We start from the raw sequence: 288,358 nt of genomic DNA, 5'->3' as shown, positions 1-288,358 counted from the left end.
TGCCTGACACTGTCCACTAAAGTGAAGTTTACCATCCACCCATACACCCAAGTCTTTTTCTGTGTCTGTTTTACCCAGTGTTCTACAATTAAGTACATAATCATAAATGTTATTTCCTCTACCCAAGTGCATGACCTTACATTTATCTACATTAAACTTCAATTGCCACTTCTCAGCCCAATCCTCCAATTTACATAAATCTCCCTGTAATATAAAATTATCCTCCTCTGTATTGATTACCCTGCCGAGTTTAGTATCATCTGCAAATATTGAAATTCTACTCCGCATGCCACCAACAAGGTCATTTATAAATATGTTGAAAAGAAGCGGGCCCAATACTGACCCCTGTGGTACCCCACTATGAACTGAGACCCAGTCCGAGTACATACCATTAATAACCACCCTTTGTTTCTTATCACTGAGCCAGTTTTTAACCCAGTTACACATATTTTCCCCTATCCCCATTATTCTCATTTTATGTACCAACCTTTTGTTTGGCACGGTATCAAAAGCTTTTGAAAAGTCCATATACACAACATCCACTGCATTTCCCTGGTCCAGACTTGAACTTACCTCTTCATAGAAGCCGATCAAATTAGTTTGACAGGATCAATCCCTCATAAACCCATGTTGATACTCTGTCATAAGGTTATTTTTCTTGAGATACTCCAGTATAGCATCTCTCAAGAAACCCTCAAGGATTTTACCAACCGTAGAGGTTAAACTTACCGGCCTATAATTTCCCGGCTCAGTTTTTGTCCCCTTTTTGAATATTGGCACCACATTTGCTATGCGCCAGTCCTGCGATACCGACCCTGTTATTAAGGAATCTGAGAAGATTAAAAATAATGGTCTATCACAGAACTCAATTCCTGTAGTACTCTGGGGTGTATGCCATCCGGGCCCGGAGATTTGTCAACCTTAGTGATTTCGAGGCGGCGGCGTACTTCCTGCTGGGTTGAGCAGGTAATATTCAAGGGTGACTTTATGGTACCACTGGTCATGTCATCTGCCATGGCATTTTCTGGTATAAAAACCGTAGAAAAAAAGTCATTCAGCAGGTTGGCTTTACCCTCATTCCCTTCCACCATTTCACCAAGACTATTTTTAAGGGGGCCAACACTATCGCTTTTCAGTTTTTTACTGTTTATGTAGTTAAAGAATATTTTAGGATTATTTTTACTTTCTCTCGCAATGAGTCTCTCTGTCTCAAACTTAGCTAACTTAATTTGCTTTTTACATATTTTATTTAATTTTCTATAATTATATAATGCCTCATCACTACCTACCCTCTTTAATTCTTTTAAGGCTTTCTGTTTTTCTTTTATTGCTTCCCTTACAGCTCTATTTAGCCATAGGGGTTTCCTCCTATTTTTAGCATGTTTGTTCCCATAGGGTATATTTTCTGCACAAGCCCTATTCAGGATGCTCATAAAAGTCTCCCATTTGCTTTGTGTACTTTTATTACTTAGTACATCATCCCAGTTTATTGCACTAAGATCATCTCTCAACCGTTTAAAATTTGCTTTCCTGAAGTTTAGTGTCCTTGTAGCCCCTCTACTAGACATCTTACTAAAGAATACATGAAAACTTATTATTTTGTGATCACTATTCCCCAAGTAACCCCCAACTTGTATATTTGATATGCGGTCTGGCCTATTAGTTAGTACAAGGTCTAGTAGTGCTCCCCCTCTTGTGGGGTCCTGTACCATTTGTGAAAGGTAATTATCTTTCATTGTTATCAAAAATCTATTTCCTTTGCTGGAACTGCAAGTTTCTGTTCCCCAATTTATATCAGGATAGTTAAAGTCCCCCATAATAATTACCTCTCCGAGACTCGCTGCTTTATCAATTTGCTTTATGAGGAGATTCTCTACCTCTTCCATAATATTCGGCGTCTTATAACACACCCCTATCAGTATTTTATTATTCATTCTCCCCCCCCTTATCTCCACCAATAGGGACTCTACATTCTCAGTACCCTCACATATGTTGTCACGCAGGATGGGTTTTAAGGATGATTTTACATATAGACACACACCTCCCCCTCGCTTATTTGTACGGTCATTCCTGAATAGGCTATAACCCTGTAAATTAACAGCCAAGTCATAGCTCTCATCCAGCCATGTCTCTGATATCCCCACTATATCATAATTTTCTTCCAACAATATTAATTCTAATTCCTCCACCTTATTTGTGAGGCTTCGGGCATTAGTGTACATGCACGTTACGTATGACTCTGTACCTGTATTCCTGCTTACTGTATTAACCGTCCTAACCCTGCCCCCCGTACCACCCCCAATTTCATTACTTGTGCCCTGGTCACTATCTGGACTACATTCCCCTTCTATAAAGTGAATACCCTCGCCCCCCATTCCTAGTTTAAACACTCCTCCAACCTTCTAGCCATTTTCTGCCCCAGCAGAGCTGCACCTTCCCCATTAAGATGCAGCCCATCCCTAGCATTGAATCTGTAGCCAACTGAAAAGTCGGCCCAATTCTCCAGGAACCCAAAACCCTCTTTCCTACACCAATTCCTGAGCCACCTGTTAACCTCCCTGATCTCTCTTTGCCTCTCTGGTGTGGCTCGTGGCACAGGTAGTATTTCCGAAAATACCACCTTTGAGGTCCATGCTTTAAGCTTACAACCTAATTCCCTGAAATCATCTTTAAGGACCTTCCACCTACCTCTAACTTTGTCATTTGTGCCAATGTGTACAATGACCGCTGGGTCCTCCCCAGCCCCTCCCAGTAATCTGTCAACCTGATCAGCGATGTGCCGAACTCGAGCGCCAGGAAGACAACACACTGTTCGGTGATCCCTGTCTTTGTGACAGATTGCCCTATCTGTCCCCCTAATAATTGAGTCCCCCACTACCAGTACCTGTCTTGCCTGCCCTGCACTCCTATTCCCCCCCTTACTGGAGCAGACACTCCTCTGGCGTTCAGAGGTTATGCCTTGCTGCAGCAATGCTACCCCTGTAATGACATCCCCCTCATCTGCCAAGTTTTCAAACCTATTGGGGTGTGTCAGTTCAGGACTAGCCTTCCTAGCACTTTTCCCTTTACCCCCCTTTCTAACTGTCACCCAGCTACCTACCTCACCGTCCTGCCGCTCCCTACTACGATCCTCCCCCACATCTGACCCAGCAAGCTGCTGCTCAGTGAGCAGCACACTCCTTTCCATATTACTAATGCATCTCAGAGTTGCCAGCTGCTCATTTAGATCCAGTATCTGGGCTTCCAAATGTGCAACTTGCTCACATCTCGAACAACAGTATGCACCCTCGAACGGCTTTTCAAGGACTGCATACATGAGACAAGATGTACACTGGATCGCATTAGCAATAGTGGAGCACATTTTCTAATGGGGATAGCACTAAACAAATATTGTTGTGTCATGATAAGGTAGCAGAGTTCTGTTAATGACAGGTGCCAAAAATTTGCCCGAAAATTACAATCGGGAGTTGGGGATTGGGAGGGATTTGCTGAAAGCACGAATTGGGATTTTATGGGTTCTAGAAGAGGGATCTAGGAACTGCTGATGCTGCTGTTCACAGATCAGTTACAGAGACAGCACATAACACAGCACAGAGGAGCACAGAATATTGCAAGAGACACAGCAGGATCAGACCGAACATCAGTAATGTCACTAAGACAACTTACATGGGGTTTACAACCACTCTGAATGGCACATCTGAGTAATAGATGGCAAGCAGAGTGGCAATCCTTATTTTAAACCAACCCTTTTGTCGTCATTTGGTCAGTAACCACTGATCAGCTAATCAGCTCAAAAGGGTTAACAAATGGGTTGACGTCATGATCACCCCACCCATGTTGACTGCCGTAATTGGTGCTCACTGAGACTGCAGCAATCACAGCAAGTCACATTGATTTTTACTTTTTTGTAAAATGCTGTGATTGGTTGGTCAGAATTGACCAGCCAATTACAGAACTCACCAACGTGGATGGGCAATACAGCCCCCTTGAGGAATCATACAGGGATGATCTGCTGTCAGAGATAGCAGCTATCTAAACTCAGTCACGGATCCAGCACAGTGACCAGAACTTGCAAGTACGGTGGATGTCGTGAAGGGGTAAGTAATCCTTTACCTCTGGGAAGAAGATTTTGTATTACATTACCCTACATTGTAGATTTCAATGATGCTATCATTGAACAGCAGAATAGTTAATCAATTTTATATGGAGGCTTCAACTAAATTTACATAATTACACCTAGAAAATATAATAAACTTTGTAATATGTATTTTTAGAATAGGCATTTCTCCACTTTTCAGCCACTTCTAAACTCCCCAGCAGTCATGAAATGACTCAGAAATACAACTTTAGTCCATATTACTCAAGGTAAAATGCATTGCTAACTTACTAAGGGCCAGATTACAGGTGTCTATTAAAATGTATAGAGATTAGAGGGAGAGGAGGACATAAGGAGCTAAATGAAGGAGAAAGGCAGAGAAAAACAGTGCAGCTAATGTCAATTAATTGTTTTATCTTGCCCCAGTCCTTAATTCATAGGTACACTGCTCATCACAATAGTATACAGTCCTCCATATTGTTTTTGTTTCTGAACATGTTCTACACAGAGACAGGAGGGCAGGAATCCCTCAAAATTGTGTACAGGGATTGGAGACATAGATGCTAATCGTCACTCAACTAGCTCAAAAATAATAAAATTAGAGACAAGGCCTGCAAAAAAAAAAACATGGAGAAGCAGGGTAGAAAACATATATAATGGTAAAAAAGGGATTATTTCTCATGTACACACATGACTTTTTTTGAAAAGTGAGCAAAAAATAAGTATTCTTTAAATAAATTTGGGTTTTTAATTTTTGAAATGGCATATTTAATCAATGTAGATATGTGAAATTATCATTTATAGCATATATTCTGGCTAACATGTAATCTATTACAAGAAAAAATTGCATTGACTATATTTTTCCGCAGACCTCTGTCTTCCTATAACATTTTCCATAGAAAAATAAAAACACATTTTCTAACTTCAATGCTATCAGTCTTACCAGTTTCATATTGTTTAGTTCCACGTGACTCAGGTTTGGCTTCACTTAAAAAAATTATAATGACACAACATAATGGGAAAAGAAAATATGACAGTGAAATAACTGCCGACTGTCATTACTGAAATTGAAAATATACTCATTTCTCCGGAATGGACTCAATGGTGGGCCTATAAAGCAATTCAGCTATAAAGCTGACACATATCATTACTCATAACAACAACTACAAACATTGTGAAATATCAGAGATGACTTACACATAAGTTATTAAAACGATACTTTGCTCAGCCAAGCTTATAACAATAGAACTGCGGGACTCAATGTCGGAAATGCTTGGATCTTGCTAATAGTCATACACTTCTAATGATTTTTACATTTCTGAAAGTGAAGTTTAGGCTAAGAAACTTTTCGCATGTTAACCCATGGAAAGAGGATTTATGTTCTAGTAGGAAATTAACTTAAAAACATTATGTCAATAAGTATATTTAAAGATAAATTTTAGCAATACAAAAAGTGTTTACATTGTTGTTTAAATTACTACAAAATAATACACAAAGAAAATTTTACTTGACACCTCAATGAACAAAATTTATATAAGCAAACTGTATGTATGGATATCTGAATCAGATGAGAATACATAGATGGGATATAGTGAGAGCTACATAGGCATGCATATCTATATCTTCAAAAGAATTCCTTTTTTTCTATGGGGTACTTTACATGCTGCGACATCGCTAGCAATTGCTAGCGATGTCGAGTGCGATGGCGCCTGCCCCCAACGTACGGCCGATATGTGGTGATCGCTGCCGTAGCGAACATTATCGCTACGGCAGCGTCACAGGCACATACCTGTTCAGTGACGTCGCTGTGACTGCTGAACAATCCCTCCCTCAAGGGGGAGGTGCGTTCGGCGTCACCGCAACATTACCGCGACATCACCACGACGTCCCTAAGCGGCCGGCCAATAGAAGCGGAGGGGCGGAGATGAGCGGGACGTCACATCCCGCCCACCTCCTTCTTTCCGCATTGCCGGTGGACGGAGGTAAGGAGATGTTCATCGCTCCAGCAGTGTCACACACAGCGATGTGTGATGCCACAGGAACGAGGAACAACATTGCTACTTACCCGTTTTGTTATTAAATGACCTCTCCAAAACAAACGATTTTTGTCTTTTTTGCAATCGTTTTAGATCGCTCCAGCCTGTCACAGGCTGTGACGTCGCTAACGGCGCTGGATGTGCGTCACAAACACCGAGCGATGAGCGATGTCGATGTCGCAGCGTGTAAAGAACCCCTATCACTGATTGAAAAACTCAAATTGCTCAGGATCGGATTCCCATTTGCTACTGTTCAGGAGTGGGCCCTGAGCCATTTAAGCCCCTATATGAGTTGTGCAAAGTACACTTGATGCACTATATCATCATAACACATTTTTTAATATATGCATACACACATGTACAAACTTGTTGGTACCGCTCGTTTAGTGAAAGAAAAACTTACAATGGTCACAGAAATTACTTGAATCTGACAAAAGTAATATTAACCCCTTCAGCCCCCAGCATGTTTTCACCTTAAAGACCAGACCATTTTTTGCAATTCTGACCAGTCTCACTTTGACAAGTTATAACTCTGGAACGCTTCTCAATGGATCCTGGCGATTCTAACATTGTTTTTTCGTGACATATTGTACTTCATGTCAGTGGTAAATTTAGGACGATATGTTTTGCGTTTATTTGTGAAAATATTGGAAATTTAGCGAAAATTTCGCAATTTTTTCAAAATTTGAAATTTTATGACCATAAATCTGAGAGATATGTCACACAAAATAGTTACTAAATAACATTTCCCACATGTCTACTTTTTAGAACAGGGCAATTTTGAAACATTTTTTTTTTTTCGTTATGAAGTGAGAAGGGTTCAAATTTCATCAGCAATTTTTCATTTTTCCAACAAAATTTACAAAAAAAAATTTTTAGGTACCACATCACATTTGGAGTGACTTTGAGAGGGGCCTAGGTGAAAGAAAATACCAAAAAGTGACCCCATTCTAAAATCTGCACTCCTCACACTGATCAAAACTACATCTAAGAAGTTTATTAACCCTTTAGGAGCTTCACAGCAACCAAAGCAATGTGGAAGGAAAAAATTTTACTTTAGCCATAAAATGTAGCATTTGTACAAGGGTATCAGGAAAAAATGCACAATAAAATTGATTGTGCAATTTCTACTGAGTACACCGATATCTCATATGTGGTGGGAATCAATTGTTTGGGTGCACGGCAAGGCTCGGAAGGGAAGGAGCATCATTTGAATTTTTGAAAGCAAAATTGTCTGGAATAATTAGCGAATGCCATGTTGCGTTTGGAGACCCCCTGAGGTGCTTAAAAAAATAGGGCTCCTCCACAAGTGACCCCAGTTTGGAAACTAGACCCCTCATGGAATTTATCTAAATGTTTAGTGAGCACTTTGAACCTCTGGGGGCTTCACAAAAGTTAATAACTGAGCCGTGAAAATAAAAAAAAAAAAAAAAAAATACCACGAAATTGTTACTTCAACCAGGTAGCTTTTCTTCACAAGGGTATCAGGAAAAACTGCAACATTAAATGTATTGTGCATTTTCTCTTGAGTACACAGATACCGCATATGTGGTGAAAATCAAATGTTTGATCAAATGTTATTTGACATTTCAAACGCTAAATTGTCTGGAATCGTTAGCGGATGCCATGTTGTGTTTGGAGACCCCCTGAGGTGCCTAAACAATGGAGCTCCCCCACAAGTGACCCCATTTTGGAAACTAGACTCCTCATGAAATTTATCTAGATGTTTACTGAACACTTTGAACCCCTGGAGGCTTCACAAAAGTTTAGAATGTTCAGCCGTGAAAATATATATTTTTTTTTACCACGAAATTGTTGTTTGAACCAGGTATTTTTTTTTCCACATTGGTATCAGGAAAAAATGCACCATAAAATGTATTGTGCAATTTCTCTTGAGTACACAGATACCTCATATGTGGTCGAAAGTAATTGTTTGGGCACATGGCAGGGCTCAGAAGAGAAGGAGCGCCATTTCACAGCAAAATTGGTTGGAATTATTAGCAGACAAGATGTTGCATTTGGAGACCCCCTGAGGTGCCTAAACAATGGAACTCCCCAACAAGTGACCACATTTTGGAAACTAGACCCCCCCATGGCATAAATCTATCTTTTTTGCCACAAAAATGTTATTTTAGGCTCATTTTTTTAATTTTTACAAGGGTAACAGGGTAAAATGGCCCACAAAATTTGTTGGGCACTTTGTCCTGAGTATGCTGATATCTCATATGTGGCAGAAAACCACTGTTTGGGCGCACGGCAGAGCTCCAAAGGGAAGGATAATCATTTGACTTTTTAAATGGAAAATTAGCTGGAATCGTTAGCCACCCCATGTTGTGTTTGGAGATCCCCCTGATGGGCTGAAACAGTGGAGCTCCCCCACGTGACCCCATTTTGGAAACTAGACCCCTCCCCCATACAAAAAAAATTAGTTTGGCGAAATAAAAAATACGGACTAGAGTAAAAAAAAATAAAAAATGAGCGCCTGCAACTGACACTAAGGCAAGTGCCGCACAAGAGAGCGATGCACGAATCTTGCATCGAATCATCCGACACAGCCGCACACTCCTGTCTGGAAGAGAGCGACCGTGCCGGATGATGCGATGTGAGACTCGTGCATCGCTCTCACGTGTGTCACTGGGCTGACCCTTATAATATTCAGTAAAAATACTGTAGTTGACGATTACTACAGTATAATTTTACTGGCCTTAAACTAAGTTTATTTGTATTTCTTTCTTTGTTTACAGAAAAAGAATCAGGATGCGCGCACGGATGTGCTGCAAAAGGGGGGGACTGGGTGAGATGGAAAAAAGTATGGATGGAGGATGGGAGAGGTGGATAGAGTAACGGCGGAGGATGGGAGAGGGTACAGTGGATGGAGGAGCGGTAGAGCATGGGAGAGTGCGTGGCAGATGGAGAAGCGGCGGAGGATGGGAGAGTGTGCGGGGGATGGAGGAGCGGCGAAGGATGGAAGAGTGCGCAACGGATGCGGGGGTGAGGGTGGAAGGGGAGTGGGAGGTGAGATTGGGTTAGCTACCTTACAGGATGCATCTACTGTAGGCAGCAGGATCACAGCAGATGGAGGAAGCAGCAGATGGAGGAGGCAGCAGATGGAGGAGGCAGCAGATCCGAGAGGGGGAAAGGTGGGAGAGGGGGCAGCAGATGAAGAGGATGAGAGAACGCAGGCAGCAGATCAGGGAGGGGCGCAGCGGCTGATGTAGTGCTGTGGCAGATGCAGGAGGGCAGTGGCAGAGGCAGGGGGCAGTTGGAGATGCAGCGGGGCAGTGGCTGATGCAGGGGGGGCAGTGGCAGATGCAAGGGGGCAGTGGCAGATGCAGGGGGCAGTGGCAGATGCAGGGGGCAGTGGCAGATGCAAGGGGGTAGTGGCTGATGGGGGATGGCGCGTGAGCAGATACAGGGGGAGCGGCGGCAGATACAGGGGGGTGACAGCAGATGCAAGGGGGGCGACGGCAGATGCAGGGGAGGTGGTGGCAGATGCAGGGGGGGGCGACGGCAGATGCAGGGGGGGCCGGTAGAAGGAGCAGAGCAGCGGCGATGCAGGGGCAGAGCAGAGCAGGGGCGGAGCAGAGCAGCGGTGAAGCAGAGCAGTGGCGAAGCAGATGGAGGGTGGCGGATTATCTGGGTCAGTGGCTGCGGCGGTAGATGATAAGGAACAGCGGTGGATCGGGGGTAGTGACTTACCGATAGTCACCCGCAAGGATCGTTCTCCTCAGCTTCCACAGACGGACAAGCTGAGGAGAGCGATCACCTACAGATCAAGCGGCCCAAGATCCACGGTGATGGGAGAGATCGGTCACGATGGATGGTGCGATCTGACACTCATGTTCCTTGAGCTTTAAGTTGAACTTTAATCTTGTGAGAATAAAAAAAAAAAAAACACTGCCAACATGACGAACAAACACTTCCAGCAGCGCGCACGAAGCAGGTAATCAATCAGATACAAGCACAGCTCGATATTCACCACGAGGATTTTTACGTCTTTTTCAAAGCCCGAACCCCGAGCCTCAAGCATGTTTGCTCATCTCTAGACACTAGGTCTAGTCAACGTGTTTCTGACAGATAACTGCCCTTAATAATGACATCTAGTTTGTATATTTTGTTTGTAATGAAAGGCATTACACATTGACAAGGACTAAAATGAGTCAGGTCTGTACAGAAGCTCTTTGAAGATACATCCTATGTTTTCATTGATCTAGGTGTTTCAATTTTACTCCACGCTGCAATATTTCCTCTATAATATAAAAGCTGTATGAATTTCCATATTTCAATTCCCTGTTAATTTTACTAATTTTCCTTCTAAGTGTTCTTCAAATTAATATTTTGGTGGGTGTACTGAGACGTTAGACCACATTTCACAAGGCTTGAGCCATTTAACAAAACATTAACCTCAAACTAATGGCAATGCATTAATTACAAAAGAAAATAATGTGACACGGAAAAAGACAATGTCAAGCTTACGGCAGAACATTAGGAATAATGGACAATACTTAAATGTTAGAAACAAATCATATGCAAATGATTCATATACATAAATCTTTCCTAAGGTTAATGTCAAGCAGTCTCTCATTAATCTTCATATTAACTCTACTGAGACTATAAGCAGAAGTGTAGACCACAAAGATAAAATAAATTTGATTGCATTTGAAGAGCTGCTATTTAACAAAGCTGGGGGCTTTTATAATCAAAATATTTCACTTTTCCTAAAACTTTACAATGGTGCCATGAGGTCACAAACATGTATTTAACATTTTAATCCTAAACTGTATTTTTAATGGACATAAACTAATAGATTTAAATATTTCCTCACAAACAACATTTGCTAAAACTTGTGATCAGTGTAGGTGAAAAGATATTAAAGCCTTTTGAAGCATTTTTAACCCCATAGCGACGGCCTAACGTCTCAAGACGTCGGAAAAACAGGGTACTTATTCTGTTCCGACGCTTTGAGACGTCAGGCCGGAAAAAGCTTGTAGCGCCCCCCAGTGACAGAAAATCTCGGGAGTTTCAGCTACCGGAGGTAGCTGAGACCCCCAAGATTATGAATCGGGGTGTTTTTTTGGACCCCGATAATGTGATCGCCAGTATACACCGTATACCGCCGATCACTTAAAAAAAAAAAAGGCAAATAATACTGATTTCTTTCTCACCTGACATGATCAAACATGTCAGATGAGAAAGAAATATAAGCCCCTAGTGGCCCCAAAGCCCCCCGGTACCAGAGAAATCAACCCCCATCACCCCCACCCCCTCTGGAACATCAAAAATGGCGCCAACGCGCGCCGAAAACTGCCACCGCCGGCTCTGCATTCATTTCCCTATGATCTGAAATGATGAAACATTTCAGATCGGAGGGAAATGACCTCCCCCTGCGCCCTCCTCCGGTAAACCAGAGCTGTCTGGTCCCCTGCAGCCCCCTCCGGTTCTCCAGAGCCCTCTTCCGGAGCATTCAGGATGGCGCCGAAAACTGTAGCCGCCGCCGTTGCATTCATTTCCCTCTGATCTGAAATGATGAAACATTTCAGATCAGAGGGAAATGTCCTCCCCCTGATCCCTCCACCAGTACACCGGAGCTGTCTCTGGTCTACCGGAGCCCCCTCCGGTTCTCCAGAGCCCTCCCTGCGGTCCACCGGGGTCCTATCCGCTATTCCCGGTATCTCCCACCCGATCTGGGATCCCCCGTTCCCCCACCGCCCCCGCACAGTCCCTCAATAAAGAATCATTGAAACCCCCGGTCCCCCGTGGCCCCCCTTCCTCCCTTCTCCGGGAAAATGGCGGGTGCATGCGCAGTGTGCTTGGCATAATCTGCCTCCTGCACCCGGCAACAAAAAAAAAAAAATCTGATTGGCTGTTGTGATTTGAAAACTGTGATAGATCCTATCACAGTAGTCAAATTCCCAATATTTGATAAATATGGTAGCATTTAGGTCTGTCTTTCTCCTCTCTCCCTTGTAGTTGATCTGGGAGAGAGAGAGACTACATGCTGCCATATAGAGATAAAAAGTTATAAATTCACAAAAATCATCATAATCAATTCACAATTTTCTGATCACCTCCCCGTGATCATCCGCCCCTTCGTCATTTCGTCATCCCTTGCTGTGCCGTTCCCCTAATCAATATTTTTTTTTTATAATCATTATAAATCTTTTTTAGGGTTAGGGTTATAAAAAAAAATAAAAAAAAAAACACTAGTGTTAGATTAGGTTCAGGTTTATTTTTTGTTAGGCAGGGATACATAAAAAAACCCCCAAAAAAAACATGGCCCGCAGAATGTTTACAGCAGAGCACGCGTACTCACTGCTTGCCTCCGGCAGTTCTGGGTCGGAGACCGAATCAGCCTCAGAAAGAGAGGCGTTTTTGGATAGCGGTGACGATTCGGCTTCCTCCACGGGGTCCCACAACGCCGATGCTGAAGCGTCAGGAGCAGGACCTAGTTCTGCAGTCCCCCATCCTCCCTGGTATCCCGACCCGTCCTTTACCCCACAAATTCCCCCTTTCATAGGAGACCCTGGCATCAAAATAAATGTCTCCAATTTTGCCCCACTGGATTTTTTCCAAATTTTTGATACCCAGCATGTGCTTGAGCTCATCACCCACCACACCAACTTGTACGCCCGTCAATATATTGCCCAAAAGCTGACATCTGTCCATTCCCGGTCCTGGATCCCCACAAGCGTCCCGGAAATTAAAAAAAAATGTATGCATTACCCTCAACATGGCAATAGTGAAAAAAAAAACAGTTTACGCTCCTATTGGGCAACTAAATCTGTCCATGTCACCCCTGTATTTGCAGCCGTAATGCCCAGAACCCGATACGAGACCCTATTGAGATTCCTCCATTTTAGTGATAATTCCCAAGTCCCCCCAAGAACTGACCCCAATTATGACTGCCTTAATAAATTGAAACTCCTAACATCCCTCCTGAAAGAGTCCTTCCTAACTTCCTACAGCCCAGAGGAGAATGTTTCGGTTGACAAGTCCCTAATGAGTTACAAGGGCCGTCTCTCATTCCGTCAGTTTATTCCCTCCAAAAGAGCCAAGTATGGCATAAAATTATATAAAGTGTGCGAAAGCACCAGCGGGTACACGTGTAACTTTATCATTTATGAGGGTAGGGACCGCCAAATAAGCCCACCCAACTGTCCCCAGAAAATTAGCATCCCAGGAAAAATTGTCTGGGAGCTAATGACGCCATTTCTTGGTAAAGGTTACCACGTGTACACCGACAACTAGAGTTGAGCGCGGTTTGTGGTTCATGGTTCTCCAGTTCGCAGTTCGAGTGATTTTGGGGGCTGTTCTAGATCGAACTAGAACTTGAGCTTTTTGCTAAAGCTCGATAGTTCTAGTTATATTCGAGAACGGTTCTAGCAGCAAAAAGCCAAGCTAATTACTAGCTGGCTTTCCGCTGTAATAGTGTGAGTAACTCTGTGACACTATTATGTCACACTTTTATGAACATTATGTCACATTTGTCATATGTCACTATTATGTCACACTATTATGAACATGAATAGTGTTAATTAGTAACACTATTATGAAATTTCAGCGTATAGTGTGCGGGAACAGCGCATTCAGATCACTGCTGCTGGGATAATGGCAATTATTTTTTTTCCTTGTCTAACTTCCCTAAGCGCATGTGTGTAGTGGGGTGGGCCAGCATGTCAGCCAATCCCAGACACACACAGCTAAGTGGAATTTTACCCAGAGAAGCAACGGCATGTGTGATAAGATGTCCATGTCACATGTCCCTGCATTATAAAAACGGGTATCTGCCCGTCAGGACGCCATTATCTGCCTTCTGCGTCCTTGGTGTCAGTCACCGCAGGTGCAGCTCCTGTCTCCGATACTGCTGTGTACGCTCTACACACAGCGCTATACAGAATAGGGATAGAAGTTGCTTTTAGCCCTTGTAAGGGCTAATAACAGCAGGCTCAGAGCCATAGATGACAGTCAGGTCCATGGAAACAGATTTTAACAGCTACAGATAAGAGTGTCTGTGTAGCTAAGGTCAGGGACTTCCTCGCTGCATTTCACCATTAGGAGGGATATAAAGTGAGGCTTCTTTTCCTCTACACAGACCCACAACCCTGCCACTGTACCCTCCAGCCCTTTGCACACTCAAACTCATTGTTACTAAGCCATTATACTAGCAAACACTGAGGAAACTTAGTGGCATCCTAAAAGTGGTTGTTGGACTTCCATTAATGTCCCACTGGTGCAAAGCTATTTGCGGCACCTCTGCATTGCACACTGAAACTCATTGTTGCTAAGCCATTCTAATAGCAAACTATGCTGCCAGTTTAAGGGCCGTAGTTGCATTGTCAGGGATAGTTATTGTTGTTTATTCTGCTGTTAATAAAGCTAGACCACCACTGCAATCTACACCACCTCTCAATTTTTACTACCACATTTTAAGTGTACAATCTTGTCGCAATCAAAATGAGTGGCAAAATGACAGATGCTGGTGGAAAGGGGAAGAGGCGTGTTGGAAAAGGAAAAAAATGGTTTGTCTGTGGGAAAGGTGGCAAAGCTCCATTAACATCTGCTGAAGATAGACCATCTTCCAGCAAAAGTAAGATATCTACTACTTACCGTGGACAATCCAATGTGCTCCCTTTTTTACAGACACGAACAACTGGAACAAAGGTAGATGATGGCCAAAATAAGAAAATGCTTGAATGGATCTCAAGTGGTCCAACAAGTGCCCTCTCCGCCACCTCAACTACCACATCCAAAAAACACCAGTCCTCTGAGTTGTCATCCCAATCACACTTGCTTTCTCCCAGCTCTGTAGTCTCCATCTGCCCTGCACAGTATGGTGGAATGGAACTGAAATGGCTGAGTCTGCAGAGCTGTTCAGTCACACTATAGCCAGGGAATCAGAAGTCTGCTCCCAAGCTACAGTGAGTACAGACCAGGAAATGGTCTGCAGTGATGCCCAGAACCTTTGTGACTCTTATTCAGGCCATGAGGACTAAGTTTCTGAGCATAATGTTGACCCTTATTCACAAACTGTAACACCTGTTGTTATAGACAATGAGGAACATACTGATGACGATGAGAAGCAGATAACAGATTGGGATGACAATTTAAATATTGGCTCACGTCAGGAAGAGGCTCGGTCTGAGGGTGAGGGGAGTGCAAACACAACGCTTGATGAGGAAGTTCTAGATCCCACCTACTGTCATCCCACAGTCAGGCGCTCGAGGAGGTCAACAGAGGTGGTGAAGGAGGATGCTACTGACGACGAAGTTACCTTGCGCTCTCCTGGACAGAGGAGTAGTACTGGTAGTACGTCTACAACTGCATTTTTAGCAACCACTCTGCCTCTGAGCACTAGTCGGGGGGGCTCAGCAGGTCGCATGCTGTTAGGGCCAGGTGGACGGGCAGACCCAGGAGGTGGATCCACTGAGCCGAACTCCTTGATGATGGTAAGGGGTCCGGTAGCTGGAGCACTACAGGTAGCAGGGCAGTCCGTGCACACGAGTATAATGGAGAAGTCCCTGGGACCACGGAGTCACTGATGGTAGTCCGGGTGACGGAGCTCAGGTTCAGAAGCCGAGATGATGTCAGGCGGAGTCCGGAACCGTTGGAGCGAGATGACGGGTCACCGCAGGGATCAGAGATGGTACGGACTGTCAGGATGGCAGATAGACAGCGTTCGGGGTTCGGGATTCGGCAGGACCGGATGGCAAGGCAGGATCGGCTCTAGAAGAGAGAGAGGTGAGTATCTCACAGGAACACAAGGAGACCTGACTCCTAGCTTGGGAAACACGAAGAACAGGCCCCGCCCACTTGGACACTAAACCCCTTTATACCCTGTACCTGTGTGCTTCATTTCCTGTCAGTGGACGCTGGCCCTTTAAGAAAGGGTCAATGACCGCGCGCGCGCCCTAATGCGCATGCGCGCGGCCCGGGTGCCAGAAGCCAGAGCAGGAAGCTGTGAGGAGGAAGCAGCAGAGCCGGCCTGAGGCTGGGAAGCCGACGGGCGCCGGGAGCGTGGACCAGGGGGCCTGGGAAGCGCAGGCAATGGAGGCAGGAGAGCGGGGAGCGTGGCAGGTGAGCCGGGGAGCAGAGCAGGGGACCCGGGGAGCGTGACAGTACCCCCCCCACGCCCCTCTCCCCGCAACCGGGACAGGAAGGCACGGATCAGAGGTGTGCCCACATTCTCCCGGGGCTCCCAGGACCTATCCTCAGGACCATACCCTGCCCAGTCCACCAGGAAGAACTGTCGACCCCGTACGGTCTTCATGGCCACGATATCCCTTACCGCATAGATGTCGTCTTCGGCAATAGGAGGAGGAGCCGAACTGGCAGCAGCGGAGAAGGGACCAAGGACAACCGGCTTGAGCAGGGAGACGTGGAAGGAGTTGGGTATCCTCATCGTGACCGGGAGCTGTAGCTTGCAGGAGACCTCATTGATCTTGCTGAGGACTTTAAACGGCCCGATGTAGCGAGGTCCCAGCTTGTAGGAAGGTAGCTTCAATCGGACGTACTTGGAAGCAAGCCAGACGAGATCTCCTGGAGAGAAACACGGAGGGTCCAGACGTCTCTTGTCTGCGTGTCTCTTCATCCGCAGGGAGGCACGTGCAAGGGACGCCTTAACCGAGTCCCAAATGGTTGTGAAGTCACGGGCTACAGCATCAGCAGCAGGGACATCCGAGGAAGAGGATACAGGCAATGGGACGGTAGGCTGAAGTCCGTAAACGACATGGAAGGGAGAGCTGGAGGAGGACTCACTGACGTGGTGATTATGGGAGAATTCAGCCTAAGGAAGAAGCGTGGACCAGTCGTCATGATGGGCGTTGACGTAGTGACGTAAGAAGGAGGTCAAGATCTGATTGACCCGTTCCACTTGGCCGTTCGACTGAGGATGGTAGGCTGAAGAAAAGTCCAGAGTCACTCCCAGATGTTTGCAGAGAGCCCTCCAGAAGCGGGAGGTGAACTGAGTTCCTCTGTCGGACACAATGTGTGATGGAAAGCCATGCAAGCGGAAGATGTGATGTATATAGGCGTCCGCGAGTTTCTGGGCAGAGGGCAGTCCAGCCATTGGGACGAAATGAGCCATTTTAGAGAACCGATCCACCACGACCCATATGACTGTGTGTCCGGAGGACAATGGCAAGTCCGTAATAAAGTCCATCGCAATGTGTTGCCACGGAACTGAGGGTATAGGCAGAGGCAGAAGACGGCCATATGGCAGGTGTTTGGGCGTCTTGTTCTTAGCACAAGAGGAGCAGGCAGAGACAAAAGAGGCGACGTCCGTGCGAAGGGATGGCCACCAGTAATGACGTACAATCGCACTCCAAGTTCTCTTCTGACCAGCATGACCGGCTGTTTTCGAGGCATGGCCCCAGTGTAACACTTTTTGCCTTTCAGTCTCAGAGACATAGGTCTTCCCGGGCGGTATCTGGGCCAGGGTGACAGGAGCCACCGGAATGATTTTACTAGGACAGATGATGGGTTGGGATGTCTCCTCCTCCTGCTCATGGGCATGAAAGACCTGGACAAGGCATCAGCGCGTACATTCTTGTCCGCGGGTCGGAAATGGAGCTGGAAATCGAATCTGGCAAAGAACAAGGACCACCTGGCTTGCCGTGGGTTCAGTCGCTGAGCAGACCGCAGGTATTCCAGGTTCTTGTGGTCCGTGTAAATAATAACGGGGTACACTGCTCCTTCCAGAAGGTAGCGCCATTCCTCCAGAGCCAGTTTGACTGCCAATAGCTCTCGGTCACCGATGGTGTAGTTGCGTTCAGGCGCTGAGAAGCTCTTGGAGAAGAAACCGCAAGTCACCATCTTCCCGGAGGAGGACTTCTGCATGAGCACTGCTCCGGCTCCCGAGGAGGAGGCATCCACCTCCAAGGTGAACTGGCGGTTTAACTCCGGACGGTGGAGTACAGGAGAGGAGGCAAATGCCCGCTTCAGAGAGCCAAACGCGGCGTCGGCCGCAGGTGACCAGTCCTTTGGATTAGCCCCCTTCTTGGTCAAGGCGGAGAGAGGAGCAGTCAGAGCAGAGAAGTGAGGGATGAACTGGCGGTAATAGTTGGCGAATCCCAGAAAGCGTTGGATTGCCTTCAGTCCAGAAGGAGGAGGCCAGTTGAGAATGGAGGAGACCTTCTTTGGATCCATCTGCAGTCCGGTATCGGAGATGAGGTAACCCAGGAAGGGGAGAGAAGACTGCTCAAAGACACACTTCTCGTACTTGGCGTACAGACGATTCTCTCTTAGTCTTTGTAGAACCAGCTGCACGTTCTCTCTGTGGGTCTGGAGGTCCGGAGAGAAGACAAGGATATCATCCAGATACACCACCACACAGACGTAGAGAAGGTCCCGGAAAACGTCGTTCACCAATTCTTGAAAGACTGCTGGTGCGTTACACAGGCCGAAGGGCATCACGCAGTATTCATAGTGCCCATCGCGAGTATTGAACGCGGTCTTCCATTCGTCCCCAGAGCGGATGCGGACCAGATTGTAGGCACCCCGATGATCCAACTTGGTGAACACACGAGCTCCTCTAAGCCGATCAAACAATTCGGGGATGAGCGGCAGGGGGTACTTGTTTTTCACGGTGATTTGGTTCAATCCCCGGTAGTCTATGCATGGGCGTAAGTCGCCTTCTTTCTTCTTAACGAAGAAGAAGCCTGCTCCAGCAGGAGAGGAGGATCTCCGAATGAATCCCCTTGCCAGGCTCTCTGTGATGTAAGTAGACATGGCCCTTGTTTTGGCTGGAGACAGTGGATATATCCGTCCTGGAGGTGGTGTAGTTCCCGGGAGCAGGTCGATGGCACAATCGTAAAGGACGATGTCGCGGAAGTACCTCTGACTCCTTTTTATCAAAGACGTCCGCGAAGGACCAATAGGCCGAGGGCAGTCCCGGTAGGGACTCTGGAACCGGAGGTCGCCGGATGGGTTGTATGGTCTTCAGACAGTTCTCATGGCAAGAAGAGCCCCATCGGGTGATTTCACCAGTGCCCCAGCTGACTGATGGTTCGTGTGTCCGTAACCAGGGAAGTCCCAGCAGGATTTGATGGGACATGTGTGGGAGGACGTAGAGAGCGATGTTCTCGGTGTGCAGGGCACCGATACGCAGTTCGACCGGCTTGGTGATCCAGGAGATGGTGTCAGAGAGGGGTCTCCCATCCACAGAGGCTATCACGAGGGGTTTGTCAAGTGGAGTAACAGGCACCTGGTACTTGTCCACCGTGGCCTGCTGGATGAAATTGCCTGCTGCCCCAGAATCGAGGTACGCCTCAGCCGTGAACCGCGTCTCTCCCGTTGTCACTTGCACAGTCCATGTAACCGGGTCTGAGAGAGTCCCAGCACCTAGGGTGGCCTCTCCTACCAACCCTAGGCTTTGGAGTTTCCCGGCCTCTCTGGACAGGAGCGTAGCAGGTGTGTGCCCCCTCCGCAGTAGAAGCAGAGGCCCTTGGCGAGCCGCTCTGCTCGACGTTGTTCAGACTGCCGCACACGGTCGATCTGCATGGGCTCGTGGACGGAGACACCAGATGCCGTTGACTGGAGTACGGCGGGCTTCTGCGGAGGAGAGGAATGCCGTACCGGACGTCTCTCACGGGACACCTCTTTGGATCGCTCCTGAAAGCGAATGTCCACTCGAGTCGCTAGGGTAATCAGGGCATCCAGGGTGGACGGTACGTCACGACCAGCCAGCTCATCTTTAATTCGACCCGAGAGTCCTTCCCAGAAGGCGGCGGTTAGGGCCTCGTTGTTCCACCCGAGTTCCGAAGCCAAGGTGCGAAAACGGATGGCGTATTGACCCACCGTCAGAGTCCCCTGACGTAACCGGAGAAGAGATGAGGCAGACGCGAAGGCGCGTCCGGGCTCGTCAAAGGTGCCACGAAAAGCCTGCAGGAACTCCTGGATGTTCGTGGTCACAGGATCCTCCCTCTCCCACAAGGGGTTCATCCACGCCAGTGCCTCACCCTCTAGATGGGACATGATGAAGGCGACCTTGGCTTGGTCGGAGGCAAACAAATGCGGCAGCTGTGTGAAATGGAGGGAGCATTGGTTTATGAATCCCCTGCAGGTCTTGGGATCTCCGGCGTACCGGGGTGGTGAGGCCAAACGAAGTCTGGAAGCATCGGAAGAGGCTGCCACGGGAGCTGGAGCCGTGGATTGACTAGTGGAAGCCCGAGATGCTGAAGATGTAACTGACGCTTGTAGCGTGTTCAGGCGGGCGTCCACAGAAGACATGAATTGCAGCATGCGGGTCTGAGTCTCACGCTGGTGTGTGAGTTCCTCCTGTAAGGCTGCTAATGCTGCAGCGGGATCCATGGCCTGTTCTTACTGTTAGGGCCAGGTGGAAGGGCAGACCCAGGAGGTGGATCCACTGGGCCGAACTCCTTGATGATGGTAAGGGGTCCGGTAGCTGGAGCACTACAGGTAGCAGGGCAGTCCATGCACACGAGTATAATGGAGAAGTCCCTGGGACCACGGAGTCACTGATGGTAGTCCGGGTGACGGAGCTCAGGTTCAGAAGCCGAGATGATGTCAGGCGGAGTCCGGAACCGTTGGAGCGAGATGACGGGTCACCGCAGGGATCAGAGATGGTACGGACTGTCAGGATGGCAGATAGACAGCGTTCGGGGTTCGGGATTCGGCAGGACCGGATGGCAAGGCAGGATCGGCTCTAGAAGAGAGAGAGGTGAGTATCTCACAGGAACACAAGGAGACCTGACTCCTAGCTTGGGAAACACGAAGAACAGGCCCCGCCCACTTGGACACTAAACCCCTTTATACCCTGTACCTGTGTGCTTCATTTCCTGTCAGTGGACGCTGGCCCTTTAAGAAAGGGTCAATGACCGCGCGCGCCCTAATGTGCATGCGCGCGGCCCGGGTGCCAGAAGCCAGAGCAGGAAGCTGTGAGGAGGAAGCAGCAGAGCCGGCCTGGGGCTGGGAAGCCGACGGGCGCCGGGAGCGGGGACCAGGGGGCCTGGGAAGCGCAGGCAATGGAGGCAGGAGAGCGGGGAGCGTGGCAGGTGAGCCGGGGAGCAGAGCAGGGGACCCGGGGAGCGTGACACATGCCCTCTAAGCCTTGCCTAGCCTGGTCCTTTTTTGACATAGAAAAAGATTGCCCAAATCATGTGATATGTAAAATTTATCGTGATTCTGTAGAGGGCAAAACCTCAGCAGTTTGACAACTTCTTCCATGAATCATCACATGAATAAATATCATATGTCTCAGTGGGAAGCTCACCGTGCTGCAATGCGGTCTAGCGGAGCGAACCATCCACCGCCTTCCCCTTCAAGTGCATCTGCGCGCTCCTCATCTTCTAGGACTGTGGGGACAGCTGTCACATCTGGTTTTCCATGCACAACTTCCACCACTGTAACCGCAACAGGCAGTTTGCTTGGTAGGTCGTCATTTGGTTTTTTAAGGGGAAACAAGTGCGTGTGAACAGCTCTCTCAGACATCGATAGCATCAACGTTGGATGAAGGCAACATCATGTCTACGCCTGCATTTTCCTCACAAACCTGCATTTTTTCAGGGACACCCTACTCACCACCGTCTACACACAGCAGTCAGAAATCTGTCCCTCAGATGTGGACAAATAAAAGGCCATTTCCTGCAACCCATGACAATGCTAAGTGGTTGACTTTATCCCTCTGTAAGCTCTTGGCTACCGAAATGCTGCCTTTCCACCTGGTGGACACACAGGATTATAGAGACCTTATGTCTGTCGCTGTGCCCCAGTACCAGATGCCCAGTCGCCACTACTTCTCTAAGAAAGGTGTGCCTGCACTACACCAGCATGTCGCACACACCATCACCACTTCCTTGAGAAACTATGTGTGTGAACGGGTGCATTTCACCACCGATACTTGGACCAGTAAGCATGGACAGGGACGTTACATGTCACTGACTGGGCACTGGGTAACTATGGTGATAGATGGTGAAGATGGTCTGCTGCACAAGTCTTGCCGTCCCCACGACTTGTGTGTCAATTCTCTGTCTGTCCAAGTTCCGCCACTGCTTCTGCCTCCTCCACTTCGTCTGGGTCCTCCACCTCTGCCCCAAGCCTGCCTGCTCAGGCCACCAGCATTCTAACTGCGCAGAAGGAATCACACACCCCTCATTACTATGCTGGCAGCAGAGCACAATGGCATCAGGCGGTCTATAGCTTGAAATGTTTTGGAAATAAGAGTCACACAGCGGCTGAGTTGTGGGCAGGTCTGGAGACTGAGTTCGGTAAATGGTTGTCACCACTAGAGATGAGCGAACTGGTCCCGGTTCGGCTCGAGGCCGGTTCGCCGAACGGGGGTCCCGTTCGAGTTCGGTTCGTCGAACGTTCGACGAACCGAACTCGAACGTATAGGCTAGAATGGGAGGCAATCACAAACACATAAAAATGCATGATAAATGTACACAAACAGTTAATAAACATTGCCATAACACTTACCGGTCCTCGCGATCCCTTCTGCACTCTGTCTCCTGCCGCTATTCCATCCGATGATCGCTGAATCCTCCCGGTGACCTGCAATGCCAGCAGAGATGCACGACCTATCGTGACGTCAAAATAGCCATGTGACCAGTCATGTGGCTATTATCTCATTGGCTACAGACTGGTCACATGACTATGACACGTCATGTAGGACCTGCGAGTGCATATCTCCGGTACACGGTGCACATATGTGTATCGCCGTGTACCGGCGACATGCTCTAGCACACGGTCGACTCCCCATTCCGTTAGGGACCGGCTGACACAGCCGGTCATTAACGGAGATCACCGTTGCCATAGCAACGCAGTTAGCGGTGACGTCACCGCTAACCGCGGCTCCGAGAGCACCGTTGCTATGGTAACGCGTCTGTCAGCGTTACCGCTAGCAGCCAGCAGTGATCACTCACGGAGTGAAGGCTGCACGCTGCTACACGATTGTAGTGAGCATTGTAGTGAGGATGGAGGTTCCCCAGCCCCAAGTGATGAGCTGGTGAATCTCATCCTTCCTCACTACAATCGTCACTACTACTACACTAGTGATGATTGTAGTGAGGATGGAGGTTACCCAGCCCCAAGTGATGAGCTGGTGAATCTCATCCTCACTACAATCGTCACTACTACTACACTAGAAAGAAAGAAGACAGAAGAGCAGGATCGTGGAGGGCTGACAGGGGGTAATAAAGATGGAGTCTCTAATGTGTCTGTGTATTTATTTCTATTAAAGTATTTTTTCTCTGTGTGGTGTCTTTTTCTTAAGCCTTTATTGGAGATTCTTAATGGCCGGGTCAAACGTGCCTGACATTAAGAATCTCTGGCTTAATACTGGCTGGTAAAACAAAGCCAGTATTAACTCATGATTACCCAACAAGCCACCCGGCTCCAGGGCTGTTGGAAGAGTTGGATACAGCGCCAGATGATGGCGCTTCTATGAGAGCGCCATTTTATGGGACGGCTGCGGACTGAAATCCGCAGCAGAGGCGCCCACAAACCTCGGGCTAACCTGTGCTGCGGATTCCAATCCCCAGCTGCCTAGTTGTACCCGGCTGGACACAAAAATGGGGCGAAGCCCACGTCATTTGTTTTTTAATTATTTCATGAAATAAGTGAAATAATTAAAAAAAACGGGCTTCCCTATATTTTTGGTTCCCAGCCGGGTACAAATAGGCAACTGGGGGTTGGAGGCAGCCCGTGGCTGCCAGCTGTACCTGGCTAGCATACAAAAATATGGCGAAGCCCACGTCATTTTTTTGATGGGCAAAAAACTTCTGCATACAGTCCTGGATGGAGTATGCTGAGCCTTGTAGTTCTGCAGCTGCTGTCTGCTCTTCTCCATACAGACAGACAGCAGCTGCAGAACTACAAGGCTCAGCATACTCCATCCAGGACTGTATGCAGAAGTTTTTTGCCCCCTGAAAAAATTATGTGGGCTTCGCCATATTTTTGTATGCTAGCCAGGTACAGCAGGCAGGTACGGCTGCCCCCAACCCCCAGTTGCCTATTTGTACCCGGCTGGGAACCAAAAATAAAGGGAAGCCCTTTTTTTATTATTTCATGAATTTCATGAAATAATTAGAAAACAAATGACGTAGGCTTTGCCCCATTTTTGTGTCCAGCCAGGTACAACTAGGCAGCTGGGGATTGGAATCCGCACCACAGGTTGGCCTGAGCTTTCTGGGCCCCACTGCTGCGAATTGCAGTCTGCAGCCACCTCAGAAAATGGCATTTTCATAGAAGCGCCATCTTCTGGCGCTGTATCCAACTCTTCCAGCACCTGCCTGCTATACCTGGCTAGCATACAAAAATATGGCGAAGCTCACGTCCTTTTTTTGTAGTTTTTTGGCAAAAAAAATAAAAAATGCTTCCCTGGATTTTCCATTGACAGTGAAGGTAACACCAAGCAGTGGGGGTTAGCAGCCAGTAGCTGCTTGGATTACCCTTAGCTAGCAATACAAAAAATGCTGCGGGAGCCCATATATATTTTTTTTAATTATTTATTTAAATAACTAAAAATAAAATGGGCTTCCCTGTATTTTGATTGCTGGACATCACAGTGCTGTAAAAATAAATCTTTAAAAATATGACGTAGCGCTCCGCGGTATTTTTGATTCTCAGCGCAGATAAAGCAGACAGCTATGGGTTGCCACCCCCATCTGCCTGCCGTTACCTTGGTTGGCAATCAAAATACAGGGAAGCCCATTAATTTTTTCTATTTAAAAAATAGTTAAAAAAAAAAAATGACGTTGGGTCCCCCCATTTTTGATAGCCAGCTAGGGTAAAGCAGACGGCTGTAGCCTGAAAACCACAGCTGGCAGCTTTACCGTGGTTGGGGATCCAATGTGGAGGTCCCCTCAGGCTCTTTTTTATAATTATTTTATAAATATTAATAATTACACAATAAAAGTAGGGTCCCCCCCAAATTGGATCACCAGCCAAGGTAAAGCGGACAGCTGTGGTCTGGTATTCTCAGGGTGGGAAGGTCCATAGTTATTGGGCCTTCACAGCCTAAAAATAGCAGGCCGCAGGCACCCCAGACGTGGCGCATCCACTAGATGCGCCAATCCTGGCGCTTCACCCCAGCTCATCCCGTGCCCTGGTGCAGTGGCAAACGGGGTAATAAATCGGGTTGATACTAGCTGTAAAGTCACCTGAGATCAAGCCCAGCAGTTTGTGATGTCATGGCGTCTATTAGATACCCAACATCATAAACTGTCAGTACTAACAAAAACAAAAAATCGACAAAAGAAATTTATTTGAAAAAACAGTCCCCAAAACATTTCCTCTTTCACCAATTTATTGTAAGAAAAAAAATAAAGGGGTCCCACGACGACTCTGGACCGTCTAGAATATGGGGGGGAGACACTCAGGGAACGTATCCCCCATTTTCTAGGAGTGCGGACCCTTCATGTGAGGAGTGTGGGTGCAATGAATCTGCACTCACTCTCCCCGGGTCCACAGCAGCAGAGTCCATGTCGTAATGGTTGCTACCAAAGCTGCAATGCCCTGCTCATGAGGTAAGGGCATGCCTAATCAGGAGAACTACTGTAGAGGAAACTCTGCTCACTGGTATATAGGTGCTCAGAGGTAATAATAGATAAAATTAGTGAGTAACCTCGGCACTCTAAATCTCCCAGACTAAGTCAGTAAGTCACAATGGATAGTAATGCAAAATCACTCTTTATTGGTCCATATTAAGAAAAAAAATTTTTTCATAAGCATATATGTTTTTGTCCAAAACAAGTTACAAATGACGTTTCGGCCTGAGCCTTCGTCAGATTGGATTTATCTGCATGTAATCATGAAAAATGACAATAATCAGTATCACATAAGAGTGAGAGAACAATAACATAAACTCGAACAATGTAGAGGTACAATTGGGATGCAGCAAAAAAATTGCAACACAGCAAGAAATGAAACACATGATACAAATGTCATAATACAGTACAAGGACAATATAGTAATGACAAATATGGGGTCAGAGTAGACTTAGACAGCTCTGGTACGAAAGAGATGTCAATCATAAAGTAACATGTGCAGTAGGTGTAGAGCTACAGTATGCATGGCAGAGCTAATGGGTAGACCGACCATAGAAAAAGAACGGAGAAAAAGTGGAGAAAAAGTGGAGCATAAGAGGAGAAAAAGTGGAGAAAAAGTGGAGAAAAAGGTGAGAAAAAAGTGGAGAAAAAGTGGAGAAAAAGTGGAGAAAAAGTGGAGCATAAGAGGAGAAAAAGTGGAGAAAAAGTGGAGAAAAAGTGGAGCATAAGAGGAGAAAAAGTGGAGAAAAAGTGGAGAAAAAGTGGAGAAAAAGTGGAACATAAGAGGAGAAAAAGTGGAGAAAAAGTGGAGAAAAAGTGGAGAAAAAAGTGGAGAAAAAGTGGAGAAAAAGTGGAGAAAAAGTGGAGCATAAGAGGAGAAAAAGTGGAGAAAAAGTGGAGAAAAAGTGGAGCATAAGAGGAGAAAAAGTGGAGAAAAAGTGGAGAAAAAGTGGAGAAAAAGTGGAGCATAAGAGGAGAAAAAGTGGAGAAAAAGTGGAGAAAAAGTGGAGCATAAGAGGAGAAAAAGTGGAGAAAAAGTGGAGAAAAAGTGGAGCATAAGAGGAGAAAAAGTGGAGAAAAAGTGGAGAAAAAGTGGAGCATAAGAGGAGAAAAAGTGGAGAAAAAGTGGAGAAAAAGTGGAGAAAAAAGTGGAGAAAAAGTGGAGAAAAAGTGGAGAAAAAGTGGAGCATAAGAGGAGAAAAAGTGGAGAAAAAGTGGAGAAAAAGTGGAGCATAAGAGGAGAAAAAGTGGAGAAAAAGTGGAGAAAAAGTGGAGAAAAAGTGGAGCATAAGAGGAGAAAAAGTGGAGAAAAAAGTGGAGAAAAAGTGGAGAAAAAGTGGAGCATAAGAGGAGAAAAAGTGGAGAAAAAGTGGAGCATAAGAGGAGAAAAAGTGGAGAAAAAAGTGGAGAAAAAGTGGAGCATAAGAGGAGAAAAAGTGGAGAAAAAGTGGAGAAAAAGTGGAGCATAAGAGGAGAAAAAGTGGAGAAAAAGTGGAGCATAAGAGGAGAAAAAGTGGAGAAAAAGTGGAGAAAAAGTGGAGAAAAAGTGGAGCATAAGAGGAGAAAAAGTGGAGAAAAAGTGGAGAAAAAGTGGAGCATAAGAGGAGAAAAAGTGGAGATTAAGAGGAGAAAAAGTGGAGAAAAAGTGGAGCATAAGAGGAGAAAAAGTGGAGATTAAGAGGAGAAAAAGTGGAGAAAAAGTGGAGCATAAGAGGAGAAAAAGTGGAGAAAAAGTGGAGAAAAAGTGGAGAAAAAGTGGAGCATAAGAGAAGAAAAAGTGGAGAAAAAAGTGGAGAAAAAGTGGAGAAAAAGTGGAGAAATAGTGGAGAAAAAGTGGAGATTAAGAGGAGAAAAAGTGGAGAAAAAGTGGAGCATAAGAGGAGAAAAAGTGGAGAAAAAGTGGAGAAAAAGTGGAGCATAAGAGGAGAAAAAGTGGAGAAAAAAGTGGAGAAAAAGTGGAGAAAAAAGTGGAGAAAAAGTGGAGAAAAAGTGGAAAAAAAGTGGAGAAAAAGTGGAGAAAAAGTGGAGATTAAGAGGAAAAAAAGTGGAGAAAAAGTGGAGCATAAGAGGAGAAAAAGTGGAGAAAAAGTGGAGCATAAGAGGAGAAAAGTGGAGAAAAAAGTGGAGAAAAAGTGGAGAAAAAGTGGAGCATAAGAGGAGAAAAAGTGGAGAAAAAGTGGAGCATAAGAGGAGAAAAAGTGGAGAAAAAAGTGGAGAAAAAGTGGAGAAAAAGTGGAGCATAAGAGGAGAAAAAGTGGAGTAAAAGTGGAGAAAAAGTGGAGCATAAGAGGAGAAAAAGTGGAGAAAAAAGTGGAGAAAAAGTGGAGAAAAAAGTGGAGAAAAAAGTGGAGAAAAAGTGGAGAAAAAGTGGAAAAAAAGTGGAGAAAAAGTGGAGAAAAAGTGGAGATTAAGAGGAGAAAAAGTGGAGAAAAAGTGGAGCATAAGAGGAGAAAAAGTGGAGAAAAAGTGAAGAAAAAGTGGAGCATAAGAGGAGAAAAAGTGGAGAAAAAAGTGGAGAAAAAGTGGAGAAAAAGTGGAGCATAAGAGGAGAAAAAGTGGAGAAAAAGTGGAGAAAAAGTGGAGCATAAGAGGAGAAAAAGTGAAGAAAAATGTGGAGAAAAAGTGGAGAAAAAGTGGAGCATAAGAGGAGAAAAAGTGGAGAAAAAGTGGAGAAAAAGTGGAGCATAAGTGGAGAAAAAGTGGAGAAAAAGTGGAGATTAAGAGGAGAAAAAGTGGAGAAAAAGTGGAGCATAAGAGGAGAAAAAGTGGAGAAAAAGTGGAGAAAAAGTGGAGCATAAGAGGAGAAAAAGTGGAGAAAAAAGTGGAGAAAAAAGTGGAGAAAAAGTGGAGAAAAAGTGGAGAAAAAGTGGAAAAAAAGTGGAGAAAAAGTGGAGAAAAAGTGGAGATTAAGAGGAGAAAAAGTGGAGAAAAAGTGGAGCATAAGAGGAGAAAAAGTGGAGAAAAAGTGAAGAAAAAGTGGAGCATAAGAGGAGAAAAAGTGGAGAAAAAAGTGGAGAAAAAGTGGAGAAAAAGTGGAGCATAAGAGGAGAAAAAGTGGAGAAAAAGTGGAGAAAAAGTGGAGCATAAGTGGAGAAAAAGTGGAGAAAAAGTGGAGATTAAGAGGAGAAAAAGTGGAGAAAAAGTGGAGCATAAGAGGAGAAAAAGTGGAGAAAAAGTGGAGAAAAAGTGGAGCATAAGAGGAGAAAAAGTGGAGAAAAAAGTGGAGAAAAAGTGGAGCATAAGAGGAGAAAAAGTTTAGAAAAAGTGGAGAAAAAGTGGAGAAAAAGTGCAGCATAAGAGGAGAAAAAGTGGAGAAAAAGTGGAGCATAAGTGGAGAAAAAGTGGAGAAAAAGTGGAGAAAAAGTGGAGAAAAAGTGGAGCATAAGAGGAGAAAAAGTGGAGAAAAAGTGGAGAAAAAGTGGAGCATAAGAGGAGAAAAAGTGGAGATTAAGAGGAGAAAAAGTGGAGAAAAAGTGGAGCATAAGAGGAGAAAAAGTGGAGAAAAAGTGGAGAAAAAGTGGAGCATAAGAGGAGAAAAAGTGGAGAAAAAAGTGGAGAAAAAGTGGAGAAAAAGTGGAGAAAAAGTGGAGATTAAGAGGAGAAAAAGTGGAGAAAAAGTGGAGCATAAGAGGAGAAAAAGTGGAGAAAAAAGTGGAGAAAAAAGTGGAGAAAAAAGTGGAGAAAAAGTGGAGAAAAAAATGGAGAAAAAGTGGAGCACCCTTTGGTACCTTTCATGTGGCACTAAGGGGTGCTTAGCTTTGTATTTAGCCAAAAAAATGAAAAAAAAATGACGTAGGGTTCCCCCTAGTTTTGTAGCCAGCTAGGGTAAAGCAGACGGCTGCAGCCTGCAGACCACAGCTGGCAACCTCACCTTGGCTGGTAATCCAAAACTGAGGGCACCCCACGCTGTTATTTTAAATTAAATAAATAATTAAAAAAAAAAAAACACGTAGGGGTCCCCCAAAATTGGATCACCAGCCAAGGTAAAGCAGACAACTGGGGCCTGATATTCTCAGACTAGGGAGGTCCATGGTTATTGGAATCTCCCCAGCCTAAAAATAGCAGGCCGCAGCCGCCCCAGAAGTGGCGCATCCATTAGATGCGCCAATCCTGGTGCTTCGCCCCAGCTCATCCCGCGCCCTGGTGCGGTGGCAAACGGGGTAATATATGGGGTTAATACCAGATGTGTAATGTCACCTGGCATCAAGCCCTGGGGTTGGTGAGGTCAGGCGTCTATCAGATACCCGACATCACCAACCCAGTCAGTAATAAAAAAAAATAGACGACAAACATATTTTTATTTGAAAAAACACTCCCCAAAACATTCCCTCTTTAACCAATTTATTAGATTGAAAAACAAATCCAGGTCTGGTGTAATCCAAGGGGTTGCCATGACGATCCACACTGTCCCAGTCAATGAAGAGCAGGATGTTCCCCATTGGCTGGGAGAGCAATGCAGTGACCTGAGCTAACATCAATGGGTCAGCCCAGGTCACTGCAGGGGGGTGACAAGTACTGCTGTCAGCGAGGTACATTACCTGCGCTGATCTCCAGCACTGCCGACAGCCCCTGTCACTGAGGTCAATGACCGGCGCCTTCACATCAAGTATCGCGAGAGGTCCGTGACGTCACCGCCAGTGTCAGTCTCGGGTCAGAAGCGATAGGTGATGTGACAAGCGGCGGCCATGGAGGAAAGTGACAGCGCTGAGGTCGGGATGGCGGGACTTCATCACCGCAGGTAAGCCGAGCAGGGGGGGGGGGGGGGTGTGTGAGAGTGTGTGTGTGTGTGCGTGTGTATATGTATGTATACATGCCGCGGGCAGGAGGGGGCGGAGTGAGCTGAGCGGGAAGTGTGGGCTTCCTGCACGTAACTAAGATAAACATCGGGTTACTAACCAAAGCGCTTTGCTTGGATACCCGATGTTTATCTTGGTTACCAGCTTGTGGCAGGCTGCCAGCGATGGCTCCTGCACACTGTAGCTGGGAGGGGGGGGGGGGGTGCGTGAGTGAGAGTGTGTGTGTGTGTGTATATGTATGTGTACATGCCGCGGGCAGGAGGGGGCGGAGTGAGCTGAGCGGGAAGTGTGGGCTTCCTGCACGTAACTAAGATAAACATCGGGTTACTAACCAAAGCGCTTTGCTTGGATACCCGATGTTTATCTTGGTTACCAGCTTGTGGCAGGCTGCCAGCGATGGCTCCTGCACACTGCAGCTGTAAAAAGCCCTGCTTTTTGCTGCTAGAACCGTTCTCGAACGTATCTAGAACTATCGAGCTTTTGCAAAAAGCTCGAGTTCTAGTTCGATCTCGAACAGCCCCAAAAATCACTCGAGCTTAGAACTGGAGAACCTCGAACCGCGAACCGCGCTCAACTCTAGTCACCACTCATCCTGCAGCCTGGTAAGGCCGTGTGCGACAATGCTGCAAGCCTGGGTGCGGCCCTTCGCCTGGGAAAGGTGAAACACGTGCCTTGTATGGCTCACGTGTTGAACCTTGATGTCCAGCAATTTTTAATACACTATCCTGGCCTAGATGGCCTTCTGAACAGGGCACGAAAACTGTCTGCTTACTTCCGCCGTTCAACCACCGCTGTTGAGCGACTTGCATCGCTCCAGAAGTCTTTCGGCCTGCCGGTTCATCGCCTGAAATGCGATGTGCCGACACGCTGGAATTCGACTCTCCACATGTTAAAGCGACTGTGGCAGCACCGTTGAGCCCTGGTGCAATACGTCATCATGACGTATAGCCTGGGCCAACGACATGCAAAGGTGGGGCAGATCACCCTGATGGAGTGGTCTCAGATCAAGGACCTATGCACCCTTCTGCACAGTTTCGACATGGCGACGAATATGTTTAGCCCTGACAATGCCTTTATCAGCATGACAATTCCAGTCAATTACATGCTGGAGCACACGCTAAACACTATTCGGAGTCAGGGGGTGGGACAACAGGAAGGGGAGAAACTACAGGAGGATTCATATGCGCAAGAGACAACAACATCACCAAGGTCCAGACGGTCATCATCACCAACACGGCAGGCATGGGACCATGGGGGACAGGGATCAACAAGGGCGCATTGTAGCAGGCGAAATGTTGAGGAAGGTGCAGGAGAACATGAAGAAATGGAGGACGAACTGTCCATGGACATGGAAGACTCAGCGGATGAGGGAGACCTTGGTCAAATTTCAGTTGAAAGAGGTTGGGGGGAGATGTCAGAGGAAGAAAGAATGGTTAGCACCTCTATGCCACAAACACAGCGTGGACTTGGTCCGCATGGCTGCGCAAGACACATGAGCGCCTTCTTGCTGCACTACCTCCAACATGACCCTCGTATTGTCAAAATTAGAATTGAGGATGACTACTGGCTTGCCACACTATTAGATCGCCGGTACAAGTCCAAATTTTGTGACATAATTCCAGCCATAGAAAGGGACGCACGTATGCAGGAGTATCAGCAAAATCTGTTACTCGATCTAAGCTCGGCTTTTCCACCAAACAACCATGCAGTTGCAGGTAGTGAATCTTCCAGTTGTAACTTGACAAACATGGGACGGTCTCGTCATCTTCAACAGTCTACCCGTACCAGCAGCACCGTATCTGGTGCTGGTAACAGCAATTTTATTGAATCTTTTCATAATTTTTTTTAGACCATCCTTTGCAAGGCCACCAGAGACAACAAGTCTGACACATAGTCAATGGCTGTAGAGGATCATACAGGAGTATCTCCAAATGAACATCGATGCCATGACTTTGCAAATGGAGCCTTGCTCATTTTGGGCTTCAAATCTTGAAAAATGGCCAGAGCTCTCCACTTACGCCTTGGAGATTTTGTCGTGTCCAGCTGCCAGCGTTGTCTCTGAACGTGTCTTCAGTGCTGCTGGGTGTGTGCTGACAGATAAGCGCACGCGTCTGTCCAGTGACAATGTGGACAGACTAACGTTCATCAAAATGAGCAAGTCATGGATCCACAAGGAATTTACTACCCCTGTGTCATCCTGGGGAGAGTAAATGCTTGTGGATTTGGAATGTGCTTGATGCAAATCTACCTGTGAAGTGTACAACTGGGGCACAAGGGGTGGGTGTGTGTGGGGCCCAATTTTTGGAAAAAAGGGAGACTCTGCTTGGAGTAACCCTTGCTTACAGTGTTTTTAAAAATGATCCAAGATAAACAGAGCTGGGATCAGGAAAGACTTTGCTACCTACCCCGGGGTCATCCTGGGAACGGTTAAGTATGGCGTATTTTTGAATGTGCTTGATGCAAATCTAGCTGTGAAGTATACAACTGGGGCACAAGTGCTGCCACTGAAGGGGTGGGTGTGTGGCCCAATTTTTTGAAAAAAGGGAAACTCCACTTGGAGTAACCTTGCGGTGTTTTACATGATTTTAGAAGTGCATGCCATGCCTATATCTGTGTCTCATCCTCTTTTCCTTGTAACGCTGTTTTGTTTTCGCATGAGAATTTGTTCTTGTCACTTTCCCGTATGTTTGTGTTGTGTTGTGAGTTGTTTGTCACCTTTTGGACACCTTTGAGGGTATTTTCTAGGTTTTTTTATGTGTTTGTGATTGCCTCCCATTGTTTCCTATGCGGTTCGAGTGGTTCGCTGAACTGAACTCGAACGAGACCTCCGTTCGGCGAACCGAACTCGAGCCGATCAACGGCCGGTTCGCTCATCTCTACCGACAACTACTACACCAGTATCCCCCTATACCAATCCCTCCATGCTGCAAATACAGGGGACGGTGGGACAATAAGGAAAAACCATGTTGGTTTGCCAGCACAGTTAGTGTCCAGACCTCTAGAGAAGGGGGCGTCATTCGCACTGGCAAGTGACAAACTGCTTGCCGTAAAGTGGCATGAACGCAAGGACGTCTACATGTTCACCACCCTGCATGAGGACACAACTGTGTCGGTCAGAGAGAGGGGAGCCACCAGGGACAAACAAAAACCCTTCTGTGTGACACAATACAACAAGTTTATGGGTGGCGTGGACCTTTCTGACCAGGTGCTTCAACCGTACCTGGTAAAGCGGAAAACGAGGGCCTGGTACAAAAAGGTAGCAATCTACCTGATACAGATTGCTACCTACAACAGTTTTGTACTGTATAAAAAAAATCACAAGGGGCCCTCACATTTCTGCAATACCAGTAAAAAATTATTGAGTCCCTCATGTTTAACTCAGCGGCACCAGAGGCAGCCTTCGAGTCAGAGAATGTCCGGAGACTAACAGAACGGCATTTTATGCGTCTCATGCCTCCTACTCCCACCCAAAACCGTCCTCAAAAAAGGTCCTGGGTTTGCAGCAAACAGGGCAGTAGGAGCGAATTTAGTCCCATGTCATGTGCCCTTCCCAGCCAGGACTTTGCGTTACCCCCTGCTTCGAAATCTACCACACATTCCCAAATTGTGTGGTAGGGTTTTTCTTTCACATTTATATTTTCTATGTAGTGAGCCCCTGTGTTACTTGTCAAATAAAATTTACTATTTTCATCAGTAAAACACATTTTACCCCATTTCACAAATAATTCCAGGACTTGATCACTCACATATCGAAGTGTTATGCAGACAAATTCTCGTCATATGCCCACGTCTGCCTACTCCAGAATGTGGACCTCGCAAATGTTCTTGAAACATCTGATCATCTGACAAATAATTCCAAGATTTGATCACTCAAAGTTTTAGCACCAATCATCTTAGTCTGACTGCTATTACAACTATGTCTTGGTGATCCGGGCATGATCATTTTATTGGAGGATCTGAAGCTGTTCTGTAATTTTACACCTTGGGCTTTACTGCATGGTTCTTGCCGAACCTCCTGCACTGGACAATACTTTTATAGCCCTGTAGGGGACTGGTTGTTTTGTGCATATAGTGGTTCCGACCAGGTAGGAGCCTGTTATGGTGTACCACGTTGGCTGGCACAATTGTCCCTCATATAGGGAATGATGGTGCTAAAGAGACGTTGTACGACCAGTCTCTAAAAAATTAACGTGTCCTTCTAGCCCTCCTGGTGTTCCTTCATCTCTGGAACAAGCACAAGTCTGCCATATAGTTGGTGGTATTTTCCTCCACATTTTGACCTTCACTCCAAGATAAAATGTACAAAAAAATCCATTTATGTGGGTTTTCAGTTGTTCTGAAAACACATACAGTTAGGTCCAGAAATATTTGGACAGTGACACAATTTTCGCGAGTTGGGCTCTGCATGCCACCACATTGGATTTGAAATGAAACCTCTACAACAGAATTCAAGTGCAGATTGTAACGTTTAATTTGAAGTTTTGAACAAAAATATCTGATAGAAATTGTAGGAATTGTACACATTTCTTTACAAACACTCCACATTTTAGGAGGTCAAAAGTAATTGGACAAATACACCAAACCCAAACAAAATATTTTTATTTTCTATATTTTGTTGCGAATCCTTTGGAGGCAATCACTGCCTTAAGTCTGGAACCCATGGACATCACCAAACGCTGGGTTTCCTCCTTCTTAATGCTTTGCCAGGCCTTTACAGCCGCAGCCTTCAGGTCTTGCTTGTTTGTGGGTCTTTCCGTCTTAAGTCTGGATTTGAGCAAGTGAAATGCATGCTCAATTGGGTTAAGATCTGGTGATTGACTTGGCCATTGCAGAATGTTCAACTTTTTTGCACTCATGAACTCCTGGGTAGCTTTGGCTGTATGCTTGGGGGTCATTGTACATCTGTACTATGAAGCGCCGTCCGATCAACTTTGCGGCATTTGGCTGAATCTGGGCTGAAAGTATATCCCGGTACACTTCAGAATTCATCCGGCTACTCTTGTCTGCTGTTATGTCATCAATAAACACAAGTGACCCAGTGCCATTGAAAGCCATGCATGCCCATGCCATCACGTTGCCTCCACCATGTTTTACAGAGGATGTGGTGTGCCTTGGATCATGTGCCGTTCCCTTTCTTCTCCAAACTTTTTTCTTCCCATCATTCTGGTACAGGTTGATCTTTGTCTCATCTGTCCATAGAATACTTTTCCAGAACTGAGCTGGCTTCATGAGGTGTGTCAGCAAATTTAACTCTGGCCTGTCTATTTTTGGAATTGATGAATGGTTTGCATCTAGATGTGAACCCTTTGTATTTACTTTCATGGAGTCTTCTCTTTACTGTTGACTTAGAGACAGATACACCTACTTCACTGAGAGTGTTCTGGACTTCAGTTGATATTGTGAATGGGATCTTCTTCACCAAAGAAAGTATGCGCCGATCATCCACCACTGTTGTCATCCGTGGACGCCCAGGCCTTTTTGAGTTCCCAAGCTCACCAGTCAATTCCTTTTTTCTCAGAATGTACCCGGCTGTTGATTTTGCTACTCCAAGCATGTCTGCTATCTCTCTGATGGATTTTTTCTTTTTTTTCAGCCTCAGGATGTTCTGCTTCACCTCAATTGAGAGTTCCTTAGACCGCCTGTTGTCTGGTCACAGCAACAGCTTACAAATGCAAAACCACACACCTGTAATCAACCCCAGACCTTTTAACTTCTTCATTGATTACAGGTTAACGAGGGAGATGCCTTCAGAGTTAATTGCAGCCCTTAGAGTCCCTTGTCCAATTTCTTTTGGTCCCTTGAAAAAGAGGAGGCTATGCATTACAGAGCTATGATTCCTAAACCCTTTCTCCGATTTGGATGTGAAAACTCTCATATTGCAGCTGGGAGTGTGCACTTTCAGCCCATATTATATATATAATTGTATTTCTGAACATGTTTTTGTAAACAGCTAAAATAACAAAACTTGTGTCACTGTCTAAATATTTCTGACCCTGACTGTACATGCTGGAGCACACTCTAAATATTATTCGGAATTAGATGATGGGACAAGAGGAAGGGGAGGAAGTACACGAGGAGTCATATGTGGAAGGGATAGCAAGATCTACAAGGTCCAGACGGCCAGCAGCACCAAAGCGGCAGGCATGGGACGATGGGGGAGAGGGATTAACAAGGGCGCATGGTAGCTGCCAAACTGTTGAGGAAGGTGCAGGAACCCAGGAAGAAATGGAGGACGAACTGTCGATGGGCATGACTGTAGGCTCTGCAAATCAAATAATCCAAAATTTGAAAAGTGCACCTTCCCTTCCAAGTCCTGCCGTTTACCCAAACAGAAGTTTTTGACTACATGTTGGGTATCTCTGGACTCGTAAGAAACTGGGTAACAAAATGAGGGGTCCACTTTTTGGTGTTACATCTTGAAAAAGTGGAAAATTTTGTGCTAAAAGCATCACTTTTGTGAAAAAGAAGAAAATTTTCATTATGACAACCTATTGTTATAAAATTCTGTGAAGTACCTGTAGGTTCAAAATGCACACTATACCCCTAGATAAAATCCTTGAGGGGCATAGTTTCCATAATGGGGTCAGTTGTGCGGGAGGTCTACTGTTTAGGCACCTCAGGGGGTCTCCAAACACAACATGGCGCTCGCTAATGATTCCTGCCAATTTTGCAGTCAAATGGTGCTCCTTTCATTCCGAACCCTGCCGTGCACCCAGACAGTTGATTTCCACCACATATGATGTATCGGCGAACTCAGGAGAAATTGCACAATACATTTTATGGTGATTTTGTTTCCTGTTACCCTTGTGAAAAAAAAGCTACATGGTTGAAGTAACAATTTTGTGTTAAAATTTAATTTTTTTATTTTCATGGCTCAACGTTATAAAATTCTGTGAAGCACCTGGGGGTTCAGGGTACTCATTAAACATCTAAATAAATTCCTTGAGGGGTCTAGTTTCCAAAATTGGGTCATTTGTGGGGGGTTTCTGCTGTTTAGGTACCTTAGGGGCCCTACAAATGCAACATGGTGCCCGCAATCTTTTTCAGCCAAATTTGCTTTCCAAAATTCAAATATTGCTCCTTGTCTTCCGAGCCCTCCCATTTGTCCAAACAGAGGTTTCTTACCACACATGTGGGGTACCACTGCGCTCATAAGAAAGTGGGTACCAAATATTGGGGTCCAATTTTTGGAATTACCTTTTGAAAAAGTGAGAAAATTAATGCTAAAGCAACATTTTTGAGAAAAAAATGAAAACTTTCAATATGACAACGTAACGTTATCAAAATCTGTGAAGTACCCGTGGGTCCAAAATGCTCACTATACCCCTAGATAGAAGCCTTGAGGGGTCTAGTTTCAAAATGGCATCATTTGTGAGGGGTTTCTGCTGTTTAGGTACCTTAGCAGACATGTAAATGCAACATGGTGCCCGCAATCCATTTCAGCCAAATTTGCTTTCCATTATTCAAATATTGCACCTTCTGTTCCGAGCCCTCCCATTTGTCCAAACAGAGGTTTCTTACCACATGTGGGGTACCACCGCGCTCAAAAGAAAGTGGGTAACAAGTTTTGGGGTCCATTTTGTTGTGTTATTTCTTCTAAAATTGATTACATTTGGGGTAAAGCAACATTTTTAGGTAAAATTTTATTTTTTGCTTTTTTCATTCCACATTGCTTTAGTTCCTGTGAAGCACCTAAAAGGTTAATAAACTTTTTGAATGTGGTTTTGAGTACTTTGAAGAGTGCAGTTTTTAGAATGGTGTCACTTTTGGGTATTTTCTGTCACCTAGGCCTCTCAAAATCACTTCAAATGTGAAGTGGTCCCTAAAAAAATGGTTTTGTAAATTTTGATATAAAAATGAGAAATTGCTGATGAACTTTGAACCCTTCTAACTTCCTAACAAAAAATATTTTTTTTTACAAAATTGTGCTGATGTAAAGTAGACAAGTGGGAAATGTTATTTATGAACTATTTTGTGTCACAGAACTCTCTGGTTTAACGGTAAAAAAATTCAAAAGTTGAAAATTTCAAAATTTTCAAAAATTTTGCCAAAATTCATTTTTTTTCACAAATAAACAAAAAATGTTGTCCAAAATTTGGTACTAAAATGAAGTCCAATATGTCACAAAAAAACAATCTCAAAATCACTGGGATTCGTTGAAGCGTTCTAGAGCTATAACCTGATAAAGTGACACTGGTCAGAATTGCAAAATTTGGTCTGGTCATTAAGGTGAAAATTAGCTCCGTCACTAAGGGGTTAAAGGAACTAAAATCACAGGCATGAAGTATACCCTGGCTGTATGATTGCAGCCAGGTATATGTTTCTATGAATTGTTCGGGTGTTTCAAATAAATATACTTTAAAATTCTAGTCGGGAACCAGATTCAAGGACAAGACTAGCCTGCTCCTTAGCCGGCTCTTCAGAGCGCTGCTGCAGGTGAATGACAAGTCTGTCCCTATGTACACACGAAGCTAAAGAAATGGATTATCCAACACATTGTAGAAACAGCTATTTTCCATTTTTTTGCAAATTTTTTTTCTTCTATGCCTTCTCAGATTCAGAACTTTTTTCTTTTGATATAACTGTATGAGACCTTATTTCTGATTTTGTTTGCAGGGCCACTCACAGTTTTCAAAAAGATCATTAAGTTTAACATGTAATACAATGGAAAATGGGAAAGGAACCCTCTAAAGGAAGTTGTTGTCCAAAACAAAAACATTTCAATAACTGAAAAAATGTAAAGTATTAATGTTTTAATGTTTTGTTTAAATATTATTATTTGTTTTTAATTGCACAAAATATAACAAAAATTAAAAAGTTTGATATTTTTCTCTCTTAAACACTAGGGGGAGCAGCTGCTGAAATCCTTCTGTAGAACTTCTGTAGAACTAGCTCACATTGCATCTGCAGTAAAAGTGGGTGGACTCTACTCTCCTGTGTGTGATGTGGTGACAACAAAGTGATCCTAATATGTCTAAAGTATCACCAAGGACAGCTGCATAGTGCTCCCCACATAGCGCTCTTCACGTCCCGTACCAGCAATGCTCTGCCGTACACACGCCCGCCGCAATGCTCTTCCGCATGCACCTTCGGAATGCTCAGCTGCACGCCCACATGCAATGCTCAGCTGCATGCACTCCCGCCTGCAATGCTCTGCCGCATGCTCGACTACAGTGCTCTGCCGCAAACCCGCATGCTATGCTCTGACGTAAGCACACCCATAATGCACTGCTGCATGCACACCCACTCACAATGCTCTGCCGCATGTATGCCCACAATCCTCTGCCGCACGCACACCTACAATGCTCTGCTGTATGCATGTCTGCTTGCAATGCTCTGCTGCATGCCTGCCCACAATGTTCTGCCACATGCCCGCATGAAATGCTCTGCCACACGTACGCAGTGAGTTTAATTTTGTATTAAAAACACTTCATTTCATATTCACTATTTTTAAACACAAAAATAAAACAGAGACAACTTACCTTTAAGTTGGAATGAAAAAAATCCGTTTTGCTGTTATTTTTTGGCTTTTGTTTTTCCGATTTTCCCTTTGCTGCAAAAATGAAATGGTGTTGGTAACTTTGTTTTATGGACCAGTACGAACATGGTTAAACCAAATTTTTATGATGTTTTATTGATTTTGTAGTTAAAATAGTGAAAAACTTGCAAAAAAAAAGGAGTTTCAGTTGCAATGGCCTGTTATCTTCATAATCACATCCACTCTGCCAAAAAAATGAGGATTGTGAACAGGGGACTAAAGTCTATTTACTCCGAATTCCCTTATAGTGGAAAATATTTCAATGGATTTTCTATAAAGGCATCTAATTATAGACGACCTGTTACTTGCCATAACTGCTGTATGTCATTTTTTTCTCATGGCCTAAATGTCATTGGGCTTCAGAATCTGGTGTGTTAATTTTTGGTTCTGTGGCTTTTTATTCTTGAGTTTTGACCCTCTCATTCAGGTATGTAAATCTAGTCTTGTTAACTAATGGGGTATGATCCTCAACTCTTGTCTGTGGGTGTCTTTTTGAGGATTATGCCCCCTTGGCTAACAAAACTAAAGTTACATACAAGGAAGCTGGTAATATATCTCATTACTGTAAGGGTGCAAAAGCCAAAAACAACACCAGAGTAAGGTGAACAGCAGCATTCAGACCAGGTTGACAATTGTATTTTATTGGTAAGTCGCAGGATCTCGTTAAAGGGTATCTGTTAGTAAGATAAACCCTATTATGCCATCCATAAGAAGATGCAGATCATAAGAAGTTGACTAAAATGATACCTTTAAATCTGTGATCCAATATCTTATTCCATGAAATTCCATGTATTTCTTGTACAGTATATTAATGATTTATTCCAGGCTATGGGTGGGACACTAATCTGCATGAGAATCTGCCTCCAGAGATTATATTTAATGCAAGAAAGATTCCCAGTTTGAGCTATGCAACCAACACAGATCATAAGAACTAAACTTTGTCTTTTTACAAACACATTTGCTGCAGCTCTCACAGCTCTGCTGTATTGCAACAGTTTTGCAACCAAGACTGCCTGTGAGATTGAAGCTGAACATCAGAGAAACCTGCAGATGTGTCAGTTATAATCACACACAGCTCTGCAGTGACATCAGGAGAGCAGAGAGTGACCATCATATGTCACACTGGTAACTCCCCTTTTATTTAAAATAATCTCTGGAGGCAGATTCTCAGGGAGATCAGTGATTAGCCCGAAACCTTGAACAACTCATTTTCATATTAGAAAAGTATGCATTTCACTGGAATAAGATATTGGATAGCAGATTTAAGGCCATGTGCGACTGTTGCGTCCAGTACCTTGCAGAAATGAACGCATCCTCTGGAAGAATTTGTCATTGTCAAATTTGGTTTTAGCCACAAAAACGCAGAAAATACGCATGCGTTGTTCGTGCGTTTTTGCCGCATTTTTATCGGGTTTTACATGCTTTTTCAGTGCTTAAAATGGGATGCGTTTTCAATACAAAGACACTTTATTTATAAGTTTGACCATTCAAACAGTAGGAAAAAAAAAAGGAATAAGAAAAAAAAAACTGCTATAAAACACTAAAAAATGTTTATTTTAATAAAAAGATTTTTGAGACATCATATTTATTAATAAAATATAATTATTTTATTGTTGGACTCTTTTTTTAAAGTAGGGCTGGATGTGAGGGCAAAAGGAATCGTCATGACCTTACTATCATGTCAAAAACGCATGTTTTGATTTTGACAAAAAAGCATGAAAAAAGCTAGGAATTTGATGTAGGATACGTTTTAATAAATCTCATTGACTACAATGTTAGCAAATCGCAGCCAAAATGGCAAAAACAATTGATATGTTGCTTCTTTAACCCCTTCAGCCCCCGGGCACTTTCCATTTTTGCGTTTTTGTTTTTTGCTCCTTTTCTTCCAAGAGCTGTAACTTTTTTATTATTCCGTCAATCTTGCCATATGAGGGCTTGTTTTTTGCGGGACGAGTTGTACTTTTAAATGAAATCATAAGTTTTACCATATAGTGTACTGGAAAACGGCAAAAAAATTCCAAGTGCGGAAAAATTGCAAAAAAAGTGGGATCGTACAATAGTTTTTGGGATATTTTATTCACGGTGTTCACTATATGGTAAAACTGATGTCTGGGTGTGATGCCTCAGGTCGTGCGAGTTTGTAGACACCAAACATGTATAGGTTTACTTGTATCTAAGGGGTTAAAAAAAATTCACAAGTTTGTCCAATAAAAGTGGCGCACGTTTTGCGCCATTTTCCGAAACACGTAGAGTTCTTATTTTTTGGGATCAATGGCTCAGTGATGGCTTATTTTTTGCGTCTCGAGCTGACGTTTATAATGGTACCATTTTTGCGCAGATGCTACGTTTTGATCGCCTGTTATTGCATTTTGCGCAAAACTTGCGGCGACCAAAAAACGTAATTTTGGCGTTTGGAATTTTTTTGCCACTACGCCGTTTACCAATCAGAATAATTGATTTTATATTTTGATAGATCGGGCATTTCTGAACGCGGCGATACCAAATATGTGTATATTTATTTATTTTTTAACCCTTTAATTTTCAATGGGGGGAAAGGGGGGTGATTTGAACTTTTAGGTTTTTTGTTTTTTTTTTTATTTTTTAAAACTTTTTTTTTTACTTTTTTTTTTTATTTTACTAGTCCCCCTAGGGGGCTATAGCAATCAGCAATCCGATCGCTGATCGCTATCTGCTGATCACAGCAATACCGCTGTAATCAGCAGATTCACTCACTTTGGTTTTCCCTCTGCTCTCGGCCGAGGGAAAATGAAAGTGAAAGATCATAGCAGCAGGCGTCATCACATGACCCTGTGCTACGATGGCAACCACCGATAGTCACGTGATAACACACGTGACTTCCGGTGGGGGCGGCGGTGAGTAACAAACATGGCCGCGCGCATTTAAATCTTGCTGCCAGACTTTGGCAGCAAGATTTAAGGGGTTAATGGCCGCGGGTGGAAGCGATTCCACCCGCGGCTAGCAGGCACACATGTCAGCTGTTGAAAACAGCTGATATGTGTGCCGATCCACGCCGCCTGCCCGCGGCAGGGGGCGGGGCTTAACGGGACACGATCTATGACGGATAGATCCGTCCAAGGTCGTGAAGGGGTTAAACGCAGAGATTTTGACAAAGTTTTTACACCAAAAACGCAGCGTTTTTTTATGCGCACAAGAAAGTCCTATTTCCCATAGACTTTGCCTGGAAATCAAAACGCATGCATTTTTGCAGTAAAACGCTGCAGTTCAAAACACTGCTGAAACACATGAAAAAATGCAACGTGCGCACATGGCCTAAAAGTTAGCATTTTTTTTAGATTCCTACAACCTACATGCTCATATAAACTCAAAGAAAAAAAAAATGGCGATGTATTGCGCTGTCCACTAATATAAAAATAAACCAAAATGTTTTGTTAAAAAATAAATACAAATGTAAACTGCAGTATAATATACAAGCAGAGACATTAACATGATGTATTACAATGAAAGAAAAAAAGAGAGAAGAGGGCGCTCCTGTGTGTAAGAGTAAACTTTATGTGGTGAATAATGAAACAATTCCACTCACCTATGAGTGTTGTACTACAGGTACAACACTGTCTGTTAGCACTGACAGAGAGATCCAGGTTACCCCTTGGCTGGCCGACACAGATCCTGCTGAGGATGATCACACAGCAGCCTTAGATTTCACTGCTGGTGGTGCTCCTAGCTCCTGCAATCCTCCTGTTTGGGTCAGCGTCTCACTCCTGGATCAGATAAGAGGAATTCCATTCCCACAGAGCCAGGCTAATCTGATATTTAAGTCAATGTAATTGGATCTCCTAAGGCTGGAGCTGCAGCACCCCGTGGACTCCCAAAGGAGAGATAAGGTATTCAAAGAAGAAGAAAAAAAGTCATGGTATAAAGGGCGCTGCTCACAAGGGAGATAGGAGATAATAGTGAAGATTTATTTGAGCTACAACGCGTTTCAGGGATACAATAAAACAATAATAATTTCCCCCTTCCTCAGGTAGCAACCTGATGCTACCTGAGGAAGGGGGAAATTATTATTGTTTTATTGTATCCCTGAAACGCGTTGTAGCTCAAATAAATCTTCACTATTATCTCCTATCTCCTTTGTGAGCAGCGCCCTTTATACCATGACTTTTTTTCTTCTTCTTTGAATGATGTATTACAAAAAGGTGTTAATTGTATAATATACTGAATATTATTACACAATTAAAATTTTTTTGTAATAGATTGTGAGATATTTATTATGTATATATATACTAGAATAAATGTAAGGTCATGCACTTGGGTAGAGGAAATAACATTTATGATTATGTACTTAATTGTAGAACACTGGGTAAAACAGACACAGAAAAAGACTTGGGTGTATGGGTGGATGGTAAACTTCACTTTAGTGGACAGTGTCAGGCAACTGCTGCCAGGGCTAATAAAATAATGGGATGTATTAAAAGAGGTATAAGTGTTCATGAAAAAAATATAGTTCTACATCTGTACAAGTCACTAGTGCGACCGCACTTAGAATACTGTGTACAATTCTGGTCACCGATATATAAGAAGGACATAGCTGAACTGGAGAGGGTGCAGAGAAGAGCGACCAAGATTATTAGAGGAATGGGTGGGCTGCAATACCAAGACAGGTTATTAAACTTGGGGTTATTTAGTTTGGAAAAACGAAGGCTTAGGGGGATCTAATCACAATGTATAAACATATGAGGGGACAGTACAGAGACCTTTCCAAAGATCTTTTTACACCTAGGCCTGCGACTGGAACACGGGGGCATCCGCTACGTCTTGAGGAAAGAAGGTTTAATCATAATCACAGATGAGGATTCTTTACTGTACGAGCAGTGAGACTGTGGAACTCTCTGCCGCATGATGTTGTAATGAGTGATTCACTACTAACATTTAACCAGAGCCTGGACGCCTTTCTTGAAAAATTTAATATTACCAGTTATGTATATTAGATTTTATGACAGGGTATTGATCCAGGGAACTAGTCTGATTGCCGGATGTGGAGTCAGGAAGGAAATTTTTTCCCCATTGGAACTTGTTTGCCACATTGGGGTTTTTTTGCCTTCCTCTGGATCAACATGTTAGGCTACAGGTTGAACTAGATGGACTTAGAGTCTCCCTTCAACCTTAAAAACTATGATACTATGATACTAGAAGGTGGCCCGATTCTACGCATCGGGTATTCTAGAATGTACGTATTGTGTAGTTAATGTATGATTTTTGTTATATATATATATAGATGTTGTTGTGTGTAGTTACCAAGTGTTTGTGTAGGGCGCTGCACATGTTCTGGGTGTTGTCTGGGTGTGGCGAGGGGTGAGAGCGGTGTTTGTGTGTTGCGTTATGTGTGTTGCGATGTTTGTGGAGCGCTGTGTGTCTGTAGCGTTGTGTGTGTGTGTTGCGCGGTTTGTGTGGGTGTGGGGTGTGTGTGTGTTTTGGTGGGAGGTATGTTTTGTGCAATGTGTGTGTTGTGTGGTATGTGCGTATATTTGTGTGTGCCGCGGTGTTTGTGTGTTGGGTGTTGTGTGTGCGGCGTTGTCTGTGTGTGTGGGTGTCTCTGTAGGGCGGTGTTTGTGGTTCCCAGTGTGTGTGTGGTGTGTTGTGCAGTGCGTGTGTGGCGGTGTGTGTGTGTGTGTGTTTTGGGGGGGGAAGTGTGCACCCCCCATCGTGCTCCATCCCTCATGCTGCGCACCCCCCCATCGTGCTCCATCCCCCATGCTGCGCACTCCCCATCATGCTCCATCCCCCATGCTGTGCACCCCCCATCATGCTCCATCCCCCATGCTGTACACCCCCCATCGTGATCCATCCCCCATGCTGTGCACTCCCCATCGTGCTCCATCCCCCATGCTGCACATTCCCGATCGTGCTCCATCCCCCATGCTGTGCACTCCCCATCGTGCTCCATCCCCCATGCTGCACATTCCCGATCGTGCTCCATCCCCCATGCTGGGCACTCCCAAACGTGCTCCATCCCCCGTGCTGCGCACCCCCCATCGTGCTCCATCCCCCATGCTGCGCGTTCCCCATCGTGCTCCATCCCCCATGCTGCGCACTCCCAAACATGCTCCATCCCCCATGCTGTGCACTCCCAAACGTGCTCCATCCCCCATGCTGCGCACTCCCAAACGTGCTCCATCCCCCATGCTGCGCATTCCCAAACGTGCTCCATCCCCCATGCTGCGCACTCCCCATCGTGCTCCACAGTCACACATCAGACAGTATACACGCACACACCCGATCTCATACACGCACATACACATTGACGATATTGCACATACGCGCTCACACTCACAACATCCGGAGATACCACATGCTTCTGGCCATGTGATCTTCTGACAGGTCCTGGAAGGTCACTGCATGCACAGTATTGCCGCCGAGAAGCAAGCGATATCACTGGAAGTTGTGAGTGTGTGGATGCGATCTGATGTGTGTGTGAGGTGTGTGTGAGAGTGAGTGTGATCTGAGTGTGATCTGATGTGTGTGTGTGTGTGTCTGTTATGTGTCTGTTATGTGTGTGTGTGTGTGTGTGTGTGTGTGTGTGTGTTCCGCCGCTGCAGGACCTTGATGCGCTCACCTGGGAGCTGGTGTACGCTGGTAACTATGCTACACAATATTTCTCGATGTGTACCATGGTTACCAGCGTACCCCGCCCCCCCGCTCGCACGGGAGCCCACACCAGCGTACGCCGGCAACCCCAGCAATGCGAGGGTATGTGTCGGCTGGGTTGCCGGCGTACGCTGGTGTGGGCTCCGTGTCGGTTCGGGGAATGCGTGTGGGGGGCGGGGCCAGAGCAGGCGTGCAATGCGTGAGGGGGCGGGGAGTGGCCGAGTTGCCAATGCGTGCAGGGGGCCGGGGCGAGAGGCCAATCCGTGTGGGGGGTGGAGCCGAAGCGAGGCAAGCGGCCAATCCGTGCGGGGGGGGCGGAGCCGAGGCGAGCGGCCAATGAGACGCTTGGCGCAGTAAGGACAGAATTTTGGAGCAAGACAGACAGACAGACAGACAGAATAAGGTAATTATATATATATAGATACACATATGCATATACATATACACTGTGTGCAGACTTATTAGGCAAATGAGTATTTTGATCACATGGTGATTTTTATACATGTTGTCCTGCTCCAAGCTGTATAGGCTTGAGAGCCAACTACCAATTAAGTAAATCAGGTGATGTGCATCTCTGTAATGAGGAGGGATGTAGTGTGCATATAAGGGGTGCATACTTATTAGGCAACAGAAAAGAGATTTGATGGGCTTTGAAAAGTTCAAAATTGTGAGATGTCTTGCAGAGGGATGCAGTAGTCTTGAAATTGCCAAACTTTTGAAACGTGATCACCAAACAATCAAGCGTTTCATGGCAAATAGCCAACAGGGTCGCAAGAAGGCGCAAAATAACTGTCCATGAATTGAGAAAAATCAAGCATGAAGCTGCCAAGATGCCATTTCCCACCAGTTTGGCCATATTTCAGAGCTGCAACATTACTGGAGTATCAAAAAGCACAAGGCGTACTGTTATGAGGGGGACCTGGGGAAGCGTGCCAAGATGGGAAATGGACAGCTTCCGCCGGTCAAGGTCCACTGTGCGGTGTAAGGGACCGCTGCTATGGTCAGGAAAGAGTGAGCGGGTTGCTACTAGTGATCATCTGGAATGTCACAGACGATCTATGTACACCGGTCCGCCCTAACCCGTGAGGCATCTCCTGCAGACCGCACAGTCTCCTAGACCTTCGGCGCTGCTGAACAGAAGGGCTTGTGGCAGACAAGGAATGGGAGACTACCTCATTCCTTGCAACCAGAGAGCCACGAGGTGTAACATTACCCCCCCCAGTCTAGGGCCCCCCTCCCGCCTGCACTCGAAAGCCGCCACCAAACCCGGGGCATGGACATGACCCGCCAATTCCCAGGACCTATGCTTCGGTCCACGACTGACCCACTCCACGAGGAAGTACCTCTTGCCCTGTACGACTTTTGTTTTTACCAGCCTCGCTATTTCAGGGTCGTCGGACGAGGAGTCGGCTGTCGGCCACCAATCATGCCTGGCCTCTAGGACTCTGGTCCTTTTGGCCTAGAAGAGGCCCCCGACCTTGGAGGTATGGTCCCAGGACAGCACATCGTTCCATAGCCCAGGGGGAACGAGGGTCTGGCCAGGTGGCACCTGGTCTAAGGTAGTGGGTGGCCCGGTGGTCCCGAGGTGCTCCCTACATGACCCTGCCCAGGACGAGATCTCCCCTGTTGCCCAGTTGAGTATCGGAGCATGCTGTTTCAATCAGGGAAGTCCCAGTAGGATCTCATCCATCCCTTCTGGAAGCACCAGAAAGGACACCTGCTCATGGTGGCCTGGTGGTACATCCATCCTGAGAGGGATGGTGATCTGGGTAATGGGATCAACAAGTAGGGACCCGTTGACTACCCGGATACTGATTGGTTTAGGCAACAGGACCAGGGGGACAGAGTACCTAGTTGCCAGGGATGCCGAAATGAAGCGCCAGAGTCCAAGCAAGACTGTGCAGAGAAGACAGTGGTGCCGAACTGCAACTGGGCGCTGATGGTTAACCTAGGAGAGGCAGCGTCTAGGATCCCCCCTCTGATGGAAACTAGACGCTGTCTTTTTTCCGATGGTTTTGAACATCGGGTAGCTATATGTCCCCTCTGCCCACAGGCAAAGCAAACGACCGAAGGCCGAGAACCTGTGGTAGAGGAGACCACTTTGGACACTTCCATTGACTCCACGGGGTCGTCAACAGGGCTGGCTGGGAGACCTGTCTGGTGGTGGGGGGTGGGAGTCAGAGGCTCTGTAGCCCAGGTAGACGTGGGTGACGAAGAGACCTCGAGCCTCCGCTCTGCGTGGCGGATGTCTATGCAAGAGGCAAGCCGAATCAAGGACTCTAAGGTGGTCGGCACGTCACGCGTTGCCAGCGCGTCTTTGACGAACCCTGCCAGACCCTCCCAGAACACAGGGACCAGGACTTCATCTGGCCAGTCCAGCTCTGTCGCGAGTGTCCTGAATTGCACCGCAAAGTCCCCGACTGAAGTGGACCTTTGCCGAAGGCGTAGGAGCCGCAGCGCGGAGTCGTGGGTGACTTGAGGCCCGAGGAACACCTTTCTCATGGCCTCAAGATAAGCTGGAAGGTGATTCACCACATGATCTCCACGCTCCCACAACGGCGTGGACTATTTTAGCGCTTTCCCTGTGAGCAGGGACTGGACGAAGGCTACCTTTTCCTTCTCAGTAGCGTAATGAGTCGCGGACAACTCCAAGTAGGTGGGTAACCTGGTTTATGAAACCACGGCACTCGGAGTTGTCCCCGCTGAAGCGCTCTTGGAGCGCAAGGCGAGGCGAGCTTCCGCACAATTCCACAGCATGAGTAGCCGCCTGGGTGGCGACTGTCGCTAGAGCAGCCTTACCGGGGGAAAACCGCTCCACTGCTGCCAATCGTGACTCCAACTGCTGCACATAACGCAGCAACTGCTGCTGCTCTTCCGCCATAGCCAGACCTTTGGTGCGACCGTAATGTTACGAGGGGGACCCGGGGAAGCGTGCCAAGATGGGAAATGGACAGCTTCCGTATGTCAAGGTCCACTGTGCGGTGTAAGGGACCGCTGCTATGGTCAGCAAAGAGTGAGCAGGTTGCTACTAGTGATTGTCTGGAATGTCACAGACGATCTACGTACACCGGTCCGCCCTAACCCGTGAGGGTTGTATGGCTCGGGGCTCCTCGTTCGGTGTACTTGTTGCACGGGGACGCACAGAGGTGTCTACGCACGTGTGCTAGCGGGAGTCACAGGAATATGGCACGAGGGTAGCACAGAGGTGCCCACGCACGTGTGCTTCAGTAATAGGCGAGTCCGACAGAGACTCTAGGAGCTCACCTGGAACAAGAACACAGCCTGCTAAACAAAATACTGCCAGAGCAGCAAGGCAGGGGCAAGACCTGCAAACCAGGTGCTGCCTAAGCAGCAAGGGCAAAGCCCACAAAAGACAATGACGTCTGTACAGTGGCGTGGCAGCACACTGCCAAACATAGAAGGACGGTCGCGCCCACCATGAAGGCAGGGGGAGCCTTTAAGGAGGCGTAGCTCCACCCAAGGTGCGAGATGGACGTGACGCAATCAGGATTCGTGACGTCCTGGCCCGGCCAGTCAGGATTCAGCACATCACCAGCCTCGTCATCGGGCCGTGTGATATCAGTGAGCGAATCAGAAGACGTCACGTAGGGCACATGCTCATCTTCCTGCCTCTGGGTCATAAAGGCGGGATCCTCGGTTTCACAATGTGCAGAGATAAGGGAAGTCCGGCTGCTTCCCAGAGCATGCATCCTTTGTACACTGCGCAACCTCTCAGACCCTCTCTGATGCTGAGCAGGAGGGCACGTGGCAGGCAAGGGATGGGAGACCACTTCATTCCTTGCAAAGGGAGAACCACTAGGTGTCACCCTTCTGCTGTGTCTGTGAGCAGGCATCTCTTGCAGACCGCTCAGTCTCCTAGACCTTTGGCACTGCTGAACAGAAGGGCTTGTGGCAGACAAGGAATGGGAGACTACCTCATTTCTTGCAACCGGAGAGCCACGAGGTGTAACAGTGTACCATACTCAGGGACATGGCCAAGGTAAGGGAGGCTGAAAAATGACCACCTTTGAACAACAAACATAAGATAAAACGTCAAGACTGGGCCAAGAAATATCTTAAGAATGATTTTTCAAAGGTTTTATGGACTGATGAAATGAGAGTGACTCTTGATATGCCAGATGGATGGGCCAGAGGTTGATCAGCAAAGGGCAGAGAGCTCTACTCCGAGTCAGACGCCAGAAGGGGGAGGTGGAGTACTGGTATGGGCTGGTATCATCAAAGATGAACTTGTGGGACCTTTTCGGATGAGGATAGAATGAAGCTTTACTCCCAGACCTACTGCCAGTTTCTGGAAGACAACTTCTTCAAACAGTGATACAGGAAAAAGTCAGTATCGATCAAAAAAGAATTTCATGCAGGACAATGCTCCAACACATGCATCCATCTACTCCACAACATAGCCAGCCAGTAAAGGTCTAAAAGATGAAAAAATAATGACATGGTTTCTTTGTTCACCTGATCTGAACCCCATAGAGAACCTGTGTTCCCTCATAAAATGTAAGATCTACAGGGAGGGAAAACAGTTCTCTCTCGGAACAGTGTCTGTGAGGCTGTGGTGGCTGCTGCACGCAATGTTGATCGTAAACAGATCAAGCAGCTGACAGAATCTATGGATGGTAGGCTGTTGAGTGTCATCATAAAGAAAGGTGGCTATATTGGTCACTAATTTTTTGGGGTTTTGTTTTTGCATGTCAGAAATGCACGAGTCCCACACTGCATCACCCGGAATGGCAGAACACTTTCCAAACACGAGCATCTCAGCTGCACAGAAATACATGCAGCTGATCCACAGGAGAGTGTGCGGCCATGCTGGGTGATGTGATGCGAGTCACACGCAAGACACTCATAAGTGTGACTCCAGCCTACCTCTTGTCTTCTCTTTCATGCTCATATAGATGGCTTAGTAGGGTTGATCCTACCAACAGATTCAGTTCAGTCATTTGCAAAAAATGTAACAAGGACCCTTGGCAGGTCTCAAATAATTAGTCCAATTCGCTAAATACAGCACAACTTGTATTGGGATGATAGTCCTGCCTTAGCTTACAGGAAGAATTGTCTGACTCTCCCATATTTTTTGGACGTAATCATTGTGCCATTAGTCTAGTTGACAACCTCTTTGAGTAGTCTAAAGGCTACTCTCAGTGTTTGTGACTTTTAAGCAGTTACCATTAAATATAGACCTGTAAACTTCAATAAGAGGTGAATATGATTACAAACATATTTTTACAATAAAATTAATAATTTTGTATTTAATAGAACAATTATGTAGTTATTCTAGTCATATTGGTAATATTCATTTCTAAGCAATTCACCAATTCCTTCTTTAAATAGCATACATTTTTCAAGCTGGAACACATGGTCGATCTTTTAATAATGATGACAAGGAGACTAATGTTACATACACCATAGTGTATGTGTATGCACTCTTACCTTAAATTACCTCATGTTTCTCAGCCTTCCAGTAAGGTATGTCTTCATTTGATTTTGGTGTTGTAAATCATCAGTACTTGACATATTTATTTTCATTCTTTGCCCTTCTTTTATGTGTGTGGCCTACGTATTGACATTTATTTGGTTCCATGTTTTTTCCAGATTTTATGTGCTTTTTATATGTTTAAATAAGTTAAAATAGTTCAAAAGTGTGGGGCGTTATTACTCACCTCATCAGTGAACATCTGGTTACATTCCAATCTTTGTGTTTGTTGTTTGGTATGGTTTATAAAAGACAGGATATTAATCTTTCCACCATATTGCCATGCATGTTTTGGATGAGAACAAGCAGAAGAATAAGTGAATTTCTTACTTTTAACTTACTAAAAATATAATATTTATTTTTGGCTTTCTGTAGTTATTTTAAATAATGAAAACAAATGTCTGGTTGAGAACCTTGTCCTTATGGAAAAAAGTAAAAACAGTCAAAGGTGATGAAATTATAAGATGTTTCCTAAATATGTCATTAATTTGAGGATTTCCTCTGAATATTAATCCTTAAAGATTGAACTATTTTTTTTATTTTTAAACTTTCGTTTATCCCTTTCATTCTTCCTAGAGTCATAACGTTTTCATTTTCTACATCAGCATAGACTTTTTTGGTATCAGTCATAGTTTAGAGTTACATTTTACCATAGCACATACTGAAAAATGAGGAAAAAAATCCAAGCTTAATGAAATTGTGAAAAAAGCCTCTACTCTGCAATAGTTTTTTTGGATTTTGCTTTTGTAGCATTCTTTTTTTTCTGGTAAAAATTTCCTGGCAGCACAATTGTCAAGGGGACAGGACATCTAACCTGACCCTCAAACTGCAGACCCTGCACTGACACTCAGCTCAGAGGTACGCTTGATGGTAGTGAGTAGAGATGAGCCACCCCCTAGCGTTCGGGTTCGGTTTGTCGAATGGTGGGTGTGTTCGTCGAACACCTTCGAACCCCATTGACAACAATGGCAGGCAAACACAAACACATACAAACACATAGAAAACAACTTCTAAGGTGTCCAAAAGGTGACAAACAACTCAGAATACACCACAAACACATGAAAAAGTGACAAGTACATATATTCATGCTGAAACAAAAGAGCTGGATGAGTAAAAGGAGGAGACACAGATATAGGAGTATCTGCAAGTAAACATCGATGCCATGACTGGGCAACTTGAGCCTAGCTCATTTTGGGCTTCCAATCTGGAAAAATGGCCCTAGCTCGCCACTTATGCCTTGAGGATCTTGTTTTGTCCCGCAGCCAGCGTTCTCTCGGAACGTGTTTTCAGTGCTGCTGGGTGTGTGCTGACAGATAAGCGCACGCATCTGTCCAGTGACAATATGGACAGACTAACGTTCATCAAGGTGAAAAAATCATGGATCCGCAAGGACTTTTCTACCCCTGTGTCATCCTGGGGAAAGTAAAGGCTTGTTTATTTTTGATTGTGCTTCATGCAAATCAACATTTTAGGTTTCCAACTGTGGGACAATTGATGCCACTTAAATGGTGTCTGTGGCCAATTTTTTGGAAAACATGGAGACTCTTGTTGGAGTCCCCTTGCTGTGTTTTACATGATTTTAGAAGGGCATGACATGCCTAAGTGGTTAACTTTCAACATCTGCAAGCTGTTGGCTACAGAATTGCTGCCTTTCCGACTGGTGGACACAGAGGATTTTGCGAGACCTTATGTCCATCGCAGTGCCCCAAGAGCAGATGCCCTGTCGCCACTACTTCTCCAAGAAAGGTGTGCCTGCGCTACACCAGCATGTTGCACACAAGATCACCGCTTCCTTGAGAAACTCTGTGTGTGACAGGATGCATTTCACCACAGATACTTGGAACAGTAGGCATTGACAGGGGCGTTACATGTCGCTGACTGGGCACTGGGTAACTATGGTGAGAGATGGAGAAGGGTCTGCTGTACAAGTCTTGCCATCCCCACGAGTTGTGCGTCAATCCTCTGTATGTAGAAGTTCCTCCACTGCTTCTGCCTCCTCAACCTCATCTTAGTCCTCCACCTCCGCCCAAATTCTGTCTGGTAAGGCCAACCGCGTTGTAACTGTGCACAAGGAATCCCGCACACCTCCTTACTATGCTGGCAGCAGAGCTCAATGGCTGAAGGCTGGTATTTTCAGGATGGGGAGCTCCACGTTATTTATTTGTAATGAAAGACAAAAAAACACCCTCTTTTACCACTTTATTAACCCCTCAAAAACATCTCCAGGTCCGACGTAATCCACGCAAGGTCCCCCGACGCTTCCAGCTCTGCTACATCAGAAGCTGACAGGAGCGGCAGTAGAACACCGCCGCTCCTGTGAGCTCCATGCAACAACTGAAGTGAGTCAGGCGATCAGCTGTGCTGTGTCACTGAGGTTACTCACGGCCACCGCTCTCCGGTGGAGAACTTCAGCTGTGGCCGCGAGTAACCTGAGTGAAAGCACAGCTGATCACGTTGCTCACTGCAGTCACTCAGGGGATTTGCGATCACAGGTGGGTCCTTCACGTGTGACCGCAAATCAAGCTGCGGCAAACGCACAGAGCCACGTGATCACAATGAAGTCGGGTGAAGTTCATCCGAGTTCATTCTGATTGCGCGACACTGTCCTCAGCCAGGCATGACAGTGACTGTGTGGTCCCACTCGGCTCTGCTGCAAGTCTATGGGGATGCTACAGAGCCGAGTGGGTGCGTACTGTGAAAAATGTGCATTCTGGATACTTTTCCCGCTCTGTCTATGGCAGAGAAAGCATCCAGAATGCATGAATTCTCTCCAGGAATGTCCGCACTTTGCGTTCTGCAGAATGCGTTTCAGAACGCAGCTTTTTCAGCTGCGCTGTGAGACGCACACGCAGAGACTTTTTTGCTGCAGAATTGAACTGCAAAGTGTGCACATAGCCTTTCTGTCTTCCACCATTTCTGCATGTTTTTGTAACTGTTGCAAACAATTCTCAAAAATTGCTCATTAACATAAAATCCCTTCAGGATGAACTCAAGTACATTTACAAAAAAATTCAAATTGTTTTGAAAAATTGCAAATGATGAATCAGGTGAAAATCATTGTAAACCCTTACCTCTGCACCCAGTGACGAACTAAAAAAAAACAACTTTTAGGCCCCCTTCACACGTCAGTGTTTCCGGTACATATAGCATTCGTACTGGAGATCTGTAGGTTCTCCAACATTTCAATCTAATCTTATTATCAGTGTTTGTGCAATATTTTTGGAGCAGTATTGTTACTATCTCCCGGCTTTTATCCACTGTTCTGTCCACATATGTATGGTGTTACTTGTATTTTATGTAGTGATAATAAAAATGTATATATTGCTTGCACTTATACTCCTTGTCCTCCTATATTCCATTGTTGCATGGAGTTTGTGCATATCCATTGGTTCATCATGGTACGAAACCATCGGTAGACAAATATGAAGGTGTTCTTGGCATTCCTAATTTGTTGTAGGTGTGATACTATTTTGACGGCTACTACATGTCATATTATAACCTATGGTGATCCTCATATCTCTGTGCTTTTACACAGCACGACAACACAGATAACAAGGGCCAATACAAGTCTATGGGTGCGTGAAAAACATATACAACTTACGAAAAATATGCAGCATCAAAAACTCAGACAGCCTGAATGACAAACATACAAAACAGAAAATCTAGTGTCATTTTCAATAATTATGACAATTTTTCAACAACTTACTGAACTGATGAGCACATAAATTAACATTTGCTATTTTCTCTATTCAGAAAAATAAATTTTTAAAAATTGCTGTTGTTTTTAGTTGTCGTTTAAAACGTCTTTACTGCTTGATTATTTGGAATGCACCCAAACCCTGAGTGAATTGCTTTCCTAACACATTTAGTCATTGTGTGCTGCTGCCAGTATTAAACATGTCTCTAATAACAGGAAATAAGTAATTGGTCCCTTAAAACACCTGATATTTATTTTACAATAGATTGCCGTGAAATGAATTCATTTAATGTACCAATGTAAACTTATTTCCGAGTGATACATGCCATAAGTAGACAGGTTAATTTAAAATGCATCATTTAAGATTTAATCAAGCATGTAAAACATTTGTATTTAAAGTAAACACCACACCATTAGTATGGAGTCACTATAGCTGAAACTAGGACTTTAGCCTCTTTAATGAAGTTGCAAAGATCAAATTAAGCAAGTGTCAGATAAGTTCATAATAATAAATTCTATTTATTAACCATTCCTCTCCTTCTTGGAGTTTATTAAGTTATATCCCCCATTTTGTGCAGTGGCCAAATGAGACAGAGATTTTTTTGACCTGGAAACTGGTCTTCCCTTTTTTTTTAGCTTGTTAGGCCTCTTTCACTTGTCAGTGAAAAACACATGTTTTTCACTGATGTAATAAAGGTGCGTATGTCCCTCTGTGTGCTGTGATGTTAGCACACGTGTGATCTCCGTGTGCTGTCCGTGATTATACACGGAGATCGGGCACTTATACTCACCTGTCCACACCACTGCTGTTAGTGGTGCTGAAGTCTTCTGCGATGCTGTGTCGGACGCCGCTGTCTCCCTTCTGCAGCTACTTCTGGGTCAGCTGTGTAGTGCATATGCATGAACATAATTAGCCGGCTTGAAATCAGGAGACAGCAGTGGCTGAAGACAGCACTACTGGAGATGGGTGAGTTTAAAAAGTTTTTTATTTTAAATGTATGTGATTTTTCTGGTACGTGTTTCATGGATCACACCATAGTGTGGTCCATGGGACATCAGTGATGCCAGAAAAAAATGCACTTGTCTCCGTGCGCAGCACACGGACATGCATGTACGCTGCATGGAAACATGTCAATGAGAAATCACTAATGTGTGCGCAGACCCATTGATTTTAATGTGTCTGCATATGTCCGTGATGATAGTACATATAAAAACTGCAACGTATGTACCAGAATCACTGACATGTGAAGGGGGCCTTACATGGATGCTAGAGGCTCCTGGTTGCAGTAGCTGATACATAAGGGGGAATCACATGCATTTACCACTGTTGTGTATGGTGTGCACATACTAACCAGGTGAGCCTACCTAATTTTTACCACATACCTTGAGTACCAGTTTTTTCCACACAAAAAGCACTTCTCTTTTCTTACAGTCAATGATCAAATTGAGGAAGCATCACATATAAACAAAGAGATGTATCTATATAGAGAAAAGTGGAAATAAAAAGAAATTGGCACTGGGTGCTCTTTCTGAACATACCCTAACCACTAAAGCATACTTTTTAACTATCACTATCTCTCCATAATTTTACCCTTCTTTATTTTTATAGAAACAACACATAAATGCTTGATTAGGGCTTTATGGGTTATATTTCACTCAGATCACTTTTTTACCCCTTGTATCTGATCAATCACTTGATTCTCTCATGCCTCTTGCACCTCAAAAACATTCTTGGAGTTAAGCCTTTTCTTTGCTTTAACTCTACAAAAACTCTTTGTTCGCATTGATTCTTGTATAGTCTCTTTCTACTCTTTATTAATTAATTTCCCTCCTACTTACTCCATCCACTGCCAATCTATCCTGTGAGAAACAGCAGGTGGGGATCATTGTCTCACTGTTGTGGAGAGAACCCTAGTCCTGGGCCTTTTCACTGCTGGCCAATTCTGTGTGTGGTCGGTAGACAACTTGTTTGCAGCTCCGGCCCTAGTCTATGGCGATCCTGACAGCATCTCCCTTGCGGAATTCCATCTCTGAAGTCTCCAGCAGGAGGCACAGCTGGCTGAGGAGTACTGCTTGGAGTACTGGAGGTGGGCCACAGACACTCTATGGAATGATCTAGCTCACTGGAGTCAGTTTTTTCAGGGGTTATCTGGTTGGTTTAAATGCCTCTCTCATTCAATACCCTCATTCTAAGTTGCTCGAGGACACCATGGCTATAAGGGTGGATAGACGCTTTAGGAAGAGGTCAACTAGGACCCAGTTTCCCATGGCTCTTCATCAGGAAAAGGTCCCACAAGTATATCTGGATGAACCCATTAAGGTGAGGGGTATCCCCTCATACTAAGCCACCTACAGTTTGTTGTGGGATGGGGGTATGCATTTTCTGTGGACACAAGGGTCATCATGTTGGGGCTTGTCCTTCTTTTCCCCAAAGGGTGTCTTTTGCCCTAAAGCCATGTTCCCCTGTTCATATAGAGGAAGTCAACTAGACTGTGTATGTTTCCTCAATTTTCCTCTTTGTCGGCTTTGGGTTGTCTAGCATCCAGAGAGGATTCCTTTCCCTCTCCTCAGGTTTTAACTAAGTGCAAGGTTGCTAAACCCCCAGACTGTTTGGAGTAGGAAGGTCTGGGCATATATATCTCCTCTATTTTCCTGTTTTGTCTCCCATGGGGTCGAAGCCTCAAATGGAGAGAAGCAAGTTTCAGAATCCCACTCCTTAGGGTAGTATCATACGTCGGTCCTCCCCCGGGAAAGGTAGTCAGAGGGGGTTGTTCTGACGCCTGAGTGTATGGTTATGCAGCCTAATAGTGTATCCTTGGTTTTTGGTCCCTCTCTGAGGCCACCTTTTCCCAGTGTACGCGTGTGTGTGTGGTAATAAATGTCCAGGTCCACACCTGTGTGTGAATGTTCTTGTGTGGGTCTCTGCTAGTAATGAACTCTGGAAGTATGAATCCGGAGTATGTGTCTGGGGCTCAGGGCTCTAGGAGGCTGGGTTTTTATTGTGTTGCAGACATTATCAGCCCTATGATCGCTTGGCTTGTCCTTGGGACTTAATGCCCATGATATTGTCCACAGTTCAGAACTTTGGAGATATGTGGAGTTTATTGAGCCTGCATATTTCACTGGTAGACATAAGGGTCTGTTCACCTGGGGATTCCATCTTGAGAGTCCGGAGGCCTCTCATTAAAGGGGGCGTACGGTCACAGTAATCTCTCTGTTGTAGAGATTAGTGACATGTTCTGGGTCAAAGTCTCACTTTTCCTTGGGAGACTCTGCTGATTAAATGTATTCACTTTCCTCTGTGGAAGAGAGGGTTAATATCAATTTCATTTCCAACAGCTTCTGATTCCCATTCAGGTGTTTCGGTTTGGACCACCACTCCCAAGCCATATACATACCATCTGCTTCCAGCAGAGGGTGCCAGTTATTTTCATTCATTTTGAAGCTAGACCAGGAGGTGTAAGGAGCTGGAGAAGCCCTCTCTTCTACTTTCTGTGTTGGTGCAGCATTGGTGCTTACTACAGCAGTCTGTGGTGAGCCTATTGTATGATGTGGAAGTTTCCCAGTTGACTGTTTACTTCCCCCATTTATGTTGCTTTCCTCTGTCCCTTTGTGTGTGATTGCTGGGTGTACAAGTTTTTCTTTTTCCTCCTGTTAATTGTGGGCTTTGTGTTTACAGTTCCGGTTCACCCGTCTTGTAGAGGTGGGGGAGTGGGTTTACATAAGGGCTTGTATAAGAGGTAGGGTCACACTGGTGACTCAGACCTCACTACTAGAGATGAGCGATGTTCAAATTGAATCCTTCGCCAATTTCAAATTCGAGTTGTTTTGGGCGATCTTCGAGTCGTTCAACGAACTCGAACGATTTGCCTAACGTTCGACTGTTCGAGTTACCGTTCGATAACGGTTCGATCACCAAAAGCGTAGCTAGTTACTAGCTGGCTTTTCACTGTAAGGTTATGTGCGCACTAGTGTGTTTTACCCGCGGATTTACCCGCGGATTTGCCGCGGAAATTTCTTGAGAAATGTCTGCAATCTTTGTGCAGACATTTCCCAGCAAATCCTATGAGGAAAAAAATAGCTGTGCGCACACTGCGGATTTTTCTCAAGAAATTTTCTTGAGTAGAATTTCTTGAGAAAATTTCTTGAGAAAATGAGCATGTCCATTATTTTCCGCAGGTACCTGCGGAATACCCCCGGAATTTCACTCCATTCACTGTAATGTAATCGCGAAATTCCGGGGGTATACCGCAGGTAGCAAATGATGTGCGGTATACCCCCGGTATAGCCGCGATTTACCTGCGGTAATGCTCATCGCTGCCTGCGGTTTTGCAGGAAGTGATGTCATTATGCCAGGAAGAGGAAACGGAGCAGAGTAAACACACACGTCACACTGCCTGGACACTGCACAGAAGCACTTCCGTGCGACCTCCAGGTGCCCGTGCAGTCTGTGTCCCGCTCCAGCCTCGCGGCTGCCTGCACTGCAGCGTGTCAGAGTGTGCCCGCAGTGTAAGCAGCTTGTCACGCTGCAGCGCAGGCAGACACTGACACAGGCAGACACTGACACTGCACTGCAGGGTGTCAGTGTCTGCCCGCAGTGTCAGCAGCCTGTCACGCGGCAGCGCAGGCAGACAATGACAACCTGCAGTTCTGGCAGCTGCGGGGATGACGATCGCTGCTGTCAGGAGGTGAGATCATTACCTGCTGTGACGATCTCCTGCCTCCTGACGTCACCGCGGTCACTGCTGTCTATGCCCGCCTCGTGAGCGGCCCGAGACTGTCACTAGCGGTGACGTCACGGGCTCTCGCGATACTTCTGACAACGCGGCGGGCATAGAAGTCAGCGACAGCGCTGACGTCAGCAGTACAGGAGATGATCACAGCAGGTAATGATCTCATCTATCCTCCTGGCAGCAGCGCTCGGCATCCCATGCAGTGACCTGGGCTATTGATGTTAGCTCAGGTCACTGCATTGCTCTCCCAGCCAATGGGAAACATTCTGTTCTTCATTGACTGGGACAGCGACTTTGGTATGGATCGCCGTGGGACCCCCCCCCCTTATTGGATTACTCCGGACGTGGAATTGATTGTTCTTTTCAATAAATTGGTGAAAGAGGGAATGTTTTGGGGAGTGTTTTTTCAAAAAAACCTTTTTTTGTTGTCTATTTTTTATTTCTTACTGACTGGGTTGATGATGTCGGGTATCTGATAGACGCCTGACCTCACCAACCCCAGGGCTTGATGCCAGGTGACATTACACATCTGGCATCAACCCCATATATTACCTCGTTTGCCAACGCACCAGGGCAACGGGATGAGTTGGGGCGAAGCGCCAGGATTGGCACGTCTAATGGATGCGCCACTTCTGGGGCGGCTGCGGCCTGCTATTTTTAGGCTGGGGAGTGTCCAGTAACAGTGGACCTCCCTAGTCTGAGAATACCAGACCACAGCTGTCCGCTTTACCTCGGCTGGTGATGCAATTTGGGGGGGACCCCACGTTTTTTGTTTTAAATTATTTATTTAATGTAAAATAACAGCATGGGGTGCCCTCTGTTTTGGATTACCAGCCAAGGTGAAGCTGCCAGCTGTGGTTTGCAGGCTGCAGCCGTCTGCTTTACCCTAGCTGGCTACAAAAGATGGGGGTCCTCACTAGAGTTGAGCGCGGTTCGAGGTTCTCCAGTTCTAGGCTCGAGTGATTTTGGGGCCTGTTCTAGATCGAACTAGAACTCGAGCTTTTTGCAAAAGCTCGATAGTTCTAGAAACATTCGAGAACGGTTCTAGCAGCAAAAAAACAGCTAATTCCTAGCTTGGTTTCCACTGTAATAGTGTAAGTCACTCTGTGAATCACACTATTATGACATTTCAGTGTATAGTGTGCGTAAACAGCGCCTTCAGATCACTGCTGTTTCTATAATGGCGATCGCCATTTTTTTTTTTTTCCTTGTCTTCCTTCCCTAAGCGCGCGCGTGTAGTGGGGCGGGCCAGCATGTCAGCCAATCCCAGACACACACACAGCAAAGTGGACTTTTAGCCAGAGAAGCAACGGCATGTGTGATAGGATGTCCATGTCACATGTCCCTGCATTATAAAACCGGTCATTTTCCTCCAGGACGCCATTATCTCTTCTGCGTCTTTGGTGTCAGACATCACTGTCGCAGCTCCGTCCTTTGTCCTATCGCTGATACAGCTGTATGCGCTCCATACACAGCGCTGGACAGCTTAGGGAGAGCACTTTCTAGCAGTCCTTTTAAGGGCTCAAACCGGCAGGGTCAGAGTTAAGGTGACAGGTCCTGAAAACAGCGACAGCGTCTGTGTAGCCAAGGTCAGGGATTTCCTCCCTGTATTTCACTATTAGGAGGGAATAGAAAGGCAGGCTTCCATTCCTCTACCCAGACCCCACAATCCTGGCACTGTACCCTCCTGTCCTCTGCACACTCCAACTCATTATAACTAAGCCATTATACTAGCAAACACTCAGTGTACCTAGTGGCATCCTAAACGTGGCTATTGGACTTTGCTATAGTCACACTAGTGCAAAGACATTTGCAGAGCACGTCTGCCTGCATTGCACAATCCAACTCATTATAACTAAGCCATTATACTAGCTAACACTCAGTGTACCTAGTGGCATCCTAAACGTGGCTATTGGACTTTGCTATAGTCACACTAGTGCAAAGACATTTGCAGAGCACGTCTGCCTGCATTGCACACTCCAACTCATTATAACTAAGCCATTATACTAGCAAACACTCAGTGTACCTAGTGGCATCCTAAACGTGGCTATTGGACTTTGCTATAGTCACACTAGTGCAAAGACATTTGCAGAGCACGTCTGCCTGCATTGCACACTCCAACTCATTATAACTAAGCCATTATACTAGCAAACACTCAGTGTACCTAGTGGCATCCTAAACGTGGCTATTGGACTTTGCTATAGTCACACTAGTGCAAAGACATTTGCAGAGCACGTCTGCCTGCATTGCACACTCCAACTCATTATAACTAAGCCATTATACTAGCAAACACTCAGTGTACCTAGTGGCATCCTAAACGTGGCTATTGGACTTTGCTATAGTCCCACTAGTGCAAAGACATTTGCAGAGCACGTCTGCCTGCATTGCACACTCCAACTCATTATAACTAAGCCATTATACTAGCAAACACTCAGTGTACCTAGTGGCATCCTAAACGTGGCTATTGGACTTTGCTATAGTCCCACTAGTGCAAAGACATTTGCAGAGCACGTCTGCCTGCATTGCACACTCCAACTCATTATAACTAAGCCATTATACTAGCAAACACTCAGTGTACCTAGTGGCATCCTAAACGTGGCTATTGGACTTTGCTATAGTCCCACTAGTGCAAAGACATTTGCAGAGCACGTCTGCCTGCATTGCACACTCCAACTCATTATAACTAAGCCATTATACTAGCAAACACTCAGTGTACCTAGTGGCATCCTAAACGTGGCTATTGGACTTTGCTATAGTCACACTAGTGCAAAGACATTTGCAGAGCACGTCTGCCTGCATTGCACACTCCAACTCATTATAACTAAGCCATTATACTAGCAAACACTCAGTGTACCTAGTGGCATCCTAAACGTGGCTATTGGACTTTGCTATAGTCCCACTAGTGCAAAGACATTTGCAGAGCACGTCTGCCTGCATTGCACACTCCAACTCATTATAACTAAGCCATTATACTAGCAAACACTCAGTGTACCTAGTGGCATCCTAAACATGGGTATTGGACTTTGCTATAGTCACACTAGTGCAAAGACATTTGCAGAGCACGTCTGCCTGCATTGCACACTCCAACTCATTATAAATAAGCCATTATACTAGCAAACACTTAGTGTACCTAGTGGCATCCTAAACGTGGCTATTGGACTTTGCTATAGTCCCACTAGTGCAAAGACATTTGCAGAGCACGTCTGCCTGCATTGCACACTCCAACTCATTATAACTAAGCCATTATACTAGCAAACACTCAGTGTACCTAGTGGCATCCTAAACGTGGCTATTAGACTTTGCTATAGTCCCACTAGTGCAAAGACATTTGCAGAGCACGTATGCCTGCATTGCACACTCCAACTCATTATAACTAAGCCATTATACTAGCAAACACTCAGTGTACCTAGTGGCATCCTAAACGTGGCTATTGGACTTTGCTATAGTCACACTAGTGCAAAGACATTTGCAGAGCACGTCTGCCTGCATTGCACACTCCAACTCATTATAACTAAGCCATTATACTAGCAAACACTCAGTGTACCTAGTGGCATCCTAAACGTGGCTATTGGACTTTGCTATATTCACACTAGTGCAAAGACATTTGCAGAGCACGTCTGCCTGCATTGCACACTCCAACTCATTATAACTAAGCCATTATACTAGCAAACACTCAGTGTACCTAGTGGCATCCTAAACGTGGCTATTGGACTTTGCTATAGTCACACTAGTGCAAAGACATTTGCAGAGCACGTCTGCCTGCATTGCACACTCCAACTCATTATAACTAAGCCATTATACTAGCAAACACTCAGTGTACCTAGTGGCATCCTAAACGTGGTTATTGGACTTTGCTATAGTCACACTAGTGCAAAGACATTTGCAGAGCACGTCTGCCTGCATTGCACACTCCAACTCATTATAACTAAGCCATTATACTAGCAAACACTCAGTGTACCTAGTGGCATCCTAAACGTGGCTATTGGACTTTGCTATAGTCCCACTAGTGCAAAGACATTTGCAGAGCACGTCTGCCTGCATTGCACACTCCAACTCATTATAACTAAGCCATTATACTAGCAAACACTCAGTGTACCTAGTGGCATCCTAAACGTGGCTATTGGACTTTGCTATAGTCCCACTAGTGCAAAGACATTTGCAGAGCACGTCTGCCTGCATTGCACACTCCAACTCATTATAACTAAGCCATTATACTAGCAAACACTCAGTGTACCTAGTGGCATCCTAAACGTGGCTATTGGACTTTGCTATAGTCACACTAGTGCAAAGACATTTGCAGAGCACGTCTGCCTGCATTGCACACTCCAACTCATTATAACTAAGCCATTATACTAGCAAACACTCAGTGTACCTAGTGGCATCCTAAACGTGGCTATTGGACTTTGCTATAGTCCCACTAGTGCAAAGACATTTGCAGAGCACGTCTGCCTGCATTGCACACTCCAACTCATTATAACTAAGCCATTATACTAGCAAACACTCAGTGTACCTAGTGGCATCCTAAACGTGGCTATTGGACTTTGCTATAGTCACACTAGTGCAAAGACATTTGCAGAGCACGTCTGCCTGCGTTGCACACTCCAACTCATTATAACTAAGCCATTATACTAGCAAACACTCAGTGTACCTAGTGGCATCCTAAACGTGGCTATTGGACTTTGCTATAGTCCCACTAGTGCAAAGACATTTGCAGAGCACGTCTGCCTGCATTGCACACTCCAACTCATTATAACTAAGCCATTATACTAGCAAACACTCAGTGTACCTAGTGGCATCCTAAACGTGGCTATTGGACTTTGCTATAGTCACACTAGTGCAAAGACATTTGCAGAGCACGTCTGCCTGCATTGCACACTCCAACTCATTATAACTAAGCCATTATACTAGCAAACACTCAGTGTACCTAGTGGCATCCTAAACATGGCTATTGGACTTTGCTATAGTCCCACTAGTGCAAAGACATTTGCAGAGCACGTCTGCCTGCATTGCACACTCCAACTCATTATAACTAAGCCATTATACTAGCAAACACTCAGTGTACCTAGTGGCATGGCATCCTAAACGTGGCTATTGGACTTTGCTATAGTCACACTAGTGCAAAGACATTTGCAGAGCATGTCTGCCTGCATTGCACATTCCAACTCATTATAACTAAGCCATTATACTAGCAAACACTCAGTGTACCTAGTGGCATCCTAAACGTGGCTATTGGACTTTGCTATAGTCACACTAGTGCAAAGACATTTGCAGAGCACGTCTGCCTGCATTGCACACTCCAACTCATTATAACTAAGCCATTATACTAGCAAACAGTCAGTGTACCTAGTGGCATCCTAAACGTGGCTATTGGACTTTGCTATAGTCCCACTAGTGCAAAGACATTTGCAGAGCACGTCTGCCTGCATTGCACACTCCAACTCATTATAACTAAGCCATTATACTAGCAAACACTCAGTGTACCTAGTGGCATCCTAAACGTGGCTATTGGACTTTGCTATAGTCCCACTAGTGCAAAGACATTTGCAGAGCACGTCTGCCTGCATTGCACACTCCAACTCATTATAACTAAGCCATTATACTAGCAAACACTCAGTGTACCTAGTGGCATCCTAAACGTGGCTATTGGACTTTGCTATAGTCACACTAGTGCAAAGACATTTGCAGAGCACGTCTGCCTGCATTGCACACTCCAACTCATTATAACTAAGCCATTATACTAGCAAACACTCAGTGTACCTAGTGGCATCCTAAACGTGGCTATTGGACTTTGCTATAGTCACACTAGTGCAAAGACATTTGCAGAGCACGTCTGCCTGCATTGCACACTCCAACTCATTATAACTAAGCCATTATACTAGCAATTTTTGCTGCCAGTTTAAGGGCCGTAGTTGCATTGTCAGGGATATTTATTCTTTATTATTCTGCTGTTAATAAAGCTAGACCACCACTGCAATCTACACCACCTCTCAATTTTTACTACCACATTTTCAGTCCACAATCTTGTCGCAATCAACATGAGTGGCAAAATGACAGATGCTGGTGGAAAGGGGAAGAGGCGTGGTGGAAAAGGCAAAAAAGGTTTTGTCCGTGGGGAAGGTGGCAAAGCTCCATTATCATCTGCTGAAGATAGACCATCTACCATCAAAAGTAAGATATCTACTACTTACCGTGGACAATCCGATGTGCTCCCTTTTTTACGGACACGAACAACAGGAACAAAGGTAGATGATGGGCAAAAAAGGAAAATGCTTGAATGGATCTCAAGTGGTCCAACAAGTGCCCTCTCAGCCACTTCAAGTACCGCATCCAAAAAACACCAGTCCTCTGAGTTGTCATCCCAATCAAACTTGATTTCTCCCAGCTCTGAAGTCTCCATCAGCCCTGCACAGTATGGTGGAACTGAGATGGCTGAGTCTGCAGAGCTGTTCAGTCACACTATAGCCTGGGAATCAGAGGTCTGCTCCCAAGCTACAGTGAGTACAGAACAGGAAATGGTCTGCAGTGATGCCCAGAACCTTTGTGACTCTGATTCAGGCCGTGAGGACCAAGTTTCGGAGCATAATGTTGACCCTTTGTCATAAACTGTAACACCTGTGGTTATAGACAATGAGGAACATACTGATGAAGATGAGACTCAGATACCCGATTGGGATGACAACTTAAATATTCGGTCAGGGCAAGAAGAGGCTCGGTCTGAGGGGGAGGGGAGTGCAAACACAACAATTGATGATGAAGTTCTAGATCCCACCTACTGTCAACCCACAGTCAGGCACTCGAGGAGGTCAACAGAGGTGGTGGAGGAGGATGCAACTGATGACGAAGTTACCTTGCGCCTTCCTGGACAGAGTCAGAGTACTGGTAGCACGTCTACAACTGCATCCTCAGCCACCACTCTGCCTCTGAGCATTATTCGGGGTGGATCAACAGGTCGCATGGCCTCTAAGCCTTGCCTAGCCTGGTCCTTTTTTGACATAGAAAATGATCGCCCAAATTATGTGATCTGTAAAATTTGTCATGGTTCTCTTAGTAGAGGTCAAAACCTCAGCAGTTTAACAACTTCTTCCATGAATCGTCACATGAATAAATATCATATGGCCCGGTGGGAAGCTCACCGTGCTGCAATGCGGCCTAGCGGAGCGAACCATCCACCGCCTGCCCCTTCCAGTGCATCCGCGCGCTCGTCATCTTCTAGGACCGTGGGGACAGCTGTCACACCTGTTTTTCCACCCACAACTTCCACCACTGTAACCGCAACAGGCAGTTTGCTTGGTAGGTCGTCAGTTGGTTTGGAAGGGGAAACAAGTGAGTGTGTACAGCTCTCTCAGACATCGATAGCACCAACGTTGGATGAAGGCAACAACATGTCTCCGCCAGCACTTTCCTCACAAACCTGCATTTTTCCAGGGGCACCCTAATCAACACCGTCTACACACAGCAGCCAGATCTCTGTCCCTCAGATGTGGTCAAATAAAAGGCCACTTCCTGCGACCCATGACAAAGCGAAGAGGTTGACTCTATCCCTCTGTAAGCTGTTGGCTACCGAAATGCTGCCTTTCCGCCTAGTGGATACACAGGATTTTAGAGACCTTATGTCTGTTGCTGTGCCCCAGTACCAGATGCCTAGTTGCCACTACTTCTCTAAGAAAGGTGTGCCCGCGCTACACCAGCATGTCACATACAACATCACCGCTTCCTTGAGAAACTCTGTGTGTGAACGGGTGCATTTCACCACAGATACTTGGACCAGTAAGCATGGACAGGGACGTTACATGTCGCTGACTGGCCACTGGGTAACTATGGTGATTGATGGTGAAGGGTCTGCTGCACAAGTCTTGCCGTCCCCACGACTTGTGTGTCAATCCTCTGTCTGTCCAAGTTCCGCCACTGCTTCTGCATCCTCCACCTCATCTGGGTCCTCCACCTCCGCCCCAAGCCTGCCTGGTCAGGCCACCAGCGTTCTCACTGCGCAGAAGGAATCACGCACCCCTCATTACTATGCTGGCAGCAGAGCGCAACGGCATCAGGCGGTCTTTAGCTTGACATGTCTTGGGAATAAGAGTCACACAGCTGAGGAGTTGTGGTCAGCTCTGCGGTCCGAGTTTAATAAATGGTTGTCTCCACTCAACCTGCAGCCTGGTAAGGCCGTGTGCGACAATGCTGCAAACCTGGGTGCGGCCCTTCGCCTGGGCAAGGTGACACACGTACCTTGTATGGCTCACGTGTTGAACCTTGTCGTCCAGCAATTTTTAACACACTATCCCGGCCTAGATGGCCTTCTGAACAGGGCACGAAAACTGTCTGCTCACTTCCGCCGTTCAAGCGCCGCAGCTGAGCGACTTGCATCGCTCCAGAAGTCTTTCGGCCTGCCGCTTCATCGCCTGAAATGCGATGTGGCGACACGCTGGAATTCAACTCTCCACATGTTACAGCGACTGTGGCAGCACCGCAGAGCCCTGGTGCAATACGTCATGACGTATAGCCTGGGCCAACGAGATGCAGAGGTGGGGCAGATCACCCTGATGGAGTGGTCTCAGATCAAGGACCTAGGCACCCTTCTGCACAGTTTCGACATGGCGACGAATATGTTTAGCGCTGACAATGCCATTATCAGCATGACGATTCCAGTCATTTACATGCTGGAGCACACGCTAAACACTATTCGGAGTCAGGGGGTGGGACAACAGGAAGGGGAGGAACTACAGGAGGATTCATATGCGCAAGACACAACAACATCACCAAGGTCCAGACGTTAATCATCAACAAGGCGCCAGACATGGGACCATGGGGGACAGGGATCAACAAGGGCGCATAGTAGCAGGCTAAATGTTGAGGAAGGTGCAGGAGAACATGAAGAAATGGAGGACGAACTGTCCATGGACATGGAAGACTCAGCAGATGAGGGAGACCTTGGTCAAATTTCAGTTGAAAGAGGTTGGGGGGAGATGTCAGAGGAAGAAAGAATGGTTAGCACCTCTATGCCACAAACACAGCGTGGACTTGGTCCGCATGGCTGCGCAAGACACATGAGTGCCTTCTTGTTGCACTACCTCCAACATGACCCTCGTATTGTCAAAATTAGAAGTGATGATGACTACTGGCTTGCCACACTATTAGATCCCCGGTACAAGTCCAAATTTTGTGACATAATTCCAGCCATAGAAAGGGACGCACTTATGCAGGAGTATCAGCAGAAGCTGTTACTCGATCTTAGATCCGCTTTTCCACCAAACAACCGTGCAGGTGCAGGGAGGGAATCTCCCAGTTGTAACTTGACAAACATGGGACGGTCTCGTCATCTTCAACAGTCTACACGTACCAGTAGGACCGTATCTGGTGCTGGTAACAGCAATTTAATGGAATCTTTTCATAATTTTTTTAGACCCTCCTTTGCAAGGCCACCAGAGACAACAAGTCTGACACATAGTCAACGGCTGGAGAGGCTGATACAGGAGTATCTACAAATGAACATCGATGCCATGACTTTGCAAATAGAGCCTTGCTCATTTTGGGCTTCAAATCTAGAAAAATGGCCAGAGCTATCCAGTTACGCCTTGGAGATTTTGTCGTGTACAGCTGCCAGCGTTGTCTCTGAACGTGTCTTCAGTGCTGCTGGGTGTGTGCTGACAGATAAGCGCACGCGTCTGTCCAGTGACAATGTGGACAGACTGACGTTCATCAAAATTAACAAGTCTTGGATCCAGAAGGAATTTACAACCCCTGTGTCATCCTGGGGAGAGTAAATGCTTGTGGATTTGGAATGTGCTTGATGCAAATCTAGCTGTGAAGTGTACAACTATGGCACAACTGCTGCCACTGAATGGGTGGGTGTGTGTGGGGCACAATTTTTGGAAAAAAGGGAGGCTCCGCTTTGAGTAACCCTTGCTTACATTGTTTTTAAAAGGAGCCAAGATGACCAAGTCATGGTTCAGCAAAGACTTTATCTACCTACCCCGGTGTCATGCTGGGGACGGTTAATTATGGCGTATTTTTGAATGTGCTTGATGCAAATCAAAACATCCTGTTTGCAACTAGGGCACAAGTGCTGCCACTGATGGGGTGTCTGTGTGCCCAATTTTTGGAAAAAAGGTAGACTCCGCTTGGAGTAACCCTTGCTTGCTGTGTTTTTTAAAAATGATACAAGATGAACAGATCTGAAGGCAAGATGAAGGCAACATCATGTCTCCGCCTGCACTTTCCTCACAAACCTGCATTTTTCCAGGGACACCCTACTCAACACCGTCTACAGACAGCAGCCAGATCTCTGTCCCTCAGATGTGGTCAAATAAAAGGCCACTTACTGCGACCCATGACAAAGCTAAGTGGTTGACTCTATCCCTCTGTAAGCTGTTGGCTACCGAAATGCTGCCTTTACGCCTAGTGGACACACAGGATTTTACAGACCTTATGTCTGTCGCTGTGCCCCAGTACCAGATGCCCAATCACCACTGCTTCTCCAAGAAAAGCATGCCCGCGCTACACCAGCATGTCGCACACAACATCACCACTTCCTTGAGAAAATCTGTGTGCGACAGGGTGCATTTCAACACAGATACTTGGACCAGTAAGCATAGACAGGGTCATTACATGTCACTGACTGGGCACTGGCAAACTATGGTGAGAGATGGAGAAGGGTCTGCTGTCCAAGTCTTGCCGTCCCCACGAGTTGTTTCAATCCTTCTTCTGTATGTAGAAGTTAATACACTGCTTCTGCCTCTTCAACCTCGTGTGGGTCCTCCACCTTGGCGCAAACCCTGTGTGGTCAGGCCACCCTTCCTTGCAACTGCGCACAAGGACTACCACACACCTCCTTACTATGCTGGCAGCAGAGCTCAATGCCATCAGGCGGTCAAAGTTTTACTTTGAAATGTATGGGAAATGTGAGTCACACCGCTATTCCAGAGAATAGTAGTCAGGCAGGGTCAAAACATTAATTGAGGAACAGGAACACAATGGGACGGCCAGGACTTAATCAGAAAACAAGCAGAGGTGAAATGCGGATCGGCCAACAAGGTACATAAACAGCAAGCAGGAAAAGTAGTCGGGTAACAAGCACACAAAATCATAAAACTGAACTGGGGGTAAAATTAACCAGAGGTTCATAGCTATGTCTGGCAGTGGTCTGCAGACAGAATGGGCATAAAAAAGGGTGTGGTGTCTTCCCATTGGTTGTAGCTGAATGATGGTATTTCATCTGTGAGATACCCACCAGCTATATTCAGCCAGAGATTCTGCATCTGTCAAGGTAATGCAGCCCAGTGGGTGAGCATAACCTGCGTCTACCTGCGCCGCTGGCATCGACTACTCTCCCATCATCAGCACTATTCATGAAAGGAACACGTTGTCACCTGGCGACCGGAGTACAAATTGACGGAGCGGACTCCGTTGGTGACTTAACAGCCGTGTGCGGCAATGATGCAAACCTGGCTGCGGGCCATCCTCAGGGCAATGTGACACACGTGCCTTGTATGGCTCACGTGTTGAACCGAATTCTCCAGCAATTTTTAAAACACCATCACAGCCTACATGGCCTTGTGCAGCGGGCACGCTCGCTATGTGCTCACTTCTATCGTGCGCACACAGCAGCTCAACAACTTTCATCACTACGGAAGTCTTAGGGTCTGGCAGTTAAACGCCGGAAATGCGATGTTCCGACACGCAGGAATTGGAATCTGCACATGTTGCAGCGTGTGTGGCAGCACCGCAGAGCCCTGCTGAAATACGGTATGACATATATCCTGGGATAACTTGATCAAGAGGTGGTGCAGATCACGCTGCTGGAGTGGTGTCAGATCAAGGACCTATGCACCCTGCTACACAGTTCACAAATGTCGACGAAGATGTTTAGCACTGGCAATGTCATTCTCAGCGTGACAATTCTGGTCATCTACATGATGGAGCACACTGTAATTATTATTCGGAGTCAGGTGTTGGGACAAGAGGAAGGGGAGGAAGTACAGGAGGAGTCATATGCGGAAGGGATAACAAGATCTACGAGGTCCAGATGGTCAGCGGCACCTATGCGGCAGTCATGGTGAGGGAGAGGGATTAACAAGGGCGCATAGTATCAGCAAAAAGTGTTGATGAAAGTGCAGGAGCCCATGAAGAAATGGAGGACGAACTGGCGATGGGCATGGAAGACTCAGCAGATGAGTGAGAGCTTGCTCACATTTCGGTTGTGCGAGGTTGTGGGGAGAGGGCAGAGGAAGGAGGCACGATTCTCACCTCTCTGCCACCAACACACCAAGGACTTGGTCCTCCTGGATGCACAAGACACATGAGCGCCTTCTTGCTGCACTACCTACATGACTCTCGGATTGTATGAATTTGAAGTAATCCTGAATACTGGGTTGCCACACTGTTAGATCCCCGGTACAAGACAAAATTTGGTGAACTAATTCCTGCCATAGAAATGGACGCACGTATACAGGAGTATCTGCAGAATGTGGTACGCAATCTTAGATCTACTTTTCCACTAAACACCAGTGCTGCACAGAGTGAATCACAACGCTTTGTCATGGATAGGAGGAAATGGTCTTTTACTTGTCCACATCGGAGGGACCGAGGGATGGCTGCTGTGCTGAGATGGCGTTGAGTACGGTGTCCCTGCACAGTTGCACTTTTGGTCATATCCCAAAATGAGTTGAAAAAGGACAGATGCTGTTGGAAAGGGGAACAGGTGTGTTGGAAAGGGGAAAAAAGTTTTGGTCCGTGGATTTGGTGGTTAAGCAACTGTAACATTTGCTGAAGAAACACCATCTGTTACAGTGGGACTGGCAGATTTGGATAAAGTGGTATATAATCTGTGACCGCTATATAACGAAAATTAATAAGAAAAGAAAGAGAAAGGTATATATCCCCATCAGCAGTCAGTGTCCACCGTGCTCCCAGTTGGAAAAGGAGAGGTTGGCAACTGGAAGGTTTGGTGGAGGATACAGAGCTGTGTGGCTATGAAACTAATAGTAGCCTGAACCGAGTTAGACACCATTCGGATCTGGAGACTGTGAGCCCTGTTAGCGTCACAGGGTCCACATGCCCACCCAGCCAAGGAACTCACTGTTAACAACACAGGGGCCATTGAGTACGCTGACCGTGTGCGTAGGGGCCACACCTGTGGACAGCAGGCGCATCAGCAGCAGCAGGCCTGTTAATGCCACTGGGCTGCACAAGCAGGACTGGTAGGACAGGAGCTGGTCTTAACCGTTCTGCGTTACCAACTGTGGTGGTGGCCTGCATCCACCACCCTATCCCTGCCTACCTCTGGCCTAAAGCCGCAATGGGTTCAACACATGGAGGTGTGCTCTTTCGGAGCATAATAGAAGACTGCGCACCTCCTTGTTGGCTCCAGCCCCTTTTATAACCTGGGTCCGCCCCAAACCAGGGTGAACCACAATGCACCTCCTGGAGACAAAAGTAGAGTGACACGTCATGAGTGGCATAACTAGCGTCCTATTTGGAACCGCAACTTCAATGATGACCTCATGGCTGCCATGACCCAAACACCTCACCAGTCATCGTCTGACCATCAATAATGCGGTGACAAGTCATAGGTGTGGGCCTCTGCAAGCCATTTGGGAGGACACCTGATGCCCTGTGGTCTATATGGGACCCCCACATCAGGGCCAGGGCCAAAGAGTTCATTACCGGACCTAGTCTCAGATGCAGGAAGTGCCTGAGCATGCTCAGTAGCATGAAATACAGTCTCTGAAAAAAGACTATCAGCTTTAGCATGGTGTCTAGGCACAAAACAGGACTTAAGGCCCTGTCACACACAGAGATAAATCTTTGGTAGATCTGTGGTTGCAGTGAAATCATGGACATATTGTTCCATTTGTACACAGCCACAAACCTGGCACTGATTGTCCACAATTTCACTGCAACCACAGATCTGCCAAAGATTTATCTGTGTGTGTGACAGGGCCTTTAGACCCGGCACGGAATGCAAGCACCTGTGCAAAGAGGCTTTTCACACTTAGTGTGGGAGCATGCGCTGTATCCCGAAAAGAAGACTTAGCGTCAGGAATAACACAGTCAGGCTGAGCATACTCACTACGCGAAACACTGTAATTATGCTGCAGCTGCGGTACATCGGCACACGCATGCGCACTAGCTGCCTCTCCACACTTAGACATGGAGGGGAAATTGCTCTTTGAGATGCTGTCTATGAACAGAAGGAAAAGCTAAAGGAAGCCTGACTTTCTATCCCTCCGAATTATGAAATGCAGCAATGAATTCCATGAGTTTGCTATAACATTAGCGTAGCAAAATGTGCATGAGGGTGTGATGTAGAGGTGCTAGAAATAGCTTGTCACCAGTGGGGCACTAATGGAATACAACAGCCAGTTCTATGATGCCACTAAATGGCAGTATTTTGTGCTATCATTATAGCTTATTAAAAACAGAGCACGAGGTTGTCATGCAGAGGTGCTGCACATAGATTTGCAGTAGTGTGAATAGACAAAAGTACAATAGCCACGTTTAGGATGCCACTAGGTACACTGAGTGTTTGCTAGTATAATGGCTGAGTTTAAAAAAGTTTGAGTGTGCAATGCAGGCAGACGTGCTGCAAATATGTTTACAATAGTGTGAATAGACAAAAGTACAATAACCACGTTTAGGATGCCACTAAGTACACTGAGTGTTTGCTAGTATAATGGTTGAGTTTAAAAAAGTTTGAGTGTGCAATGCAGGCAGACGTGCTGCAAATATCGTTCCAATAGTGTGAATAGACAAAAGTACAATAGCCACGTTTAGGATGCCACTAGGTACACTGAGTGTTTGCTAGTATAATGGCTGAGTTTAAAAAAGTTTGAGTGTGCAATGCAGGCAGACGTGCTGCAAATATGTTTACAATAGTGTGAATAGACAAAAGTACAATAACCACGTTTAGGATGCCACTAGGTACACTGAGTGTTTGCTAGTATAATGGCTGAATTTAAAAAAGTTTGAGTGTGCAATGCAGGCAGACGTGCTGCAAATATGTTTACAATAGTGTGAATAGACAAAAGAACAATAACCACGTTTAGGATGCCACTAGATACACTGAGTGTTTGCTAGTATAATGGCTGAGGTTAAAAAAGTTTGAGTGTGCAATGCAGGCAGACGTGCTGCAAATATGTTTACAATAGTGTGAATAGACAAAAGTACAATAGCCACGTATAGGATGCCAATAGGTACACTGAGTGTTTGCTAGTATAATGGCTGAGTTTAAAAAAGTTTGAGTGTGCAATGCAGGCAGACGTGCTGCAAATATGTTTACAATAGTGTGAATAGACAAAAGTACAATAACCACGTTTAGGATGCCACTAGGTACACTGAGTGTTTGCTAGTATAATGGCTGAGTTTAAAAAAGTTTGAGTGTGCAATGCAGGCAGACGTGCTGCAAATATCGTTCCAATAGTGTGAATAGACAAAAGTACAATAGCCACGTTTAGGATGCCACTAGGTACACTGAGTGTTTGCTAGTATAATGGCTGAGTTTAAAAAAGTTTGAGTGTGCAATGCAGGCAGACGTGCTGCAAATATCGTTCCAATAGTGTGAATAGACAAAAGTACAATAGCCACGTTTAGGATGCCACTAGGTACACTGAGTGTTTGCTAGTATAATGGCTGAGTTTAAAAAAGTTTGAGTGTGCAATGCAGGCAGACGTGCTGCAAATATGTTTACAATAGTGTGAATAGACAAAAGTACAATAACCACGTTTAGGATGCCACTAGGTACACTGTGTGTTTGCTAGTATAATGGCTGGATTTAAAAAAGTTTGAGTGTGCAATGCAGGCAGACGTGCTGCAAATATCATTCCAATAGTGTGAATAGACAAAAGTACAATAGCCACGTTTAGGATGCCACTAGGTACACTGAGTGTTTGCTAGTATAATGGCTGAGTTTAAAAAAGTTTGAGTGTGCAATGCAGGCAGACGTGCTGCAAATATGTTTACAATAGTGTGAATAGACAAAAGTACAATAACCACGTTTAGGATGCCACTAGGTACACTGAGTGTTTGCTAGTATAATGGCTGAGTTTAAAAAAGTTTGAGTGTGCAATGCAGGCAGATGTGCTGCAAATATCTTTCCACTAGTGTGAATAGACAAAAGTACAATAGCCACATTTAGGATGCCACTAGGTACACTGAGTGTTTGCTAGTATAATGGCTGAGTTTAAAAAAGTTTGAGTGTGCAATGCAGGCAGACGTGCTGCAAATATGTTTACAATAGTGTGAATAGACAAAAGTACAATAACCACGTTTAGGATGCCACTAGGTACACTGAGTGTTTGCTAGTATAATGGCTGAGTTTAAAAAAGTTTGAGTGTGCAATGCAGGCAGACGTGCTGCAAATATCGTTCCAATAGTGTGAATAGACAAAAGTACAATAGCCATGTTTAGGATGCCACTAGGTACACTGAGTGTTTGCTAGTATAATGGCTGAGTTTAAAAAAGTTTGAGTGTGCAATGCAGGCAGACGTGCTGCAAATATGTTTACAATAGTGTGAATAGACAAAAGTACAATAACCACGTTTAGGATGCCACTAGGTACACTGAGTGTTTGCTAGTATAATGGCTGAGTTTAAAAAAGTTTGAGTGTGCAATGCAGGCAGACGTGCTGCAAATATCGTTCCAATAGTGTGAATAGACAAAAGTACAATAGCCACGTTTAGGATGCCAATAGGTACACTGAGTGTTTGCTAGTATAATGGCTGAGTTTAAAAAAGTTTGAGTGTGCAATGCAGGCAGACGTGCTGCAAATATGTTTACAATAGTGTGAATAGACAAAAGTACAATAACCACGTTTAGGATGCCACTAGGTACACTGAGTGTTTGTTAGTATAATGGCTGAGTTTTAAAAAGTTTGAGTGTGCAATGCAGGCAGACGTGCTGCAAATATCGTTCCAATAGTGTGAATAGACAAAAGTACAATAGCCACGTTTAGGATGCCAATAGGTACACTGAGTGTTTGCTAGTATAATGGCTGAGTTTAAAAAAGTTTGAGTGTGCAATGCAGGCAGACGTGCTGCAAATATGTTTACAATAGTGTGAATAGACAAAAGTACAATAACCACGTTTAGGATGCCACTAGGTACACTGAGTGTTTGTTAGTATAATGGCTGAGTTTTAAAAAGTTTGAGTGTGCAATGCAGGCAGACGTGCTGCAAATATCGTTCCAATAGTGTGAATAGACAAAAGTACAATAGCCACGTTTAGGATGCCACTAGGTACACTGAGTGTTTGCTAGTATAATGGCTGAGTTTAAAAAAGTTTGAGTGTGCAATGCAGGCAGACGTGCTGCAAATATGTTTACAATAGTGTGAATAGACAAAAGTACAATAACCACGTTTAGGATGCCACTAGGTACACTGAGTGTTTGCTAGTATAATGGCTGAGGTTAAAAAAGTTTGAGTGTGCAATGCAGGCAGACGTGCTGAAAATATCGTTCCAATAGTGTGAATAGACAAAAGTACAATAGCCACGTTTAGAATGCCACTAGGTACACTGAGTGTTTGCTAGTATAATGGCTGAGTTTAAAAAAGTTTGAGTGTGCAATGCAGGCAGACGTGCTGCAAATATGTTTACAATAGTGTGAATAGACAAAAGTACAATAACCATGTTTAGGATGCCACTAGGTACACTGAGTGTTTGCTAGTATAATGGCTGAGTTTAAAAAAGTTTGAGTGTGCAATGCAGTCAGACGTGCTGCAAATATCGTTCCAATAGTGTGAATAGACAAAAGTACAATAGCCACGTTTAGGATGCCACTAGGTACACTGAGTGTTTGCTAGTATAATGGCTGAGTTTAAAAAAAATAGAGTGTGCAATGCAGGCAGACGTGCTGCAAATATGTTTACAATAGTGTGAATAGACAAAAGTACAATAACCACGTTTAGGATGCCACTAGGTCCACTGAGTGTTTGCTAGTATAATGGCTGAGTTTAAAAAAGTTTGAGTGTGCAATGCAGGCAGACGTGCTGCAAATATGTTTACAATAGTGTGAATAGACAAAAGTACAATAACCACGTTTAGGATGCCACTAGGTACACTGAGTGTTTGCTAGTATAATGGCTGAGGTTAAAAAAGTTTGAGTGTGCAATGCAGGCAGACGTGCTGCAAATATGTTTACAATAGTGTGAATAGACAAAAGTACAATAGCCACGTTTAGGATGCCAATAGGTACACTGAGTGTTTGCTAGTATAATGGCTGAGTTTAAAAAAGTTTGAGTGTGCAATGCAGGCAGACGTGCTGCAAATATCGTTCCAATAGTGTGAATAGACAAAAGTACAATAGCCACGTTTAGGATGCCACTAGGTACACTGAGTGTTTGCTAGTATAATGGCCGAGTTTAAAAAAGTTTGAGTGTGCAATGCAGGCAGACGTGCTGCAAATATCGTTCCAATAGTGTGAATAGACAAAAGTACAATAGCCACGTTTAGGATGCCACTAGGTACACTGAGTGTTTGCTAGTATAATGGCTGAGTTTAAAAAAGTTTGAGTGTGCAATGCAGGCAGACGTGCTGCAAATATGTTTACAATAGTGTGAATAGACAAAAGTACAATAACCACGTTTAGGATGCCACTAGGTACACTGAGTGTTTGCTAGTATAATGGCTGAGTTTAAAAAAGTTTGAGTGTGCAATGCAGGCAGACGTGCTGCAAATATCGTTCCAATAGTGTGAATAGACAAAAGTACAATAGCCACGTTTAGGATGCCAATAGGTACAATGAGTGTTTGCTAGTATAATGGCTGAGTTTAAAAAAGTTTGAGTGTGCAATGCAGGCAGACGTGCTGCAAATATGTTTACAATAGTGTGAATAGACAAAAGTACAATAACCACGTTTAGGATGCCACTAGGTACACTGAGTGTTTGCTAGTAAAATGGCTTAGTTATAATGAGTTGGAGTGTGCAATGCAGGCAGACGTGCTATGCAAATGTCTTTGCACTAGTGGGACTATAGCAAAGTCCAATAGCCACGTATAGGATGCCACTAGGTACACTGAGTGTTTGCTAGTAAAATTGCTTAGTTTAAAAAAGTTGGAGTGTGCAATGCAACAAAAATAGAACTTCTATTATTCTAGAAGCATAATAGAATAATGCTTCTATTATGAGAATTGTATTGTTAATATGTCGCTGCAACATGTGTAATGTGGAATTCCACCATGTCAGCACATTTCATATCAACTGAATAACCGATAAGTCGAAAGACCTCTGAAACGATGCAAGTTGATGAGCCGCGGGCTGCGATTGGCGGACGTGAGCACACAGCTCCCAGGCCATTTGCAGCACCACATGCAGGCTAAGCTAGTGTCCTGAAACTTGCTGTACAAACAGGTTGAAAATGGGAGCCATGCAAGGCACGTGTGTGAGGTGGCCCTGGTGTAGGGTCACCAACAGGTTTACACCATTATCGTACACGGCCTTCCCTGATTCCAGGTTGAGTGGAGATAGCCATTGCTCAAACTTGGACTGGCTAGCTCTCCTCATCTCTGCAGCTGTGTGACTGAATTCTCCAATGCATTTTAATTTCAACACTGCCTGATTACAGTGAACCCCGGCTGTGCAGTACAGACGTGGGAGGTTTTCACTGGACTGGTAGAACATGTGTCCCATTAAGGGAGAGGTTAAGGGCGCAGGTGGAGACCCTAGAGAAGGTGGAGGCAGAAGCAGTAAAGGAAGTGGTAGAAACAGAAATTGTCCTGCAAGCTTTAAGGATTTCAAGGCTTGTAGAGCAGCCCCTTCCACACCTTCTTCCACAGACACCAGAGTCACCCAGTGCCAAGTCAGTGAGATGTAACACCCCTGGTTATGCTTCTGTACCGCATCGCAGGCTCGACCGGCTGCTCGGATCCGCGCTCGTCGGTGGGTGGCTCGAACTCTCCATGCACCCGGGGGTCACGTCGCTCTGAAAAGGGGGTTTTGGCGCTACACGCAGGGAATTCGGTGGGGAGGTCCACGGCCGGAGCCGTGGTGGTTTGAAGTAGATTTAAGTTCGTGACGCCACCCACGGGTTGTGGGGACTAGATGGACACCACTGCTGCTGTTGACTAGGCCTCCTGGGGACGGTGTTGCGCAGCCTGGTGTTGACCCCCTCCATGAGTAGGGGAATGATGGTCCCGGGGGCCCGAGGGAGGTGCTGAGGTGGGGGGATGGATGGTGCTGGCGTGTCGGTGCGGTGCGCGGCCCGAAAGCACTGGTGTACTCACTATGATGCAACCCACTGGAGTCTCTGGTAAACCAAACGGGATGATGGATGGTGCTCGCAGCCGGCTGCAGCTTCCCCTTAACAGGTTGGTGGTTTCCGCCTTTCTCCTGCACCTCTTTAATGTAGATGTTATGACTCCTATGCCTAAGCAACGGTAGTCCACTCCCCGGCTTGCTGTGTGTCGGTAGAGCCCTGTTTGCCCGCAGACGCTGGCCCCTTGGGTCTCTATGCCTTGGTGGTGGCTTTACCCTAATGGTTGGGCTGTTGTCTTCAGTCAGGTCTTGTGTGGGAAAAGTCCTAAAGTTCAGTCCTCAATCAGTTGATTCGACTTAGCCTAGTTGTTTCTGGCAGTATGGTCCCAACGGGGACTGTTCAACTTGGCAATCGGGTTCCGCTGCCTTTAACTTTCATGTTAATCAGGTGAGGGTCTCGGGTAATTGGTGCTCATCCATTCAGCTATTTACACAATCAACATATTGCGCCCCTAGATGGCAGTCTCCCTGTACCTAAGCGGGGGCCTACCTAGGTTGGGGCGTGTGGACCTCCTGGGCCCAGTGTTGTCAGGGGGAGTCAGTGGGAACTCGCAGAGCCCTATAGGGGTAGCAAATGCGGTCTTCTCACGATCTTCTGGTGCAACCGCCACCTGCCAGTATCCACTGGTAAGGTCAAGGGTAGAGAAATAGTTAGCAGTTTTTAGTGCAGCCAGCGATTCTTCAATGCGGGGGAGAAGGTAGGCATCTTTATGCGTTGTCTGAGTGATCTTCCGGTAATCCACACACATTCTTATGGTGCTATCCTTCTTCTTTACCAGCACCAATGGAGCTGCCCAGGGACTACAACTATCCCGGATGACCCCTGCCTCCTCCATGTTCCTCAACATGTCTTTGGCGCATTGATAGTGTGCTGGTGGGATCCACCTATACCTTTCTTTAATGGGTGGTTTGTGCCTGTGGGGATATGATGTTGAACCCCCTTAATCCTCCCAAAGTCTAGCGGGTGCTTGCTGAAAACCTGCCCATATTCCTGTACCACCCTGTATACCCCGTCTTTGTGGTGTAGTGGGGTAGAATCAGTGCCGACATGTAACTCCCGGAACCACTCCTTTATCTACATGGATGAGGTGTCACTCCTCATGTTGGGTGCAAGGGTAGTGGGGGTGGTTTCATGCATGGAGTGGGCGTCTATGGTGAACAACTTAGATATGGTTGCGTAGCGGGGGAGCCTAACCTCTTCCTCCCCACAATTAGCACTCTCACAGACACTCTCCCTTTCTTGACGTCAATCACCCCCCTGACAGCCATTACTGTGGGCCAGTGCTCTGAAGGCGAGGGTTCTACCAACGCCGGGTAATCTTGTCCCTGGAGGCCTACTGCTGCTCTGCACCAAATCATCATCTCGCTCCTTGGCGGGACCACCAAAGGGGCTGCGTCCATCACCCGCACTCCACCAATCTCTCCACCCGTCAGGTTCACTTGCTGCCGATGCAGGAGGGCTCGGATCTCACGCTGTAGTGCCCTCTACCGACCCCCTCCCGCAGTGGCAGACAGCTGCTGCAACAAGCTCAACACCTCTCCTATTCAGTGCTCAATCACGTTGGTCCCTAGGACCACTTTCGGGCTACGGTCAATGGGCTCATTCAGCACCACAATCATCCCTTGGTGTTTCAGCTGGGTCTGTCCCACAGTCAGGGTCACCTCTTTGAACCCCATCTGGGTCATAGGGAGCCCATTGGCTGCAATAATCGTCATGCTATCATCGGGAGGGGCAAGTTCACTATCGGCCTAGTATCGCTGATACAATGAATAAGTTATAGTTGTTACCTGCGATCCGGTTTCCAACAGGGCCATGGTCGGGACGCCATCCACAGCGAGGGAGATGATGGGGCGACCTCTAACGTACCGGTCTTGCCAATCAGTCGAGCCGTGAGGATCTACTCCTGAGGATTGGCCCCTTGCCTCAGGGGTTGCTCGTTTAACAGGCATCGCCTAGAGTAATGGCCAGGCTTGTTGCATTTGTAGCAAACAGGTGGCCCATATCGCGGGTCGTTGTTCTTCCTCCGCTGCATCCAAGGGACATCCTCTGGACTGTCGGCGAGCTGGATCTTCTCCTGGGGCTTGGCTCTCGTCGGTAGCTGTAGTGCGGCGAGGATCTGGGTGAGGTCTTCGTTCGTGCATCGGACCTGCGAGGCCAACGCTTCTATCGTCCCGACAGGTGCGGCAGGGGCCGGTAGAGCCAAGGGAAGGGGAGCTACCGAGACGGCAGCGGTTTCGATCGGCAAAGGGGTCGCATCAGGGGCGCCAACAGTTGGTGCTTGCCTGGCCTTAATGGCCCGCTCCTTTAGTACTGTAAAGTCCAGGTTTGCGGGCTCCAAAGTCCATAGCCCTAGCTGTTTGTGATCCTCGGCAGACCTCAGTCCCTGCAAGAACTGCTCCACTAGCATCTTGTTGCTGTCAGCCTCACTGATGGTGTCCACCCGTCTCAGCGTCCAGAGGGCTGTCTGCAGGCACAGGGCATAGTCTCTTATACTGTCCGCGGGCCGTTGCCGACATTGCTAGAACTGCATCTGCAACTCAGCCTCAGTGCAGGTCTCAAAGGCGGTCTGAACTGCACTGCTCTGCTCTCAGGGGGCGGGGCTTTTCTTTTGCGCCCTTGCTGCTTGGAGAAGACGGCTTGGGCGGGAAACTTCGCACCACAGGAAGGTGACAAGATGGCGGATTCTGCAATTTTTCAATCGGGACTCCGCTGACGATAACTTCAAGGCGCACTTTTACAGGTAAGTGGATGGGTTCAATCCTGTTCGTGACGCCAGAAGAGTCGATGTGTACCGCCCCGCGGGCTCGACCAACTGCCGAGCCGCTTGGATCTGTGCTCGTCGGTGGGTGGCTTGAGCTCTCCACGGACCCTGGGGTCACGTCGCTCTGAAAAGGGGGTTTTGGCACTACAAGCAGGGATTTCGATGAGGAGGTCCATGGCCAGAGCCGCGGTGGTTTGTAGTAGATTTAAGTTCGTGACGCCACCCACGGGTTGTGGTGAATAGATGGACACCACCGCTGCCATTGACTAGGCCTCCCGGGGATGGTGTTGCGCAGCCTGGTGTTGACCCCCTCCGTGGGTAGGGGAGTGATGGTCCCGGGGGCTCGAGGGAGATGCTGAGGTGGAGGGATGGATGGTGCTGGCGTGTTGGTGCGGCGCGGTGCGCGGCCCGAAGGCACTGGTGTACTCACTATGATACAACACACAGGAGTCTATGGTAAACCAAATGGGATGATGGACGGTGCCCACAGCCGCCTGCAGCTTCCTCTTAACAGGTTGGTGGTTTCCGCCATTCTTTTGCACCTCTTTAATGTAGATCTTATGACTCCTATGCCTAAGCAACGATAGTCCGCTCCCCGACTTGCTGTGTGTCGGGAGAGCCCTGTTTGCCTGCAGGCGCTGGCCCCTTGGGTCTCTATGCCTTGGCGGTGGCTTTACCCCAATGGTTGGGCTGTTGTCTTCAGTCGGGTCTTGTGTGGGAAAGGTCCTAAAGTCCAGTCCTCAATCAGTTGATTCGACTTAGCCTAGTTGTTTCTGGGCCACCGCCCGACACCGGTTCCTACGGTTCCACCGGCTGTAATCCCAGCTCCTGCAGGCGGCCACCACCGTCTGCCTCCTTGCCAGAGGTGACTGGCCTCCAACCCAGACACCTGGTAGACTATGGCAGGCCTGGTCACAGGTCTGCTATGAACTTGAGTGCTCTACTCCACTGTCAAAGCTAATCTACTTAGCACTCACTGTTTTTCCCGCCTCCAGGCCTGAGAACTCCTCGGTGGGCGGAGCCAACCACCTGGCTCCACCCCTCTGGTGGGGACATCAAACCTAGAGGGTGGTGACAAGGGTTTGTCGGTTGGCTGCTGTCACCCTTCTAAGGGGAGGGTGTGTGTGTGTGCATGGGACTACCTGGGATGACCTGATTAGTCCAGGGCGTCACACTTGCTTGTCCAGGTGTCAGTGGTGAAATGCACCCTGTCAGACACAGAGTTTTTCAAGGAATGGGTGATGTTATCTGACACATGCTGGTGTAGCATAGGCACAGCTTTATTAGAGAAGTAATGGCGACAGGGCAACTGGTACTAGGGGACTGCTATGGCTATCAGCTTTCAAAAACCATCTGTATCTAGCAGGCGTAAAGGCAACAATTCTGTGTCCAACAGATTGGGTATGGTGAAGTTTGAACTCTTAGCTTGGGCATGAGTAAAGGCCCTGTCACACATAGAGATAAATCTGCGGCAGATCTGTGGTTGCAGTGAAATTGTGGACAATCAGTGCCAGGTTTGTGGCTGTGTACAAATGGAACAATATGTCCATGATTTCACTGCAACCACAGATCTGCCAAACATTTATCTCTGTGTGTGATAGGACCTTAAGAGGGAATAATCTTTTCATGTGACCACAACAGCTGTGCCAAGGACTGGCTGCTGTGCTGAAAGAGGGTGGAGTAGGGTGGATACAACAAACTGGTGCACTGGAAGGGAGGTGCAGGCAGAGATGTTATGGTGGATTGAGAAAAATGTGGTGTGTTTAGTCTCTGAGATTGGTCAAAAACAGCAAGCATGTCCACTTCCTTAACAGCTGATGAGCTTTCACTCAACCGCACTGTTGTAACGGGGGCAGGGGGCGCCTCAGGGGGTGTAGTCGCGGTCTCTCGCCCTGTGGGCGACAGGCTGACCCCCGACCCGGCCGTCACTGTTAAAACAGAGGTGTTGTTTGTGGGGCAGAGTGTAGGTGGCAGGGACACTTCCATGTGGGCAATTTGCTTCTCGGTGACACCTTTTTCTCTCAGCTCACAGGCCTCTTCACCACTCCCAGTAAAGAGCCACAGACAGGCAGTTGGTGAACTAAGAAACATTTTATTGAACACAGCTTCCACTCTTCTTTACACCTTTCAGCATCAAGTCCCTTTGGTTTACAGGTTAAACTTCTTGCTGACGGTTTCCTCTTTCCCCGGTAACTTTCCCTTGCCTGCAGGGGACATGCATTAACCCCCTAGTAGCTGTACTCTGAACCCTGTTTCACTGTAGGACAGATCTAGCATACTCTACCGGCTCCGGATAAGTTCTCACCTCTCCAGTTCTTTGCCGGGGAACTACTTCACTTGTTTTCTACGGGCGTTCCCATTTACCTTCACTTCTTTGTCAGGGCACTACCCTTCGCCTGCAGGGGCCACTTGTTATCCCCCTGATAGCTGCACTGCACTGTAGTACACACTACCGGCTTTGGGACTAGTCTTGACTCTTCCACTTCTTCTGCCACCGCACCACTTCCACACTCTGCCCTGTCACCTCAGACTTCTTTCTCCAGTCACATCTCACTGCACACTGGACTCTGCATTCAGAACCCTTCCTTCCCCACCTAGGTAGGCTGCCCTGCCCTCCTTCCCTGCCACTGTTACCAGGGGAACCACTGCTCTACACTGGCACCTAGTGGGGAAACAGTTTATGACAGGTAACATTTTACCATTAACATTTACAATTTGCCACCATACTACTGTGGCGTCTTCAGGGCGGGGAAACAGCTCCTTCACTACCAGGGGTCCGACTACCCCTTACATTCTTCCCCTCTTTAACCTACTACCCCTTACATTCTTCCCCTCAGCCTCCTGGCGAGGTTCGTACCTGCAAAACAACACATGTAGGAAAATACACAGACTGGCACACAAGTTTGGTGCCCGGAGTCCCTCCAGGGAAGCTCCCGATCTTAGTCGCACATCTGCCCGGAGGCCCTCCTCAGGCGCTCCCGGTCTTAGCTGACCTTCTGCCCGGAGGCTATTTCCAAGCGCTCCCGGTCTTTGGTTGGGCAGAAAACAACAAGACAACAAGATTCCTTCTTAACAGTCACGGAAGGAGTCCACACACAGTTCTGCATTAAGCTCCTCCCGGGTTCAGTACTTTTAACGTTACTGTAACTGGAAACATTCACCGGCTTTCAACAGTACCGGTTTTCAACGGCAAACAAATCACTCTCTTCTGGACGATTACCTCTGGTTCTGGGATATCTTGCCAGTACGGGGCCTTAACTCCTGAGGCGGGCAGAGGGCCTACCTTAACAGACGCGGGCGCCTCCGGAATCTGTACGGATGCTCCTGGTGGCCCGCTCCCCAGAGTCAGCCGAGACTTGTAGGTGGCCCGGACTTCCGTCGTCGTTTCCCCGGTAACGGCATCCCATGAGGTAAAAAACGTGACCTTCGCTGGTTTCTCCGAGACTCCAGTCACAGCCGGTATCATGCTTGCCGGCAATGTGATGGTGGGTAACTCTCCCACCGAGCTCTCCATCGGACATCCTCTTCCGCGTCCTACGGGCACCAGCGCGCCCGCTACAGCTTGCTTGTCTGTTCTGGCCTCCATTCTGTTTGGCACAGGTAACTGGGTCTGCTTCTTCTTCTGCTGCTGGGGTTGTAATCGCGCCGGAGAAGGTGGAGGCGGTTCTTCTTTTCCCGCTTCCGCCCATACTCCGCCCCGGCCTCACCCACCAGGTCTGCATAGCGTTTGCGACGCCTCTTCTTTCTTGCTCACGTCTCTAGACCTCTGCAGCTTCTTGGGGCAGGTACCTCCCCTCTTTGGGTGGTGCACTCTGGGCTTCTTCCTCCCAGGCCAGCCCAGCGCTTTTCATTTGGCGCCAACTTTTCGCGCCTCTGCTGAGTCCATGAGGACAGCCGCCATCTTGCCGCCATCTTGTGGCCTGTTCAGCACGTCAGGCACCACTTGATCTTCCTCACAGTCTCTGGTCGGGGTTTCTTGCATGCAGGCTTCATCCTGCCGACTACGCCAGTTTGTAACGGGGGCAGGGGGGCGCCTCAGGGGGTGTAGTCGCGGTCTCTCGCCCTGTGGGCGACAGGCTGACCCCCGACCCGGCCGTCACTGTTAAAACAGAGGTGTTGTTTGTGGGGCAGAATGTAGGTGGCAGGGACACTTCCATGTGGGCAATTTGCTTCTCGGTGACACCTTTTTCTCTCAGCTCACAGGCCTCTTCACCACTCCCAGTAAAGAGCCACAGACAGGCAGTTGGTGAACTAAGAAACATTTTATTGAACACAGCTTCCACTCTTCTTTACACCTTTCAGCATCAAGTCCCTTTTGTTTACAGGTTAAACTTCTTGCTGACGGTTTCCTATTTCCCTGGTAACTTTCCCTTGCCTGCAGGGGACATGCGTTAACCCCCTAGTAGCTGTACTCTGAACCCTGTTTCACTGTAGGACAGGTCTAGCACACTCTACCGGCTCCGGATAAGTTCTCACCTCTCCAGTTCTTTGCCGTGAACTACTTCACTTGTTTTCTACGGGCGTTCCCATTTACCTTCACTTCTTTGTCAGGGCACTACCCTTGACCCAGGTTCTTAGGAAAGAAGGGGGATCCCAGGGTTCATGGGGAGTGCAGAAGGCACCCTTGACCCGTTCCACGGCCCAGGGGCTGCGGTGGAGGGAATCCGTCGAAAGGAGATGCACAGAAGGAAGCACTGGCCTCAATCTCCGAAGTATCCAAAATCAGCTGAAGTCCATCACAGCGCAGCCTGGTACTCCAACAGCGGTGTGCTTCCAGTGAGTAAATAACTTAAACTGCACCTCTGTGTCGTCCCATCTCAACATCGTGCCCCTGCAACATAATCGACTACTACTTCTTTCATCCTCCCTGGGGCCAAGCTCTACCTGTGGAGAGCTGCCACACCCGAGCTGCGTTACCATTAACCCCAGAAGAGATAGACTCTCCGCAGTGGCGGCTGCCATTATAGCCGCACACCACAGGAGGCGTCATGAACAACTACCCCCATCATCCCCATCCCCAGCTCTATTGACACTGCCGGTGCCACTGAACTGGGCAAGGCCACCGCGGCGACCCAGGAGAAGAACCGCAGCCAAGTGACGGGTAACCCCAGACCCCGTGGGCGCATCACATGCATCTCAGTGGTCTTAGTCTCATCATGATCAATTCCACCAATAGGAGTTAACATTTGGTGACAAAGGTCTGGATTTTGTTCAAACCCTTTTTTGTCCGGTCCTGAAAACAAGATATTGGGCTTCAGTGCAGATGATTTTCTCCTCTTGAGTCTGTAAATCTTTGGAGCAGACCTCTAATGCCAATGGAATAGAATGTGTAAACAGCTCTGCAGGCTCACCCATCTGTGGTTCCCGACTGTCAGTTTGGCAGTTCTAGAGTTTTGAGATAGGTGGAAACAAGGATAATTGAGGTGCCACATCTGAGGACTGTACCGTGTGATGCTGAGGTGGAGGAAGAGGAGGAAAGGTTACTGGATTTGCCATCTACTGTAGCACATACTCTTTCTCTGTCTTATCTGCAAGTCATACTGCTGTGCGGCTGCCAAAGAAAAGGAGTTGAATAGCCCATCCAGTAACAAAAGTTGTCTGTTGTCTTTGGATAGGACAAGCAATTGTTTTTGTTTAGTAGAGCTTTCAGTAACATTAGCACCTACCTCCCATACACCTTGAATACCACACCTTTCCCCCCTTCCAGCACAACCTTGGTATTACATGTTCATGCATCTAACCCCAGTTTTAACTAGCTGGTTCACAATTCTAGGCCCACACTTGTGAGTCACCTGCCACTAAATTAACAATCAGTGTCTATTTGCTGAGATAGGGCTCTTCTCCACTTGCGTTTAAAAAATCACAGCGATACTCGGGTCGAGTCGAGTGTTCTGCGTGTGGTCTGCGTACGTGTTTTTTTTTCTCACATAGCATCCATATGACATGCGGGCGTCATGCGAGTGCTATGTGAGTGTTTATGCAAGCAGCGTGAAACTTGGCTACTGGAGGAATCTCCGGTAATACCAGTCCTGGCCACGGTTACCTGCACTGCGCTCCGGAGGTGTCACCTGAGCGCCAGAGTTCTGCCTGGTCTGTCTGCAGCTGTGCTGAACTGAACAGCAATCACCGGGGAATCAATCACTCGGCGCTCGCTGTTCAGGCTGCACTCTGGAGCTCAGGTGACAGCTCCGGAGTTCAGTGCATGTTACTGCGGCCAGGACTGGTTTTACTGGACATTCCTCCATTAGCCAGTCCTACGCTGTATGCAAATGTCAAGGATACATGTGACATGCGTATGCCATCTGTATGACATGCGCATGCCACTCGTATTCTGTTTTTTTTCTCGCTCCCATAGGATTGCATGGGGGTGCGAGAGCTGAGACTCGGTGAAATCGCAGCATGCTGCGATTTCACCGAGAGCATGAGTCGTTCCGTTCAAAATTTAGCAAGAGGACACGGCCTCATTGATTAACACTGGTGCGAGTGTGATCCCATTTTTTTATCAGATCGCACTCGCACATGGAAATCGCAAGTGGAGAAGAGCCCATAGTGTGAGTGTGGCAGGAACACAACATTATCAATCAGTATTTATATGCTGAAATGTCTATTTGTGGCAGGACCATAGAATTATAAGGGTTCAAGGGCACATTGCGTAATTTCATGCATTTACACAGCATTTAGCACTGCAGCGTAAGCGCATGCGTCCTGCGTTCCCAGCACAATCTATGAAGATTGTGCATATTCTGTGCGCATGATGATTTTTTGAACGCAGCGATTTGAGTGTCAAAAATTTGACAAAATCACTGTGTTTAAAAATGCAGCATGTCAATTATTCTGCGCGCTTTGGATGCAGCTCCCACTCTGTCTATGGAAGAGACAGCATCCCGAGCGCATGAAATCGGCATTTTTTCTGCAGAAACACTGAATCCATTATGTAGTGTTTCTGCAGCGATTTAAATCGTACATGAGCTGTCACGATGCACACGATGCAACGTGCACATGAGCCCTTAGTCCGTATTTATATGCTGAAATGTCTATTTGAGGCAAAAACACAGAATTACCAATCTGTATTTATATGCTGAAACATCAATTTGTGCCAGTGTAATGCCCTGGACCCCAGGGGTCACAGGTAACAACACCCACCACACCACACACACAGCCCCATCCCTTGTGAGGACACACCCGTCACCCGAAAGGGAGACCTGATGCCTCCCTCAGGGCCAGTAGGGCACACCAGGTGGGTGGAGTCAGGCGGAAAGGCACGCCCACTACTGTCCTGAGGCAGGAAGTACAAAGAGTTAGTTAGTGGAGTGGAGTTTAGAGAGTGACAGGAGGAGGAAGGAGAGAAGCTGTCAGGGACCCGGGTTGGAGCCTGGGATCTCCGAAACGTCAGGCAGGCAGACAGTGGTGGACGCCTGCAGGAGTACCGGTATAGCAACCAGCGGAACCGTAGGGACCGGGCCAGGGTTGGAGCCCACCGGACCTGAATCGGGGAGTCAACAGCTAATCGAAGCATGAGTAACCGGGTACTCAGATCCCGTCCTAGCTTAGAAGCCACTGAGTTTAAGCAAATTCACTGATTGCAGTCTGGACCTCACGGGTTCATCCTCACCCAAAATCCCGAAAGAAGGCAACAGCCCACCGATACCGGGTGAGAGCCACCGCCAAGGGCCAAACATCTGACGGGCCAGCGACTGCAGGCAACCAAGGGCTCTTCTGGCAGCTAAACGCCGGGGAGCGGGCTACCACTGCCCAGGCAGGGGAGCCAAAAGTCAAAACAAAAGGTGCAAGGGAAAGGGGCCACCATCAGCCTCACAAGGGACACAAGCAGCCGGCTGCGGGACCCGACCATACCCGAACTTTGGTTTACCAGTGACTCTGAGTGTGAATTAATAGTGAGTACACCAGTGCCATCCGGGAAATGACACCGCACCGCAGCACGGCACCTTGCACCCTGACATCATCACCCGTCCCACCGGGCCCTGGGACACACCGACACTACCCACGGAGGGGCTAACATCAAAGCTGCGCCCCCAAAACCGATCACGGGAGCCCCCTTCACTCTCGCCGCAGCGGTGGTGCATCTCGTCACCACAACCCGTGGGTGGCGTCACGACTCATCCAGCAACAACAGCGCGGCCCCCGGCTGCGAACCTCATCCCACACCACCACCCCACTGCTTCCCCTTAACAGAGCGATGTGGCCCCCGGTCCCGAGGCGCTCGAGCCACCGACAACCCGAGCCCGGACCTAGAGCGGCTCGGCCCGGCAAGGGAGCAGCCGAGCCCTCTCAGGGCGGTACACCAGGAGCACAGAGTTATCAATTAGTATTTATCCCCAATGATGTATACAGTATGTGATGGAGGCCCACACAAGTACCAAAATATTTGAACTTTTTCTTTAACCATTTGTACACTGCTTTAGGTGCTCCACATATGTTTTGCTAACATTTGTGTATCACAAGATTTATCTTTGTCTCCAAACAAATACATATATACTCGATGCACTTTCTTTCTCGACCATATACTCTCCACAGATGTAACAAAGTACATAAGGATTGTTGATGCAGGCTCTTCTTGATGATGTAATAATTTTTACCTGCATTTATAGACATTAAAATAGAACTTTTGGGGGTATAAACTAAGACTGAGTTGACAAACTTTTAAACTTTTACTGTAGCTGACTTCTTACCTCAGCAAATTCACAGTCTAATTCTGGCTTCAAAAATTCTCTTTAATAGCAAAGTAGGTCTACAAATTGAAATACAAAAATATTATATGGCATATTTCATTATTTATGACACCATTAAAGAGTCAGATAAAAAGCTATTGCATTTATCACACAAGTTGAAATGTGGGAATCCATTATATTCATGGATGTACATTATCTAAAAAAAACTAGAACTAATTCTAATGCACGCAGTGTTTCCAGGCAATTGGGATCCCGTACAACATAGAGTATAAAGTTCTCCAAAAGGTCTTGTAGGCATACCCGTATAAAATTAGTCATCATCAACAACTTCTTCGTTGTGACAATAATACTCGCATGATATTTGCATTCATGTTTCTGGCGAGAGTGGAAGTGTATGATAATTAGCCTTGGAATATTCCATGATGCGACGAAGTGCATTTTTACCTGAATGGAACGATGAACACACAAAACTGTCTCATATGGGCTACCGAAAATCCGCATTCATTTGAGGGGGTTCTGCTGCATTCGCCAAAGGTAATCACCTCATCATTCATCCTTGGACCATTCTTTTATGAAGAAATGAGGCAAACTGGGGTTGCTACCTATTCTGTGAAAGATGCGAGATGCCAGTCAATGCTGGAAACAGTGGTCGTTTCGCATCTCCAACATTGGCATTGTCTTCAGACAACCACCTTCATGCATGATGGAGCACCTCCTCACATCGCATATCGAGTGAAGAACGTTCTGCATGCATATTTTCCCGATAACAGGATTTTGAGCCTTCCCTAATGCATGGCCACTGCATTCACCCAATCTCAATCCTTGTGATTTCTGCTGTGGGGACACTTGAAAGAGCATGTTTACCGGGGAAATGTCGACACCCTGGTTGACCTCAAAGACCGCATCATTTTGGAAGTGCCCAGCATCCCACCAGACATGTTACAAGCAAGTGTTGAGCATGTTCTGCATAGGATGAACATGATCACCATGCATGATGGCGGCCATATTGAGCAGTTATGCTAGTCTGTGGAACAATTGTGACATCTCCAATTATCGGCACACGGTTGTTGGGCGGCTCATTCACTATACAGCACCACTTTTTCACCTGGTGGGGAGTTTTGGTATAAATATTTTTTAAGATGCTTTCCCTATGCCTTGAACAGCATACATACCAATTTTCAGCCAATTCTGTCCCCTGGGTCAGTCTGCACATGGGTCCAAACACCTTAGGTTATTTTATGGCCATCTTGTATATATTCAATGAATTGGAATTGGTTATATATACAGTACACTCACTGTCAGTTCCAAAATTATTGGTCTAGCAGCAAAAGCAGAAGTCGCCTTGTTCATTAATAGTCAGTCAATTGTGTTTTGCTCTGATGATTGGAGGCGGTGGAGTGCTGCTATTTATGACAAATTGGTTGCATTTGTGGAATATCTGTGTGATCCTCAGGGCTGTCTCAGTCTGTGTTCATCACAGGGATGATTTGACCTTTTTTTATGTACCATTTGGGTAAATAGAATTTTTTCGGTAGGTTTTTTTAAAATTATTTATTTGAAGAATGAACAAAAACCAGCAATTCTGGAATTATTTTAAAACATTTTTATGCCATTCATTATAAAAGTGAAAAGACAACTTATTTTTTTTCAAATGTGGAGAGAAAAGACCAGGCACTACTACCGCACCACAGGGCCTGCAGGGGAGCTGATCGGACCCGGGCTTCTAGTTCTCAGAGCCTATGTCAGTGATGGCCAGTGCCCGATTCCATGACCCCAGGGGTCTCTTGCAAAAGGGGTTATATTTACAGGGCATAGATAGTTTTAAAGTCTGTGACGCCACTTGCGGTATACAGCAATGTGTAGAAGCTGCCGCTGCACAATATCTCACCACTGGGGCTGATGGTATAGGGCAGCCTGGATGTTATCACTCTCCGCAAGTAGAGCTGTGCCCCAGGGGAGGATGTTGGTGGTTGTAGTAGTATGTTACTTTGTAATTCAGGAATGCAGCAGTAATGGAGCCCACACAGAGACTGAAGGTTAACCGGTTCTTTACTCACACAGATGGTAAGATGCAGGCTGGTGCTGGTTCCGGGGGTCCCAGGTTCCCTTCGTCCAGTGCTGGTCTTGTGGCTCTGTCTCTAGCACCTCGTAATTGGGGGTCCCTGTGGCGTGAAGCTGTTTGGGGTCTCTCCCTGATTCTCTCTTTCCTGCTGCTGCTGGCCCATATGACAGGTGGCGTGAACCGATGCGGGGCCAGACCTTCGTGTCGCTCTCTGGTTCCCTCTCTGCCACTATGTCCTGGACACTCTGTTGGTGATGAACCGTGAAAGTCCCGTCACCTGCAGACACGCCAGATGGGCCTGAAACTTCCACCTGGCCTAGGGCTTTGTACCCTGCCATGCCTTTGTCCCTGGAGTTCCTGTTACTCAACTCCCTGGTGACCACTCATTATACGCCAACTAAGACCACCTCAGGACCTTCAGTGGACCTGAGCCTCTACACATACATCCATCCTCCACTCCTCCTTCTTTTCACTAAAACTGTTATTTTTAACTGATTCTTTGACCACTCCTCTCCCTGGGCTTCCAGCTCCCGTATTGGGCAGGTCCCAGTCAATGGGCAGCGACTCCTCTAAACCAGTTCCTAATCTGTTGCTTGGGCTGTGAAGTGGACAATTTGAATGTCTGTTGTTGGTTGCCAGCACTTAACTCCAGGAGCCTGGGATTTTGTTGTTTCTTAGCAACACCGGACACCATAGGGTGCAGGGTGCTGCACTACAAACGGGCAACAATCAACTTTGCACTGGTCTAAGTAACTAGACCATTATTGCAGACATGGGACACCTGCCCCGGAGCTGCACTCTCAAAATCAGACAGTAATGGAAAAATTCAGATCCAACACAGGAAAAAAGAAAAAAGCGGCAACTCACCGGGGGATGAGATCAAGTCTTCTTATTGTGCAAACACGGGTCACATGTACTGCAGGGAGGGGATCCAAAGTCTCGGACAATGGTGATCGTTGCGCTAGTGTCAGTATGATAATAAAACTACAATTTATTCAGCAAAAAGAAACCAAAATCTCATACGGTTTTGTCAATGAAATTCCACAAAAGTTGTTGGAAGAGTGAGAGGGAAAAGCAAACATGCGAAGATGGAAAATTTCCCATCATGAAGGAGTTAATAATAACTTACGCTCTTTCTCATTGTTTTTTGTATCAATTTGAGTAACTGACAGGCTACTGCTGCTTTATATACTGGAACAATGGAAGCAGAGAATGTATTGATTACACACATTCTATCCTTTTCTTTGTGATATATTTTATTCCGTATATCAATGTTATTGCTTTGACTTTAATTGTAAATTGCTTTTGCCCAGTGTCATGAAGAGAAATTGAACTTCTTAAAACATATTACCCTTTACTGCAGTTTGAATATTCAGGTTTACAGATGTATTATGGTAATTCTTACATTGTGTCCAAAGTAGATTGAGTAGCCCTATATTCGCATTAAAATTCAATTTGTAGCTCATGAATAAATTGTACACAATTAATGATTTCAGAACTATTGTTAGAATCAGTATGCATTGGTAAAAGAAAGGTTAATGTACCAGCCATTTTCAATATTTTTCAGAAAAAAAAACACTTTACCCTTTGTTTGGAAAGATTTAATGATTTAACCTTGTCAATAAGCATGCAGTGTTTATCCCAAAACTGTGACCTTCTGTTATAACCTTTGTTCAGCTGTCAGACTAATTGTACACAACTCTGCCAAAGTGTGAGCTATAGAATTGGAAACAGAACAAACATTGGGTAGATGTCCGTATTTATGCACAATCCAAGCAAGGTTGCACTATATATTGTATAAGTGTAAACTTAACATTCAGCTTGTATCTGATAAATATCGTAAAAAACTACAAAATTAATACTAAATGGTTCCAAAGTAAAAATATTAACAAATTATTGACATCTGCAACCACTAGGTTGGAGCAAGTGAATTTCAGAACCCGACTTTTAAAGTCTGACGAACATTTAGTAAAGAAGATTTAAACAAGTTTAATCAAGAAGGTAGTCCCGGCACACAGTGTATGAAAAAATTAGGACAAGTCCAGGTATGATATGCTTGAACAAGGTTTCTTTATTTTTCACCAAAAATACTGTACTGCCCGCCCAACGTTGTGGCTCACGCAGGAGCCTTCACCAGGGGCCAAGAGTACCGAGGTAAATGGTTGTGATAAGAGATCTTATAGGTGCATTAGGACCTGAGAACAGGAGGGAAAATTTAGAAGAGTCAGCTTAAGGAATACTCCGGTAAGAAGAAATTATTGCTACATGTGAACCAGACTTAAACAAGTTTAAGGCTGGGGTCACGCTAGCATATAGCATCCGATGGGAGAGAATCAGATGCAATATGCTAATGACACTTGGCTTAAACTCTTCTGCGAGCATGAGTGAGTGTCATGCTCTGTCCGGGTTTACACACGTGGATTACTATTACGGTGTCAGACATGGTTCCCATTTCGGAGTCCTATAGGCCACCTGGTCTCTCTTAGGCTAGTTTCACACATCCTGCTTTTCGCCGGTTTGCCGAATTCGGCGCACGCCAGTACAGTGTATACAGTACAATGGCAGCGCGACAAGTGCCGGTCACATGCTGTCATGTGACCGGAGTATGTGACACGGAAGTTGCGGCGCAGCCATTGTACAGTATACACTGTACTGGTGTGCGCCGAATCCGGCAAACCGGCGAAAAGCCGGATGTGTGAAACCGGCCTTAAGTGCTCAGCTTTTCTGTGAGTCGGCTGAGTTTTTTCACTATTCCCTGCTGTGTAGGAGTTAATCCTTTTTTGGATCAGTGTGCAACTTTACTGTACTAGAAAAAAGTTGAATACGATCTTTTCTTACCTATCAAGAAAAGATTGTAATAAATAAATAAATGTAGAAACTCAAAAAAATAATCAGACTTTAAAAGTAACTCAGACCACCCAAATTATTCAGAATCAGTCAAGATCCCTTAAAGGAAATCTGTTATGAGGTTTTTGCCACATAATCTGAGAGCATCATAAAGTAGGGGCAGAGACCCTGATTTCACCAATATCACTTTCTGAGCTGCTTAGTGTAGTTTTGATAAAATCACTGTTTAATCAGCAGTAGAATATCATTAGAGGACTACTTGGCATGCTGCAGGTAGTCCAGCTAAGGCCAGTGTCACATTTGTGAGAGACTCGTGCAAGTCTTGCATCACATCACCCGACATGGCCTGCAGCTCTCTGGACAGGAGCATCTCAGCTGCATAGAAATACATGCAGCTGACCCGCTCCTGTCAGGAGAGTATGTGGCCATGCCGGGTGATACGATGTGAGACTCGCGTGAGTCTCTCACAAGTGTGAATCTAGCCTTATTCATAAGCTCTGTATAAGGGCAGAGTCACACTGGTGAATGACTCGCATGAGTGCAATGCGAGAAGATCTCACATTGCACTTGGCCCCATGTAAGACAATGATGCAGCTCAGATCTGCGAGTTTTTCCTCAGCCCTAAACAGACTGAGGAAAAAAAATTGCAGCATGCTGCGATTGTCAGTGAAAGGCGTGTCACTCGCACCCATACAAGTCTATCGATGCGAGAAAAATATCAGACTGTACTCAGATATTATTTAAGTGCAGTTCGGTATAACCACAGGCTGACAATGGAGGAGATAAGGAGATTAATCCCTCCCTCCCCTATGCAGCTTTGATCCGATCTCAGGAATGGATCACAGTTGCATGACACTCGGCTTACACTCGCAGCAGAGCAGGAGCCAAGGGTCATTAGCATATCCCACCAGATGCAATCGCATCAGAAGTGATACGTAAGTGTTACTCTATCCTATCTGCAGCACGGAAAACATTTGCTTTTCTTTAAATAACAGCAAACAGCTCAGTCAGTGACATATCGCTAGAATCAGGGTCTCTGTCTCTATATTATGCTGCTCTCAGATGAGGAAGCAAAAGCCTGGTGATACACTCCCTTTAAGTTGAAGGTTTTCTGCCATCCCAAAGTGCTAAACCACTTAGGCTGGGGGCCCACAATGAGTTTTTGGTAAGTTTTTGATGTTGAGTATTTGGCTAAGGGGTACTTTGCACTCAGAGATAAATCTGCGGCAGATCTGTGGTTGCAGTGAAATTGTGGATAATCAGTGCCAGGTTTGTGGCTGTGTACAAATGGAACAATATGTCCACAATTTCACTGCAACCACAGATCTGCCAAAGATTTATCTCTGTGTGCAAAGTAGCCCTTAGGCTAAGTTCACACTTCCGTTGTTTTCAATCCGTCAACAACGGATCAGTTGTTTTTTAGATGTCAACTGATGCAACTGATGTGTTTTTCACAGGATTCCTTTCACAGAAATCCTGTGAAAAAAACGGATCAGTTGCGTCCGTTACATCCGCTGTGCGTCCGTTTTTTGACGGATCAGTCCTGATCCGTTTGTGTTTGGGACAGCCTAGTGGGCATACCAAACATGCTGGGCATGCTCAGTAGAGCATGATGGAATCCAGCGCTGGATTCCGTCGTAAGACGGATTACATCGGAATCCAGCACCATAGACATCCATTGCAAGTGTGACGGATGGCGACGGATTCCTGCACGGTGCGTTGTTTTCGACGGCCCGAAAAATGTTACATTCTGCGTTGCTCCCCGCCCGGCGGTCAGTCAAAAAACAACGGACCACGACGCAGCGGACGCAACGCAGGGTCATCAGTCGCAATCCGCCACTAATGCAAGTCTATGGGACACAACGGAATCCGCTAAACGGATTCCGTTGTTTACCATAGCAGCGGATTTCGACTGATACATTTTAGCAGAAATGTGAACTTAGCCTTAGGCTAGGTTCACATTTCCATTGTTTTAAATCCGTCAGGTCCGTCAGCAATGGATCAGTCGTTTTTTAGATGTCAACTGACGCAACGGATGTGTTTTTCACAGGATTCCTTTCACAGGAATCCTGTGAAAAAACTGATCCGTCGCGTCCGTTACATCCGCTGTGCGTCCGTTTTTTGACGGATCAGTCATGATCTGTTTGTGTTTGGGACAACCCAGTGGGTGTGCCAAACATGCTGGGCATGCTCAGTAGAGCATGATGGAATCCAGCCCTGGATTCCGTCATAAGATGGATTATGACGGAATCCAGCACCATAGACAAACATTACAAGCTTGACGGATTGCGATGGATTCCTGCACGGTGCGTTAATTTTGACGGCCCGAAAAACGTTACATTCTGCGTTGTTTCCGCTCGGCGGTCAGTCCAAAAATGACAGACTGCAGCTCAGCGGATGCAATGCAAGATAATCAGTTGCAATCCGCCACTAATACAAGTCTATAGGACACAACGGAATCCGCTAAATGGATTGCGTTGTTTACCAGAGCTGTGGATTTTGACTGAGACAATTTAACGAAAATGTGAACCTAGCCTTACAATTCCAGCAAAGTGTGATTTAAAGAAATCTCATGCCCCCAGCATTTCCTTTTCAGTGTAAACTGACCCGTGGTGCATATTTCAAATCTGCAATATGTTAATTTCTCTTGCGGGTAAACTGATTTTTACATCCACATTTTGTCCATTGACTTGCATCAGATGCAGAAAAAAGTCAAATGCATTTTACGCACACAATTATATAAGTAAGGTTTTGTCAAAGCCAAATACCAGGAAGTATCAAAAACAAAGTAGCTTTGTTAAAAAAAAGACATACCAACAAGACAGAAAAACATAGCATCAAAAATGCATCTAAAATAACGCACTAAAAAAATGCATGTAAAATCCCCCACCAGTGGCACTATGTGAGCATGACTGCCGAATTCTGGCAGCCAGATATCTAGATGAACAGTGTTCAGTATACAAATTGAGGGCTCTGAAGCTTCATTGAGCCTTTGGTAATTTTTAGTTTTCACTTTCCAATTTTTTATACTTCTGTGAAGCACCTGGGTGTTTGCCATTTTACTAAAGGGGTTAAAGTTCAAGCGTTATGTCTCATATTCTGCTCTTTCCACCAAATTTGCACTGTCATAAATAAAAAGTTACTTATACCTTTTGACAACAGTGTCGTGGCACGCTTACCTCTATGAAATGTGGTAGAAACCTGTTTTCTGCTAAATTTTCTTTTTAATAACAGCAAACAACAAAGTTATGATTTTCAGAATAGGCATTTTTTCATAGTTGTCACACTGAGAACATAGTTTATCAAGATCATTTTTAAATATTACCACTAGGTTACCACAATATTGCTCACACAAAGCACATCGATATCCAACAAATATCTAATTAGTGCCTTGCATGTATAGTTTACTGTACTTGTTAATAAATAAATAAATGAAATAAAAAGCATGGAGTCACCCCTATAATTTGTAACTAGGCAAGGTAAAGCAAACAGCAGCGGGCTAGTATTATCAGGCAGGGAAGTTTCCTGGTTATTGGGCCCTGCCCAGACTAAAAATACAGCTGCCACATAATTGGCGCATCACATTACCCACATTACATTACTGGGTTAGTAATGAGGGTGTCTGTTAGACAAATGTAGTGCCCCTGAGACTGGCCACTACAGGGTATATCATTATATCCTTCCCAGGCAGGAAGAGGTTAACCCAGTAAGTTTACACACACCTCACATCCCCATACAGCAGGGATGCCCTCTGGTTCAGGTTTGGGTCATTATGGGCACCCCCCTTAACGTGCTGGGTCCATTGTGGGTAACAGGATTCCAGTCAGCCTAGGGGCTCCGCAGATCCACTGGACCTGGAGAATAAGGTCAGGGAGAAGCAATCACTAGGAAAGAGTTAATAATTTCTCTTACATAGCTCATCTAAACACAGTCAGGAAGGGACTCAGCCAGTTCCTAGCAGACACAGGCACTGGGGGATTTCCAGGTTATCATACAATGAACTGGATCCTTGCAAAGGTTCGGGGGGCAGGAGAAGGAGTAAGTTACAAAGCAGATAGGAAGTCGAAGTAAGTTCCAGTCAGACAGAGACAGCAGACACGCTGTGGAGCAGCTCCCTGGGGGGTTGCTGCCAGGCACCCCTCAGGGAGGCAGAACAGAACTGTCTGGCATGTAACACCGCACCGACCTCTGCAGGAGTCTCCTGCAGAGGGGAGCCAGCCAGACCGGGGCTAGTAACACCTGGAGGGATGGGACCCAGTACCAATAATTGTGGGCTCAAGGCGGACGGTCACCAGGGAGAGTACGGTGTGAATACTCACAGAACCGCTTCAGGCTCACCTGATAAAGCTGCCCGGTGATGGGACCATCAAGGAATTCACCAATTTTAGTGTCCAGGGCACAGCAGCAAAGAGGGAACCCGGGGAATGAGGACAGAGGCCAGCCAAATAGAGGTTCAAGCTGCCTGCCATACGGGCCAAGACAGAGAGCGAGAGAGAGAGAGCAGGAGGGGATTACCAGAACGCTTCAGGCCACGGCGACCCACCAGGTACAGAGTTATGCACGGAGGCGAAAGCCCACCGATTGCCAGACCTGACCGGACCTCAGACCTTCCCGAGATCAATGGGAGTCTCTGACGGTTAGGACCAGCACCTGAGGCGCAATACTATCTTAACCAGAGAATAAAAAGCATCTGGAACCCGAACCCGGTGACTCTGTGAGTAAATGCCGCCACCCTGCGCTCTGGCACTCCCGTGGATTGCCGCCCCATTCTCACCAACCTCCCAGGGTCCCGCTCCATCTGTGGGGAGCGACAGCATCCGGGCTGCACCCAACACCTGCCCCGGAGAGAAACTCTGAAGCAGCAGCTAATTCCTGGCCGCACACCACAGATGGCGCTGCAAAGCTTCCCCATTCCCATCCAACACCACTCCTGGAAGAGTTGCAGGAAGGGTCAGTGGCGGAGAAGGCCGAGACCCAGTCGCCATTGCAACCGGCGACATGCTTCACAGGGACCCTTTGCCCTCGTTTCTTCCCCACCTCGCACTTGTTTGTCTTTTCACGTAGTTGACGGGCCATGGAGCCGGGTCAGGCCAGTCACAGCAACCCCAAGAAACAACTGGCCTGGTGACGAGTACCCTAAGGCCCAATGGGGCGCTATGCACCTTTCTATTACTAACCCCTGGGGTAGATGCCAGCTGACATTACAAAGCTTACATCAACCCTAAAAACTATTACTCGGATTGGCACTGCACCAGCGGAATAGGGAAGAGTCATGCAAAGTGCCAGAATTGGCGCATGTATAACAAATGGGTCTTTTCAGCCTGATAATATCAGGCTGAAGCTGTATACTTTACATTGGCTAGTTATCAAAAATAGGGGGACCCCATAAAGGTTTTTTAAATTACCGATTTATTTATTAGGTTAAAAAAGGCTACATACATCCTTTAATGCCACATGAAAGACACTAAGGGATCTAAACCTTGCTCTAATCTAAGATCTTCCCCACCTAGATGAACTGTCTGTCAACTACTTCCAGAAAACAATGTGGTGAGAATAACACCCTCGAATCGCTGCCTACAGCCACTCCAGAGAAAGCGCATCACATTACATCTGTGAATTCTGGCCCTTCACCGCAGCGCTTCCTGATTAGAGTTGAGCGCGGTTCGCAGTTCGAGGTTCTCCAGTTCGCGGCTCGAGTGATTTTGGGGGCTGTTCTAGATCGAACTAGAACTCGAGCTTTTTGCTAAAGCTCGATAGTTCTAGATACGTTCGAGAACGGTTCTAGCAGCAAAAAGACCAGCTAATTACTAGCTGGCTTTCTCCTGTAATAGTGTAAGTCACTCTGTGACTCACACTATTATGAAATTTCAGTGTATAGTGTGCGGGAACAGCACATTCATATCACTGATGTATGGATAATGGCGATCGCCATTTTTTTTTTTTCCTTGTCTTCCTTCCCTAAGCGCGCTCGTGTACTGGGGCAGGCCAGCATGTCAGCCAATCCCAGACACACACACAGCTAAGTGGACTTTTAGCCAGAGAAGCAATGGCATGTGTGATAGGATGTCCATGTCACATGTCCCTGCATTATAAAAACGGACATTTTCCTCCAGCACGCCATTATCTGCCTTCTGCGTCCTTGGTGTCAGTCACCGCTGGCACAGCGCCTATCGCCGATACTGCTGTGTACGCTCTATACACAGCGCTGTACAGAATAGGGATAGCACTTTCTATCAGTCCTTTTAAGGGCTAATACCAGCAGGGTCAGAGCCATAGGTGACAGGTCCTGAAAACAGAGTTTAACAGCTACACAAGATGACAGCGTCTGTGTAGCTAAGGTCAGGGATTTCCTCGCTGCATTTCCCCATTAGGAGGGATAGAAAGGCAGGCTTCCTTTCCTCTACCCAGAGACCCACAACTCTGCCATTGTACCCTCCTGCCCTTTGCAAACTCAAACTCATTGTTACTAAGCCATTATACTAGCAAACACTGAGTGAACTTAGCGGCATCCTAAACGTGGCTGTTGGACTTCTGTATTGTCCCACTAGTGCAAAGATATTTGCAGCACGTCTGCCTCCATTGCACACTCAAACTCATTGTTACTAAGCCATTATACTAGCAAACACTGATTGAACTTAGTGGCATCCTAAACGTGGCTGTTGGACTTCTGTATTGTCCCACTAGTGCAAAGATATTTGCAGCACGTCTGCCTGCATTGCACACTCAAACTCATTGTTACTAAGCCATTATACTAGCAAACACTGAGGAAACTTAGTGGCATCCTAACAGTGGCTGTTGTACTCCATTAGTGCCCCACTGGTGCAAATCTATGTGCAGCACCTCTGCATGACACCCTCCTGCTCTGTTTTTAATAAGCTATAATGATAGCAAAAAATGATGCCATTTAGTGGCATACAAGAAGTGGCTGTTGTACTCCATTAGTGCCCCACTGGTGCAAATCTATGTGCAGCACCTCTGCATGACACCCTCCTGCTCTGTTTTTAATAAGCTATAATGATAGCAAAAAATGATGCCATTTAATGGCATACAAGAAGTGGCTGTTGTACTCCATTAGTGCCCCACTGGTGCAAATCTATGTGCAGCACCTCTGCATGACACCCTCCTGCTCTGTTTTTAATAAGCTATAATGATAGCAAAAAATGCTGCCATTTAGTGGCATACAAGAAGTGGCTGTTGTACTCCATTAGTGCCCCACTGGTGCAAATCTATGTGCAGCACCTCTGCATGACACCCTCCTGTTCTGTTTTTAATAAGCTATAATGATAGCAAAAAATGCTGCCATTTAGTGGCATACAAGAACTGCCTGTTGTATTCCATTATTGTCCCACTGGTGCCAAGCTATTTCTAGCACCTCTGCATGACACCCTCCTGCTCTGTTTTTAATAAGCTATAATGATAGCAAAAAATGCTGCCATTTAGTGGCATCATAGAACTGGCTGTTGTATTCCATTAGTGCCCCACTGATGCAAATCTATGTGCAGCACCTCTGCATGACACCCTCCTGCTCTGTTTTTAATAAGCTATAATGATAGCAAAAAATGATGCCATTTAGTGGCATACAAGAAGTGGCTGTTGTACTCCATTAGTGCCCCACTGGTGCAAATCTATGTGCAGCACCTCTGCATGACACCCTCCTGCTCTGTTTTTAATAAGCTATAATGATAGCAAAAAATGATGCCATTTAATGGCATACAAGAAGTGGCTGTTGTACTCCATTAGTGCCCCACTGGTGCAAATCTATGTGCAGCACCTCTGCATGACACCCTCCTGCTCTGTTTTTAATAAGCTATAATGATAGCAAAAAATGCTGCCATTTAGTGGCATACAAGAAGTGGCTGTTGTACTCCATTAGTGCCCCACTGGTGCAAATCTATGTGCAGCACCTCTGCATGACACCCTCCTGTTCTGTTTTTAATAAGCTATAATGATAGCAAAAAATGCTGCCATTTAGTGGCATACAAGAACTGGCTGTTGTATTCCATTATTGTCCCACTGGTGCCAAGCTATTTCTAGCACCTCTGCATGACACCCTCCTGCTCTGTTTTTAATAAGCTATAATGATAGCAAAAAATGCTGCCATTTAGTGGCATACAAGAAGTGACTGTTGGACTTCCATTAGTGTCCCACTGGTGCAAATCTATTTGCAGCACCTCTGCATGACACCCTCATGCACATTTTGCTATGCTAATTTTATAGAAAACTCAGGGAATTCCTTGCTGCATTTGATCATTCGGAGGGATAGAAAGTGAGGCTTTCTTTACTGTCCTGGTACCCACAGAACACGGCCACTGTACCCACCTGTCCACTTTTGCCACTCTATTTAATTTGCCCAAAGAGCTGACTCTTTTTCTGCCTTCCTAAAATTGTCTGTAATACTAAGTTAGTGTTCCTTTGCGGCCAAGCAAGGTACAACACATGTGCATTCTACACTCCTTTCCATTTCTGGAATGCAATTATTAAATGCAGGTAGTCCAGCCAATCTGTGACGAAGGTGCAGGTGTGATTATAATGTAGCCTGTATCCAATGTTGGTTTTCTCGATGTCTGACAGCTCAACAATACCATCTGTTTCCACTTCCAAAACAAGTGATGAACCTGCCAATCACACTCCCTGTTGCGTGTAAAGGGGTGGAAGTTCATTGTGAAAAACCATGTGAGACTGCTGTCCCCACAGTCACAGAGGATGAAGAGCACGCAGATGCACTTGATGGGGCAGGCGGTGGTTGCACAGGCATGCTAGGCTGCATTGTAGCACAGTGAAATTCACATTGCGACTTATGCTTCATTTTAAGTCGTGTACAGGGTGGGCTACCCAGTATGCAGCAAAACCAGGCAACAGGAAAATGACTCTACTCAGTTGGGTTGATAAATGATTGTTTAACTTTACCAAAACAAACAATAATAACCATTTATACAATTTAAATAATTGAACAATCTATTCTGTTGCCTACTACCTGCTAATCCCTCTGCGTAGCAGTAATTGTGTGTTTGTGCGTGTGTGTGTGTGTGTGTGTGCGAACACGACTTACCAGTGGCGCATCACAAGAGCTTCCCAGTTATCTACATAAACATAGACAAAACACATTACCCCCCCTGAATACCCTTGTTAGCTGAAGCCTCACAGATAAGGCAGATGATAACAGTGTTAATGCAAACTACACAGCTCTGCAACACAGTCATGGAAATCTTGAAAATCAACATTCAATGCAAACATGTGTCGCTGTCCCTCTATGATTTAAACTGTATGTTACAATTTGACAGTGCAGAGGCAGCAAGTCTTATTGTTAGTGATGAGCGAGCATGCTTGTAACTACTCGGTACTCGCACGAGTATCGCTGTACTCGGGCTGCTCGGCGGGGACCGAGTAATCTCGCGATACTCGTGCTGTACTCGTGGTCTTCATCCCTGCATGTTGGCGCTCTTTTGAGAGCCAGACCTCATGCAGGGATTGGCTGGCAGACCACTGCAATGCCACAGCCCTGTTAGTTGTGGAATTGCAGTGATTGGCCGGCCTGCACAGCGTGACCGAGCCTTTATACCGGCTGGCGCGCTGTGCTCTGCTCACAGCTATCCAGACAGTGAGTGCAGGGAGAGTGTCGCTGATTCAGGGAAAGCTTTGCGGCCCTTTATAGCTTTTTCAGTTGCAGGGCTGCAAACAGTGTGACCAAAAGTCCTTCTCAGGACTATTCTAGTTGTATACAGGCAGGCAGGGTATAGCCAGGTCGGAGTACAGTAGCAGAGTCCTTCTCAGGACTATTGTTGCTATATACAGGCAGGGTATAGCCAGGTCTGAATACAGGCTAGTGACCAGAAGAGTCCTTGTCAGGACTATTGTACCAGTATACAGGCAGGCAGGCAGGCAGGCAGGGTATATATAGCCATTCCTAGTGGTGACCGTATACCAGCCTTCATCATATCTGGGGCTGGTGTACACAGTCTAAAACAGTCCAGATAGTGTCTGACTTGTCTGTAATTGTCGCTCCCCAAAAAAACCTGTTAGGTTCTTAGTGCGTCCGTGCTTGGTTTTTAAAACCGCACGTGTGTGTCTGTCGGTGGCAGCGTACAGGTGCACTTATGTGCAATTTCCACAAACTTTGATATAACGCACAAGTAGTGAATACACGTCAGCACAGCATTGCAAAATGCGCAAGGGCATTGGCAAGGAACAAGGAAGTGGACGTGATGGTGGTGCAGGCAGAGGCCGAGGTCGTGGGCAAGCTCTAATTTCGCCACAACAAAGGGCCACATCTAGTCGCTCGCACGTCCTGTCCCAAATTCTTGGGGACCGCAGCAGTACACCACTCTTGAACCAAGACCAGTGTCAACAGGTTGTTAGTTGGATAGCAGATAATGCTTCCAGTCAGATTGGCACCACCACAAACACTCTGTCTTCCACACGGTCAAGTGTCAGTAGCCGTGATACTGCACCGCACATTTCTGAACCTGATCCTCCTTCCTACCACCAGGCTGAGTACACGTCCTCCTCGGACATTAATGATCCCACACTTGGACACTCGGAAGAGCTGTTCACGTTTCCATTCACACATTCTGGCCTCTCGCCAGCTCATATTGAAGTGGGTCATGAGTAGTGATGAGCGAGTACTAAAAAGCTCGGGTGCTCGAAGCTCGGGCCGAGCCTCCCAAGATACTCGTGTACTCGGGCCGAGCAACGAGCCCAATGTTATCCTATGGGAGACACGAGTATTTTTGTGAAATGACCCCCCGGCAGCATGGAGAAACCCTAAAAATGTCACAAAAGTCTCAGAAGAGTGCTCAAATGACATGGCAACAGCATGGGGAAGACCCCTTGAAGCATTTATCACTGAAAAGTCACAGCTGTGAACAATTTTGTCCGCGTTTTACGCCATTTTTACGGACTCACCAGAAAACCTTCCAAAATGACCCCAAAATGATTTTTCATGGCGGAAATGTTAAGGGCACATACCCAATAGTGAGATAGAGCTGGTGTATGTTACTTTTTGAGATTAATACATGAAAGATTTTACGTGAAAACATTGTGTGGCACTCCGATGTCCCTGAGAAGAGACGTACATGAAGGCCTTTTGAGTCTAATGTGCCCATTTTGAGGAAGTGAGTCTTTGTAGTATTTTCCTTTGCCAGGGCAGTCCAAAATTGTGAGGTTCACCAATGCCCCTGCATACAGACGTGCATGAGGGCCTGTAAACCTGAAGTGCCCATTGGAAGGAAGTGGGTCTATTGTAGTATAGCCCTTAGGCAGGGCAGCCAAAAATTGGGAGGCTCCACGTTGTCCCTGGGTAGAGACGTGCATGAGGGCCTCAAAACATTAAGTGTCCATTGTCAGGAAGTGGGTGTATTATAGTATAGCCCTTAGGCAGGGCAGCTAAAAATTGGGAGGCTCCACATTGTCCCTGGATAGAGACGTGCATGATGGCCTGTAAACCTGAAGTGCCCATTGTAAGGAAGTGGGTCTATTTCAGTATAGCCCTTTGCCAGGGCAGCCAAAAATTGGGAGGCTCCACATTGTCCCTGGATAGAGACGTGCATGAGGGCCTCAAAACATTAAGTGTCCATTTTAAGGAAGTGGGTGTATTATAGTATAGCCCTTAGGCAGGGCAGCCAAAAATTGGGAGGCTCCACATTGTCCCTGGATAGAGACGTGCATGATGGCCTGTAAACCTGAAGTGCCCATTGTAAGGAAGTGGGTCTATTTCAGTATAGCCCTTTGCCAGGGCAGCCAAAAATTGGGAGGCTCCACATTGTCCCTGGATAGAGACGTGCATGATGGCCTTTAAACCTGAAGTGCCCATTGTAAGGAAGTGGGTCTATTTCAGTATAGCCCTTTGCCAGGGCAGCCAAAAATTGGGAGGCTCCACATTGTCCCTGGATAGAGACGTGCATGAGGGCCTCAAAACATTAAGTGTCCATTTTAAGGAAGTGGGTGTATTATAGTATAGCCCTTAGGCAGGGCAGCCAAAAATTGGGAGGCTCCACGTTGTCCCTGGGTAGAGACGTGCATGAGGGCCTCAAAACATTAAGTGTCCATTGTCAGGAAGTGGGTGTATTATAGTATAGCCCTTAGGCAGGGCAGCCAAAAATTGGGAGGCTCCACATTGTCCCTGGATAGAGACGTGCATGATGGCCTTTAAACCTGAAGTGCCCATTGTAAGGAAGTGGGTCTATTTCAGTATAGCCCTTTGCCAGGGCAGCCAAAAATTGGGAGGCTCCACATTGTCCCTGGATAGAGACGTGCATGAGGGCCTCAAAACATTAAGTGTCCATTTTAAGGAAGTGGGTGTATTATAGTATAGCCCTTAGGCAGGGCAGCCAAAAATTGGGAGGCTCCACATTGTCCCTGGATAGAGACGTGCATGATGGCCTGTAAACCTGAAGTGCCCATTGTAAGGAAGTGGGTCTATTTCAGTATAGCCCTTTGCCAGGGCAGCCAAAAATTGGGAGGCTCCACATTGTCCCTGGATAGAGACGTGCATGAGGGCCTCAAAACATTAAGTGTCCATTTTAAGGAAGTGGGTGTATTATAGTATAGCCCTTAGGCAGGGCAGCCAAAAATTGGGAGGCTCCACGTTGTCCCTGGGTAGAGACGTGCATGAGGGCCTCAAAACATTAAGTGTCCATTGTCAGGAAGTGGGTGTATTATAGTATAGCCCTTAGGCAGGGCAGCCAAAAATTGGGAGGCTCCACATTGTCCCTGGATAGAGACGTGCATGATGGCCTTTAAACCTGAAGTGCCCATTGTAAGGAAGTGGGTCTATTTCAGTATAGCCCTTTGCCAGGGCAGCCAAAAATTGGGAGGCTCCACATTGTCCCTGGATAGAGACGTGCATGAGGGCCTCAAAACATTAAGTGTCCATTTTAAGGAAGTGGGTGTATTATAGTATAGCCCTTAGGCAGGGCAGCCAAAAATTGGGAGGCTCCACGTTGTCCCTGGGTAGAAACGTGCATGAGGGCCTCAAAACATTGTTCCCATTGCAAAGGAGCGGGTCTCCTGTCGTTGTAATGTCCATTCTGCAAAGAATGGGCGAAAAAATTTACCACTGGGGGTATACCTGAAACAAAGGCCTAAGTATTGCAATTTGTAACGGTCATCATCATGGTGGCGCATGAGGAGAAGGAGGAGGAGTCCAGCGATTATCCAAAGTCCAGAAGTGTGTACCCATGGGTGAGTGGAGGTACATGGCAAACTTTAAATTCCGCTCTCATTTGCTGGTGGTGTGGTGAAGTCTGGCCCAATCCAACCCTTGTTCATCTTGATCAGAGTCAGCCTGTCAGCATTTTCAGTTGACAGGCGGGTGCGTTTATCTGTAATGATTCCACCTGCGGCACTAAAAACACGCTCTGACAAAACGCTAGCAGCAGGGCAGGCCAGGACTTCCAAGGCGTAGAGAGCCAATTCATGCCACGTGTCCAGCTTGGATACCCAATAATTGTAAGGCACAGAGGAATGTCGGAGTACAGTTGTTCGATCTGCAAGGTACTCCTTCAGCATCTGGGCAAACTTAGGATTTCTTGTGGCACTACCCCGCACCTCAGGGGCTGTGGTACGTGAGGGGCTGAGAAAACTGTCCCACATCTTAAAGACTGTTCCCCTACCTCTGGCGGATTGGACTTGTGCCTCTCTCGGCTGTACGCCTCGGTTGTCCACTGATTCATGACCTATGCCGCTAGCGTTTTGTGAGGGGAATGCTTTGCCTACTTCCGTGAGTATGGCCATCCGAAACTGCTGCATTTTGGTTGACCTCTCCTCCACGGGAATAAGAGACAAAAAGTTCTCCTTGTAGCGTGGGTCTAACAGTTTTACCAGCCAGTAATGATTGTCGGCCAAGATGTTCTTAACGCGAGAGTCACGAGACAGGCAGCTTACCATAAAGTCAGCCATGTGCGCCAGACTCTTAACAGCCAGGACTTCAGTAGCCTGACCAACAAGATGACTGAACATGCTGTCCTCCTTCTCCTCCTCCTCCTCCTCATCTACCCTGTCCTCTGGCCAGCCACGCTGAACCGAGGATATGACTGGTGTGCATGTCATATCCTCAATTTGGCCGGAGAGTTGCTCCATGTCTTCATCCTCCTCCTCGTCATAGTCCTCCACTGCACGTTGTGATGAGACGAGGCTGGGCTGTGTGTTATCACCCACACCCACTACTGTTTCTTGCTGCAACTCATCGCGCTCCGCCTGCAATGCATCATGTTTGTTTTTCAGCAGAGACCGTTTTAGAAGGCAGAGTAGCGGTATGGTGACGCTAATAATGGCGTCATCACCACTCACCATCTTGGTGGAGTCCTCAAAGTTTTGGAGGATGGTACATAGGTCTGACATCCATCTCCACTCCTCAGGTGTTATGTGTGGAGTTTGACCCATTTCCCGACGGCTTAGGTGATGCAGGTACTCAACAACTGCCCTCTTCTGCTCACATATCCTGACCAACATGTGCAGAGTTGAATTCCAATGCGTGGGGACATCACACACCAGTCTGTGAGCCGGAAGATGCAAACGGCGCTGAAAGCCGGCAAGGCCGGCTGAAGCAGTAGGTGACTTTCGAAAATGTGCAGACAGGCGGCGAACTTTTACCAGTAGATCAGACAGCTCTGGGTATGACTTTATAAACCGCTGAACCACGAGGTTGAGCACATGGGCCACGCATGGAACATGTGTCAGCTGGCATCGCCTCAAAGCCGCCACCAGGTTCCGGCCATTGTCACACACGACCTTTCCTGGCTTTAGGTTCAGAGGTGTGAGCCAGTGATCTGCCTGCTGTTTCAGAGCTGTCCACAGCTCTTCTGCATTGTGGGGTTTGTCACCTATGCAGATTAGCTTCAGCACAGCCTGTTGCCGCTTCGCCGAGGCAGTGCTGCAGTGCTTCCAGCTTGGGACTGGTGTGGAGGGCACAGTGGATGAGGATGCGCAGGAGGAGGAGGAGGCTGAAGAGCATGTCATTCCGGAGCTGTAGAGTGTGGGTGAAACACTGACTGAGGTAGGGCCTGCAAACCTTGGTGTGGGAAGGACGTGTTCCGTCCCTCGCTCAGACTGGGTCCCAGCTTCCACAATATTAACCCAGTGTGCCGTCAACGAGATGTAGCGGCCTTGCCCACAAGCACTTGTCCACGTGTCTGTGGTTAGGTGGACCTTGGGTGAAACAGCGTTGTTCAGGGCACGTGTGATGTTTTGTGACACGTGGTTATGCAACGTGGGGACGGCACACTGGGAGAAATAGTGGCGGCTGGGGACCGAGTAACGTGGGACAGCTGCCGCCATCAGGTCACGGAATGCTTCAGTCTCCACCAGCCTAAAAGGCAACATTTCCAGCGCAAGCAGTCGCGAAATGTTAGCATTTAGAACTGTGGCATGTGGGGTGTTGGCAGTGTATTTGCGCCTGCGTTCAAAGGTTTGCTGAATGGATAACTGAACGCTGCGCTGGGACAAGGACGTGCTTGATGATGGTGTTCTTTCTGCGTAGGCAACTGCAGGTGCAGGAGTGGAGGAGGCTTGTTCGCAGGCAGCATGGACAGAGGATTGGCTCGCATGCACAACCAGCGAAGACGTAGCAGTGACATCAGCAAGCACTGCTCCTCGACTCTGTTGTACTTCCCACAAAGTCGGGTGCTTGGCTGACATGTGCCTGATCATGCTGGTGGTGGTCAGGCTGCTAGTTTTGGTACCCCTGCTGATGCTGGCACGGCAGGTGTTGCAAATGGCCTTTTTTGAATCATCTGGATCCAACTTAAAAAACTGCCAGACTCGGGAAGACCTAACATTTGTACAGGCACCTTGTGTCGTCGTGTTTTTCCGGGGAACGGTTGCCTGACTTCTGCCTGGGGCCACCACCCTGCTTCTTACTGCCTGTTGTGATGCTACGCCTCCCTCCCCCTGTGCACTGCTGTCCTCGCTCTGCATATCCTCCTGCCAGGTTGGGTCAGTTACTGGATCATCCACCACGTCGTCTTCCTCTTCCGCACCCTGCTCCTCCTCCTGACTTGCTGACAATTGTGTCTCATCATCGTCCACCACTTGTTGAGACACGTTGCCAACTTCGTGAGAACGTGGCTGCTCAAATATTTGGCCATCTGTACAGACGATCTCCTCATGACCCACTTCAATATGAGCTGGCGAGAGGCCAGAATGTGTGAATGGAAACGTGAACAGCTCTTCCGAGTGTCCAAGTGTGGGATCATTAATGTCCGAGGAGGACGTGTACTCAGCCTGGTGGTAGGAAGGAGGATCAGGTTCAGAAATGTGCGGTGCAGTATCACGGCTACTGACACTTGACCGTGTGAAAGACAGAGTGTTTGTGGTGGTGCCAATCTGACTGGAAGCATTATCTGCTATCCAACTAACAACCTGTTGACACTGGTCTTGGTTCAAGAGCGGTGTACTGCTGCGGTCCCCAAGAATTTGGGACAGGACGTGCGAGCGACTAGATGTGGCCCTTTGTTGTGGCGAAATTAGAGCTTGCCCACGACCTCGGCCTCTGCCTGCACCACCATCACGTCCACTTCCTTGTTCCTTGCCAATGCCCTTGCGCATTTTGCAATGCTGTGCACTGCTGACGTGTATATTCACTACTTGTGCGTTATATCAAAGTGTGTGGAAATTGCACACAAGTGCACCTGTACGCTGCCACCAACAGGCACACACGTGCGGTTTTAAAAACCAAGCACGGACGCAATAATAACCTAACAGGTTTTTTTTGGGGAGCGACAATTACAGACAAGTCAGACACTATCTGGACTGTTTTACACTGTGTACACCAGCCCCAGATATGATGAAGGCTGGTATACGGTCACCACTACCCTGCCTGCCTGCCTGTATACTGGTACAATAGTCCTGACAAGGACTCTTTTGGTCACTAGCCTGTATTCAGACCTGGCTATACCCTGCCTGTATATAGCAACAATAGTCCTGAGAAGGACTCTGCTACTGTACTCCGACCTGGCTATACCCTGCCTGCCTGTATACAACTAGAATAGTCCTGAGAAGGACTTTTGGTCACACTGTTTGCAGCCCTGCAACTGAAAAAGCTATAAAGGGCCGCAAAGCTTTCCCTGAATCAGCGACACTCTCCCTACACTGACTGTCTGAATAGCTGTGAGCAGAGCACAGCGCGCCGGCCGATATAAAGGCTCGGTCACGCTGTGCAGGCCGGCCAATCACTGCAATTCCACAACTAACAGGGCTGTGGCATTGCAGTGGTCTGCCAGCCAATCCCTGCATGAGGGCTGGCTCTCAAAAGAGCGCCAACATGCAGAAATGAAGACCACGAGTACAGCACGAGTATCGCGAGATTACTCGGTCCCCGCCGAGCAGCCGGAGTACAGCGATACTCGTGCGAGTACCGAGTAGTGACAAGCATGCTCGCTCATCACTAGTCATGAGGAGATCGTCTGTACAGATGGCCAAATATTTGAGCAGCCACGTTCTCACGAAGTTGGCAACGTGTCTCAACAAGTGGTGGACGATGATGAGACACAATTGTCAGGAAGTCAGGAGGAGGAGCAGGGTGCGGAAGAGGAAGACGACGTGGTGGATGATCCAGTAACTGACCCAACCTGGCAGGAGGATATGCAGAGCGAGGACAGCAGTGCACAGGGGGAGGGAGGCGTAGCATCACAACAGGCAGTAAGAAGCAGGGTGGTGGCCCCAGGCAGAAGTCAGGCAACCGTTCCCCGGAACAACACGACGACACAAGGTGCCTGTACAAATGTTAGGTCTTCCCGAGTCTGGCAGTTTTTTAAGTTGGCTCCAGATGATTCTAAAAAGGCCATTTGCAACACCTGCCGTGCCAGCATCAGCAGGGGTACCAAAACTAGCAGCCTGACCACCACCAGCATGATCAGGCACATGTCAGCCAAGCACCCGACTTTGTGGGAAGTACAACAGAGTCGAGGAGCAGTGCTTGCTGATGTCACTGCTACGTCTTCGCTGGTTGTGCATGCGAGCCAATCCCCTGTCCATGCTGCCTGCGAACAAGCCTCCTCCACTCCTGCACCTGCAGTTGCCTACGCAGAAAGAACACCATCATCAAGCACGTCCTTGTCCCAGCGCAGCGTTCAGTTATCCATTCAGCAAACCTTTGAATGCAGGCGCAAATACACTGCCAACACCCCACATGCCACAGTTCTAAATGCTAACATTTCGCGACTGCTTGCGCTGGAAATGTTGCCTTTTTGGCTGGTGGAGACAGAAGCATTCCGCGACCTGATGGCGGCAGCTGTCCCACGTTACTCGGTCCCCAGCCGCCACTATTTCTCCCGGTGTGCCGTCCCCGCGTTGCATAACCACGTGTCACAAAACATCACACGTGCCCTGAACAACGCTGTTTCACCCAAGGTCCACCTAACCACAGACACGTGGACAAGTGCTTGTGGGCAAGGCCGCTACATCTCGTTGACGGCACACTGGGTTAATATTGTGGAAGCTGGGACCCAGTCTGAGCGAGGGACGGAACACGTCCTTCCCACACCAAGGTTTGCAGGCCCTACCTCAGTCAGTGTTTCACCCACACTCTACAGCTCCGGAATGTCATGCTCTTCAGCCTCCTCCTCCTCCTGCGCATCCTCATCCACTGTACCCTCCACACCAGTCCCAAGCTGGAAGCACTGCAGCACTGCCTCGGCGAAGCGGCAACAGGCTGTGCTGAAGCTAATCTGCATAGGTGACAAACCCCACAATGCAGAAGAGCTGTGGACAGCTCTGAAACAGCAGGCAGATCACTGGCTCACACCTCTGAACCTAAAGCCAGGAAAGGTCGTGTGTGACAATGGCCGGAACCTGGTGGCGGCTTTGAGGCGAGGCCAGCTGACACATGTTCCATGCGTGGCCCATGTGCTCAACCTCGTGGTTCAGCGGTTTCTAAAGTCATACCCAGAGCTGTCTGATCTGCTGGTAAAAGTTCGCCGCCTGTCTGCACATTTTCGAAAGTCACCTACTGCTTCAGCCGGCCTTGCCGGCTTTCAGCGCAGTTTGCATCTTCCGGCTCACAGACTGGTGTGTGATGTCCCCACGCGTTGGAATTCAACTCTGCACATGTTGGTCAGGATATGTGAGCAGAAGAGGGCAGTTGTTGAGTACCTGCATCACCTAAGCCGTCGGGAAATGGTTCAAATTCCACACAAAACACCTGAGGAGTGGAGATGGATGTCAGACCTATGTACCATCCTCCAAAACTTTGAGGACTCCACCAAGATGGTGAGTGGTGATGACGCCATTATTAGCGTCACCATACCGCTACTCTGCCTTCTAAAACGGTCTCTGCTGAAAAACAAACATGATGCATTGCAGGCGGAGCGCGATGAGTTGCAGCAAGAAACAGTAGTGGGTGTGGGTGATAACACACAGCCCAGCCTCGTCTCATCACAACGTGCAGTGGAGGACTATGACGAGGAGGAGGAGGATGAAGACATGGAGCAACTCTCCGGCCAAATTGAGGATATGACATGCACACCAGTCATATCCTCGGTTCAGCGTGGCTGGCCAGAGGACAGGGTAGATGAGGAGGAGGAGGAGGAGGAGGAGGAGGACAGCATGTTCAGTCATCTTGTTGGTCAGGCTACTGAAGTCCTGGCTGTTAAGAGTCTGGCGCACATGGCTGACTTTATGGTAAGCTGCCTGTCTCGTAACCCTTGCGTTAAGAAAATCTTGGCCGACAATCATTACTGGTTGGTAACACTGTTAGACCCACGCTACAAGGAGAACTTTTTGTCTCTTATTCCCGTGGAGGAGAGGTCAACCAAAATGCAGCAGTTCCGGAAGGCCATAGTCACGGAAGTAGGCAAAGCATTCCCCTCACAAAACGCTAGCGGCATAGGTCAGGAATCAGTGGACAACCGAGGCGTACAGCCGAGAGAGGCACAAGTCCAATCCGCCAGAGGTAGGGGAACAGTCTTTAAGATGTGGGACAGTTTTCTCAGCCACTCACGTACCACAGCCCCTGAGGTGCGGGGTAGTGCCACAAGAAATCCTAAGTTTGCCCAGATGCTGAAGGAGTACCTTGCAGATCGAACAACTGTACTCCGACATTCCTCTGTGCCTTACAATTATTGGGTATCCAAGCTGGACACTTGGCATGAATTGGCTCTCTACGCCTTGGAAGTCGTGGCCTGCCCTGCCGCTAGCGTTTTGTCAGAGCGTGTTTTTAGTGCCGCAGGTGGAATCATTACAGATAAACGCACCCGCCTGTCAACTGAAAATGCTGACAGGCTGACTCTGATCAAGATGAACAAGGGTTGGATTGGGCCAGACTTCACCACACCACCAGCAAATGAGAGCGGAATTTAAAGTTTGCCATGTACCTCCACTCACCCATGGGTACACACTTCTGGACTTTGGATAATCGCTGGACTGCTCCTCCTTCTCCTCATGCGCCACCATGATGACCGTTACAAATTGCAATACTTAGGCCTTTGTTTCAGGTATACCCCCAGTGGTAAATTTTTTCGCCCATTCTTTGCAGAATGGACATTACAACGACAGGAGACCCGCTCCTTTGCAATGGGACCAATGTTTTGAGGCCCTCATGCACGTCTCTACCCAGGGACAACGTGGAGCCTCCCAATTTTTGGCTGCCCTGCCTAAGGGCTATACTATAATACACCCACTTCCTGACAATGGACACTTAATGTTTTGAGGCCCTCATGCACGTCTCTACCCAGGGACAACGTGGAGCCTCCCAATTTTTGGCTGCCCTGCCTAAGGGCTATACTATAATACACCCACTTCCTGACAATGGACACTTAATGTTTTGAGGCCCTCATGCACGTCTCTACCCAGGGACAACGTGGAGCCTCCCAATTTTTGGCTGCCCTGCCTAAGGGCTATACTATAATACACCCACTTCCTGACAATGGACACTTAATGTTTTGAGGCCCTCATGCACGTCTCTACCCAGGGACAACGTGGAGCCTCCCAATTTTTGGCTGCCCTGCCTAAGGGCTATACTATAATACACCCACTTCCTGACAATGGACACTTAATGTTTTGAGGCCCTCATGCACGTCTCTACCCAGGGACAACGTGGAGCCTCCCAATTTTTGGCTGCCCTGCCTAAGGGCTATACTATAATACACCCACTTCCTGACAATGGACACTTAATGTTTTGAGGCCCTCATGCACGTCTCTACCCAGGGACAACGTGGAGCCTCCCAATTTTTGGCTGCCCTGCCTAAGGGCTATACTACAATAGACCCACTTCCTTACAATGGGCACTTCAGGTTTACAGGCCCTCATGCACGTCTCTATCCAGGGACAACATGGAGCCTCCCAATTTTTGGCTGCCCTGCCAAAGGGCTATACTACAATAGACCCACTTCCTTCCAATGGGCACTTCAGGTTTACAGGCCCTCATGCACGTCTCTATCCAGGGACAACGTGGAGCCTCCCAATTTTTGGCTGCCCTGCCAAAGGGCTATACTATAATACACCCACTTCCTTACAATGGGCACTTCAAGTTTACAGGCCCTCATGCACGTCTCTATCCAGGGACAATGTGGAGCCTCCCAATTTTTGGCTGCCCTGCCAAAGGGCTATACTACAATAGACCCACTTCCTTACAATGGGCACTTCAAGTTTACAGGCCCTCATGCACGTCTCTATCCAGGGACAATGTGGAGCCTCTCAATTTTTGCCTGCCCTGCCAAAGGGCTATACTACAATAGACCCACTTCCTTACAATGGGCACTTCAATTTTCTAGGCCCTCATGCACGTCTCTATCCAGGGACAATGTGGAGCCTCTCAATTTTTGGCTGCCCTGCCAAAGGGCTATACTATAATACACCCACTTCCTTCCAATGGGCACTTCAGGTTTACAGGCCCTCATGCACGTCTCTATGCAGGGGCATTGGTGAACCTCACAATTTTGGACTGCCCTGGCAAAGGAAAATACTACAAAGACTCACTTCCTCAAAATGGGCACATTAGACTCAAGAGGCCTTCATGTACGTCTCTTCTCAGGGACATCGGAGTGCCACACAATGTTTTCACGTAAAATCTTTCATGTATTAATCTCAAAAAGTAACATACACCAGCTCTATCTCACTATTGGGTATGTGCCCTTAACATTTCTGCCATGAAAAATCATTTTGGGGTCATTTTGGAAGGTTTTCTGGTGAGTCCATAAAAATGGCGTGAAACGCGGACAAAATTGTTCACAGCTGTGACTTTTGAGTGATAAATGCTTCAAGGGGTCTTCCCCATGCTGTTGCCATGTCATTTGAGCACTCTTCTGAGACTTTTGTGACATTTTTAGGGTTTCTCCATGCTGCCGGGGGGTCATTTCACAAAAATACTCGGGTCTCCCATAGGATAACATTGGGCTCGTTGCTCGGCCCGAGTACACGAGTATCTTGGGATGCTCGGCCCGAGCTTCAAGCACCCGAGCTTTTTAGTACTCGCTCATCACTACTTATTGTCTATAAATAGTCGGCCTACCCAGAACAGATATGTGTTTTGCTAATAAAACAAAGTGTTGCGTGCCCGCATTATTGTCTGGGCACAGCCTATCGTACCCGGGTAGTGTGATGTCCAGTTGCCAGAAATACAGACTTTACGCTCCTCTCACGGTAAGCAGTATAGACAGCTCCGTAAGAATGTTAATCTGTGGCACAGGATGCTGCTCACTGGCGTTACGGTACTCCTCACCAAACTCCAAAATGACTCCCCTCACAATTGAACGAAGTGTTTCCGCGGTGGCTCCTTGCTGTAACACACACCTTTAGCTTTTCCTTCTGTTCATAGACAGCATCTCCAAGTCCACACCCGAAGAGCAATTTCTCCTCCACATCTAAGTGTGGAGAGGCAGCTAGTGCGCATGCGTGTGCCGATTTACCCCAGCCGCAGCCTAACTACAGTGTTTCGCTTAGTGAGTATGCTCAGCCTGACTGTGCCATGCCTGAGGCTAAGTCTTCATTTCGGGATACAGCGCATGCTCCCACACTTAGTGCGAAAAGCCTCTTTGCACAGTTACTTGCATTCCGTGCCGGGTCTAAGTCCTGTTTTGTGCCTAGACACCATGCTAAAGCTGATAGTCTTTTTTCAGAGACTGTATTTCATGCTACTGAGCATGCTCAGGCACTTACTGCATCAGAGACTAGGTCCGATAATGAACTCTTTGGCCCTGACCCTGATGTGGGGGGCCCATATAGACCACAGGGCATTAGGTGTCCTGACGATGTGGCCAGGCCACTCCCAAATGGCTTGCAGAGGCCCGCCCCTATGACTTGTCACTTCATTATTGATGGTCAGACGATGACTGGTGAGGTGTTTGTGTTGAGGCAGCCATGAGGTCATTATTGAAGTTGCGGTTCCAAATAGGACGCTAGTTATGCCACTCATGACGTGTTACTCTGCTTTTGTCTCCAGGAGGTGCATTGTGGTCCACCCTGGTTTGGGGCGGACGCAGGTTATAAAACGGGCTGGAGCCAACAAGGAGGTGCGCAGTCTTCTATTATGCTCCGAAAGAGCACACCTCCATGTATTGAACCCATTGCGGCTTTAGGCCAGAGGTAGGCAGGGATAGGGCGTCGATGCAGGCTGCCACCACAGTTGGTAACGCAGAACGGTTAAGACCAGCTCCTGTACTACAAGTCCTGCTTGTGCAGCCCAGTGGCATTAACAGGCCTGCTGCTGATGCGCCTGCTGTCCACAGGTGTGGCCCCAATGCACACGGTCAGCGTACTCAATGGCCCTGTGATGTTAACAGGGAGTTCCTGGGCTGGGTGGGCGTGTGGACCCTGTGACGCTAACAGGGCTCCCAGTCTCCAGATCCGAGTGGCGTCTAACTCGGTTCAGGCTACTATTAGTTTCATAGCCACACAGCTCTGTATCCTCCACCTAACCTTCCAGTTGCCAAACTCTCCTTTTCCATCTGGGAGCACGGTGGACACTGACTGCTGATGGGGATATATACCTTTCTCTTTCTTTTCTTATTAATTTTCGTTATATAGCGGTAACATAGTATATACCACCTTATCCAAATCTGCCAGTCCCACCGTAAAGCCTGCTACACACGCTTCAATATATCTCACAATCCGTCGTTGGGGTCAAGTTGTAAGTGACGCACATCCGGCATCGTTTGTGAGGTATCTGCGTGTGACACCTACGTGCGATCAGGATTGAACGCAAAACCGTTGATCGCAAACACATCGTATCATTCTCTAGAATTGAGCGTTTTGTTGCACGAACCTAGTGAATTGTAACGTGTGACATCCCTCATACGATTTTGGTGTCTGATGCTATGTGCGCAGGTGTGCGCTCTGCACCGCAGCTTATAAAAGGTCTGCTTCAGAGCGCAGCTGAAAAGCTGCATTCTGAAGCGCCTCACAATGTCTGTCATTCACTAATCTCTGTCAGTCCGTCACTATCTCTGTCCCTCACTCTCTGTCCATGTCAGTCTATCCCCCTCTCTCATATACTCACCGATCCTCGATCCCCGGCGCTGCACTGCATTCACACTGCTCCGGCTGCTTTTACTGTTTTGAAAAAGCCGGCCGCCCATTAAACAATGTCGTATTCCCTGCTTTCCACGCCCACCGGCGCCTGTGATTGGTTACAGTGAGACACGCCCCCCACGCTGAGTGACAGGTGTCACACTGCACCCAATCACAGCAGCCGGTGGGCATGTCTATACTGTGTAGTGCAATAAAAAATTAAATAATTAAAAAAAACGGCGTGCGGTTCCCCCCAATTTTAAAACCAGCCAGATAAAGCCATACGGCTGAAGGCTGGTATTCTCAGGATGGGGAGCTCCACGTTATGGGGAGCCCCCCAGCCTAACAATATCAGCCAACAGCCGCCCAGAATTGCCGCATACATTATATGCGACAGTTCTGGGACTGTACCCGGCTCTTCCCGATTTGCCCTGGTGCGTTGGCAAATCGGGGTAATAAGGAGTTATTGGCAGCCCATAGCTGCCAATAAGTCCTAGATTAATCATGTCAGGCGTCTATGAGACACCCTCCATGATTAATCTGTAAATTACAGTAAATAAACACACACACACCAGAAAAAATCCTTTATTAGAAATAAAAAACACACACATATACCCTGGTTCACCACTTTAATCAGCCCAAAAAGCCCTCCATGTCCGGCGTAATCCAGGATGATGCAGCGTCGCTTCCAGCGCTGCTGCATGGAGGTGACCGGAGCTGCAGAATACACAGCCGCTCCGGTCACCTCCACGCAGGTAATGAAGACAGCCGCGCGATCAGCTGCTGTCACTGAGGTTACCCGCTGTCACTGGATCCAGCGGTGGCCGCGGGTAACCTCAGTGACAGCTCAGCTGATCGCGCTGCGTGGAGGTGATAGGAGCGGCGGTGAGTAGCGCGATCAGCTGAGCTGTCACTGAGGTTACCCGCGGCCACCGCTGGATCCAGTGACAGCGGGTAACCTCACTGACAGCTCAGCTGATCGCTCGGCTGTGTTCATTAGCTGTGTGGAGGTGACCGGAGCGGCTGTGTCTGCTGCAGCTCCGGTCACCTCCATGCAGCAGCGCTGGAAGCGACGCTGGAGCATCCTGGATTACGCCGGACATGGGGGGCTTTTTGGGGCTGATTAAAGTGGTGAACCAGGGTATATGTTTGTGTTTTTTATTTCTAATAAAGGATTTTTTCGGGTGTGTGTGTTTATTTACTGTAATTTACAGATTAATCATGGAGGGTGTCTCATAGACGCCTGACATGATTAATCTAGGACTTATTGGCAGCTATGGGCTGCCAATAACTCCTTATTACCCCGATTTGCCAACGCACCAGGGTAAATCGGGAAGAGCCGGGTACAGTCCCAGAACTGTCGCATATAATGTATGCGGCAATTCTGGGCGGCTGTTGGCTGATATTGTTAGGCTGGGGGGCTCCCCATAACGTGGAGCTCCCCATCCTGAGAATACCAGCCTTCAGCCGTATGGCTTTATCTGGCTGGTTTTAAAATTGGGGGGAACCGCACGCCGTTTTTTTTAATTATTTAATTATTTATTGCACTACACAGTATAGACACGCCCACCGGCTGCTGTGATTGGGTGCAGTGTGACACCTGTCACTCAGCGTGGGGGGCGTGTCTCACTGTAACCAATCACAGGCGCCGGTGGGCGTGGAAAGCAGGGAATACGAGATTGTTTAATGGGCGGCCGGCTTTTTCAAAACAGTAAAAGCCGCTGGAGCAGTGTGAACGCCATGCAGCGCCGGGGATCGGGGATTGGTGAGTATGAGAGAGGGCTGCTAACTTCAGTCACTTAGGAGATTAGCGGTCACCGGTGAGTCCTTCACTGGTGACCGCTAATCAGGGCGCGACACAGACAGAGCCGCAGCATCACAATGAAGTCGGGTGAAGTTCACCCGAGTTCATTCTGACAGTGCGGCTCTGTCTGTGTCTGCTGTCATCTGCCATTCAGCTCTGCTACATGGATGTCTGTGTCTGCTGTCAGCGGCCATGTAGCAGAGCTGAACGGCAGATGACATAGTAAAAACGCATCCCTACACAGTACACACGCTTGGCAAGTCAATAAATAAATAAAAAAAAAAGGTGCCCAATGCATACGTCACAGAACACATGATCTAAAGGATCGCACACAAAATTGACCAATTTAACATAGACTACTCACGCAAGTGTGACAGCAAATGAACGACCAACGTGCAATCTTATAAGATCCCGTATGCAACCTGGGCGTGTCACATCGCAAATGCGATTGTACAACTAATTGCAACGTGTAAAGTGGGCTTAACAGATGGTGTTTCTTCAGCAAATGTTACTTTTGCTTAACCACCAAACCCACGGACAAAAACTTTTTTCCCCTTTCCACCAGAATCTGTCCTTTTTCAACTCATTTTGTATATGACCAAAAGTGCAACTTTGCAGGGACACCGTACTCAATGCCATCTCAGCACAGCAGCCAGCCCTCGGTCCCTCAGATGTGGACAAGTAAAAGACCATTTCCTCCTATCCATGACAAAGCGTTGAGATTCACTCTATGCAGCACTTGTGTTTAGTGGAAAAGCAGATCTAAGAATTCGTACCACCTTCTGCAGATACTCCTGTATACGTGCGTCCCTTTCCATGGCAAGAATTATTTCGCCAAATTTTGTCTTGTACCGGGGATCTAACAGTGTGGCAACCCTGTAGTTAGCATTACTTCGAATTCGTACAATCCGAGGGTCATGTTGTAAGTAGTGCAGCAAGAAGGCGCTCATGTGTCTTGTGCATCCAGGAGGACCAAGTCCTTGGTGTGTTAGTGGCAGAGAGGTGAGAATCGTGCCTCCTTCCTCTGCCCTCTCCCCCCAACCTCGCACAACCGAAATGTGAGCAAGCTCTCACTCATCTGCTGAGTCTTCCATGCCCATCGCCAGTTTGTCCTCCATTTCTTCATGGGCTCCTGCACCTTCCTCAACACTTTTTGCTGATACTATGCGCCCTTGTTAATCCCTCTCCCCCCCATGACTGCCGCCTAGGTGCCGCTGACCATCTGGACCTCATAGATCTTGTTATCCCTTCCGCATATGACTCCTCCTGTACTTCCTCCCCTTCCTCTTGTCCCAACACCTGACTCCGAATAATGCTTACAGTGTGCTCCATCATGTAGATGACCAGAATTGTCACGCTGAGAATGGTATTGCCAGTGCTAAACATCTTCGTCGACATTTGTAAACTGTGTAGAAGGGTGCATAGGTCTTTGATCTGACATCACTCCAGCAGCGTGATCTGCACCACCTCTGGATCAAGTTAGGCCAGGCTATATGTCATAACGTATTGCAGAAGGGTTCGGCGGTGCTGCCACAAACGCTGCAACATGTGCAGATTCAAATTCCTGTGTGTCGGCACATCGCATTTCAGGCGTTTAACCACCAGACCTAAAGACTTCTGGAGCGACGAAAGTTGTTGAGCTGCTGTGTGCGAACGATGAAAGTGAGCACATAGCGAGCGTGCCCGCTGCACAAGGCCATGTAGGTTGGGATGGTGTTTTAAAAATTGCTGGAGAATTAGATTCAACACGTGAGCCACACAAGGCACGTGTGTCACATTGTCACGGCAAAGGGCCGCACCCATGTTTGCATCATTGTCACACCCGGCCTTCCCTGGCTGCTGGTTGAGTGGTGACAAGCATTGATGAAACTTGGTCTCCAGAGCTAACCGTCCACAACTTCTCAGCAGTGTGACTCACATTTCCCATACATTTCAAAGTAAACATTTGACCGCATGATGGCATTGAGCTCTGCTGCCAGCATAGTAAGGAGGAGGTGGGTGGTTTTCCTTGTGCACAGTTACAAGGAAGGGTGCCCTGACCACACAGGGTTTGGGCCGAGGTGAAGGACCCACACGAGGTTGAGGAGGCAGAAGCAGTGTATTAACTTCTACATACAGAGGAAGGATTGATACAACTCGTGGGGACAGCAAGACTTGTACAGCAGACCGTTCTCCATCTCTCACCATAGTTACCCAGTGCCCAGTCAGCAACATGTAACTCCCCTGTCCATGCTTACTGGTCAAAGTATCTGTGGTGAAATGCACCCGGTCCCACACAGAGTTTCTCGAGGAATCGGTGATGTTGTGTGCAAGCTGCTGTGGTAGCGCGGGCACGCCTTACTTGGAGAAGAAGTGGCGAATGGCCATCGGCTCTTGGGGCACTGCAATGGGCATAAGGTCTCGAAAATCCTCGGTCTCAAAAGGGTGTAAAGGCAGCCTTTCTGTAGCCAACAAGTTGCAGATGCTGAAACTCAACCACTTAGGCATGTCATGCCCTTCGATAAGCATGTAAAACACAGCGAGGGGACTCCAACCACAGTCTCCCTCGTTTCCACTAATTGGGCCACACACACCCCACTTGACTGGCATCAGTTGACCCCCATTTTCAAGCTGAAAATGATGCTTTGCATGAAGCACTCTCAAAAATACGCGTGCCTTTCACCTCCCCTGGCTGAGCCAGGGGAAGAAAAGTCCTCTGAGAGCCATGACTTGTTCATCTTGGTTCTTTTTTCAAAAGCGAGGGGACTCCAACCACAGTCTCCCTCGTTTCCACTAATTGGGCCACACACACCCCACTTGACTGGCATCAGTTGACCCCATTTCCAAGATGAAAAAGATGCTTTGCATGAACCACGCTCAAAAAAAAGCGTGCCTTTCAGCTCCCCTGGCTGAGCCAGGGGAAGAAAAGTCCTCTGAGAGCCATGACTTGTTCATCTTGGTTCTTTTTTCAAAAGCAAGGGGACTCCAACCACAGTCTCCCTCGTTTCCACTAATTGGGCCACACACACCCCACTTGACTGGCATCAGTTGACCCCATTTTCAAGATGAAAAAGATGCTTTGCATGAAGCACTCTCAAAAATACGCGTGCCTTTCAGCTCCCCTGGCTGAGCCAGGGGAAGAAAAGTCCTCTGAGAGCCATGACTTGTTCATCTTGGTTCTTTTAGAAACACAGTGAGGGGACTCCAACCACAGTCTCCCTCGTTTCCACTAATTGGGCCACACACACCCTACTTGACTGGCATCAGTTGACCCCCATTTTCAAGATGAAAAAGATGTTTTGCATGAAGCACTCTCAAAAATACGTGTGCCTTTCAGCTCCCCTGGCTGAGCCAGGGGAAGAAAAGTCCTCTAAGAGCCATTACTTGTTCATCTTGGTTCTGTTTTCAAAAGCGAGGGGACTCCAACCACAGTCTCCCTCATTTCCACTAATTGGGCCACACACACCCCACTTGACTGGCATCAGTTGCCCCCCATTTTCAAGATGAAAAAGATGCTTTGCATGAAGCACTCTCAAAAATACGCGTGCCTTTCGCCTCCCCTGGCTGAGCCAGGGGAAGAAAAGTCCTCTGAGAGCCATGACTTGTTCATCTTGGTTCTTTTTTCAAAAGCAAGGGGACTCCAACCACAGTCTCCCTCGATTCCAGTAATTGGGCCACACACACCCCACTTGACTGGCATCAGTTGACCCCCACTTTCAAGATGAAAAAGAAGCTTTGCATGAAGCACTCTCAAAAATACGCGTGCCTTTCACCTACCCTGGCTCAGGGGAAAAAAAGTCCTCTGAGAGCCATGACTTGTTCATCTTGGTTCTTTTTTCAAAAGCGAGGGGACTCCAACCACAGTCTCCCTCGTTTCCACTAATTGGGCCACACACACCCCACTTGACTGGCATCAGTTGACCCCCATTTTCAAGATGAAAAAGATGCTTTGCATGAAGCACTCTCAAAAATACGCGTGCCTTTCAGCTCCCCTGGCTGAGCCAGGGAAAGAAAAGTCCTCTGAGAGCCATGACTTGCTCATCTTGGGTTTTTTTTCAAAAGTGAGGAGGGTACTCCAACAACAGTCTCCCTCGTTTCCACTAATTGGGCCACACACACCCCACTTGACTGGCATCAGTTGACCCCCATTTTCAAGATGAAAAAGATGCTTTGCATGAAGCACTCTCAAAAATACGCGTGCCTTTCACCTCCCCTGGCTGAGCCAGGGGAAGAAAAGTCCTCTGAGAGCCATGACTTGTTCATCTTGGTTCTTTTTCAAAAGCGAGGGGACTCCAACCACAGTCTCCCTTGCTTCCACTAATTGGGCCACACACACCCCACTTAACTGGCATCAGTTGACCCCATTTTCAAGATGAAAAAGATGCTTTGCATGAAGCAGTCTCAAAAATACGCGTGCCTTTCAGCTCCCCTGGCTGAGCCAGGGGAAGAAAAGTCCTCTGAGAGCCATGACTTGTTCATCTTGGTTTTTTTTTCAAAAGTGAGGGTACTTCAACCACAGTCTCCCTCGTTTCCACTAATTGGGCCACACACACCCCACTTGACTGGCATCAGTTGACCCCCATTTTCAAGATGAAAAAGATGCTTTGCATGAAGCACTCTCAAAAATACGTGTGCCTTTCACCTCCCCTGGCTGAGCCAGGGGAAGAGAAGTCCTCTGAGAGCCATGACTTATTCATCTTGGTTCTTTTTTAAAAGCGAGGGGACTCCAACCACAGTCTCCCTCGCTTCCACTAATTGAGCCACACACACCCCACTTGACTGGCATCAGTTGACCCCAGTTTCAAGATGAAAAAGATGCTTTGCCTGAAGCACTCTCAAAAATACGCGTGCCTTTCACCTCCCCTGGCTGAGCCAGGGGAAGAAAAGTCCTCTGAGAGCCATGACTTGTTCATCTTGGTTCTTTTTTCAAAAGCGAGGGGACTCCAACCACAGTCTCCCTCGTTTCCACTAATTGGGCAACACACACCCCACTTGACTGGCATCAGTTGACCCCCATTTTCAAGATGAAAAAGATGCTTTGCATGAAGCACTCTCAAAAATACGTGTGCCTTTCTGCTCCCCTGGCTGAGCCAGGGGAAGAAAAGTCCTCTAAGAGCCATGACTTGTTTATCTTGGTTCTGTTTTCAAAAGCGAGGGGACTCCAACCACAGTCTCCCTCGTTTCCACTAATTGGGCCACACACACCCCACTTGACTGGCATCAGTTGACCCCCATTTTCAAGATGAAGAAGATACTTTGCATGAAGCACTCTCAAAAATACGCGTGCCTTTCACCTCCCCTGGCTGAGCCAGGGGAAGAAAAGTCCTCTGAGAGCCATGACTTGTTCATCTTGGTTCTTTTTTCAAAAGCGAGGGGACTCCAACCACAGTCTCTCTCGATTCCACTAATTGGGCCACACACACCCCACTTGACTGGCATCAGTTGACCCAATTTTCAAGCTGAAAATGATGCTTTGCATGAAGCACTCTCAAAAATACGCGTGCCTTTCACCTCCCTTGGCTGAGCCAGGGGAAGAAAAGTCCTCTGAGAGCCATGACTTGTTCATCTTGGTTCTTTTTTCAAAAGCAAGGGGACTCCAACTACAGTCTCCCTCGTTTCCACTAATTGGGCCACACACACCCTACTTGACTGGCATCAGTTGACCCCATTTTCAAGATGAAAAAGATGCTTTGCATGAAGCACTCTCAAAAATACGCGTGCCTTTCAGCTCCCCTGGCTGAGCCAGGGGAAGAAAAGTCCTCTGAGAGCAATGACTTGTTCATCTTGGTTCTTTTTTCAAAAGTGAGGGTACTCCAACCACAGTCTCCCTCGTTTCCACTAATTGGGCCACACACCCCACTTGACTGGCATCAGTTGACCCCCATTTTCAAGATGAAAAAGATGCTTTGCATGAAGCACTCTCAAAAATACGCGTGCCTTTCACCTCCCCTGGCTGAGCCAGGGGAAGAAAAGTCCTCTGAGAGCCATGACTTGTTCATCTTGGTTCTTTTTTCAAAAGCGAGGGGACTCCAACCACAGTCTCCCTCGTTTCCACTAATTGGGCCACACACACCCCACTTGACTGGCATCAGTTGCCCCCCATTTTCAAGATGAAAAAGATGCTTTGCATGAAGTACTCTCAAAAATACGCGTGCCTTACAGCTCCCCTTGCTGAGCCAGGGGAAGAAAAGTCCTCTGAGAGCTATGACTTGTTCATCTTGGTTCTTTTAGAAACACAGTGAGGGGACTCCAACCACAGTCTCCCTCGTTTCCACTAATTGGGCCACACACACCCTACTTGACTGGCATCAGTTGACCCCCATTTTCAAGATGAAAAAGATGCTTTGCATGAAGCACTCTCAAAAATACGCGTGCCTTTCAGCTCCCCTGGCTGAGCCAGGGGAAGAAAAGTCCTCTAAGAGCCATTACTTGTTCATCTTGGTTCTGTTTTCAAAAGCGAGGGGACTCCAACCACAGTCTCCCTCGTTTCCACTAATTGGGCCACACACACCCCACTTGACTGGCATCAGTTGCCCCCCATTTTCAAGATAAAAAAGATGCTTTGCATGAAGCACTCTCAAAAATACGCGTGCCTTTCGCCTCCCCTGGCTGAGCCAGGGGAAGAAAAGTCCTCTGAGAGCCATGACTTGTTCATCTTGGTTCTTTTTTCAAAAGCAAGGGGACTCCAAGCACAGTCTCCCTCGATTCCAGTAATTGGGCCACACACACCCCACTTGACTGGCATCAGTTAACCCCCACTTTCAAGATGAAAAAGAAGCTTTGCATGAAGCACTCTCAAAAATACGCGTGCCTTTCGCCTCCCCTGGCTGAGCCAGGGGAAGAAAAGTCCCCTGAGAGCCATGACTTGTTCATCTTGGTTCTTTTTTCAAAAGCGAGGGGACTCCAACCACAGTCTCCCTCGTTTCCACTAATTGGGCCACACACACCCCACTTGACTGGCATCAGTTGACCCCCATTTTCAAGATGAAAAAGATGCTTTGCATGAAGCACTCTCAAAAATACGCGTGCCTTTCACCTCCCCTGGCTGAGCCAGGGGAAGAGAAGTCCTCTGAGAGCCATGACTTATTCATCTTGGTTCTTTTTTAAAAGCGAGGGGACTCCAACCACAGTCTCCCTCGCTTCCACTAATTGGGCCACACACACCCCACTTGACTGGCATCAGTTGACCCCAGTTTCAAGATGAAAAAGATGCTTTGCCTGAAGCACTCTCAAAAATACGCGTGCCTTTCACCTCCCCTGGCTGAGCCAGGGGAAGAAAAGTCCTCTGAGAGCCATGACTTGTTCATCTTGGTTCTTTTTTCAAAAGCGAGGGGACTCCAACCACAGTCTCCCTCGTTTCCACTAATTGGGCCACACACACCCCACTTGACTGGCATCAGTTGACCCCCATTTTCAAGATGAAAAAGATGCTTTGCATGAAGCACTCTCAAAAATACGCGTGCCTTTCTGCTCCCCTGGCTGAGCCAGGGGAAGAAAAGTCCTCTAAGAGCCATGACTTGTTCATCTTGGTTCTTTTTTCAAAAGCGAGGGGACTCCAACCACAGTCTCTCTCGATTCCTCTAATTGGGCCACACACACCCCACTTGACTGGCATCAGTTGACCCCATTTTCAAGCTGAAAAAGATGCTTTGCATGAAGCACTCTCAAAAATACGCGTGCCTTTCACCTCCCCTGGCTCAGGGGAAGAAAAGTCCTCTGAGAGCCATGACTTGTTCATCTTGGTTCTTTTTTCAAAAGCAAGGGGACTCCAACCACAGTCTCCCTCGTTTCCACTAATTGGGCCACACACACCCCACTTGACTGGCATCAGTTGACCCCCATTTTCAACATGAAAAAGATGCTTTGCATGAAGCACTCTCAAAAATACGCGTGCCTTTCACCTCCCCTGGCTGAGCCAGGGGAAGAAAAGTCCTCTGAGAGCCATGACTTGTTCATCTTGGTTCTTTTTTCAAAAGCGAGGGGACTCCAACCACAGTCTCCCTCGCTTCCACTAATTGGGCAACACACACCCCACTTGACTGGCATCAGTTGACCCCATTTTCAAGATGAAAAAGATGCTTTGCATGAAGCACTCTCAAAAATACGCGTGCCATTCAGCTCCCCTGGCTGAGCCAGGGGAAGAAAAGTCCTCTGAGAGCCATGACTTGTTCATCTTGGTTCTTTTTTCAAAAGCGAGGGGACTCCAACCACAGTCTCCCTCGTTTCCACTAATTGGGCCACACACACCCCACTTGACTGGCATCAGTTGACCCCCATTTTCAAGATGAAAAAGATGCTTTGCATGAAGCACTCTCAAAAATACGCGTGCCTTTCTGCTCCCCTGGCTGAGCCAGGGGAAGAAAAGTCCTCTAAGAGCCATGACTTGTTCATCTTGGTTCTTTTTTCAAAAGCGAGGGGACTCCAACCACAGTCTCTCTCGATTCCTCTAATTGGGCCACACACACCCCACTTGACTGGCATCAGTTGACCCCATTTTCAAGCTGAAAAAGATGCTTTGCATGAAGCACTCTCAAAAATACGCGTGCCTTTCACCTCCCCTGGCTCAGGGGAAGAAAAGTCCTCTGAGAGCCATGACTTGTTCATCTTGGTTCTTTTTTCAAAAGCAAGGGGACTCCAACCACAGTCTCCCTCGTTTCCACTAATTGGGCCACACACACCCCACTTGACTGGCATCAGTTGACCCCCATTTTCAACATGAAAAAGATGCTTTGCATGAAGCACTCTCAAAAATACGCGTGCCTTTCACCTCCCCTGGCTGAGCCAGGGGAAGAAAAGTCCTCTGAGAGCCATGACTTGTTCATCTTGGTTCTTTTTTCAAAAGCGAGGGGACTCCAACCACAGTCTCCCTCGCTTCCACTAATTGGGCAACACACACCCCACTTGACTGGCATCAGTTGACCCCATTTTCAAGATGAAAAAGATGCTTTGCATGAAGCACTCTCAAAAATACGCGTGCCATTCAGCTCCCCTGGCTGAGCCAGGGGAAGAAAAGTCCTCTGAGAGCCATGACTTGTTCATCTTGGTTCTTTTTTCAAAAGTGAGGGTACTCCAACCACAGTCTCCCTCGTTTCCACTAATTGGGCCACATACACCCACTTGACTGGCATCAGTTGACCCCCATTTTCAAGATGAAAAAGATGCTTTGCATGAAGCACTCTCAAAAATACGCGTGCCTTTCACCTCCCCTGGCTGAGCCAGGGGAAGAAAAGTCCTCTGAGAGCCATGACTTGTTCATCTTGGTTCTTTTTCAAAAGCGAGGGGACTCCAACCACAGTCTCCCTCGCTTCCACTAATTGGGCCACACACACCCCACTTGACTGGCATCAGTTGACCCCATTTTCAAGATGAAAAAGATGCTTTGCATGAAGCACTCTGAAAAATACGCGTGCCTTTCACCTCCCCTGGCTGAGCCAGGGGAAGAAAAGTCCTCTGAGAGCCATGACTTGTTCATCTTGGTTCTTTTTTCAAAAGTGAGGGGACTCCAACCACAGTCTCCCTCGTTTCCACTAATTGGGCCACACACACCCCACTGGACTGGCATCAGTTGACCCCATTTTCAAGATGAAAAGTATGCTTTGCATGAAGCACTCTCAAAAATACGCGTGCCTTTCACCTCCCCTGGCTCAGCCAGGGGATGAAAAGTCCTCTGAAAGCCATGACTTGTTCATCTTGGTTCTTTTTTCAAAAGCGAGGGGACTCCAACCACAGTCTCCCTCGTTTCCACTAATTGGGCCACACACACCCCACTTGACTGGCATCAGTTGACCCCCATTTTCAAGATGAAAAAGATGCTTTGCATGAAGCACTCTCAAAAATACGCCAGCCTTTCAGCTCCCCTGGCTGAGCCAGGGGAAGAAAAGTCCTCTGAGAGCCATGACTTGTTCATCTTGGTTCTTTTTTCAAATGTGAGGGTACTCCAACCACAGTCTCCCTCGTTTCCACTAATTGGGCCACACACACCCCACTTGACTGGCATCAGTTGACCCCCATTTTCAAGATGAAAAAGATGCTTTGCATGAAGCAGTCTCAAAAATACGCGTGCCTTTCACCTCCCCTGGCTCAGGGGAAGAAAAGTCCTCTGAGAGCCATGACTTGTTCATCTTGGTTCTTTTTTCAAAAGCAAGGGGACTCCAACCACAGTCTCCCTCCGTTTCCACTAATTGGGCCACACACACCCCACTTGACTGGCATCAGTTGACCCCCATTTTCAAGATGAAAAAGATGCTTTGCATGAAGCACTTTCAAAAATACGCGTGCCTTTCAGCTCCCCTGGCTGAGCCAGGGGAAGAAAAGTCCTCTGAGAGCCATGACTTGTTCATCTTGGTTCATTTTTCAAAAGTGAGGGTACTCCTACCACAGTCTCCCTCGTTTCCACTAATTGGGCCACACACACCCCACTTGACTGGCATCAGTTGACCCCCATTTTCAACATGAAAAAGATGCTTTGCATGAAGCACTCTCAAAAATACGCGTGCCTTTCACCTCCCCTGGCTGAGCCAGGGGAAGAAAAGTCCTCTGAGAGCCATGACTTGTTCATCTTGGTTCTTTTTTCAAAAGCGAGGGGACTCCAACCACAGTCTCCCTCGCTTCCACTAATTGGGCCACACACACCCCACTTGACTGGCATCAGTTGACCCCATTTTCAAGATGAAAAAGATGCTTTGCATGAAGCACTCTCAAAAATACGCGTGCCATTCAGCTCCCCTGGCTGAGCCAGGGGAAGAAAAGTCCTCTGAGAGCCATGACTTGTTCATCTTGGTTCTTTTTTCAAAAGTGAGGGTACTCCAACCACAGTCTCCCTCGTTTCCACTAATTGGGCCACATACACCCACTTGACTGGCATCAGTTGACCCCCATTTTCAAGATGAAAAAGATGCTTTGCATGAAGCACTCTCAAAAATACGCGTGCCTTTCACCTCCCCTGGCTGAGCCAGGGGAAGAAAAGTCCTCTAAGAGCCATGACTTGTTCATCTTGGTTCTTTTTCAAAAGCGAGGGGACTCCAACCACAGTCTCCCTCGCTTCCACTAATTGGGCCACACACACCCCACTTGACTGGCATCAGTTGACCCCATTTTCAAGATGAAAAAGATGCTTTGCATGAAGCACTCTCAAAAATACGCGTGCCTTTCACCTCCCCTGGCTGAGCCAGGGGAAGAAAAGTCCTCTGAGAGCCATGACTTGTTCATCTTGGTTCTTTTTTCAAAAGCGAGGGGACTCCAACCACAGTCTCCCTCGTTTCCACTAATTGGGCCACACACACCCCACTGGACTGGCATCAGTTGACCCCATTTTCAAGATGAAAAGTATGCTTTGCATGAAGCACTCTCAAAAATACGCTTGCCTTTCACCTCCCCTGGCTGAGCCAGGGGAAGGAAAGTCCTCTGAAAGCCATGACTTGTTCATCTTGGTTCTTTTTTCAAAAGCGAGGGGACTCCAACCACAGTCTCCCTCGTTTCCACTAATTGGGCCACACACACCCCACTTGACTGGCATCAGTTGACCCCCATTTTCAAGATGAAAAAGATGCTTTGCATGAAGCACTCTCAAAAATACGCCAGCCTTTCAGCTCCCCTGGCTGAGCCAGGGGAAGAAAAGTCCTCTGAGAGCCATGACTTGTTCATCTTGGGTTTTTTTTTCAAAAGTGAGGGTACTTCAACCACAGTCTCCCTCGTTTCCACTAATTGGGCCACACACACCCCACTTGACTGGCATCAGTTGACCCCCATTTTCAAGATGAAAAAGATGCTTTGCATGAAGCACTCTCAAAAATACGCGTGCCTTTCAGCTCCCCTGGCTGAGCCAGGGGAAGAGAAGTCCTCTGAGAGCCATAACTTATTCATCTTGGTTCTTTTTTAAAAGCGAGGGGACTCCAACCACAGTCTCCCTCGCTTCCACTAATTGGGCCACACACACCCCACTTGACTGGCATCAGTTGACCCCAGTTTCAAGATGAAAAAGATGCTTTGCATGAAGCAGTCTCAAAAATACGCGTGCCTTTCAGCTCCCCTGGCTGAGCCAGGGGAAGAAAAGTCCTCTGAGAGCCATGACTTGTTCATCTTGGGTTTTTTTTCAAAAGTGAGGGTACTTCAACCACAGTCTCCCTCGTTTCCACTAATTGGGCCACACACACCCCACTTGACTGGCATCAGTTGACCCCCATTTTCAAGATGAAAAAGATGCTTTGCATGAAGCACTCTCAAAAATACGCGTGCCTTTCAGCTCCCCTGGCTGAGCCAGGGGAAGAGAAGTCCTCTGAGAGCCATGACTTATTCATCTTGGTTCTTTTTTAAAAGCGAGGGGACTCCAACCACAGTCTCCCTCGCTTCCACTAATTGGGCCACACACACCCCACTTGACTGGCATCAGTTGACTCCAGTTTCAAGATGAAAAAGATGCTTTGCCTGAAGCACTCTCAAAAATACGCGTGCCTTTCACCTCCCCTGGCTGAGCCAGGGGAAGAAAAGTCCTCTGAGAGCCATGACTTGTTCATCTTGGTTCTTTTTCAAAAGCGAGGGGACTCCAACCACAGTCTCCCTCGCTTCCACTAATTGGGCCACACACACCCCACTTGACTGGCATCAGTTGACCCCATTTTCAAGATGAAAAAGATGCTTTGCATGAAGCACTCTCAAAAATACGCGTGCCTTTCAGCTCCCCTGGCTGAGCCACGGGAAGAAAAGTCCTCTGAGAGCCATGACTTGTTCATCTTGGTTCTTTTTTCAAAAGTGAGGGTACTCCAACCACAGTCTCCCTCGTTTCCACTAATTGGGCCACACACACCCCACTTGACTGGCATCAGTTGACCCCCATTTTCAAGATGAAAAAGATGCTTTGCATGAAGCACTCTCAAAAATACGTGTGCCTTTCACCTCCCCTGGCTGAGCCAGGGGAAGAAAAGTCCTCTGAGAGCCATGACTTGTTCATCTTGGTTCTTTTTCAAAAGCGAGGGGACTCCAACCACAGTCTCCCTCGCTTCCACTAATTGGGCCACACACACCACACTTGACTGGCATAAGTTGACCCCATTTTCAAGATGAAAAAGATGCTTTGCATGAAGCACTCTCAAAAATACGCGTGCCTTTCACCTCCCCTGGCTGAGCCAGGGGAAGAAAAGTCCTCTGAGAGCCATGACTTGTTCATCTTGGTTCTTTTTTCAAAAGCGAGGGGACTCCAACCACAGTCTCCCTCGTTTCCACTAATTGGGCCACACACACCCCACTTGACTGGCATCAGTTGACCCCATTTTCAAGATGAAAAATATGCTTTGCATGAAGCACTCTCAAAAATACGCGTGCCTTTCACCTCCCCTGGCTGAGCCAGGGGAAGAAAAGTCCTCTGAAAGCCATGACTTGTTCATCTTGGTTCTTTTTTCAAAAGCGAGGGGACTCCAACCACAGTCTCCCTCGTTTCCACTAATTGGGCCACACACACCCCACTTGACTGGCATCAGTTGACCCCCATTTTCAAGATGAAAAAGATGCTTTGCATGAAGCACTCTCAAAAATATGCCAGCCTTTCAGCTCCCCTGGCTGAGCCAGGGGAAGAAAAGTCCTCTGAGAGCCATGACTTGTTCATCTTGGTTCTTTTAGAAACACAGTGAGGGGACTCCAACCACAGTCTCCCTCGTTTCCACTAATTGGGCCACACACACCCCACTTGACTGGCATCAGTTGACCCCATTTTTAAGATGAAAAAGATGCTTTGCATGAAGCACTCTCAAAAATACGCGTGCCTTTCAGCTCCCCTGGCTGAGCCAGGGGAAGAAAAGTCCTCTGAGAGCCATGACTTGTTCATCTTGGTGAACGTTAGTCTGTCCACATTGTCAGTGGACAGTTGCGTGTGCTTAGCTGTCAGCACACCCCCAGCAGCACTGAGGACACGTTCCGAGAAAACGCTAGCTGCGGGACACAACAAGATCCCCAAGGCGTACGTGGTGAGCTCACGCAATTTATCCAGATTGGAAGCCTAAAATGAGCAGGGCTCAAGTTGCACAGTAATGGCATCGACGTTCCCTTGCATATACTCATATCTGTGTCTCCTCCTCTTTTTCCTTGTCCTGCTCTTTTGTTTTCACATGAGTATATGTCCTTGTCACTTTCCCATGTGTTTGTGTTGTGTTGTGAGTTGTTTGTCACCTTTTGGACACCTTTGAGGGTGTTTTTTAGGTGTTTTTATGTGTTTGTGATTGCCTGCCATTGTTTCCTATGCGGTTCCAGTTCGGTTCGTCGAACGTTCGACGAACTGAACTCGAACGAGACCTCCGTTCGACGAACTGAACTCGAGCCGAACCACGACCGGTTCGCTCATCTCTATTCCTGATTGCCCAGGTGCGGTGGCAATCAGAGTAATGGTAGTTGGAGTTGATGTCAGCTGTGTAGTTGTAGAGAGTCACATGCCCCAGGCCCATGGGATACTCGGTTCCGGGGGCTCGATAACGGGGTTATTTTGTATGTCACTCGTGACGCCACTGGCAGGTTGCGGTAATAAGATGTCCCGCCGCTGCTGTGGTTTTAGGGACAGATGGTATAGCATCAAGTGTGTTCGCGCCCTCTGCCAGTAGGGTCTTAAGTCTCATGTAGGTTTGTTGCACCTTGTGGTGCTCCAGTAATAGACTTGACACAGTTCATGCAGATTAACTAGTACTTACTCACTGGATGTTGCAAGTGCAGTTTGGTACGGCTGGTCAACCGACTTTCCTTTGACTCGGTGCTGACTTTAGACACAGTTGAGCCCTCCCTGCACATGCAGAGGTGGTGGTCCCCTTGCCTGAAGCTGTTGGTGACTCTCAGCGCTCCGCTTTTTTGTTTTTCCGGGCCCAGTATGACAGGCCTCGCGTTCCCTTGTGGGGTAAGCTAATTCTCGGTGCCCTCTCCCGGGTCCTATATATGAGGCTGTGTCCCTGGGCCTATGGGTGGTGTGGTACCTTGGCAGTCACCACACACGGCTGGATCAGCAGACTGCCTGGAGCTGTCGTCTACTCTGGGGTCCAGTACCCCATCGTGCATAGTACCTGGGATCTTCTGTCTACCCTCAGGCTACTACCTCCTAGTCGCCCTTTGGGGTCTCCTCACAATCCTTACACCCCTCTCACTCACTGACTCCTTTTAACTGTCACCCCTTCAACTGTCATTTTTCCTCTGCCTACTCTGCCTAGCAACCCCTGTCTCTTCCCACAAGCCACGCCCCTTCCCCAGACTAACAGCTAAAGGATTGGTTATTACATCTGCCCACTGTTTACCCTCTACATGCTGCGCCCAGTTCTCAGGGAATGTGCCGCTACCTGTGTGTGAGGTGTGAGTTGGCAGCAGAGGCCATTCCAGAAAGCCTTAGGATCCTGCAGACCACTGGGGTAGCATACCCCAGGGTGCTGCATAGTGTCAGCTTGCATCAAGCCTTGGTGTTAATTCTGTAGCGGTGTCTTTGAGACACTTCATTACTAACCCAGTAAGTTATAAAAATAAAAACACAACTATTTTATTTTTTTTAAAAAACACACTCCGACTCTAGCACTAGTTTCCTATTACAGAAAGAAAAAAACACACAGAACCAAAGTAGACCACAACTGGAAACCTGAAATACATTAAAAGAGAGAAAGAAAGACAAGATACTGTCCCTCTCCAATTTCCAATTTAATATTAAAACAATAATCCCCGGAACTCCAACTTAGTCCATGGCACTGCCTCGACATCCACCTATTCTGTAATACAACCTGTTGAGCCTCATTCTGAGAACCACAATTCATAGATCACTCCAGGTAAGTCTGCATTCTGCAATACCCGGTAATTGTGACAAGTGGTGATGATGTGAGTAAAGTTATCTCTCATCAATGCTCTCGTCGAGTCACACAGAGGGTGGCCGAAATGTCTGATGAGTGATGACATTACTGAATTACTGACATCACCACTTGTGAGACCTTTGAGTGACCTATTTAGTGTCATTGTCAGAACAAGGCTCCATAGGTTGTACTTCAGAATCTGTGGATAACATGGGAGCGCCATGGACTACGTCAAAGCTGCGGGCATTATTTTTTTAATAGTAAATTGGTGAACAAGGGACAGTATCTTGTCATTCTTCCTCTTCTTTTATGTCTTTCAGGTTTCCAATTGTGGACTATAATCGGATTAGGTGGACTTCTGATGTGCATGGCTTTTTTTATTTCTATAAATTAGGTAACAAAGGCGGTATATGTTTTTAAAATAAAATATTTTTGTGTGTGTTTTTTTCTTCTAACTTGCTGGGTTAGTAATGGGGGTATCTGATAGATGCCTCTCCATTATTAACAACAGGGCTTGATGCCAGCTGATACTACAAAGCTTCCATTAACCCCTACTATCATTACTCTCATTGATACCGCACCAGGGCAATCGGGAAGAGCCAAGATGAAGCATCAGAATTAACGTATCTATTATGATGACTCACTTCAGGGGCAGCTACGGGATTTTATTTTACTAATAACATCAGCCCTCTGTCTGCTTTACCTTGGTGATTATCAAAAATCAGAGGGGGTGGTTTTTATTTATTTATGTTAAACAATGCTAAACACAATATACTACCACATGAAAAGCACTAAAGGGTGCAAGTCAAGTGAATGTTGTGCAGAAGTGGAAGATTGCTTTGTTCAACTTTCTATTTGTTCTTCTTGATGTCTTTCAACAAACTTTATTGAGATAAAAATGCACACGGAAAAAGCACATACTGCAAAATAGCATGCAAAAACCACAAAAAAACAAACATTTTAGCAGAGGTGTGGTATCCATGAGGAAATTAAGCTGCGTGAAAGCCTGAACGTGATCGTCAGCACTGATCGTGAACACGTACACTAAGGAGTGGAGGAGGCATTTCATTTTTTTTTCTCTCTTTTTAAAGAAGTTGTCCAGTTGCCAAAACTGATTTTTTTTTTCTCATAAATCTTGCTAATATGTGCCTGTAACAGGGTGAAAATGTACATAAGATAAACTTGCATGTTTGTTAATGTATTTTATATAATTATTATATATTTATGCTATAATTTAAATGGCCACTAGGTGTCACTAGAGGGCAGGCACTCTGCTAGACAATAAGGGGTTAAATTAAGTTTCCCTGGTAACGTAGACTGAGAGAGACGGTTGAAAATTTCAGTCAAGATCTGAGGGACTACACAAGAGAAAGACGGCTGTTGTTTTCACTTGGTTGGATTCATAGGATTGCCTGTTTTTTTTCCTTCTTTTTATGGACTGCTTTCTTGTTTTTTTTTAGCTCCTACTGCCCCTGAAGATGGGAATTTATCTGAGTGAATTTTTCTCCAGAGGCATTCAGTCGTTACACATCTATCATGTTTTTTCAGCAATATTACCTTTTATTGTGCACTAGCAGCCCATCATCATTGCTGGCTCCAGCTCTGATGGAGTTAATCTCTCTTCTGACTTCCTGGGCTCAGTTCCTACAACTCCCATAATTCTTTGTGGTTCTAGGGCTGTGCCTAACTGATCTAACACACCCACTGTGTCTAACACACCCACTCTGCTCTCCACCCAAAGTCTCCTCCCTGCCTCTTCCCTGTGGATGCACTCAGAGCAATCACACAGAGACAGTAGCAGCTCTGCACAGCCAGGGGAAGAAAGCGGCCATCTTCTGCTTGTTCTCATATAGTTCATAGTCGGTGTGTGTGGTGTGTGTGGTGTGTGGTGTGTGGTGTATGCTGTGTGTGTGGTGTGTATGGTGTGTGTGTGTACAGAAATTATGATTATTAGCCGGCGCAACATGTGAAAAAAATAATTGGGGAAAAAAAAATGAAGGGGTCATGAGATTGCTTTTTCCCTCTTGCCTAGTCTGTGTGTCGTCCGTATCATTCGTGTGGCATGCATTTTGCAGGCTATTTTCACATTAGCGTTTTTTTGCCTGTAGGCAAACAACCGCAAACGCATATGACTGGATCCTGTGGATTAAATGGGCAGCCCATGCAACCGTTATTTTTCCAGATCCTTCTGCAGTGGAACACAGAATCGGCCGGCACTGGAGTCAGCTGACTCCTGATCTCACAGCCCGCACACGCTTCAATGGCTGCAGGTGGGCTTATTCACATGACCTTTCCATTTGTCTTGGTCAGTTCCTGTTTTTTTTGCGGACCCACGGACAGGACCATCTTTTCAATGTCTTTTGTGTAGGATCGGATGGCACACGGTAGCACTTCCATGTGCATTGATCCTACAAAAAAAACCAACACATCGGATGCCGTATGTCCGCTCCGTTATTATGGAACATGTCCTATTCTGTTCCGTAATAACGAACCGTGACTCAATACAAGTCAATGGGTCCGCAAAATTCCCGGAAGCAACACGGAAGCACTTCTGTGTGACTTCCGTTGGGTTCCCGTGCAGTCTGTGTCCCGCTCCAACCCCAGCCTCGTGGCTGCCCGCACAGCAGTGTCAGCAGCTGCCCGCACTGCAGTGTCAGCAGCCTCGGGGATGACAAGCGCTACCGTCAGGAGGTTAGTAAGTTTATTACCTGCGGTGATGAAGTCCTGCACTCCTGACGTCAGCGGTCGTCACTGCCTTCTATACCCGCCGCTTGTTACATCACCTCTCGCTGTCAACCCGAGACTGTGACTAGTGGTGACATCACAGGCCGCTCACGATACTTGGTTTGTGAAGGCGGCGGTCATTGAACTCAGTGACAGCGCTGCTGTCAGGAGTTCAGTGATCATCGCAAGTAATGTACCTTGCTAACCTCCTGACAGCAGCACTCGTCGTACCCTGCAGTGACCTGGCCTGACCTATTGATGTTAGCTCAGGTCACTGCACGGCTCTCCCAGCCAATAGGGAACATTCTGTTCTTTATTGACTGGGACATTGACTATGGTATGGATCGTCGTGGTACCCCCTTGGATTACACCAGACCTGGATCTGTTTTTCTTTTTAATAAATTGGTGAAAGAGGGAATGTGTTGGGGAGTGTTTTTTCAAATATAATGTGTTTGTTGTCTATTTTTTTTAATACTGACTGGGTTGGTGATGTCGGGTATCTGATACACCCCTGACATCACTAACGCCAAGGCTTGATGCCAGGTGACATTACACATCTGGTATCAACCACATATATTACCCCGTTTGCCACTGCACCAGGGCAACGGGATGAGCTGGGGCGAAGCTCCAGGATTGGCGCATCTAATGGATGCGCCACGTCTGGGGCAGCTGCAGCCTGCTATTTTTAGGCTGGGGAGTGTCCAATAACGGTGGACCTCCCTAGTCTGAGAATACCAGACCACAGCTGTGCGCTTTACCTTGGCTGGTGACCCAATTTGGGGGGGGACCCCGTGTTTTTTGTTTTAAATTATTTATTTAATTTAAAATAATAGCGTGGGGTGCCCTCTGTTTTGGATTACCAGCCAAAGTGAAGTTGCCAGCTGTGGTTTGCAGGCTGCAGCCGTCTGCTTTACCCTAGCTGGCTACAAAAGATAGGGGGACCGCATGTCATTTTTTTTTTATTATTTATTTATTTTTTTGGCTAAATACAAGGCTAAGCACCTTAGTGCCACATGAAAGTCACAAAAGGGTGCCAGCTTAGAATATCCAGGGAGGTGGGACATTATATATGTCTTTCTCATCTATCTATCTATCTATCTATCCCTCAATTAATTAATTTATTCATTCATCCCTCTATCTCTCTCTATATCTATCTATCCATCTCTATATCTACTCATCTATTTATCTTTCTTGCTGCTTCCGTTTTTTGCGGTACACAAAAAAAATGGAAGGCACACAGATGTCACACGGATGCAACACGGATGCATCCGTGAAAAAAAAGGAACATTTTTTGCAGCCCGCAAAAACAGAACGGTCATGTGAATGTAGCCTTAACAGCAGTCACTGTCTGCTGCCGATAACATGTGACCGTGTGCGGGCTTTGTGTACAGGAGTTCAGCTGAGTTCAGATCAGCTGACTCAAGTGTCAGCCGATAAGGCTGGGGCCACACGGGGATTACTGCGATCCCCTGGCAATACACTCGGCTCACGCTCAGTACAGCAGAGCTGAGTGTCATGCGTGTGTCCCTGCGACTGAGGTCCGACTGTGCGAGCAGACCTCAGCTGCGGGGGGTGGTCCGGCACTCAGGAGGGGCGGGCCAGCACTGAGGAGGGGTGGGAAGGATTTCTCTCCCTCTCTCGTCCGTAGTCGGCTATTGCGATTCTTGCTCTGCACTTGCGGTACACCGATGTACAGCAAGTGGAGTGTGATTTTTCTCTCACCCCATACACTTCAATGGGTAAAAGAGAAAGAGTCTTGCATTACAATTGCAGCATGCTGTGATTGTTTTCTTGGTCCAATTAGGGCTGAGAAAATAATTGCTCATGTGCGCTGACACACAGGCTAATATTGGTCCGAATGGAATGCGATGTTTTATCGCACTCCACTCGCACTGTTTTTCTTGCCGTGTGGCTTAGACCTTACTTGTTCTGTGTCCCCCTGCATCCATCGCAGCGAGTGCGGGCTGGAGTTCAGCTGAGTTCAGATCAGCTGACTCCAGTGCTGGACTGAACTCAGGTGACCTCACAGCCCGCACCCGCTGCGATGGATGCAGGAGGACACAGAACAAGTAATCGGCCAACACTGGAGTCATCTGATTACTTGTTTTGCTGGCTGTGTGGTCAGGAGTAGGGATGAGTGAACAGTAAAATGCTCTGGTGCTCGATGGGCGAATTTTTTAAAAATTCATTAAAAATAAAAAAAATAAACAATCACATAATCCTAACCCTAGGGTTAGGGGTAAAAAAAAAGTGTGGGCTCTCGCTGCATTTTCTATTGCTAAGGGTAACCCAAGCAGCTACTGGCTGCTAACCCCCGCTGCTTGGTGTTACCTTCACTGGCAATGGAAAATCCAGGGAATCCTTTTTTTATATATATATATATATATATATATATATATATACATATATATATATATATATATATATATATATATATATATATATATATATAAAGGCTCTTGCCTAAAAACTGTTTTAAAAAAATTACGTGGGCTTCGCCATATTTTTTGTACGCTAGCCAGGTACAGCAGGCAGGTACGGGCTGCCTCCAACCCCCAGCTGCCTATTTGTACTCGGCTGGGAACCAAAAATATAGGAAAGCCGTATTTTTTAATTATTTCACTTATTTTATGAAATAATTAAAAAACAAATGACGTTAGCTTCGCCATATTTTTGTATGCTAGCCAGGTACAGCAGGCAGGTATGGCTGTCCCCAACCCCCAGCTGCCTATTTGTACCCGGCTGGAAACAAAAAAAATAGGGAAGCCCTTTTTTAATTATTTCACTTATTTTATGAAATATTTAAAAAACAAATGACGTGGGCTTCGCCTTATTTTTGTGTCCAGCCAGGTACAACTAGGCAGCTGGGGATTGTAATCCGCAGCACAGGTTAGCCCGAGGTTTCTGAGTGCCTCTGCTGCGAATTGCAATCCACAGCCGCCCCAGAAAATAGCGCTTTCATAGAAGCGCCATCTTCTGGCGCTGTATCCAACTTTTCCAGTGGCCCTGGTGGCAGGTGGCACGCTGGGTAATAAGGGGTTACTACCAGCTATGTCAGGCCAAGTTTGACCCGGCCATTAAGAATCTCCAATAAAGGGTTAAAAAAAAAGACATCACACAGAGAAAAATACTTTATTAGAAATAAATACACAGACACAGTAGGGACTCCATGTTTATTACTCACTCTCACCCCTCCACGATCGAGAGATTTCTGTACTGACCATGACAGGAGAGAGCGAGGGAAAAGAGAGAGAGCGAGGGAAAAGAGAGAGAGCGAGAGGGAAAAAAGAGAGAGCGAGAGGGAAAGGAGAGTGCAAGAGGGAGGGAAATGGGAGAGCGAGAGGGAGGGAAAAGAGAGAGCAAGAGGGAGGGAAAAGAGAGAGCAAGAGGGAGGGAAAAGAGAGAGTGAGAGGGAGTGAAAAGAGAGAGCGAGAGGGAGGGAAAAGAGAGAGTGAGAGGGAGGGAAAAGAGAGAGAGTGAGGGAAGAGAGAGAGCGAGAGGGAGGGAAAAGAGAGAGAGCGAGGGAAAAGAGAGAGAGCAAGGGAAAAGAGAGAGAGCGAGGGAAAAGAGAGAGAGAGATAAGAGGGGGGAGAGGAGAGAGGATTAAGAGGGGTCAGAGAAGAGGGGGAAGAGGGGAGGGGGAGAAAAGAGTAGGGGGAGAGAAGAGAGTGGGGAAAGAAGAGAGGGGGGAGAGGTGCTCTGTTACCAACTTGCTCCACTCTGTGACTTGTGGTGCAGGTGACAGAGTGGAGACAGTTGGGCCCATGCAGCAGGACAGGTGACAGAGCAGAATGGTGACATGCTCTGCTCTGACACATGCGGTGCTGCATGGGACCAGTTTGTCAGTGTCTTGCTGCGTCCTGTAGTGCTGGTGGGAGGAGCACATGATTACACTGCCCGACACCGCCCGCTCTCCTGACATCGCAGCAGAGCGGGCGGGCGGATAGTGTGATCACATACTTACGTGACAGGGGGGATTTCAGCTGAAGAACCCCCCCTGTACTCCACACTGGCGCCCATGCCTCACCATCTGCCGGACGCCACCGCTCCACACTGTGCCATCCTCCGGATCCTTCCCTCGATGCTGGGCTGTGACATGCGGTAGTCACTGCCCACAGCCCTGTCAATCAGTGTGAGTGGCGCCAGCATCCTCTGATGTACCCGTCTAGTTTGAGAGCCCGGAAATGACGGGACGTAAGAGGATACTAGCGGCCACAGCACCAGGGGGTCATGTGACAGGCACTGAGCGTGCAGGATAGCGCCGCTCAGTGCCAGAACTGGAAATAGAAGCCAATGGAGAAAAGACCTATAATGGTAAGTAGAACTCATAGAGAAAATAAAAAAAATTGGTGAACCACCCCTTTTAAGTTTGCCTTATATACAAGTGGTTATACATTAAATAATGTTTCCTAACCTTTTTTTTCCTATAAAATCCATTTTATTTTTTGTTTTATATGCTTTTTTGTCAGTCCGTAAAAGAGGAGGAATACTGTGAGTAACTTAGGAGTTAGAGATGCATCCAGGCATCTTTCTTATGTTATTCCCATTCCATTTGAGTGCTGTTTATATTCATTTTAGCAATTTGCCAGCCCTCATGTTAGGGTCTTGCAGAGAAATGCTTGCGTTTGCCCTTAAGTCTTCCGTAAAAATGCTTGCGTTTGCCCTTAAGTCTTCCAGAAAAATACTTGTGTTTGCAATTGACTTCCATTATACTTGGTACTGTAGCATGTCAGAGCATTCGACCCACTCTATACGAGTACCGAGAACTATCTCACTTTTTTTTGCGTACAGGCTGTTTAATATTTTTTACTTTATTATTTGCGTTACTGGTGCCTATACCACACCATTCATCTTTTGGCAGAATAAACAATTAAATGTTTTCAAAGATCATTTTCTCAAAAGACTTGGCTGATTCCTAGTTCGTTAAAGAATAATTTATAGATAAAAAAACATCTTAAATAGAAATAAGCGGGAATTTGGTTCGGCAGGTGCAGTTGAACTTTAGATAAAGTTTGGTTTGGGACTTGGACTTAACCTGAACCTCAATGGAAATTCCTAATTGGACAGTTTAGGTCATACGCCCACATACAACCAGCCATAAACAGAACAGAACAGTCCTGGGACGGGTGGACAGGGTTTTTCTTTTTTTTTTTTGTGTACGCTTCATTTGATCATGATATTAGAAACATGAGATGCACAGCAGTTATACAAATACACTGTGTGTAGAACTATTAGGCAAACCCTCATCAAAACAGCACCATCTTTTAATGTGGTTTTTTTTGGCCAGCAGATGCAGTATTGGTACATGGATTCAGTGTATAAATTTCAGCCCAAAATCTTCATCACATGGCAGAAAAAAAGTGGATTTCTGCCTAATGATGCAGGTCAGATTGAGTTCAATGAGTTCACCTGAGATGAATTTACCTACGGTCACAGGTGGGGTACCTTTGGAGCCTTCAGCTATGATTACAGGTAAACTCAGTGAAGTCACCGCTCACAGTTGTGGCTCAGTCAGTATCTGCCTGAAGCCATAGCAGGCAGTAATGTTCTCTTATGTAATTGAGAGCTGCAACCAGTATTATTATTTTTATTATTATTATTATTATTATTATTATTATTTATTATTATTATTATAGCACCATTAATTCCATGGCGCTTTACAAGTGAAAAAGGGTATACACAAAAACTAGTACAACAATCATTAACAGTACAAAACAGACTGATACAGGAGGAGAGAGGACCCTGCCTGTGAGTGCTCATAGTCAGTCTACAGGGAATGGGTGAGGGTACAATAGGTGAGGACAGAGCTGGTTGCGCAGTGGTCTACTGGACTGAGGGTTACTGCAGGTTGTAGGCTTATTGGAAGAGGTGGGTCTTCAGGTTTCTCTTGAAGCTTTCCATGGTAGGAGAGAGTCTGATATGCTGGGGTAGAGCGTTCCAGAGTATGGGGGAGGCACGGGAGAAATCTTGTATGTAGCAGAGCCGAGATCGTCGTGGGACGTTGTGTTGTGGATAACAGAGGGCCTGGGTATTCTTGATCGTTGATCGTTGACACGTCGCTCTTTTTCATAATATTGTTGGTGGTGCATGCCGCTGGTTGTTCGTCATTCCTGCGGCATCACACATCGCTATGTGTGACACCGCAGGAACACGAACATCTCCTTACCTGCGTCCACCGGCAATGAGGAAGGAAGAAGGTGGGCGGGATATTCCGCCCGCTCATCTCCGCCCCTCCGCTTCTATTGTACGGCTGCCGTGTGACGTTGCTGTGATGCCGCACGAACCACCCCTTAGAAAGTAGGCGGTTCGCCCGTCACAGTGACGTCGCAGGAAGGTAAGTCCGTGTGACGGGTGTAAGCGATGTTGTGCGCCACGGGCAGCGTGACGCACAACCGACGAGGGCAGGTACGCTCACTAGCGATATCAAAAGCGATATCGCAGCATGTAAAGTGCCCTTTTGTATAAGCTCTAATGGCCGGACCTCTGAAAACACTACACCGTGAATTTCTGACCTATCCTGTATACTACAATATCATATGCAGCAGTGTTTTATACCTACCTTTGATTTTATTAGACTTCTCTTTTAACCAATAAAAGTAGTTTTCTCATTTTGGCGGCTTGACTCATAGATAGCCCCCACACAACTTCCACATGTTTCATCTCATTCACATAGGTAGGCATAGTGTCAGTCGGGTTTTTCATTAATATAATTTTTTCACACATGTTATATACACATTACAGTGGACACACAGTACCATATAGGCATAGATATTATTATTATTATTGCTTCATACTTATTTTTTGAGAATAAAAACCTAGGAATTAAATATAATAAAAATGTTCCTGGCTTTGGCATTAGGACTCAATTTAACACTTGGATTTATGACTCACTTCAAGGATACACATCACAGCTGCACCAGTTTGACTCCAGATCACTAACCCAACAATCCCACCATTTCTCCATTTGTAACAAAACCTTAATTTTGAAACCTTGTCTTATCTTTAGTAGCCATCACCCCATCATTCCCATCCACAAATGTTCTTTTATAAGACATCTTAAGTGATGTGTTCTTGTCTCACTAATTAATTTCTAAACTTGACTGAGGAAGGAGCTTCTGTGCACAGAAAGATTGCAAATTCATTGTTTGCTTGTTAACCACTTCACCCCATTTGTTTTTTTGCTCCACTTCTTCCGAGAGCCGTAACTTTTTTACTATTACGTCAATCTTGCCATATAAGGACTTGTTTTTTGCTGGACGAGTTGCAAATTTGAATGAAATCATGAGTTCTACCATATAGTGTACTGTAAGGGCTCATGCGCACGTAACTGCTGAATATTCTGCAGCGATTTGACAGCACATGTGCGCGTCAAATTGCTGCAGAAACACTGCATAATGGATGCAGTTTTTTGTACAAAAAAATCGATTTCATGCACTATGACTGACATAGACAGAGTGGGAGCTGCATCCATATCGCACAAATTAATTGACGTGCTCATTTTGTGAACGCAGGGATTTGGGTCAAAATTTTAGCACCCAAATTGCTGCGTTCATAAAAGCATCAAATCATGCACAATCTTTATGGATTGTGCAGGGGACGCAAGATGTATGCATTTACGCAGTGTGCGCACAAGACCTAAAACAGCAAAAAAAAATTCAAGCGTGGAAAAATTGCAAAAAAATTGTAATTGCATGATTGTTTTTGGGATATTTTTTTCACAGTGTTCACTATATGGAAACACTGATGTGTTATTATGATGCCTCAGGTCGTTACGAGTTTTTAGACACTAAACATGTATAGGTTTACTTTTATCTAAGGGGTTAAAAAAAAAATTCACAAGTTTGTCCAAAAAAAGTGGCTCACTCTTAGCGCCATTTTCTGAAACTCGTAACATTCTCATTTTTCGGTATCTATGGCTTATTTTTTGCCTGTTGAGCTGACATTTTTAATGGTACCATTTTTGCACAGATGTTATGTTTTGATCCCCTGTTATTGCATTTTGCGCAAAATTTGCAGCGACCAAAAAGCGTAATTTTGGCGTTTGGAATTTTTTTGCCGCTACATTGTTTACCAATCAGATGAATTGATTTTATATTTTGATAGATCGGCATTTCTGAAAGCGGCCTTACAAAATATGTGTGTATATACATATATATATATATATATATATATATATATATATATATATATATGTTAACCCTTTAATTTTCAATGGGCCGAATGGGGGTGTGATTTGAATGTTTGGAGTTTTTTTATTTTTTTTAAAAAAATTTACTTTTTTTTTCTATTTTACTAGATTCCCTAGGGCAGAGTTCCCAACTCCAGTCCTCAAGGCACACCAACAGTGCATGTTTTCATGATTTCTTTAGTATTGCACAGGTGATAATTTAATCACCTGCAAAGGTGCTGAATCCAACACCCATGCAATGCTAAGGAAATCCTGAAAACATGCACTGTTGGTGTGCCTTGAGGACTGGAGTTGGGAACCTCTGCCCTAGGGGACTATAACGATCAGCAGTCTCATCGCTTTTCCATTTCTCCAGATCACAGCTACACAGCTGAGATCTGGAGAAAAGTGACTTTACTCTCACACACTGCCCTTTGCCTGGCCTGTGCTACCATGGCAACCACCGGAAGTCACGTCACTTGACTTTTGATGGGGGTGGGTAAGTTATGCTAATGGCAGCGCACTGATACATCTCGCTGTCAGATTTTGGCAACGAGGTGTAAGGGGTTAATAGGCGCGGGTGGAACATGATTCCACTCATGCCTGGCAGGCACACATCTTAGCTGTTTAAATCAGCTGAGATGTGCGCGGATCACAGCCGACTGCTCACGGCAGCCCATGAGGATTACCCTTATACAATCCATGATGTACCCATTACGTCATGTGTTGTGAAGAAGTTAAACAATAAAAGTAATAATCCTGGAATACATTTGTCTTTTTTGGGGCATAAAAGTATTTACATCAAAAATATACAATGAATAATTAAATAATTATTGTTATTAAAATGCTGTCGCAAATTATTTGCAAACAAAAAAACATTCCTCAGTGACCATGGAGTAGAGCAGTACAATTGTGAACACAACTGATATTTAATCTTTTTTCCTCTAAAAATCATGAAATAATTCTGTTGTATTGTTCTACAGAGCAAAGACGACGTGAGCTACAGGAAAGGTCCCATGAAATGTCCGATTAATTTGTAAATTATTTTGGCCAATATAAAAAATGCAATATTTTAGAGAAATATAAAAAGCACTTCCAATATACCGTACATAACATAAAGTCATGGTTGAAAACTGTGTGAAATGTTTCAATCTTGGCTAATCTCAGATGACTCAAATCTACATATTGCTGGGTCAATTTTCCTAGCAAAGAGTCTGGTAAGTGTCCATTTGACTTGATTGAGAAAGAAAAAGGAGGGTGTGCAGTGAACCCTAAACAACCAGGAGTCATCTTTTATGTGCCTTTGAAACCTCAATAGCGATTTAAGCCAGAGGAGTGTACCGCCCCGGGGCTCGGCCGCAGCCGAGCCGCTCGGATCTGGGCTCGTCGGTGGGTGGCTTGAGCGCCTCCGGACCCGGGGGTCACGTCGTTCTGAAGGGAGGCTGGCGCTACGTGAGGGGGTTTCGGTGGGGAGGTTCACAGCCGGAGCTGTGGTTTTGGGTTTAAGTTCGTGACACCACCCACGGGTCGTGGTGAGTGTGGACACCACTGCTGCCGTTGACTAGGCTCCCGGGGATGGTGTTGCGCAGCCAGGTGTTGACCCCTCCGTGGGTAGGGGGCTGATGGTCCCGGGGCCCGGTTGTTGGGGTTAGGATGTGGGGGTGCGGGCGTGTTGGCGTGATGCGGGGCAGTGCGCGTCCCGAGGGCACTGTTGTACTCACTATGACAGATATACCGGAGTCTCTGGTAAACCAAAAAGATGGTGGTCGGTGGGTGCAACCGGCTGCGTCTGGTCCCCCACCCGGTTTGGGTGGTCCCCGCCTTTCTCCTGCACCTCGTTTCAAGATTTTGACTGCCTTCTCTTCAGAGATAGGAGTCCGCTCCCCGGCTTTGTGTGTGTTGGGAGAGCCCGTTTGCCTGCAGACGCTGGCCCGTGGGATCGCTCTGCCTGAGTGGTGGCTTTCTATCCCCCTTGTTGGGCTGTTGTTTTCAGTCGGGACTTGGGTGGGAAAGAACCTAAGGTCCAGACCCCAATCAGTAAATTTGACTTGGTCCAGTGGCTTCTGGGCCTCGTTCTGGGTCTGAGTACCCCTCCTGGTGCTCCAGTTTCCAGTTGTTTCCCCGGTTCGGTACCGGCGGGCCACTACCCTGTCCCGGTTCCACCAGCTGTCTTCCCGACTCCTGCAGGTGGCAACCACCGTCTGTCTTTTGGCCACAGGGTTTCCGGGCTATGACCCAGATCCCCGACAGACGTTTTCTCCTACTAACACCTCTCCTTTCACCTCCTAGACTGCTCTCCTCTCCTCCCTAACTTCATCTGCTTGCTTTTCCCGCATCAGGCTATCCGAACTTCTCGGTGGGCGTGGCTAACCACCTGGCTCCGCCCCAGGGTGTGAACGTCAAAGCCTGAGGAGGGGTGACTCAGGGTTTTTAGGTTGGCTGCTGTTACCTTTTTAGGGGACTGGTGTTTGTGCAAGGGCCTGTCTGTGACTACCTGGCTAGTCCAGGGCATCACAGGATTATACCGACAGCCACATATGCTCAATATGTGAGTTGGACAGCAATGAGGGAAACTTCCTGCCACACAAAGCAACAGAAATAAAAATGAAATAGAGATAAACAAGTCTTCATTAATTCATACTCACTGTATTCATTGAACTTTAAAAATAATTGAATCATGGAAAAATATGCAAAATTTAACTTATAACATGCACCATGCAGAGAGAATAAGTTGCCTTTCCCAATCATAGTGTAGCCACAATGTTTCGGGCATTGCCATATATGACAGTTCCCAATTGCAGTTGCCAAAATGCCATCCAGCATGAGATTTGCTGAAGAGGAGCAACTTATCAACTGCATGGCTTTTGTCGCCCATGCTCACAATTCTGTAAAATAATAGCTTAGTAGTGCTTAAAGGGAATCTGCCAGCAGGTTTTGGCTACATCATCTGAGAGCAGTATGATGTAGATATACACTGTGTGCAGAATTATTAGGCAAATGAGTATTTTGATCACGATACTTTTTTATACATTTTGTCCTACTCCAAGCTGAATAGGCTTGAGAGCCAACTAGCAATTAAGTAAATCAGGTGATGTGCATCTCTGTAATGAGGAGGGGTGTGGTGTACTATCTTTATTGCTGTACTGTCAGCTCTGATGTCCTAATATTACTCAGAAGCACCTTAAAATGGCTGCTAGGTTTCCTGCCTAAACTTTTATACAGGCTATGATAATCAGTCCTGATAGGCTGTGCTATTGCTATACCATGTGATGCAATAGCTGTAAGGCATTATGGGGGAGCAGCTCAGTTGAGTTCAAGGCCATATGAGTACTGGACTTTTTTGAAAGATGTTATTGTTTATATTTGCATAGTTTAACAATTCTGGTCATCTGTGAAATCTGGTAAATCTTTGAATATCTTGTTAAACTCTATTATTTTTGATCTGGATGGTGTTAAAACATAAAAGGTCTTTTAAAACCCTTGCCTTACATTTCATGCACTGAGTTATTTTTCTACATTTCTACCATATCTCTGGTTTGAAGGATATCCTTTCTAATCAAGGCTTAAATATAAAATGTTTCTGTTGTGTAATTTTAATTATATATAGATATCCCACTTGCAGTCCCTGTAATATGCTCTTCTCCAGTGATTACTTTTTATTTATTTTTTTCAATAGTTTCTGTGCCCTGGGTTTTATCTGTTCAGTTTCACACCAATTACATTCATTGTCAGATACTGTGGCTTGGCTTTGTTTACAGTGTCTCAAGGGACTATTGAGCTTTAATGTGAACTTTTACTTCTTCTATTTCTTGCCATAAACAAAAGGGAGTGATTAAACACAATAAAATTTAAAAATACATTGCAAACCAAACAATGATAACACTATAATATTTGTCATAAGTGGGTGACCTCTTTAATAGAGATAAGCGGTGTTCGAATCGAACTGTTCACCAATCTCAAATTCGACCTGTTTTAGGTGATGTTCAAGTCATTCGACGAATGCAAACAATTAGCTTCAAGTTCGACAGTTCGAGGTTATGTTCGATAACTGTTCGATCACCAAAAGCGTAACTGGCTTTTCACAGTAATACTGTCATTCAATGTTAATACAGTGGAACCTTGGTTAATGAGAACAATCCGTTCTGGGAGTGAGCTTGTTAACCAAGTTACTCGTTCAGCAAAGCAAGATTTCCCGTAGGAAATCATTGCAATGCAGACAATTCATTCCACAACTTGATAAATGTCCTATCCTGGTCCCCTATTGCGCCATTCCACACATGCACAAACACACACAAACACGTACAAACATGTACAAACACACACAAACACACACAAACATACACGCACACACATATTATGTTCACCTTACCTTGCGTTCCATCGCTGGCCTCCTGGGACTTGCAGTTCGCCGGTACAAGATGTGTATCGGGTAACCATGCGAATGATGCCCCGGAGCTTCCACTGCCAGCGCGCTGACGTCAAAGGCAGGAGCCGCTTGCTTCTGATTGGCCAGTGCGCTGCCTTTGAGTAGCATCTGACAGAGGAAGTTTCTCCCTCATCACAATGGTTACCCGATACACATAGTTCGCCACTACAGGATGTGTATTGGGTAAACATCGCGACCGGTACCGGCAAACTGCAAGTCCCAGGAGGCCAGTGATGGAACAGAAGGTAAGGTAAGCATAATATGTGTGTGTGCATTCGTGTTTGTGCATGTTTGTATGTGTTTGTGTTTGCCTGCCATTGTTTTCAATGGTGTTCGAAGGTGTTCGAAAGTGTTCGACGAATGTTCGACGAACGTTCGACGAACACACCCGCCGTTCGACGAACCGAACCGAACTTGAACACTAGGGTGGTGGCTCATCTCTACTCTTTAATAAATCCACTTCCGCATGGCCAAAATATAGATGTTGTTTAGCTGCCATAATGTAGTCATAACTATTGATGAGCAAACCCGAACTGTACAATTTGGTGTTTGTACAGGAGGACACCTACTGTCCGTGTTTTCAACTCGAACTTGAACTTCTAAGGGAAATCTGTGTGAAGGTTCAGGGTTTGAAGGCTGAACAATTTTTAAGTTTTTCAATATTTAGTAGGGCTTGGAGAGGGCAGGGAAATCAGTGAAAGGTTAGTAAACAGCACTCAAATGAATGTGAACAGTAAAAAAAACCTGTTAACCCAGAGGGAAGTGCTGCTCCCCAGCAAGAGTGGTGATAATGTCAGTAACCTTATATGACCGCACCATTCTCATTAGGTATCATGGAGGGCATCACGAGACCTGCAATGTCTCATGAGTGATGATGTCATATAAGGGTACTAAACTAAGCTTCATAATTTTATTAGAGAGTTGTCAGACATCGTGGGAACACTATTTGCATTGGATTATGTTGGAACTACAGCGAGGTTTTTAGGAGCTGATAAAGTGGTGATCAAAGGATGGCGTCTTGTTTTTATTTAACTTCTCATTATTGGACTGTAGCTGATTCCGTGGATTACATCCTCATGTTTTTGTCTTTTACTAATAAATTGGGGAGTCGGGAAGTGTTTTTTAAAATTAAATATTTTTCCTGTGTTTGTGGGGTTTTTTAACTCTTAACTTGACGGGTTAGTAATGGGGGTGTCTTATAGATGCCTTTCCATTACTAACCCCTGGGCTTGATGCCAGCTGACAATTCATAGCTGATATCTAACCCCAAACCATTACCCCAATTGCCACCAAACCTGGGCAATTGGCAAATGCCAGTCGAAGTGCCAGAATTGTACATCTAATGTGATGTGTCACTTCTGGGGTGGCTGAAGGGTTGTATATTTAGGCTGGAAATGGCTAAATATTGCTGACCCTTCACCTTGGCCAGTTTTTAAAAATGGGGGGACCCCACTTCATTTTTTTGTTATTTTTTTATTTTTTTATTACCATAGATATTGGCCCCATCCCAGGCTGATATCAGCCCTCAGGTGTTGCTATAGATGTGGCTGGTTATCAAAATATGGAGGACCCATGTAATTTTTATTAACTAATTATTTTACAGTACAATACAGCAGACTGATTGCAACCAATCACAGATGCCACCACAGAGGGTGAAAGGGGAAAGCAATGAGTATGCATTTTGTTTAAACATCAGGGGAGTAAGCAGTCTGACAGCCATCTTATCTTTAGGTATGTAGAGTCTCCAGCTCTTACCCCCATTTGCTTCCTTTTGCAGCCTCCTACCCCTTAATATCACAATTTTACATCAATTAAGTTTAGGTCCCCATTGATTTATGAGAGGTTCATGGGTTCAAGTCTGGGTAATGTCCGGGTTCCCAGACCAAACTATGGACAAACATCTGTTCAAGCACAAAAATCCATAGGTCTTCTCATCCCTAGTAATGACTCTTAAGCACCACCAAGGTTCAAATAGCTAATAGTCCATGATATGGTTTTATGTAATAGGAATAATAATAACCTATTTTATTTTTTAATGCCAAAATATTCCTCATCACTTTGTGTAGTTAGTTGAACCACAAGAATTTAACATTTAAATATTTGCAAGTTAGAGTATCCAAAGACAATACCAAGGAACACTGACACTCACTGTGAGTGGAAGAAAGGTGATTCCAGCAGCTAAATAGGAAAGGGTTCTTTACAGTTAGAGCAGTCAGATTGTGGAATTCCCATCACAAGAGGTAGTAATGGCAGATACTATAACAGCTTTTAAAAAAGGGCTGGATGATTTCCTCAGTACACACAACATTGATGGTTATAAATTATTTAATGACAAAATATATAATTGGTGGAGGAAGGTTGAACTAGATGGACCTAGGTCTTTTTTCAACTCTTGTAACTATGTAACTAACTATGAACCACCCATATAAGTGTATGCTAAAGCTGGCCATACACATTAGGTGGCTGTTGGCCAAGAGATGCTTCTTCTCGTCATTTGACCGACAGCCATTTCAAGCAAACCTGCCATGCAAAGGTGCGCACATTTGGTTGATCCCTCCTCTGTTTTCAATGAGAAAGTAGAGGTCTTCTCCAGGAAAGAATGTGATTCGTTGTCAAAAATTGAACTTCTCTAATGATAAACAGCTGTCTAGTGCCCCTGTGCACATTACATCGTGGGCCAAAGACTTGAGAAAGACACAAAGTGTGAAGGGATATTGATATATAGGTGGCTTAGCCTAGAAAAAAAAATATGTTTTCAAAGCAATACTGTTCAACATAATCAGCTTTAATTCTACTACTGCATTTTTCAAAAAGAAATTCTAGCCCTTTAGAAGAAAAAAAATATCCTGTATCTTATTCTGCAAACCATGTCTCCAAAGCATCAATTACTATCTAATTTTTGATACTGTCAATAATTTTTTGAGTTTCAAAATGATAAAATAATCAAATGGGGCCAAATCAGTAAAATAGGATGGAAGATAAACAATTTCAAAGTTGATTTCATTGAGTTTTTGTAAGGAAATACAAGATTTGTGGATAGGCATATTATCCTGCAAACACAAGACTCTTTTGAAATGTTTTACTAAAATTCCAATATTCTCCTGATACGATTAACTTTTCTAAATCCCAGTTCCAAAATAACATAACCTTTTCTGCTAAAACTTACTACGTGCACATGACAAAATTAATACATGTTTCTATAGCAATGGGATTTATTTTTATCTACTGTAAATGTTCAAGGTCATCAATTTATCAATATCTCCTCATATAGAAACCAGATCTGGGAACAAGAGACATAGAATTTGTCCAAACTTTATAGTTGTGACAATGCATAGTGGTCAACTGAAACATTAAACTTAAGGTTCCTACTATTAAGCAGGAGCCCAAATGTATCAGTCTGCATGAAATTTACTAGGTCATTAACTCAGTAGCCTTCTGCCTGAAACTACCTTTATTCTTTCTAACAACTAATGTATTTCACAAATCCCTGCTTAAGGTATAGCACTTACCAATTCTACAAGCTTGAAATCATGCCCCTACTCTATTGGTTTATGATAATTTGGTAATTTGGAATAGAAGGTACATAGGGATGAGCAAAGCACATAAAATAGAAAATTGCCTATTCACGCAGATTTTTACATAAAATTGATTCACAAAGAAGTTAGTAATTCTCCATGAATTTAATGTCCTTTAGTATGCTCTATGGTATCCCCATACAGCGCTGGACTGGCTACTAGAGGAATCTCCAGTAATACTAGGCCTGGCCGCGATTACCAGCACTGAACTCCAAAGCTCTCACCTGAGCTCCGGAGTGCAGCCTGGACTGAACCGTGAGTCCCGAGTGATTGATTCAATTGGTTCAGTTCATGACAGCTGCAGACAGGCCGGGCTGCAATCCGAAGCTCGGGTGACAGCTCCGGATTGCAGCTCTGCCTGTCTGCAGCTGTCATGAACTGAACTGCAATCGCCGGGGAATCAATCACTCAGCGCTCACGGTTCAGTCTAGGCTGCACTCCGGAGATCAGGTGAGAGCTCCAGAGTTCAGTGCAAGAAACCGCAGCCCAGCCTGGTATTACTGGAGATTCCTCCAGTAGCCAGTCCGACGCTGTCCCCAGACCAAAAAGCATAATAGAGATAATATGTAAAAAAAAGTCGATATTTATACTCACCTTACCATTCATTAGTGATGAGCAAGCGAAATCGTTGCTATTTGCTACTCGCACGAATAGTACAGTATTCGGCGTATTCGTTATATTGGAGTTTTTGTATATTCGCCTCTCTATTTTTGGATGTCCCACCCAGCCATTTTGGCACCTGATTTGCAGCCACTAAATATGCTGGGCTTCTTAACCAATCACAGTAATGTCGCAGCCATCTTGGTTATGGCATTACTGTGATTGGCTGGCCGCGCAGCATTATAGAGTCTATAAAAGCTGTTCTGCCATCATTTTGCGCACATTGCATCCGGAGTCAGTGTTGTATGGGCATAGGGATAGAGACAGCAGCTACTAGGGAGAGTCTAGGCCTACTAATAACACAAAAAGCCCTTTTCAAGGCTACCTGCAGTGTATAGGTTAGTGTAGCATGCTGAATACAATAGCTCTTTTAAGAGCTGAAACCACTCAAAAAGGTCACAGCAGGGAAGGAGAGATTGTGGATTAGGTAAGGAAGCGGGACCTGTTTCCACAAAATTTAGGTGTTCACAGCCTAACCTGTTGCGTTCACATCAGCCACATTAATACATTGCAAGTGGCGTTTGCAAATACAAAGCAGGACTTTACCATTTTGTTCTATCTGGTACAAAGTACTTGTACTTTTTCCACAATATTTTTGGGTTCAAAGTTTGCTTCGCTTGGGTTATTAACATCTGTAAATATGTTACCAAAACCCAAAATGACAAAAAATCCAGTTGTTAAGGGACAGGGAAGTGGAAGTGGGCGTGGTATTGTCAGTGGTGGGCGACAAGGCACTGAGTCTATGTCTATTTCAGGTCAGAAAAATCTTGATGCATCCACTATGTTCTTTGCCAAATTTCCCGGTCTGGAGCGTAAATGTGTGTGGAAGCCAAAAAAGCGAGAGCAGATTCTGTCTTGGATGGCAGACAAGGCCTCCTCGCATGTATCAAGCAGCAACAAATCTTCCACAACCACACAGTCTATTGTAGATTCAAAGAAGGCTGGCCCGTCTAATCCTCAATCTGGTCCTCCTTCCTTCAACCATCATCAGTCACAGGACACATATGAAGCCAAGCTTGGCCACTCTGAGGATCTATTTTGTATGTATCCTTTAGTTGGCTCTGGTCTCTCACCATGCAGCATTGAAGAGGGACATGAGGAGGTGGTGTTCGTTGAAGCGGACGTATTTCAGGACCTGTGACCAGAAGAAAGTCACTGTGAGGAACCTGATTTACTGTCTTCAGAGGTGGAGGCTGATGATGATGAAAGACAGTTGCAATCAGGTCAGCCTACAATCTGAAGTGGGATGGAGGGTGAGATGGAAGATGAGGTGGTTAATGATGAGTCTACTGATCTGATCTGGACCGTTGACATGAATAGCCAGCACAACAACACAGAGGTATGTAGCACCAACACAGGCACCAAGAAATAGTGGTTTTCCCAGAGTGAGAACTGGGTCAACTGTTCTGAAGAGCACCCCATTGTGGCCCAAGTCAGGGCAAGGGGGCATTCAGCCGCTGTCTGGAAGTTTTTTTCTGAAAGTCCTTCAGAGAAAAACATTGTAATTTGTAGTATCTACCATACCAAGTGGAGCAGAGGCCAGGGCAAAGGCAGCCTGAGCACAACCAGTATGCGGAACCACATGGCAGCCAGGCACCCCAGTAGGTGGGTAGAACACCAGGATAACAAATGTGTGTCTGTGGGTCAAACCACTTGAATGTTGCCTGTGCTACTTCCTTTACAATCTGCTGTCTAGGAAGCAGAAGAAAATACACTCTGCCCACAAGCTGCGATTGGACAGACACAGCAAATATCAACCACATCCACTTCCTTGTCCCAGAGAAGCATCCAGTTGTCTGTACCTAAGATCTTGGAAAGGAAGCGTAAATACGCAGCCATGCACCCACAGGCACAAACCTAATCTCGCACATTACCAAATTGCTAGCCATGCAGATGTTGCTGTTTAGGCTTGGGGGAACACTTTTGTCATTTGGGGGGGTACCGGTCTCGAACTCGAGGATTTTGTGCGTCAGCTGAACTCCAACAGCTACAATATCCACCTCACTTGCCAGCACCATACTCGGACCATCGACTTCCTGGATAAAAGGATTTCGGTGATGGAAGATGGTGCGGTGGCAACGGACATCTTTAGGAAATCCACGTCTGTGAATTCTCTCCTACATGCTAGATCTAGTCATCCATCGCCAACCATACGATCAATTCCAGTCGGGCAGTTCCTACGTCTTAGATGGATCTGCTCGACTGATGAACTCTTTGAACAACAGGCGGTGGATATGCGGGAGAGATTCGCAGAGCATGGGTATAGCCAGTGGAGGATTAAGAAAGGATACCAGAGAGCAAAAGGCACCAACAGAAATAGTCTCTTGTCCCGTGCCTATGTCAGTCGCAGCTCATCATCATCCTCTGGAGCCACTCGATTCATCTCCCCTTACAATAGCCAGTGGTATGATATGCAACAGATTTTTGTGAAGCATTGGGGGGTGCTCAAGACAGATCCTGTGCTAAGAAAGGTGGTCTCTGATCGCCCACTCATGACTGCCAGACGGGGCGGAAGCCTGAACAATTTACTGGTTCATAGCCACTATATTTCAAAATCAGGTCTGCCCTTTCATACAGGTCGCCCCAAATGGGGTTGCGTCCCCTGTGGCTCTTGCCTCGCCTGCCGCAATATCAGATGGACCACCACTTTTTTGGCGGCGAACTCCAGCAGACAGTATGAGATTCTTCACTACATTATGTGAAGTACTGCTGGAGTCGTGCATCATGCCACATGTGGGTGTGGACTGATATACATCAGACTAACCTCACGTGAACTCCGTAGGAGAACGCGTGAACATGTACGTGATATTGCGGCGGCAGCTGAAGTGGAGTCTATGGAGTCCCTGAAGACATTACCACGCCACTTCAAGCCTAAGCATAATTGCGATCCATCGAGCTTAGTGGTTTGTGGAATTGACAAGATACATATGGGCATACGTGGGGGCGACCTTATGAAGCGACTGTCACAATGAGAAGCCCAGTGGATTTTTCAGCTTGGGACAGTTGCCCTGACGGGTTAAATGAGAGGCTTTCATCCTCACCCTTCCTATAGCATGTAATGGGATCAACAATTCAGACTGCATCATTAATGTAGAAGTGGATTTGAATATTGCTTCAGCACTTGCCCACAAGGGGGCAGTGTCAGACTGTGCAACCACAAACACAGAGGTGGGAAATCCCCTACTGGAGCTTGTGTGTTTGAACCAAGAAGAAAAAGTGCGGGAAGTTTGTTCAGCTCCGGAGCTCAGCCAGAGGAGAGCTGCGTGTGGTCTTCCTGAACAGAGGGCTCTTTTGCCAGCGGAGTCTTGGAGGAATCACCCTGTGGAAGTGGTTTCTGCCATTCCCGGTCTGCAGGACTTTGTTTTCACCAAGGATCTAACCGGACTGCAGAGCATCGCACCCTGAGTGCAAGTGCAGGGGCTGTGACCTCCCTTCTTCTGTTCGGCGTGCCCCGGGACTAAAAGACTGACTAGAATCTGTTACCAGTGGGAGAAGATCAAAGGAAAAGACCGAGGAGCTGCATCCCTTCAGCGCTGCACCAGGACCCATCATCGTGAGACTCCAGGCCTGCGACGTGGGAGCGGCATCTTCTTCTGGGATAGACTGGTACGTGATTGTAGGGAAAGTTAGGGAAAGTTGCCGCCATTTCTTTGTTGTTTTTTTCCTTTCTTCTTGCTGCATACCCGGAAGGAGTGAAGATTCGGGGACTCCACTATACACATGTGCTCAGATAGTTCGGTTGATTGTATTATAAATATGCTTCCTAGTAAAGAAATGTTACTACCGGTAAAATCTGAGTATGGGGATTTTGTTGGAATAGAGCATACACACACCCGCGGCCCTACCACCGGTCGCTTCATAGCACATAACTTTTTTTTTTTTTGTTTTTCTCTGTTCTTGATGAGTACTAAGTTTTACATCGCCTGCTTTATTTGCACTATGGCTATTTCTGACCTCCTCTTTGTCTTACTTGGTATGGCCATCTCCCAACGGGTTTAGATAAGGGACTTCCCTATATTAGTATTATCTCTACCTGTTTGGGTACATAGAGGTATTCCTTTTTTCTCTCCTTTTATTTTATTTTATTATGACCATTCTATTAGTGTTCCTCTGTATTGATATTTATCTTATGCTGCAAGTCCTGACATCGGTTTTTCCTATGCCTTCATTGTATATATTATTTTTAGCAGTGATGCATATTGATTCTTATCTTTGTATCTTTTTTTCTTTAGTCTTTTTTCATTTCTTTGCCTGCGGTGGAGTATATACCATCTGTATGAGTTATGGACAGCGTGGATCGGATATCCAGAAGTCCTGGAGGATTTGTAGTAACCTCTGTATTCACTGTGAACTTTACTAGTGACTGCAATGAGCACAATTTCTAATCTGTGTTATCAATGGCCAGACACCACTGGTGCCACCTTGTGGATGTCTTATGGTATTAGTGTGGCTGTCTGACTAAGATTACTATGGTGACATGAACTATGCTCCCTGCCCTTACTTTCGCCAGGACTTAAGATGAGTGCTTTGGCTCTGTGCTATTTTGGATTGTTTACTATAATTACAAGGATCTCTATATTTAACTATGTATCTTTGCCTGCCTACCAAAGTACCAGACACCACTGATACTAACTATGTGCAATTCAATATAAAATTACTGTGATTACATGAATTGTGCTTGTTGCCCATACTGCTGCCAGGACTTAAGATGGAGACCGCTGTTCAGCGCTGTCACAGACTCCTGAGCATGCTCACTTCGATCCGTCCTCGGTGCTATGGCTTCTGGGTATAACGTCACCAGGAGGCTTTCCTGGAACCCGGAGGCCATATTGAGTGCCGGCTATTGGAGGGATACGCTCACTCAGCTGAGTCCAGACACAGCGGGGATTATCACAGTGAGTCCCCACCCCTTGCCTCTATTTATACACCACCGGCACACTGCTGGCCACGGTCTCCCATTGAAGCACATGCGAAACACGTGTCGGGACGGGGTCCACATGTGAGGCTGACAGACTCCCTTTCTGGGTGCTATACATACCACAGGTAGGTCCTTCAGGTGCCAATTTACCCACCACTGTATGACTTTTTGTTTTCTCTGAGATTATTCTGGTGGTGTTACATACTGGTGTACTCAGGCCCTGATTTGGACCTTATCCTGTTGGTTACTGTTTAATATATGGACATTCCATCACTCCACTAGCCCAGGGGGTATACTATTGATATCTTTTGGTTACTTATATGCCCCCCCCCCCGGGATATAGTAATACTACTTTCTTAACAGTTTTAGTTAAGGGGTAGTCTGTCTCCCTCCCTGGGACCTTTTTCTCTCTCTGTCTCATCTAATTGGATTTTAACTATGTATGTCTAACTAATAACTGTCATCACATGTGACTTTTGATATTTGCACTTTTTGTAATAATAAAAACTGTATAATTTTTCACAACTGTGGTACAGTAGTTTTACTTAAAAAAACATGATAAATACCCCTTCTTGTTCACAAGTTTTTGTCTGTATATTATCATATATCACAACACACAGAAAATTTTTTTTTATTACAAATAAAACACAACACAATTAGTGACTCCATCTTTATTGAAATAAAGAACCCCCCTCCGCAGTAATTCTGGGTCAAGTGTCCAGCGCCGTCCAATCTGGATCCAATATCATCTGATCAATTTGCTGAGAAAGAAGGGAGAGAATAGAGAGAGAGTAGAGAGAAGAGAGAGGGAGAGACAGAGAAGGGAGAGAAGAGAGAGGAGACAGAAGAGAGAGAGGAGAGAGAGAGGGAAAAAGAGAAAAAGGGAGACTGAGAAAAAGAGAGACATGGAAAAAGAGGGAGAGAAAGAGAGAAAAGAGAGAGAAAGAGAGAGAGAAGAGAGAGGATAAAAAAGAGAGAGAGGAGAGAGTGGAGTGAGGAGAGAGCGAGAGAAAGAGAGCGAAAAAGAGAAAAGAGAGACTGAAAAAAGAGAGAGAAAAAGAGAGACAGAGAGGGGAGAGAGAGAGAGAGGGAGAAGAGAGAGGAGAGAGAGGGAAACAGAGAAAAAGAGAGATTGAGAAAAAGAGAGAGAGAGAAAGAGAGAAAAAGAGAGAGGAGAGAGAGGGGGAGAGAGAGAGAGAGAAAAAGAAAGGCAGAGAGAGAAAGAGACAAAGAGAGAGAGGGAGAGAGAGAAGAGAAAGAGGAGAGAGCGAGAGAGAGAGAGGGAAAAAAGAGAAAAAGAGAGACTGAGAAAAAGAGAGAGAGAGAAAAAGAGAGAAAAATAAAGAGAGGAGAGAGAGGAGAGAGAGAGAAAAAGAGAGAGAGGAGAGGGAGGAGAGAGAGAAAAAGAGAGAGAAAGAGAGAAAAAGAGAGAGAGAAAGACAGAGAAAAAAAAGGAGAGAGGGACAGAGAGAGAGAGAGGGAGGGAGAGAGAGAAGAGAGAGAAGAGAGAAGAGAGATAAGAGAGAGAAGAGAGAGAAGAGAAAGAGAGAGAATAGAGAGCAATGCAGCCTCATTCCGTGAACTGCTCCGATTTTAGAGGTGTGTCCCGCGGCTCACAGCTGATGTCCGGCTCCTCCCCTCAGTGCATAATTAAATTAAATTATAATTATAAATATCTAATAATTATAATTTAAAATTAAAAATAAAAAAAATAAAAAAAATTAAATTCTTTACCGGGACCGGGATTAGAACCAAATGCTTCTGAGGCGAGCTCTCTATCTACTGAGCTACTGACTCAATTGGTAAAGATATGCACATTTGGTAATCTTGAAGTCTGCATTGCTGAAGTCTCTGCTGACCGCGCGATTCACTTCATTGCTACGTGGAGCTGATACAGAGCACTCGTGTTCTGTAGCAGAGCTGACAGTGTTGTGTGAATTACGTCGGACCTGGATGGGGTATTTGGGGCTTAATAAAGGGGTGAATCAGGGTGTTTTTTTTGTCTTTTATTCTAAATAAAGGATTTTTCGCTGTGTGTGTTTATTTACTTTCATTTTCAGTTTAATCATGGATGGTATCTCGGGGAGACGCCTGGCATGATTAAACTCATTATTACCCCAATTGCCACCGCACCAGGGCAATTCGGGATGAGCTGGGTAGAGTCCCCCAGGACTGTCGCATCTAATGGATGCGGCAATTCCGGGCGGCTGCTGGGTGATATTGTTGGGGTGGTGAGATCCCGATAACGTGGTGCTCTCCATCCTGACAATACCAGCCTCCAGCCGTGTGGCTTTATCCTGGCTGGTATCAAATATGGGGGGAACCGCATTTTATTTTTTTATTATTATTATTTATTTATTTTACTGCACGATATAGACCCGCCCTCCGGCGGCTGTGATTGGTTGCAGTGAGACAGCTGTCACTAATCGTGGGGGTGTGTCTGACTGCAACCAATCATGGGCGCCGGTGGGCGGGGAAAGAACGGAATAACTAATTGACTAATGAAGTGGCAGCCATTTTCTAAAGAGGAAAAGACACCGCAGATTTGTGACAGACGTGGAACAAGGCTCCCGTGATCGGTGAGTAGGAAAGAGAGAGGGATTGTGCTGTGGACGCAGGACGCATGCACATATGCAACGTGTGCACATAGCCTTACTGTGAAAAGCCACGTTTATGGTGATCGAACCGTTCTCAAACGTAACTCGAACTGTCGAGCTTTTAGCAAATAGCTCGAGTTCGATCTCGAACACCCCCCAAAATGACTCGAACATGAAATTGGCGAACCTCGAGCCTCGAACATCGCTCAACTCTAAAGACGAGTAGTCTAGTGCTGACAGAGGAAGTGTAAGAAGTGAAGTGGTGGTCGGGGGTTGTAGCTCCCAGACTACTGGACTACCTGAGCTGACTAGGTGGCAGACAGTAGAGCGGGGCCCCAGGCGATGGAGATTCAGTCACGGGAGACCTTAAGTGGACCGGAGCAGGGTTGTAGCCCACCGGTGCCGACAGCGGGAATCTGGTCCGGAGGCCGTGCACAGTCAGGGTACCTAGGCGAGGACAGCTGCAAGCATCTTTCCAATTAACAATCAGGGGACAAGATTCTAAGTCTTGTCCCCCAAGCAGCCCAAATAGAGTGAGACGGAAGCCCAACGCGGGGGATAGGGCGTCTGCAAGTGCCTGCAAAATTTTAAAGGGTCAGATCTCACGGGCGACAGCTCCCACAGCAAAGACACTGGGAGTGGACTTTTCCCGTTGCATGCGGACTAGTTAACACACGAGACACCAAAATAGAGTGCAGGAGGAAGGGCCCCTGTTCTGTTCACTGGTGTGCGAGACCCGAGCACACCCCTCCGGAGGCTACCGGCATCCGGCACTTGGATTACTACCTGGATTTTGTGTGACTTTATTCGAATAATGAGTACACCGGTATCACCCGGTATATCCCTGTAGACTGCGCCCCAGCATTCCACTCCACCTGCACCTGGGCCCCGGGACTACACCTCCCCTGCCTGTGGAGGGGATACCATCCTGCTGCCTTGCTCCATCAGTCCCGGGCATCCCATACAAAGGCAGCGGCGGTGTTACTAACAATCACCGCAACCCACGGGTGGCGTCACTGACAAACTCTCCCCTGTAAATAACCCCTTTATTGAGTTATGGGCGATGTGCTGTTGCACAAGCCCCGGATCCGGCTGCCACTCGAGACACAGCCACGATCCTGGATCCAAGCATCTTGAGTAGCCCCCCTGCTGTGGTCTGTGCCCCCGCCCGCTACATAAGAAAGAGCAGTCCCTCCCAAACATATGTTACTGGGCCACCTCAGGGTTCTCACGAAGCTCAGGTTTCCTGACACATGCAGGCCCTCTGAAAATTTATTACAGCACCACTTGAGGTCCCTCAGGACAAAGATCAACATACCAACAGGCATATTCTAGCTGGCCTTGTAGTGTGCTGGGGAATAACTAATTAGAAATTATGTATGACAAAGGGACCTACAAAATGTATGTCAGGGTCCTCCCAATTGTAAAAGTGAAAAAGGCCAAAACACTGCATGTGAACAATCACTAAAAGGGATATTTTGTATTCTCCAGCTTATGTAGAATTTTATACAAGTGATTATGCAGGAAAAACTGTTTCCTAACCTTTTTGGCCTGTAAAATGCAATAGAGGTTAGGTTTCGTAGGTGTTCTTGTGCATCTGTAAAAATTTTGTGACATCCTGATTCCCAGAAACCATATATGAGTGAGAAATGAATACCAGCATATTCTCCAGGCTCTCCTCATTCAGTGTCATCATTTCCCCATTCAGTTTCATCACTTCCCCATTCATTTCAGCCTTTTTTTTTCTCAGGCACCCAGACCTCTTTATTGGGTCCAGCAGAAAATTACCCATTACCCATTGATTTTCATTGTACTCACTATTCAGAACTGTCACGGTGTCCTTCTCTGATATCACACAATCAACAGAGCGAGAGATGAGTGAACAATCAAAATAAGTACGCCATGAGGTCTACACAGACCTCTGGCCACCTCACTTAATTCCATGTTGCTCAGCTGTGGATAGTCCCTTGTACAGCAGTAGGGTTGTGAGGACAAGCTTCCCTTTGTATCCAGCTTCGCTCAAACCGTGCTTTCTCCACCCAAGAATCGGCATTGTAACTCTCCAATGTCATTTCCCAGTAGGATATCGTCAAGCAGTCCTCCCATTACAACAATCCAGCACAACTTTTCCCCATAACAATAATCCAAATGCACAGAAGCTCACGGCATATATTTGCGATTCCCTCCCACCAGAAAAATGAGGATTCCAGGGCCCTGGTGAATTGCCTCGGGTCCAACTACTTGAGGGTCAGTGATAGTCAGGAAGGCCCTTGTGTCTCTAAATCCCTACACTTTTGTATCCATTGATTAAGACATCCTGAAGGTGGTGTTGCCACTGTCCTGGGCAGCTTGGGGACAAAGGCTGAAGGCCATACACTCCAGAAGGAATATCTATGGTGCAGGGGTTGGTGGTCCACTTCTGTAGAGGTGGTGGTAGCTCTTCCACAGGTGAGATGGAATGCACAAGATGCACTGGATGAGGTGGAGGTGCATGCGACTCCCTCCGAGTCCTTGCAGGACAATCCGATTGCAGGTGTCCAGGTTGCCCGCACCATTAACATCTCCTCTGCGTCAAACACTTTCCCATTTGCATTCTGGAGAAGACAGTGGGAGAACCTGGGAACAAAGGCTGGAAGCCATACACTCCAAAAGGGGCATCTATGGTGCAGGCGTCAGCAGTACACTCCAGTTAAGGTGGTGGTACCTTTTCCTCAGGTAGGATGGAGTGTATAAAATGCACCGAATGAGGTGGAGGTGCTAGAGAATCTATTTGAGTCCTTAAGGGACAACCGGATTGCAGGTGACCAGGTTACCCACACCCATAACATCTCCTTTCTGTGATTCCACCTGGGTGTGTTAGAACTGTTCGGGTCCAGGATTGTAAGCTGCAGTTGTCATCGGCCTGCAGCTGGTTGGAGAGGCAGATATAACCGGACAGGGCTGGGGTGCAGGAACAGGCTGTGGCTTATTGTCCAGAAGCCTCCTCCATTGCGGTCAGATAGTAAGGGCCTCATCAGCCAGGGCTGCAGCTCTAACCATGGTGTGTGGGGTACACTCTTTAATCCATTCCCATATTTCTGAGGGTCAATTGCAAATACATTTTTCTATAAGAAATACCTGTATAACATTTTTCATAGTGAAGGCATTTTCCGCTTCTAGCAATCTCCGACATGCCTGGGGCATCTTATGGGTATACACCCTAAACGATCACCCTGTTGTACATGGGAGGCCTCGGAATTGGGCCATATGTAAGTCTTATAAGCCTGGTCCTAAGGGTCCAAAGTCCATTTTTAAAAGTGGGGGGTGCTTTAACATTCATGTCTGAATGTGCACCTACTCTTTCTCATTCTGTTGCCAGGTGGGACTTTATTTAGACTAATGCCGCTTGACATGCAATCATGTTTCAGTTTTACCTTTGATAATTTGTTGTAATAGACTTCCTGCATGGAACCATGAGTGGGTCTCTTTCCTTTTTAAACCCACAAATCTCCTCTCTCTCAGACCACAAGTTGTAGGTTGAATCTTATCTTGGTTCAGTTGCTGTACTTTGCTACCTTAATCCATTGCTTTGACCCTTCCGTTGCCTGTAGATTCTACCTAAAGGTACCGTCACACTAAGCGACGCTCCAGCGATCCCACCAGCAACCTGACCTGGCAGGGATCGCTGGAGCTTCGCTACACGGGTTGCTGGTGAGCTGTCACACAGGCAGATCTCACCAGCAACCAGCCCCCAGCCAGCAGCGACGCGTGGAAGCATGCTGCGCTTAGTAACTAAGGTAAATATTGGGTAAATAAAAAAGCAAAATTGCCTAGAAGCAAAAGGTGCAACCCAAATCCTGATATGAGGAACAATATAGCAAGGATTAAAATGTAACTTTTAATGTTTTCTGTCTAAAAACAATAGACCTTAATAGAATAATAGATAAATTGCAGTGCATAAACAATAGTGATAATAAAAGGATGGATCCCACCCGATATGTCTCTCTCGAGCAGATCACACACCACCGGAACGAACCACAGGCGGAAGAGGGCAAGATCAGACAAAAGGGGAGGGACCAGCAATTTCAATAATTCCTACCCCTGTCGTGCCCATGCAAAATGCTTCCGCCCTTACAAGGGCAGCACCCAAGTCAGGTCAAGCTACCCCAATGGAGATATACCCCTCACCTGGCAGTGTGAGAGCGGTGGACGCTGGTAATGAAGGTAAATATCGGGTAACCAAGGTAAGGGCTTCTTGGTTACCCGATGTTTACCGTGGTCACCAGCGTCCGCAGAAGCCGGCTCCCTGCTCACTGCACATTCAGTTGTTGCTCTCTCGCTGTCACACACAGCGATGTGTGCTTCACAGCGGGAGAGCAACAACTAAAAATGGTCCAGGACATTCAGCAACAACCAGCGACCTCACAGCAGGGGCCAGGTGTTGTTGCTGGATGTCACACACAGCGACATCACTAGCAACATCGCTGCTCACAAAAGTCCTGCCTCAGCAGCGATGTTGCTAGCGATGTTGCTTAGTGTGACGTGGCCTTTAGTTTTATGTCCTCTTTGGTTTTACTACCCTCCTCTGCCAGTTTACTCCACTAGCTGTCAGCCACTTTGCAGAAGCAACTCAGGGGACATTACGCAAGTCCATGTATCTGTGTAACGCTGCAGTGCAATACGCAGCATAACTGCATACAAATCACAACGTGGGCACATAGCCTAATGGTTAAGGAAGAAGGTAAGGGTTCCCCTAGTACCAACTAAGTTGAATGTTCATCATAACATTTCATTACTTTTTCCTTTATTATTATTACTATTATTATTATTATTATTATTATTATTATTTAATAAGAGACTATGTTGAATAAGAATGTGACTGTTTAAATAAAGACATTATATAACTAAGTTAATTTGATAAACTGCAAGAGATTTTTTTTTTTAATTAATTCATACTACAAAAAAATATACATTTTTTCACTGCCCTGCAAATTTTTTCTTTTATGTAATGATGTGGGAGCTCTGGTTTAACTCATCTAAGTCAGAGATATATATTACTGATTTAAAAATATGTAATTTATGTTACATCAAAAGATTTCCTCCTCTGAAAATTCATTTCCCAGTTGTGGGAGTTGAGGGGAGTACTTTTTATTAAATTAATCAGTTAAAATCCGGTCTTAGTTACAGAAATGAGATATCTTAGATCGTTTCATTAGGCATTGCTTTATAATCTGCCTTCTAAATATTGCACATTTCATTTCTCATAAACTTTACACTATCAATAACATTAACAGAGACATGAGGGGTATTAATTTACAGATTGCTAGCAGGATTACCTCTTATACATGCAAACATTTTTGATCTGTAGAACACATTATTTTTTATTGGATAATCAAATTCAAACCCAAAGTTGTTTTTTTTTGTTTTTTAAATATATTATATTGAAGATGGAGTAAACTTTGCTTTTCTTTACACCAAAGGCTCAATTCATCATCTTTCAGTATTGTGTTATAAGTCATTGCATGTTACACCAAATGGGGTAAATATTGTACCATAATGCTGTCGTACTCAAATATAAATGGGGGAGGGGATTTGTGCCAAATTTTGGAATTTTTTTAAAAAGTCGTAATTGATGAATCAGGTGAACACATATTGAGTCCCTAAACTACTCCCATAAAAAAAGACAAACAAACAAACTGGTGATCACATATACAATACACTTAAAAAAAGCATAATAGAATATTATATTGGATGCAAACAAAAAAACACAAAACTGGACAATAAAATCTAAATGTTTACATTTTTTTTATTTCTCTTCATTGTGCATCAGTACATAAATTAATGTTATAATGAGGAGTAATTTCTTGCATCATGATATACTGCTATGTTACGGAGATGTTGTCAAACTTTAAGTTTCTGGATTTCATCTTCAATAGATGAGATTAAACGGAAAGTAAAACAAACCTAAAAAAGAAATGCATCATCCAAAAGGCCCAAGTTAGTTGTCAATAAACATTTCCAGAAATATATTTAAAATGAGCCCTCAAACATGAAAAATAAGGCATACCATTAAGACAATCACTATACATAGTTCAAATGAAAATACTGCATTTGAACACCTAGGAATTGACTCCTGTGAGTAGTTGTATTTTATAAGTACATTATGGGGGTCATGTATCAAGACTAGAGCTGGTCGAACTTGCAGAAAATTGCTGAATTTAAAAAAAACAACAAAACAGATTCGGTCAGGAATATGGTATCCATATAAGTCTATGGGAACCAGAATCCGGAGATTAAAAATGTTGGTAAAAGGTATATGTGGGTAGGAGCGCATGCGGTGCACTCACTGAACCTCCGTCATGGCGACAAGCTACTTCCAGGTCACGCTTTCCCTTCCGAAGCTGACAATTAACCCTCAATGAATATTTACTGCTTTTCCCACCCACCGGCATGTCTAATTGATTGCAGTTAGACGCATCACCACCCTGAGTGGCTGCCTGTCAGCTGACTGCAACCAATCACAGGTGCCAGGATAGCCGATGGGCGGAGAAAGCAGTGCAAATGTCTGAGTGTGAGTATCATGATAAAAATAAATTAATAGATAATTCAATTGGCGCAGAGTACCCCATATTCTGATACCAGCACAGATAAAGCTCACAGCTGCAGCACCCAGCTGTTAGGCTTTATCATGGCTGTGCATCAAAATAAGGTTGAAGTCACACACTTGTGCAGGTCTCATATTGCATCACCTGGCAGCCGCACACTCTCCTGACAGGAGTGTACATCTGCATGTAGTTCTATGCAGCTGCATGCTTGTGTCCAGAGAGTGTGCGGCTGCAAGGTAATGCAATGCGAGACTCGTGCGAGCACACATAAGGCCAGAGTCACACACTTAAGCGAGTCTCGCATCGCATCACCCGTCAGCCGCACACTCTCTTGACAAGAGTGTGCATATGCATAACTACATGCAGCCAACCTGCTCCTGTCAGAAGACTATGCTGCCATGCTGGGTGATGCAATGCGAGACTCGAGCAAGTCCCTCGCAAGTTTAACTCTGGCCTAAGAGGAACCGCATGCATCTTTTTTTTTAATTATTTAAAAAAATAATTAAAAAAACAATGTGCGGTTGCCCCAATTTACTTACTCAGCCAAGATAAAGCTGACAGCTGGGGCTGTAGTCTCAGGCTGGGGAGGTCCAGTCTAAAAGTATCACCCTCCAGCTGCCTGGAATTGTCGTATCTATTAGATATGACAAGCCGGCGCCTTACCAGCTCTTCACGAATGCCCTGATGCGGTGGCAAATCGGGATAATAAGGGGTTAATAACAGCGCACAGCTGCCACTACCCTAGATTGGTGATGGCACAGGCATCTATGAGACACCTCATCATTAATCTGTAATTAAAGAAAACAAGTGAAAACACCAAACAAATCCTTTATTTGGAATAAAATACAAAAACCCTCCCTCTTTCACCACTTTATTAACCCCAAAACACCCCTGCAGGTCTGAAGTAATCCACACAAGGTCCCACGATGATTTAGCTTTGCTACATTTGAATATCACAGCGAGTGGCCATAGAGCAGCATGGCTGCCTGCTGTGAGTGCAGAATGAATGAGCCACGATGAGCAGTGACTGGATGCAGGGAGACGCATCACACAGGCTGAGGGTGCATTTGACTGCAACCAATCACAGAGGCCAGGTTGGCCGGTGGGCTGGGAAAGCCATGCATATGAAATGAGTGGCACAGGGGGCAGCAGGAGTAGCGTACTGCAGTGTGGGAGCAGCATACAGCCGGTCAGGGCCTGGGTAAGTATGAAGCGCTCGCTTCATTCTTATTATCTTTATTTTTTGTTTATTTTTTATTTTCTTGAGTGCCAGATCCAGATCAAACACCCAGAATCCCGGACCCAGATCCGGCACCCGGGCAACTTTGAAACCGCACAGACTTTTTCAGTCTGAGTCCACCCAGCCCTAATCAAGACTTTTGAAAAGTGGGTGTAATGTAAACAGAGGATTAGCCACATTGTGTGTCCTTGTATAAAAGGGAAAAATAAAATGTTAGTTGAACTATAAAAGAAATAAAGTAAATTCTACATAGAATGGCACATACAGAACCCAGGACCATGCTCTTTTAAAATAAAATAGACATATCATTGGGTTTTATTTTGTTACTGAGGAATTAGGCGATGTGGAAAGCAGATGATTAACGATCAGCAGATTGATTCTTGGAGTATCAAGTTAAAGTTGAGTTTCCTGAAATTAGGGATTTCATGCGAATTTGAACATTTTCAGATTTAATTTACGGCATGCAAAACAAATATAAAATAACTTCACTATTTTCTACACAGCTAAAGTTTCAGAGAGCAGATTGTCATTTTGCATTGGAGCATGGGCGTACCCATAATCTTGCTGATATCATGCCTTGTAAGATACCCGGGCTAGCAGAAATCAGCAGTTCCCAGTGAAGCATAGTGTTACGGTTGCTGTGGCTCTGGAGACTATGTCCGGATTTCTTGCTACTGCACATGTGCAAGCGCTGGAGACTAAGTCCTATCTTGGAGCCATTGCACATGTGCGGGTGACATCATCGCTAACACGAGGTCACATGTCTCTGACACCTTCTAAGCTGATTGGCCACTGGTCATGTGCTTGTGACACGTGGTCACATGTCTCTGACACCTTCTATGCCGATTGGTCGCTGGTCATGTGCTTGTGACGCTTTGCTCGGTGATAGGCCAGCGTGACGTCATTGCTGTCATTCTGGCAGCGGATTGGCTCTGGTGTCCTCCATCTTGGATGAGGCACAGAGTCTATATAAGACCCTGACGCACGCTGCCCGGCGCTCAGTCCTCTTGGTTCATGCATGAGTGTAGACGCCTTGTGCACGTCCCTCTAGGCATCTCTCTGTCTATGTTAGGTGAGCGCTACCGGCAGGGTAGCGTTCTTATACCTTACAGCTTTGGCTGCAGTCCGTATCCTTACCTCTTAGTGGAGCGGACATAGGCAGGTGCCTGAGGCACATGGTCCGGCTGGGCCTTATGATTCTACTCGTAGGTGGACGTTGCCGCTAGGGTAACGTTCCTTATACTGCGTCTGGCAGTTGTTCATATCCTCGCACACTAAGGGAGCGAACAGAGGTAGGAGCTTTGTGCGGCTTATGCTGCTGTCCGTCTCTTTTGCACCACTAGAAGAGCGGACCTAGGCAGGTGCCATATCTAGTGGTTCATGTCCTCGCACACTAGTGGAGCGAACGCAGGTAGGAGCTTTGTGCGGCTTACGCTGCTGTCCGTCTCTTTTGCACCACTAGAAGAGCGGACCTAGGCAGGTGCCATATCTAGTGGTTTGTGTCCTCGCACACTAGTGGAGCAAACGCAGGTAGGAGCTTTGTGCGGCTTATGTTGCTGTCCGTCTCCTGGCACCACTAGAGGAACGGACCTAGGTAAGTGCCATTTCACACTCACTGCTTTTGTCTCTGTGATCTTTAACAGAGACCATTCCACACACCCTCCAAGTAAGGGAGGAATTGCTTTATTTTCTAATTATATTCCTCTGTGAGTTTAACAGAGGTATTGCACTCTGCACTTGTGCTATTATTTTTTACAGTGGCACACTTATATACCCCTTATTCTCTGCCATAGTCTGCAGCAGAGTCTTTGCATGGTGGACCCTGACTGTCTGACATTCCTTTAGGTTTTATTATCAGACAGCCCCCGTAACACATAGCTTGTACATATATTTTCCATCTCCAGAGTCACTGGGTAAGTCTGTCTCTTGTGTAGAACGTAAGATCAGCAGGGCTCTCTCCGTTTTGTAGAGTGTACGCTCTTATAGTCAGTAGGGTACTTTCTTTCTTGCCAGTAAAGTGTAAGGTCTTCTGATCAGTGAATTTCTCTCTCTCCCTTTCTTTCATAATCCCCATCTGTATTTTACAAGCAATAACAGGATTTCCAAGTCATGCAAAAAAAAAAAAAAATGCCACAAAAACAAATTTTCGGGAAAAGTCGTGAAAGTTGGAGAATTTGAATTTCGAATGATCCGCACATCTATACAGGACATGTTTTCTAATATTTAAAGATTCTATCATGACAGGATTTGAAAATAAAAATGGATTTGTATATCTTATAGTCTTACTTGATTCACAATAGAATATGGAACACATATCAGAACTTAAAGGGAATCTGTCATCAGGTGTTTGCTACCTCATCTGAGAGCAAAAAAGTTCAATTAATGCCAGACAACCAAATTTAACAAAATATTCTCTTTATTACAAATTATTAAAATATTGCATTAACTATATAAAGATGTACAACAATAAATAATAAGTGCAAGGTAAGGACCAGGAACACGGGTAGCCAGGAACACAGATACTAATTAATTAAAAGAAAAGTGTCCAGGTAAAGAAGTAAATAAAACCAAATAATGTAGTCAGGTGAGAAAATGGTATTGTAATTGCCTATACTGGCCACAAGATGGCTCAGATAAAACACAAGGCAGCAAAGCCATAAGTCTTGAAGGCAAAAGGAGAAGTCTTTTTCCCACTATAAGACCATATAATGATTTCTTATAATTACCCATTAGAGTACTGTGTCCCAGCTCCCTGCCGTGTGCCCCAACGTAAATTTCATAAATGCTTTTTTGGGTCCCCCATGCATGAGATGGATCCATGAGATGCACTTATATATACACAAAGATAAAATAAATTAATACACATCCCACATCTATAATAGTTTAATCTTTTTATTATGTATTGGCCTTCAGCTCGATTTTGAGCCATAGCAACTTAATGGATGTGTGCTGCCCCCGCGACAGCAGACGGGCTGCTCGGACCCGGATCCACAGTGGCTCGAGGGTCTCCGGATCCAAGGCGGGGTCGCGTGGCTACCCGGAATAAAAAGAGAGAATGTTTTGGGTAGTGGATGGGATAATATTCGTGACGGCACCCACAGTGTGTGGTAACGTGAGGGACCAACATTGCTGGTTGGGGGGGAGCTCAGGGACGATGGCATGGCAGCTCGAGATGTTAACCCCTCCATGGGCAGGGGGAGTGGTGTCCCGGGACTCGGTGATGGATGGAGTGGGGAACCCATCGGGGGTGAAGGGATATTGGGTACTCACACAGTCCAAAGTCACTGACGCTGACACCAAGTAAACCAAGCTCTTGGTTGGTCAAGCACGCTGGGTCCGTGCCCCTTTGGTGTTGCTGGTTGGTCTAAAGCCTTGTCCATTGGCACTGTGTGTCCTTCGTATGGATCCCTTTTGCTTAAAACTACTCGGGTCCCGCTCACCTGCATGGCTAGCAGGGTGAGCTTGCTCTAAGGGGTCACGCTTGGGATTTTCTGGATGGTTGTGGGAAGCCTTATCCCCCTCGTTACGCTAGTACCCCAATTATAGAGCGGGTGGGGAACGGTTCCTGAAGACTCCATTCCCATCGGGTGAATTAGTGGGCTGCGTGAAGCTTCTTGCCAGCCTAGGGTCCAAGTACCCCATCTTGCCCTGGACCCTGCTCGGTTGTAGCACAAGGCAGCCGGCCTGCTCTCTGTAGCAGCACCATGCCCCCTGTCACTACCCCCTGTGACCGGGGTTCCAGCTCCTTCTGGCAGGCCAACGTCAGGCACCTCGGATGGGTACAGGAGCTCAGCTCCACAGCGTGACCTGTCCTGTCACCACTGTCTCACTGTTCAACTACTACTCAACTGACCTCTCTGCCCTCCCTTTTCCATTCCCCCATCTGGATGGCCCTATTCCCCTCAGACTGCCCAATGGGTGTTTGGTGGGTGTGGTGCAGAGTGTTCCTCAGGATTTAGGTATACCTGTTGGTAGCAACACCAAATTGACAGGACCCGTAACCAAGGAGGAGCGAGTACCATGCAGAAGGGCAGATTACATGGCACCCTTGTGATGACCTGATGGGCCAGGGCGTCACAGATAAATGCTCTGTAGAAATATCAATATTGTGCAAGCCTTGATAAGGCCACCAAAGTTTTGTTCACTGTTATCTTGTATCAAGACATCGAGTTTCTGGTCTTCCTCTTTGCTTTGTTCCTTCTATTCTTCTGACCATTATGATCTTCTCCTGTGATTGCTCTCTTTGTATGTTTTGTGTAAAGTAGGCAAATTGTAGCTCGGTAATTCTTGCTTTGAGTTACATGTCAGGCTTGATTTGTTCCAAAATTGATTTGTTTGTTCTTCTTGCCATCCATGGTTCTGCACCACAATTTGAAAGCATTTATTCTTCTTCTGTCTTGTTTCTTCATGGTCTAGATTTTGCCTCCATATGTTACTTCAAAACAGACCAGGCTATGTATGAGCTGTATCTAAGTTGCCAGTAAAACGTTCCTCAATTTGAGGACCCTGTCCAGTGAGTTCAATGCTGATTTGCCCAGAGCTATTTTCCTATTCACTTCAGGTTTAATTGCTACATCTTGAGTGATCAATCCAAGTAGGTTAAAGTCCTTTACAACTTCCAGTTTGTCACTGTCCATCTCAAATGTGTCCCGGGCAGTAGTTAATATTTTTGTCTTCTTTGTATTGAGTAGGAGTTCCTTGTTCAAGCTTTCCATCTTGACACTTAGTAATAAGTCCTTCATTCCATCTAGCTTTGTTGCTATCAATGTTGTATTGTCTGCATATTTAGGATTATTAATGCTTCATCCACTAATTTTAATTACTTCTTTTTTGGCAAGTCCAGCCTTACTGAATAAAGCTTCAGCAAATAAATTAAAGAGAAATGGTGAGAGGATGCAGCTTGAAAGTTTGTAAGTAGAAAAAGATCTAAAATTCCAAAATGTCAAAATTTTAGTTTCATGGTTTCAACAACAATGTTGCAAAAAAATGCAATACAAAGCGATTAAAATGCCATAGTTAATTAGTTTCATAAATCCCCTACTATGTGGTAAAATTTATATGTACAATTTGTTCCACAAAAAAAAACAAAAATACAAGTGATCATGTGTCTATGTGGATGGAAAAATTAAATAGCTATGGCTAGAGTAAGATGGGGAGGAATGTAAAAAATGAAATTGGCCATATCAGGAAGAGGTTAATGTGTAGCTTATTAATTTAGCATTTGGCAGATAATGACATTATGGCAAAAATAAAAACTAAAATAGAAATTGTCATCGCTGCTTTTATACAGAATGTGAGCAAGCACGCAGTATATACTGTATACTGTGAGCACTGATAGAATACTACATGCAAATTTGATAGTCTCTTCATAGAAATAGCATGGCATTGTTGTTGCTCTATGTAATACCTTTACTTTGGAAACTATTTTGAAACTGTCATGTTCTATCATAGAGTGGCAAAATAGTATCTAACACCATTATCAGAGGTGCACTTTCTTCAAAATTCACGTGGACTGATATTAAGTGATAACAAGCATCTGTTTGAAATTATCAACCTGATGGAACCAGTTATGAAACACAAGTGTGCAGTTAGTGTACTTTTTCATGGGTGATATGGATTTGCTTTGTGTAATATGATATTTTGTATAAAGTGCAGAAACCAAATATGTAGTAATATAGGACATCTGGAAAGGGTCAAACATGTTCTTCAGTTCTGTATTTTATCTCTGATAATTTTCTATGAAATTTATCAGATTATTTCTATTTCATACAGAAGGAAAATTTCAAAGTTAATGAACTGAATGCTAGGAAGATTATTTCCCAAAGCAGCACTGCTTTTGCCTTGTTGCAATGTTGTTGGACTATGCACAATGCTTCATCAATTATTACAGTACAAATCAACTTATGGTGTCCATGAAGTTGCAATTTAACACACATTGTTAAAAACATGCTTTAACCCCTTCACCACCGAGCCTAGCTTTCATCTTCCTGACCAGGTCATTTTTTTCATTTTTGACCAGTGTTACTTTATGAAGTAATAACTCTGAGACCCTATGCACACTACGTTTTTTGCCACGTTTTCGGTTGCAGTTTGTGGCACAAAATTGCATTCATTTCCTTCAAAGTTGAAGATTGAAGTTTTGCTGTGAATATGTTGCTCTTTTTATGGCTGCAGTTTTGTGGTGACCACAAAACTGCAGCCTGTCAATTCTTTGTGTGTTTTTTGACCAGCCTTTTTAGAAGTGATGGGAGGCCTTGCAGACATCTGAGATCGACGAGTTTAGCCAGGCTAAAAAAAAATGAACTTTATCCCAAGTATCTCTCTGGATGTTGGTCCTCATATAAGTCTATGGGGGCCCGAATCTGGCACTTAAATATGGTGGTAGAAGAATAGGAGGATTGGAGCATACTTGTTATATTTGCTGAGTATATAACGCTGCTGATAAATGTTCCCACGACCCCTGATTCTAATTCTGGGCTGTTTATTAACCTCATGCCTATTCAGTGCTTCCCCTCCCACCAACATTTGTAATTGGTTTCAGTCAAACCCCACCCCCATCCTGAGTGGCAGCGTGTCTGACTGCTAACAATCACAGTTTCTGTCTGCAGGTCTATCATAGAGTCACCTCATATTATGATGCCCATAAGAGATGAAGCATAAGGCTACAGGCTGCAGCCACCAGCCATACACTTATCTTGGCTGTGTATCAAAATGAGAGGAACCACATGCGGATTTTTTAAAAATTATTTAAATAAATAATTTAACAAGGCACACGGTTCCCCCAACTGTGATACTCAGCCAAGATAAAGCCTAACAGCTAGGGGCTGTTATTCTCAGGCTGGGGAGACTCATAGTTATTGGACTCCCCAGCCTAAAAATAGCAGCCTGCAGCCGCCCGGAAAAACTGCATCCATTAGATGTGACAATCCCGCAACTTTACCCGGCTCTTCCAATTGTCCTGGTGCGATGGCAATCAGGGTAATAAGGGGTTAATGTCAGCTTAAAGCTGCCACTGAGCCCTAGATTAGTAATGACAGACATCTATGAGACCCCCCATTATTAATCTGTAAGTGAAAGAAATAAACACAAACACCCAAAAATCCTTTATTTGCAATAAAAGACAAACAATTATTACATTTTTACCCCTAAAATGTTTTGTGAGAGCCAGGGTTTGGCTGTCAGGTAAGGCCTGTATCACACGTCAGTGAAAAAAACACAGACATTTTTCACTGGTGTGTAAAAAAGGCATATGTCCCTCTGTGTGCCTTGATTCACAGCCCTGATCCGTGATAGCACATGGAGGTATACTCACCTGTCTCCGCTCTTGCTGTCCGTGGTGCTGAAGTCTTCCGCTCTGCTCTGTTTCCCCCATTATTTTTCAGTATTATGCTCCTACAGTCAGCACTCAGTTTAAACCTCCCACAGACTGCACTCAGTATGTTGGCCTCCACTTATCACTGCCACCACAAACCCCCCACACATCATGACGGCTCCCAAACATGTTGCTCCCACAGTTCTCACTCAGTACAATGACCCACATCAGTATGGATCTCCATAGCTTCCCACCTCATAGAGTATCATTGCTGCCACAACACCCTAACCAACTTGATTTCCCCTCAATATAATGCTACCAAAGTCTTTAATTCAGTTTGATGGCCCCCACTGTTCACCCTCCACTCAGTATGATAGTCCCCAATGCCTGTCCCTACATAATATGATAGCACCCAATTACAGCCCATCACTCAGTATGATGTCTCACAATGCCAGCCCCTACTCAGTGGAATGACCCCCAAGGACAGCTCCCCACTCAGTACCATAGCCAATATGCCAGACCCCCATTAAGTATCAAGGCTCACCTAGGCACCTACTTGGTCAAATGTCCCCACAATAATCTACTCAGTATGATTTTCCCTTAGCCAACCCCCACAAAGTATGAGGTTCACTACAGTTAGCTCCCACTCAGTATGATGACCCCCAATGCCAGTCCCTCCCACACAGCACCTTACTAATTATGATGTCCTCATAGCCTACCACTGAGTGAGATATCCCCCAACCCCACACTCAGCATAATGTCCACCACACCCCGCCTCTCAATATGATGTTTCCACAGAACCTCACTCAATATGATGTCAAACAAGGCCCATCCTACCACTCATCATGAAGTCCTCAACAGCTAAGCCCCACTCAGTATGATTTTCCTCAAAGCCCCCATCAGTATAATGTACCCACAGCCCACCCCCAATCAGTATTAAGTTTCTCACAGCTACTGACTTAAAAAAAATAACAACCACTACTCACCTTCCACTATTTCCCCTTCATGCTGGTCTGGTCCATGTAGTGTGAGTACTGATGCTCCAGACTACAGGGACGATGTACTCATGTCATCACAACTGCAGTGCCTGGAGTCTGAGACTCCAGGCACAGGCTGAATGGTAAATCACAGTGCCTTAAGCTCTCTGATCCACCAATCTATTCAATAGTATCCAAGAATGGAGATACAACAGAAATTGTTATTATAGACAAGTGAATGGCCAGGTACCAAGCAGCACAGGACACCCCTGGCTTACTTGCCCAATAGTGGAATTGCTCAGGAACAAGGTGCCAATTTACTAATATGGGTCTTCTGAAAATATACTAGCAGGCATGCACACCCACACGTTTCTGTGGTATACAGGATGGATCCTTGGGATATGTCACAAAGGTCAAATTTAGGAGAATAAAGCTCCTTTAAAGTATAACCATATTTTACTTTAGTAAATATTAAAATAAGTAATTTTGTATTATTTCTTATCGGACAAATTAGCTTCTTCTTTTGCCTTATGATCAGTCATTACCAAAATTCTTAATTCTGATATAAAATCTGTATTTAATGAAGACTTTCCCATTACTGAGATATGAGAAGGCAGCTGTTACTGATGAGATTCTATGATGATGGGAATAGGAGCTAGAGACAGAGGGAGGAGCTATAAGCAGAGGGAGGAGCTAAATACAGAGGGAGGGGCAGGAGACAGCTCCTCCTCTCTCTCTTCTATCTATATAGAATCTTTTCAGTAATGGCTGCCCTCTCTTATCTTAGTAAACGGTAGGTCTTCACTGAATACAGATTTTACCTCAGAATTAATAATTTTGATAATGACTGATCAATTCTGGCAGAGAAGGAAGCAAATGTCTGTGAAAAGATATATTACAAAGTAGCTTATTTTCATTTTTACAATTGATTTATGAAATAAAAAATACGGTTACATTTTATATGAATTGTTGCTTGTCTTTGTACCCTCCGTACACTACACTAGGTGTTCTTATCTTTTGCTTTAATTTTATTAAACTTTGAAGTTCTTTCTGTATGACTTGACATATGTAGCATATATATTGTTTATAGTTTGTGTTAGTTATGCCTCTTTTACAAATCCTTAATAAAAGATAAAAGCAGAAGACGTGCTAAGAGCTATTAAGTCATTTTGTGTTTACATTTTAATCTAAACCTTGATTAGCTGCTTACCGTTTCACCTTCTACAAGATCGTTAATCAGGCTGATAACCTTTCCCTTGTTATAATACTATAGGAGCAGTATATTGTCTCATCAGATGGCGCTGTACACTTGTAATCATTGATTTATGTTAAAGAAACCATCATTGTTTCTCAGTATGCTGTAATATATACAGCCATTCAGGTACTGCTGTTTTGTGTTACAATTAATGTTGGGACAGAACTAAAAAAATCTCTTCCCCTCTGAATCGCTTCAAAGAGAATGTGAGTACAAAAATAAAATGCAATGACTACACAGGGTGTATACATGAAACGATTGTCTATATCTTCGGAGCCGATGCCTAAAGAAATTATACTCTGTGTGCCTTTAGATATTTTCCCATAAGTTGATTGAAAAAAAATATAATTATTTTCGTAATAACTTTCATTTTTAGATCAAACATATGGAACACTATAAGAAATCACAGCAGGGAGCACAACAGAAACAGCGGCAATGAGAAAGTGATAACTGGAATTAAGGAAAAGTGATAAAAGTCATTTATTCCTTTATCAGTATGATCAGTGTTATTAATAATATACAGCTACAGCTGCATTATTTGCAAAATCATCTATAGAACTTTTCATGTTGTTTCAGCCAAATCCAGTATACAGTTAACTAACAGTAACAAATACAGGCTAAAGTTCACATGTAGCAAGAAGTTAGCACATATTAAAATACCTTCTGCTTATTAATAGAGATGAGCGAGCCTCTAAAGGCTCGAGTTCGGTTCGGTTTGTCGAACGGAGGACGAGTTCGAGTTTGGCTCGACGAAACGTTCGACGAACCTCTCGAACCCCATTGAAAACAATGGGAGGCAAACACAAACACATAGAAACACATAGAAAACACCTTTAAAGGTGTCCAAAAGGTGACAAACAACTCACAAGACACCACAAACACATGGGAAAGTGACAAGGACATATACTCATGCGAAAACAAAACAGCTGGATGAGGAAAAAGAGGAGGAGACAGAGATATAGGCATGTCATGCCCTTCTAAAATCATATAAAACACAGCAAGGGGACTCACTCCAACAAGAGTCTCCCTTTTTTCCAAAAATTGGGCCACACAGACACTCCTTAAGTGGCATCACTTGTGCCCCAATTGCAAACTGGATGTGTTGATTAGCATCAAGCACATTCAAAAATATGCCAGCCTTAACTGTCCCCAGGATGACACCAGGGTAGGTAGCAAAGTCTTTGCTGAACTATGACTTGTTCATCTTGGCTCGTTTTTAAAAACACAGCAAGGGGACTCCAAGCAGAGTCTCCCTTTTTTCCAAAATATGGGCCACACAGACACCCCTTCAGTGGCATCACTTGTGCCCCAGTTGCAAACTTGACAGGTAGATTTGCATCAAGCACAGTCAGAAATACGACAGCCTTAACTGTCCCCAGGATGACACCAGGGTAGGTAGCAAAGTCTTTGCTGAACCATGATTTTTTCATCTTGGCTCATTTTTAAAAACACAGCAAGGGGACTCCAAGCAGAGTCTCCCTTTTTTCCAAAAAATTGGGCCACACACACCACTTCAGTGGCATCACTTGTCCCCCAGTTGCAAACTAGACATGTTAATTTGCATGAAGCACATTCCAAAATACGCCAGCCTTTACTCTCCCCAGGATGACACAGGGGTAGTAAAGTCCTTGCGGATCCATGACTTTTTCATCTTGATGAACGTTAGTCTGTCCACATTGTCACTGGACAAACGCGTACGCTTATCTGTCAGCACACACCCAGCAGCACTGAAGACAAATTCAGAGACAACACTGGCTGCGGGACGCGACAAGATCTCCAAGGTGTAAGTGGCGAGCTCAGGCCATTTTTCAAGACTTGAAGCCCAAAATGAGCAAGGCTCCATTTGCAAAGTCATGGCATCGATGTTCATTTGGAGATACTTCTGTATCATCCTCTCTAGCCGTTGACTATGTGTCAGAATTCTTGTCTCTTGTGGCCTTGCATTGGATGGTCTAAACAAATTATGAAACGATTCCATAAAATTGCTGTTACCAGCACCAGATACGGTGTTACTGGTACGGTTAGACTGACAATGATGAGACAGTCCCATGCTTGGCAAGTTACAACTGGGAGATTCACTCCGTGCACCACTGGTGTTTGGTGGAAAATCCGAGCTAAGATTGAGTAACAGCTTCTGCTGATACTCCTGCATACGTGCGTCCCTTTCTATGGCTGGATTTATTCTTCCAAATTTGGACTTGTACCAGGGATCTAATAGAGTGGCAACCCAGTAGTTATCATTACTTCTAATTCGGACAATCCAAGGGTCATGTTGTAGGTAGTGCAGCAAGAAGGCACTCATGTGTCTTGCGCATCCATGCGGACCAAGTCCTCGCTGTGTTTGTGGCAGTTAGGTGATAACCGTGCTTTCTTCCTCTGACATTTCCCCCCAACCTTGTTCAACCGAAATTTGACCAAGGTCTTCCTCATCTGCTGAGTTTTCCATGCCCATCAAGAGTTCGTCCTCCATTTCTTCCTGGTCTCCTGCAACTTCCTCAACATTTTGGCTGCTACCATGCGCCCTTATTAATCCCTCTCCCCCACCATCCCATGCCTGCCGCCTTGGTGATGCTAAACATCTGGACCTTGTAGGTGTTGTAGGTGTTGGTATCCCTTGCGCATAGGAATCCTCCTGTACTTCCTCTCCTTCCTCTTGTCCCACCCCCTGACTCCGAATAGTGTTTAGCGTGTGCTCCAGCATGTAAATGACTGGAATTGTCATGCTGATAATGGCATTGTCAGCGCTAAACATATTCGTCGCCATGTCGAAACTGCGCAGAAGGATGCATAGGTCCTAGATCTGAGACCACTCCATGAGGGTGATCTGCCCCACCTCTGCATCTCGTTGGCCCAGGCTATACGTCATGACGTATTGCACCAGTGCTCGGCGGTGCTGCCACAGTCGCTGTAACACGTGAAGAGTCGAATTCCAGCGTGTCACCACATTGCATTTCAGGCGATGAACCAGCAGGCCAAAAGACTTATGGAGCGATGCAAGTCGGTCAGCTGCGGCGGTTGAACGGCAAAAGTGAGCAGAGAGTGCCTGTGACTTTTGCAGAAGCCCATCTAGGCCAGGATAGTGGGTTAAAAATTGCTGGACAACAAGGTTCAACACGTGAGACATACAAGGCACGTGTGTCACCTTGCCCCGGCGTAGGGCCGCACCCAGGTTTGCAGCATTGTCGCACACGGCTTTCCCTGGGTGCAGGTTGAGTGGAGATAACTATTTAGTAAACTCGCTCGCAAGAGCTGACCACAACTCCTAAGCTGTGTGACTCTTATTTCCAAGACATTTCATGGTAAAGACCGCCTGATACCGTTGAGCTCTGCAGCCAGCATAGTAAGGAGGTGTGCGTGATTCCTTGTGCGCCATTACAATGTGTGTGGCCTCACCAGGCAGGCTTGGGGTGGAGGTGAAGGACCCAGACGAGGTTGAGGAGGCAGAAGCAGTGGAGGAACTTTGACATACAGAGGATTGACGCACAAATATTGGGGACGGCAAGACTTGTTCAGCAGACCCTTCTCCATCTCTCACTATAGTTACCCAGTGCCCAGTCAGCAACATGTAACGCCCCTGTCCATGCTTACTGGTCCAAGTATCGGTGGTGAAAGGCACACCTTTTTTGTAGAAGTAGTAGTGACTGGGCATCTGGTACTGGGGCACTGCGACGGACATAAGGTCTGGAAAATCCTCTGTGTCCACCAGGTGGAAAGGCAGCATTTCGGTAGCCAAGAGCTTACAGAGGGATAAAGTTAACCTCTTAGCTTTGTCATGGCTTGGAGGATATGGCCTTTTATTTGTCCACATCTGAGGGACCGAGATCTGGCTGCTGTGTGGAGACGGTGTTGAGTAGGGTGTCCATGGACAACTGCAGGTCTGTGAGGAAAGTGCAGGCGGAGAAATGATGTTGCCTTCATCCAAACTTGGTGCTCTTGATGTCTGAGAGAGCACTATACCAGCACTTGTTTCCCCTTCCAAAACAACTGACGACCTGCCAAGCAAACTGCCTGTTGCGGTTAAAGAGGTGGAAGGTCTGCGTGCAAAAACATGTGTGACAGCTGTCCCCACAGTCATAGAGGATGAAGAGCGCACGGATGCACTTGAAGGGGCATACGATGGTTGGCCCGCTCCGCTAGGCCGCATTGTAGCATGGTGAGCTTACCACTGGGATATATGCTTGTTATTCATGTGACGATTCATGGAAGAAGTTGCCAAACTAGTGAGGTTTTGGCCTCTACTTATAGATTGGTGACAAATCTTACAGATCACATAATTTGGGAGATCCTTTGCGATGTCAAAAAAGGACCAGGCTAGGCAAGGCTTAGAGCCCATGAGACCTGCAGAGCCACCCCGACTTGTGCTCAGAGGCAGAGTTGTGGCTCAGGATGCAGTTATTGACGTGCTTCCAGTACTCCGACTCTGTCCAGGAAGGTGCAAGGTAACTTCGTCGTTAGTCGCATCCTCATCCACCGCCTCTGGTGACCTCCTCGAGTGCCTGACTGTGGGTTGACAGTAAGTGGGATCTAAACTTCATCATCAAGCATTGTGTTTGCACTCCCCTCGCCCTCAGACCTACCCTCTTCCTGCCCTGACTGAATAGTTAAGTTGTCATTCTAATCAGGTATCTGAGTCTCATCGTCATCAGTATGTTCCTCATTGTCTCCACCAAGAAGTGTTACAGTTTGTGAATGAGGGTCTACATTATGCTCAGAAACTTGGTCATCAGGGCCAGAATCAGACTCACAAAGTTTCTGGGCATCACTGCAGATCATTTCCTGGTCTGTACTCACTGTAGCTTGGGAGCAGACCTCTGATTCCCAGCCTATAGTGTGAATGAACAGCTCTGCAGACTCAGCCATCTCTGTTACACCATACGCTGCAGAGCGGGTGGATACTTGAGGGCTGGGAGAAAGCAAGTGCGATTGGGGTGACAACTCAGAGGACTGTTGTTTTTTGGATGTTGAAGTTGAGGTGAAGGAGAGGGCACTTGCTGGTGCACTTGCAATCCATTCAAGCATGTTCTTTTTTTGTGCATCATCTACCTTTGTTACAGTTGTTCGGTTCCGTAAAAAAGGTAGCACATCTGATTGTCCACGGAAAGTAGTAGACATCTTACTTTTGCTGGAAGATGGCCTTTCTTCAGCAGATGTTAATGTAGATTTCCTACCTACCCCACGGACACAAACTTTTTTTCCTTTTCCAACACGCCTGTTCCCCTTTTCACCATCTGTCTTTTTGCCACTCATTTTGTTAGCAACAAGATTGGACACTTAAAATTTGGCAGCAAAAATGGAGAGGTGGTGTAGATTGCAGAGGTGGTCTAGTTTTCTTGACAGCTGAAGAACCAACACTGACTATTCCAGTCAATTTTAGAATGCCCCTAACAGTGGCAGCACAGTTTTCAATTAGAATTGCGTAGCAAAAATGGGCAGGTGAGTAGATTGCACGGGTGCTTTGGGTCAGTGGACAGCAAAGGAACACTAACTTAGTATTCCAGACACTTTTAGGATGCCACAAAAAGTGTCAGCTCTTTGGGGAAATAAAATAGCGTGGCAAAAATGGGCAGGTGGGTAGATTGCACGGGTGCTGTGGGTCAGTGGACAGCAATGGAACAATAACTTTGTATTCCAGACACTTTTAGGATGCCACAATAAGTGTCATCTCTTTGGGGAAAAAAAATAGCGTGATAAAAAGGGGCAGGTGGGTAGAATGCACGGGTGCTGTGGGTCAGTGGACAGCAAAGGAAGCCTCACTTTCTATCCCTGCTAATGAAAAAATGCAGCAAAGAATCGCCTGAGCTGAGGTAGTCAGACGCTGTTATCTAAAGCCCTACACTGCGTTTGCACGGACCTGCCTAGCAGCTATGGCTATGAACGCCTGTAAATCACTGGGCTGAAATAACCAGTAGTCCCTATTCTCTAAAGTGCTATGTAGATTGTACTGTATCTCTATAGCGCACACAGCAGCAGCAGCAGCGGGAGCAGTGACTGTCACCCACACGCAGCAGACAGATAATGGCGGCGACGTGGAAAATGGCCGTGTCTTATAAGACAAGGACATGTGACATGCACAGCCTATGACACATGCCCTTTCTTGTCTTGCAAAAATTCCCTTTGTAGTGTGTGTGTCTGTGATTTGCTGACAGCCTGGCCCGCCCCACTGTACGCGTGGTTAGGGAAAAAAAAAAAATTGCGATCGGCATTATCTCAGCACTCAGCAGCAGCACTGATCTAAACCCTGTCCCCCCCGCACACTATGCACTGAATTTTGATAATAGCATGATTCACAGTGACTCACACTATCACAGTGAAAAGCCAGCTACTAACTAGCTAGGCTTTTTGTTGATCGAACCGTTCTCGAACGCTACTCGAACTATCGAGCTTTTAGCAAATGGCTCGAGTTCGTCGAGCCTATCGAACACCCCCCAAAATCACTCGAACATGAAATTGGTGAACCTCGAACATCGCTCATCTCTACTTATTAAATAGGAAAAGCGTTCTTCAAATCTACAAAAAACCTAAATGAGAATATTATGCCGAATAGCAACAAAAGATGATGCACTGTTGCTGCTACTCTAATAGAGAATGTGTTATTTAAAGGGAAACTGTCATCAGGTATTTTGCATATAAAGTGTGGCAACCACCAGTAACCCATTATAAACAGCATTCCGGAAAAATGTATGTACAGTTGAAACCAGAAGTTTACATACACTATCTAAATATAATATATTAATATTGATTTAATTATGTAGCGCTATTAATTCCACAGTGCTTTACATACATTGGCAAATTTAGAGTCCCTATCAGTATTTCTTTGGAGTGTGGGGGGAAACCCCCGCAAACATGGGGAGAAGATACAAACTCCTTTCAGATGTTGTCCTTGTTTGGGTTTGAACCCAAGGACCCCAGCGCTGCAAGACTGCAGTGCTGCTAACCACTGAGCCACCATGCCGCCCTTAAATAAATAGACACATATGCATGTTTTTCTCACTATCTGACATGGAGTCAGAATAAATCTTTGTTGTTTTAGGTCAATTAGGATTACCAAAATTATTTATATTTACTAAATGCTAGAAAAATGAGATAAAATATATTAATTTAAGACATGTTTAATTACTTTCTGCAATGTCAAAAGTTTAATTAGCATTTGTACTATTAATCTTAAAGTGTATGATTTGTTTCACACAACCAACAGAGCGAGATATGAACATTCCAAAGAACATTTATTCCAAGCAAATCAAATGGTCCATATAATAATCCACCACACAGGGGGTAAAATAGCCCAGTCATGAGATAAAGTTCCCGAGGATCAGTCCCACTCCTCTAGCAGTCCTTTTCCAGGAAAATCAGAGATTCTCACAGTCTCTCTGGGGTGTCAGCTTTTCCCTCAGAGGATCAATCTTGCTTCTTCTCTCTTGTCTTTCTCACCCAGACTGAAGAATCTCCAAAGTGGACAGAGCATCAAACCCAAAATACAAACCCACAATATCCCACCATCACAACCTCTCCCTCCTTCTTAATAAGTGAGTGTGCCATGAGGTCTACACAGATCTCTAGCCACCTCACTTAAGTCTATGTTTCTCAGCTATTGATAGTCTATGGTTCTTCTTGCCGGGACAGTCCATCAGCATTCTGGTGTTTGCTTCCCCACTTGTATTAGATGGAGAAGATGGGAAGAAGATTAGATGGGGCTCCCTTTGAGTTTTTGAGGGACAACCGGATTGCAGGTGCCCAGGTTGCCCGCATTCATAACATCTCATCTCTGTGATTCCCCCAGGGCGAGAGATGGATGAACATTCTATAGAACATTTATTCCGAGCAAATCAAACGGTTCATACAATAATCCACCACACAGAGGGTAAAATAGTCCAGTAATGTGATAAATGTCCCAGGGATCAGTTACACTTCTCCATCAGCCCTTTTCCAGGAAAATCAGAGTTTTTCACAGTCTCTCTGGGGTGTCAGTTTTTCCCCCAGAGGATCAATCTTGCTTCTTCTCTCTTGTCTTTTTCACCCAGAATGAAGAATCTCACAGAGCACCACACCTAAAATATGAACCCACACAAATCCACATTTTCCCACATCACAATTTGGGTCAATTGTTTAGGATATCCTTCCACAAACAACAGTTGGTTGAAATTTGGGCCCATTCCTCCTGACGGAACTGGTGTAACTGAGCCATGTTTGTTATTCGCCTTGCTCGCACTGGCCTTTTCAGCTTTGCCCATACATTTTCAATAGGATAGAGAGTATGATTTTGTGATGGCCACTCCAAAACATTAACTTTGTTATCCTTAAGCCACTTTGTAACCAGTTTGGCAGTATGCTTTGGGTCACTGTACATTTGGAAGATGCATTTCCTCCCAAGCTTTAAGTTCCTGGCTGATGTCTTGATATGTGGCTTCAGTATAGCCACATAATCTTTTTTCATGATGCCATCTATATTGTGATGGGCATCAATCCTTTCTACAGCTAAGCAACCCCACAACATGATGTTGCTACCCCCGTGTTTTTCAGTTTGGATAGTGTTCTTAGGCTTCAAAACTTTTCCCTTTTTTCCTCCAAACGTAACGATAGTCATTCTGTCAAAGAGTTCAATTTTAGTTCCTTCAGATCACAGGACGTGTCTCTAAAAATTAATGTCTTTGTTCCTTTGCAAACATTAATCTGGCTTTTTTTTACATTTCTTTTGTAGTAATGGCTTCTTCCTAGCAGAGTGGCCTTTCAGCCCATGTTGATAAAGTACTCTTTTCACTGTGGATTATGACACAATCTTACCAGCTTCCACCACCATCTTCACAAGTTCTTTTGCTTTTGTTCTTGCACATATGATTTGCACATATCTGACCAAAGCACATTCTTCTGGACATTCCCATCTTGTTTGTACTTGCGTATAATTGTACAGATAAATGAGGCACCTTCAGGTATCTGGAAATTGCACCCAAAGAAGAACCAAACTTGTTCAAGTCCACGATTCTCTTCCTGAGATCTTGGAAGATTTCATTTGACTTTCCCATGATGCTACACAAAGAAGCAGTGTGTTTCAGGTGTGCATTAAAATACATCCACAGGTGTGTCTCTATTTAACTCAGATGTTGCCAATAAACATATTAGAAGCTTCCAAAGACATGACATCATCTTATGGACTGTCACATATTGTTTAGAGTCATAGTACTCTTACTGTATGTAAACTTTTGACTTTGCAAAAAGTAATAAAAATGCCTTAAAACATTCTCTCTCTCTCACTGTTCTGTCATTTGTCAAATATAAATACATTTGGTTCTTATTTGACCTAAAAAAGTTTATTCTGATTTCATGTCAGATAGTTAGAAAAACATGCATATGTGTCTTTTTAGATAGTGTATGTAAACTCCTGGTTTCAACTGTATATCCCCAGTCCACTCTACATATCATAAAAAATTCATTTTTCATACTCATCTATGGGTCAGTCCGATGGGCATCGCTGGTCTTGATCAGGCGCCTCTTCTTGCTTCATGTGGTTGACGAGTCCTACATAATCCGCACAGTCTCCCACATCACACTACTGCACAGGCGTACTTCTCTCTGCCCTGCTGAGAGTAGAGAAAACTACTCTAATGTGCAAGGGGAAATGCCTAAGAGAGCCAGTGCACGCACACTACAATACTTTGCTCTGCCCTTGTCAGGGAAGAGCAAAGTATTGTATGCTTGCATTGAGAAAGGTCAAGGAGCACCCACAAATGCACACAATATTGCTTTGCTCTGCAATTGGTCTTGCAAGGAGAAAATTGCCTGTGCAGTAGTGAGATGGAGGACACTGTATGGATGACGTAGAACACATCATCCACAAGAAACAAGAAGAGAGAATGCACCAGATCAAGACCAGAAAATGCCTACTGGACTTTGACACAGGTCTTTCTCATATACATATAAAAGTAATACCTTATATACAGCATTCTAAAATACTGTATACAGTCATATTAAAAAGTTTGGGCACCCCTATTAATGTTAACCTTTTTTTCTTTATAACAAATTGGGTTTTTGCAACAGCTATTTCAGTTTCATATATCTAATAACTGATGGACTGAGTAATATTTCTGGATTGAAATGAGGTTTATTGTACTAACAGAAAATGTGCAATCCGCATTTAAACTAAATTTGACCGCAAAAGTATGGGCACCCTTATCAATTTCTTGATTTGAACACTCCTAACTACTTTTTACTGACTTACTAAACCACTAATTTGGTTTTGTAACCTCATTGAGCTTTGAACTTCATAGGCAGGTGTATCCAATCATGAGAAAAGGTATTTAAGGTGGCCACTTGCAAGTTGTTCTCCTATTTGAATCTCCTATGAAGAGTGGCATCATGGGCTCCTCAAAACAACTCTCAAATGATCTGAAAACAAAGATTATTCAACATAGTTGTTCAGGGGAAGGATACAAAAAGTTGTCTCAGAGATTTAAACTGTCAGTTTCCACTGTGAGGAACATAGTAAGGAAATGGAAGAACACAGGTACAGTTCTTGTTAGCCCAGAAGTGGCAGGCCAAGAAAAATATCAGAAAGGCAGAGAAGAAGAATGGTGAGAACAGTCAAGGACAATCCACAGACCACCTCCAAAGACCTGCAGCTTTATCTTGCTACAGATGGTGTCAATGTGCATCGGTCAACAATACAGCGCACGTTGCACAAGGAGAAGCTATATGGGAGAGTGATGTGAAAGAAGCCAATTCTGCAAGCACGCCACAAACAGAGTCGCCTGAGGTATGCAAAAGCACATTTGGACAAGCCCGTTACATTTTGGAAGAAGGTCATGTGGACTGATGAAACAAAGATTGAGTTGTTTGGTCATACAAAAAGGTGTTATGCATGGAGGCAAAAAAACACGGCATTCCAAGAAAAGCACTTGCTACCCACAGTAAAATTTGGTGGAGGTTCCATCATGCTTTGGGGCTGTGTGGCCAATGCCGCCACCGGGAATCTTGTTAAAGTTGAGGGTCGCATGGATTCAACTCAGTATCAGCAGATTTTTGACAATGTGCAAGAATCAGTGACGAAGTTGAAGTTACGCAGGGAATGGATATTTCAGCAAGACAATGATCCAAAACACCGCTCCAAATCTACTCAGGCATTCATGCAGAGGAACAATTCCAATGTTCTGGAATAGCCATCCCAGTCCCCAGACCTGAATATCATTTAAAATCTGTGGGATGATTTGAAGCATGCTGTCCATGCTCAGTGACCATCAAACTTAACTGAACTGGAATTGTTTTGTAAACAGGAATGGTCAAATATACCTTCATCCAGGATCCAGGAACTCATTAAAAGCTACAGGAAGCGACTAGAGGTTGTTATTTTTGCAAAAGGAGGCAATACAAAATATTAATGTTACTTTTAAGTTGAGGTGCCCATACTTTTGCACCGGTCAAATTTTGATTAAATGCGGATTGCACATTTTCTGTTAGTGCAATAAACCTCATTTCAATCCAGAAATATTACTCAGTCCATCAGTTATTCGATATATGAAACTGAAATAGCTGCTGCAAAAACCCAAATTGTTATAAAGAAAAAAGGTTAACATTAATAGGGGTGCACAAACTTTTTCATATGTCTGTATATAAGTCCCCAATGAACTTGCATAATGTAAAAAAATCACTTTTACACTGAACAAAAATATTAACAGAACACTTTTGTTTTTACTCCCATTTTTCCTTAACTAAATTGAAAGATCGAAGACTTTTGTGTCCAAAAGGGGCTTTTTCTTTCTAATATTGTTCGAGTTTGTTTAAATCTGGGTTAGTGAGCACATCTCCTTTGCCGAGATAATCCATCCACCTCACAGGTGTGGCATATCAAGATTCTGATTAAAAGCATAAATATTGCACTAGTGTTATGTCCAGATGGGAGGAGCCATAATATTGCCTCCCAGCCTAGAAATACTAGCCCACAGATACCCAGAATTGTCACATCCATTAGATGAGACAATTCTGGCACTTTACCTAGCTCATCCAGATTTCCCTGGTGCTGTGGCAATTGGGGTAATATAACGGGCTAATGACAGCTGTGATTTGTCAGATGCCATAAAGCCCTGGATTAGTAATGGGTAGGAGTCTATGAGACCCCCCCCATTACTAACCCTGTAAGTTAAAAGAAATAACACACAAACACCAAAAAAACCCTCTACTTAAAATAAAATATACACCTCTTTCACCCCATTTTTTTAACCCTAAAACACCCCTGAAGATTCATCATAATCCTTATAAAGTCCCACAATGATCCCTATTCTTTTACATACTAAAGCCTTAGCGTGTGGGCCCATTAGAGAACATGACCACCTGCTGCGGCTTTAGGCAGATTTCTAATGGAGCCGCAGCTGTGAACGGGGATGCCACTGAGTTTACCTGTGGCCACAGCTGGAGGGTTCCAAGGTGCACACCAGATTAATTATTTATTTAAATAATTTTTAAAAAAAAAGCATCATAGCGTCCCTCTTATCTTGATACACAGCCAAGATATTGTGTAGAACTGGGGGCTGCAGCCTGTAGCTGTATGCTTTATCTGCGCTGGGTATCTATATACAGGGCACACTACATTTTTTTTTTATTTATTTATTTATTATTACAATTTTCTCAGTTAGACATACATGGCATTGCAGTTCTTCCGGAAATGTGCTGATGACGAGAGTGGGGTGTTGCAAGATGTATCCTCAGAGCATAAAGTGCGGGAACAATCTTCTCAAGCCAAGCACCACCTGTATGATGAATCTTCTGACTTTCAAGCATGAGATGCAGTGGAGTAGTTTCCTGAGAAATCTGGAAAGATCTCTGGCTCCTTTAGCTCCCTCTTCTGCTGCAGTGTCAGCATCTTGCATCCACCCACTATCACCAGGGCCATCTTCCACCTCACAAGCACATAATGTGGCAGCAACAAGACCAGCACCACAATCCCCACCAGCATTACCTACCATATCAACACCTTCTCATGGAATTTTGCAGCTCTCCATCCCCCAAACCTTGATAGAAATAGCAAATATCCCTCATTTCCAAAATGCTTGACATTCAAATGTTTCCATTAAGCCTGATGGAGATGTCTGTGGCTTAACCACAGTATGCTGTTTCAAGCCGCCACTATTTTTCCTAGCATGCCATCCCAGCCCTGCACACAGAGATGCTAATTTGGTCCCAAAATGTCTGCACTAGATTTTAATATCAAATTTGCACATTCTGGATGAAAATTCCACTGAAATTACATCAAAACCGGTTTTTGCCTTTTTTGCTGAGAGATGAAGATTTGGTGCTGACATTTTTACACCATATGCCTGCACACAATCTACACCTCCTGGCAAAAAATTGCATCACTACCGCACCACACCGCATGCCATAGTGATGCTTTTTTTTACTAGGAAATGTAGATTGGGTGCAGGAGTACGGTGTAAAAATATTAGCACCAAATCTGCATTTCTTGGCAAAAAAATCCACAGTTTTCTGCCAGAAGTTGCAGGTCTGTGAACTCAGTTTATTGAGGTGTACTGAGGTCAGATTACCTGCACTCACAGATGGAGGGCCGTGGGAACCTCCAGCTGTGACCGTAAATAACCTGAGTGATATCACCATTGATCACTGGAGCTCAGTCTCTGCCTGATGTTACAGCATGTGGACATGTTTTGTTGCCGCACTTTATTATTTCAGATGTACAGAGCTGAAATCATTGTGGTACCTCATGTGGATTACATTGGACCTGGGTCTTTTGGGGGTTAATAAAGTTTTGAAAGAGGGATTTTTTTAATTTTATTTCAAATAAAGGATTTTTTAGTGATTTTTTTTTTGCTTGTTTGTTTTCACTTACACATTAGTAATGGGAGGGGGAGTTATATATGCCTCCTATTACTAATCTAGGGCTTATTGGCAGTGCTGAGCTGTGATTAACTCTTTATTGCCCTGATTGCCACTGCACCAGAGCAATCGGGAGGAGCCAGGTAAAGTGATGGGATTTTCACATCTAATGGATGTGACAATCCTTGGTGGCTGCAGGCTGCTATTTTTAAGCTTGAGGGGCTCAATAATCATGGGCCTCCCCAGCCTGAGAATACTAGCCCCCAGCTGTCTGGTTTTATGATGGATAAGTATCAAAATTAGGGGGGACCGCATGCTTTTTTAAAAAAATTATTTAAATTTTTTGTTTTTTTTAAAACAGCTGCATGTGCTTCATCCTTTTTAGATACACAGTCAAGATAAGTGCAGCCTTTAGCCGTGACATTATCGTGCTTGTATCAATAGATGATGGGACTTGTTATGATCTGGTAACCGTGGACGATCACAAAAAATCCCATTAATAAAGAAAAAACAAAACCACAAGAGTAGTTTGAAACTGAGCTGACTGCAATCCCCTATCAGTCAACACTAGAACTAGCAGTGGGATGTTCCTAACACACTTAGACCCTCGTCACTGCCTGACAAACTTGCTACACCTCAAAGATAGAAATAAGGAATCCTAACTTGCCTCAGAGCAGCAAGCCCCCAACATGCAATAACGGTAATGTAAGAAATCACAATACACAGATAAAAAATATAGATTAGCAAAGGTGAGGCCCGACTTACTAAATACGACAGGACAGATAACTGATTGCGGCCAGCAAAAAACCCTGCAAAAAATACCAAACTCCTGATAGTAAAAATACTGAGACCACACAGACTCTCCCCCTCTATATCAGGTACTTTTGTGCCAGACACTTTAGACAGAACTGCAGATATAATGGAAAGGAACAAAGTCACAAAACAAATAACATTCAAGTGCAAATAATCCAAACATGAACAGGGAGCAAGCTCCCTTTCTTGCTGGAGGAACTGCCCTGCTCACAGAAGCAGAAAGACAGATTCTCACATACAAGAAACCAAACACAGAACCAAATGAAATAAGCAGAAACAACCTTAAGTGCGATTTCAGCAATTATACACAGAAACTAGCAAACTTATCTGAAGTAGATTTAGGTACAGAAGAAATTGAAGAAACTGAAGGGAAAACTCCCAGACATCTTCAGAAGCAGGCAGGAAGCATTATCACCGGCAGTTGCCAGGCAGAAAATGCTCTCCTAAATACACTAGGCTGATTTGCAATATGTTTTCCTGGATTCCCAATTAACTCCAACACCTGTCTGGGTCACAGATTCAGACTTTAGCGTCACTACCATTTCTGGCCACCAGAGGGAGCTCAATACCAGCACCCACTCGGATGACATTCACAACAGGGACCCTATGAAAATTGTTTTATTTATTTTAAACTACAATAGAGACCCGCAGAAAGTGCCTGTGATTCCAACCAATCACAGATGCTGCCTGGGGGCGAGGTCTATCTGCAGCCAATCAGAAATGCCAGTGGCCGGAGAAAGCAGTGATATTTTATAATGCATTAGGGATAATTATCAGACCTGCAAGTAACATTGCAGCCGCAGGGAGACTCAGTATGTATGTACTTCTTTAACCCCATTTGCTTTCTTTTTTTTACAGTGGACAATCACAGCCATGCCAATACTTGACATGAATGTGATGGACAGGTAGAGGATGTTTTTTGCCATATGAACATTTACCGATCCTTGACAATATCGACGACTTTTCCGTTAAATAATCGAATGTCCGATCCCGATCCGACCAGGTCAAAGATTGTTTGATTCTTAACATTTTTCAATCTTTGCTGATCAGGATTGCTCATCTCTACTTCTTAGTCATTTGTGATTGTAGAATACTATGTTCAGAACAATGGCTAAAAATGACAGTATTGCTATTAGAGGTAACATCCTATTACTGAAAAAGAGATGAGTGATATGCTGTATATTTCTTAACTCCTTTACCTCCAAGCGATTTTCCTTTTATCATTTTCATTTTTTCCTCACCTTATTCTGAGAGCCATAACTTTTTTATTCTTCCATGAATAATGCCATATGAAGACTTATTTTTTGTTGTACTTTTGATTGAAACCATTAGTTTTACCATATAGTGTCGTGGAAAACAGGGAAAACATTTGCAAATATGGAGAAATATTGAAAAAGTGCAATTGCACAATTGTTTTGTTTTTTTGTTTGTTTGTTCTGGCAAAACTGACATGTCAGTATGATGCCTCACGTTAGTATGAGTTTGTAGATACCAAATATGTTTACTTTTACTTTTATCTTAGAAGTGAAAAAAATGTAGAAGTTTGTCCAAAAAAAGAGTAGCACTTTTGTTGCCATTTTCTGAGTCCCGTGGAGTTCTCATTTTTGGATCTGGGGCTTAGTAGAGGCTTATTTTTTGAGTCTTGAGCTGACATTTTTAATTATACCATTTTTGTGTAGATGCACTGTTTTGATTGCCTGTTATTGCATTTTAAAGAAATGTTTTGGCGACCAAAAAGCATAATTTTGGCATATAGAATTTTTTTCTCACTACGCTGTGTACCGATCAGATTAAATGATTTCATAATTTGATAGGGCAATTCTGAACTCAGTGATACCAAATATGCATTTTGGTTTTTTTTTAACTGTTTTATTTTCAATGGGGCAAAAGGGGGGTGATTTGAACTTTTAGTTTTTGTTGTTTTTTTTTCATATTTTTCAAAACTTATTTTTTTTTACATTTTTTATTTATTTTATTAGTCCCCCTAGTGGACTTAATACCTGCACAGTCCAATCGCCTGTGTATTTTTTCTGATCAAAGCAGCATTGCTCTGATTAGCAGAAATGCTCACCTTCTGTGAATGCTGGCGCTCTGTTGGTTCTCACTGGAAGTGAATCATGGTAGCATCAGGGGTTATCAGCTCATCCTGCTCTATCATAAAAAGACATTAGCCCCCCCTAATTGTGTCACAGGGATGCCTATGGCAGTTGGGAACGACACATTTAAATCACATTGTCAGTATTTGATAGCATGATTTAAGGGGTTAACAGATGGGGTGGATTTCTGATCAGATCAGCAGACATATTAATAATATAATAATATTTCTTCATATAGCGCTATTAATTCTACAGCACTTTACATTGGCAACACTACCCCCATTGGGGCTCACAATCTAGAGTTCCTAACCGGAGTGGTGGGATTTGAACCCAGGACCCCAGTGCTGCAAAGCTACAGTTAAAATCTCTGAGCCACCGTGCCACCCCATGTGCAAGGATTAACTAGAGCTTGCCATCGGAGCACACGGAATCCGGAGAGAGGTGACCAAGGACATACCAGTACGTCCTTGGTCATAAAGGGGTTAATGTCCTCTGCTTCCTCTACACTGATTTGATTGGCAGCTACAAAGTAGTAAACTTGTGAACTGTATTTGAGAGTACCACTACCAGGATGATGATGATGATGATGATGATGATGATGATGATGATGATGATTCTGCTGCACGCGGCTCTATCATTTTTAGTAATCATATACTTTTTATTTTCTTTCATCTCACCGCATCCATTGATATTGCTATTTTTTCTTTCGCTAAATATTTTGCATAGCATTATAATTATTTTTTGCCAATCTTTCGAGACTGAATTATTCAACACTTTCTAAAAAAGACATATTAAATAGGTAAGTACATGTACAAAAAGCAAAATGTGACAGCATATTTGTAGCACGTACAATTGTCAAATTGGCTTGTGAAACAATAGTGATAAAACAAAAATGCACAGTTAGATGTCTACATTTAATTTAAAAAATATTTCCATTTATTTTTGTCCCAAAAAATTCAGTTTAATTGAACAAAAATGAAGCTATGAAATCCTATTTAACATAGTCCAGAAAACAGAAAACACATCGGCACTACCTTAGCATGGTAATTCATGTGGGCTGAGAAACCCATGGCATTTAAACAAGGAAAGAGTGGTGCTCACTTTTAGTAGCCAAGTACCATGATCCAACAAAAAAAAAACTGGAAGAAAAAACTTAAAAAGGACACTCACAATCCTTAAAAAACAAGGTTTTATTTACAGGGACAACCCCTGATGAAGATGTCGTAATCGAAACACGTGTCGGGTACTTGGCACCAGCACTAGCACGAAAAGATGCCCCTTAGGGGCACTTTGCACACTGCGACATCGCAGGTGCGATGTCGGTGGGGTCAAATTGAAAATGACGCACTTCCGGCATCGCATGCGACATCGCAGTGTGCAAAGGCTGGATGATACGATTAACGAGTGCAAAAGCGTCGTAATCGTATCATCGGTACAGCGTCGGCGTAATTCATAATTACGCTGACGCAATGGTCCGATGTTGTTCCTCGCTCCTGCGGCCGCACACATCGCTGTGTGTGAAGTCGCAGGAGCGAGGAACGTCTCCTACCGGCCTCACTGCGGCTTCCGTAGGATATGCGGAAGGAAGGAGGTGGGCAGGATGTTTACATCCTGCTCATCTCCGCCCCTCCGCTCTGATTGGCCGCCTGCCGTGTGACGTCGCAGTGACGCCGCACGACCCGCCCCCTTAACAAGGAGGCGGGTCGCCGGCCACAGGGACGTCGCACGGCAGGTGAGTGTGTGTGTGAAGCTGGCGTAGCGATAACTTTCGCTACGCCAGCTATCACCACATATCGCTGCTGCGACGGGGGCGGGCACTATCGCACTCGGCATCGCAGCATCGGCCTGCGATGTCGTAGTGTGCAAAGCCCGCCTTAGAATGTTTAAATTCCATTGTTCTCTTAACTGGCACTTTGTTTATTACATAATATAATTATTTCACCATATATTGTCATTATACGTATCTTTAGCATCGGGGTTATATGTTATTATAATATTACTTGTTGACTAAATCCCCTGGTGTGGTTTTTGACATTTGACTACATTAGTTGGTGTTTTGGTGGTAATCTTTCCTCTCCTCCTTGCTTTGTGTTGTGCTTATCATATACTGTTTCTGTACTTGGCCTGTCTTTTTTAAACTTTAATAAATCATGTTTTATTGGCTATTTGCATTGCTTGCTTTTGGTCATTTCTTCTCATCTTGTGTGTTACAGCTGGTAAAAAAAATGCACCTGCATCTTCTTTACCTGCTATTAAGTCACAATTAGCCAAGAGGTATACAGTGGAGTCCTCACTGCGCAAATCCATCATGAAATTGTAGGTGTGCTGAGGAGAAAAGCTTTACAACATAGCCATGAAAATAGAAAACACTCCGGCACTTCCTTAGCATGGTAATTCCTGTGGGCTGAGAAACCTATGGCATTTAAACAAGAAAAGAGTGGTGCTCACTTTTATAAGCCAAGTAGCATGATCCAACAAAAAAACTGGAGGAAAAAAATTAAAAAGGGCACTCACAATCCTAAAAAACAATACCTATTTACTCACATTTTAAAAGTCCAGGCAAGGTAAGAGGAAAAGAGGCATGGAGAAGTGGAAGCGTGCTAGACACGCAAAACGGCTGTAGTCCATTCACCCTGCATTTCTCTTTTCTACTTCCTTGCTTGGACTTTTAAAACATGAGTAAATAAAGTCTTGTTTTTTTAAGGATTGTGAGTGCCCTTTTTAAAAAAATTTCTTTCATTTTTTTGTAAATGAAATCCTATTTAGGTGCACTGCTGAAAACTCAGCACTGCTTTATTGTGGCATGAGCAGATACAAAATTTGACTAGTAGAAGACATAAACAAAATAAATTTGATTGTATCTGGCAAAGCTGCAGATAAATGTCTGTATTTTAGAGAATTTTCTATTGTGTTTTTTAAAAAACAATTATTTTCCCCTTTTTAAAATTGTTTCAATTAGAAAAGCAAATCTCAGTACTAAAGCTTTTCACAAGAAACCACACCGTCTGACAATAATTTCAGATTTCTTTCTGTAAAGACTTTTCTGTTCTCTTGCTTTTTCTTTCTAGTGCATTAATAAAGAAAAAAATAATTGTAATTCAAATGCAGCAGGACAAATACAGTACAAGGTATAACACATCACAGATCAATCACATTGGGTCTGACACAGCTGTTTGCTCCTCTAAACCTTGAGAAGATGCTGGCAGAAGCTGGTAAGATTGTGTCATTATCCACAGTGAAACGTGTACTGTATCAACATGGGCTGAAAGGCCACTCTGACAGGAAGAAGCCATTACTCCAAAAGAAACAAAAAAACAACAGATTAATGTTTACAAATCCACACAGCAACAAAAACCTTCATTTTTAGAGACATATTCTGTGGTCTGTCAAAACTTAAATTGAACCCCTTGGGCATGAAAACCATTGTTATGTTTTGAAGAAAAAAGGGAGAAGCCTTTGAAGCCTTTGAAGCCTAAGAACATCATTACAACTGTGAAACACAGTTATGGCACCATCCTGTTGTAGGGTTGTTTTGCAGCAGAAGGGACTTCACAAAATAGATGGCATCATGAAGAAAGAAGATTATGTGGCAAAACTGTAGCAACATCTCAAGACATCAGACAGGAACTTAAAGCTTAGTCGGAAATGGGTCTTCCAAATGGAGAATGACCTGAAGCACACTGCCAAACTGGATACAAAATGGCTTAAGGATAACAAAGTCAAAGTTTTGGGGTGGCCATCACAAAACCCTGATCTCAATCCTATTGAAAATTTATGGGCAAAGCTGAAAAGGCAGATGCAAGCAAGGCAACCTTCAAACATGGCTGAGTTACACCAGTTCTGTCAGGAGGAATGAGCCCAAAATCCTACCAACTATTGTGAGAAGCTTGTGGAAGAATATGGAAAATGTTTGACCTATGTCATGCAGTTTAAGGACATTGCTATTATGATATAAATGTACATTTTTGACTTTGCAGAAAGTAATAAAAATGCCTTAAAACATTCTCTCTCTCTCTCTCTCTCTCTCTCTCTCTCTCTCGCATTATTCTGGCATTTGACAAATATGAATAATTTTGGTTCCTACTTGACCTAAATGGGATAGTTTTATTCAGATTTCATGTCAGATAGTGAGAAAAACATGTAGATGTGTCTTTTTAGATAGTGTATGTAAACTTCTGGTTTCAACTGTATAACATACTCTCACTATCCTAAACTCATCCTAAAATGCCTGTTGCATAATGTGCCTAGTTTATTAAACAAGCTACGAAAATTTCTCCTGGTTGGCTATGCTATGCCACATGATGTGATAGCTTTAAAGCAATATGGCAAAGCTTGTTTTGCCTCAACTCAGGTCATGTCAGCCTTCTGTGACTGATACAATCTTCTGCAGTGTGCATTTCATTGCTTGATTTGGACAAATTGAATAGCAAATTGTTCAAATTTGTCAGGGTCTCATAAAAGTCTACTTGAGTTTGATTTGCATAAACACAATTCTATAATTTATAGAGCTGTAGGCAAAATGTCAAATAAATAGATAAATAAAGCATATCTCACAGTTCACTGTCCCACCACCTGCCATCCTCGTCCCTTCTTTTCAGTTCCCTATCATGTGCACTGTTATGATTCAGTGACCGAGGAGGATCAGAAAAAGGACAAAAACTCAGAAACACAAATAATAACCAGAGTGGCTGGAACCTTAACGGACTGCAGACCTAACACTGACACACAATTAGAAGTAGCCGTGGGGCGTGCCTACGATGACATGGTCGCCTCGACACAGCCGGAGAACTAAATATTCTTACAGAGAGAAATATTAGAAAAGCTAATCTGCCTCGGAGCAGTCCCCAAAGATATAGATAGCCCCCCATATAAAGACTACGGTGATAAAGGAAAACACAATAGGTAGCTAGAGAACAGATTCAGCAAAGATGAGGCCTAAACTATTTGCATAGGAAAGGATAGAAAAGAGCAATGACTGCAGCCGTAAAAACTCTAGTAAATACCAACATTCCTGATATGGAAAAATACTGAGCCTACACAGGCTCTCCCCCACTATATCAGTACTCTGGTGTTACTGGGATCCAAGAAAAACACTGATATACAGGAGGGACTGAATTTTGTACCAAGCATGACAAAACAATACATAGCAGAACATGGAGCAAGGTACACAGATACTCCCAGCAGGGAATGATCCAACTTCACCAAGAACTCAACAAAGGCAAAATAACAAGAATGTGGAAACCATAAGCAGAGGTACAAAGACCAACTTATCTGAGAGGAGTTCTAGTACATACAGAGAAAAGGGCTGGTTTCAGAATGTCCTTAGCACACAGGAGATACATTGAGCGCCGGCAAGGAACAGGAGAACACTTCTCAGTTATATAGGCCTAATCCGAATGGCCTGATTACCAATCCTCCTCAGCTGGCTAGTTCCCATTCAGCAAGTCAACTGCACTACCAGCACTGACCACAAGAGGGAGCCCCAAACTGGAATCTAATTCAAATGTATTCACAACAGTGCATCTTCTTTGGCCGGCTCACTCTGGACCATTGCTTTCAGTACAACTAGGTATCAGATGATCCTCTGCACTCTACTATTGAGGTGAATGCACGTCCCCCAAGGCACTGACTAGGTGAGTAGCCCTGGCACAGAGTATACAGGCATAAAATGTTGTGCTCGACAGGACAAGGTGAAAAGTAGAGGAATATAAAGGATGGCACAAGCAAGTGTTGAGATTTTTTTTTCTTTAAATCATATTCTTATTTGGGGTCTGCAAATACCCCAGAGAATATTAATGAATATTTTCTTTGCAAGGAATAGCATCAAGTTTTCCTGATAAATTTGCTGAATTTGAATCTCTGCAGATTTGATCACAATCTTAAAAGATTTAGTCACAGCCATGTTTTATTTTTGGCCTCTACAATATAATATGTGTAAATTGTTGCATTACTTTAACTTCACTATGAATGAATAAAAATTACTTTGGTCTTTGAAAAGTACATACTATAAAAAAAAGTTTAAAAAGGTAAGTATAAGTAAAAAGAAGTACAAGGTTAATGAATATGCTATGGGCCATTAAACCAAAGGTACTACCATTAGAAGTAGCAAGGACACCACTTCACAAGTAGAAAGAAAGGGTCAAGCTTGAATAAATGTACTGCTCACTTAAGCACGGTTATTAAAATGTTAGGCAGACATATTGGCCTTGTCTTATAAAATAAAATAAAAGATGGAAATAAAAGAAAATCCAGCTTTATACATTTCTTCAACTTAATAATCATGGAACGTTCAGCATCTACTGACTGAAAGAAATGGCAATTGGCAATAAACACCATATTCTACAATATTATTTCACAAATGCTGTTTTAGTGGTCTGTTAATAATAATAATAATAATAATTATTATTATTATTATTATTATATGAAAAAGCTTAAAAAAAAAGCGAAAAAGTAATTCAATGATAATTCAAAGATGTACAGAGAATGCCAATGACTACAAAAAATTGTGTGCTAGAAAAGTGTGGAATCTGTTTTATTGTTCCATCCTATATTTTTTCGTCTCAGTGATTGCATTAAACTCCTCATTGATTTGAATTTGAGTTGCCATAATGATGTCATTGTCCATAATCACTATATTCTAAGTAAATGTTGTCCCCACAGGACAGTATCTTTAAAAAAGGCCGTACAAAAATTAAAGAACAAAACAAAAACTTTTTAATGTTAATCCATAAGAAAAACATACACTTTACAGAAACTAAGCAAAATGTAGAAGAAATGGATGATCTCCTTGGTCCTTTAGGTAATACAACATAGAAAACCAGGTAATTTGACATAACCCCCAAAATAACGCTAGTAACCTGATGAGAGGATTATTTCAATTTAAAATTTTTCAGCTTCACCAAGTTTTTCCCCAAAATTTGTCTTGCATCAAATACATTTGCCATGAATTTCAATATTGCAGAGGCTCGTAATGTCACGAAAATGCATGTATAACATTTGGAAGTCTCCTAAAACTGTATTGAACCCCTTTTTTAACTCTTTAATAGTGATGACCAAACCCATGGATATTAGGGTTCAGTCCAGCACGGACTAAAAAGAAAAAATTGGTTTCGGCAGCTAAACTTGACCCCGGACAATGAACTCCATACAATTTAATGATTAAGAGAAGTTCTGGGCTGTAAAATGACCGTACTAAGCACCAAGGGGCTATAAATCGAAGTTAAATGGTAGTAAGAACTGGATAGTTATACATACTGTCTTTCCAGGAGGATCCACCCCCATCCTGTGTCCACGTCTGTGATTGCTTGCAGTCAGTTTGCTGTATGGTAGTGTAAAAATAAATAAATAATTTAAAAAATTACGTAGGTTCCCACCATATTTTGATAGCCAGCATAGGTAAAAAAGACAGATACAGGCTGAAGCCCCCACCTGTGAGCATTAATGTGGATGAATATTAAAATAGAGGGGATCCTATGGCGTTTTTAAAAAAAATTATTTAAAAAAAAATCATTTTTTTAAGAAGGCATAGGGTCAACCCCATATTCAATATTCATCCATGGTAAATAAGACAGGAGGGGGCTGGAATTATCAGAATAGGAGGAGCCATGTATATTAGCCCCTAGCCTAAAAATACCAGCCAGCAGCTGCCCAGAATTGGCATATATTAGATGTGCCATTCCTGGTACTTTACCCGGCTCATCCCGATTGCCCTGGTGCTGTGGCAATCGGGGTAATAAAAGGGGTTAAAGTGAACCTGTCAATTACAATATACACCCAGAACCATGAGCAGTTCTGGGTGCATATTTTTAATCCCTGCCTAACTGTCCATGTATCTAATAACATACATAAAGAGATCTGTAGACAATGTACAGTATTTATAAAGATCTTTTATGATATGATAATGAGCGCAGGGACTAGTTGCAAGGTTGTTAGTTCCTGCGCTTGTTACGCCCTCTTAGTATGTTAACACACCCACAGAGGAGTACTAACATGCTATTCAATGCAGCATCCCCAGTGGTGAGGCGCATACCTGTATCCGCTGTCATTGCTGATCAGAGTCAGAGATCAGAGTCCGGTCATGCACACAAGGCCTCTCTGAAGCTGGGACGCATATACCCGGCAACATACTGCGCATGACTGGAAGATCCTACTCCACTAGCAAAGGTAGTGATGCCATGTTTTCTTTGTACCTTGGATTCAGCAGGGTCATCACCCAGTAATCACCACTGCTCAGAATCCATGCAACTTGAGGGTTGTTGCACAGGTACAGAAGCATGTATTGGCTCATGTATGCCAGGCTTCCAAAAGTCAACAATGAGATGTTCTCAGTCGCTGGTGTGTGGACTGGCTCCTCTGTATCCCCCCAGCCATGCTGCAGTGATGCTACCTGACGTATTTTCCCCAACACATTGTTGGACACACCATTGCTCCTCCTCCAAAACTTTCCCCTGGCTGGAAAGTTGGAGACATGGCCACTTTTGGCCCACAAACCAGGCCCCAGAACCCTGTGTGGACGAAAGCTCTGATAAATGAGTCAAGGTTTACTCCTGCACCTCTTCCTCCAATGCCAGCACATTGTCCATTATAGCCTCCAGCTTTTATCAGAAGTCATAAAATTAGTACTGTATAGTGACTAGAGTTGAGCGCGGTTCGTGGTTCGTGGTTCTCCAGTTCTAGGCTCGAGTGATTTTTGGGCTGTTCGAGATCGAACTAGAACTCGAGCTTTTTGCTAAAAGCTCGATAGTTCTAGATACGTTCGAGAACGGTTCTAGCAGCAAAAAGCAGGGCTTTTTACAGCTACAGTGAGCAGGAGCCATCGCTGGCAGCCTGCCACAAGCTGGTAACCAAGATAAACATCGGGTATCCAAGCAAAGCGCTTTGGTTAGTAACCCGATGTTTATCTTAGTTACGTGCAGGAAGCCCACACTTTCCCGCTCAGCTCGCTCCACCCCCTCCTGCCCGCGGCATGTACACATACATACACATACACAAACACACACACACACACACATCCACCCCCCCCCCCCGCCCGCCCGCCCGCTCGCTCGGCTTACCTGCGGTGATGAAGTCCCGCCATCCCGACCTCAGCGCTGTCACTGTCCTCCATGGCCGCCGCTTGTCACATCACCTATCGCTTCCGACCCGAGACTGACACTGGCGGTGACGTCACGGACCTCTCGCGATACTTGATGTGAAGGCGCCGGTCATTGACCTCAGTGACAGGGGCTGTCAGTGTGCTGGAGATCAGCGCAGGTAATGTACCTCACTGACAGCAGCACTTGTCACCCCCCTGCAGTGACCTGGGCTGACCCATTGATGTTAGCTCAGGTCACTGCACTGCTCTCCCAGCCAATGGGGAACATCCTGCTCTTCATTGACTGGGACAGTGTGCTTCGTCATGGCAACCCCTTGGATTACACCAGACCTGGATTTGTTTTTCAATCTAATAAATTGGTTAAAGAGGGAATGTTTTGGGGAGTGTTTTTTCAAATAAAAATGTGTTTGTCGTCTATTTTTTTTTTATTACTGACTGGGTTGGTGATGTCGGGTATCTGATAGACGCCTGACCTCACCAACCCCAGGGCTTGATGCCAGGTGACATTACACATCTGGTATTAACCCCAAATATTACCCCGTTTGCCACCGCACCAGGGCGCGGGATGAGCTGGGGCGAAGCACCAGGATTGGCGCATCTAATGGATGCGCCACTTCTGGGGCGGCTGCGGCCTGCTATTTTTAGGCTGGGGAGATTCCAATAACCATGGACCTCCCTAGTCTGAGAATATCAGGCCCCAGCTGTCTGCTTTACCTTGGCTGGTGATCCAATTTTGGGGGACCCCTACGTGTTTTTTTTTTTAATTATTTATTTAATTTAAAATAACAGCGTGGGGTGCCCTCAGTTTTGGATTACCAGCCAAGGTGAGGTTGCCAGCTGTGGTCTGCAGGCTGCAGCCGTCTGCTTTACCCTAGCTGGCTACAAAACTAGGGGGAACCCTATGTCATTTTTTTTTCATTTTTTTGGCTAAATACAAAGCTAAGCACCCCTTAGTGCCACATGAAAGGTACCAAAGGGTGTTCCACTTTTTCTCCATTTTTTTCTCCACTTTCTCTCCACTTTTTCTCCACTTTTTCTCCATTTTTTTCTCCACTTATTCTCCACTTTTTCTCCTCTTATTCTCCACTTTTTCTCCACTTTTTCTCCACTTTTTCTCCTCTTATTCTCCACTTTTTCTCCACTTTTTCTCCACTTTTTCTCTATTTTTTTCTCCACTTTCTCCACTTTTTCTCCACTTTTTTCTCCACTTTTTCTCCTCTTATGCTCCACTTTTTCTCCTCTTAATCTCCACTTTTTCTCCACTTTTTCTCCACTTTTTCCTCCACTTTTTCTCCTCTTATGCTCCACTTTTTCTCCACTTTTTCTCCACTTTTTCTCCACTTTTTCTCCACATTTTCTCCACTTTTTCTCCTCTTAATCTCCACTTTTTCTCCTCTTATGCTCCACTTTTTCTCCACTTTTTCTCCACTTTTTCTCCACGTTTTCTCCACTTTTTTCTCCACTTTTTCTCCTCTTATGCTCCACTTTTTCTCCACTTTTTCTCCACTTTTTCTCCACGTTTTCTCCACGTTTTCTCCACTTTTTTCTCCACTTTTTCTCCTCTTATGCTCCACTTTTTCTCCACTTTTTCTCCACTTTTTCTCCTCTTAATCTCCACTTTTTCTCCACTTTTTCTCCACTTTTTCTCCACTTTTTCTCCACTTTTTCTCCACTTTTTCTCCATTTTTTTCTCCACTTATTCTCCACTTTTTCTCCTCTTATTCTCCACTTTTTCTCCACTTTTTCTCCACTTTTTCTCCTCTTATTCTCCACTTTTTCTCCACTTTTTCTCCACTTTTTCTCCATTTTTTTCTCCACTTTCTCCACTTTTTCTCCACTTTTTTCTCCACTTTTTCTCCTCTTATGCTCCACTTTTTCTCCTCTTAATCTCCACTTTTTCTCCACTTTTTCTCCACTTTTTCTCCACTTTTTTCTCCACTTTTTCTCCTCTTATGCTCCACTTTTTCTCCACTTTTTCTCCACTTTTTCTCCACTTTTTCTCCACTTTTTCTCCTCTTAATCTCCACTTTTTCTCCTCTTATGCTCCACTTTTTCTCCACTTTTTCTTCACTTCTTCTCCACGTTTTCTCCACTTTTTTCTCCACTTTTTCTCCTCTTATGCTCCACTTTTTCTCCACTTTTTCTCCACTTTTTCTCCACTTTTTCTCCACGTTTTCTCCACGTTTTCTCCACTTTTTTCTCCACTTTTTCTCCTCTTATGCTCCACTTTTTCTCCACTTTTTCTCCACTTTTTCTCCTCTTAATCTCCACTTTTTCTCCACTTTTTCTCCACTTTTTCTCCACTTTTTCTCCACTTTTTTCTCCACTTTTTCTCCACTTTTTCTCCTTTTATGCTCCACGTTATCTCCACTTTTTCTCCACGTTTTCTCCACGTTTTCTCCACTTTTTTCTCCACTTTTTCTCCTCTTATGCTCCACTTTTTCTCCACTTTTTCTCCACTTTTTCTCCTCTTAATCTCCACTTTTTCTCCACTTTTTCTCCACTTTTTCTCCTCTTATGCTCCACTTTTTCTCCACTTTTTCTCCACTTTTTCTCCACTTTTTCTCCTCTTATGCTCCACTTTTTCTCCACTTTTTCTCCACTTTTTCTCCTCTTATGCTCCACTTTTTCTCCACTTTTTCTCCACTTTTTTCTCCACTTTTTCTCCTCTTATTCTCCACTTTTTCTCCACTTTTTCTCCACTTTTTCTCCTCTTATGCTCCACTTTTTCTCCACTTTTTCTCCACTTTTTCTCCATTTTTTTCTCCACTTATTCTCCACTTTTTCTCCTCTTATTCTCCACTTTTTCTCCACTTTTTCTCCACTTTTTCTCCTCTTATTCTCCACTTTTTCTCCACTTTTTCTCCACTTTTTCTCCATTTTTTTCTCCACTTTCTCCACTTTTTCTCCACTTTTTTCTCCACTTTTTCTCCTCTTATGCTCCACTTTTTCTCCTCTTAATCTCCACTTTTTCTCCACTTTTTCTCCACTTTTTCTCCACTTTTTTCTCCACTTTTTCTCCTCTTATGCTCCACTTTTTCTCCACTTTTTCTCCACTTTTTCTCCACTTTTTCTCCACTTTTTCTCCTCTTAATCTCCACTTTTTCTCCTCTTATGCTCCACTTTTTCTCCACTTTTTCTCCACTTTTTCTCCACTTTTTCTCCACTTTTTCTCCTCTTATGCTCCACTTTTTCTCCACTTTTTCTCCTCTTAATCTCCACTTTTTCTCCTCTTATGCTCCACTTTTTCTCCACTTTTTCTCCACTTTTTCTCCTCTTATGCTCCACTTTTTCTCCACTTTTTCTCCACTTTTTTCTCCACTTTTTCTCCTCTTAATCTCCACTTTTTCTCCACTTTTTCTCCACTTTTTCTCCACTTTTTCTCCACTTTTTTCTCCACTTTTTCTCCACTTTTTCTCCTCTTATGTTCCACTTATTCTCCACTTTTTCTCCACTTTTTCTCTACTTTTTCTATGGTCGGTCTACCCATTAGCTCTGCCATGCATAGTGTAGCTCTACACCTACTGCACATGTTACTTTATGATTGACATCTCTTTCGTACCAGAGCTGTCTAAGTCTACTCTGACCCCATATTTGTCATTACTATATTGTCCTTGTACTGTATTATGACATTTGTATCATGTGTTTCATTTCTTGCTGTGTTGCAATTTTTTTGCTGCATCCCAATTGTACCTCTACATTGTTCGAGTTTATGTTATTGTTCTCTCACTCTTATGTGATACTGATTATTGTCATTTTTCATGATTACATGCAGATAAGTCCAATCTGACGAAGGCTCAGGCCGAAACGTCATTTGTAACTTGTTTTGGACAAAAACATATATGCTTATGAAAAAAATTTTTTCTTAATACGGACCAATAAAGAGTGATTTTGCATTACTATCCGTTGTGACTTACTGACTTAGTCTGGGAGATATAGAGTGCCGAGGTTACTCACTAATTTTATCTATTATTACCTCTGAGCACCTATATACCAGTGAGCAGAGCTTCCTCTACAGTAGTTCTCCTGATTAGGCATGCCCTTACCTCATGAGCAGGGCATTGCAGCTTTGGTAGCAACCATTACGACATGGACTCTGCTGCTGTGGACCCGGGGAGAGTGAGTGCAGATTCATTGCACCCACACTCCTCACATGAAGGGTCCGCACTCCTAGAAAATGGGGGATACGTTCCCTGAGTGTCTCCCCCCCATATTCTAGACGGTCCAGAGTCGTCGTGGGACCCCTTTATTTTTTTTCTTACAATAAATTGGTGAAAGAGGAAATGTTTTGGGGACTGTTTTTTCAAATAAATTTCTTTTGTCGATTTTTTGTTTTTGTTAGTACTGACAGTTTATGATGTTGGGTATCTAATAGACGCCATGACATCACAAACTGCTGGGCTTGATCTCAGGTGACTTTACAGCTAGTATCAACCCGATTTATTACCCCGTTTGCCACTGCACCAGGGCACGGGATGAGCTGGGGTGAAGCGCCAGGATTGGCGCATCTAGTGGATGCGCCACGTCTGGGGTGCCTGCGGCCTGCTATTTTTAGGCTGTGAAGGCCCAATAACTATGGACCTTCCCACCCTGAGAATACCAGACCACAGCTGTCCGCTTTACCTTGGCTGGTGATCCAATTTGGGGGGTCCCCTACTTTTATTGTGTAATTATTAATATTTATAAAATAATTATAAAAAAGAGCCTGAGGGGACCTCCACATTGGATCCCCAACCACGGTAAAGCTGCCAGCTGTGGTTTTCAGGCTACAGCCGTCTGCTTTACCCTAGCTGGCTATCAAAAATGGGGGGACCCAATGTAATTTTTTTTTTTTAACTATTTTTTAAATAGAAAAAATTAATGGGCTTCCCTGTATTTTGATTGCCAACCAAGGTAACGGCAGGCAGATGGGGGTGGCAACCCATAGCTGTCTGCTTTATCTGCGCTGAGAATCAAAAATACCGCGGAGCGCTACGTCATTTTTTTAAAGATTTATTTTTACAGCACTGTGATGTCCAGCAATCAAAATACAGGGAAGCCCATTTTATTTTTAGTTATTTAAATAAATAATTAAAAAAAATATATGTTAGCTCCCACTGCATTTTTTGTATTGCTAGCTAAGGGTAATCCAAGCAGCTACTGGCTGCTAACCCCCACTGCTTGGTGTTACCTTCACTGGCAATGGAAAATCCAGGGAAGCATTTTTTTTTTTTTTTGCCAAAAAGCTACAAAAAAAGGACGTGAGCTTCGCCATATTTTTGTATGCTAGCCAGGTATAGCAGGCAGGTGCTGGAAGAGTTGGATACAGCGCCAGAAGATGGCGCTTCTATGAAAATGCCATTTTCTGAGGTGGCTGCAGACTGCAATTCGCAGCAGTGGGGCCCAGAAAGCTCAGGCCAACCGGTGGTGCGGATTCCAATCCCAGCTGCCTAGTTGTACCTGGCTGGACACAAAAATGGGGCAAAGCCTACGTCATTTGTTTTCTAATTATTTCATGAAATTCATGAAATAATAAAAAAAGGGCTTCCCTTTATTTTTGGTTCCCAGCCGGGTACAAATAGGCAACTGGGGGTTGGGGGCAGCCGTACCTGCCTGCTGTACCTGGCTAGCATACAAAAATATGGCGAAGCCACATAATTTTTTCAGGGGGCAAAAAACTTCTGCATACAGTCCTGGATGGAGTATGCTGAGCCTTGTAGTTCTGCAGCTGCTGTCTGTCTGTATGGAGAAGAGCAGACAGCAGCTGCAGAACTACAAGGCTCAGCATACTCCATCCAGGACTGTATGCAGAAGTTTTTTGCCCACCAAAAAAATGACGTGGGCTTCGCCATATTTTTGTATGCTAGCCAGGTACAGCTGGCAGCCACGGGCTGCCTCCAACCCCCAGTTGCCTATTTGTACCCGGCTGGGAACCAAAAATATAGGGAAGCCCGTTTTTTTTAATTATTTCACTTATTTCATGAAATAATTAAAAAACAAATGACGTGGGCTTCGCCCTATTTTTGTGTCCAGCCGGGTACAACTAGGCAGCTGGGGATTGGAATCCGCAGCACAGGTTAGCCCGAGGTTTGTGGGCGCCTCTGCTGCGGATTTCAGTCCGCAGCCGTCCCAGAAAATGGCGCTCTCATAGAAGCGCCATCATCTGGCGCTGTATCCAACTCTTCCAACAGCCCTGGAGCCGGGTGGCTTGTTGGGTAATCATGAGTTAATACTGGCTTTGTTTTACCAGCCAGTATTAAGCCAGAGATTCTTAATGTCAGGCACGTTTGACCCGGCCATTAAGAATCTCCAATAAAGGGTTAAAAAAAGACACCACACAGAGAAAAAATACTTTAATAGAAATAAATACACAGACACATTAGAGACTCCATCTTTATTACCCCTGTCAGCCCTCCACGATCCTGCTCTTCTGTCTTCTTTCTTTCTAGTGTAGTAGTAGTGACGATTGTAGTGAGGGGCATCACTTGGGGCTGGGGAACCTCCATCCTAACTACAATGCTCACTACAATCGGGAAGCAGCGTGCAGCCTTCACTCCGTGAGTGATCACTGCTGGCTGCTAGCGGTAACGCTGACAGACGCGTTACCATAGCAACGGTGCTCCCGGAGCCGCGGTTAGCGGTGACGTCACCGCTAACTGCGTTGCTATGGCAACGGTGATCTCCGTTAATGACCGGCTGTGTCAGCCGGTCCCTAACGGAACGGGGAGTTGACCGTGTGCTAGAGCATGTCGCCGGTACACGGCGATACACATATGTGCACCGTGTACCGGAGAGATGCACTCGCAGGTCCTACATGACGTGTCATAGTCATGTGACCAGTCTGTAGCCAATGAGATAATAGCCACGTGACTGGTCACATGGCTATTTTGACGTCACGATAGGTTCTGCTTCTCTGCTGGCAGTGCAGGTCACCGGGAGGATTCAGCGATCATCGGATGGAATAGCGGCAGGAGACAGAGTGCAGAAGGGATCGCGAGGACCGGTAAGTGTTATGGCCATGTTTATTAACTGTTTGTGTACATTTATAATGCATTTTTATGTGTTTGTGATTGCCTCCCATTATAGCCTATACGTTCGAGTTCGGTTCGTCGAACGTTCGACGAACCGAACTCGAACGGGACCCCCGTTCGGCGAACCGGCCTCGAGCCGAACTGGGACCGGTTCGCTCATCTCTAATAGTGACACTTATTATGACATCATCAGTGCTAGCCATGTTGGTAGAGTATTTAACTTAGATAGTGGCATTTTAGTTAGGGACCCGGAATATTGAGATTTACCTTGCCGTTTGGTTTCCGGGCTTACATGCATTGGCCAATTCATAAACTAAAAATCTCATTTTTTCATATAGCAGTAATGCAGTACCAGAGTTCCCTTATACATTGATGGCATTTAGTGTGCGGCTGTATCCATTTTGTATTTGCTAGGTTTTTTCAGCTGGTACCTATACACACTTGTAGGATGTGCAGGTCAGTCTTTTGAAATATTTGCAGTGAGTTTTTTTCTGACTGAGCACTCCGCCCTATAAACCAGGCTGTGTTCACAATCCTTATACCAGGAGTCCTAGCTGCCCAGACATGGAGGTTAGTCCAGATAGTGGCATTTCAAGTTAGATTTTTAGTCTAGCTGCCCAGACAAGGATGTTTTTAACCTAGATAGTGGCATTTTAGTTAGGGACCCGGAATATTGAGATTTACCTTGCCGTTTGGTTTCCGGGCTTACATGCATTGGCCAATTCATAAACTAAAAATCTCATTTTTTCATATAGCAGTAATGCAGTACCAGAGTTCCCTTATACATTGATGGCATTTAGTGTGCGGCTGTATCCATTTTGTATTTGCTAGGTTTTTTCAGCTGGCACCTATACACACTTGTAGGATGTGCAGGTCAGTCTTTTGAAATATTGGTAGAGTATTTAAAGCAGGGCAACTTGGCACATAGCTCCTGCATAGAGGACCACTCGTTGGTAGGGAAGTGGTGCTGGTCCACAAAGCAATTTTGCCATGCATGCTGCAGCTAAAATTCCACTATTGCTTGCTGCTTCTATCACAGAGTCTCAACTATATGTAAGGTAGAGTTCCACCTTGTTGGTATGTCGCATATGAAATGGGGAACAGGGGTTGGGAAGACCAAAGTGACTTTGCAGCGCAAACAGGTGAACAGCATCAGGGTGAGAACACCGAAAGTGAACACATACTACCCTCACTTTCAGCAGAAGCTCTGACATATGTGGGTTATTTTTGAGGAAGCTCTGCACCTCCAAATTCAGAACACTCACCAGGCAAGGGATGTGTGTCAAGCCACCTAGGCCTATTGCTGTGATAATATTTTGGCCATTGTTGCACACTTCCAGGACAAGCTTTAGGTTCACCTTCAACAGCCACTCATCTGTTTGTTGTTTTTTACCCATCCATAGCTCCTGTGCAGTGTGAGGTTTGCCTCTCAGGCAGATGAGTTTAAGACTGGCCTGCTGTCATTTACCAGTGGCTGTGCTGATATTGGTGGTGCAGGTCTTACTCTGACTAGATGATCAGGAGATGGAGGAAGCTGCGTAGAAGGAGGAAGCAATGCTGACGCGATCCAAGGTAGTGATAGTACATGTGCTTGAATGCCTGGTGCTTCTTGCCCAGCCGCCAATATGTTTGTCCAGTTTGCAGGTAGAGATAGATACACAGTTCCTGCCAGTGCTTACTCATCCATTTATCCATAGTAACTTGGACCTATCCACTTGGAGCATAGCAGGCATAGATTACCATGTGTTCAAAAGTTTGGACACACCTTCTCATTCATTCAGTATTCTTTATTTTCAGGACTCTAAAGATTGTAGATTCACATTGAAGGCATCAAAACTATGATTTAAAACATGTGGAATGAAATACTTAAAAAAGTGTGAAACAACTGAAAATATGTCTTATATTCTAGGTTCTTCAAAGTAGCCATCTTTTGCTTTCATTACTAATTTGCACACTCTTTGCTTTCTCTTGATGAGCTTCAAGAGGTAGTCACCGGAAATGGTTTTCCAACAGTCTTTTAGGAGTTCCCAGAGATGCTTAGCACTTGTTGGCCCTTTTGCCGTCACTCTGCGGTTCAGCTCACCCCAAACCATCTCGATTGGGTTCAGGTCTGGTAACTGTGGAGACCAGGTCATCTGGCGTAGCACCCCATCACCCTCCTTCTTGGTCAAATAGCCCTTACACAGCCTGGAGGTGTGTTTGGGTCATTGTCCTGTTGAAAAATAAATGATGGTCAAACTAAACGCAAACCGGATGGAATAGCACACCGCTGCAAGATGCTGTGGTAGGCATGCTGGTTCTGTATGCCTTCAATTTTGAATAAATCCCCAACAGTGTCACCATCAAGTTTTATTTCAATGCTTAATTATGTGTATTTAAAGTAGGTAACAAGATGATTCTGAACCAATGGTATAGTGATGATGCTATCAAGATAAAAGACAAACACTGACCTAGGAAGAAGAAAGGGCTTACTTACTTTAGAGGTGGGCTACACACAGACAGAGAGATAGAGAGAAATGGAGTAAAATCTTCTAGAACGCAAACCTGATTGCATAGCAGTGAAATACAATACAATACTATACTGTATGATTCTCAATATGACAATCATTGTTAAAATACTACTAGTTGCTGCTCAAAGTTTAGCACCTTTATACTTGATATCACAAGACATTCCAACCACTAAACAGTAAATCAGTAAGGTCAATCAAATTTCCAGACTCATGGAATACTTGCATTGGGAACAAGCCAATCAAATAAATCTTCCATACTGACAGCGGTAGTGACATCGCTTAATTTTTGGACATACATGCATTGGGAAACAAGAACCCAGACCAAGTATAGGAAAATATGGAACTTCTCTAAAACAAAGTTTATGTCACAAACAGCAGTCCTAGTCAGTAGCCACCCTCTGATGGTCCTCAATCATTGAAATCACTTCTCCGCACTCCTTCTCCAGTCATAAAGTCACACATAATTAGAGACTCATTCCAATTCTTTCTCTCACTATGCCTCTTCTTTTCCCTTTATCACCCCCATCCTTCAGTGTGAAATTTGTTTTATGTATCTACACTTACACAGTTAGCCTTATGGGATATTACCACATCTATAATTCTAATTGATTCAGATGTTTTAAATTACAATGTACTCTGAGAAGTGCACACTTCCTCTCATATGCATATGTATGGGTAGTGATTTTTTTCTTACTATGACTGGTAATGGTTACTTCCCTACTGCAAGAAAATAATTCAAAATTATTTATTTTTTCTGGCACAGGCAGTAGTTATTCTCTTTTCACCTCCTGCTGGCATTTCACTACAATTCGGTTTATGCTGTACAGTTTTTTCTTCAGTGTTAAGCACTTGATTTGAACATAATACTCATAATTGTTTACAACAATTCCATATGCAAAACTGTTTCTACAGCACATTACTACATTTTAAAAACAAAAAAAATTTTATACAACTATTTTTAGGAAAAAAACCATTATTGTTTTCAATCCATATGGGAAAAGCTAGTTTATTATTTGAAAAGAAAAATACTAATATATTCTTGCTATACTCACTGCAGTCATAGTGCATATGCAATAAAAGCATCTGAAATCTGTTGTACTCATTAATTTGTTATTATTGTTCTATTATTCTATACTCTTTTAGATTGACATTTCTAGTTCTTCATTTTCCTATATAAAATTTCTAAACCTTGAGTAATAGTGAAGCAATGATAAGTACAGTGTTTCAGAAACCTGTCAGCAAGCAAACCCACTAGGTCATGTCATGACCATTTACTTAAAGGGAATGTCACCAGGATTTTGCAATGTAAACTGAGGACAGCATGCTGCAAGGGTTTAAAAAGTAAAGACATCTTTGTTTCTCTTACCTTTGTCTGAGCTATTGTTTACCTATAATAAAGGTTTTTTTGCTCTGTGGTTAACATTGGTGTCTAAGGGGGAAAACTTTTCTCTTTACGGATACCTGGCAAAATAATCTGTCTACCAGTGAGGAGTTTTATAGTTGCAATGCTCCTCAGGGAAATATTCAAATTGTCTCTTCAGGGAGGAAGGAGACGAACTCTAGTGCCACCTATTGGAAGAAGCAATCTTAAAAGTCAAAAGTGGCCCTTGAACAAGCCTTTTCATATGAGTTAAGATTTATGCCAGATCAGAACCTCAATTTGCAGACTCGGTGTTTCGGGGTGATTACCCCTCGTCAGTGCAAAGTATGAGGTCTGATCTGGCTGTATGTAACATTGGTGTGGCTCAGTCCTTCATGCAGAGAAGTCCCTTTGCTGTGATTTACCCCTCACAGTCAATGCACAATCTATATTTAGAGCCTGGTGTGAGTCTCAATAGAGTTTGTGGATACTTTCAGAATCTCTTTGACTACAACATGGTGCTCTTAGCTGAAGTAACAAAACCTGGTGAAAAATTCTCTTTCATTATATATTTAAATATTTAGTTTCACACAGGGTCATAATCAAATAGATTTAAACTTAAAGAGATGGTCGAAATGCAAAGTAATTTTCATTCTAAATTCCTATCTATTTAGTGTCATAATCTAATTTGTTTTCTAATATACGTGCATTGAAATAATCTATCCTTCCCTAACTACACAAGTGCACATCACACACTGCACAGCACTATGATACAAGCCCATCCCCTGAAACAAGTGTCACCAATAATGCTTCGTTCCAGGGTAGGGGCAGAGGCTGTGGTAGTGACTGCAATGTCCACCCCCTGGTAAAGCTTTATTTGAGTATCCCAGCATGCACTGGGATTCTTAAAGGAAGATATATTAAAATATATCACACACAACAAAAACAGTTGCTATGCAATCAGAATTACAGGACAATACAGTGTAGAGAGAAAGGCGTTAGAATATAATAGCAACCCCTCCCTATAGTTACAGGTGTTATTTACAACTGGAACATCAATTTTAGTAAAACTGATGTCCACAAAAAATGTCAGCTATGCTAAGAACAATGTGAAAATGGTCACAAAAACTGTATAGCCAAGGACACAATCAGAAGATAATAAATTCCTAACAATTATATCTCATATGGTCAATGCTAAAAAAAATTTTGTCCAATAGGGAGGGGGCATAATATCTGCCTCACAATACCCCTCAATGGCAACAATCTGAACTTAGTTACTCCCAGACTTCCCGACGCATTTCATAAGTAGTTTAATCATCAGAGGAAATTGTCCAGGAAAGCAGAAGCTTAAAAATCATTACGGACCTCCACCATAGTATGTCCGGGCGTATAGCAGGGCAGATATACGCCCGGAAATACTATTTTCCCTGATGATACTGACATACTAATTTCCCCGATGATTAAACTACTTATGAAATGCGTTGGGGGGTCTGGGAGCAACTAAGGTCAGATTGTTGCCATTGAGGGTATTGTGAGGCAGATATTTAGCCCCCCCCTCTATTGGACAAAACATTTTATCTTTGACCATATGAGATATATTTGTTATCAATTTATTATATTCTGATTGTGCCCTTGCATATACAGTGTCTTTTTGTGACTGTTATTTTAGCACTGAAGTCAATCATGGGCCATGCATGACACAGGGTCTAGCTCAGCATTTACAGCTTTTAATTGAAGAGTTTGATGGATGGATGAGTGATAGTAGTAGGCATGTTGCTTTGATAACACTGCCAAAACAGACAATATACAACTTTGACAACCAACTAGGAGTCTCCACATTTTTAAAAATTAGGGGCAGACAACAGGACTGGGGCATCAATTACCCCACAGTATATATAGTATTTTAGTGCTGCAGTCAAGCGTGGGCCATTTATGACATAGTATCTTGCCCAGCATTTACAAATTTCAAATCAAGAGGTGGGTGGATGAATAAGTAACAGATGTATACTTGTTACTATGAGAACCCTTCCACTACAGACAAGATACAACTTAGAGACGCATCTTGGAGTCTCCACATTTCCAAAAATTAGAGGCAGTAAGAAGGACAGTGGCAACAATTGCCCCACAGTACCCATCGTGTACAGTCAAGAATGAACCATGTGCCAGACAGGGCTGGTCATCATGACCCAGAATGAAGCAAAAGATGGATGACTAGGAGACATATTTGGTGTATAATACATATAAAAAAACAAAATTATAAATTTCACAGAGGTGGACACACTGCTTGATTGTTGCACCACCAGCACACTTTCTAGTAGCATCAGCAGCAGTCGCAGCAGCAGCCATAGAAGTCATGACATTGGTGTCACAGACTGCAGTAACCTTGTCTTCAAACCAGGCTGAATAGGAACGAGCTCTGTGTTTGAGCCACCGTTGCTAGTATAGGTGCTGTATTTTTCTCCCCTGATGAGCAGGTGAAGCGAAACGCATTGAGGGGCACCTGGTTTGAAGAAAAGGGTCAGTCGCAACAGGGCCAGTTGTGGACTGCCCTTGTAAGGGTGGGAGCTTGTGGGTAGTAGAAGGGTCAGCTTAGTCCCTAACAGGGTCAGTGACCGAACCTCCAACCCCGCTTTGCCGGTATTTGGATCAAAGAATGCAGGAGAAGTTCGAGCCACTATCTGAGATGAGAAGATCCGGGTGAGATCTTTCCACTTTTGAGTGGTTTTCTTTAATATCTTTCACTGTTATGTTTTGCATTAATGGGTATTGTTACCATCTAGAAAGTATATTTTCAGGGCACTAATTACGCCCCAGAGGGGTTGTGGTTGGCACCTGGTGTGCCTATACACTGTTATATAGTGTGTGGTTGCTTTAGAGACAGACACTGACTCATCCATTGATGTTTAAAGTGCCTATTGTTATTTAAAAACGAATAGCAACAACACACTATATACATTAATATAAACCAAGGAATGACTGATTAAATTGAATGAGCATAGTGCCTATATTTGTACATATTTAGATCTCATCATTCTCTTGCTCTTTGTCGTTTCTGAGTGGATAGACAATCCCCTCTTTCTTTAAAATTGGTAGTGCCGTGGTAATTAAATTATGGGGATGGCTGAACCAATTTCAGGTTTTTAAATGGGTGTTGGATTACTGTGTGTATTTCTATTTTAGAAGAGTCCCAATTAAAGGTTACATTTTAATTAAATCCCATGTTCTGAACCCCTATGAAGACTTGAAATTAGATGTCAGTTGCCGCAGCCCCACGTGGATTAATATTTGATGCTGGATAGAGAGAAGCGGGGTTAATGCCGCGCTACCGCCAATAATAGAAAAATGTTGATATTTAATATATTCTTTCATTCCATAGGTCATCGCGTTTTAGGGATCCAGTCCCCTTCTTCAGGACCAAGCATAAATCAACAAAGATTGTTGATTTTTGCTTGGTGCTGAAGAAGGGGACTGGATCCCTGAAACGCATTGACCTATGGAATAAAATAATATATTAATTATCAACATTTTTCCATTATTGGCGGTAGTGCGGCGTTAACCTCGCTTCTCTCAAACCAGCACCAACTATTTAGATAATGAAATAGCAATTTTGAGCTCTACCAAAGAATGGCCACTATTTAAATAAGGAAACAGCAATTTTTAGCTGGAACACCCAATGACCACATTTAGATGAGGATATAGTATGTTTGAGCTGGAGCACATAATTAGCTATCACTAGATAATGAAATGCCGATTTGTGGCACACAAAGTTTCTTACACTGTATATCCCTGCACTAGAGATGAGCCCCTAGTGTTCGAGTTCGGTTCGGTTTGTCGAACGTTCGACGAACTCCTTCAAACCCCATTGAAAACAATGGCATGCAAACACAAACACATAAAAACACATTATACATGTACACATACAGTTAATAAACATTGCCGTTACACTTACAGGTCCCCGTGATGCGTCCTGCACTCGGTCTCCTGCCGATTTTCCTTCAGATAATCACTGCATCCTCCCGGTAACCAGCACTGATGATAGGACCTTCCGTGATGTCAAAATAGCATGTAACCAGTCACGTGTCTATTATCTCATTGGCTACAGACTAGTCCCATGGCTAGACGTCATGCTAGGTCCTGTCAGTGCATCTCTTCGGTACGCGATGCTCATTCCAGCATCTCCGTGTACCGGTGAGATGCTCTGGCACATGGTCGGCTTCCCCATTCCTGCATGTGGGCGCTCTTTACAGAGTCAGCCCACATGCAGGGACAGGCTTCCACAGCCGGTAAATAGCGGCACCGGGAATCACGTGATCGAAGATTGCCGTTGCTATAGTAACAGTGGTAGCGGTGACATCACCACTTACAGCCCGCAGCCTCTGCTCACTCACTGAGTGATTAGACTGCACGGGAGCAGCAGCATCTTCCTCCCATGCAATGCTGTCTGATGTACAGTTAGGTGCAGAAATATTTGGACAGTGACACAATTTTCGCGAGTTGTGCTCTGCATGCCACCACAATGGATTTGAAATGAAACCTCTACAACAGAATTCAAGTGCAGATTGTAACGTTTAATTTGAAGGTTTGAACAAAAATATCTGATAGAAATTGTAGGAATTGTACACATTTCTTTACAAACACTCCACATTTTAGGAGGTCAAAAGTAATTGGACAAATAAACCAAACCCAAAGAAAATATTTTTATTTTCAATATTTTGTTGCGAATCCTTTGGAGGCAATCACTGCCTTAAGTCTGGAACCCATGGACATCACCAAACGCTGGGTTTCCTCCTTCTTAATGCTTTGCCAGGCCGTTACAGCCGCAGCCTTCAGGTCTTGCTTGTTTGTGGGTCTTTCCGTCTTAAGTCTGGATTTGAGCAAGTGAAATGCATGCTCAATTGGGTTAAGATCTGGTGATTGACTTGGCCATTGCAGAATGTTCCACTTTTTTGCACTCATGAACTCCTGGGTAGCTTTGGCTGTATGCTTGGGGTCATTGTCCATCTGTACTATGAAGCGTCGTCCGATCAACTTTGCGGCATTTGGCTGAATCTGGGCTGAAAGTATATCCCGGTACACTTCAGAATTCATCCGGCTACTCTTGTCTGCTGTTATGTCATCAATAAACACAAGTGACCCAGTGCCATTGAAAGCCATGCATGCCCATGCCATCACGTTGCCTCCACCATGTTTTACAGAGGATGTGGTGTGCCTTGGATCATGTGCCGTTCCCTTTCTTCTCCAAACTTTTTTCTTCCCATCATTCTGGTACAGGTTGATCTTTGTCTCATCTGTCCATAGAATACTTTTCCAGAACTGAGCTGGCTTCATGAGGTGTTTTTCAGCAAATTTAACTCTGGCCTGTCTATTTTTGGAATTGATGAATGGTTTGCATCTAGATGTGAACCCTTTGTATTTACTTTCATGGAGTCTTCTCTTTACTGTTGACTTAGAGACAGATACACCTACTTCACTGAGAGTGTTCTGGACTTCAGTTGATGTTGTGAACGGGTTCTTCTTCACCAAAGAAAGTATGCGGCGATCATCCACCACTGTTGTCATCCGTGGACGCCCAGGCCTTTTTGAGTTCCCAAGCTCACCAGTCAATTCCTTTTTTCTCAGAATGTACCCGACTGTTGATTTTGCTACTCCAAGCATGTCTGCTATCTCTCTGATGGATTTGTTCTTTTTTTTCAGCCTCAGGATGTTCTGCTTCACCTCAATTGAGAGATCCTTAGACCGCATGTTGTCTGGTCACAGCAACAGCTTCCAAATGCAAAACCACACACCTGTAATCAACCCCAGACCTTTTAACTACTTCATTGATTACAGGCTAACGAGGGAGACGCCTTCAGAGTTAATTGCAGCCCTTAGAGTCCCTTGTCCAATTACTTTTGGTCCCTTGAAAAAGAGGAGGCTATGCATTACAAAGCTATGATTCCTAAACCCTTTCTCCGATTTGGATGTGAAAACTCTCATATTGCAGCTGGGAGTGTGCACTTTCAGCCCATATTATATATAGAATTGTATTTCTGAACATGTTTTTGTAAACAGCTAAAATAACAAAACTTGTGTCACTGTCCAAATATTTCTGGCCCTGACTGTAGCAGAGCTGCATGGGTTGAATGAGAAAGAAAACAGAAGACCAGGATTGTGGAGGGTTAAGAGGGAGTAATAAACATGGATTTTCTAATGTGTCTTTGTATTTATTTCTATTAAAGTATTTTTTCTCTGTGTGCTGTCTTTTTTTTAACCCTTTATTGGAGATTCTTAATGGCAGGGTCAAACTTGCCTGACATTAGGAATCTCTGGCTTAATACTAACTAGAAATACAAAGCTAGTATTAACCCATTATTACCCAGCAAGCCACCCGGCTTCAGGGCTGCTGGAAGAGTTGGATAGAGCACCAGATGATGGCGCTTCTATGAAAGCGCCATTTTCTGGGGTGGCTGCGGACTGCAATTTACAGCAGAGGGGCCCAGAAAGCTCGGGCCAACCTGTGCTGTGGATTCCAATTCCCAGCTGCCTAGTTGTACCTGGCTGGACATAAAAATTGGGCGAAGTCCAAGTCATTTTTTTTTAATTATTTCATCAAATTCGTGAAAAAAATAAAAAAAAAGGGCTTCCTTATATTTTTGGTTCCCAGCCGGGTACAAATAGGCAGCTGGGGGTTGGGGGCAGCCGTACCTGCCTGCTGTACCTGGCTAGCATACAAAAATATGGGGGGCAAAAAACTCCTGCATACAGTCCTGGATGGAGTATGCTGAGCCTTGTCGTCCTGCAGCTGCTGTCTGCTCTTGCTCTCCTGCATACACTAGTGAATGGAGCATGCTGAGCCTTGCAGTTCTGCTCCCCCTTTCTCTCCCTCGAGCATACAGTCCTGGATGCAGCATGCTGATCCTTCTAGTTCTGCATCTGATGTCTGCTCTCCTGCATACAAACAGACAGCAGACAGCAGCTGCAGAACTACAAGGCTCAGCATACTCCATCCAGGACTGTATGCAGGAGTTTTTTGCCCCCCCCAAAAAAATGACGTGTGCTTCGCCATGTTTTTGTATGCCAGCCAGGTACAGCAGGCAGCTACGGGCTGCCCCCAACCCCCAGCTGCCTATTTGTACCCGGCTGGGAACCAAAAATATAGGGAAGCCCTTTTTTTTTAATTATTTCATGAATTTCATGAAATAATTAAAAAATAAAAAATGACGTGGGCTTTGCCCAATTTTTGTGTCCAGCCAGGTACAACTAGGCAGCTGGGGAATGGAATCTGCAGTGCAGGGTGTCCAAGCTTTCTGGGCACCCCTGCTGCCAATTGCAATCTGCAGCCGCCCCAGAAAATGGCGCGTTCATAGAAGTGCCATCTTTTGGCACTATATACAACTCTTCCAGCTACCTTGGTGACGGGTGGCTCGCTGCGTAATAATGGGGTTAGGGCTAGCTATATATTATCAACTGGCCCTAAGTCCAAAATTCATGTTGTCATGCCAATAGTAGACATGGCCACCGTGAATTTCTAGTACAGATAAAAAAAACACAACACACAGAAAAATATTTTTATTAGAAATAAAACACAACACAATTAGTGACTCCATCTTTATTGAAATAAAGAACCCCCCCCTCCGCAGTAATCCTGGGTCAAGGCTCCCATGCCGTCCAATCCGGATCCAATATCATCTGATCGGTTTGCTGGAAGGCAAAGTGATCAGATGATGTGTCAGGTTCAAGGACCTGAATCACATGACACAGCAGCTGATCATAAAAACGGCTTTTATACAATCAGCTGATGCATCAGTGACAAAAAACAAACAAACAAACAAACTACACACTTTAGTGCAGACTCCTGTCCGACAGCATCAGCTGATAGTTTAGCCATCCGGGCGGTAAAAAGCCGGCCTCACCGCTCAACTTATAGTGTCAGCTGATCCTGTCAGGTAACCGCATCAGCTGATCATCGTCAGGTCTGAGAGAGAGAAAAGAGAGAGAAAAGAGAGAGAAAAGAGAAGAGAGCGAGAGGGAGAGAGAAATGAGAGAGAAAAGAGAAGAGAGAGAGAAGAGAGGAGAGAGAGAAAAGGAGAGAAGAGAGAGAGAAGAGGAGAGAAGAGGAGAGAAGAGAGAGGAGAGAGAAGAGAGAAGGAGGGAGAGAGAAGAGAGACAGAAGAGGAGAGAGAGAAGAGAGAAAGGAGAGAGAAGAGGAGAGAAGAGAGAGAAATGAGAGAGGAGAGAGAGGGAGAAAGAGAGAAAAAGAGAGAGAAAGAGAGAAAGATAAAAAGGGAGAAAAAGAGAGAAAAAGAGACAGAGAGAAAAAGAGAGAAAGAGAGAGAGAAAGAGAGAGAAATAGAGAAAGAGAGAGAAAGAGAGAGAAATAGAGAAAAAGAAAGAGAAAGAGAGAGAAATAGAGAAAGAGAGAGAGAAAGAGAGAGAAAGAGAGTGGAAAAGAGAGAGAAAAAGAGAGAGAAAGAGAGAAAAAGAGAGAGAAGAGAAAAAGAGAGAAAGAGAGAGAGAAAAAGAGAGAGAGAGATGAGAGAGAGAGGGGAGAGAAGAGAGAGGAGAGATAGAGAGAGAGAGAAGAGAGAGAGGAGAGAGCAATGCAGCCTCATTTTGTGAACTGCTCCGATTTTAGAGGTGTGGCCCACGGCTCACAGCTGATATCCGGCTCCTCCCCTCAGTGCATAATTAAAGTAAATTAAATTAAATTATAATTATAAATAAATAATAATTATAATTTAAAATTAAATTATTTTCTTCCCATACAGAGCAAGTTTTTTAACTGCAGGTGAGGTTACACATAGGTTAGGGACCCCAAAAATAGAGATTACCTTTGCGTTTGGTTTTGGGGCTCCTTTGCATTGATCAATACAATGGCTAAACATTTCTCATTCTTATTATTCATAGCAGTTATGCATGTACCATTTTCATGTCTTTCACTTTTTTCAGATAGTCCATTGTATTTTTCAGTCTAGTATTCCCACAGCAGTTCTGCTTTTCATTATTCCCCTATACATTGTGACTGGTGTGCAACTCTTTATCCTATTGTTTGCTTCTCCTACCCCATTCTGTATCAGCATTTGTGAATGGATGCCCTCACACTAGCTGTCTGGGTCCCCGAAGTGGAATGTAAAATAAATAAATTGGAAAAAATGGCACAGTCCCACATATTTTGATACCCAGTGCAGATAAAGCAGACAGATGTGCGTGTATCAAAATACGAGTGACTCCCCCTTTGCATGTTTTTTTATTTAATTATTTAATTATTAAAATAAATAATTTAAAAAAAAACATTGTGAGGTGCACCCAATTTTGATAGCCAAGAAAAAGCCAACTGCTGATGTGTGGTATTCTAAGGCTGAAAAGATCTATGGTTATTGGCCCCTCCCCTGCTTAAAAATAGCAGCCTGCAGCTGCTCTAGGATTATCAAATCCATTACATGCCACAATTCTGGTGCTTTACGCTGCTCATCCCGATTGACCTTGTGCAGTGGCAATTGGGGTAATATATGGGGTTAATGACAGCAATGATTTATCAAAAAAATCACAGCTGTCACAAAGACCTGGATTAGTAATAATAAAGGGTCTATGAGAAGACCCCCTCCATTTCTAACCCTGTAAATCAAAAGAAATAAACACAAAACAGAGAAAAATTCTTTATTAAAAAAAGACCAAAAAACACCCTCTTTCTCCAGTTTATTAACCCCCCAAACACACCTGCAGATCCGCATGAGGTCTCACAACGATGCCAGCTCTGCTACATCTGTGGTCGCTGTGGCCTGAGAGAGACTTACGGAGCCGCAGCTGTGAGAGCAGTGATGTCAGTGAGTTCATCTGATGTCACAGCAGCTGGCTGTCCCCATGGAACCCTATCTGTGATCTCAGGTCAACCTACCTCAGGTGAATTCAGTAAACTCTGTGACCTCATCTCAGGTAAATTCATTTAAGTCAATGCTGGACTTCCAGATTAGGTGATGTGTACACTTTGAGTATTTGGTTGCAGACATTTCAGCACCAAATCTGCATCTCTTGGCAGAAAACCACACCAAATCCACATACAAAATGCATGCAGTTTTGGTGTATGTTTTTATCAGGAGATGCAGATTTGGTGCAGAAATATCTGCAAGCAAATACTGAATGTGCGTACATCTCTTTAACCGGTAATACTGCATTGCCTTCAATGATCACATGAGGTCACAGCTGGGGTTCCCACGGGTGAACTGACTTCAGGTGAACTAAATTAGCTAAGTTACCTCACCTCAGGGGAACTCAGTGAACTCAGCTGAGGTGAATTTACTGAGTTCAATGCTTCTCCTGGCAATGAAATGCATCAAAAACACGATGTGGTTCTGACTTGTTTTTGGTGCATTTTTCTGGAGATGCTGATTTGATCCAGATATTTCTGCAATAAAATACTCAATGTGTGCATATAAGCTAAACCTAATCCACCACTGAGTTCAATGTGTTCACCTGAGATGAGTTCACTGAATATCCTGGCAAAAAAAGCAGATCACAGTTGTCATTAACCCTTTATATTATCCCAATGGCCCCCACACTAGGACAATCGGGATGAGCCTAGTAAAGCGCCAGAATTGGCATATCTAATGGATGCTTCATATCTGGGCGTGCTGCAGGGGGCTATTTTTAGGCATGGTAGGGCCAAATAATCAGGGGCCTACCCAACCTGAGCATACCACCTCAGCTATATGCTTTAGCTTGGCTGGGTGTAAAAATTGGAGGGGACCCCACAACATTTGGATTTAATACTTATATAAATAATTAGAAAAAAAACATATGGAGTCTCTTATTTTCATACACAGCCAAGACTGTAGCTCTATGCTTTATCTGTGCTGGATATGAAAATATGGGTGACCCTACACCAATTTGTTTTATATTTTTATTTTTACACTCCACTTCCTGACTGAGACAGCTAGTATGAAGGCAACCAATCATAAACACCTGCACAGAGTGTAGACCAGGAAAGCAGGACTGCAATCAATCACAGGCCCTATTATAAAGGGTGATGGAAGCAGGACTGCAACCAATCACATACACTGTTACAGACAGTGGTCGGGGGAAGCAGTGGATATTCGTAAGGGTTAATGAGTGGACCTGGTAGCACTGTAACAGCCTTGGCTAAACTCAGTAAATATAACTGCCTTGCTTTAATGACCACATGTCATTTTTCTTTTTTTTTCACTGCACTTCCCAATCACAGTAATGACAGTAGCAAAGATGGCTACAGCATTACTGTGACTAGCATGTTTAGTGACTGAAAATCAGCGGCCAAATATGTGGGGAGGGGACTCGAAACTCATGAGGCGTATAGCAAAAGGCTCATTGAGTAATGGATATTGCGAATATTGTACTATTTGTGTGAGTAAAGCCTGCTTTACATCTTATGATATCAAATACGATATCGTATGCGATCATACCCGCCCCCATCGTATGTGTGGCATGTTCAATTTGTTGACCATGACGCACAAACGATTATTTGCCATCACATGTACTTACCTTCCATACGACCTCGATGTGGGCGGCGAACATCCACTTCCTGGAGTGGAAAAGACGTTCAGCGTCACAGCCAAAAGAAGCAGAGGGGCGGAGATGTGCGGGACGTAAACATCCTGCCCACCTCCCTCTTTCCGCATTGCCGGCGGGAGCCGCGGGATGCAGGTAAGGAGATGTTCATTGTTCCCGGGGTGTTACACACTGCAATGTGTGCTACCCCGGGTACGATGAACAACCTGACGTTCAATTTTTAGTAATTGAACGACGTGCATGCAATCAATGTTTTAACGTTCAATCGCAATCGCACGGAGGTATCACATGCTACAATGTAACTAACGATGCCGTATGTGCGTCACTTACGATGTGACCCCGCTGACACATCGTTAGATAAATTGTAGCGTGTAAAGCCCGCTTAATGCATAGTACCAAGCATATTCGCTTATCACTAATAAACATGTATAGAGAGCACCAAGAAAAATGTTAATCGCATGATGCAGCACCATGTCACAAGTCAAAAATGAAAACTAAGTAACATGGTGAACAAACCATTGAAATTTTGGATACATGGCTAGGAAACGAAATTCCATTATGGTCAATCCTCAAAACATCATATGGAAAAGCAAAAACACAAAACATTTGATAAATGTCAAGCCCTGAATAGTCAAGATTTTATTGCCATCAGTAAGGATTTGGACCAGAAGCTGATACCCAGCACGCCAAGATGAATTGCAGGAGTCTTGAAATATACACTGTGTGCAGAATTATTAGGCAAATGAGTATTTTGATCACATGATAATTTTTTTATACATGTTGTCCTACTCCAAGCTGTATAGGCTTGGGAGCCAACTACCAATTAAGTAAATCAGGTGATGTGCATCTCTGTAATGAGGAAGGGTGTGGTGTAATGAAATCAACACCCTATATAAAGTGTGCTTAATTATTAGGCAACTTCCTTTCCTTTGGAAAAAAGGGTCAGAAAAGAGATTTGATGGGCTCTTAAAAGTCCAAAATTGTGAGATGTCTTGCAGACGGATGCAGAAGTTTTGAAATTGCAAAACTTTTAAAGCGTGATCACCGAACAATCAAGCGTTTTATGGCAAATAGCCAAAAGGGTCGCAAGAAGCATGTTGGGCAAAAAAGGCGCAAAATAACTGCCCATGAATTAAGGAAAATCAAGCGTGAAGCTGCCACGATGCCATTTGCTACCTGTTTGGCAATATTTCAGAGCTGCAACGTTACTGGAGTATCAAAAACTAAAAGGTGTGCCATACTCATGGACGAGGCCAAGTTAAGGAAGGCTGAAAAACGATCACCTTTGAACAAGAAACATAAGATAAAATGTCAAGACTGGGGCAACAAATTTCTTTAGACTGATTTTTCAAAGGTTTTATGGACTGATGAAATGAGAATGACTCTTGATGGGCCAAATGGATGGGCCAGAGGCTGGATTAGTAAAGGGCAGAGAGCTCCACTCCGATTCAGATGCCAGCAAGGTGCAGGTGGGGTACTGGTATGGGTTGGTATCATCAAAGATTAACTTGTGGGACCTTTTCAGGTTGAGGTTGAAGTGAGGCTCAACTCCCAGACCTACTGCCAGTTTCTGGAAGACAACTTCTTCAAGCAGTGGTGCAGGAAGAAGTTGGTATCGTTCAAGAAAAACATGATTTTCATGCAGGACAATGCTCCATCACATGCATCCAACTACTCCACAGCGTGGCTGGCCAGTAAAGGTCTAAAAGATGAAAAAATAATAACATGGCCCCCTTGTTCACCTGATCTAAACCCCATAGAGAACCTGTGGTCCCTCATAAAATGTGAGATCTACAGGAAGGGAAAACAATACACCTCTCGGAACAGTGTCTGGGAGGCTGTGGTGGCTGCTGCATGCAATGTTGATCGTCAACAGATCAAGCAACTGACAGAATCTATAGATGGTAGGCTGTTGAGTGTCATTATAAAGAAAGGTGGCTATATTGGTCACTAATTTTTTGGGGTTTTGTTTTTGCATGTCAGAAATGTTTATTTAAATTTTGTGCAGTTATATTGGCTTACCTGGTGAAAATAAACAAGTGAGATAGGAATATATTTGGTTTTTATTAAGTTGCCTAATAATTCTGCACAGTAATAGTTACCTGCACAAACAGATATCCTCCTAAGATAGCCAAATCTAAAAACAATACCACACCAACTTCCAAAAATATTAAGCTTTGATATTTATGAGTCTTTTGGGCTGATTGAGAACATAGTTGTTGATTAATAATAAAAAAAATCTCTAAAATACAACTAATAATCCTGCACACAGTGTGGGATAAAACACTATAAACATTATTTCTTTGCATAAACTGACAACATTCAAGCATTGAAAAATTAGTCATCCTGGAATTAGATTGAGACGAGGTCATTGCAGTCCAACTGTATCAGCCCTCTTTATTATGCCATGTCATTAGAAAAATTCCCTTGACTTGTTTTCTAAAATAATAACATGGTTCAAAGATAGATACTGAAGCAAAATCAATGAGCTGTGACCATATTGCAACATACAGTAAATTCTGATGATTAGGTAGTGAAATGAAGTGATCAAATAAGGTTTTTTTGTATTAAAGGTGTATTTCCATTTCATATTGTAACGGACTGGCATGAAGCAAGGATATGTTACTACTTTATTTTTGGGGGCTTTACCTTTAGAACCACAATGAATGTAAATAAAGAGTATTCATTTTTTTATTTTTTTCATTTGTAAACCACAGTGAAAAATTAATTTTACTCTCAGACTCAGTAATAAGAAAATGGTTTATCTGAGAAATATATTTTATGTTATAAGTCATATGTAAACTGTAGACATACAAAGTACTTTTTTGTCAATGAGAAAAGCCTATACATTATTTATTGCAAGCATTTACAGTTAGGTTAAGAAATATTTGAACAATTACATATTTAGTCATTTTAGCTATTTACCAAAACAAATTCAAGATACAGTTATATAATCAATATGGTCGTAAAATGCAGACTCTCCGTTTTAATTTAAAGATATCGGTCTGGACCATTTTTTGTTTGTCAAGGTCCTACTGGGCAGGATGCATCGATGTGTTTGACGCCTTACCAATGACCTCGTTGACGTCTCAGACACATACACCCAACGACCACCGAGATTATTATTCAGGTCGTTACGTTCAGTTTATCATTGCTGCATCGTTGGGAAAATCTGACTGTTTGACATCTCACCAGCAACCACGTAGCGACTTACCAGCGATCCTTATCAGGTCATATCGTTGTCGGGATCACTGGAAAGTCATTTAATCTGACAGGTGCTTAAGCCTAGAGCAAATCCAAAGAGTACTACTCAAGTTGCAGACCATTAATTAACCTTAAAAATAGAAAAAAATGGATTAGACTTTACTAGAAAACCATAAAGCATCTAAAGAAGCCAGCCCAGTTCTGGGTAAGCATTGTTTGGACAGATGAAACTAATATCAACCTGCACCAGAATGATTGGAAGGAAAACTAAAAGAAAAAGTAAAAGAAAAAGTAAAAAGTAATAGCTCATGATTCCATACCCACCATATCCTCTTTAACCCCTTCACGACCAGACGATGTTTCGCTTTCCATTTTTTTTCGCCATTCTTCTTCCGAGAGACGTAACTTTTTTATTTTTCAGTTAATATGGTCATGTGAGAGCTCATTTTTGCAGAACGAGCTGTACTTTTAAATGAAACCATAAGTTTTACCATATACTGCACTGGAAAATGGCAAAAGAATTCCAAAGGCAGAAAAATTGCAAACAAAGTGTGATAGCACTATAGTTTTTGAGATATTTTATTCACTGTGTTCACTGTATGGTAAAACTGATATGTTCATGTGATGCCTGAGGTCAGTGCGAGTTCGTATGCACCAAACATGTATATGTTTACTTTTATCTAAGGGGTTAAAAAAAATCAGATGTTTGTCCAAAAAAAGTGGCACACATTTTGCGCCATTTTCCGTGACCCGTAGCATTTTAATTTTTCAGGATCTATGGCTCAGTGACAGCCTATTTTTTGCTTCTCAAGCTGCCATTTTTATCGGTACTATTTTTGCGCAGATGCTACGTTTTGATCACCTGGTATTGCATTTAGCACAAAATTTGTGGCGACTAAAAAACGTAACTTTTAGGTTTTTTATTTTCTTTTAATTTTTTAAAACTTTTTTTTAACTTTTTTTTATTTTACTAGTCCCCCTAGGGTGCTATATGGATCAGCAAGCTGATCACTCTCCATATCAGCTGATTACAGCTATACAGCTGTAACCAGCAGATATGCTCATTTTCTGCCTCACCCAGCTCTGGGCCGGGTGAAACAGAAAGTAAGTAATGGGAGCTACAGGAGTCATCACATGACCCTGTGCTACCATGACAACCACCGGACGTGACAGGGGTTAAACGGCATGGGCAGATAATGATTCTGCTCGTGTCTGGCAGGCACGCATCTCCGCTGTAAAAATCACCTGAGATGTGCGCCGATCGCTGCATGCTGCCGGCGACAGACTGTGGGCAGTAACACTATGACTGTTAGGACGTAATATTACTGCCCGAGGGGTTAAACATGGTGGAGGCAGTGGGATGGCATGGGCATTCATGGCTTCCAATGGCACTGGGTCACCTGCTTTTTAATGATATGACTAAAGACAAAAGCAGCTGGATTAATTCTGACATGTATAGGGCTGTACTTGTTGCTCAGCTTCAACCAAATTCAGCTAGATTGATTGAATGGTGCTTTATAATACAGATAGACAGTAACCCAAAACATATTACAAAAGCAATACAGGAGTTTTTTATGATAAAGAAATGGAAAATTCTGCAATGGGCAAAATAATCAACAGATCTCAACCCCAGCTGCAATTCACATGCTTAAGACAAAGCTTAAGGCAGAAAGACTGACAAACAAGCAACAACTGAAAGCAGCTAAAGTAAAGGCTTGGAAAAACATTACAAAGGAGGAAACTCAGCATTTGGTGACATCCATGAGATCCAGACTTCAAGCAGTCATTACCTGCAAAAGGTTCTCTACAAAGAATTAAAAATTAACATTTTGTTTATGGTAAAATAAATGTACCCAATTACTTTTGAGCCTTTGAAATGAGGAGACTTTGTAGAAAAATGGTTGCAATTCCTAAAGTTTTCCCTGCATATTTTTGATTATAAGCTTTAAATAAACTAGAAATTTTACTCTTCAACTGCATCTCAGTTCATTTTACCCCCTTAAGGACTGAGCCACTTTGTACGGTAATGGCAAAGCCTATTTTTTTTAAATCTGACCAGTGTACCTTTCTGGGGTAATAGCTCTGGAATGCTTCAACATACTCCAGTAATTTTAAGAGATATTTTTGGACTTCATGATAATTTTAAATTTTGGTCGATATTATTTACATGAATTTATGAATATGTCCAAAATTTGGCAAAAAAGTAGAACATTTCACAATTTTCAAACTTTGAATTTTTAGGTCCTTAAACCAGATACTTATACTACACAAAACAGTTAATAAATAATATTTGCCACATGTCTACTTTACCGGAACACCATTTTTGAAACATCTTTTTTTTAGGAAATTAGAAGGGTTGAAGTTTTATCAGCAATTTTACAATTTTTCAACTAAATTTACAAAACCATTTTTTTAGGGACCACATCACCTTTGATGTGACTTTGAGAGGTCTAGATGACAGAAAATACCCAAAAGTGGCACCTTCCCAATAATTGCACCCTTCAAACTTCTTAAAGCACATCTAAGAGATTTAGTTACCCTTCAGGTGCTTTACAGGAACTAAAGCAATGTGGAAAGAAAAAACATACTTTTTCCTACAAAAATGTTGTTTAGCCCCACATTTTGCATTTTCGCAAGACTAACAAAAGAAAATGCATTGAAAAATTTGTTGTGAAATTTCTCCTGAGTACACTGATACCCCATTTTTAGATGAAAACTACTGTTTGGGCTCACGGCAGGGCTCAGAAGGGAAGGCTTTGATTTACGTAATGCAAAGTCAGCATGAATCAATAGCAGACGCAATGTCGCAATTGCAAAGCCTCTAATGTACCTTAAAAGTGATAAACACCCGCAAGTGACCCCATTTTGGAGACTAGACCCCTTAACGAATTAATCTAGGTGGTGATGGTCATCTTGAACCCCCAGGTTCTTTACAGAATTTCATAATGTTTAGCCGAGAAAATTAAAATTGTTTTTTCCCTACAAAAAAGTTGTTTTAGCCCCAAATTTTGCAACTTCACAAGGATAGGAAGAGTAAATGCATTATTTGTTGTGAAGGTTTTCCTGATTACATTGATACACCATGTGGTTGAAAACTGTTATTTTGGTGCACGGCAGGGCTCAGAAGGAAAGGAGTGTCATTTGACTTTTGGAGTTCAAAATTGGTCAAAATAGATATCCAACACAATGTTGCACTTGCCGAGCCACTGATGTGTCTAATTATTGAAAATCCTTTACAAATGACCCCATTTTGTAAACTGCACCTCTCTAGGAATTTTTCTAGACGTGTGGTGAGCAATTTTTCGACAACAATATTTTTTATGCAATTTTTCATGAGTACGATAATACCCCATTTTTGGTTGAAAACTATTTTTGAGGCACAGTGCAAAGTTCAGAAAGGAAGGAGCACCATATCGGAGTGCAGATTTAGCTGGAATTGTTTGCCACATTAGCATAGCCTCTGAGGGGTCAGTAAAGGAGAACCTTCCCATAAATGACTCCATTTTGCAATTTTGACTCCATGGTTGTTTTTCAGAAACAAGCAGCAATGAACGATGCAGTGTGAAAATGGAAATTTGGTTCTATAGTGCCCGAACATTGTAGTGCCCATACATTGTGCCCAGTTTCAGCTTCAGCTTCTGGAGACCTACACTACATTAATTAAGCAGGCTTTCCTCACTACAGTAATGCCAAATGTGTGTACAGTTACTGCAGTTTAAGTGCACTCAGAATTGAGGTGAGTATTTGGATTTATAAATGCACGTTTTGCTGGATTTTTTTGGTGGCGTGGGGTCCATAGTACTTTTTCAGAGCCTTTGTGCTACCAGTAATGCGGAAGCTCCCTATATTTCTGTTAACAGATTATGAACCTGAGTCTAGACTTGTTTTTTTTTGTGTTATATAAAAGCTTTTATTGGTAACATTTTGGGGTGTAAAACATATTGAATCAGTTCACATTTATCCAGTGCTCCACGGTGAGCTCTTATGTCGGATTTGCATGTAAATCTACAAAATACATGATTCAAATGAAGATCCAAGTGATTCATTCACTAATGAAGCAGCAGATAATTTTCTGGACTCTGTGTGTCATCTGTTAAACCAGATCTGGCTTTTAAGATGTGCACAAAAGAAGTGGTATACCGCACTTTTATGCACGCCTAAAAAGAAGTACATAGCCGGATCGTAGGGCAGAGACAGTCCAATATGTCTCCGGCTGCCTCATTACAGGGAATCTTAAGTTGGTATTCCGTTTGAATCACATATTTCAAAGATTAAACGTTAAACCCCTGTGTAAGTGCTCAGCATAGAGCATAAATGTGAGCCGAGTCTTAATGCAATATTTGGATGGCAGAATAAACATTTATTTGTTACGCCATTTACCATGAGGTTCATTTTTTTATGTTTGGTAACTATCACATATTTACAAGTTTTTGGCCAGGGCGATGTACACACTGCAGCCCATCTTGCTGTAAGTAATACTTAATTTTTGGAGGATTTTTTCCTCTTTTTGTTGCTATGTTTGTAACTATCACAAACTAAAAAATGCTTTTTTACAAAAAAAGGTTTTATATCACCTTATTTTGAGAGCTATAATATTTCTATATTTCTGCCATGTATATTTCAGAGTCATGTGAGGTCTTGTTTTTTGCAGAATGAGTTAAAGTTTTTAATGGTGCAATTTTTGGGTACGTAATATTTTTTGTTCACATTCTGTTATGATTTTGGGATGCAGAATGAACAAAAAACAGCAATTCAGAAATTGTTTTTTGGTGGCTTTTTATGCCTTTCACCATATTCTAAAAGCCAAAAGACAGCTTTTTCTTTGCATCAGTACAATTGCGTCAGTACAATTACAATACCACATTTATATCATTTTTTATATTTTGCCTCTCTTACACAAAAACAATTTTATGGAAAAAGTATTGTTTTGCATCATTATATTCTGAGATCTGTAGCTTTTTATTTTTCTACTGATGAAGCTGTTTGGTGACTTGTTTTTTGTAGGACAAGTTGGCGTTTTAAGTGAAGTCATTTTTATTTACATTTCTCTTTTTGATCGTGTTTTATTCCACTTTTATTTTGGGGTATGATGAAAAAGCATAGTTTTTTTGCCACTTTTTAAAACAATGTTATGATGTTCACTGGTCTCATTAATTGCATAAACATGTATTGCAATACATGAGACCTACACTGGCAGAATGCCTGTTATATTCTGCCTATGGCCGGAACTAAAGGCCCCATTACACGCGGCGAGTTATCGTGCGATCGTAGGTGCGATCGCACCCGCCCCCATCGTTTCTGCGTTACGAGCAATTTGTTGCCCGTGTCGCACAAAGTCGATAACCCCCGTCACACGTGCTTACCTTCCAAATGACCTCGCTGTGGGCAGCGAACATCCTCTTCCTGAAGGGGGAGGGATGTTCGTCGTCACAGTGACGTCACACACCGGCTGCAGAATAGAAGCGGAGTGGGGGAGATGAGCGGGACGTAACATCCCGCCCACCTCCTTCCTTCCACATTGCTGGTGGACACAGGTAAGCTGTAGTTCGTCGGTCCCGAGGTGTCACACATAGTGATGTGTGGTGCCTCGAGAACGATGAACAACCTGCGTCCTCCACAATCAACGATTTTTTGAAAATGAACAATGTGTCAACGATGGACGATAAGGTGAGTATTTTCCATCGTTAACACTTATTCGTTGGTGTAACACGCAACAACGTCGCTAATGATGCCGGATGTGTGTCACGGAATCCGTGACCCCGGCGATATATTGTTAGATACGTCACTGCGTGTAATGGGGCCTTAACAGGCATTATTAACTGGCACACCAGGATGTAATTTTTTGACCTCCAGCTGCCATGACAACTATTGACTCCCCTTGATTTGTCATGAGGTGCCAATAAAAGAGAGAAAGAGAGCCTTCCCCTCCCTCCCACAACATTCCAAATGTTACAATTGCTCTTGATTGCAGCATCTGGAGAGCTAATGAGCCATGGGCGGTGCGAGCACCATCCCTGGCTGTTACCGCAAGACATCAACTGTCAGCTGTACTGACCCCTGGCAGCGATCATGCAAGAGTTGTTGATATTTCAGCACCTCCTGTACTATCATGCTGTGATCAGTCAGTAAAACAGTGATCTAAGTGAGGGGACCTATGAAATTGGTCCTGGCACCTCTTGCCATGATGGTCAACCATCATTCACAGCTGTCAGTACTGAACTGTCACTGTGTGTTTTCACACAGTGATATTTTAAATCTATGATAGACATAGCAGAATATGATGCTTGAACTAACACCCGCTCATGACGTGAAGTGTCCATTAATGGATGCTAAATAAAAAAAATGGGGCATGCAGAGCCCAAATCATAAAGATTTAGTAACTATCCTAATATTTCTGGGCATAACTGTATATCAGTTATACATATACTACAATAAATTTAAAGCTCATCAACACCAGGAGAACAGAGTAAATTTGCTTCAAAAAATATCAAAATTTATTAACAAGTTATTAAACATGCAGTATCACGTGAGATAAAACAGGCACAAGAGGAAAGGATGATATAAAAGGCAATAACACCTGGGGGCCGTTGAAAATGACTCTTTTAGAGCCAAGTGGGAGGAGCTGTCCAATGCTTGCTCGAGGAGCCATTTGCAACTCCTTAGTGAATTTAATTCTTCATCCATTAATAAGTTGGAGAAGTTGCTCCATTTCCTTTTCCATCTCATCAGGTCAAAATTAACTACAGAAGCATTAGCTAAATTTAATAATGACATTGATGCAGAACTTGGCAAATTGGAGAAGGAGTTACAATCATTCAAGCTTAAAAAGTTTGAAAGAGATGTACGTGACCAGCAACTTAATCAGGTCTATAGATGGCAGCAACCCTCTTTTAGATCTCGATCTAAATATCGATCAAAGTCTGGATCACGTTCTCGTTCAACTTCTATAGCATCCGGTCTCTCCGCTGATGAAGGTGGATCCTCTGGGCGTTCCAATTCAAATACAACGTCTGACCCAATACCATCTGGCGTGATAACAAGATTGAAGTCCTCCACACAAAACATCTAAAAAGGTCAGCAGGGCATTGCAAGTAATTAATCTTTCTACACATATACTGTCAGAGGCTCAGGTTGAGGTCCTCTCCATGGGCCTCTCTTTCTCCCCGACTAATTCTTTTGATTTTTTTACAGCTATGAAGGATCTATTTCTGTTTTCCCGTAAGTTGGTTCTAAAGAAACTTCACAGTCGTGACGTGCCAACTTTTGATTTTGATAGTCGGGCAGAGAGAGAGGCTCTAGCAGTTTTGGAGGAGCTTCAATCCGAACAACAACCCTCTGACAGTATTGGTAGGTTTCCATCTTGCATCATGCCTAGGTCAGTTAAGTTTCCCCCCTTGTCATTGTGTCCCTCTGTTGATATTTTTACCAAATTGGTTGTAGATGACTTTACGCATTTGTCATCTAGACGGCATAATGATAACCTCACTTGTCAACAGAGGTCGGCCCTCAAACAATTGGAAGCATGGAGGGACGTACTTTTTAAACCTGCTGACAAGGGGGGAAACATTGTAATATGGCCCATTATGAAATATGAGAGAGGCCTTCCGCCAGCTGAGGGACAAGGATACCTATCAAAAGCTTGATTTCAACCCCATTAATTCCTTTTCCAGAGATATTTTGTTGATCCTTGAGCAGGCTTTTGACAGCGGGCTTATCACTAAGAAGGTCCTGGAAGGACTTTTAGTTAAATTTCCCAAGGTGCCCACGTTTTATCTGCTCCCCAAGATTCATAAAGATGCCGTCAGTCCGCCGGGCCGTCCGATTGTGTCTGGTTTGGAGGGAATGTGTGACCCGGTGTGTAAATTTATTGATTATTACCTTAAACCCCTGGTCGAGACACTTCCCTCCTACCTCAAGGACACAACGGATGTGCTCAACAGGATTGACGGTATCTTTATGGAAGCGGACATGTTAATAGTCACGGCGGATGTCGAATCATTATACACCTGCATCTGCCATGAGGACGGGTTGGCGGCAGTCCGCTTCTTCCTCGGGACCTCCGGTTGGGACAGCGAGATGTGTGATTTGATACTCCAGCTGCTCCACTTTATCCTTACCCATAATTTTTTTACCTTTAAGAACTCTTTTTACCTACAGAAGCGCGGCACTGCAATGGGCGCGGCCTGTACACCCTCGTATGCTAATCTCTTCCTGGGCTTCTGGGAGAGAATGATTTTTGGCGACGGGGGTGACGTGGCCGTGTCCCATGTGCAGTGCTGGCTTAGGTATATTGATGATTTGTTGTTTTTTTGGAGGGGTACGGTGGAGCAGCTGGACCTATTTATGGGCAGACTTGGCATGAATCCTTTTAACATCAAATTGACTTATAAATATAACACCAAGCGCATTGACTTTTTAGATATACTTATTGATGTTGATGATAGAAATCTGATCCAAACTGATGTATTTCGTAAGTCAACATCTGTCAATGTGCTGATTCATGCCTCATCTGCTCATCACACATCTACAATTCGCTCTGTCCCTACCGGACAGTTCCTGAGGATGAGGAGGATCTGCTCCTCGGATGCCAAGTTCGAGGAGCAGGCCGCTGACCTGATGTCCCGCTTCCGTGAGAGGGGTTATAGCAACCGCAGTATAAAACGTGGGTACCTCAGGGCTAAGAACACCTCTCGTTCCCAGCTCCTTCTTTCGAGACAAAAATCTCCTCAGGATTTTTCCAGTGTGAGATTTATCACCACCTATAACAGTGAATGGCAGCACATGAGGGCCATCCTTAATCGACACAGGCCTATCCTGAGGACTGATCCTGCTTTCAGGGATTCATTATTTGATTATCCCCTGATGACTGCCAGAAGGTCTTTTAATTTAAGGGATAAGCTTGTTCAGAGCCATTATGTTCCGCCTCCGTCTGATTTTCTTGGCTCTACCCAACCTCGAGTTGGTTGCTTCCCTTGTGGCCACTGCCTAGCTTGCCGCAATGTCTCGCGCAGTTTCGTGTTTACATCTGCTGATGGGAAACGCGAGTTTCACATCAGAGACTACATTTCTTGTGGTACATCCAATGTGATTTACTACGCGGTTTGCGGGTGCTCACTAATTTATATTGGGTTGACATCCCGTGAGCTCCGCATCCGCGTAAGGGAACATGTGCGAGACATTGCGGCGGCTCGGACAGTTGATGATCTTGCCACTCTGAAGACGCTGCCGCGCCATTTTAAATCACACCATGGTTGTGATCCCAAATCTTTATTGGTTCGCGGCATTGAAGTTATTCACAGTGGCATCCGTGGTGGCAACATTAAGCGGAGGCTGGCCCAGCGTGAGACTAGATGGATGGTGACTCTGGGAACAGTCGCCCCATCTGGTCTCAATGAGGCTTTGAGCTTTGCCTCTTTTCTTTGACACCACTTTGGGTCTGCCCCCCCTTTTTTTCTTTTATTTTTAGGGGTTTTTCTACTGGTTTTTTTATACAGTTAATACGGTGGCCTATTATTCTTGTGGCCCAATGTGCTTGTTTTTGTTTGTTATTCATGTTTTAATATTTTCTCTTTTTTTGTGCTTTCCCCTACTTTCATCTTGTTTCATTTAGCACAGATTCCTCATCTGTGCCTTTAAATATGATTTCTTTCGACACATCTCAATTCTACATCTACATACGGACCCGTGGAACCGGATCATGCAGCTGTATTGTTATTTCATTATGATTTTTTGTATTTATCTATGATTCATGATCTTATTACAGTCTGTGTACCTGGTCCTTTGAGCTCCGTCCCGCACTAATGTGCGCTTGCGCATTTCTCGCCGCCGACCCGGCCTGCCGCGGCCGTCTCTGACCGATCAGTGCGCATGCGCGGGAGCCATGGAGACGCGTCCCCGCTCCCGCGCATGCGCCGGATCGTGACGGCCGGTGGGAGGTGCTGTGTCTGTATGGCGCGATGTGCGCACGCGCCGAGACTTACTAGCGCGGTGCCCCAGCTGTGTTTAGGGCTATTTATAGCAGCCCCTCTGTGCTATGTACCCACTCCCTGACGAAGCGAACACCTTACCTCGTGAAACGTACGTTGGAGTTTGTACTGGGGGTTCACCCTCCCTGTCACCCTTGGTCGGCTGCACGTCCTTTGGCCTTTACAGGTTAGCAGTATTGGTGGACTGGGTCCACATGCCTTTGGCTTGTCCCAGTTTATTGTTTGCACATTGAACCCTTATGGGTCTATCTATTAATAGGAATACAAAGAGAAGCCCTGCGTCACTGAAAAGATAGGTGCTCTGAGGTAAAAAACATATACAAAAAGGGAGATAACCCCGGCACACTACCACTCCCAAAAAGGCAATGATACATTAATTTGTATGCAAAACAAATTTGTTTTATTGACAAATTTATTCAATATTTCATCACATGTACTTGGTCCAAAAATTATAATTGACGTTTCGGCTGGAGGCCTTCGTCAGTATGGACTTTTTTATCTAATAGTGACAAAAAAACAAATCAATATCACATATACTTTCAGAACTTATGTACAATAACATCCAACATCATTTGATCAGAATAGACGAGGATAGTTAATACAAGGCAGAGATACTATGAGACACATATGAGGGAACAAAGGTATCGTCTGTCAGTATAGGTCAAATAGATCTAATTTTATTAGAATATTTAGTACTTTCAAAAGAGAAAGGTATTTTTTAGAAAAATAATTATACGCAAAGTTACTACTAGGAGTGAGGACGTGCGAGTGGCTAAGCAAATGGAGGACCAACCAGGCATGGATCAAGAAAATAAGAGAGTTGGCAACAAGAAAATGGTACCATTTTCTTGTTGCCAACTCTCTTATTTTCTTGATCCATGCCTGGTCGGTCCTCCATTTGCTTAGCCACTCGCACGTCCTCACTCCTAGTAGTAACTTTGCGTATAATTATTTTTCTAAAAAATACCTTTCTCTTTTGAATGTACTAAATATTCTAATAAAATTAGATCTATTTGACCTATACTGACAGACGATACCTTTGTTCCCTCATATGTGTCTCATAGTATCTCTGCCTTGTATTAACTATCCTCGTCTATTCTGATCAAATGATGTTGGATGTTATTGTACATAAGTTCTGAAATGTATATGTGATATTGATTTGTTTTTTTGTCACTATTAGATAAAAAAGTCCATACTGACGAAGGTCTCCAGCCGAAACGTCAATTATAATTTTTGGACAAAGTACATGTGATGAAATATTGAATAAATTTGTCAATAAAACAAATTTTTTTGCATACAAATTAATGTATCATTGCCTTTTTGGGAGTGGTAGTGTGCCGGGGTTATCTCCCTTTTTTTTATCTATTAATAGGGGCCGCCTGATGCATGTGTTCCTTTAGTACAATTACTGCTTGCCTATTGCCTATTTGTTTATCCTCCACTTGGGCCTGGGTAACCATCAAATATAAATTAGGCTGTGCCTTTGATAAATGAGCCCACTGGGGCTCTTTTTCTTGCCTTGCTGGATACATATGGCCTGGTGGATAGAGACTTGATTCCTCCTTAGTGACGGCCGTGCAGCCCCCAGGTGTTATTGCCTTTTATATCATCCTTTCCTCTTGTGCCTGTTTTATCTCACGTGATACTGCATGTTTAATAACTTGTTAATAAATTTTGATATTTTTTGAAGCAAATTTACTCTGTTCTCCTGGTGTTGATGTGCTCTTAAGAGTAGCTCTGAAGTGGTGTGGTGATTTTGCATGACCCACCCCATTTCTTTTGTCTGTATGGATTTCCGTAATCTAATAAATTTAAAGCTGTAAATTGATCTTCTGCTGGCCATATTTTGATTTTTTTTTCATTTCAGTAAACTTCTTTCACCTACCACCTGTAAATCTCATGCTTTCTTGATTGCATTTCTTCCAAGTGTGTCATCTCTAACAGGTTTCTGCTGCATTAAAAATATTTTTTTTCTCTTCAATGGCCTTCATAAGTATGCATTTCTTGATTCAGATTTGCTATGGCAAAACTAAAACTGTTTACCTAGTGGCATGCTGAGATCAGATGATTGCAAATCATTAGACTTTCATCACCAACCAAACTGGCTTTATGGATTTTATTGAAAAATAGCTTCTGTTTTCTTTTGATGAATTTAAGCAATATTCAGTGACTATGAAGGTGAAAAGAAATCAATGAGAGCCTTTTAGCTTGCAAAGATAATATACCCATGTAAAAGTCCATTATGCACATTTATTTTATGTGCCATTAATTTTTACAGCACTCTACAGACTTCATCATCACAGTTTCCATTGAGGCTGTGGTAACAGTCAAGGACAGCCATTTTCCACATTATAACTGTGACCAGAGCTGTGTAATCATCATCAGAAAATATGATAGTTGTTTAAATTCTCCCTGTGGATAACATATGTAATCCAAGCAATTATATCATAGAGGAAGTCCCGGTGACTGAGATATTGACCCTCATGTAATTCCTTGAGAGTCACCATACATTTTATGGTTTTGTCTTCACTACCACTCCTATTACAGAGCTGCCAGATTTTCTCTTCTCTATACAATCTCTGCTGACCTGACAGGCACAAGGCTACTGCAGCTAAACATAGGTCACAGTTAGATATGAGAGAACCTTTTAAAGTTCGGTTGGATGAGCTTTGCAGAACAAACACCAAATTGAATGCTGAAACTTTTTAAACCTTTTCAAACCCCATTTAGTTCAATGAGAGGCCAAACATTGGGCAGATAAAACACTTTTGGGGGGTAGAAAAGCTTTCAAAACATCAAACATACATTTAAAAGTACAGCACCCCTGTTTTGGCATAGCCTTTAGCTTCCAATACTATTGACATAAGAAATGTAATGGTGGATGACAGACAGGTGTAGGGTTAGTGCTCCTATTCCCCTGCCAGTACAAAAAAGACACCCCATTGAGACCCATCTTGGAGTCATGATATTTAAAAACATTTCAGGCAGACAGCAGGATTGTGAAATCAATTGCACCCCCATTTCCCAACACACAAGATTTGGCCTGGCATTTCCATGTTAAAAAGTGAGCATACAGTGTCTGTTCCTTCTGCATCAGCGCATTCAGACCAGAATAGTACCCTAGAAATTTCTGTACAACGTGAGCCATGTAATGCACATGTGATGTCAATCAGGTGTAGTGCCATCACCAGGATTGCACGGTTATCTCACATGGCCTTCCCTGGCTCCAGGTTCAGTGGAGACAGCCATTGATGAAACTCTACATGGGACCATCCCTATAATAAGGCCTGAACCAACATTTTTACCTTCATTACAGAATGGAAGATCACAGACAGACATAGAACCCTGGAACTACACCATCACCTTTTCTGCACAGTCTGGGACTGGGGTGGCAAAATTATTGGACAGCCATGACTTGTTCATCTTTATGACAGTTAGGCAGTCTACACTTTCAGGGGATAGCTGAATGTGCGTATCGTTCTGAGATAATTCTGGCTGCCTGGCAGGCCAAAACTTCCAAGGTGTGACTGTCGAGCTCAGGACACTCTTCAAATTTGAAGACCAGAATTCAAAATGAGTCAATTCCCCTTTATGGCATTGAAATTGAGCTATAGATACTATTACACCATCTTCTCCATTTGTTCACTATGTGTCAGACGTCTACTTTGCTGCTGCATGCGATAGTCTAAAAAATGTGTGCCAAACCTCACAGAAATTGCTTCTGCCACTTGAACTGCTGCATTGATGATGCAACGTTCCTGTGGTTGGTAGTCTATAATGCATTATCAAAAATAGGAGTAGCACTCAAGTAAAGGGAAAAAACAAAGAGATGTATATGGTGAACATTTGAATGTGAATATGCATTACTGCAAAGAAAACATGAAAACATTTTGAGGGAAAAAAATGAGTTATTTTGCAAATAAAATTGGCCAAATTTACTTCAGCCCAGTTACCACGCCAAGGTATAACTCTCAGCTGGGTCCTTATCTAAATTTCTTCCTCTTTTCGTGTCATTCCTGACCTCTTTATAAGGGCTAGAGAAGAACCTGCAAAAGAAAAATTAAAACACCTGAGGTCACTAGAAGGAGTGCGCAGACAAAGGCCATGACTCCATAATACAAATTAGAAAAATTGCCGACACTTCCTAATCTAAAAGTCTGAACTGATGCAAACTGAACATAATATACATTATCAAAAATAGCAGTTGCATTCAAATAAAGGGAAGGCAAAAACAAAGAGACGTATATGGTGAACACTGGAATGTGAATATGCATTACTGCAAATAAAATGTGAAAAAAAGTTTGTGGGAAAAAAATGAGTTTTTTTGCAAATAAAATTGGCCAAATTTACTTGAGCCCAGTTACCACGCCAAGGTATAACTCTCAACTGGGTCTTAATCTAAATTTCTGCCTCTTTTTGTGTCATTCCTGACCTCTATATAAGGGCTAGAGAAGACCCTGCAAATGAAAAATTAAAACTCCTGAGGTCACTGGGAGGAGTACGCAGACAAAGGACAAGACTCCATAATACAAAACAGAAGAATTGCCGGAATTTCCTAAATTGAAGGTCTGAACTGGTTTCTTTTCAATAATGCATCTTCACATTCCAATGTTTACCATATACATCTCTTTGTTTTTTCCCCTTCCTCTACTATGTTTGATAATTAATACTATATTCAGTTTGCACCAGTTCAGACTTTAATATTAGGAAGTGTCAGCAATTCTTCTATTTTGTATTATGGAGTCATGTCCATTGTCTGCACATTCCTCCCAGTGACCTCAGGTGTTTTAATTTTTCTTTTGCAGGTTCTTTCCTCCCCACTCCTTATATAGAGGTCAAGAATGACACAAAAAGAGGCTGACATTTAGATTATGAGCCAGTTGAGAGTTATATCTTGGCATGGTAACTGGGCTCAAGTAAATTTGTCCAATTTTATTTTTAAAATATCTCATTTTTCCCAATTTTTTTTTATGTTTTCTTTGCAGTAATGCATATTTACATTCCAATGTTCACCATATACATATTTTTGTTTTATGCCCTTCTCTCTACTTGAGGACAACTGCTATTTTTGATAATGTATAATATGTTCAGTTTGCATCAGTTCAGACTATAAGATTAGGACGTGCCACCAATTCTTCTATTTTAGAATTCTAGAAGGCACGCACTGAATTCCAACTCACTGCTGTCTTGGGGAAAACTACTGTTAAGATGGTCTACAAGCTTATTTGGATACCGCAGCATCCGCACATCCCTTTCAAGGAGGGGAAGCATCTTGCCAAATTTATTCTTATACCGTGGATTTAACAGAGAGGCAACCTAGTAGTCAGCACTATTTCTATCACTAACAATACAGACATCATGTTGCAGATATTGCAGCAAGTAGGCACTCTTGTATTGGATGCTTTCATGAAGTGGCCTGGCATTTTAGTTTTAAAAATCAAGAGATGCATGAGTGACAGGTGTAGGCCTTTTGCCGCCACTACAGACATGACACGACTTGGAGACCCATCTTGGAGTCTTGATATTTAAAGACCATGTGGGCAGACAGCACGACAGTGGCATCAATTTCCCCCTCTCCCAATTACCCGTAGTGGATTTGCACAACTTGAAAGTATGGTTCATGCATCACTTAGTATGTAGGCTGACATTTTCATTTTAAAAAGCAAGAGATGCATGAGTCACAAGCTTTGGTCTCTTGCTCCCAGAACCCTGGCAAAACAGACAAAAGACAATTTGGAGACCCATCTTAGAATCTTGAGAGTAAAAACCTTTCAGGCAACTAGTAGGACAGTGGCACCAATTCCCTCCCCCATTTCCCCATACTTTGTCTGAACAGCAGGGAAGTATGGTCCATGCAACACACAGGATGTGGGCTGTCATTATCTTTTTAAAAATCAAGAGATGAATGAGTGACAGGCATAGGCCTCTTGCTCTCAGAACCCTGGCAATACAGACAAAATATAATTTGGAGACCCATCTTGAAGTCTTGAGATTAATAACTTTTCAGGCAGAGAGCAGGAAAATGGCATCAATTCCCATCTTCCCAGTCCTAATTACCCATAGTGTGTTTGCATACCAAAGAAGTATTATCCATGCAACAAACAAGATGTAGGCTGGCATTTTCATTTTTAAAATCAAGAGATGCATGAGTGATAGGCGTAGGCATCTTGCTCCCAGAACCCTGGCACTACAGACAAGACACAACTTAAAGATCCATCATGAAGTTTTCATATTTAAAAAAAAACCAATAAGGCAGACAGCAGGACAGTGGCATCAATTTCCCTCTCCATTTCCCCATAGTGTGTTTGCACACCAGGGAAGTATGGTCCATGCAACAAACAGGATGTGGGCAGGCATTTTAATTTTAAAAATCAAGAGGTGCAGGAGTAAAAGGCATAGGCCTCTTGCCTAAAACACGGTTTTCTGTCAGGAGGAGATTCAGGTCTGATTGAACTCACTTCACCTGAGGTCACTGATTTAATTCAGTTCACCTGAGTTATCCTGCAGTCACAAGGGGGGTGCCATGAGAACCTCCAGCTGTGACATAAATTTGATGATGTCACCACTCACAGCTGCAGCTCAATCCGTCTCTGCCTGCAGCTGCAATGAGCAGGGATGTTCTATATCCACACCCTGTGACTGCAGAATATAACAGAGCCAGGATTGTCCAGGGTCCTCGTAAAAATTACTTCGGATCTGGGTGTTTTGGGCGTTAATAAAAGGGTGAAAGAGGGTGAGTTTTTTGTATTCATTTGCCTATTACCCCTGATGAAGCTACTCTAAGCAACACGCGTTGGGGGAGTTTGTATAGCACCTTGCCTGCCTCTTTCACGGTATATTAGCTATGTCAGTAGTACTCATCTAATAATGCTTACAATGTATTATGTATGTGGCTTGCTTACTCCTTTTTACAGGGATCTGGGCAACAGGGCAACAGTCTTTGAGATTTATTTATACATCTCTTGATAGCATTTACATTGGTGTGCTGCACTTACTATATTTGTACTCTTGAGTGATATCTATTACTTTATACATTCTTGTATATTGATATATCTCTTGTAGGGTCAGACTTGATATTTCTTTTTGAATTGTGCTGCAGATTATTTTCTATCCACTGATAAATAATTATATATTAATAACTGTTACGGGGTGACTGGCAGATCAGGATAAGGTGGTAAATATCCCAATTTCCAGTCGGGGCCCACCGTGCTCCAGATGACAAATGAGCTGCTTTTAACCCGAAGGTTAGGCAGATAATACAGAGCTGGGTGGCTCAGTGGAGACCTGGGATCCAGTCACGTGTGTAGGGACACAGTTAGCGTTTTGGTGTTCCTGGCGCTACACTGACCACATGTGCAGGAAACACATCAGGCCGAGTGGTGACCAGGTAGTGTTGACCGGAAGACCGCCGCGAAAGCGCCCTGTTGGCCACGTGTGTAGGACACGTCAGGCCGAGCGGTCCTCCGATTAGCGTTTCTGGTAACCTCTCGACTGTGAAGGACACATCAGACCAGCTGGTCACACCAGTAGCTTTGACTCGGAAGCAAAAGAGGATAACAGAGTCCACACACCTAGCCCAGGAACTCCCTGTTAACACCACAGGGGTCCTGGAGTATGCTGTCTGCGCACGTAGGAGGCACAACCGGACAGGTGGCGCAATAGCTATAGCCCAGTTAAGGCCATTGGGCTGCTGCAGCAAGACTGGAACGACAGGAGGGAAGCACGTCGCCTGACCCTGATGTGCCGAGCCACGAATCTTGGTGTGACAGGCACCATTTGCCTAACCCTACCTACCGCTTCCAGAACTAGTGGTTATGGCCGCAAAGAGACTCAGTACATAGAGGTGTGAACAAAGCAATGACATAAGAAGACTGCACACCTCCATGTTGTCTCCAGACCCTTTTATAACCTGGGTTCACCCCAAACCCAGGGTGGACCACAATGGCACCTCCTAGGGCCAATTGCGGAGTGCCACATCATCAGAGACGTCACCAGCAGCATATCCGGAACTGCCACATCACTGATGAACTCATAGCAACCACACCCCAAACACCTCGCTAATCATTGTCTGACGACCAATGGTGAGGTGTCAGGTCATAGGGGCGGGCCTCCGCGAGCCAGTCCGGAGTGGCCAAGTCATCATGTCATCAGGACACCTGATTTCCTCTGCCCTATCAGGGACTGTCACCTCACGGACATGCCCAGTCCTTACCGGACCTAGCCTCTGATGTACTATGTGCCTGAGCATGCTCAGTAGCCCGAACAACAGTCTCAGAAATCAGACTATCTGCCTGAGCATGTTCAGTAGGCAAAACACAGGACTTAGACACGGCACGAAGTCCAAGTACCTGTGCAAAGAGTCTTTTCGCACTAAGTGTAGGAGCATGCTCAGTAGCCTGATTCGAGGACTTAGACTCAGAAATGGCACTATCAGGCTGAGCATGCTCACTAGGCGAAACACTGGACTTAGGCTCTGGCTGGGGTAAATCGTCACACGCATGCACACTAGCCACCTCTCCACACTTAGACGTGGAGGAGCAAGCAGCCAGCTGGACGACCCGAGGCTCGGCCAAAAATGGCGGCCGGCACCTGGGCAGAACTGGAACCACAGCAGGCAGCTTGCGGCTATGGTGGCGCCGATTTGTAACAATAACATTGCTAATTTTATCTTATGCTGAGTAAGTGCTATTAATATGTGCTAATTGCTGTTCGTTCTGGTTCATGTACTTCTTGCTTGGCATTTAAGCACCCTCAGCCATTACTATTATTGTTATTGTCAGGCTGTTCACACACATGAATATACTTTTATCTAAACCATTTCATTATAGATTTGGCAGTATATTTAGGGTGTTTCTCCTGCTGGGTGGTGAATCCACACCCCATTCTCAAGCCTTTTGCAACCTCTAAAAGGTATTCCTCCAAGATTGCCATGTGTTTAGCTCCAATAATCTTTCCATCAAGCAGAAGACAAAGACAGTTAGGTTATGTACCCACGATCAGGACTCACTGCGTCCTGGACGCAGCGGGTTCTGACCTGCAGGTCCGTGAGTCTCCTCTGCAGGAGAACGCAGGTCTCTCGCTTGTGTTCTCCCTACGGAGAATACATGCAAATATACAGCAAACAATTGACATGCTGCGGTCTGGAAGACGCACCGCAGGTCAGTGTTTGTTGCTGAGAAAACAAGCACAGTGGGCATAATATTTCTAGAAATCCCGTCCACTATGCTTGTACTGTACAACACAGTGTTTTGGATGCAGCTGAAGCATGCTGCGTCCGAAACACTGAAAACACTGATCGTGGGCATGGACCCTTAGGCAGGCATATAGTATGGCCAAATTCTTCATTTGTATCAGTTAGTGGTAAATAGGCACTGATACATACCTGATTAATTTTGACAAATGTAAGCTATTCCATGCCAACGGTAGGTAACTTGGTCCACTTGGGTATGAAACACCAAACAGCCATGTTGAACAGCGTCTCTGATAGTTCAATGAAGTCTGCATTTCAAGATGTCCATCAGATCATTTTGCTCAAGGTTTCTGATGGATAAAGGACACAGTCAAGGTACGATTAAGTCTGGTTTTTGAGATGGCATAACTGTTTGCTAAAGAGCATCAGGTTGTTAAAATAGAGGTTAAAAATAGAGATGATCCACCCCCCTAGAGTTCGAGTTTGGTTCAGTTCATCGAACGGTGTCCCGTTCGACGAACCGTTCGACGCACCTCTCGAACCCCATTGAAAACAATGGGAGGCAATCACAAATACCTAAAAACCCCTGGAAAACACCCTCAAAGGTGTCCAAAAGGTGACAAACAACTCCTAAGACAACACAAACACATGGGAAAGTGACAAGGACAAATACCCATGCGAAAACTAAACAGCTGGACAAGGAAAAAGAGGAGTAGACACAGATATAGGCATGGCATGCCCTTCTAAAGTCATGTAAAACACAGCAAGGAGACTCCAAGCAGAGTCTCCCTTTTTCCAAAAATTGGGCCACACAGACACCCCTTCAGTGGCATCACTTGTGCCCCATTTGCAAACTTGACAGGTAGATTTGCATCAAGCACATTCCAAAATATGCCTGCCTTAACTGTCCCCAGGATGAAACCGGGGTAGGTAGCAAAGTCTTTGCTGAACCATGACTTGTTGATCTTGGCTCGTTTTTAAAAACTCAGCAGAGAGACTCCAAGCAGAGTCTCCCTTTGTTCCTAAAATTGGGCCACACAGACACCCCTTCAGTGGCAGCACTTGTGCCCCAGTTGTACACTTCACAGATAGATTTACATCAAGCACATTTAAAAATATGCCAGCCTTAGCTGTCCCCAGGATGACACCGGCCTAGGTAGCCAAGTCTTTGCTGAACCATGACTTGTTCATCTTGGCTCATTTTTAAAAACTCAGCAATGGGACTCCAAGCAGAGTCGCCCTTTTTTCCAAAAATTGGGCCACACAGACACCCCTTCAGTGGCATCACTTGTGCCCCATTTGCAAACTTGACAGGTAGATTTGCATCAAGCACATTCCAAAATATGCCTGCCTTAACTGTCCCCAGGATGACTCCGGGGTAGGTAGAAAGTCTTTGCTGAACCATGACTTGTTCATCTTGGCTCGTTTTTAAAAACTCAGCAAGGAGACTCCAAGCAGAGTCTCCCTTTGTTCCTAAAATTGGGCCACACAGACACCCCTTCAGTGGTAGCACTTGTGCCCCAGTTGTATACTTCACAGATAGATTTGCATCAAGCACATTTAAAAATATGCCAGCCTTAGCTGTCCCCAGGATGACACCGGCCTAGGTAGCCAAGTCTTTGCTGAACCATGACTTGTTCATCATGGCTCATTTTTAAAAACTCAGCAACGGGACTCCAAGCAGAGTCGCCCTTTTTTCCAAAAATTGGGCCACACAGACACCCCTTCAGTGGCAGCACTTGTGCCCCAGTTGCAAACTTGACAGGTACATTTGCATCAAGCACATTCCAAATCCACAAGCATTTACTCTCCCCAGGATGACACAGGGGTAGTAAAGTCCTTGCGGATCCATGACTTGTTCATCTTGATGAACGTTAGTCTGTCCACATTGTCACTGGACAGATGCGTGCGCTTATCTGTCAGCACACACCCAGCAGCACTGAAGACTAGAGTTGAGCGCGGTTCGTGGTTCGAGGTTCTCCAGTTCTAGGCTCGAGTGATTTTGGGGCCTGTTCTAGATCGAACTAGAACTCGAGCTTTTTGCAAAAGCTCAATAGTTCTAGAAACGTTCGAGAACGGTTCTAGCAGCAAAAAAACAGCTAAATCCTAGCTTGGTTTCTGCTGTAATAGTGTAAGTCACTCTGTGAATCACACTATTATGACATTTCAGTGTATAGTGTGCGGAAACAGCGCCTTCAGATCACTGCTGTTTCTATAATGGCGATCGCCATTTTTTTTTTTTTTTCCTTGTCTTCCTTCCCTAAGCGTGCGCGTGTAGTGGGGCGGGCCAGCATGTCAGCCAATCCCAGACACACACACAGCTAAGTGGACTTTTAGCCAGAGAAGCAACGGCATGTGTGATAGGATGTCCATGTCACATGTCCCTGCATTATAAAACCGGACATTTTCCTCCAGGACGCCATTATCTCTTCTGCGTCTTTGGTGTCAGACATCACTGTCGCAGCTCCGTCCTCCTGAGTCCTATCGCCGATACAGCTGTATGCGCTGCATACACAGCGTTAGACAGCTTAGGGAGAGCACTTTCTAGCAGTCCTTTTAAGGGCTCAAACCGGCAGGGTCAGAGAGCCATAGGTGACAGGTCCTGAAAACAGCAACAGCGTCTGTGTAGCCAAGGTCAGGGATTTCCTCCCTGCATTTCACCATTAGGAGGGAATAGAAAGGCAGGCTTCCATTCCTCTACCCATTCCCACAATCCTGGCACTGTACCCTCCTGTCCTCTGCACACTCCAACTCATTATAACTAAGCCATTATACTAGCAAACACTCAGTGTACCTAGTGGCATCCTAAACGTGGCTATTGGACTTTGCTATAGTCCCACTAGTGCAAAGACATTTGCAGAGCACGTCTGCCTGCATTGCAGACTCCAACTCTTTTTAACTAAGCCATTATACTAGCAAACAGTCAGTGTACCTAGTGGCATCCTAAACGTGGCTATTGGACTTTGCTATAGTCCCACTAGTGCAAAGAAATTTGCAGAGCACGTCTGCCTGCATTGCACACTCCAACTTTTTTAAACTAAGCCATTATACTAGCAAACACTCAGTGTACCTAGTGGCATCCTAAACGTGGCTATTGGACTTTGCTATAGTCCCACTAGTGCAAAGACATTTGCAGAGCACGTCTGCCTGCATTGCACACTCCGACTTTTTTAAACTAAGCCATTATACTAGCAAACAGTCAGTGTACCTAGTGGCATCCTAAACGTGGCTATTGGACTTTGCTATAGTCCCACTAGTGCAAAGACATTTGCAGAGCACGTCTGCCTGCATTGCACACTCCAACTTTTTTAAACTAAGCCATTATACTAGCAAACAGTCAGTGTACCTAGTGGCATCCTAAACGTGGCTATTGTACTTTTGTCTATTCACACTATTGTAAAGATATTTGCAGCACGTCTGCCTGCATTGCACACTCCAACTGTTTTAAACTAAGCCATTATACTAGCAAACAGTCAGTGTACCTAGTGGCATCCTAAACGTGGCTATTGTACTTTTGTCTATTCACACTATTGTAAAGATATTTGCAGCACGTCTACCTGCATTGCACACTCCAACTTTTTTAAACTAAGCCATTATACTAGCAAACAGTCAGTGTACCTAGTGGAATCCTAAACGTGGCTATTTGTTATGGTTGCTGCGAGCACTGGAGACTATGTCCAGATTTCTTGCTACTGCACATGTGCGAGCGCTGGAGACTAAGTCCAGATTTCTTGCTACTGCACATGTGCGAGCGCTGGAGACTAAGTCTTATCTTGGAGCCATTGCACATGTGCGGGTGACATCATCGCTGACACGAGGTCACATGTCTCTGACACCTTCTATGCCGATTGGTCGCTGGTCATGTGCTTGTGACGCCTTGCTCGGTGATAGGCCAGCATGACGTCACTCCTGTCGTTCTGGCAGCGGATTGGCTCTGGTGTCCTCCATCTTGGATGAGGCACAGAGTCTATATAAGACCCTGACACACGCCGCATGGCGCTCAGTCCTCTTGGTTCATGCATAAGAGTAGACGCTCTGTGCGCGTTCCTCTAGGCATTCCTCTGTCTATGCTAGGTGAGCGCTACCGGCAGGGTAGCGTTCTTATACCTTACAGCTTCGGCTGCTGTCCGTATCCTTACCTCTTAGGGGAGCGGACATAGGCAGGTGCCTGAGGCACATGGTCTGGCTGGGCCTTGTGATTCGACTCGTAGGTGGACGTTGCCGCTAGGGTAACGTTCCTTATACTGCGTCTGGCAGTTGTTCGTATCCTCGCACACTAGGGGAGCGAACAGAGGTAGGAGCTTTGTGCGGCTTACGCTGCTGTTCGTCTCTTTTGCACCACTAGAAGAGCGGACCTAGGTAGGTGCCATTTTGCACACATTGCCTTTGTCTCTGTGATTGTTAACAGAGATCATTCCACACACCCTCCAAGTAAGGGAGGAATTGCTTTACTTACTTATTATATCCTTCTGTGAGTTAACAGAGGTATTGCACTCTGCCATCGTCTGCAGCAAAGTCTTTGCACGGTGGACCCTGACTGTTTGATACTCCTTTAGCTTATTATCAGACAGCCCCCCGTAACACTATTGTACTTTTGTCTATTCACACTATTGTAAAGATATTTGCAGCACGTCTGCCTGCATTGCACACTCCAACTTTTTTAAACTAAGCCATTATACTAGCAAACACTCAGTGTACCTAGTGGCATCCTAAACGTGGCTATTGTACTTTTGTCTATTCACACTATTGTAAAGATATTTGCAGCACGTCTGCCTGCATTGCACACTCCAACTTTTTTAAACTAAGCCATTATACTAGCAAACACTCAGTGTACCTAGTGCCATCCTAAACGTGGCTATTGTACTTTTGTCTATTCACACTATTGTAAAGATATTTGCAGCACGTCTGCCTGCATTGCACACTCCAACTTTTTTAAACTAAGCCATTATACTAGCAAACAGTCAGTGTACCTAGTGGCATCCTAAACGTGGCTATTGTACTTTTGTCTATTCACACTATTGTAAAGATATTTGCAGCACGTCTGCCTGCATTGCACACTCCAACTTTTTTAAACTAAGCCATTAAACTAGCAAACACTCAGTGTACCTAGTGCCATCCTAAACGTGGCTATTGTACTTTTGTCTATTCACACTATTGTAAAGATATTTGCAGCACGTCTGCCTGCATTGCACACTCCAACTTTTTTAAACTAAGCCATTATACTAGCAAACAGTCAGTGTACCTAGTGGCATCCTAAACGTGGCTATTGTACTTTTGTCTATTCACACTATTGTAAAGATATTTGCAGCACGTCTGCCTGCATTGCACACTCCAACTTTTTTAAACTAAGCCATTATACTAGCAAACACTCAGTGTACCTAGTGCCATCCTAAACGTGGCTATTGTACTTTTGTCTATTCACACTATTGTAAAGATATTTGCAGCACGTCTGTCTGCATTGCACACTCCAACTTTTTTAAACTAAGCCATTATGCTAGCAAACAGTCAGTGTACCTAGTGGCATCCTAAACGTGGCTATTGTACTTTTGTCTATTCACACTATTGTAAAGATATTTGCAGCACGTCTGCCTGCATTGCACACTCCAACTTTTTTAAACTAAGCCATTATACTAGCAAACAGTCAGTGTACCTAGTGCCATCCTAAACGTGGCTATTGTACTTTTGTCTATTCACACTATTGTAAAGATATTTGCAGCACGTCTGCCTGCATTGCACACTCCAACTTTTTTAAACTAAGCCATTATACTAGCAAACAGTCAGTGTACCTAGTGGCATCCTAAACGTGGCTATTGTACTTTTGTCTATTCACACTATTGTAAAGATATTTGCAGCACGTCTGCCTGCATTGCACACTCCAACTTTTTTAAACTAAGCCATTATATCAGCAAACACTCAGTGTACCTAGTGGCATCCTAAACGTGGCTATTGTACTTTTGTCTATTCACACTATTGTAAAGATATTTGCAGCACGTCTGCCTGCATTGCACACGCCAACTTTTTTAAACTAAGCCATTATACTAGCAAACACTCAGTGTACCTAGTGGCATCCTAAACGTGGCTATTGTACTTTTGTCTATTCACACTATTGTAAAGATATTTGCAGCACGTCTGCCTGCATTGCACACTCCAACTTTTTTAAACTAAGCCATTATACTAGCAAACACTCAGTGTACCTAGTGGCATCCTAAACGTGGCTATTGTACTTTTGTCTATTCACACTATTGTAAAGATAATTGCAGCACGTCTGCCTGCATTGCACACTCCAACTTTTTTAAACTAAGCCATTATACTAGCAAACACTCAGTGTACCTAGTGCCATCCTAAACGTGGCTATTGTACTTTTGTCTATTCACACTATTGTAAAGATATTTGCAGCACTTCTGCCTGCATTGCACACTCCAACTTTTTTAAACTAAGCCATTATACTAGCAAACACTCAGTGTACCTATTGGCATCCTAAACGTGGCTGTTGTACTTTTGTCTATTCACACTATTGTAAATCTATGTGCAGCACCTCTGCATGACACCCTCCTGCTCTGTTTTTAATAAGCTATAATGATAGCACAAAATACTGCCATTTAGTGGCATCATAGAACTGGCTGTTGTATTCCATTAGTGCCCCACTGGTGACAAGCTATTTCTAGCACCTCTGCATGACACCCTCCTGCTCTGTTTTTAATAAGCTATAATGATAGCACAAAATACTGCCATTTAGTGGCATCATAGAACTGGCTGTTGTATTCCATTAGTGCCCCACTGGTGACAAGCTATTTCTAGCACCTCTGCATGACACCCTCCTGCTCTGTTTTTAATAAGCTATAATGATAGCACAAAATACTGCCATTTAGTGGCATCATAGAACTGGCTGTTGTATTCCATTAGTGCCCCACTGGTGACAAGCTATTTCTAGCACCTCTACATGACACCCTCCTGCTCTGTTTTTAATAAGCTATAATGATAGCACAAAATACTGCCATTTAGTGGCATCATAGAACTGGCTGTTGTATTCCATTAGTGCCCCACTGGTGACAAGCTATTTCTAGCACCTCTACATGACACCCTCCTGCTCTGTTTTTAATAAGCTATAATGATAGCACAAAATACTGCCATTTAGTGGCATCATAGAACTGGCTGTTGTATTCCATTAGTGCCCCACTGGTGACAAGCTATTTCTAGCACCTCTACATGACACCCTCCTGCTCTGTTTTTAATAAGCTATAATGATAGCACAAAATACTGCCATTTAGTGGCATCATAGAACTGGCTGTTGTATTCCATTAGTGCACCACTGGTGACAAGCTATTTCTAGCACCTCTACATGACACCCTCATGCACATTTTGCTACGCTAATGTTATAGCAAACTCATGGAATTCATTGCTGCATTTCATGATTCGGAGGGATAGAAAGTCAGGCTTCCTTTAGCTTTTCCTTCTGTTCATAGACAGCATCTCCAAGATCAATTTCCCCTCCACGTCTAAGTGTGGAGAGGCAGCTAGTGCGCATGCGTGTGCCGATTTACCCCAGCTGCAGCATAATTACAGTGTTTCGCCTAGTGAGTATGCTTAGCCTGACTGTGTTATTCCTGACGCTAAGTCTTCTTTTCGGGATACAGCGCATGCTCCCACACTAAGTGTGAAAAGCCTCTTTGCACAGGTGCTTGCATTCCGTGCCGGGTCTAAGTCCTGTTTTGTGCCTAGACACCATGCTAAAGCTGATAGTCTTTTTTCAGAGACTGTATTTCATGCTACTGAGCATGCTCAGGCACTTCCTGCATCAGAGACTAGGTCCGGTAATGAACTCTTTGGCCCTGGCCCTGATGTGGGGGTCCCATATAGACCACAGGGCATCAGGTGTCCTCCCAAATGGCTTGCAGAGGCCCACCTCTATGACTTGTCACCACATTATTGATGGTCAGACGATGACTGGTGAGGTGTTTGGGTCATGGCAGCCATGAGGTCATCATTGAAGTTGCGGTTCCAAATAGGATGCTAGTTATGCCACTCATGACGTGTCACTCTACTTTTGTCTCCAGGAGGTGCATTGTGGTTCACCCTGGTTTGGGGCGGACCCAGGTTATAAAAGGGGCTGGAGCCAACAAGGAGGTGCGCAGTCTTCTATTATGCTCCGAAAGAGCACACCTCCATGTGTTGAACCCATTGCGGCTTTAGGCCAGAGGTAGGCAGGGATAGGGTGTCGATGCAGGCCACCACCACAGTTGGTAACGCAGAACGGTTAAGACCAGCTCCTGTCCTACCAGTCCTGCTTGTGCAGCCCAGTGGCATTAACAGGCCTGCTGCTGCTGATGCGCCTGCTGTCCACAGGTGTGCCCCTACGCACACGGTCAGCGTACTCAATGGCCCCTGTGTTGTTAACAGGGAGTTCCTGGGCTGGGTGGGCATGTGGACCCTGTGACGCTAACAGGGCTCACAGTCTCCAGATCCGAATGGCGTCTAACTCGGTTCAGGCTACTATTAGTTTCATAGCCACACAGCTCTGTATCCTCCACCAAACCTTCCAGTTGCCAACCTCTCCTTTTCCAACTGGGAGCACGGTGGACACTGACTGCTGATGAGGATATATACCTTTCTCTTTCTTTTCTTATTAATTTTCGTTATATAGCGGTCACAGATTATATACCACTTTATCCAAATCTGCCAGTCCCACTGTAACAGATGGTGTTTCTTCAGCAAATGTTACAGTTGCTTAACCACCAAATCCACGGACCAAAACTTTTTTCCCCTTTCCAACACACCTGTTCCCCTTTCCACCAGCATCTGTCCTTTTTCAACTCATTTTGGTATATGACCAAAAGTGCAACTGTGCAGGGACATCGTACTCAACGCCATCTCAGCACAGCAGCCATCCCTCGGTCCCTCCGATGTGGACAAGTAAAAGACCATTTCCTCCTATCCATGACAAAGCGTTGAGATTCACTCTGCTCAGCACTGGTGTTTAGTGGAAAAGTAGATCTAAGATTGCGTACCACATTCTGCAGATACTCCTGTATACGTGCGTCCATTTCTATGGCAGGAATTAGTTCGCCAAATTTTGTCTTGTACCGGGGATCTAACAGTGTGGCAACCCAGTATTCAGGATTACTTCGAATTCATACAATCCGAGGGTCATGTAGGTAGTGCAGCAAGAAGGCGCTCATGTGTCTTGTGGATCCAGGAGGACCAAGTCCTTGGTGTGTTGGTGGCAGAGAGGTGCATCCTTCCTCTGCCCTCTCCCCACAACCTCGCACAACCGAAATGTGAGCAAGCTCTCACTCATCTGCTGAGTCTTCCATGCCCATCACCAGTTCCTCCTCCATTTCTTCATGGGCTCCTGCACTTTCATCAACACTTTTTGCTGATGCTATGCGCCCTTGTTAATCCCTCTCCCTCACCATGAATGCCGCATAGGTGCCGCTGACCATCTGGACCTCGTAGATCTTGTTATCCCTTCCGCATATGACTCCTCCTGTACTTCCTCCCCTTCCTCTTGTCCCAACACCTGACTCCGAATAATAATTACAGTGTGCTCCATCATGTAGATGACCAGAATTGTCACGCTGAGAATGACATTGCCAGTGGTAAACATCTTCATTGACATTTGTAAACTGTGTAGCAGGGTGCATAGGTCCTTGATCTGACACCACTCCAGCAGCGTGATCTGCACCACCTCTTGATCAAGTTATCCCAGGCTCTATGTCTTACCGTATTTCAGCAGGGCTCTGCGGTGCTGCCACACACGCTGCAACATGTGCAGATTCCAATTCCTGCGTGTCGGAACATCGCATTTCCGGCGTTTAACTGCCAGACCCTAAGACTTCCGGAGTGATGAAAGTTGTTGAGCTGCTGTGGGCGCACGATGGAAGTGAGCACATAGCGAGCGTGCCCGCTGCACAAGGCCATGTAGGCCGTGATGGTGTTTTAAAAATTGCTGGAGAATTCGGTTCAACACGTGAGCCATACAAGGCACGTGTGTCACATTGCCCTGAGGATGGCCCGCAGCCAGGTTTGCATCATTGCTGCACACGGCTGTTAAGTCACCAACGGAGTCCGCTCCGTCAATTTGTACTCCGGTCGCCAGGTGACAACGTGTTCCTTTCATGAATAGTGCTGATGATGGGACAGGAGACGATGCCAGCGGCGCAGGTGGATGCAGGTTATGCTCACCCACTGGGCTGCATTACCTTGACAGATGCAGAATCTCTGGCTGAATGTAGCTGGTGGGTATCTCACAGATGAAATACCATCATTCAGCTACAACCAATGGGAAGACACCACACCCTTTTTTATGCCCATCCTGTCTGCAGACCACTGCCAGACATAGCTATGACCTCTGGTTACTTTTACCCCCAGTTCAGTTTTATGATTTTGTGTGCTTGTTACCTGACTACTTTTCCTGCTTGCTGTTTATGTACCTTGTTGGCCAATCCGCATTTCACCTCTGCTTGTTTTCTGATTAAGTCCTGGCCGTCCCATTCTGTTCCTGTTCCTCAATTAATGTTTTGACCCTGCCTGACTACTATTCTCTGGAACTGCAGCCTTCCACAGGTATTAATCACCTTGGGCCCTGTGCAATTCCTAATCCCTGTATAGGGGTTAAAGGGTTTCAGGGTTCTAGGGGTCCTGCTTGGTGAGTGGCTTCCCTCTAGCCTATCATTAACATCCCATCTGAGTGTGTGGATCAAGGAAGGCGTTACACCGTGCTCTCTGCAGAAGGCCATGTGGTCCAGGATAGTGCTTTAAAAATTGCTGGACAACCAGGTTCAACACGTGAAACACACAAGCCATGTGTGTCACATTGTCACAGCGAAGGGCCGCACCCATGTTTGCATCATTGTCGCACCCGGCCTTCCCTGGCTGCTGGTTGAGTGGAGACAACCATTGCTGAAACTCGGTATCCAGAGCTAACCGTCCACAACTTCTCAGCGGTGTGACTCACATTTCCCATACATTTCAAAGTAAACATTTGACCGCATGATGGCCTTGAGCTCTGCTGCCAGCATAGTAAGGAGGTGTGTGGTAGTGCTTGTGCGCAGTTCCAAGGAAGGGTGGCCTGACCACACCGGGTTTGCGCCAAGGTGGAGGACCCACATGAGGTTGAAGAGGCCGAAGCAGTGTATTAACTTCTACATACAGAAGAAGGATTGAAAAAACTCGTGGGGACGGCAAGACTTGGACAGCAGACCCTTCTCCATCTCTCACCGTAGTTGCCAGTGCCCAGTCAGTGACATGTAATGACCCTGTCTATGCTTACTGGTCCAAGTATCTGTGTTGAAATGCACACTGTCGCACACAGAGTTTCTCAAGGAAGTGGTGATGTTGTGTGCGACATGCTGGTGTAGCGCGGGCATGCTGTTCTTGGAGAAGCAGTGGTGATTGGGCATCTTGTACTGGATCACAGCGACAGACATAAGGTCTCTAAAATCCTGTGTGTCCACTAGGCGGAAAGGCAGCATTTCGGTAGCCAACAGCTTACAGAGGGATAGAGTCAACCTCTTAGCTTTGTCATGGGTCGCAGGAAGTGGCCTTTTATTTGACCACATCTGAGGGACAGAGATCTGGCTGCTGTGTGTAGACGGTGTTGAGTAGGGTGTCCCTGGAAAAATGCAGGTTTGTGAGGAAAGTGCAGGCGGAGACATGATGTTGCCTTCATCCAAAGTTGGTGCTATCGATGTCTGAGAGAGCTGTACACACTCACTTGTTTCCCCTTCCAAAACAACTGACGACCTACCAAGCAAACTGCCTGTTGCGGTTACAGTGGTGGAAGTTGTGGGTGGAAAAACAGGTATGACAGCTGTCCCCACAGTCCTAGAAGATGACGAGCGCGCGGATGCACTGGAAGGGGCAGGCGGTGGATGGTTCGCTCCGCTAGGCCGCATTGCAGCACGGTGAGCTTCCCACCGGGCCATATGATATTTATTCATGTGACGATTCATGGAAGAAGTTGTCAAACTGCTGAGGTTTTGACCTCTACTAAGAGAACCATGACAAATTTTACAGATCACATAATTTGGGCAATCTTTTTCTATGTCAAAAAAGGACCAGGCTAGGCAAGGCTTAGAGGCCATGTGACCTGTTGATCCACCCCGAATAATGCTCAGAGGCAGAGTGGTGGCTGAGGATGCAGTTGTAGACGTGCTACCAGTGGTCCGACTCTGTCCAGGAAGGCGCAAGGTAACTTCGTCGTCGGTTGCATCCTCCTCCACCGCCTCTGTTGACCTCCTCGAGTGTCTGACTGTGGGTTGACAGTAGGTGGGATCTAGAACTTCATCATCAATTGTTGTGTTTGCACTCCCCTTCCCCTCAGACCGAGCCTCTTCTTGCCCTGACCGAATATTTAAGTTGTCATCCCAATCGGGTATCTGCGTCTCATCTTCATCAGTATGTTCCTCATTGTCTATAACCACAGGTGTTGGAAAGGCAGCATTTTAGTAGGCAACAGTCTGCAGATGCTGAAAGTCAACCTCCAAGCCATGTCATGCCCTTCTAAAAGCATGTAAAACACAGCGAGGGGACTCCAACCACAGTCTCCCTCGTTGCCACTAATTGGGCCACACACACCCCACTTGACTGGCATCGGTTGAGCCCCCTTTTGAAAAAGAAAAAGATGCTTTGCATGAAGCACTCTCAAAAATACGCGTGCCTTTCCCGTCCCCTGGCTGACCCAGGGGAAGAAAAGTCCTCTGAGAGCCATGACTTGTTCATCTTGGTTCTTTTAGAAACACAGCGAGGGGACTCCAACCACAGTCTCCCTCGTTTCCACTAACTGGGCCACACACACCCCACTTGACTGGCATCAGTTGACCCCCCTTTTGAAAAAGAAAAAGATGCTTTGCATGAAGCACTCTCAAAAATACGCGTGCCTTTCCCGTCCCCTGGCTGACCCAGGGGAAGAAAAGTCCTCTGAGAGCCATGACTTGTTCATCTTGGTTCTTTTAGAAACACAGCGAGGGGACTCCAACCACAGTCTCCCTCGTTTCCACTAACTGGGCCACACACACCCCACTTGACTGGCATCAGTTGACCCAATTTTCAAGATGAAAAAGATGCTTTGCATGAAGCACTCTCAAAAATACGCGTGCCTTTCCCTTCCCCTGGCTGACCCAGGGGAAGAAAAGTCCTCTGAGAGCCATGACTTGTTCATCTTGGTTCTTTTAGAAACACAGCGAGGGGACTCCAACCACAGTCTCCCTCGTTTCCACTAACTGGGCCACACACACCCCACTTGACTGGCATCGGTTGACCCCCCTTTTGAAAAAGAAAAAGATGCTTTGCATGAAGCACTCTCAAAAATACGCGTGCCTTTCCCGTCCCCTGGCTGACCCAGGGGAAGAAAAGTCCTCTGAGAGCCATGACTTGTTCATCTTGGTTCTTTTAGAAACACAGCGAGGGGACTCCAACCACAGTCTCCCTCGTTTCCACTAACTGGGCCACACACACCCCACTTGACTGGCATCAGTTGACCCCCTTTTGAAAAAGAAAAAGATGCTTTGCATGAAGCACTCTCAAAAATACGCGTGCCTTTCCCGTCCCCTGACTGACCCAGGGGAAGAAAAGTCCTCTGAGAGCCATGACTTGTTCATCTTGGTTCTTTTAGAAACACAGCGAGGGGACTCCAACCACAGTCTCCCTCGTTTCCACTAACTGGGCCACACACACCCCACTTGACTGGCATCGGTTGACCCCCCTTTTGAAAAAGAAAAAGATGCTTTGCATGAAGCACTCTCAAAAATACGCGTGCCTTTCCCGTCCCCTGGCTGACCCAGGGGAAGAAAAGTCCTCTGAGAGCCATGACTTGTTCATCTTGGTTCTTTTAGAAACACAACGAGGGGACTCCAACCACAGTCTCCCTCATTGCCACTAATTGGGCCACACACACCCCACTTGACTGACATCAGTTGATGCCCATTTTCAAAATGAAAAAGATGCTTTGCATGAAGCACTCTCAAAAATACGTGTGCCTTTCCCGTCCCCTGGCTGACCCAGGGGAAGAAAAGTCCTCTGAGAGCCATGACTTGTTCATCTTGGTTCTTTTAGAAACACAGCGAGGGGACTCCAACCACAGTCTCCCTCGTTGCCACTAACTGGGCCACACACACCCCACTTGACTGGCATCGGTTGACCCCCATTTTGAAAAAGAAAAAGATGCTTTGCATGAAGCACTCTCAAAAATACGCGTGCCTTTCCCGTCCCCTGGCTGACCCAGGGGAAGAAAAGTCCTCTGAGAGCCATGATTTGTTCATTTTGGTTCTTTTAGAAACACAGCGAGGGGACTCCAACCACAGTCTCCCTCGTTGCCACTAATTGGGTCACACACACCCCTCTTGACTGACATCAGTTGATGCCCCTTTTCAAAATGAAAAAGATGCTTTGCATGAAGCACTCTCAAAAATACGCGTGCCTTTCGCCTCCCCTGGCTGACCCAGGGGAAGAAAAGTCCTCTGAGAGCCATGTCCACATTGTCAGTGGACAGACACGTGTGCTTATCTGCCAGCAGACCTCCAGCAGCACTGAAGACAGGTTCCGAGAGAACGCTGGCTGCAGGACACGACAAGATCCCCAAGGCGTACGTGGCGAGCTCAGGCAATTTATCCAGATTGGAAGCCTAAAATGAGCAGGGCTCAAGTTGCACAATAATGGAATCGATGTTTCCTTGCATATACTCATATATCTGTGTGTCCTCCTCTTTTTCCCTGTCCAGCTCTTTTGTTTTCGCATGAGTATATGTCCTTGTCACTTTCCCATGTGTTGTGAGTTGTTTGTCACCTTTTCGACACCTTTGAGGGTGTTTTCTAGGTGTTTTTCTGTGTTTGTGATTGCCTGCCATTGTTTCCTATGCAGTTCGAGTTCGGTTCGTCAAACGTTCGACGAGCCGAACTCGAACGGGACCTCCGTTCGGCGAACCGGCTTCGAGCCGAACCGGGACCGGTTGGCTCATCTCTACTGAAGACACGTTCTGAGACAACGCTGGCAACTGGACACAACAAGATCTCCAAGGCATAAGTGGAGAGCTCAGGCCATTTTTCAAGATTTGAAGCCCAAAATGAGCAAGGCTTCAGTTGCAAAGTCATGGCATCGATGTTCATTTGGAGATACTCCTGTATCATCCTCTGCAGCCGTTAACTATGTGTCAGACTTCTTGTCTCTGGTGGCCTTGCAAAGGATGGTCTAAAAAAAATTATGAAACGATTCAATAAAATTGCTGTTACCAGCAACAGATACGGTGCTGCTGGTACGGTTAGACTGTTGATGACGAGACCATCCTATGTTTGTCAAGTTACAACTTAGAGATTCACTCAGTGCACTACTGGTGTTTGGTGGATAAGCTGAGCTAAGATTGAGTAACAGCTACTGCTGATACTCCTGCATACGTGCGTCCCTTTCTATGGCTGGAATTATTTCACAATTAAATTTGGACTTGTACCGGTAATCTAATAGTGTGGCAACCCAGTAGTCATCATCACTTCTAATTTTGACAATCCAAGGGTCATATTATAGGTCGTGCAGGAAAAAGGCGCTCATGTGTCTTGCGCATCCATGCGGACCAAGTCCTCGCTGTGTTTGTAGCATAGAGGTGCTAACCATTCTTTCTTCCTCTGACATCTCCCCCCAACATCTTTCAACTGAAATGTGACCAAGGTCTCCCTCCTCTGCTGAGTCTTCCATGTCCATAGACAGTTCGTCCTCCATTTCTTGATGTTCTCCTGCACCTTCCTCAACATTTTGCCTCCTACCATGCGCCCTTGTTAATCCCTCTCCCCCATCGTCCCCCATCGTCCCATGCCTGCCGCCTTGGTGATGATGAACGTCTGGACCTTGGTGATGTTATTATCCCTTCCGCATATGAATCCTCATGTACTTCCTATCCTTCCTATCGATGTCTGAGAGAGCTGTACACCCGCAATTGTTTCCCCTTCCAAACCAACTGACGACCTACCAAGCAAACTGCCTGTTGCGGTTACAGTGGTGGAAGGTGTGCGTGGAAAACCAGGTGTGACAGCTGTCCCCACAGTCATAGAAGATGAAGAGCGCGCGGATGCACTGGAAGGGGCAGGCGGTGGTTGGTCTGCTACGCTAGGCCGCATTGCAGCACACTGAGCTTCCCACTGGGAATTATGCTTGGTATTCATGTGACAATTCATGGAAGAAGTTGTCAAACTGGTGAGCTTTTTGCCTCTACTTATAGATTTCCGAAAAATTTTACAGATCACATGATTTGGGAGATCCTTTGCAAGGTCAAAAAAGGACCAGGTTAGGCAAGGCTTATAGGACATGCCACCTGCAGAGCCACCCCGACTTGTGCTCAGAGGCAGAGTGGTGGCTGAGGAGGCAGTTGTAGATGCGCTACCAGTACTCCGACTCTTTCCAGGAAGGCGCAAGGTAACTTCGTCGTCAGTGGCTGCCTCCTCCACCGCCTCTGTTGTCCTCCTCAAGTGCCTGACTGTGGGTTGACAGTAGAGATGAGCGAACCGGTCGCGGTTCGGCTCGAGGTCGGTTCGCCGAACGGAGCTCCCGTTCGAGTTCGGTTCGGCGAACGTTCGACGAACCGAACTCGAACCAATAGGCTATAATGGGAGGCAATCACAAACACATAAAAATGCATTATAAATGTACACATACAGTTAATAAACATTGCCATAACACTTACCGGTCCCCGCGATCCCTCCTGCACTCTGTCTCCTGCCGCTATTCCATCCGATGATCGCTGAATCCTCCCGGTGACCAGCACTGCCAGCAGAGATGCAGGACCTATCGTGACGTCAAAATAGCCATGTGACCAGTCACGTGGCTATTATCTCATTGGCTACAGACTGGTCACATGACTATGACGCGTCATGTAGGACCTGCGAGTGCATCTCTCCGGTACACGGTGCACATTTGTGTATCGCCGTGTACCGGCGACATGCTCTAGCACACGGACGACTCCCCGTTCCATTAGGGACCGGCTGACACAGCCGGTCTTCAACGGAGATCACCGTTGCCATAGCAACGCAGTTAGTGGTGACGTCACCGCTAACCGCGGCTCCGGGAGCACCGTTGCTATGGTAACGCGTCTGTCAGCGTTACCGCTGTAACCGCTAGCAGCACTGATCACTCACGGAGTGAAGGCTGCACGCTGCTTCTCGTGCAGCTTTCATGGAGTGAATGCTCCACGGGAAGCAGCGTCTTCCCCCATGCAGCAGTGATGTAGCAGAGCTGCATTTGTTGACCGAGAAAGACAGAAGAGCAGGATCGTGGAGGGCTGACAGGGGGTAATAAAGATGGAGTCTCTAATGTGTCTGTGCATTTATTTCTATTAAAGTATTTTTTCTCTGTGTGGTGTCTTTTTTTTAACCCTTTATTGGAGATTCTTAATGGCCGGGTCAAATGTGCCTGACATTAAGAATCTCTGGATTAATACTGGCTAGTAAAACAAAGCCAGTACTAACTCATGATTACCCAACAAGCCACCCGGCTCCAGGGCTGTTGGAAGAGTTGGATACAGCGCCAGATGATGGCGCTTCCATGAGAGCGCCATTTTCTGGGGCGGCTGCGGACTGAAATTCGCAGCAGAGGCGCCCAGAAACCTCGGGCTAACCTGTGCTGTGGATTCCAATCCCCAGCTGCCTAGTTGTACCCGGCTGGACACAAAAATGGGGCGAAGGCCACGTCATTTGTTTTTTAATTATTTCATGAAATAAGTGAAATAATTAAAAAAAACGGGCTTCCCTATATATTTGGTTCCCAGCCGGGTACAAATAGGCAACTGGGGGTTGTAGGCAGCCCATGGCTGCCTGCTGTACCTGGCTAGCATACAAAAATATGGCAAAGCCCACGTAATTTTTTTGGTGGGCAAAAAACTTCTGCATACAGTCCTGGATGGAGTATGCTGAGCCTTGTAGTTCTGCAGCTGCTGTCTGCTCTTCTCCATACAGACAGACAGCAGCTGCAGAACTACAAGGCTCAGCATACTCCATCCAGGACTGTATGCAGAAGTTTTTTGCCCCCTGAAAAAATTATGTGGGCTTCGCCATATTTTTGTATGCTAGCCAGGTACAGCAGGCAGGTACGGCTGCCCCCAACCCCCAGTTGCCTATTTGTACCCGGCTGGAAACCAAAGATAAAGGGAAGCCCTTTTTTATTATTTCATGAATTTCATGAAATAATTAGAAAACAAATAACGTAGGCTTCGCCCCATTTTTGTCTCCAGCCAGGTACAACTAGGCCGCTGGGGATTGGAATCCGCAGCACAGGTTGGCCTGAGCTTTCTGGGCCTCACTGCTGCGAATTGCAGCCTGCAGCCGCCTCAGAAAATGGCATTTTCATAGAAGCTCCATCTTCTGGCGCTGTATCCAACTCTTCCAGCACCTGCCTGCTATACCTGGCTAGCATACAAAAATATGGCGAAGCTCACGTCATTTTTTTGTAGTTTTTTGGCAAAAAAAATAAAAAATGCTTCCCTGGATTTTCCATTGCCAGTGAAGGTAACACCAAGCAGTGGGGGTTAGCAGCCAGTAGCTGCATGGATTACCCTTAGCTAGCAATACAAAAAATGCAGCGGGAGCCCATACATATTTTTTTTAATTATTTATTTAAATAACTAAAAACTGTATTTTGATTGCTGGACATCACAGTGCTGTAAAAATAAATTTTTAAAAAAATGACGTAGCGCTCCGCGGTATTTTTGATTCTCAGCGCAGATAAAGCAGACAGCTATGGGTTGCCACCCCCATCTGCCTGCCGTTACCTTGGTTGGCAATCAAAATACAGGGAAGCCCATTAATTTTTTCTATTTAAAAAATAGTTAAAAAAAAAATGACGTTGGGTCCCCCCATTTTTGATAGCCAGCTAGCGTAAAGCAGACGGCTGTAGCCTGAAAACCACAGCTGGCAGCTTTACCGTGGTTGGGGATACAATATGGAGGTCCCCTCAGGCTCTTTTTTATAATTATTTTATAAATATTAATAATTACACAATAAAAGTAGGGTCCCCCCCAAATTGGATCACCAGCCAAGGTAAAGCGGACAGCTGTGGTCTGGTATTCTCAGAGTGGGAAGGTCCATAGTTATTGGGCCTTCACAGCCTAAAAATAGCAGGCCGCAGGCACCCCAGACGTGGTGCATCCACTAGATGCGCCAATCCTGGCGCTTCACCCCAGCTCACCCCGTGCCCTGGTGCAGTGGCAAACGGGGTGATAAATCGGGTTTATACTAGCTGTAAAGTCACCTGAGATCAAGCCCAGAAGTTTGTGATGTCATGGCGTCTATTAGATACCCAACATCATAAACTGTCAGTACTAACAAAAAAAAAAAATCAACAAAAGAAATTTATTTGAAAAAACAGTCCCCAAAACATTTCCTCTTTCACCAATTTATTGTAAGAAAAAAAATAAAGGGGTCCCACGACGACTCTGGATCGTCTAGAATATGGGGGGGAGACACTCAGGGAACGTATCCCCCATTTTCTAGGAGTGCGGATCCTTCATGTGAGGAGTGTGGGTGCAATGAATCTGCACTCACTTTCCCCGGGTCCACAGCAGCAGAGTCCATGTCGTAATGGTTGCTACCAAAGCTGCAATGCCCTGCTCATGAGGTAAGGGCATGCCTAATCAGGAGAACTACTGTAGAGGAAGCTCTGCTCACTGGTATATAGGTGCTCAGAGGTAATAATAGATAAAATTAGTGAGTAACCTCGGCACTCTAAATCTCCCAGACTAAGTCAGTAAGTCACAATGGATAGTAATGCAAAATCACTTTTTATTGGTTCGTATTAAGAAAAAAAAAAATTTCATAAGCATATATGTTTTTGTCCAAAACAAGTTACAAATGACGTTTCGGCCTGAGCCTTCGTCAGATTGGACTTATCTGCATGTAATCATGAAAAATGACAATAATCAGTATCACATAAGAGTGAGAGAACAATAACATAAACTCGAACAATGTAGAGGTACAATTGGGATGCAGCAAAAAAATTGCAACACAGCAAGAAATGAAACACATGATACAAATGTCATAATACAGTACAAGGACAATATAGTAATGACAAATATGGGGTCAGAGTAGGCTTAGACAGCTCTAGTACGAAAGAGATGTCAATCATAAAGTAACATGTGCAGTAGGTGTAGAGCTACACTATGCATGGCAGAGCTAATGGGTAGACTGACCATAGAAAAAGAACGGAGAAAAAATGGAGAAAAAGTGGAGAAAAAGTGGAGAAAAAATGGAGAAAAAGTGGAGAAAAAGTGGAGAAAAAATGGAGAAGAAGTGGAGAAAAAGTGGAGAAAAAGTGTAGAAAAAGTGTAGAAAAAGTGTAGAAAAAGTGGAGAAAAAGTGGAGAAAAAATGGAGAAAAAATGGAGAAAAAGTGGAGAAAAAGTGGAGAAAAAATGGAGAAAAAGTGGAGAAAAAGTGGAGAAAAAATGGAGAAAAAGTGGAGAAAAAGTGGAGAAAAAGTGGAGAAAAAGTGGAGAAAAAATGGAGAAAAAGTGGAGAAAAAGTGGAGAAAAAATGGAGAAAAAGTGGAGAAAAAATGGAGAAAAAGTGGAGAAGAAGTGATTGTTCATGCCAGATGGGAGATAAATAATTTTTTACCGGCGCTGTTATTTACTGTAACGTGATCATCGGTGTATGGTGTATACCTGTGATCACGTGAGCGAGGACCGGAAAAACCGTCCTGAATCATGATCTCCAGGGTCTCAGCTAGCCCTGAAACCCCGGAGATTTTCTGACACCGGGGGGCGTTATTCACTTATTTCTGCCTGCTGTTTATAAACGGCAGATCAGAATAAGGCTACATTAACACGACCGATCCATTTTTGCGGTCTGCAAAAAACAGTCCGTTTTTTTTCACGGGTGCATCCGTGTGGCATCCGTTTCCGTTCCGTAGACGGTCCTTATGTCATCTGTTTGTCATCCGTGTGCCTTCCGTTTTTTTTGTGTACTGCAAAAAAACTGAAGGAGGGAAAATACATAAATTTACCCAGGATCCATAGCTTCATCCTACATGAGGCGGTCACATGTTCACTCCAGTGCCATTTTCTACTGCTTTTCACAGCGTAGAGCACTCTGGTGATTTTCTTGTGCTTGTGCACTTCATATCAGTCTTTTCTGTCATTATAATGGCAGAAAGACACATAATGTCCCACTCTCCTGCATTTTGTAATTTTGCACCCTTTGGTGCCTTTCATGTGGCACTAAGGGGTGCTTAGCTTTGTATTTAGCCAAAAAAATGAAAAAAAAAATGACGTAGGGTTCCCCCTAGTTTTGTAGCCAGCTAGGGTAAAGCAGACGGCTGCAGCCTGCAGACCACAGCTGGCAACCTCACCTTGGCTGGTAATCCAAAACTGAGGGCACCCCACGCTGTTATTTTAAATTAAATAAATAATTAAAAAAAAAAAACACGTAGGGGTCCCCCCAAAATTGGATCACCAGCCAAGGTAAAGCAGACTGCTGGGGTCTGATATTCTCAGACTAGGGAGGTCCATGATTATTGGACTCTCCCCAGCCTAAAAATAGCAGGCCGCAGCCGCCCCAGAAGTGGCGCATCCATTAGATGCGCCAATCCTGGTGCTTCGCCCCAGCTCATCCCGCGCCCTGGTGCGGTGGCAAACTGGGTAATATATGGGGTTAATACCAGATGTGTAATGTCACCTGGCATCAAGCCCTAGGGTTGGTGAGGTCAGGCGTCTACCAGATACCCGACATCACCAACCCAGTCAGTAATAAAAAAACAATAGACGACAAACACATTTTTATTTGAAAAAACACTCCCCAAAACATTCCCTCTTTAACCAATTTATTAGAAAGAAAAACAAATCCAGGTCTGGTGTAATCCAAGGGGTTGCCATGACGATCCACACTGTCCCAGTCAATGAAGAGCAGGATGTTCCCCATTTGCTGGGAGAGCAATGCAGTGACCTGAGCTAACATCAATAGGTCAGCCCAGGTCACTGCAGGGCATGACAAGTGCTGCTGTCAGCGAGGTACATTACCTGCGCTGATCTCCAGCACACTGACAGCACCTGTCACTGAGTTCAATGACCGCCGCCTTCACAGCCAAGTATCGCGAGAGGCCCGTGACGTCACCGCTAGTCAGTCTCGGGTCGGAAGCGAGAGAAGGTGATGTGACAAGCGGCGGCCATGGAGGACAGTGACAGCGCTGAGGTCGGGATGGCGGGACTTCATCACCGCAGGTAAGCCGAGCGGGGCCATGTGTGCAGAGTGTGTGTGTGTGTGTATGTGTGTGTGTGTGTGTGTGTGTGTGTACGTGTGTACATGCCGCGGGCAGGAGGGGGCGGAGCGAGCTGAGCAGGGAAGTGTGGGCTTCCTGCACGTAACTAGGATAAACATCGGGTTTCTAACCAAAGCGCTTTGCTTGGATACCCGATGTTTATCTTGGTTACCAACTTGTGGCAGGCTGCCAGCGATGGCTCCTGCACACTGTAGCTGGAAAAAGCCCTGCTTTTTGCTGCTAGAACCGTTCTCGAACGTATCTAGAACTATCGAGCTTTAGCAAAAAGCTCGAGCTCTAGTTTGATCTAGAACAGCCCCCAAAATCACTCGAGCCGCGAACTGGAGAACCTCGAACCGCGAACCGCGCTCAACTCTAGTTGACAGAAAGTGGGATCTAGAATTTCATCATCAAGCATTGTGTTTGCACTTCCCTTGCCCTCAGACCTAGCCTCTTTCTGCCCTGACCGAATATTTAAGTTGTCATCCCAATCTGGTATTTGCGTCTCATCGTCATTAGTATGTTCATCATTGTCTACACCAACAGATGTTACAGTTTGTGAATGAGGGTCTACATTATGCTCATAAACTTGGTCATCAGGGCCTGAATCTGAGTCACAAAGCTTCTGGGCATCACTGCAGACCATTTCCTGGTCTGTACTCACTGTAGCTTGGGAGAAGACCTCTGATTACCAGGCTATAGTGTGACTGAACAGCTCTGCAGACTCAGTCATTTCTGTCACACCGTACTGTGCAGGGTGGGTGGAGACTTGATAGCTGGGAGAAAGCAAGTGTGATTGGGATGACAACTCAGAGGACTGGTTTTTATTTATGTGGTAGTTAAGGTGGAGGAGAGGGCACTTGTTGGAGCACTTGAGATCCATTCAAGCATGTTCTTTTTTTGTGCATCATCTACCTTTCTTACAGTTGTTCGGGTCCGTAAAAAAGGGAGCACATCGGATTGTGCACGGAAAGTAGTAGACATCTTACTTTTGCTGGAAGATGGCTTATCTTCAGCAGATGTTAATGTAGCTTTGCCAACTTCCCCACGGACACAAACTTTTTTTTCCTTTTCCTACACGCCTGTTCCCCTTTCCACCAGCATCTGTCCTTTTGCCACTCATTTTGTTAGCGACAAGATTAGCCACTTAAAATGTTGTAGCAAAAATTGAGAGGTGGTGTAGTTTGCAGAGGTGGTCTAGCTTTATTGACAGCTGAAGAACCAACACTGACTATCCCTGACAATGCAACTATGGCCCTAAAACTGGCAGCACTGTTTGCTATAAGAATAGCGTAGCAAAATGTGCATGAGGGTAGAATGCAGAGGTGCTGGGACTTGCTTGGCACAAGTGGGACATAAAATTAGTATAGCAGACACTTTTTGGATGCCACTTATGTTCAGCACTGTTTGCTATAAAAATAGCGCAGCAAAATGTGCATGAGGGTAGAATGCAGAGGTGCTGGGATTTGCTTGGCACCAGTGGGACAACAATGGAGTATAGCAGCCACTTTTTGGATGGCACTAAGTTTCAGCACTGTTTGCTATAGAAATAGTGTAGCAAAATGTGCATGAGGGTTGAATGCAGAGGCGCTGGAAATTGCTTGGCACCAGTGGGGCAACAATGGAGTATAGCAGCCACTTTTTGGATGCCACTAAGTTTCAGCACTGTTTGCTATAAAAAATAGCGTGGCAAAAGTGGGCAGGTGAGTAAAGTAACCGGGTTCTCTGGGTCAGTGGACATGAAAGGAAGCCTCACTTTCTATCTCTCCTAATGGTGAAATTCTACAAGGAATTCCCTGATCTTAGGTACACAGACGCTGTTATCTGAAGCTGTATACAGCGTTTCCACGGATCTGACTGTCACCTATGGCTCTGAGCCCGAGGAAATGAGCCCTGAAAAGGGCTGAAATAAACTTCTGTCCATAATCTGTAGAGCGCTGTGTGTATAGCGTACACAGCCGGAGCGGCAACAGGAGCTGCGTGAGTGGTGACTGTCCCTTTCACGCAGAAAGCAGGTAATGACGCCGTGAGGGAAAATGGCCGTATTTATAATGCAAGGACATGTAACATGGACAGCCTATGACACATGCCCTTGCTTGTCTGGCAAAAAAGACCACTTAGCTGTGTGTGTGTCTGGGATTGTCTGACATGCTGGCCCGCCCCACTGCACGCGCGCTTAGGGAAAAAAAAAATGGTGCTCGCTAATATCCCAGCAGCACTGATCTAAACGCGCCGCCCCCGCACACTGTACGCTGAAATTAGATAATACTGTGAATCACAGAATGACTCAAACTATTACAGTGAAAAGCCAGCTAGTAACTAGCTAGGCTTTTTGCTGATCGAACCGTTCTCAAACGTAACTTGAGCTATCGAGCTTTTAGCAAAAAGCTTGCGTTCGAGTTCGATCTCGAGCACCCCTAAAATCACTCGAACATGAAATTGGTGAACCTCGAACATCGCTCAACTCTACTTAAAACATCAGGTCTGGTATGTAAAATATTCTGTATGTGTTACTGCTGCTGTTTTAGCTACTTGTTGTAGCCCTAATGCTGACAAATAGTGGGATGACATTACTGATTCAACAAATTACATAGTTACATAGGTTGAAAAAAGACCTAGGTTCAACCTTTCTCCACCAATTATATATTTTGTCATTACATCATTTATAACCAAAAATATGTGTACTGAGAAAATCATCCAGCCCTATTTTAAAAGTTGACATAGTGTCAGCCATTAATACCTCTTGTGGTAGAGTATTCCACAATCTGACAATTTTAACTGTAACCCTTTCTTATTTAGCTACTGGAATCACTTTTCTTGCACTCGCAGTGAGTGCCCCCTGGTCCTTAGTATTGTCTTTGGAAGGAATATGTCCTGTGCCAGTCCTTTGTATTGATCACAAATGCATTTACATATATAAATGCGATCTCCTCTGAGACGTCTTTTTTTCTAAGCTAAACAAATCCCATTTTTTCAACCTCTCATCGTAATGAGGGCCTTCCATTCTCCTTTCAATAATCACCCACACCTATCGCCAGTTCACATTATACATATATAGCCTGGGTCTCCGTTTCACATACACGGTAAGTTTTTTAACTGCAAGAGAGGACACCCATTAGCTAGGGACCCCAATGTAAGAGAATACCATGATGAGGTGTTGGGGCTCTGTTGTATTGATCAATTCAATAGCTAAATATCTCTTTATTCTTAATTTAATGGCAGTTATGCAGATTCCATTGTCATATTTTCATTCTCACATATAGCTATTGTATTTTTCATGCCAGTATTCACATAGCAGTTTCTGCTTTACAATTATTCCCCTTGCACTGTCACTGGTGTACAGCCCTCCTCTAAATATAGTGAATATCAAATTAACTCTTGTCCAGTTTGGCTTCTGCATAGTATGGTCACTCATCACTTTACACTGTTCATACAAATGTGCCTACATATACAGCAAATCAGACCACAGAGCCTTTAATCAGAGTAACCACTCAAAGCCTGTTTTCAGAGTACCCCCAAACAGCCTATTTTCAGAGTACGCCCACAGATTCTGATGCACAGCACACCCACAGAGACTGTTTTCAGAGTCCCCAAAAGTTTGTTTGCAGAGTGCCCCACAGAGCCTGTTTACTGAGTATGTAGACAAAAGTGTAGCCTAACACTTTCCCTCACTCGAACCGCATCCTGCCTCTACGCTAGTCAGAGCTCAATGGAGGAGCCACCAGTGATTTGGTAGTTGAACAGGCCGGGTCACATGGTCCGGTGGCCAATCACAGCCATGCCAATACTTGGAATGGTTGTGAGGGCTGAGGAAGTGCCCACAGCCGAAAAGTTTGTTGAATGGTAGCGCTGCAGCATTTCAACAAAATTTATTCAGCATTCGAACTGCGGAATCAATCATGAATTTCCGTAGTGAGCACTACTTTGAGCAGTACTATACTGTTGAGATTCGCTTATCTTTATATGTATTAGTTTTTCTTTGTGGCTTATTAGTGCCTCACTTTGTTCTACAGGAAATTTTGCTTAAGGCTACTTTACACGCTGCGATATTGGTCCCGATATCGCTAGCGTGGGTACCCGCCCCCATCTGTTGTGCGACACGGGCAAATCGCTGCCCGTGCCGCACAACATCGCGCAGACCCGTCACACATGCTTACCTGCCCGGCGACGTCGTTGTGACCGGCGAACCACCTCCTTTCTAAGGGGGCGGTCCATGCAGCGTCACAGTGACGTCACTGAGCAGCCGCCCAATAGAAGCGAAGGGGCGGAGATGAGTGGCCGGAACATCCCGCCCACCTCCTTCCTTCCTCATAGCGGCCGGGAGGCAGGTAAGGAGAGGTTCCTCGTTCCTGCGGCATCACACATAGCGATGTGTGCTGCCGCAGGAGCGACAAACTACATCGTTACTGCTGCAGTAACGATAATCGAGAATGGACCCCCATGTCACCGATGAGCGATTTTTCACGTTTTTGCAACGATGCAAAATCGCTCATCGGTGTCACACGCAGCAACATCGCTAATGCGGCCGGATGTGCGTCACAAATTCCGTGACCCCAACGACTCCGCATTAGCAATGTCGCAGCGTGTAAAGCCCCCTTTACTCTTCTTTACTATGTTGCTTTAGTTCACCGAAATTGAAGGTAGTTCGTGTATGCATAGCTGTCTTAAGCGGGCTTTACATGCTACGATATTTCTAGCAATTGCTAGCGATATCGTACGCAAAAGCACCCGCCCCCGTCGTGCATGCGATATCGTGTGTAGAGATGAGCGAACCGGTCCCGGTTCGGCTCGAGGTCGGCTTGCCGAACGGAGGTCCCGTTCGAGTTCGGTTCGTCGAACGTTCGACGAACCGAACTCGAACCAATAGGCTATAATGGGAGGCAATCACAAACACATAAAAATGCATTATAAATGTACACAAACAGTTAATAAACATTGCCATAACACTTACCGGTCCTCGCGATCCCTTCTGCACTCTGTCTCCTGCCGCTATTCCATCCGATGATCGCTGAATCCTCCCGGTGACGGCACTGCCAGCAGAGATGCAGGACCTATCGTGACGTCAAAATAGCCATGTGACCAGTCACGTGGCTATTATCTCATTGGCTACAGACTGGTCACATGACTATGACGCGTCATGTAGGACCTGCGAGTGCATCTCTCCGGTACACGGTGCACATATGTGTATCGCCGTGTACTGGCGACATGCTCTAGCACATGGTCAACTCCCCGTTCCGTTAGGGACCGGCTGACACACCCGGTCATTAACGGAGATCACCGTTGCCATAGCAACGCAGTTAGCGGTGACGTCACCGCTAACCGCGGCTCCGAGAGCACCGTTGCTATGGTAACGCGTCTGTCAGCGTTACCGCTGTTACCGCTGACAGCCAGCACTGATCACTCACGGAGTGAAGGCTGCACGCTGCTTCCCGATTGTAGTGAGGATTGTAGTGAGGATGAGGTTCCCCAGCCCCAAGTGATGAGCTGGTGAACCTCATCCTCCTCACTACAATCGTCACTACTACTACACTAGTGAGGATTGTAGTGAGGATGAGATGCCTCAGCCCATGATGGGCTGGGGAACCTCATCCTCACTACAATCGTCACTACTACTACACTAGTGAGGATTGTAGTGAGGATGAGATGCCTCAGCCCATGATGGGCTGGGGAACCTCATCCTCACTACAATCGTCACTACTACTACTACACTAGTGAGGATTGTAGTGAGGATGAGATGCCTCAGCCCATGATGGGCTGGGGAACCTCATCCTCACTACAATCGTCACTACTACTACACTAGAAAGAAAGAAGACAGAAGAGCAGGATCGTGGAGGGCTGACAGGGGGTAATAAAGATGGAGTCTCTAATGTGTCTGTGTATTTATTTCTATTAAAGTATTTTTTCTCTGTGTGGTGTTTTTTTTAACCCTTTATTGGAGATTCTTAATGGCCGGGTCAAACGTGCCTGACATTAAGAATCTCTGGCTTAATACTGGCTAGCAAAACAAAGCCAGTATTAACTCATGATTACCCAACAAGCCACCCGGCTCCAGGGCTGTTGGAAGAGTTGAATACAGCGCCAGATGATGGTGCTTCTATGAGAGCGCCATTTTCTGGGACGGCTGCGGACTGAAATCCGCAGCAGAGGCGCCCAGAAACCTCGGGCTAACCTGTGCTGCGGATTCCAATCCCCAGCTGCTTAGTTGTACCCGGCTGGACACAAAAATGGGACAAAGCCCACGTCATTTGTTTTTTAATTATTTCATGAAATAAGTGAAATAATTAAAAAAAAATGGGCTTCCCTATATTTTTGGTTCCCAGCCGGGTACAAATAGGCAACTGGGGGTTGGAGGCAGCCCCTGGCTGCCTGCTGTACCTGGCTAGCATACAAAAATATGACAAAGCCCACGTCATTTTTTTGGTGGGCAAAAAAATTCTGCATACAGTCCTGGATGGAGTATGCTGAGCCTTGTAGTTCTGCAGCTGCTGTCTGCTCTTCTCCATACAGACAGACAGCAGCTGCAGAACTACAAGGCTCAGCATACTCCATCCAGGACTGTATGCAGAAGTTTTTTGCCCCCTGAAAAAATTATGTGGGCTTCGCCATATTTTTGTATGCTAGGCAGGTACGGCTGCCCCCAACCCCCAGTTGCCTATTTGTACCCGGCTGGGAACCAAAAATAAAGGGAAGCCCTTTTTTTATTATTTCATGAATTTCATGAAATAATTAGAAAACAAATGACGTAGGCTTCGCCCCATTTTTGTGTCCAGCCAGGTACAACTAGGCAGCTGGGGATTGGAATCCGTAGCACAGGTTGGCCTGAGCTTTCTGGGCCCCACTGCTACAAATTGCAGTCTGCAGCCGCCTCAGAAAATGGCATTTTCATAGAAGCGCCATCTTCTGGCGCTGTATCCAACTCTTCCAGCACCTGCCTGCTATACCTGGCTAGCATACAAAAATATGGCGAAGCTCACGTCCTTTTTTTGTAGTTTTTTGGCAAAAAAAATAAAAAATGCTTCCCTGGATTTTCCATTGCCAGTGAAGGTAACACCAAGGAGTGGGGGTTAGCAGCCAGTAGCTGCTTGGATTCCCCTTAGCTAGCAATACAAAAAATGCAGCGGGAGCCCATATATATTTTTTTTAATTATTTATTTAAATAACTAAAAATAAAATGGGCTTCCCTGTATTTTGATTGCTGGACATCACAGTGCTGTAAAAATAAATCTTTAAAAAAATGACGTAGCGCTCCGCGGTATTTTTGATTCTCAGCGCAGATAAAGCAGACAGCTATGGGTTGCCACCCCCATCTGCCTGCCGTTACCTTGGTTGGCAATCAAAATACAGGGAAGCCCATTAATTTTTTCTATTTAAAAAATAGTTAAAAAAAAAATGACGTTAGGTCCCCCCATTTTTGATAGCCAGCTAGGGTAAAGCAGACGGCTGTAGCCTGAAAACCACAGCTGGCAGCTTTACCGTGGTTGGGGATCAAATGTGGAGGTCCCCTCGGGCTCTTTTTTATAATTATTTTATAAATATTAATAATTACACAATAAAAGTATGGCCCCCCCAAATTGGATCACCAGCCAAGGTAAAGCGGACAGCTGTGGTCTCGTATTCTCAGGGTGGGAAGGTCCATAGTTATTGGGCCTTCACAGCCTAAAAATAGGAGGCCGCAGGCACCCCAGACGTGGCGCATCCACTAGATGCGCCAATCCTGGCACTTCACCCCAGCTCATCCCTTGCCCTGGTGCAGTGGCAAACGGGGTAATAAATCGGGTTGATACTAGCTGTAAAGTAACCTGAGATCAAGCCCAGCAGTTTGTGATGTCATGGCATCTATTAGATACTCAACATCATAAACTGTCAGTACTAACAAAAAAAAAAATTGACAAAAGAAATTTATTTGAAAAAACAGTCCTCAAAACATTTCCTCTTTCACCAATTTATTGTAGGAAAAAAAATAAAGGGGTCCCACGACGACTCTGGACCGTCTAGAATATGGAGGGAGACACTCAGGGAACGTATCCCCCATTTTATAGGAGTGCGGACCCTTCATGTGAGGAGTGTGGGTGCAATGAATCTGCACTCACTCTTCTCGGGTCCACAGCAGCAGAGTCCATGTCGTAATGGTTGCTACCAAAGCTGCAATGCCCTGCTCATGAGGTAAGGGCATGCCTAATCAGGAGAACTACTGTAGAGGAAGCTCTGCTCACTGGTATATAGGTGCTCAGAGGTAATAATAGATAAAATTAGTGAGTAACCTCGGCACTCCAAATCTCCCAGACTAAGTCAGTAAGTCACAACGGATAGTAATGCAAAATCACTCTTTATTGGTCCTTATTAAGAAAAAAAAATTTTTCATAAGCATATATGTTTTTGTCCAAAACAAGTTACAAATGACGTTTCGGCCTGAGCCTTCGTCAGACTGGACTTATCTGCATGTAATTATGAAAAATGACAATAATCAGTATCACATAAGAGTGAGAGAACAATAACATAAACTCGAACAATGTAGAGGTACAATTGGGATGCAGCAAAAGAATTGCAACACAGCAAGAAATGAAACACATGATACAAATGTCATAATACAGTACAAGGACAATATAGTAATGACAAATATGGGGTCAGAGTAGACTTAGACAGCTCTGGTACGAAAGAGATGTCAATCATAAAGTAACATGTGCAGTAGGTGTAGAGCTACAGTATGCATGGCATAGCTAATGGGTAGACCGACCATAAAAAAAGAATGGAGAAAAAGTGGAGAAAAAGTGGAGAAAAAATGGAGAAAAAAAGGGAGAAAAAGTGGAGAAAAAGTGGAGAATAAGTGGAGAAAAAGTGGAGAAAAAGTGGAGAAAAAGTGGAGAAAAAGTGGAGAAAAAGTGGAGAAAAAGTGGAGAAAAAGTGGAGAATAAGTGGAGAAAAAGTGGAGAAAAAAATGGAGAAAAAGTGGAGAAAAAGTGGAGAAAAAGTGGAAAAAAAGTGGAGAAAAAAATGGAGAAAAAGTGGAGAAAAAGTGGAGAAAAAGTGGAGAATAAGTGGAGAAAAAGTGGAGAAAAAGTGGAGAAAAAGTGGAGAAAAAGTGGAGAAAAAAGTGGAGAAAAACTGGAGAAAAAGTGGAGAAAAAGTGGAGAAAAAGTGGAGAAAAAAATGGAGAAAAAAATGTAGAAAAAGTGGAGAAAAAATGTAGAAAAAGTGGAGAAAAAGTGGAGAAAAAAATGGAGAAAAAGTGGAGAAAAAGTGGAGAAAAAGTGGAGAATAAGTGGAGAAAAAGTGGAGAAAAAGTGGAGAAAAAGTGGAGAAAAAAGTGGAGAAAAAATGGAGAAAAAGTGGAGAAAAAGTGGAGAAAAAGTGGAGAAAAAGTGGAGAAAAAATGTAGAAAAAGTGGAGAAAAAATGGAGAAAAAGTGGAGCACCCTTTGGTGCCTTTCATGTGGCACTAAGGGGTGCTTAGCTTTGTATTTAGCCAAAAAAATGAAAAAAAAAAATGACGTAGGGTTCCCCCTAGTTTTGTAGCCAGCTAGGGGCCAGGTCGTTGCTGGATGTCACACACAGCGACAGCGACGGGACGTCGCTGCAACGTCACAGAAAATGGTGACGTAGCAGCGACGTCGTTGTCGTCGTCGTTATGTGTGACACCAGCTTAAGATAAACATCGGGTTACTAACCAAAGCGCTTTGCTTGGATACCCGATGTTTATCTTGGTTACCAGCTTCTGGCAGGCTGCCAGCGATGGCTCCTGCACACTGTAGCTGTAAAAAGCCCTGCTTTTTGCTGCTAGAACCGTTCTCGAACGTATCTAGAACTATCGAGCTTTTGCAAAAAGCTCGAGTTCTAGTTCGATCTCGAACAGCCCCCAAAATCACTCGAGCCTAGAACTGGAGAACCTCGAACCGCGCTCAACTCTAATCGTGTGATCACTGCCGCAGTGAACATTATCGCTACGGCAGCGTCACACGCACTTACCTGGTCGTCGTCGTCACTGTGACTGGCGAACAATCCCTCCCTCAAGGGGGAGGTGCGTTCGGCGTCACGGCAATGTCACCGCGACGTCACTAAGCGGCCGGCCAATCAAAGCAGAGGGGTGGAGATGAGCGGGACGAACATCCCGCCCACCTTCTTCCTTCCTCATTGCGGGTGGGACGCAGGTAAGGTGAGGTTCTTTTCTCTCCTGCGATGTCACACACAGCGATGTGGGCAGCCGCAGGAACGAGGAACAACATCTTTAAACAACCATTAACAATTTTTGGTTTTAGGACGACCTCTCCATGGTGAACGATTTTCACCACTTTCAAGGACGTTTAAGGTCGCTGGTAAGTGTTACACGCTGCGATACCGTTAATGACGCCGGATGTGCGTCACTAACAACGTGACCCCGACGATAAAACATTAACGATATCGTAGCGTGTAAAGCCCCCTTTACTGTTTCAAGACAGCATTTCATTTTCAATTGGCCTGAGGTCTGAACTTGGGGTGATTGCAATTTCTGCATCTCTTGGCAGGAAAAACACAGCAGCAGTTTTAATGGCTTTATGCATGCGTTTTGCACCTGCATTTTCGACACCAATGAATGCTATAGAGAAAGATAATAGAGAGAGATATTATAGATAGATACAGACAGGCATATAGACAAATGATTGCTTATCCCCCCAACATACAATAAAATTGTACCCTGCTGACATTATTGGAGAGCTTTTTATGATTAAATAAATAAAAAAAAGAAAAAAAACGTGTGGGGTCCCCCTAATTTTGATGTTCAGGAAAAATAAGGCAGACTTCTGTAGGCTCATATCAGGCTGGAAAAGGTTGTAGGGCCCTTGCCAGCTTAAAAATATCAACCAGCAGCCACCCCAGAAGTGGCATATCACATTAGATACACCAATTCTGGTGCTTTGCCTCCACTCATCCTGATTTGCCAGGTGCGGTGTAAATTATGGTAATCGTTTTTGAAGTTTATGTCAGCTGTGTAGTGTCAGCTGGCATCAAGCCCTGATGTGAGTAATGGAGAGGCGTCTATCAAACACCCCCATTACTAACCCAGTAAGTGAAAAGAAATATGCACACACAAAAATTCTTTATTTGTAAAAACACTCCCCCACACTTTCCCTGGTCCACTATTTTATAAAAAAATAACTCATGCAGCGCTGCCATAGTTTAGGGATTCTGGCATAGTTTATGGAATCAGATATAGTCCACAAATTGAAACCTGAAAGACGTATAAACAGAGGAAAAAAGCCAACAGGTTGTCCCTCAGTCACCATCACGGCCAGCCTGCACCATGCTGAATGGCTTCCCTGAGGTCCTCCACATTGGTGTTCTCTGCCTCTTTCTCCTGGGACCTGAGCATGCTGCACAGCCCCTCCAGGAGTGCTACTAAAGGCCCCGTCACACTAAGCAACATCGCTAGCAACATCGCTGGTAACGAACAACTTTTGTGACGTTGCTAGCGATGTTGCTGTGTGTGACATCCAGCAACAACCTGGCCCCTGCTGTGAGGTCGTTGGTTGTTGCTGAATGTCCTGGGCCATTTTTTAGTTGTTGCTGTCCTGCTGTGAAGCACAGATCGCTGTGTGTGACAGCGAGACAGCAACAACTAAATGTGCAGGCAGCAGGGAGCCAGCTTCTGCTGAGGCTGGTAACTAATGTAAACATCGGGTAACCAAGAAGCCCTGTCCTTGGTTACCCGATATTTACCTTTGATACCAGCCTCCTCCGCTCTCACTGCCTGTGCTGCCGGCTCCTGCTCTGTGCACATGTAGCTGCAGCACACATCAGGTAATTAACCCGATGTGTGCTGTAACTAGGAGAGCAAGGAGCCAGCACTAAGCAGTGTGCGCTGCTCCCTGCTCTGTGCACATTTAGCTGCAGAACACATCAGGCAATTAACCCGATGTGTGCTGTAACTAGGAGAGCAAGGAGCCAGCGCTCAGTGTGCGCTGCTCCCTGCTCTGTGCACATTTAGCTGCA

This window comes from Anomaloglossus baeobatrachus, chromosome 1, assembly GCF_048569485.1.
Source record: "Anomaloglossus baeobatrachus isolate aAnoBae1 chromosome 1, aAnoBae1.hap1, whole genome shotgun sequence".
NCBI lineage: Eukaryota > Metazoa > Chordata > Amphibia > Anura > Aromobatidae > Anomaloglossus > Anomaloglossus baeobatrachus.
Note: the sequence above shows the minus strand (reverse complement) of the source record.